The following is a 203,844-nucleotide window of genomic DNA, read 5'->3' as shown; positions in this document are numbered from 1 at the left end:
GGAAGGCAGTCTTCCTGATGTCTTTGAACTGTTAAGCTACACTTTGTCTAATTATCACTTTATGGTTCGGAAGTATTTCAAACAGAATTGAAGGAAATGACTATCCTATACAATAAATTATATCAATGTCATATAGCTACGACTTTCTCAAAAGAGGGCTTTCTCCCTTTTTTTCACTGTGGGTGAGAAGACTGTTATAACTCCTAGAGGCTACTAATTCATGAAGAGGTTAGGGTGCTCCCTACTTTGGGGGCAGGTTGGGTTGAGTGGCTCTAGGTCAGCTAAATGACTAGACTGTAGATGGGTGGGTGGGTGGAAGAGTCAGAGGGCAAAGCAGGAAAATGGAAATCCTAACCTTTGGTGCATATGTTATGAGGGAGTAATACATAAATCAATTTGGAAATAATTTTATCTCATAGATTAATTTTTTACATTTATTTCCTTTTTTTTTTTTTCTTTTTAGGGCCACACCCAAGGCATATGGAAGTTCCCAGGCTAGGGGTCAAATTGGAGCTGTAGCAGCCAGCCTACGCCACAGCCAGAGCAATGCAGGATCTGAGCCACATCTGTGACCTACACCACAGCTCACAGCAGTGCCGGATCCTTAACCCACTGAGCAAGGCCAGGAATGGAATCCGAAACCTCATGGTTACTAGTCAGATTCGTTTCCACTGCACTGCCATGGGAACTCCCTATTTCCTTTTTTTTAAACATAGTTTTAAAATTGCTTTTACATTTTAAAATGCCTTTATTTCTTTATTAAAAAAAGATGTGTATGTCCACTGGAGAATATTATACAGATAAGCAAAAATAAGAAAATTCAAAGTACTTCTGCAAAAAAGCAGATCAGTGGTTCCTGGGGTGGAGGGTGGGGGGAAGCAGAATTAACTAAAAGGGACATGGAGAGACTTTTTGTGGTAGTAGTGATTACAAAAGCTTATACAACATCAAAATTCATTGAACTGTGTACTCAACATAAGCGTGTTTTATTCTATGCAAATTATACCTCTACAAAGCCAATCAATACTTTACAAAGTACTTTCATCATTACCCATACAAAATTACTGTTAATATCCTTATATGCATTTTTCAAATGATTTTCTATGTATCTATAAATACACATATTTATTTGTTGACACAAAAAAGGTGATTTTTTTTTGCTTTTTACCAATTTCAATTTTTTTTGGGGGTCTTTTTGCCATTTCTAAGGGCCACTCCCGCGGCATATGGAGGTTCCCAGGCTAGGGGTCTAATCGGAGCTGCAGCTGCCGGCCTACACCACAGCCACAGCAATGCAGGATCCGAGCCATGTCTGCAACCCACACCACAGCTCACGGCAATGCTGGATCCTCAACCCACTGAGCAAAGCCAGGGATCAAACCCTCAACTCCATGGTTCCTAGTCAGATTCGTTAACCACTGAGCCACGAACGGGAACTCCTACCAATTTCAAATTTTTATTCTCTTACTTGGAAGTAGATTTTACCACCATAAATAATTGTTCCCAAAAAGCTTATTACATACTGCCCAAAGGGGGGGAAAATGCTTTGGGGAAAGAGAAACAGGAAGCTGTTTTGAATTTTATAGCCCCCAGAATCTTATTATTGACAATTTAACAATCAGTATACACCTAATCGGCAGAGTCTTGCTATATAAACATCGGATGGCAATATTTGCCATTGGTAATGTAATGGCAGCTGACTGACTGCTGAGAAACCCGCTGGCAGTGCCTGCCAACACCCCTGACTATGTCACATCTGCCTCTCCAAATGTGAGTCCATCCATGTGTTTGTGCCTGATGTACAGCTACACAGTCCTCTGTTTCTGGAGATTTACTAGACATTTTATAGGAGAGAACAACAGAAAATCCTGACCACTTCTTCCATAGGCAAAGCTATCATTTTCCAAAGGTAATTGTATGGGAGGCAAAAAAAGTTTTGCTACCCTCTTCGAGCTTCCAGCTGGGCCTAAGAATTAAACTGACAGAAGACAGACTTAACAGGAGAAAATCATAAAAGTTTTATTTAATATAAGTTTTACATGACACAGGGGCTCCTTTATAAGGAAATGAAGACCCAGAAATGTGGCAAAACCAAAATGCTTTCACACTAGGTTGAACAACTAGAGGAAATTGTAGAAAGGTTACTAAAAAATTGGGGGTGGGGGGATGGCTCAAGGAAGAAAATTCAAGTCATTTTAAGAAGGTCCTTTTGTATAGATTCTCTCACCCTCAACTCCCCACTTTGTTGATAAGCATGTTTCTTTCCTCCTGATATAGGGAAGACATCTTTCACAGGGAAGTTTTATCTCTTGCTTTTAGGAAGAAAAGGGAGGTCAGAGCATCCTTCTTGTACTGTTTTTCAAGTGCCTTTGGTTTAAAATAATCCAAAGTGGCACATTTTGGGATGACCTTCTGGTTTCCTTCAAAATTCTGAACCCTCAAGAGCCAACTCTCTCTTATCTATCTGCCACCTTAGGAATGGGGAAGGAGCCAGAAGAATTCATGTCAAAACCATCCCTGCAGTTAATATGGATGTCGGTGCATAGGCCTGACTGCAGGGGAAGCAGCACCAATTACCACCTGGCTTCTGCCTCTGCTCTGTGGATTCCTGTGTATGTAGGTGGGCTACTCAGCCAGAGAGAAAGAAGCATATCTCCTACCAGGAAGACTAGACATAGATTCCAATTATATGCTACTCTGTCTCTGGGATAGCTGGTCCCTACATAACAGGAAAGGAAGCTCTTAAAATCCAGGCACTTTTACCATGGACAAAATCACTTGGCCCCATTGACAGAAAAATAAAAACAGAAATAAAACACTGGTCAGATTTCATGACTCACTTACAGCAGTACCAAATGCAAATGAGAACTTAGAGCCTCTTTTTTTTTTTCCTTTTCTTTCTTCTTTTTGCTTTTTAGGGCCATACCTACAGCAAATGGAAGTTCCCAGGCTGGTAGAATCAGAGCTACAGTTGGCCGGCCTATGTCAGCCACAGCAACCAGATCCAAGCCACATCTTCGAGCTACACTGCAGCTCATGGCAATGCCAGATCCTTAACCCACTGAGCAGGGCCAGGGATCAAATCTGCATCCTCATGGATACTAGTCAGGTTCATTTCCACTGAGCCTCGATGGGAACTCCTACTCAGAGCCTCTTGATAACTCAGGTGTATACACCTACAGGAGAAAGAAGAGTGCCTGGTGACCAAGGAGAGGCTGAGCCAAGCTGGAGCGCTTCATTGTTGTGTCTCTATATCCAAGAAGTCAAACTTCCAACTCCCTCAGCTCCCATCTGAAGCCCAGGTAGGGTCCTGAAGCCCTGAGTTCCTTTGGGCCAGGGCTCCACGCAAAAGGTACCTCAGTGGCTGAACAAGCTGTCCCCATGTCTGTGTCTGCACTTTGGGGATAGCTGAAGCCACTCTCAGGCCCTCACTCAGCAGGTGTGTACAGAGTGAGGGCAACAGATGAGAAGCAGGGAATCAGGGCACACTGAAACAGCAGAGAAGTGACAAATGACAAGGGGGGGAAACAGAAGAATGGTAAATGCACAGCTCTCTGGAGCCATTTCGCATTGGGCTAAGAGCCCTGAGGACCTCAAGTGTTCCTGAGGACAGGGCAATATTGCAGCATTGGACAGTGATTGATGTTCAAAGAGAATCATCAAGAAAAGGTCAAATTATGTTCAGAACATTTTGTTTAAGAAGGCAAAACAAAGCATTTTGGAAAAATTACTTTCCAAAATAAAGTTTTAAAGTTAGCATTTAAGTTTAGGTTAATATTACATTATGTTATATCATATTATGTTGGATGTTAATAGCATCTCCTCTAAAAATACTAGGTATATTCCATACTACTATATTAAAAATCCTATCCAGAGATAATTGATTTTTATCTATCAGTCTTACTGATATAACTAACTAAACAAATAAATAAACAAACATTATATACCTATTTTTTAAATCAAATCCCATTATCTTCCTATTTCTCTAGGACCTGATGCCATTATTTATCTCCTACCACATTTTCAGCCCCTTGTTCTCTACTAGATCCATCTCTTCAGCATCTGTGCATGTTTAAGTCTCTCCCATCTTGAAAACAAAGCAAACAAAGTCTGCCTAGGTCCTACAGCACCTCACCCTCTCCCAGCACTGACCAGGACAATTTTTCTTGATTGAGGACACTCCCCTCGAAACCATAGATAAATCATAAGTAACTGTTACCCTGTATTGGAATTGACTTATTTGTTAGTCTCCACTTTATGCTCCGAATGATTCTACAGTTCTCGACTGCTAATTTAAACATTTAGATCATTGATGGGCCTATTTCTATTATCTGCCTTTTCTCCTGATTATTGGGCACATTTTATTGCCTGTCTACTAATTTTATATTGTATGTCAGGCACTGGAAATAAAAATATCATAAAGATTCCAAGTGCTACCTTCTACCAGAGAGGACTCCCCCTTTCCTCTGTTGGGCAGAGAGGGTAAGGAGTTGGTTACTTTAATTACAAGAGAAACTGAGATGCACTGGGCCTGGACCATAGTTTTATTAAGACTTGCTCTACCTCTGATCTGCCCTTGTTCCCACTGTATGATTCTCATGGGCTTCTGATTGTAAGCCTCAGGGTCCTCACTCAGTAATAAACTGAGGGGGATCCAACTGCCCTTCAGAAATTCCAGCCAGCTCTTCAGCCTCCTGTCTCCCATAGTTTAAATATCTGGGCAATGTCTTGAAGAGATATTGGAGGTATTCTGAAACAAAGTCCTTCGCAGAGGGCCCTGTTTCCTAAGCATTTCAAGAATCAGGGAAGTAGATTTCACTCCGTCTTTCAGAATCTTTTGCTCTGTAGCTTCCTGTTCAGTACCAGAATTCAGCATATGTGTAATGGGGAAAACCTGCTATGTATTTGAGTCTCCCCTTCCTATGTGTCGCATCAACCCACTACGATTGCTAAGAACTTTACTGGTTTTTCTTCGCCCCAGCAGAGGTTCTCAGCCTAAACAAACCCCTCAACCCACACTCAGAATCAGCAAATGCCTTATAGGACAAACATCATAGTGTCAACTCATTTGGAAAGGATTCTACCCTCTCTGGGATTTTGGTTCATCTAATCCTTATTGCTTCTATAGCAACTCAATTTATTTAAAATACAATTTCATCATTTATCCAGGTTACCCTAGTTGTACTGGTACAAGCATTAGCCTGCCATGGCCTATCCAGGAAAGAAAGTCCTACATAGGACTTGTTGATACCTATCCTAGTATTTTGTGCGTAACACACAAATGAATTTTTAATTAATGAACAAAGAAGTCATTTAGCTTTTCTTAGCATTATTTCCTCTTAGTGAGATACAGTAGTACTTCACATGAATTTAATGCTTAATGGTATATAAAATATTTTCAATTCAAGAAAGGATGTGGTCCATATTCCATATTCATGTAATTCTTTTTTTTTTCATTTTTTAAATTGTTATTTCCCCAATACGATTTTTTTCTACTGTACAGCATGGTGACCCATTTACACATATATACATACATTCTATTTTCTCACACTGTCATGCTCTATCATAAGTGGCTAGACATAGTTCCCAGTGCTACACAGCAGGATCTCATTGCTAATCCATTCCAAAAGCAATAGTTTGCATCTATTAATCCCAAGCTCCCAATCCACCCCACTCCCTCCCCCTCCCCCTTGGCAACCACAAGTCTGTTCTCCAAGTCCATGATTTTCTTTTCTGTGGAAAGGTTCCTTTGTGCTGTATATTAGATTCCAGGTATAAGTGATATCATATGGTATTTGTCTTTCTCTTTCTGACTTACTTCACTCAGTACGAGAGTCTCTAGTTCCATCCATGTTGCTGCAAATGGCATTATTTGGTTCTTTTTAATGGCTGAGTAGGATTCCATTGTGTATATATACCACATCTTCCTAATCCAATCATCTGTCAATGGACATTTGGGTTGTTTCCGTATCTTGGCTCTTGCAAAGTGTGCTGCAGTGAACATGCAGGTGCATGTGTCCTTTTTAAGGAAAGTTTTGTCCAGATATATGCCCAAGAGTGGGGTTGCTGGGTCATATGGTAGTTCTATGTATAGTTTTCTAAGGTACCTCCATACTGTTCTCCATAGTGGTTGTACCAGCTTACATTCCCATCAACAGTGCAGGAGGGTTCCCTTTTCTCCACCACCCGCTCCAGCACTTGCTATTTGTGGACTTATGAATGATGGCTATTCTGACTGGTGTGAGGTGGTATCTCACAGTAGTTTTGATTTGCATTTCTCTAATAATCAGGGATGTTAAGCGTTTTTTCATGTGCTTGTTGGCCATCTGTGTATCTTCCTTGGAGAAATGTCTCCTCAGGTCTTTTGCCCATCTTTCCATTGGGTTGTTGGCCTTTTTGCTGTTGAGTTGTATAAGTTGCTTGGATATTTTAGAGATTAAGCCCCTGTCAGTTGCATCATTTGAAACTATTTTCTCCCATTCTGTTAGTTGTCTTTTCCTTTTCTTTTTGGTTTCCTTTGCTGTGCAAAAGCTTGTCAGTTTGATTAGGACCCATTGGTTTATTTTTGCTTTTATTACTGTTGCTTTGGGAGACTGACCCGAGAAAACATTTGTAAGGTTGATGTCAGAGAATGTTTTGCCTATGTTCTCTTCCAGGAGTTTGATGGTGTCTTATCTTATATTTAAGTCTTTAAGCCATTTTGAGTTTAATTTTTGCAAATCAATCAACATCATACACCACATTAACAAAAGTCAAAAACCACATGAGCATCTCAATACATGCAGAAAAAGCATTTGACAAAGTCCAACATCCATTCATGATCAAAACTCTTACCAAAGTGGGTATAGAGGGAATAAACCTTAACATAATCAAAGCCATTTATGACAAACCCACAGCAAATATAATACTCAATGGAGAAAAGCTAAAAGCCTTGCCACTAAAATCTGGAACAAGACAAGGAAGCCCCCCACTCTTACCACTGTTATTCAACATAGTCCTGGAAGTCCTAGCCATAGCAATCAGACAAACAAAAGAAATAAAAGGCATCCAAATAGGAAGAGAAGAGGTAAAACTGTCACAGTATGCAGATGACACACGACATTATATATAGAAAACCCTAAGGACTCAACCCCAAAATTACTTGAACTGATCAACAAATTCATCAAAATAGCAGGATATAAGATTAACATTCAGAAATTAGTCACATTTCTGTATACTAACAATGAAATATTAGAAAAGGAATACAAAAATACAATACCTTTTAAAACTGCACCCCAAAAGTCAAATACCTGGGAATACACCTGACCAAGAAGGTAAAAGACTTATATGCCAAGAACTATAAAATATTAATCAAGGAAATTAAAGAAGATGTAAAGAAATGGAAAGATATTTCATGTTCATGAATTGGAAAAATCAATATTGTAAAAATGGCCATACTACCCAAAGCAATCTACAGATTCAATGCAATCCCTATCAAATGACCCATGACATTTTTCATAGAACTGGAAGAAACAATCCAAAAATTTATATGGAACCACAAAAGACCCAGAATTGCCAAAGTAATTCTGAGGAACAAAAACCAAGCAGGAGGCATAACTCTCCCAGACTTCAGGCAATATTACAAAGCCACAGTCATCAAGACAGTGTGATACTGGCACCAAAACAGACATACAGACCAATGGAACAGAATATAGATTCCAGAAATAAACCCAGACACCTATGGTTAATTAATCTTTGACAAAGGAGGCAAGAACGTAAAATGGGAAAAAGACAGTTTTTTCAGCAAGTATTGCTGAGAAACATGAACAGCTGCATGCAAATCAATGAAACTAGAACACACCCTCACACCATGCACAAATATATTCATTTAATTCTTACAATGCCTTTTTGGTAGGAGTTATAATAATTAAGACTGCTACTGTTTATTGAGTACTTACTCTGTGCCAAGCTTTATGCTAAGTACCTTATACACACAGTATCTTATTTAACACATACAATAAGATGGGAAATAGGAATATCTTGCCCTTCTCCCATGAGAAAATTGAGGCTGGAAAATGCTAAGCGACTTGTCCAAGTGCTCAAAGGTGGTAAATGGAAGAGCTGAGATGAAAACACAGCACATCTGGTTCCTAGTCCAGGATATTTTTCACTGCACTTCCACTTTTTATTTGGTATATCAGTTTTCCTATAGGGTTCAACTAAAATACCTGGCATTCTTTGATATATAACCTTTCCTAAGCACTATATAAATATAAAACATAATTGTGAAGGGGTTGTCCCAAGATGCTCTGGAAAACACTTAGAAGTAGGGTAAGGCCAAGTAGTATTCCATTGTGTATATATACTACATCTTCCTAATCCAATCATCTATCAGTGGATATTTGGGTTGATTCCATGTCTTGGCTATTGTGAATAGTGCTGCAATGAACATGTGAGTGCATGTGTCTTTTTAGAGTTCTGTCCAGATATATGCCCAAGAGTGGGATTGCTGGGTCATATGGTAGTTCTATGTATAGTTTTCTAAGATATCTCCATACTATTCTCCATAGTGGTTGTACCAGCTTACATTCCCACCAACAGTGCAAGAAGGTTCCCCTTTCTCCACAGTGGAATACAACTTGGCCATAAAAAAGAACAATACAATGCCATTTGCAGCAACATGGATGGAACTAGAGACTCTCGTACTGAGTGAAGTAAGCCAGAAAGAGAAAGACAAATACCATATGATATCACTTACATCTGGAATCTAATATATGGCACAAAGTAACCTTTCCACAGAAAAGAAAATCATGGACTTGGAGAATAGACTTGTGGTTGCCAAGGGGGAAGGGGAAGGAGTGGGAGGGACTGGAAGCTTGGGGTAAACAGATGCAGAATGTTGCCTTCGGGATGGATTAGCAATGGGATCCTGCTGTGTAGCACTGGGAACTCTGTCTAGTCACTCATGATGGAACACGTAATGTGAGAAAAAAGAATGTATACAGTCTGTGTAACTGGGTCACCATGTTGTACAGTAGAAAAAAGTACAGATATAAATAAATGATAAAAAAAAAGTGGAAGCAACCCAAATGGCAATCAACTAATGATTAGATAAATGAAACGTGTCATACCAATTCAATGGAATATTATGGGTATATGCACACTGAGGTATATGGAGGCCAATGGGGACCTCCTGTATAGCACAGAGAACTCTACTCAATATTCTGTGATAACCTATGTGGGAACAGAATCTGAAAGACAATGAATGTGTGTACATGTATAACAGAATCCTTTTGTTGTACAGCACAATTATCACAACACTGTAAATCAACTACACTTTAATAAAGCTTTAAAAATGAAAAAAAAAGTAGGGTAAAGGACTTTAGTTTGTTGCTTCTTATTGATGAAGATAAATTTGTCTTACATAGGTGACATTTCATCGTCTGGTCTCAGCTCTGGACAGCAATAATTATTTGTAAAATGAATGACTAATTCAGATTAGGGATGTAATCTGACTAATTCAGATTGTGTCTGTGACCATGGTAATGTGTAAACCTAACCCTCACAGGAATTGAATTTATTACTTTAACTTCATTAGCACCTCACTCTGAACTGCTGAGTTAACCAATCACAGATCAAAGAGACCAAATTGCATTTTAAAATTGAGGGTAGTTCCAGTCATGGCTCAGCAGAAATGAAACTGACTAGAAACCATGAGGACACACGTTTGATCCCTGGCCTCACTCAATGGGTTAAGGATCGGGCATTGCCGTGAGCTGTGGTGTAGGTCACAGACGTGGCTCAGATCCCATCTTGCTGTGGTTGTGGTGTAGGCCGGCAGCTATAGCTCAGATTTGACCCCTAGCCTGGGAACTTCCATATGCCATGGGTGTGGCCCTAAAAAGACAAATAAATAAATAAACAAATAAATAAAATGGAGTGATATATTAGTAAAAATAAAAGCTATTCCATTTGCTACTTTAAAATTCACTACTTTAAAAAAGCAACAATTGGAATTCCCATAATGGCTCAGCGGTTAACGAATTCGACTAGGAACCATGAGGTTTCGTGTTCGATCCCTGGCCTTGCTCAGTGGGTTAAGGACCTAGCGTTGCGAAGAGCTGTGGTGTAGGCTGCAGACGCGGCTTGGATCCCGTGTTGCTGTGGCTCTGGTGTAGGCCAATTCGACCCCTAGCCTGGGAACCTCCACATGCCGTGGGTGCAGCCCTAGAAGACAGAAAGACAAAAAAGAAAATAAATAAAAAATTAAAAAAGCAACAATCCTAATGTCACATGTTAAATTATTTGTTGTCGTTTGGAAAAAGAGAAAGATTTACTGAAAAAAAAGTCAGCCATTTTAGAAAGTAAGTGAATAAATTAATTCACACTTTTTATCATACGAAACTAAATTTCTCTTTATTAGGAACCACATATATTTTTTAATCATTTCTTTCTCTCAAAATGCTTCCAAAAATATTTTGATGCTATGCTTCTATTCAGGGTAAATGAGACAAGGGAAAAGTGAACTGGTAAACTGTCTAACCAGGTATATTATTAGATAAGGATAGGTGTATGTTATAAGCTTTAATTAAAATGTCATCTCTTATTCTTTCCTTATAAAATGTGCGTGGGAAATAACAGATTCAAACTTCTCCTCACCAAATAAGAATTTTAGGAAGTAAATGATTATCAACAGAGTCCTAGATTTTTTATTATTTCTGCCTGTAAGCTACTATTATTCTGGGTGAGTGGAATAATCACTATAAACAGTATACTACTTTCAGAAAGAATTATCTTTACTTCTTTACCTCCTACATGTGTATATTTTTCATATATATTTGTTTATATATATGTTTAAAATATATTTTTGTGTATATGTATACATTTCATATATATCTTATGTAGATATATCTACTTAGCTATATACATAAACACACACATATATATACACACACACATGGGATAATATATGCACTATGTATGTATTTACAGCCTATATCCAAACAGATGTACGTGTCAAAAAGTCTTCGGGTGAATTATTATATAAAAATTTCCTGATCTTTCAAGATATTTTCAAATCTATTATTTCCTCTTTATAAAATAGGTAATGTTAATAAAAGAAGTCATGGTACAAAGAGTGAAGTTAAATATTTTGTCCAAGATCACAGCACAGAACCCAGAGGAGAGCCAGGTCTCCTGACTTTTTTTTCACAGTGTTGCCAACCTTGCTGATAGGCTGCACTCCAGCTGAGTCTGAGAAGGACACCATGTCCTCATTTCAATATCCTTGAATCAGTTCACTCAAAGGAAAGGTCGTTGTAGACAAAAATCTGGTGTGACCAATTTCTTTCTCTGAATTGACCGGTTCAAATAAAATGGGCAAATCAGTGTCTTTGTTTTGTGTCACATAGCCACTGTCTAAAGACCAACGAGCTGCTGTCACCCTAGCCTCCATGACCCATTTTAAACCCTGTCGCCTGGATTAAATAAACACTTCTCTAATTAGAATGTGGCATTAAGTGAAGACAGAGGAGATGAAAAGACAGCACATGACACTTTCCTAAGCACACACTATTGAATTACAAAGGCAAAAAAAGCTATTTTTAAGAACTGCAACCACAAGAGAGCAAATTTATCAATCGTATCATTTTTTCCCTCCTCGTTGCTAGGATGTGGTCCATATGATAGTCGTTGCCTTGGTGAAAAATCTTCCCAGAGTAAAGTAGTAGTGCTCCCTCTGCTGACGAAGAAGCCCAGGAATTTTTTTTTTTTTTTTCCATTTAAAATGAAACACACAAACAAAATAAGGCCATTAGACATCTTTAGTAAATAGTTTTAGACTTTACCTGCAAAATTGTATTCCAAGTACATTAGAAACTTATTTAAATGAAACTGGAAATTTCCTTTCCCTGCTATATATGATGTGGCAGAAGGCCAACTTTGACTAGGTGCTAGGTTTCTCACTGCTTAGGGCTATTTCTTTGTTTCATCTCTTCAGTTCAGGGTGAAACTGGGATTAAGATCTTTCTCACCCTGAAGACTTAAACTCTGGGTTCGATTTGACTTTTTGAAAAGTACAGTGGTAGGAAATTGCTTATAATATTAACTAGTGATTAGTAAAAATCACTAGCTGCTTATAACAGAGGAATGGGAGAAAGAAAGAGAATGAAAGAGGCAATGAAGAGGGAGAGACAAATAAGAGAAGAAATGACTGGTTCAGAAGGTTCAAGAGAAGTTGAGAGGTTAAGGATCAAGACCATAGGTGGAGTCTTGGAAAAGAGTAAGCAGACATGTTCTTCTTGAACAGCTGGACAGTTATGAAAGGATGTACAGATGATTTTTGAATGGTGGTGGAAGATGGTGACTTCAGGAGGACAGCACTGAGATGTGGCATTACATTTTTATACTACAGCAGTTCCACTGGAGGAAAAGAAAATCAAACCTTCGAAAGATTTGTAAGACTCTGGGCAGTAAGACTAGAAATACAAACTTAAGCAAATGAATGTCATCATGGTTGAGTGGTTTTCTCCAGCAACGACAGGTAAGCCAAAGGCATGAGAATAAAAAACAAGTAATTGGGCTGATACAGAATGAAAGATTGCCATGGCCAATGCAATGAGTAAGGTCCTGTGAGACAGTGGCAGTGAACATTTGGCTGTGGTGCATGGGAGGAACATGAAGGGAAATAAAGTTGGTGTGGAGAGAAGGGATGGAGTGGAATGTGGAAGGGTGATGGTTTGAGTAGCTGAGGACCAGAGACCACAGATGCCAAAGGGACTGAAAATCCCATTGAGTGGGAGAGTGAACTTGGAGAAGTTGAAGGACAGAAACTGAAGCATGGAAAGGGTTTTGAGAATTCAGGATCTCTGAGATGGAGTGATTGTTGGCCTATGAATTGTAGTCTGAGGCAGAATAAAATTAAGAGCCAGATGTCAAAACCCTCAGATAATTCCTCATAGAATGTGGGAAGATGAACCTAAATATCAGGTTATAATGACTATAAATATGGGAATCTATAATAGACTTCCATCTTTTAAGCCCCTACTCTGTGCTAGGCACTCTGTGAAGGTAATTTGCACCTTTTCTCATTTAATTATTGAATTGTTGCTACTCTATGAGGAGCTGCTCTTACTCTTATTTTACAAAAGGTGAAACTGAAGCTCAGAGAAATTAAGTGACTTTCCCTAGGTTGCTCAGTTCATAAAGGGCAAAGATGAAAAAGGAATACCCCCCAGGCCAAAAGCACCATACTGTGTAATTTAGTGTTGTGACCCTAGCAGCTAACAACGCCAAGCACATTTTAGGAGCCTAAAAATATTGTCAAGAAAGAAGGACGGAAAGGATGGAGGGAGGGAGGAGAAAGCATAAAGTAATAACAACAACAACAAAAAAAATGAATGAAGGACTTGAAAGCTCCTGTGCTTTCCTCTATACCCCACTGCTTCCCCAGAAGGATGTGTCCAACATGATGGCAAAATCAAGTTACCAGCAATAAAAACAAAGAAGACTTCTATTTGCTCCCCTCCTTCTTCCTCAGCATTAAACATGGGGCTTTATTTTTAAATCAGAAGTCTAAACTAAATTAAGTTGCCAACATCAAGCTTCCTGATTAGCTTCTCTCTGTCCTAAATTGTCCTGTGAGCCAAGAAATAAAACAATCTATTCTCTAACATGGTCCTATCCAAAGTATGATCACCACTATCAGCCTTGTGTCAATCCTCCCTCCACTTCCATTAAAGTCATGAAAATGGGCTCAGATTCCTCCAGGGACAGAGACTGTGATATAAAGGGAAATTCAACTAGATTTTGCTGGTCAAAAGCTGAAGTGAGAATAAGAAACATTTTGTCTTTGTAGGCTCACAGGGAAGTGCTTTCTCACCACAGTCGCTGGAAAGGAGAACATTTTCACAAGTCTCTATTTTTGCTAAATATTTTTAAGAGTGTAATGCTGTAATAAGAGAAAACTTAGCTTGTGTGCAGGCTCTTGGAATAGTTTTCAGGACCCTTATCCATCAACCTCATGACACTCACAATGGAGAAGTGTTGTTAAGATTGTGACTGCCAGGGGGCTGACACCTCACTCTCTAAGTAGGTTGGGGGCAGGTAAATAACAGCCTCAAGTTTATGAGAACAGAGATCAGACCTCCAAGAGGCAGGAGAAAATATACAAAATGAACCTCTTGGGAAATCCTTATCTAGCAAATCAGGCAGTTTTCAGAGGTGGGTGTTTCTGTGTTGTCTCTGGGGTGCTCTGGGGATGTGGAGAGTGAGAAGTTGGAGTAAGGTGGGGGGGCACTGCCCATCCATCGAGCACAGCTCTACTCTTACTTGCCTTTCATGCTGGATTTCCAAACAAGGTTTCTTTTAAGCAAAGATCATGCTCATAAAAAAAAAAAAAAGACTTTCTTTCTAGTTCTAAAAATATGCTGTGATTATACATCCACTACAGCTACTCCTAAGGTGGAAGTCTGTGATTTACTGTGGTTTGAGGAGACCCACAAGGATTTGTTCACTCAAAAATTCATCCTATAAAATTCTAGATGAAGGATTGAAGGAGGAAAGGTCAGGAGAGGTTCAGATTGGTGGGGAGGAAGGAGACGTATCAAGTGATCCTGAGGAGACCACCAGCAGCCTAGGGACATCACAGGGGTGCTGAGGGCCTGCAATGGAGAAGAGCCTTGAACAAGGCCATGAGTACCCAGCAAATTCCACGCTTTAGCAAGACTGGCCCTAAACACAGCCTTGGCAAAGAGCTTGAATTTGAATTTTTTTTTTCCTGGTATCCAAGGAAACATAATTACGGGAACACAGGTGGTAATCCATACCAGAATTGACAGAGAAATTGCTCAAAAGCTTGAATACTGGGTTTGTGTCAAACAAACAAGCTTGGCTAATGAGAGGGAATCAGCAACTCTGATCAGACAAGATGAAATAAACGTTTAAGAACTTTGGGCATGGGTTGGGGGAGGAAGGATAAGGCACAGGAGATCCTTCTCTATTCTAAGTCTGAGGAGAAAAAGACAGTGATTCTCAAATCCAGGGTCTATACAGAATATGGAATGTTCCTTATTTGTAATATTTTATGGGACTATGGTTCGTTTTCAGTTTATGAATACCTAAGGATAAGGGTAAAGTTATATTAGTACAAAAGTATAAACTGCAGATAAGGCATACATTCTAGGCTATTTCTTTTGATGGTTGCATATTTGTATCCTCCCACAGCAGCTTGCACATAGTAGATGTCCAGTAAATATATGTCAAATGACAAATAATGACCATTTTTGTATTAAGTCTCAGGATCACTGAAGGCTTTCTTTACCTCAGGCTGGACAGAGTCTTCTAGGGGGCATGAAGTGTGACCTTGAGAGTTGTCGCATCAGTGTCAGTGGAACCTCATCAGTATTATTAAAGACTTTAATGCTCAATTTAATGATTCCTGCGTGGAAGGGAAGGGCTACTACGTAAGGGATCTCTGCAAATCTAAAAATGTGTTAAGCCCTTACTAGCAGTGTATATAGAAACCATAGTTTGCTTCCAGGGACTAGTTTTTGGGTAATAATTTTAGAGTTTTCCAAACTTTTTTTTTTTTTAAGTGAATTGAGTATAATGGCAAGGCAATGCATTTAAAGTAACTCTAGGAAACCCCGAATGGTCGCAATGTAAATAAAGACTGATGGGAACTAGGACTGCTGTGAAGGCTGGTTTTTATACATAAAATAAAAGAGAGCAAGTTTTCATTCTGTTTCTCTTCAAAAGATCTTCCTAGCGAAATTTTTAGACTAGATTAATACATTTAGGAAAGGGTTGCTCTCTTGAAAGGAGCAACCTAAATGTCCTAACTTTCTTTCTACATAAGTCACTATTTTATAAAGTGGGGTGAGTTTCTACAACACAGAATATCAATTAGAATCATATTTGCATTTTTATTCCTAAATCTAATCATCTGCTTATTTAAACAGAAATTTTCCTTGATGATTACTATTGAGAATTCTAAAAATTATTCCCTGCTCAGTATTCCACTTTATTACATGGTAACTTTTTTTTTTTGTCTTTTGTCTTTTTAGGGCCACACCCACAGCATACGGAGGTTCCCAGGCTAGAGGTCTAATCGGAGCCACAGCTGTGGGCCTACACCACAGCGACAGCAACGCCAGATCCTTAATCCACTGAATAAGGCCAGGGATCAAACCCGAAACTTCATGGTTCCTAGTCGGATTCGTTTCCACTGCGCCACGAGGGGAACTCCCATGGTAACTTGTTATTGATAACAAACCTTGATCATCATAGGTATCCTGCACATTACAAACAGAGTCTCAATTCATGAGGGTATGTGTATTCCAGAATAGATGATGGGATGATTACAAAATCAAAGCCAGTCTTCTAGCCATCCGTTGTACTTTCACTCTTACTTATTTTCACTTTATTCTATTAAAAAATAAATCAGGGAGTTCCCGTCGTGGCGCAGTGGTTAACGAATCCGACTAGGAACCGTGAGGTTGCGGGTTCGGTCCTTGCCCTTGCTCAGTGGGTTAACGATCCGGCGTTGCCGTGAGCTGTGGTGTAGGTTGCAGACGCGGCTTGGATCCTGCGTTGCTGTGGCTCTGGCGTAGGCCGGTGGCTACAGCTCCGATTGTACCCCTAGCCTGGGAACCTCCATATGCCGAGGGAGCGGCCCAAGAAATAGCAACAACAACAACAAAAGACAAAAAGACAAAAAACAAAACAAAACAAAACAAAACAAAAAATAAATCAAAATGTTTCACTCCTCTGCTCAAAACCCCACAATGGCCTAAAACCCCAAATCCTGTCTAGTCTCCTCTTCTGTGACTCTACCACTTGTTCGCTCTGCTCCCACATGATCCTTCCTGCTGTCATTCATATAAGGCAGGCACATGTTCCCTTCTTGGGACCTTTGCACTTGCAGTCACCAGTGCATGGAACATTCTCGCAGATACCCTCTCTGGGTAGTTTGCTCTTCCTGATCCTCCACTCACTCACCCCAATATCACTTCCTCAGGAAGGCCTTCCTAACCAACAATGTAATATCACTCCTCACTCCCCCCTCTCTCTGCTTTATTTTTTTCTCCTTAGCACTTAACACCATCTAAATAATACACAGTAGGCCCTTGAACAACCAGGGGGTTAAGAGCACTGACTCTCTATGCAGTCAAAAATCTGCATCATGTAGCACAGTAGTATTTACTATTTTAAAAATCTGCATATTAGTGGACCCGTGCAGTTCAAGCCCCTGTTGTTCAAGGGTCAACTGTATATTTTACTTCAGTATCCTTCTTATCTGTTCCCTTACTAGAAGATAAGGTCTATGAGGGCAAGGATTTTTCTGTTTTGTTCTCCACAGACTCTCCATCATCTAAGAGAATGTCTGCTACATAACAGATGACCATAGATATTTGCTGAATGAATTGCATGAAGCCAAATAGTACCAATCTCTTGAACCAAGAATAAGTAGGAAAAAGGTGAGAAAAAAATAACATAAATGCATTAGGCTTTACTACTTTGGTTCAACTGCTTTTGATAAAGTTAGAAGAGCTGTATAATTTGAATCTTCTATTTAGTAGATTGATTAATTTATCTGAAGATTTCTTTTTTCCAATGAAGACTTAAATGATGATGTGAGTTGCAGAAGGATTGCTTTGCATTTCATCTACTTTCCCTATTCCTTTCCACCACCTTAAAGTCATAGTAAGAGGAATCAGTAGTAAGAAAAAAATATATAATGTCAAATTGGGAACATGGTCCCTGAAAACAAGACAGTTGGTCTCATCAATGGAAAATATCAAACGTGGGCACAAAGAGAATTTCTTTTTTTTTTCTTTTTTTTTGGTCTTTTTAGGGCTGCACCTGAGCCATACGGAGGTTTCCAGACTAGGGGTCTAATCGGAGCTGTAGCCGCCAGTCCACACCACAGCCACAGCAACTCGGGATGTGAACCACGTCTCCGACCTACACCACAACTCATGACAACGCCGGATCCTTAACCCACTGAGCAAGGCCAGGGACTGAACTCGAAACCTCGTGGTTCCTAGTTGGATTCGTTAACCACTGAGCCACGACGGGAACTCCAAAGAGAATTTCTTCATTAAGGCACTCTAACTGGTTTGGGTTGTTTAAGCTTCTAAATTCAAATGAAAATACATTTTTAAAATTACATAGACTACTGGACTAGAAGGTAGTTCTCCTTACACAAGGAGGCAGTGTTGCTCAGAAAAACTAAATATTCCGCTTCTTTAGCTAAGTCATGGTATGAATCATCGTACACCCCAAACCACTATGGAAAAAGCCAGCATAATTTTCCATTTGACTGCTGGAACAACTTCTCCAAAACTCTTTTCCTTTGAACTGAAGTTGCAAGAAACCTTACACAAGTGCATTTATAAATCCTCACCGGAAGATGTTCTGTGTGACTAGTCACTCAAGACAATCTTGTTTCAGATCAGGATTTTGTCTTCCATAGGAAGATTTTTATCTCAAGAATGCTTTTTAAAAGGTAACTTTAAGTTTTAAAAAAGTAGCCATTTGAATTCTATAGCTTTTGAATTCTGCAACTTATTTCAGCAGGAATTGAAATCTTACTTCATTTACATTAAGCCTGCAGGTATCCAGGGCTTTGTTGCCAGTGCCAGTGGTACGAACCAAGGATTTTCCTTCTTCTGCTCTATCAGTATCTCATTAATTCACTCTTAGAGATAAAGGTATGAGGTATACCATGGAGATTATAGTTACAGCTGAACTAAGTCACAAATGAGTTTTGCTTGTAAAATCAACTCTCAATTATTCCCTAAGTGGACTGCTATTGGGTAGATTTTCTACATGGAATGTTAATACCATGCTGACTTTCTCCTGCTACCAGCCTTCTCCCAAACCCACCCAGCCTATCCCCAGCTGGTGAGTGCTTCTCAAAGTCAAGTCATTTTAAATGCCACTTGGCTAAAGCAAATCATAATTAGGAAGGGAAATCCTCCACAGGACAGGAATGCAATGCATCCCAAGGCCAAATAAGCTCCTCACTCAAAGTTTTGAATAATGAACACCACAGACCTGCTTTCCTACGGTACCGAAAAACTGGTTGCTGAGTTGTATTTTTCTTGAAGACAGGTGATATTTTAGAAACATATTCCTAAAAGCCTAATCCAGGACCCTGGGTGACCCAATAACTGGCATTTTCACAAGTGGGTTCAGGAGAAGAACAGGGAATGTGTAGGGCTCTTGCTGGATTCTAAAAAGTAAACCCAAAGAGCATTTTTCCAATCGTTGCTTATCTCCTCCTTCTCAGTTCTCCCTCTATTCCAAGCCAAAGCTATGTGAAAGGAATATCAAGATGGAGCCAGTATTGCTAACAGAGCTCTCTAAAATAGAGCTGGGAGAGCACTGAAGAAGTATGACTTATACACGTCTCAGCCTAGGAGAAATCTGAACTTTGACCACTTATTGTCTTAGCATCTGCATTCAAAACATCTTCTCAAAGTTCCAGAAACTCAAGATACTTATTGGACCCTTACCCTAAAATAATTCATGACAGCTTATCCCTTAAGGATAAATATTTCCTTTCTTGTGTCAGAGTCAACCACAATTTCTGCCAGACAACTTTAACCACCTATAGCTTTTGACTTCATAAGTCCCTTTTTGTCTTTCCTGGAACACTCTTTTGGTTTTATGCAAATCCTTGTCTCCTGAGTTGCAATTCTTAAGACCCCAAATAAAGCTCTTTGTCTTTTGCAGTCTTGATACTGATTATTGTTTGACACTTGACATATGTTTTAATTCAATGAAAAGTAGATTACAGGACATTTTTCCAATCTCAGGATAACCTGGGCATCGTTTACTATTAAAAAGCAGATTTATTAAAATTCATTGAGTAATTTATTTGTTTATTTATTTAGTCTTTTTGGCTTTTTCTTGAGCTGCTCCTGCGGCGTATGGAGGTTCCCAGGCTAGGGGTTGAATCGGAGCTGTAGCCACTGGCCTACGCCAGAGCCACAGCAACACCAGATCCGAGCCTCATCTGTGACCCACACCACAGCTCACGGCAACACCAGATCCTTAACCCACTGAGCAAGGCCAGGGATCAAAACCGCAACCTCATGGTTCCTAGTCGGATTCGTTAACCACTGCAGCACGACAGGAACTCCTCGTTGAGTAATTTTTTTAAAAAGCAGGTTTAAAAAAATTGAACACTCAAAATATTACAAAATCCATTGAGGCCAGATATATTTTTTTTTTCCTGTTATTCATGACTAAGAGAGCTTAAATATGTGCTCTTGACTAACAACAAAGACAAGGAAACTGGGGCAGTGGAGAGGGGGAACGAGGGAAAAGTTTACAAGAAAATCTAATTTTTTATTTCAACTTATAAATCAATAAAAGTTAAGAAGTGAGCCATTGAGGAAATTCCCATTGTGGCTCAGCAGGTTAAGAACCTGACTAGTATCTATGATGATGCAGGTTCCATCCCTGGCCTCACTCAGTGGGTTAAGGATCCAGCATTGCCATGAGCTGTGGTATAGGTCTCAGACACAGCTCAGATCTGGCATTGCTATGGCTGTGGTGCAGTCCAGCAGCTGCAGCTGATTTGGCCCCTAGCCTGGGAACTTCCATATGCCATGGGTGTGGCCCTAAAAAGACAAAAAAGAAAAAAAAGAAAGAAAAGAAAAGAAGAAATGAGCCACTGAAAACAGGAGTATCCTAGCGACTACGCTGTGAGTTCAGGTTGAGTATTCTAGTCTTTGTTAGAGAATGTTATTGTGCCCTTTGTGCCTCTGACCATTAATGAGTGTATCAGACCATAACTGTAACATTATTTGCACTCTAGGTTCTTTCCAGAAATAGAATTTTGCACATGCTGCTGCCAAACTTAGATTGGAAGCTCACTGACCAGAAATAATATATAATAAGAGTTGCCCCCAAAATATGTGGTCCATTTATTTCCCTCGATCAGAGAATTTTTTTTTCACCTTTTAAAGGAAATCTCTCTCTTCAAAATAAATCTTATTTAGAATCTAAATTTTTTTTTTTGGCCTTATCTGCAGCATGCAGAAGTGTCTGGGCCAAGGAGTGAACTTGTGCCACAGCATCCACCAAAGCCACAGTAGTGACAAGGTCAAAATTTTAACCCACTTAGCTACCAGGGAACTCTAGAATCCCAATTGTTAAGCAGATAAAACAAGGCTACCCTGGTTGGAATGAGAGTAGAGGCTCAGAGTTCATTTTACACCTACCACTTACCAGCCCTTAGACCCCAGAAAAACTTCTGTGTAACCCTAGGGTTCTGCAATGGGTGGTTTGAATCCACTGCTCAAGATAATCTTATTTTTATTACTGGATCAAACTAAACTTCAGAGAGATAAACATTTGAAAAGTGAGTTGTGCCTTTGTAGAATGGCCTGAAAGTATTAAACCAAATGTATTCAAATTGCATTGAGTTACTTTATTTTTAAACTAAATTAGATTTACTTAAAAAGTAACCCAAGGACCAAGAATCATATTTAGTATAGTGGCCCAAAATGTAAAGTTTGGAGCTAGACTGCCCAGGTTTCAAATCCCAGCCCTACTATTTAACCAAATGATCTCATGAAAGTTACTTGACTATTTTATGCTTTGCTTCCTCATCTATAAAAGGGAGATGAGAACAATAATCCTACCTCACAAAATGCTGTATTATAATGCTATATATAAATGAGGAATAAATGAATTCAAGTAAATAAAACAATCAGAAAATGCTGTAAGATGAAATAAAGTGAACACTTAGGAAAATTCTTTAGCTTCCAATATTAAGAAAATTCGTCTTTCATCCTAAACTGTATATTTTTATGATGAAAACACTGTGAGTTTTTTTGGCTGTACCCACAGTATATGAAAGTTCCCAAGGAATGAACCCATACCACAGCAATGACCCAAGCTTCTGCAGTAACAATGCTGGATCCTTAACCCACTGTTCCATAAGAGAACTCCACACTGTGATTCTTATAATCAACTACGCCTTCTTCTTTATTTTGGCAAAACACAAGGATGTGTCTCTATTTCTCTCTCCACGGCCAATGGGAGATAAAACTAGCTGACTTCTGACTTCTCACTGAAACCATACAAAGCCTCATAGTATTTTGCAAGTAATCCAGGTAACTACTACTACTACTAAGTCAAAGCTGGCATATAGGTAAAACTACTACTCTCCCTGGGCTGCAAGTACTCTTCCCATTAAACCATCCTGCATTCCAGGGGCAGGCACAGCAAGGCCAAAGAAATGAATACAGAGCACATTTATAAAATAGTAAATACAAGGGAGTTCCCATTGTGGCTCAGCAGGTTATGAACCCAACTAGTATCCATGAGGATGCCAGTTTGATCTCTGGCCTTGCTCAGTAGGTTAAGGATCCAGCGTTGCCATCCTTAGTTAACCTACTTAACTCAGTAGGTTAAGGATCCAAGTTGCGGTGTAGGTTACAGATGCGGCTCAGATCCTGCACTGCTGCACTGCTGTGGCTGCGGTATAGGCCGGCAGCTGCAGCTCTGATTCGACCTCTAGCCTGGGAATTTCCATATGCCTCAGGTGTGGCCCTAAAAAGCAAAAAAATAAAATAGTAAATATAAGAAGAGCACGTAGGTTTTTATTTATCAAAAACTACTATTAACTTGTATGCTGGGTACTTTAAAATATTAACTATTAACATTAAATAATAATAAACTTCATAATAACCCTTTGAAGTAGGTACTATTATCCCTATTTCACAGATGAGGAAACTGAGGCAGAGAGAAGTTTGTAAACATGCTCAGGATCTCACAGCTAGTGAATGATTACTCAGGTAGTCCAGGTGCAAATGAGGCCTCTCTTGGAGTAAGGAAGAGAGAATGTCAGACCGGGGCTTTAAGAGGATTAATTTGCAAGCAGGAAGCAGGATGGACAAGGAGGAGTGAACAGTAACAATTACTATTGCATGTTTAACACTTACTATGTGCAAGGCACTCTACTGAGTATTCTCACAACATCCTGTCATTTAATTCTCACAACAACTCTTTGAGGCCAATAAAATTATGATTCCCAGTTTACAGATAAGGTAATTAAGAGTCCGAGAGATTGAGCAATGACACATACGTAGTAAGTGGCAGAGCTAGGACTGAAACCAGTTTTGCCTGACTCCAAACCTGTGTTGTTAATTGCTCACAAAATATGACTTTATGTGACATATAGGAAAAATAGGAATTATAAAAGGAAAACTGACGTAACACAGATTGCAAAGAAGGAATCCATGGGGTTTAGCAACTGTTTCAATGTATCAGAGAAACGACTAGTGAAAGATAACTCAAGTTTGAAGTGACTAGTGAAAGATAACTCAAGTTTGAAGTGTAACTAGAGAATACTGACACTGTTCAAGAGAGAATTCAGGAAGAGCCAGCCTCTAAAAACCCTGTGAGTTCATATTTAGACAACACTCGCTCCAGAGCAGGAAAACAGCATGTAAAGAAGAGTATCTTATTCATGTCAGTTTATGCTATTCATCCATCAGATTTTCCAAAAACCCATGCAGAGGCTGGACTGGAACTTCTGGTTCTTGACTGTCTGAACACACTTTTCTGAACTTCTTTACCATTTGAACAATAAGCATGCTTTTAAAAGTGAAAACAGGAGTTCCCATTGTGGCTCAGTGGTAAACAAATACAACTAGGAACCATGAGGTTGCGGGTTCAATCCCTGGCCTTGCTCAGTGGGTTAAGGATCCAGCATTGCCGTGAGCTGTGGTGTAGGTCGCAGATGCGGCTCGGGTCCCACGTTGCTGTGGCTCTGGTGTAGGCTGGTGGTTACAGCTCCAATTAGACCCCTAGCCTGGGAAACTCCATATGCCATGGGAGCGGCCCAAGAAATGGCAGAAAGACAAACAAAAAAAGTGAAGACAGAAGGGAAAAGTAAAGAAAGGTGTTACTTTCTTCAAGAACAGAGTCGTCTTTTTTCCTAGGAGTTTCTATGTATAATCCTAAAGTAACCAACACATGCTTTTGCACATTTAATAGCCACCAGTATTTTGGCATGAGAAATGCAGGGAATATCAAAATGAGCAGCGCCATTTCAGCAGAAACAGAAGTTCACTTTTTTGTGAAAACGTCTCAGTTTCTTCCACACCCACCACCACCACTACCACCACAAGACAATGAGGTGAATTTTTCTGAGAAAAACATTCACGATTGATAAAAATGTCAGGTTCCTGCTCTTAATTAGTTGTGTGACCTAGGCAAGTAACTTGCCTTTTTTGTGCTCACTTAGTTCCCTCCTCTGTAAACTAGGTAGGTTGTCTAGATTCAATTTAGCTCACACTGAACTTAATGAACCGATGATACAGTTTTTTTCAAATGCTCTATATTCCATTATTTAGGAAGGTAGAAAGGAGGGACCAAAGGTCTTGAGCCTAAACAGAACATTAAAGCTGAAAGCACAGTGACATTTCCTTTCATGCAGTTCCCTCAGTTTACAAACCAAGAAAATGAGGCCCAGGGTCTTAATTCAGCTGGTCAGCAACAAAGTCCATTCTGGAACTGAGATCCTGATTCACCATCTTGAGCTTTTTCCACTACACCACAGTGTCTTTTCTAACTGCCTGGTTCAGAAATATTCATCTTGGATGAATTCAGAGTGAGTTACAGGAAAAAAACAAAGCACAAAGCCTCGCTGACATGAGAATGATTTATGTATAGGACTTAAGGTTCTTATAAAATGAAATCCCATAACACTTCAACTGCGACATAAAAGTATTAGACTGTGTTATGTGCTTTTTATAGCACAGTATAATAGCAAGAGCCTTAGACAAGCTCGCCACTGCAGATACTGCAAAGACTCAGAAGTCACTGAAGTCTTGTCTCCTGTGACTACAAAAGTGAGATAATGGTACCTCGTTATCCAAGAGTGCCAACAGCCAAATCTGCACTTGGTTCCCACCTTGACTTTGCTTCTGGAAAAGCAAAGGAAAAAAAAAAAAAAAAAAAAAGATGCCCCGAGCTAGGTAGACAGGAAAATGGGTGACAGAGGGTGCCAGTCAAGTCCTCCACCAACATCCCAGGTCCCCATCTTCAATTCCCTCTTTCTTTACTGCTGACCCTAAGAAGGATACAGAAATAGAGGAACAGTAAACAGAAAATTCAAAAACGGAAGCTCTAGTGAGAGTCATCTGGCACGGCCTAAGGAACTATGTGCAGAAGTACAGGCTGCTCACCCCAAGGGCTGGCTCTGCCCACAACCTCTGTGGTGAGCTGTGGGGCTTAATATAACCATCTGCTGGAGACTTTGGAATTCCTTAGAGATGGGCACTAAATGAACACAGAAAAGACTAAAAACACTAATTCACTGTTTTTACAGATCAGAATCTTTTTACCTTCTAAACCTTTCACTCTAAACAAGAGTGAAAATGAAAAGATGAAATTAACTACATGCCTCCTTTGAGGCAAAAACAATGTGGACCACAAACACCTGCCACTCTGAACATAAAGGAGCATGCACATCTGGTATCTGGGTGCTTCAAATCTTTTCTCAATGATGGGCTTTATGATATTCACAATTCCAGATCCAATATACTTAGTATATCTCTTACTCCAAAATGAATTTCTTGGGAGCTTCTGTTGTGGCAAAGCAGAAACAAACCTCATAGCATCCATGAGGGTGCAGGTTCAATTCCTGCCCTCCTTGGTGGGTTGAGGATCCATCGTTGCTATGAGCTGTGGTATAGGTCATAGACACAGCTCGGATCCGGAGTTGCTGTGGCTGTGGCATAGGGTGGTGGGTGCAGCTGATTCAACCCCTAGCCTGGAAACTTCCATGTGCTGCAAGTGTGGACCTAAAAAAATAAAATGAAATAAATAAATAAGAAGAATTTCTTTTTTTTTCCCCCCAAATCACACTATTATTCATTGATTCAGCATTCATTCATCAACAAATTCAGTATTCATTCATCAACAAATAGTTATGAGTGTCTCCTGTGTGCCAGGCACTGCTCTGGGTGCTAGGGATATAGCAGTGAATGAAATTGACTAAAATCCTGTGGTCATGGGAATTATATTATGGTTGAAATCTTTCCCTCTTTATTTTCAGTACCCAATTTAATAGATATCTGTTGAGTGAATGAACAACTAAATAATATTTGGAGTAATCTGTGAGAATTAGATGAATTATTGTATAAAAATGAGCTGTGAGGAGTTCCCGTCGTGGCGCAGTGGTTAACGAATCCCACTAGGAACCATGAGGTTGCAGGTTCGATCCCTGCCCTTGCTCAGTGGGTTAATGATCCGGCGTTGCCGTGAGCTGTGGTGTAGGTCACAGACGCGGCTCAGATCCTGCGTTGCTGTGGCTCTGGCGTAGGCTGGCAGCTACAGCTCCGATTCGACCCCTAGCCTGGGAACCTCCATATGCTGCTGGAGCGGCCCAAGAAATGGCAAAAAGACAGAAAAATAAAAAAATTAAAAATGAGCTGTGAGCTATAAAATACCTAAGATAAAATATATATACTTTATAAATCAATCCTTAATTTCACCTCATTCCCCTCAACTCTCCTTTTCTTTTTGGCTAGATTGCTAGGAAATAAAGTAGAGGTAAGTCCTAGGAAGTGTTTCTCCCAAGGCACTGAATATAAAACATCAACAAAGGTAAAACAGTCTCTTACAAAGAGAAAAGAAGGGAGGGCCTGGTAATGATCACCTTCATACAGTGAAGTCCTCTATGCTTCTATGTCAAGCATCAAATTTTTTAAAACCCAATGAAGTGGCATCTCAGAGATCAACACTAAAGTAATAATCTGGCCGCAAACTTACTTCAAGGAGGTTCAGAGATGACCTTCTACAGCCTGGACTTTGGGGTTCCATGTTGGTTTAAGATAATCTGAACTCAGAAGATTACTGCTGTCCTCCAGTCGGTGGCATCTTTATTTTCATCGTATCCTGGGTGGTGCAGCCTGTGAAGGGATGGGTCAGACAAACCTAGGTGTTTCATAATGCAGTCAGACACAGAGTATGTCCTTTGCCTCAGGGAAATAAAGTTATGAGGCTAAAAGGTTATGATGAAAATCACCTCAAGCATCAAAGAAGGTCAACAAATATGGAAACACAGACATCAAAGCCTAGGTAATTATTAAAACAAACCTCCAAAAAAAGAAATGCAATCATTGAATGAAGCCCCTCTCACCCTCCCCTTCTAAGCTGACTAAATGAAAAGAGATTATTATGTCAGGAAGTTAAAAAAAAATAATACCAGAACATCAAAGCACATAACAGTTTCTAGCATAAATAATGCACCTTCATTTCAGGGTACCCTCTCCTTAGAAGGCAAACCTATAGCAAAAGGAATGAATTAGGCTTCCTTTGCCATCATGCTCAAACAAAGTATCATTTATATTACTATCAGCTACATTCATATCCAAGAAAAAAGCTGAAGCCACACAAAAGTTTTCAAAAAACACCAAGGATATGCAGGTTAAAAAAAAATCAAAACCAAAATATAATCATGAATGAAAACAGAAAAGGACTTTGAGGTCCAAAGAGAGCACCACCATCCTGAGAGTAGTAAGAGATGGGTTCAAGTTCCGGATCCCCTTCTTGAGTCATCCTCTCATGCAGTCCCTCACAAGAAGGATAACTTTATTACTAGTAATGATAAAGTAGTTAGAAGCAGTTCTTGTTTAATTAGAGGAACTCAAATAATGATGAGTAACAGCTCTAATACATATATTGGAAGAACCATTGTTACTTTTGTGAAATCTCTTATATCTGCTAAAATGTTCTACATCAGAAAGGCTTGGGGAGGGGGAGATGGATGGTGAGAGGGGAGCAGATATAAAATGAGGAGAGGAGGCACAAGTGACATTTTTCAATATTTTTGTCCATTAATTCTAATCTTTTGCTTTTTTAATCTTCCAAAATAATTTGAATATTGGTTTCTCATCTCTCTTAAGTTTTTATTTTCTCTCCAGTTATTTTTTTATTGGATTCTTCTCCCTTCAGAGCCTTTCCCTTCTTCTGTCAACATCTTCTTTGTACTGTAAAACTCCAAGTTTCTGTGGCTAAGAAAAGAATGTGAGAAGGGAGACGGAAAGCCTGATCAGGATTAGAGGCTGAACCATTTCTCTTGCTTGAGTCCTGGTTCTATAAGAATGTCTACATAACATAGTAAAAGTTATAACAAAATGTGGCAGAGGTGGAGACTTAGGAAAGAAAATCCATTATATAAAGTCCAGTCATGAAACACGTTAAGACACTCACAGATACCTGTTGTACCCCCATATACTCTGCCACCTGGATTTGATGTTACATAAAAGCATACAGGAAGCTTTGGATGTCAGAAAGTGTGCATGAAGATGACTGATAACACCTTGCCAATGGCCCCAAAGCGAGTGTTCAAGATGGACAGGCTGTGTCCCAGCTTCTGACAGGAAGTGTAGCTTCCCGGAGCCCCTTCTGATGATTTGGAAAATGCATGACTATTATTCTTCTTGGGAAACAGACATAATTATTACTGGCATTACAGTGACTAAAAAGAGCGACTATGAACAACCCAATACATCTAGTAACACATGTACATTCTCTATCCATGAGTAAAATATAAAAGAAAACACACAAACAGAAAATACAGTAAAGAATGATAATAAAGATATCTTGAAAGGAATCATTATTTTTACAAATAAACTACCGGGATTTTTGAAGTGTTAATTTCTGTTATTTTCCTTCTTTGTGTCTTCATTTTTCTTCTACCTTCAACCTGCTTCCTAATTCAGGCACATAGAAAATGTGTGTTTATTGCCTCCTAGTAGCTTTGGGACAAGATGGAAAATAGAAGAGGCCTGGGAATCTTTTTCCTTACTCTGCCAAGACTTTAAGAGAACACAGTGGTTTTGTGAAGGGGATGAGTGTTTCTGTGCTAAACATAGAAAAAGTGTCTTGGCCAGGATTTCCTGTCGTGGCTCACTAGTATTCATGAGGATGCAGGTTAGATCTCTGGCCCTGCTCAGTGGGTTAAGGATCCATCACTGGGTGAGCTGTGGTGTAGGTCACAGACATGTCTCAGATCTGGCATTGCTGTGCTGCGGTGTAAGCTGTCAGCTACAGCTCTGATTTGACCCCTAGCCTGGGAACTCCCATAGGTCTCAGCTGTGGCCCTAAAAAAAAAAAAAAAAAAAAAAAAAAAAAAAAAAAAAAAAAGCAAAGAAAAAATGTCTTGCCCATAAATCAAAAGAAGGGAAAAAGACTGTCATATGTAGAGATTCCCTGTTCTAGGTTGGTGGCTGAGGCGGGTAGAGAGAGAAAGATGGAGGTCTGCAGGTTCTGAGAGCAAAGCCAACCTAAGCCTATGTCTTACCAGCACACTAGTGCAGAAGAGATACCCAGACAGAAAAGGGATGCTGATGTGTCTAGGTTAGGAGGAGCACAACAACCTAAACAAAATTTCCAGCTCATTTCATCAGGTAAAGCTAAAGCAGACCATCCCACAGGTGATGTATAAATTAAGGCTCTTAGCTTGAAAGCAAACTGCACCTGGTTTGAGCAAAAAAAGAATGTATTACCTCAAGCAAAAGTGGAATTTATTGGAAGATACAGGAAAATTCAAGGAACCAAAAGCAATCTGGGAAGACCTAGCTTCAGAAAGAGAAAAACTTTTTTTTTCTTTTTTTTTTTTTTTTTTTGGCTACCCTGCCCCATGTGGAGCTCCCGGGCCAGCAGTCAGATCAAAGCTGAAGTCACAACCGAAACCACTGTGCTGGGCTAGGGACTGAACCTGTGTTCCCGGCACTGCAGAGACACTGCTGATCCTGTTGTGCTATGGCAGAAAAACTGAGGTAACTTTGATGAGCTGAGTAACAGGAAGTAAGGGCTTGGCTTCCTTCAGAGTGCTGACAACCAAGTAAGTATTTCAGCTACAGTCTTTTCCCATCCTTCAGTCACTCCTTACAAAATTTAAATTCCCAGAGGAGTTGGAGGAAACTTACTCATATCCCTTGCTCACCTTTCAGCTAAGGAAGGTAGAACAACTTGTCTGATACATATAGGAGATGACAGGTATTGGAAGGGTTAGCCCCCTCAAGGGAAAATCAAAATGCCATTATCAAAAAGGACAGAAAGAAAGAATAGATGCTGAGCAGGCATAAATATATGCCAGTTCCATACTGTTTTGATTACTGTAATTTTGTAGCATAGTCTGAAATCAGGGAGCCTGATTCCTCCAGCTCCAATTTTTCTTTCTCAAGATTGCTTTGGCTATTCAGGGTCTTTTGTGTTTCCACACAAATTCCAAAATTTTTGTTCTAGTTCTATGAAAAATGTCATTGGTAATTTGAGAGAGATTGTACATTTTTATTTATCTTCATTTCAGTTCAGTAGTGGTAAAGATCATACTCCAATTATTTTATTTTTATTTTTTTTGCTTTTAGGGGCCACAGGTACAGCACATGGAAGTTCCCAGGCTATGGGTCAAATTGGAGCTACAGCTGCTGGCCTACACCACAGCCACAGCAATGCAGGATCCTGGACCCACTGAGTGAAACCAGAGCTCAAACCCACATCTTCACAGATACCAGTCGTATTTGTCTCTACTGTGGCACAAAGGGAACTCCCATACGCCAAATTATTTACACATATTTATTTATTTATCTATTTAGTCTTTTTAGGGCCGTACCCAAGGCATATGGAGGTTCCCAGGCTAGGGGTCGAATCAAAGCTGTTGCTGCCAGCCTATGCCAGAGCCACAGCAACACCAGATCCGAGCTGCGTCTGCGACCTACACCACAGCTCAGGCAACACCGGATCCTTAACCCACTGAGCAAGGCCAGGGATGAAACCCACAACTTCATGGTTCCTAGCAGGATTCATTTCTGTTGTACCACTATAGGATGGTTTAATTACTGGTCCAACACTGGTTTTATATGGTGAATCATTTTATAATAATCTCCCTAAGAAAGAGGATGCAGGAACCAGATTGCCTTGGCGTGGATCCTCCCTCTGGTCAGGTGACTCTGGGCAAAATATTTTAACTTCGCTGTGCCTTAGACACCAAATTTATAAAAATGAGGTCCAGAGGGTTCCTGGCGTGGCTCAGCAGAAATGAATCTGACTAGCATCCATGAGACTCGGGTTCAATCCCTGGCTGTGTTCAGTGGGTTAAGGATCCAGTGTTGCCGTGAGCTGTGGTATATGTCACAGATGTGACTCTGATCCTCTATATGCCACAGATGTGGCCCTAAAAAGATATAAATAAATAAATAAATAAATAAATAAATAATAAAAATGAGGTCCATTGTGCTGCAGTGGAAACAAATCCGACTGATATCCATAAAGATGTGCCTTAGATCCCTGGCACTCAGTGGGTCAGGAATCCAGCATTGCCATGAACTGTGGTATAGGTCACAGAGTGGCTCCCATCCCAATGTTGCTGTGTCTAAGGCGTAGGCCCATAGCTGTGGCTCCAATCTGACCCCTAGCCTGGGAACGTCCATATGCAACAACAACAACAAAAAAATAAGGTCCATAATAGCACCTAGTGAACTGAACTGTTGAGAGAATTAAACGGATCACAGATGTAAAGCACTTAGAACACTGGCTGGCATGTAAAAAGTGCTCAATACATGTTAGCCACCATTCTTATTTGCACCCTACCATATTACCACAAGATTTTTTGTCATTAAAATAATACAGTAAATGATAAGTATAATAACAAAACACATGAAACCATGAGTTTGTTTCTATTGTAGTAGGATTCAGGTTCTTTGGTGAAATAATCATCAGGACATAAGAAAAAATTCAAAACCATCGCAACAGAGAACGGCCCTTACGGAGCTGAGAAAGGAATGGGGGGAAAAGGGCAAACAAATCCAAATCTGCCTGGGAAAGCTTGAACATATTTTCTTAATAAGAGCTTAGTGATTGATAAATAATAATGAAATGAGTCCAATGAGGTTACTTAATTTGAGGTGGCTGAGAGGAAAAGGTGACTGATTCTCAGTTTGGGAAAAAGGCAGGAGTTAAAAAAATCTTGAAATTTGTGAAAAACAATTTTGTCCCATTTAGCATAGGGAACTAGAACTAATTAATGAAACCAGTTAACTCATGAGTCAGTATTAATTTTCCATCAGTATTGTTCCCTAGGATCAGAGCTACAAGGTTTATAATCAGTCATGTATCAGAGAATCCCAACTCATTTACTCTGAAACTGATTTTTGTTAAAGGAAATTTAAATAACTCATCCACTCACCTAAGCCCAACTGAAACTAAGTGGGCGCCATATAAAACTGGCTTTCCTGGTTTTCTAAGCATGCTGGTCACTCAGTAATAGTTACATAATGAAATATGTTATAAGCTTGCTCAGGAGTTTTCAAACTGTCAAAACTTATTTCTATAATTTGTGTTTATTACAAGTTGACCAAGGACACTGCATGCTTTGGTAGTCAAGAAAATAAGCATTAGACCAATGGGTCAAAGTCAGTTGATCTCAATGATAATTAAGCCTTAAGACTAATGAAATCATGGAGTTCCTGTCGTGGCTCAGTGGTTAACGAATCTGACTAGGAACCATGAGGTTGCAGGTTTGATCCCTGGTCTTGCTCAGTGGGTTAAGGATCCGGCGTTGCTGTGAGCTGTGGTGTTAAGTTGCAGACGCGGCTCAGATCTGGCATGGCTGTGGCTGTGGCGTAGGCTGGTGGCTACATCTCTGATTCGATCCCTAGCCTGGGAACCTCCATACGTCGCGGGAGTGGCCCAAGAAATGGCAAAAAGACTAGTGAAATCACTAAAATACCTTTCTTTTCCCTAATCTTCTATGGTTTAGCTTTTGATGGGATATGTAATTAATGAGCAAAATCAGATTCCTGGCTAGGGAAAAATAACTGCTATTTTAGCATGTTTGGAATAATATGTCAGGATGCCTTGGAGGGTGAGAGATATATTACCTTGGAAAAATGTCTTAAGTCAAATGGAATTTGGAATCTAAGGGCTTCTACAGATGATGGTAAAGCAGCTATAATGAATACTCCAATTTCAGTTTAGCTAAAATCTCCCTCCATGACCTTCCTTCTACCACACAAAAGGGTCAACCCCCCCACTCAATTTTCCCAAACTGAAGTCCACACATATACATAAAATTATACAAATCCTTTCTTATTTTCCTTTTTTTCTCACTGAGGCCATTCCTCTCCCTGTGCTCTGGATCCCAACCGTCTTCTCTCCTGCATGTACAATTCCTAACGCCCTTGTGTACTGCATCTTTTCCATCAGCTTTCAAACAGACTCCTTACCTCTAAAAGATACTCCCGTCACCCCACCTCCTTCACCCTGTATCACCCTATCACTGCCCTGACCTCCACAGATAAACTGAAAAGGGGTTGGTCTGCTAATGGTCTTCCTCTTCTCACTACACACTCCATTTTAAAACCTCTTTGACCTAAATTCCATTTCCACTCCCTTGAAATGACTGTTGCTAAGGTCATCAGTGGCCTCCAGGTTGTTAAATTCAACATTTTATTTTTTTTAAAAATTTTTATTAGAGTTTATTTGCAATGTTCTGTCAACTTCTGCTGTACAGCAAACTGACCTAGTTATACATATACATACATTCTTTTTCTCACATTATCCTCCATCACGTGCCATCACAAGTGATTGGATACAGTTCCCTGTGCTATACAGCAGGATCTCATTGCTTATCCACTCCAAATGCAATAGTTTGCACCTACCAACCCCTGACTCACAGTCCATCCCATTCCCTCCCCCTCCCCCTTGGCAACCACAAGTCTGTTCTCATTGTCCATGACTTTGTTTATTCTCTGTAGATAAAGATTCATTTGTGCCACATACTAGACTCCATATATAAGTGATATCATATAGTATTTGTCTTTCTGACTTACTTCACTTAGTATGAGTCTCTAGTTCCATCCATGTTGCTGCAAATGGCATTATCTTGTTCTTTTTTATGGCTTCAATGGACATTTTAGTCCTAAGTGTTCCTGATCTCTCAGAAGCACTCAACACTGTGATGACCTTCTCCTTTATGAGACACTCTCTTCTCTTGGATTCTACTCCACCACACACTCCATTCTTTCTCAGCCTCGTTTGCTAATTTTTTTTTTTTTTATTCTCCTCTATTCACCCTTTAGTTGTTAAAGAGTTCCTCAAGGAGTTCCTGTCATGGCTCAGTGGTTAGCAAATCTGACTAGGAACCAAGAGATCCCTGGCCTTGCTCAGTGGGTTAAGGATCTGGCATTGGCCGTGAGCTGTGGTGTAGGTTGCAGACGCAGCTTGGATCCCGCATTGCTATGGCTCTGGCGTAGGATGGTGACTACAGCTCCAATTCAACCCCTAGCCTGGGAACCTCCATATGCCGGAGGAGCGGCCCTAGAAATGGCAAAAAGAAAAAAAAAAAAAAAAAAAAAAAAAAGAGTTCCTCAAAGATCAATCTGAGACCTATTGTTCTTCTTGTGCTATACCCTCCCTATTGTTTACATGTACATAGATGCTTTCAAATATTATCTATACTCATGTGACCCCAGATTTATACCTCCAGGTAAGACTTCTTTGAGCTCCAGGCCACATGTCTAACTGCCTACTCGATAATTCCAATTAAATGTTCAAATGTACCTCCTACTTGAAATGTGAAAAATCAGACTCAGGGCCTACCCTCTACCCCAACTGCTGTGTCCTTTTTTCATCTTTCCCAGTGAGAAATGGGGAATCAGGGTATTCCTTGATGATCAAGTGGTTAGGACTAGGTACTTTCACTACTGTGGCCTGGGTCAATCCCTGGTCTGGGAACTGAGATCCCACTTCAAGCCACTGCATACCATGGCCAAAAATTTTAAAAAAAGAAAAGAAAATAGGGAATCATCCTTGACTCTCTTCCTTCTCACCTCCCATATCCAATATTTTAGGCTGGTAAACTGCTCTTTCCCATGTTCTCAGAATTGCCACCAAAGCTCCAAGCTAACAACAGCAGGCACCAAGGAACCTCTATCATCTAAAGAGAACCCGTGTGTTAACGAGAAGCAGCAGAACTGGCTTTTCAACTGCAAGCATCAGTCTCCTCCACCTTCCCCCTGGTGCTTTACGCATATACACACACACATATATACTACATATACATGAACATATACACACATATACTACATATATATGAACACACACACACGGAAAATAAAGAGAATCCGAGACTCCCTGGGGATGAACGTTGTGCCTCTTTTTCTTCCCATATGCCAAAGTAGGAAACTCAATCAAATTAACAGTAAAAACAAAAAACATGTTCAAAAAGCATCTCCTTGCTAGGCTGGACATCTACTTAGGCAGTGGACTTGATCATCTGCTCTTAGCACCACCCTGAGCAGCAGAAAAACAAGAATTAGAGAATAAAGAGAAGCAACACTAGTTAGAGTGGCAAGATGCTTGGATTTCCCCTAAGATACCAAAGAAGAAAGCCATACTTGAAAGGAATTGCTGGTGTGTGTCCAAGAGAACCACACCCCAAATGAGGGGATCCCAACACTAAGAAGCTGTGGGGTACACTGCTAAAGTGGGGTGTCAAAAGAGGTGGCCCCATCAACACACCCAGGATAAAGATCTAACTCTTAATCAAACACTGCCCACAAACTCCACCTCTAGTCTTCGCAGGATCCTGTGAAGAATGTCATCAGACAGAGACAGCATTTGGATGCCTACCACAGTGTAACAGCAGCAACTCCAATTAGGTAGGAGACATCTGCAGCTTTTCCCCAGCTCTCCTCTTAGGCCCACAGGCCAGGGAACAAAGGAAAGCCAATAATAAAGAAGGTAAGAAAACAGATCACATGGCAACCCAACTTCCAGTGATGTCCCTCAAATCCTTAGGTTATAACTGGACTGAGTGTGGGTGGGTGAATAAAGGTTTAAATTGGGGATAAGATGGACTAGGTCACATAGGACTTTTTTAATACAGTAAATGTTCTTCAAATTATGATAATCTGCTAGGGGTGTCATTATGGAATTTGAAGGCAAATTGGACCAACACATTTGAAGACAGTAATTAGCAACAAAAGTAGAATCTTTTCATGTTTATATTCCCACTGAATTAAGTCCCTTCGGTCTTCTGGCTACACAATCAACTATAGAGACTCCTCTCTGCTTCCAGCACTCTTCACCCTCCCCAAACAACCCCATGGCTCTTGCAAAACACAGATCTAATCACATCATGCACTTATTAAATTCTTCAGTGGCTTATCATGAACACACCCAAGATAAAGATCTAACTCTTAATTAAACACTGCCCATAAATTCCACCTCTAGTCTCACTTGCCCCATCCCCCGACTCCCCTGCACTCCATCCACACTGGTCTACCCAGCCTCAGGCGCACCAAGATCAGCCTTTGCGTGTGCTGTTCTTCCTGCCCAAACACCTTTCCCCACTCCTCCTTTCCTACTTCTCACTCCCCAAGTTCAGTTCATATGTCACTTCCTCAGGAGAGCTTTCCCTAAACCCGGCAGGTATTCCCTTATTACACATTCTCAGAGCACAGTTTATGCCTTAACACATTATAATAATTATATACATTTATGTATTTGTTCAATGAAAAAAGAGCCTGAGTAGTTTTACTTACCTAATTCCTGATAACTAGCACAGTAGCTAGCAATGAGAAGGCACACAGAAATAGTTGATTAATTAGTCAATGAATGAATGAATTTCCATGCATTTACCAATGTCATTGAGTAGATGACAATTAGGCATCACTGGTTGTATTTTATCCTTAGTATCAGCAACAAATGAAGTAGCGCTTGCAGTCAACCCAAACACTGAACAAATTCACTTTAGTTCTTAGTCCCTCTCTGGGAAATTTTCTCTGATTATAATAATAGACCACTAATCATAGGAGGTACTTGGTGAGAGCATACTGAGTGCCAGCCACATTATGCTAATCATCACAACAACCCCATGAGCTAGGGGCTTTTGGTATCTACTTTAAAAAGAGAGAGAGAGAGAGAAGGAAACAGAGGCCTAGAGAAGTTAAGGGATGTTCCCCAAATCACACAGCTAAAGTACATAAGATGGGACCAGAATCCAAATATGACTGTCTCTAGAACCTATGTTCCTCAACAGCCAAGATATGGGAAGTAATCCAAATGCCCATCCATGGGTGAATGGATAAGAGATGTAGTACATATACACAATGGAATAGTTTTCAGCCACGAGAAAGGAGGCTATCCTCCCATTTGTGACAACATGGACAGAACCTGAGCACATTAAGCTAAAGTGAGATGTCAGACAGAGAAAGACAAGTACTATATGATGTCACTTGTAAGTAACACTATATGCCGCAGGTGCAGCCCTAAAAAGCAAAAATTAAATTAAGTTAAATTAAATTAAATTAAATTAAAAAGTTACACTTGTGAAAAACAGAGTAAAACAGGAGGAGGCAGTAATGATAATAAAGATGAGGTTTAAGGGTACAAATCTGTAATGAGTAGTAAATAAGCCATAGAGATCTAAAAAGCATAATAGTAATATTGTACTATTGCATAAAATTTTTTAGAAAACTGTGTTCCTAACCATTATAATACATGGCTTTCAAAACAGAGCACTCCCTTTATTTAATATCACAGAACTTGTGGGAAATGTACTCTTTTAACTTACAGTGTTCTTTTCCAGTGTTATTTAATACCTGGACTGAGATACATGATTTCATGTTTGTATGTTTTGACTCTTCATTAAGTTTTAAGTTCCTTGCAGAGAAGGGCTTTTTACTGTGTGTTGCTTCTCTGGCTTACTCACAAGGCCCATGCTTATTTGTGAGCGCTCAGAAATATTTATAGAATAAATGACTAAATGAGTACTGGAACCACCTTACTTAATAGTTTATAGGGACTAAATGTGCTATATTCATTAAACATAACTCCAAGTTTAGGAGACTTCCATTTTTAATAAAGATGCCTATGGATCAGTGCCACAACTCCTATTTAAGTGTATGATAGATACGGCAATGTTCTTCTGGAAAAGATAACACATTATATTTTCTTATCTACGACATCAAACTTGACTGTGTTAGATGTTAGTTTTAAAACAATGCAGAAATGTTTATGCTAATTTGAGATAAAATATTAAATAGATGATATATTTCATCAGCTATATAAAGTACATTAGGTACATCTTCATTGTGTATATAGTTAGAAGGCACTGTTCAAATAGTAAACCTTTTGGCACCTCAAATATTAAATCTCCCCATGAATGGCACAAATATAAAATCTTATTCAGGTATTTGAACACTTTTTTATTCCTGAGGAAAAAAACCTGGAAGAAAAATCAGTAATTCTCCTGGCTTCTGACCAACAATTTTGTAATTGGGTCAACCAAATAATTTGCAATTACCTCACCTCAGGAAATCTTAAAGGTAATTCTTTCCCACTTTCTGTAACTAGGAACCTCTGAGGTAAGTCTTGCTATTTAATTATAGATATGGGAAATGATACATCAAATATATATTTTTTGCTTAAGTTAATTTTGCCAAAATTGTATCAAACACTATCATCTCTACAATAGAAGACAGAGGTTGAAAAAATTAAATGAAAAACAAATAGTGCTCTCACATTCACTGCTTCAAACTTCTGCATCTGTCTCTTTTAAAGGAGCCACATTTCACTTCATCAAGCGCTTTGTTCCTGAATAGTCAGTGCAGAGTCAAGAAAAGAAAATGTTATACGCAGCTGTACAAGGTTGTGTTCATTTAATCATTTACTCTATGTAATATGGACCGAAGCACAAGGCCCATGGTAAGTTAAAAGAGCAATGGCCTAAGAATTAAAACTTGTAATTTAATCTGGACTCTGTTTTTAAATCTCTTTGAATTTCCATTTTCCCACTGAAAAAATGGTGAGAATTTCTGCCTTGCATCTACATATAGGAATTTTAGGGGGACTAAGATTAGAAAAACTCTGAGAATATCTAAGGCTAGCTGTATCATAATTCTGGGTATTTTTAAGTAGCTTTGGCTTTTGTTTACATAGATACCACTGAGGAAGAAAATTGCAGACATAAATGGTTCCTTCTATTGCAGGCCTTTTTCAGAATTTCTCAACACATAACGACAGCCAGAGCAAGATGTTATTTTTTGATCCTTGATTACTTTAAAAAACAAAACACAATTTTAAAAAATAATGAAAAAAGACTGGTAACTTTCCGTTCAGCTCAGAATTTACTTTAGAAATGTTAAGTTCACCACGAACTATTCACCTTCAGTCTTGAGTGTATTTCATAGGGATGATTTAAATTTCTGATATTCTGGTTTCCACGGATGAATTCTGCATTTTGACAAGTTTTGATGAAGTCTATTCACTCTAGACAATTTATGCAATCTTAACTTGAATAGTTGATTTTGACTTTATCCCCTTGAGTTCCTAGAACTTCCCTGATTAAATTTTAAAATGTAATTACAGGTAGCACATTGAGTCAGTCAGTTAGTCAGAGAAATCCAAGCTCTGAATGCCTACTTCCTGCAGCACACTGCATTAAGTGCTCTGGAGGAGGGCGGGGGTGGATGAGAACAGTCATCATGAAATGATTTAAGGATTATTATTAACACAACATATCACCAAGTACAAAGTACTCAAGTGGAAACTCTATACACAAAAGTTCAAGGAATGGAGAGTAAAGGAAGCAACTTTTCTGATTTAACTGCCTAGCCTATATATTTAGGAAATGTTTTGAGACTGTTAGTAGCTTTGCTGGTGTCCCAATAAAACAAATTCAACAATGCTGGTCTACCTACAAATGGGCAGCCTGGGTTGGTGTAGAGCAGTTCTTTAATTTCTTTTACCTGATAACACTTCAGTGGCTTTGTTAAATGAAAGGTCAGGGAGATATTTTTTAAAAAAAGAAATTAAAAATAAATAAATAAATAAAAAAGAGATTTTAAAGTTTAGAATAATTTTAGATTTACAGAAATGTTGCAAACATAATACAGAGTTCCTATATACCCTCACCCACTTTCTCCTAATGTTAACATTTTACATTGCCATAGTACATTTTTCAAAACTAAAAACACTGGTACATTACAATTGACTAAACTTTGGAATTTATTCCAATTTCATTCATTTTCCACTAATGTCTTTTTCTCTTTCAGGATTCAATCCACATACCACATTGCCTTTAGCAGTTATGTCCAACTGTGGAGATTGAAAAATTGGGCATTTCTGGGCAATAAGGCTAATCAGTCAAAATATTAGGCAGTAATAAAAATGAATTTCATGTCCAAGAACCACCTGGACATACCACAGTGTCAGATTTTTAACAAATTTTGGCAAAAAGTAAATATGCTTTTGTAGGCAGTCATTAATCTCTTATTTACCTAAAGATGATGATTCATTTCTAGAGGTTTTTTTCTTTTCTTTTCTTTTTGGAATACCCACAAGAACATTTTGATGTGATAATTATTCTGGTATCACCTGGTGTGGGCCCCTAGATTTTCCAAATGAAGACAAGGGAAAAGGCAGATTTGGTTCCCAGTTAAGGAAGCTTACCTTAGATACTACAGAAACAAAACCTTCAATGTCTGCTTATATGTATCTGAAGATAATTATGGATCAAGACCAGTAGGTCTTCAACTTGGGCATGCATCAGGGTCACCTAGTGGGCATGTTAAAGATTTCTAAGTTCCATCCCCAGAGCCTCTGATTCAGAAAGGCTGGGCTCGCCCAGGCATCTGCACTTCTAACAAGTCCCAGGTGATGTGGATGCTGCTGGTTCTGGTACTACACTTTGAGAATCACTTTTGTTGATAGTCTCATGAAAGAAAAATAAAGCCATATTGTTATGGCAAGGTAGGTCCCTGGACTTATCTTTTGCTTAGCAGTTAGATAAGGGATCTGTTAAATCTCATCCCATGTCTATATAAGGACTAAGTTAGAATATAAAATATCTATGTTAGCTGTCCACAATAGTTCTAACCCATCTGCCTTCCCTTCAAGCAGTGTAATCATTTTTAAATAAATAATAAAAGGGTTTTTTAGTAATAATAAAATATTATTATAAGCCAACCATATGTTTTTGGCCTGAAAGAAGGCCTCTGATTGATGAATGGAAATTAATGGGAGTGAGGGATGTAACACACATCTTTAGCAGTGTTCCTCAAACTTTAATGTGTTTATGGATTGGTTGAGGATCTTTCAGTAGGTCTGGGTGTGGACTCCAAGATTCTGTATTTATATCAAGCTTCCAAATGACGCCATTACTTCTGGTCCATGGACCATACCTCAAGTTAGCTCTGTAGGTCTTCTGAAGGTTTCAGCAAATATAAGATGTTTTACATATAGTGATCCCTGGAGAACATTGGAACTTTCTAGCATGCCTCTGTCACAGAACTAGTGTCTGTGACTGAGGTAAATTTTGGAATATACTGATCTGCATCCTGAACTCTAGGCTTTAGAATAAAGAAGGGAAATTTTAGGGGAAAAAAAAATTAACAAAATCTCCCTGGGGTGTCCTGGCATATGGTAGAAACCTTTGGAACCTGATCTCTTACTAAGGGGTCCTTTTCCCTAACCTTCACTTTTTCACCTTAATCTAGTAAGTAGAAGTGACTTAGAAATACAGAAGATAAGAATGTAATACAGGAGTTCCTACTGTGGCTCAGTAGGCTAAAGACCCAATGTTGGCTCCATGAGGATGTGGGTTCAATCCCTGGCCTCTCTCAGAGGGTTAAGGATCCAGCTATATTGCAAGCTGCAGTGTAGATTGCAGATGAGGCTTGGATCTGGTGTTGTTATGGCTGTGGCATAGGCCTCAGCTGCAGCTCTGATTCAGCTCCTAGCCTGGGAACTTTCATATGCCACAGGAGTGGCCATAAAAAGAAAAAAAAAATGTAAACCAGTTTCACAGTTTCTGCCCTTATCAGTACTGTTAATGCTGATCTCATGAACATTTCTTCAGTTCCTCCTTTCCTCTCTCCGTCTCAGAGGTCCTCTGGCTCTTATGATGGAAATTCTAGGAAAGCTACTGACTTTAGTTATTCCCCCTAAATGAAGCTTAGCTTTTTTTGTTGTTGTTGTTCGTTTTTTTGTGGAACAAAAGACCAACATTATGTAAGACCTTATCATCCCTATTAGAGTGTAAAGGGATAAAGGATGAGTCTTTTATTTCTATTTCATATGGTTGCTATAGGAAAAAGAAAAGGAAATTTCAGAAAAACTAAAAAGGTTTGTTAATTGCCTCAAGAAGAAAAGGGTTGGCTATGAGAATGCATTCTTTTCCACAGTGGGTTGGAAAAGATGAAGAACTTTAGTTAGAAACAACAAAGTGTATAAACTTTGGCTCTCCCAAGATGCTGCCTGAGGTTCTATCATACGGTGAGAGGATGATGAGTATCCTGCACAAAGGAGTAGGGTAGAAGGGCCCCCACAAATCACCTATCAGACTGCCTCTATAAGTAGACTCTAAAAATATATTCAGGTTAATGATAAGATGGCTCTAGCTAACTAATGGTGGCAATGGAAAAGTAAGGCAAATTCAGGGGTCCACAGATAAAAAAAGGTAGCAGTGAGATGGCCTATCTGAGAAATAGCCCTGGGAAGTAAACATCAAGTAAACATCACCACCCACCACATCCCCCACGCCCTGCTTCCACCTTCTGCACTGCATTATGGGCACTGCCATCAGTGACCTGGAGTCAAAGAAAGCCCCTATTCAAGAAAATCAGAATTTCAGAGAACTTCTATTCACCATTGTAAGCTTGACGGCTTATCAGTACCTGAGGACTTTTCCAATGAGATTAGTAATGATTTTAACAAATACGATCTTTTTTCTTCTTCTTTTTAGGGCTGCACCCACGGCATATGGAAGTTCCCAGGCCAGGGGTCAAATGAATTGGAGCCACAGCTGTCTGCTGGCCTACACCACAGCCACAGCAACGTGGGATCTGAGCCATGTCTGCAACCTACACCACTGCTCATGGCAACACCAGATCCTTAAACCACTGAGTGGGGCCAGGGATCAAACCCGCATCCTCATGCATGTTCCACTGAACCACAACAGGAACTCTGCTCTCCAGGATTTCAATATCTGAAAAGTCTTCATATTTTAGTCATTCTAATTCAGTTTCAGGTAGGAGGGGGCATGGCTCTAACACCTCCTCACAAAGTTGTATTCATTCTATTCATGTTGACTTTAACTTCTTTCGAAGGAGAGCTGATATTGTGAGAACCCCACAGACACTATGGATCCTTGTATTAACTTTTTAACCAAACTTTCTGTGTCAGTAAAGACTGGGAAACAAACCTCATTAGTCATTAAGATAAGATATGGAATAAAGAAAAAAAGAGAACACTCAAAATTCTATGAGCTAAGTAGCTGAAGTGCCAAAACCAGGTCTTGGGTACCAAGGAAACAGTAACAGATGAGATGCTAGTTCTGTAATGGTTCTACTGTTCTGTCAAAAAATTCAGAGAGCTTTACTTGATAAAAATATTTTTTTGACCAAGAAGCAAACTGCTCACAAACAGGTAGATTTTGAGCTGAAAGTGGTTAGAAGCTCAGCATTCAGCAGTTGTAGCTCAGTTTATAAAGCATGGATGAGGGAGTGCATTTTTTAATTAATATTTTGATTGGTTACTAGAAACAGTCTTTTTGTGGTAGTAGCACTGTGTAAGCTTAATTGTGTATACCGATTGCCTAGGAAGCCAAAAGGTCACACTGTCCTGAAGAAAGCTTAAGTCAGAGCTAGTATTTGGAGGAAATCAGGATAGTTTAAGTTTTGGTTATGTACCTATGAGTATTTGGTCTAAAAGTATATTCAAAATATGGCCTGTTTTGGTCTTTTTTTTTTTTTGTCGTTTTTTTTGCCTTTTCTAGGGCCACTCCAGTGGCATATGGAGGTTCCCAGGCTAGGGGTCCAATCAGAGCTGTAGCCACTGGCCTACACCAGAGCCATAGCAACGTGGGATCCAAGCCGCGTCTGCAACCTACACCACAGCTCACGGCAACACCTGATCCTTAACCCACTGAGCAAGGCCAGGGATCAAACCTACAACCTCATGGTTCCTAGTCAGATTCACTAACCACTGCACCACGACAGGAACTCATGTTTTGGTCTTTCTTTAACAGTTCTTAGCAACAAACTGAAAGGCATAATTCAAGCTCAGAAAGCATTGATTTACTTTATGTTTGTTAAAGGATCATATCATATTGAGAGTTAAAAATCTTCTGGCCCCAATAGTGGTGTTCCTTTTTCTCATGCAATGGATTAATATTTTACGCCTTTGGAATGGTTTCTGTGATATAAAGAACTTAAATCATACTGTAAAACTACAGATCAAATTTTCTCAACACAATCTTTGTTTGGATCATTGAACTCATCTGGTGTCCAAGTACTGTATTCCAGGGTCTCTCAAAGGTCAGAACTAGGAGTTCCCGTCGTGGCACAGTGGTTAACAAATCTGACTAGGAACCATGAGGTTGCAGGTTCAATCCCTGACCTTGCTCAGTGGGTTAAGGATCCAGTGTTGCCGTGAGCTGTGGTGTAGGTTGCAGACGTGGCTCGGATCCCACGTTGCTATGGCTCTGGCGTAGGCCAGCGGCTGCAGCTCCGATTGACCCCTAGCCTGGGAACCTCCATATGCCACTGGAGCAGCCCTAGAGAAGACAAAAAGACAAAAAAAAAAAAAAGTCAGAAGTAAAATAAGTAAACATATTAAATATCAAAATTAGTATTTTATTTTAAAATAATGTATATTCTATTAGGAATAGACCCTAAAATAAGGAACAATGAAGCAACTACTGAGAAAAGGCAGATGGAAAAAATGGGCCCCAAGTTAAGGCACACTCTACACTGACCACTACTGAATACTTACAACTAGAAATGTGTTTCATCTTCTTCTGAACTGTAGGCTACTTGAGGGTAAACATGATGTCTTTTATTCTCTACAATGTTTAGCTTAGTCTCTTAGATCTAGAAGTAATAAAAACAGCCAGTTAGCATGTACTGCATGTGTGTGTTTCTTTAATGTACATTATCTCAACAACCTATGTGGCACTATAATTAGCCCAGTTAAAGAGTTCCCTGGTGGCGCAACCCAGTGTTGTCACTGCTGTGGCTCTAGTTACTGCTGTGATACAGGTTCAATCCCTGGCCTAGGAACTTCCACAAGCCATGGGCACAGCCAAAAAAATTATTATTATTTTATTCAACAGGATACAGATGAAGACAATGAGGCTCATAAAGATTATGTGATTTAACTGAGATTTTAGAGCATCTAAGTGACTGAGTTAAAATCTGAACAGAGATATAAACACAAAGCCACTGCTTCACATCACCCGTACTCTCCCTATTCATTTATTGTATAGCATTAAATACATATTTGCTGAATTAATCAATGCTTTTGAAAGTTCCTCCAAATAAGAATTTCATTCTGACCAAAGAAATCCTGTTATTCAACGCACACACCTGTTATTACCAATAAGCCATGAAGGTAGTCTCCACAAACAGCTTTTGGTTTCATGTGCATGGCACCTGTGAATAAATTTAAGACAGTTATTCAAGTCTATTTCAGGATTATTCTGTATTCTAATGAGGAAAGAATGTATTATATGTAGGGAGATAAAATATTTAGGCTAAAAGAGACTTCCAAAATATTTTTTGCAGTCTATAGTTTTTAAATAAAATTTGGTTCGCCTCCTCCTGCTGCCCTTCTTCCTCCCTCTGCCCCCCACTTCCTCCTTGATTTTGATCTGATTATTCCTGTATATATAAACTACATAATATTTTCTGACTTATTACAGCCAAACTTGAATGTCTGTGATTTTTATTTTATTTTTTTGTCTTTTTGTCTTTTCTAGGGCCACACCTGTGGCATATAGAGGTTCCCAGGCTAGGGGTCTAATCGGAGCTGTAGCCACTGGACTATGCCAGAGCCACAACAACACAGGATCCGAGCCGTGTCCTCAACCTACACCACAACCCACGGCAACGCCGGATCCTCAACCCACTCAGCAAGACCAGGGATTGAAACTGAAACCCCATGGTTCCAGGTCAGATTCATTAACCACTGAACCACGATGGGAACTCCCGAATATCGGTGATTTCTGAGCTCGACAATATTTTTTCCTTTCTGTTGTACTGTATAATTCAAGTCCAGTTTTGGATCTAAATATGATAGGTTTTGTTTTCTAATCACAGTTTTGGACTTGTGGCTTGATAGAAGGTTTTGGTGAGGCTTATATTCTACTTCTTCTTTTTTTTTTTTGTCTTTTTGCCTTTTCTAGGGCCACTCCTGCGGCACATGGAAGTTCCCAGGCTAGGGGTCGAATCAGAGCTGCAGCTGCGGCCTACACCAGAGCCACAGCAACGTGGGATCCGACCTACACCACAGCTCACGGCAACGCCAGATCCTCAACCTACTGAGCAAGGCCAGGGATCGAACCCACAACCTCATGGTTCCTAGTCGGATTCGTTAACCACTGAGCCACGTCGGGAACTCCGAGGCTTATATTCTAGAAGACAGTTTTGATGTATTTAATTACCCTGTTTAAAAGAAATTGAAGAGGTGGAAAATGCAGTATGGACACCAAATTAATGAATTATCAAAGCACCCAAGGTCAATATTGAAACATACAATTTGAAATTAAGGCAATTTCTAGAAAATTAACTCCTGACAGTAATCCAAAAAGATTACTGTCTCTGTTTGAAGGGCATTTTCCTAAAATTAAAATTAGGAATACAGGAAAATTTAACCATTGGGGAAAAACTTTCTTCCCTTGGCTTCCATGACACTCTACTCTCTTGATTTTCCCTTCTTATTCTCCTTTACTAGGTCCTCCTTTTCTCTCCAGCTTTTCAGTCCTTCATCCTGTTCCTTTTTTCAGTTCTTTATCTACCATGAATCACTGCAATGGTTCAAAGTACTATCCATGTGCTGATGACTCCCCAGTTTTGATCTCTACCCCATACCTCTCCCTTCTGCTGCAGAATCACCCATTCCAACTAACTACCTGACAACACGATGACAAATAAGTGTCTCAAACTTAACATTTCTGATACTGAAATCCTTTTTTAAAAAAAATTTTCACTTTTATGACCACATCCATAGCATATGGAAGTTCCAGGGCCAGGGACTGAATCCGAGCCACAGCTGCCAACTATGCCTCAGCTGTGGGAATGTGGGATCCTTTAAACCACTGCCCAGGGCTGATAATGGAACCCTCCCCCTCCTCAGTGACCTTAGCCATTGGAGTCAGATTATTATTATTATTTTTTTTGTGTGTGTATCTTTTTGCCTTTTCTAGGGTCACAGCCGCGGCATAAGGAGGTTCCCAGGCTAGGGGTCTAATCAGAGCTGCAGCTGCCAATCCTACGCCAGAGCCACAGCAACAAGGGATCCAACCCGTGTCTGTGACCTACACCCCAGCTCACGGCAACACCGGATCCTTAACCCATTGAGCAAGGTCAGAGATTGAACCCGCTACCTCATGGTTCCTAGTCAGATTTGTTAACCACTGGGCCACGAGATTCTTAACCCACTGTGCCGCAGTGGGAACTCCTCCATTACCGAAATTTTGATCTTACCCTTCAAATTTTCTCCACCAGAATTCTCTCCCATCTCAACCGATAACTCCATCCTTCCAATCACTCAGTTCAAATTTTGCAGTCATCCTTGACTCTTCTCTTTCTTTCATGCCTTTTATTCAATCCCCAGGAACTCTACCTTCCAGAACTACTGATCACTTCTTGCCACTTACACTAGCACCACCCTAGCTCAAGACACTTATTTCTCCCCTTTCACTTTCCTTCATCTATAGTCTCACAAGTAGAGTCTGACGCTTTTAAAATGAAAGCCAGGTCACCGGTCACATCATTTCTTTTCTCACAATCCTCTAAGAAATGTTCATCTCCATAAAAGCCAAACTCCTTACAAAACCTTACACAATTTGTCACACCTAATGCCCCCCTCCCCCCCCCCCCCCACAATTCACCCCTGCCCGCCCTTACTCTCCTCTTTTCTCATTTGACTTCTGGCTACAGAGTGTTTTCTTAACAAGCCAGGCTTGCTATGGACCAGGAGTTGCAGCTGTTTCCTCTGCTTGGGCAGCTTTTCTCTTGCAAAACCACCTTATCTCATATTAATAGCTGTTCCCCAAGATAACTGCATAGTTTACCCCACTATCTCCTTCAAATTTCAATGTAAATTTTTCTATGAAGCCTACTCTGAGAATCCTATTTAAAAGCAGCAATCTGCCCCTCTATCCTCGCATCTTTCATCCTGTTCTATTTTTTCCATACCGTGCATTACTTAATAGCTTATCACACAATTTGTGAGCTCATTTTAGTCTCTCTCTAGGCTGTAATGACAATGATTGTTTTCTTATGTTTTAAAGGCTCGGCGCATGGAAAACGCTCAATTATGGATTCCACCAACTCAACGATGCACTGTTCACACGGCTGGGCACGTTCCCTAAACTCTCCTCATGCCTAAATTTCAGCACTTTTTTAAAGAGCTAAGGAGCACACAAACAGTATACATTTTCCTTTAAGAACTTTCCGACCCCGGAAGTAAAAGCTTAAGGAAGTGATCCGAGAGAACGAGACTTCCGTTTCCGTACAAACCGCAAGTAGCAAAAACACCATGGCGAAGGCCGGGGATAAGAACGGCGGCGGTGGAAAGAAAGGCCTGAAACGCAAAGCCGCCACTTTAGAACCTCAGGAGGCTGCAGTCTCTGAGGATGGGACGACGGAAAGTGGGGTGCAACCCACGACCGCGGCTGCCTTTCCCCCAGGCTTCAGCATTTCGGAGATTAAGAACAAACAGCGGAGACACTTAATGTTCACGCGGTGGAAACAGCAGCAGCGGAAGGTAAGAGGTTGGTGGCGGTGCCAGGGCGCATGCGTCGTGTCCCCCGCGCGCGGGTGGGGGTGGGGTGCACATGCGTGGTCGCCGGTGCCGGCGTTCAGGGCCGCGTTTAATTCCGAAAGGGAAAGGGGGAAGGTTTTGTGTCCTGGTCCCTTCGACCTGCTTTGGGAACACTTTCTCTAGACATAGCTTTTTGCCTGAACGTCAAGAATTCCTTTTCTTACCAGCTCTCTTCTAGGGTCCTTGATAAGAACGAAAGCCGAAAGTCTTGCTCTCCTAGTATTGAACGTCCACCCCCATCGCCCAGCCAGGCCCCCGTTAGACCTAGAAGGCAAAATTCATCTACTCTTAGCCCGTCCACCTAATTTTGGTTAATTTTTAGAATCTGCAGTACGGGCAATACAGATATTCAAAATGATCCTTCTCTGATAGCTGCAGCAACCCAACAGAAATTGGTACTGTCAAATGTTTTTAGTAATTGTATTCTTTACAGCGTTGTCTTCATACCATTCTAGGAGGTAAACAAATAGGCGAAAAACGCCTAAAGTCACTGTGCTCATTTGTGGTCACTTTACAGTTGAAGGCAAGTTGCTTATTCTTGCGTATTGTGAAAGTTCACACTTAGTATTCTTTTTGCTTGTCTGCCTACTGTGGCTAGACTCTGAGGTGACAGAGTGCTCTTGCAGTACAGAGGAGCATCTAACCCATTCTGGTGTGCAAGTATGGCAGAAAGGTGTCCTAGTAGCCTTCTTAGAACTATAATCTCTAATCCGAGATCTGATGTATTGAGAGTCAGCAGGTGCTGGGGAAAGAAAAAAATATGTCTTCTGTTATATGTCAAGCAGTCTGTTCAGGAATCGCCATAAGTACGATTACACATTCTTAATAATTTTAAAAGCACATCTTGATTATAAAATATTTGAATATCTAGTGTGATTTTATTGCCAATGACCAATTGAAAACTCCTCTATCATTACCATTTTTTTAAATTACTTTTCAAGGGAAGCAACCAGCATAGCCATGGTTTTCTTTAGGATGCAACTTGTTAGGAATGCAAAACAAAACAACAAAAACCTGTTAACTTGTTTAAAGTGACATTCATTTTGCACTTTGACTTAATTTGGGGCTTTGTAGTAAAAAATAAAACCAGTGAAATTTTAAATATTCAGACTTGTCAATTTAGATTATTTTGAAGGAGTTAAGATCTTTGTTAAAGAAATCTTTCTGAGTGGCCAGCTCATTTGGTTTATAATAACTTAAGTATGAAAATCTTAAGTCAGGATGTTTATTTTAATGCATTACTAAGACTGCTTAGTTTATGTATTCATAGCATTAGTAATTTGTAGTTTCAGTATGGGTTTGTGATATAAGTGGTGGTTTCTCAATATTGTTCTTTTTTTTTTTTTTTTTTTTTTAATCCTTTAGGAAAAGTTGGCAGCTAAGAAAAAACTTAAAAAAGAGAGAGAGGCTCTTGGTGATAAGGTAAATAAAATTTTTAGTCCTCTGCTTTTTATCTCACATTAAGGAATGCTTCCTGATATTTACGTTGATTCACTTTCTTTTAAAATTTATAATAAGGAGTTCCTGTCGTGGCTCAGTGGTTAACGAACCCGACTAGGAACCATGAGGTTGCAGGTTGGATCCCTGGCCTTGCTCAGTGGGTCTGGCATTGCTGTGAGCTGTGGTGCAGGTCGTAGAGGCGGCTTGGATCTGGCATGGCTGTGGCTGTGGCGTAGGCTGGGCAGCTGTAGGTAGCTCTGATTAGAACCCCAAGCCTGGGAACCTCCATATGCTGTGGGTGCGGCCCTAGAAAAGACAAAAAAAAAATTATTATGAAATATTTCAGATGTATAAAATGATATAAAAATAATACCGCATCCATCCCCCCTCTACTGCTGCTGCAATGAAAGGACCAAGTCCTAGCTACTAGACCACTAGATATCTCTCAAGAAATTGTGCATTAGTAAGTAGTGTTCAGAGTTCCTTGTGTGCCTCTTTTTCTGATTGCTTTCCCCTCCAAAGATAACCATTCATGAAATTGCTCTTTATTGTCCCCATGCACATCTTTATTATCTTTACTATGTTTGTTTGTGTCCCTAAACAGTAAACATAATGGTGGTATTTTGTATGTTTTCAAAATTTAACATAAAGGGGGTGTATACCTCAAATTGCTTAGTTTATTTAACTTTATGTATTTGAGAGGCAGAGACACATCTCCCTGACAGGGAATGAGGAAGATCCCCAGCTTGGGCTAGTAACTGGAGCTCTTCTGACTTGAAGCAAAGGGTTCTTGTTATGCAGGGCTGGGGAAAGGCAGGGCAGGCTCTGCCCTGTTGGTAGAGGTGGGATGTGTAAGAATGAGAGCTGACACAAGATACAAATTTATGAAGAGTGAGAATGGGAAGTGGGAGGAAGATGAGGTACCTGGGTGGACTGTGGCAAAGAAGAGAGCACAGATAATGAATGTATCAGGAAAGAATCTGGCGATTTTTGTGGTATCAACAAAAAGTGAAATTTTTCTATTGAAGATTTTTAAAAAGAACTACCAAATACTTCTGCATTATTGCACAGCTAAGTTGTTTTTATTTTAGTTTCACTTTTCAAACTAAACATTCTGCTTTTTCATGAATTCTCTTTAATAGTGTTAGGTTAAGTCACATAAAATTGACCTAGGAAATCCTACCAAGCAATGTTAGTTTCTTTCTTTTTTTTTTTTTTTTTTTTTTTTTTTTGGTCTTTTTGTGTTTTCTAGGGCCGCTCTCTTGGGATATGGAGATTCCCAGGCTAGGGGTCTAATTGGAGCCGTAGCCACCGGCCTATGCCAGAGCCACAGCAACGCAGGGTCTGAGCCGAGTCTGCAACCTACAGTTGCGGTCAGCTCACGGCAATGCCGGATCCTCGACCCACTGAGCAAGGCCAGGGATCGAACCCACAACCTTATGGTTCCTAATCAGATTCGTTAACCACTGCGCCATGACAGGAACTCCAGTTTCTTTTTAACTCTCAATAAATCAGTCGGTTATAAGAAGTTATTATGCTGATCGCCATTTGAAAATATCACCATTCTTGTTTTGGGGATTGAAAGATGACTTCCTAGAATTGCCTCCTTTTAAAAATGACTTAATTCTCATATTATCTCCCATCATGTTCTGTCGCAAGTGTTGGATATAGTCCTCTGTGCTGTATAGCAGGACCTTCCTTATTGTTTATCCTTTCTAAATGCAATAGTTTATATCTACTAAATCCAAACTCCCAGTCCATCCCACTCCCTTCCCCTCCTTCTTGGCAACCACAGGTCTGGTCTCCATGTCTGTTGCTTTTCTTTTTTAAAACTAATTTTTAGTTAGAATATAGTAAGTAAGATCCTCTGATTATTACCTCATGAAGACAGTTTATTATAGTCTGGAGAAGTTGAAGACAAAGAAAAGTCTGGTTGCTTAGGTTTGACAATAACTCCTATGTTCTAAAGTAAAGTAGGATCATTTGCTTAGATCTGCAGCAGATTTTTCAGCTCAATTTAGATTTTAGAATAAGATTACTACAGTTGAGTGAAAGAGACAATAAACTTGAAGAAAGTTTCATGGCTGAAGAGAAATACTACAAAAACTAAAATAGGGAGAAATATAGAAACATAGAAGAAAAGAGAGAATGACCCTAGTCTGTCTGTCTGTCTGTCTATTTATCTATCGTCTATCTATCTTTGTACCTTTCTGAGGATTTTGCAACCTGAGTTGGAATCTCTGCGGAAAAAAACAGACATTTGGAAGGTTAGGTTCATCCTAAACTATTAGAGGCAATAAGAAATATGACAGTGAAGCTGAAAGCTTATATATTCAATGAAAAACAGTAGAATACATTAGTCTTCTTCAGTAGTAAGCAAACCTGTATGCTTAAAGTATAATGAAGCTTAACCACAATTAAAGTTAAATTTTTTTTACTGTGAAATAAAATTTTCTATGAAAAAAGAAAAAAAAATTTCTTAAAACTTGGAGCTCTCTTATGGCGCAGTGGGTTAAGGATCTGGTGTTGTCACTGCTGTGGTGCAGTGCAGGTTCAATCCCTGGCCCCAGAACTTCCTCATGCTGTGGACACGGCCAAAAAACAAAACAAAACTTAATATTAGTTTCATAGAATAATAAGAACTAAAATTCTAAGTAGTTTATCAGCTTATATTTCTTCTTCTCTTCTAGTGTACGTATATTTTGAATTGGTTTTAGTCAGTGTATGCTTAGAGTTCTGTGTTCCCACTCTTAAACATTTCATTTATATAATTTTTTGGTCTAAGCCGAGTGAGCGCGATTGCTAATTCCAACAGTATTCCATTATTGTTGGACATTTGCCCTATTTACTGTTCATTTCCATTAACCATAGTGACAGTTCATATTTCTTTGTACAAATTGCTGCCCCCTTTTATTCCTTATCCACCAAACTAAGAGTTATTAATTCAGCAGAGAGGATTAGATTTATAGCTTTTGTTAGATATTTCTGAGTAGCTTTTTGAAAATACTGGAACAAAGCTGCATATATATGTACCTATGTAATTTTTTCCATTATGTTTGATATTTTTCTTTCTTCGTGAATAATTATTTTGACCCCAGTTTCTTCTCTCTTCTGCTTCTGCCTGATTTTAAGCCATTTTATTCAGTGTCAGCATTTCTTCCAGTATGTGTGTGTCTGTTCAGAGAGTTAAAAAGCCTCTTTATTCAATATTGTTATTAGGGTTGATATAGCAGTAGGTCGAAACAAGGAACAGATTGAGTTTTTGGATTTTTTACAGATTCTTGTTATTCTTCCCCAACCATGGTGCAAAATTATTAATGTAAAATGCTTCTAAATCTTAACCTTTTCTTCTTTTATCTAGGCTCCACCAAAGCCTGTACCCAAGACTATTGACAACCAGCGAGTGTATGATGAAACCATAGTAGACCCTAACGATGAAGAGGTACTGTTAGAAATCTTAAATGAATTTGGATGACCACATTGATAAATTTTCTAGGCGTATATTGTTGTTTAATTTATTTAAAGTACCAGTTGGTGAAGTTGTATAATAGACTGCAGGTATAATGTTGACATATTATGAAATAACCTGTGATAAATAATAATACGCCAATGATGTAGAAAAAGGCAGTAATTATTTATTTTCCAGAAAGGTATTGTATTTTATGCTTAGATAAATGTGTTTTTTGGAGTTCCCTTCATGATTCAGTGGTTAACGAACCCTCCTAGGAACCAGGAGGATTCGGGTTTGATCCCTAGCCTCGCTCTGTGGGTTAAGGATTCACCATTGCCGTGAACTGTGGTGTAGGTCGCGGACACGTCTTGGATCCCAAGTTGCTGTGGCTGTGGTGTAGGCTGGCAGGTGTAGCTCTGATTTGACCCCTAGCTTGGGAACCTCCATATGCCACAGGTGCAGCCCTAAAAAACAAACAAACAAAAAAATTTGTTATTTAATCTCTGTGCAATAGTTCCAGTGTTTTTTTAATATCATTTGAAAAACATTCTTTATACTGTAGATTTTTAATATAAATTTCTGTAGTATTTGTTAGACGTTTTGGTATCTAGCTATAACATTTGATGCTGTTTTTGTGTCCTCATAAAACTTGGTTTCAAGATAATCTACTTTTCGCATTTCCCTTTAAATGTTTTGCAACAGTACATCTGAGAATCAAGGTTTTAAAACTTTCTATATGTATATACTTTTTTGATTTGTGTACAGGAAACTTGTTTGTTATGTGTGTTTTGCTTTCAAACAATGCTGTATCAACATTCTTTCACATGTTTCTTGGTATACTCATTCAGTTAGTCTTTCAGCAAATGGTTCTTGATTGCCTACTATGTCTGGAGATCTATTTTAGGGACATAGGATTTGACAGTGCACAAAACACTCACATATATACACACAAAGTTTCTGCCCACCCAGAGCTTACATTCTAGGAAGCAGAATAAAACATAATAAAATAAATTACCATATGTTAGCACATGATAGGTTATTAAAGTTGAAAAGTAAGGTAAAGGAGATTCAGGGCGCCTTCATGTAGAAAGAGTTTACAATTTTTATATATGCAGCAGTGTGCATAAGAGACTGGTGTGTGTGCCTTCATTTTATTTATTTTGATATAGTTTCAGGCTTAATTAGGAGTTCATATATACACTTCACCTAGATTTCCTAAATGTTAAATTGCATTACACTTCTTTTTCATTTATATTTCTTCTGAAATGCTTAAATGGCAGACCTAAGTCCCTTTACTTTTGCATGCTCTTATCAGGAGTCGCATGTTGATGATTTTCCCATTACTGGTTACATTAACTTTCATTACTTGATTAAAGTGGTATCTATCAGGTTTCTCCACTATAGCTACTATTACCCCCTTTGAATTTAAAAAGTATTTTTAGGAGGGAAATACTTCAAGGTTATGTAAATATATGTTACTCTTTAAACTCTCCATATTTTCCAATTACAAATAATTTTTTCCAGTCTGATAGGTGAGAAATTCTATCTCATAGTTTTAATTTGCTTTTCTCTCATTATAAATGAGGTTGGACATCTTTTCATGTTTTCTTTCTTTTTAATCAGTTGTTTGTTCGTGTCTCTTGCCCATTTTTCTGTTGGTTAGGGTTGAGGTTTTCACATAGTAATCAGGGTTAGGCTTTATTGAGATGACCTTTTAGCAAAGACTTGAAAGTTACTGTTTTCACCAAACAGGTTGGTGGGGGAAATGGAATCATTCTAGACAAGATTCCTGATGTTCTTGCCCACAGATGTATCCATTTTTTCAAGAATAAACACACCTTAGTTTGTGTCTTGAAATTGTTTTTGATAGTTTATTCCAGTTTTATACTAGTATTCTGCAAATAGGGTATTATCCAACCTCTTCATGTTAACATGCCAGGGTTCTACCTGGGTGCTCTCTAATCCCCAGTCACCTAGGTCATCAGTGTTGTAGAATCCTATTGGAACTCCCTTTACAATGCTGGCCCAGTAGAGTATTTGTCTGATGTAAAATTATCTTTCTGTTTTCAGGTTGCTTATGATGAAGCTACGGATGAATTTGCTTCTTACTTCAACAGACAGACTTGTCCCAAGATTCTCATCACTACATCAGATAGACCTCATGGGGTAAACACATCAATTAGTATAGCTCTTGAATTCTTAATTTTCTTACCATACTTAGATTATTTAAAATAACTCTATTCAGAAGTTGAATTATTAGTAATTGCCTTGGATAATTGCCTATAAATACACTAAATAAAATGACCTGGTGATGTGAGTTAGATTCACTAAGCATGGTTCTTCAGGATAGGCTTTCCTAAGTGTTAACCTTAGCACTGTTAACATTTTGGGCTGGGTAATTTTTTTATTGTGCAAATTGTCCTGTTCATTATAGAATGTTTAGCAGCATTTCTGGCCTGTAACTACTAGATAGCAGTAACAGCCAGCCCCCACCACACCATCAGTCATAACCATCAAAAATGTCCCCAGACAATGCCAAACATCCCTTGATGACAAAATTATCCCTAATTGAGAACCATTGCTTAAGGTTGATCAGCTTTTGATGAAGGATGAAACTTTGTTCAGATCTTCCCCTGGCCTTGCTCCCTATTAATAACACTATCTTATAATAATCATTATGCCTTTCTTTATAAAGATACGCCAGATAGATTTTTATTCTTTCTCACTTTTGAGGATTTTTATCTTGTTTTATAGAGAACAGTACGACTCTGTGAACAGCTCTCCACAGTTATACCAAACTCACATGTTTATTACAGAAGAGGACTGGCTCTGAAAAAAATTATTCCACAGTGCATCTCAAGAGATTTCACAGACCTGATTGTGATTAATGAAGATCGTAAAATACCAAGTATCCTTTGTTTCTTTAAGGAAGTTTTCTTGTCTCACCTTCATCTCCTTTTTAAAATATTTTAAAAAGGGTAAGGTCATGTTCCCTGTAGCTTTCAGAACATAATTTTTTAAGCCACAGAATTATGTATCTCTGTTTAAGATTCTGGGGGCGAATTTTCCTTTTCATTCAGCAAATATTCATTAAGCAAGACTTTATTTTAATCTTTAGTAAAAGGTGGAGAGATAAAGAAGAGACAGCTTCAGGGAATTCATAATCTAGTAGAAAATAGACATGTAAACAAGCAAAAGTATAGTGTGGGTAGTACAATTAAAGAGAGAATTATAGGATATGGTGTAAACTGGTAAAAATCTGCCCTGGGGATATCAGGGAGGAAGTACCTGACAAAGATGCTTAAGCCAAGTCTGGGTGGATATGGGAGGTGAGTAAGGCAGAGGATGACCTTTCTACCCACCGCAGAAAGAAGACCATTTGGAAAGATAAGAGGCGTGAAGGTGCTGACCCAGTTGGGGATCTGCAGATAGTTTGCTGTGGCTAGACTTTATGTTGTCCAAGGCAGTATCACAGGATTGCATTTTTGAAGTAGGTATTTGAGCCGAGATACCAAGAATAATCTGTCCTTTTTCTTTGAGTCTCAGGTCTGAGGTGAACGTGACACCTAAACCTTAAGTGTTTCTTCCTGTTTTGAGATAACATCATATAAAGGATGCCTAGATTTTTGTCATTGCTATTGTTTTACTTACTTATTGCATGGTGGCTATGAACTCAGTAACTTTAAGGATGACCAATTAAATGGGTCAAAATTATTAAAACATAATATTACGGCTTTATTAAAAATGGGCATGTACATTCCTGCTGCCAAGACAATACTTTTTTTTTAATGGCTTATACCCATGACGTATGGAAGTTCTGGGGCCAGGGATAGAATCCTAGCCACAGCTGTGGCTGCACCTGTGGCTGCAGCAACATTGGATCCTTAACCCACTGCACCACAGCAGGAACTCTGAGACCTCTTGATTTGTTTTTGTCTTCTCTGTTAACATGAAGTGATCTTTAGACTAACAAGGATGTTGGTAAGAGGGATTGGAAGTCCACCTGGGTAAAGAGCTTATAAGGCAAAGAATATCTGCTCAGATGAGGCCATGCTACCCTTTGAGGAAGATATGAGACAGGTAAATGGAAGAAGTAGGGGGAAAGAGGACTTACTGGTTAATCTTTGCTATAATCCAAACAAAACAAAACAAAACAAATAGAATAATTAAAGGGAGACTAATTTGTAAGCACCTAATAGAAATAGTGCTGATTCCTAAAGACTTAGCATGGGCTCCCCAGAACCAAATCATGACTCCTAATGATGATACTTGGGGAAGAGTTGAAAGAATTGAAGATATCCAGCCTGGAGATTAGAAGCTAGGGATATGAGAGCTGTCTAAAGATACAGGAAGGGCTACTGTGTGCCATGTGGTGGAAATATATAGGGGTATAAATTTTTGACTCTTCCAGAAAAGAACTTGGTCAGTTATCCTTACAGTAGCCTCCTGGTTTTGGGTCAGGCAGATGTGATATCAAATACGGAGTCCATTACTTGCCATTTTTGTTAGTCATGCAGTCCCCCCCCCTTTTTTTGTTGCCCCCCAGCATGCTGAAGTTCCTGGGGCAGGGATCAAACCTGTACCACAGCAATGACAGCTCTGTATCCTTAACCCACTGAGCCACCAGGAAAGTCCATGTTCCTCGTATTTCAAATGCAGGCAATAATACCTATCTTTAGGGTTCCCACATTAAATGGATTATGTTTCTAAGGCATAGTGCCTGCCCTGTAGTAGGCATTTTACTAAAGGTGGTGTAGTAGGAAGCTTGGAGGCTTTTTCTAGAGAGACTATAGCCTCTATTTATTATTTCTTAATGGAAAATTGAGGTCAGCTAAGTCTTTGTGCACCTTGTACGATGTTTTGCATTCCTGGCCTTTGAGTACTAAAAGCCACTTTCAAGCCAGTCACTTGTGACAAAATGCCTGTGTATGTTTCTAAATTCAAGTCTCCAGTCAAGGGCTTGGGCTCGGGTAATCACACCCCAGTTGAATCTGCCACCTAGCTTTGAAACTTGGGCGAATCTACCTGACCCTCCTTGGACTTTTCCTCTTTCCTGAGATTGGGATAATGGCTCCTATTTTGCATGGTTTGTGTTAGAGATTGGCAATAACATAAGTACACAGGTACTGAGGAATTGATATGTTTGGGTTTTGTAGTTTCTTTTGACACAAACCAAAATTTAGTGGGAACGTGCTAGAAAGGATTCAAGCCTTGATTTAGGTTGAAAGAAATGATATACCTCTCTTAACCCCCTTGGGATTTTTATGATTTTTGTCATTGTGCTAATGATATAGAAATACTTTGGGCTGTACCTCATGAGGTTGAACCTTGGGTGAATCTTGGAAGGGGAGGAAAAAGTTCAAACATTTACTGATAACCTGTTGTGTAGTAGGAACTAGTATTGATCAGAAATAGATCTGTCTTCTTAGAGTTAATGGATTAGTTAGAAAGGCATTTATACAACTACAACTCAAATAAGTGCAGTGCTATAGTAAGTAACAGCTGAGAATATTTAGAATTTAATTTTGACTTACATAAAAAGTAGTGGCATTTGAATTGGGCCTTAATGGATGAGTAAAATATTGCAGATATTTCAAAAAACAAAAAAGATGGGATTGATGTGTATAGTGTGTAAGAGATGGTATCAGTGCCTATGGATTAGGAAACAATATGGGGAGACCACAGGTCTGAAAGATAGTTTGGAACCATAGTATGAATGCTGATGTCTTTAATCTATAGATGATTCTACGGTGAGAGTAGTTTGAAATTAGCTACAGCTGTCAACACTCTCAAAGCATCTAGTTTTTCATTTAGCACATGAGAAACTGTGGTACAGATGCAGTCATGATACATCTGAGTCCCACAGCTTAGCACTTATAGAACCAAGGCCTAAATCCAACTGATTTAGTCTATATTAGATGTGCTTGAAATGGTGAGAGAGAGGCCAAACCAAGCAGGGTACTGTTATCATAATCTGGGTGGAAAATCACCAGGACCTCAATTAAGACACTAACAAGGTAAAGAGGAGACTGTGGAAGTGAGGAACTTAGGAAGGTAAAGCCAGTAGATAAGGATTTGGTGGAAGAGGAGGTAGTTGAAGCTAACCACCACAGTTTCTAATTTAGATGAATGGGAGAATGTTGATGCCTATATAAAAAAATCACAAATCTGTTTTGTAAAACTCGTATCGTGTGTAGATAGACTTGAAATAGTCAAATTCTGACCTCCTTTTAAGGTTCAGTATTTGAAGGAGTCAAGTTGTACTCATGGAAGGCCTGAGGTATATCATATAGTCTCACTTCATGCCAGACTTTTAAAGCCCTTGGGCTGCCAGCCCTACTAATTGTAGGTAAGTGTCTCATACGTCATTTGTAGTATAGGGCGTCTAACCTAGTTCTCCGTTTGTGGTAGAATCAGTAAGTGGTTAATTAATTGGTTGACCTTAAATTGTGGTAGAGAAATCTTAAGAATTAAGAACTTGTCTCTTGAGAACACTAGTAACCTTGATTTCCGGAAGAGAGTTTGAGTCTTTGGTCTGCGGAATGATACTCAAAATTGACACCATATCCTCACCTTACAAATGTTTGAAATATATATACAAATGTAGGAAAGTGTGCCTTTTAAGGGTTATATAGCCTCTGAACATGGAGGTAAACCTATATTCTATTGGCAGTGCTACAGTTATGCTAGAAATTCATCCTTTCTTATTCCTGTTAGAGAATTAAAGTAATGGATTTTAGCTCTTTGGCCTACTTCAGTTGAATGCTAAACATACCTTGTTGAGGCTGATGAGCTTTTTAATCATACTGTAGGAAGTAGGACTGTAGGTTCATTCTATTTTTATTTAAGTTGACCTGTGTGTCTTTCAGAGTTTTGGATACAGTAGGAAAATCTCTTAAGCCATGGGAATACATGCACCCACTTATTCTCCTAGTTAAAGATTTTAGGGGCCTCTGGGCATACAGAGGACTAGTTGTTTAGACAATTAAAGTTTTAGATTACAGAATTCAGTGTGTTCTTAGCTTTGTGAACAGATGGATTAATTCTGAGTCATTTGCCAAATGGCCCAACTGCACATTTTAAAATGAGCAGTGTTCGTCTGCGTAAAGAAATTAAGGTAAGTTTTTTGCGAAATTCGACTGGCATTGGTTTCCTCACGGTATATGATTAGTAGTAAATGCTATAACCTAGAGATCTAATTTATTTATTTATTTATTTTTGCTCTGCAGGGCTGCACTCGCAGCATATGGAAGCTCCCAGGCAAGGGTTGAATTGGAGCTGCAGCTGCCGGCCTACACCACAGCCACAGTAACATTGAGTCCGAGCCATGTCTGTGAACTACGCCACAGCTCATGGCAATGCCGGATCCTTAACCCACTGAGCAAGGCCAGGGATCCAACCACATCCTCATGGATACTAGTTGGATTCATTTCCACTCTGCCACAACAGGAACTCCCCTGATTTTAATAATGGTACTTGCTCTTCTAGTTAAAGCAGTAGTTTTGTGTGTGTGTATTCAAACGTGACTTTATGGGTTTTTTATTATTTTTTTATTACTCAATGAATTTTATTACATTTATCAACCAAATTTTATATCATTTCCATCCCAGACCCTCAGTGCATCCCTCACCCCCCACAACCTCATTTGGAAACCGTAAGTTTTTCAAAGTCTCTGAGTCAGTATCTAAAGCAGTAGTTTTATCTACTGACTGTTTTCTTGAGAGATTATAATGGCAGACAGGCAGTAGCCTTCGTTTCTATGAAACATGTCACTTTTTGGTAGAAATTTCTTTTTGGTGCATTCACTGCATGTTAAAATATTTTATTTTTTGTCTTTTGACTTTTTAGGGCCACACCCATGGCATACAGAGGTTCCCAAGACTAGGGGTTGAATTGGAGTTGTATCTGCCGGCCTACACCACAGCCACAGCAACACCGGATCCTTATCTTACTGAGCCAGGCCAGGGATCAAACCTGCGTCCTCATGGATGCTAGTCAGGTTCATTAACCACTGAGCCATGACTGGAACTCCAGCATGTTAAATAATTTTAGATACCTCTCATGGATTTGATGAGCAGTCTGTGTAGTTTGTTACTAAAATTTTTCAACTTGTCATGTAAATTCCAGAACTTGAAATTGCAGTGAGATAGTTTTGCCAGTTTGTTACTGTGATTTTTCATTTTTTTTCTAGAGAAGAGGCAAGGACCCCACAGAACACACACCTGAAATAATTTTGAACAATTTTACAACACGGCTAGGTCATTCTATTGGACGTATGTTTGCATCTCTCTTTCCCCATAATCCTCAATTTATTGGAAGGCAGGTTGCCACATTCCACAATCAGCGGGATTATATCTTCTTCAGATTTCACAGGTGAGGAAAATGCTTTAACTCCTTGGACTTTGACTTCAATCATGAAGTGCATTTTCTTTTCTTTTTTTGTCTTTTTTTTGGTCTTTCTTTGCCTTTTCTAGGGCCGCTCCCGCGGCATATGGAGGTTCCCAGGCTAGGGGTCTAATCGGAGCTGCAGCCGCTGGCCAACGCCACAGCAACTCGGGATCCGAGCTGCATCTGCAATCTACACCACAGCTCATGGCAATGCCTAATCCTTAACCCACTGAGCGGATCCTTAACCGCAACCTCATGGTTCCTGGTTGGATTCGTTAACCACTGAGCCACGATGGGTACTCCATGAAGTGCATTTTCTATATAAACTTGTTTTCTGTTGTATTCTGAGAACTGTAGATGAGAAAATAAATTATCTTTTAAACCCTGTTATATTAGAGAAGTAACAGTTGGGTTCATTCAGACAAATTTTCTTAACTCTTATATTTATCTTTGAAGATACATATTCAAGAGTGAAAAGAAAGTGGGAATTCAGGAACTTGGTCCACGTTTTACCTTAAAACTAAGATCTCTTCAGAAAGGAACCTTTGATTCTAAGTATGGAGAATATGAATGGGTCCATAAGGTATGTGTTTACTCTCTGAAAAGCCATTTAGACAGTTTCTAAAGTATGAGATGAGAATAAAACCATGTATTTTAAGCTTTGGGTGTTTATACCTTAAATTATACTTCTAAATTTCTTCCCATGAGCTAGAAAGAACCAGTCTCTGATATGGTGTTTTGGTCTAGAGATTAACACTGGTTTATCTGAAGTATCCTATAGATCAGTGGTTCACAAAGTAAGACCAGCAGTGTGACCTAAGAGCCTGTTAGGAAGACAGATTGTTGAACCACAGACCTACTGAATCAGTAACTTACAGAGTGGGCTGGCAGTCTGTTTATGAGCCTGTATTCTAATACTTCTGGTGCATGCTTGAAAACTATTACTACAGGAGTTCTGTAGAAATTTAGAGATCATTTACAATCATAAATGAAAGCTCTTATACACACATACTGGAACAGTAATTTCCAATACTTTTTATATTAAATCTAAATGCTTAAATGTTTAGTCTCAGAAATAAACCAAGATGTGTTTTTTTAGCATGCTACCCATAAATTGTTTACTTTTTTTCTTTCCTAATTTTCAGCCTCGGGAAATGGATACCAGTAGAAGAAAATTCCATTTATAAAGTACTGAGGGAATTGTACTGTGCTGAACAGGCCTATCTTGAATTTATGAAAAAAAAAGACCCTTTTCATTGAGAACAGCATTTACTGATTTCATAAATCTTTCATGTCTAGACAAGTGTCATGTGTTGCCACTATTTATGTAGCAAATACAAATAAAAGCCATTTTGCCAAGTTTTTAAGTTCAATTTAAGTTTCCTCAAATTCAGTTCTCTTATTTTTAGGTAATTATGAATAATTTAAATCAGAATCAAGATTCAAACTAACATTCTCTTTATACTTTCATGGAATATAAAGAAACAGTGCTTGGTAGATACTGTGTACCCCACTGGTTTCCTATCAGACTAATCTTTACATTTTACTTCTGTTTCCTGAAAATAAATATTGGGGGTGATGTTTCTAGAATGTTTTAACATTTCCTTAAGCCTTTTAAGAAGGATAAAATATTTTAAATCAAAATGGTTTACTAGAGACTTAAAGCAAAAGTTGCAAATTACTGAAGCTAATCTTTAATTCCTTTTCTCTTGGTACTTCTTTACCTCATTACACTGTACAGTAGTACTCCATTAAGATATTCTCTCAGGCTCTGAAGGTTTTGTACATTTTTTTTTCTTTTTTTTTCTAATTTTGTATTTTGCCTTTTCTAGGGCTGCTCTCATGGCATATGGTGGTTCCCAGGCTAGGGGTTGAATCGGAGTTGTAGCTGCCAGCTACACCAGAGCCACAGCAACACGGGATCCGAGCCGTGTCTGCAACCTACACCACAGCTCACAGCCAACACCAGATCCTTAACCCACTGAGCGAGGCCAGGGATCGAACCTGCAACCTCATGGTTCATAGTCGGATTCGTTAACCACTGAGCCACGATGGGGACTCCAGTTTTTGTACATTTTCTAATGGAATTCTTATGTCAAATCTTATTAGGAAAGCCATCTATTATAAAAGTAAATAACTTTTAGGTATAATGGTAATAACCAATACAAAAGTTTATTAGAAAACAAAGTTAACCCTATAAACAACTCACGAACAGAAACTATTATTATTATTAGCCTACTCCTGACCTTAAAAAAGTAAGTTTGCAGCTTAATTCTCCAGCAGATTTGTAAATGTATGGCATAAAGTGAGATGAGTTGATGGAACAAACACAAAACTTAACCCCAATGATTATGGGAAAATTGTTATTCTTTTTAGGTATTCAAAACAAATTAATAAACAGTGTTTAGTACCAATAATATAAAATACCAATAATCAAAAAACATTTGTACTAAGTATTTTATTGTATGCTGCTGCCAGTGCATATAAAACAATTACCCTTGTGAAAAAGAAATTCATGAAAATTCAGAGAGGTAGATGTTAAGGACTGACAAAAGTATAAGTTTGTTTTGTATAGTATGGCACGTGTTATAGAGATAGGCTTTTATACAGGCTTCAAATTTAGCTCTCCTTGGAATATTCACTGGTTCATGAAAAGTGGTTTAGAAAACCTGAAATGAAAAAAAAAAGTAAATTAGGATAAAGTTATCATAAGAACAATAGTTTTTTTCTGAATAGCAGTATATCTTACATAACTTTTAGGTCATTCATTTGAATATCAGCTCATAAAGTACTTAAAGTAAGCAGACATCACAGACCTCTGGGTGTGGGGGAGAAACAAAATAGAAAATGCCTGTGGTGTAAATGTTAACTTTCTCTCATAACTTTCAGAACCACTCTGAAATATATGTAACTTATAGTTTATAGGGAGTTCCCATCATGGCTCTGTGGTTAACAAATCCGACCAGGAACCATGAGGTTGCGGATTCGATCCCTGACCTTACTCAGTGGGTTAAGGATCTGGCACTGCTGTGAGCTGTGGTGTAGGTCACAGAGATGGCTCAGATCTGGTGTTGCTGTGGCTGTGCTGCAAACCAGCAGCTACAGCTCCAGTTTGACTCCAAGCCTAGGAAACTCCATGTGCCATGGGTATGGCCCTAAAAAGACAAAAAAAAAAAAAATTAAAAAATAAAAATCGCTTAAGCTGAGAAAAATCTGAATACTCCTAGAAAATGAGCAATATCACTGAAGAAAGCAAGATGCAATCATTTCTATTTACCTATATAAACTTATTCACAAAGAGAAATGTGTAAGTGGATATTCACTACAGTAATGTTTTAACAGCAAAAAACTAGAAACAGCCTAAATGCAACTCAGAAGGGGCATGGATAAATAAAATAAGGTTTATACACATGAACTACTGTTCCGCATACTATACAGAAATATAGAGACTAAACAATCTATGGATTAACACAAATCTGAGGGAAAAAAAAGTGCAATTTAATAGTTCTTCAAAAATAATAGCTACGTTGGAGTTCCCACTCTGGTACACTGGGTTGAAAATCTGACTGCAGGTCACTGTGGAGGCACAGGCTCTATCCCCAGCCAGGGCAGTGGGTTAAGGATCCAGTGTTGCCACAGCATAGGTCACAGATTGAACCTGGCTGGAGAACTGCCATATGCCACATGTGTGACCATTAAAAAAAAAAAAAAAAAAAAAAAGCTGTTTTAAAACTATAAAACACAATATATATAGTAAAAAGTAAAAACATGGGCATAACAACTTCAGGATAAGTTACCTAAATGGAAAGATAGAAAAGGTATCTTCTATTTCTTTTTAATAAAAATTAACAAACCAATTGAGGATAGTAACACTTAAAAATTTGTTACTTCATTACAAAAATGTTCAAAAAGCATAAATAGAATCTGTGATAATGTTTAGTCTCATTTAATATATTTAAATTAGTGTAAATTACAAAAACAAAATAGGCAGAAAATAGCATATAGTCTGAGGTCTGTCAAGGGCTCAACAAAAAAGTACTTAAACTTTAGGTGGAACAGCGAAGTTGAGTAATGCAGTAATTATCAAGGTTATTAAATTTTAAATGTCATTCCTTACTGAATAATTTTATTTATAGAAATTTATTGTAAAGAAATACATAAAATATACATATAGGTACCAAGACCTTCATCTCATTGTAGCCTCAAATTTGAAAACCTCAATATTCCATGAAGTATAAGTTATAGTACAAGCACATAAAATCTCATTTACAAAGACTTATTAAATGAGAGCACGGAATCCTAACCATCAGACTACCAGGGAACTTACAAAGACTATTAAATAAGAAAATTGAAGTGTTTTTTAAAAACTGAATACTGTAATCATTATTTTTAAACGATTTTTTTTTTCCTCTTGAAATACCTGTGAACAGTGGTTATTTCTAGGTGTGCTAATCAGCTAATCATGGTAATGTCTATTTTAATACTTATTTCAAATCATAATATGTACAGTGCTACGGTTTTATAGTAAAACTCCCAGGATTAATAGCCATTATTTTACTTTGAAATCTGGATTCCTATCCCAGTCATATTTTTTTTTTGTCCTTTATCTTTTGTCCTTTTAGGGCCACACTAGTGGCATATGGAGGTTCCCAGGCAAGGGGCCAAATCAGAGCTGTTGCTGCTGGCCTACAATAGAGCCACAGCAATGCCAGATCCGAGCCACATCTGCGACCTACACCACAGCTCATGGCAATGCCAGGTTCTTAACCCACTGAACAAGGCCAGGGATCAAACCCTCAACCTCATGGTAGGAACCTAGTCCAATTCATCTCCCCTGCACCACAATGGAAACTCCCAGCCATATTTAAACCCTGAGCAAGTCATTTAAACACATCTGTAAACTGCTCTGAAAGAGCTTAACTATTTTTAAAACAAATACTTTATGAAGAGAATTTGAGAGGTTTAAAAACAACCTTTAATAAACAGTTAATATAAAATTTTCAAAAACCCATGCAGAATTAATACTGCTAGAAGCAAGGAACTATTAAACTTAAAATATGAAGGTGCTAGACTATTTAAAAGAATTACTTCCTTACAGTCAAAGGAAAACCCTAACCAATTCAACCAATCATTGTATTTTCTGGAAACATGTTTTACTTATACAGACTTCCTGGACACTCCCAAGTCTACAAAGCTTAATTAGGGAGGGCACAACTATGTAATGTGGTATTTTAGGAAGTAGCTTCCTGGACTTTGAGTAGTCAGAATGTTTATAAAGGGTGTGTGCCATACAGGGTTGTCCTTTTTTTTTCCCCCCAAGCATTTTTTAAGTTTGCTTCTTGTAGATTAATAGGTGTAAAAAAACACTCTGACTAGTCCTATAGATTTATTTAAGGTACTTTTCAATTATCCATATCATATGTTTTGGTCACATCTCTATTCTTTTTTTTTTTTTTTTTGGTCTTTTTGCCTTTTCTAGGGCTGCTTCCACAGCATATGGCGGTTCCCAGGCTAGGAGTCTAATCAGAGCTGTAGCCACAGGCCTACACCAGAGCCACAGCAACACGGGGGATCAGAGCCATGTCTGCGACCTATACCACAGCTCACGGCAACGCCGGATCCTTAACCCACTGAGCAAGGCCAGGGATCGAATTGGCAACTTCATGGTTCCTAGTCGGATTCATTAACCACTGAGCCACCACGGGAACTCCCCTATTCTTAATATTATATTTTTGTATACACTGACATTCATTCTGTAAGGTTACAGGTTAATATGTAAAAATATGTTTTAGACCAGCTTTAGTTTCTTAATCCGCTGAAATCCAATCCACCATCTACCACCATGAATTTATTCATCTCATTTCTCTCTTGTTTTATCTTTACCTAACAAACAAGAATAAAAGTAAAAACCTGTTATTACCCCCTCCAAATACCCAGCACCATGTCAGCTTATTCAACTATCTCCAGAATTTCTCTTAAATTCACAACTCCCAGTTCTGTGTTGTGCTGTTTTATTGGATCATAATCCAAATCAAGCGACAGTACTTTGAGTCACCACCATAAACAATGCAGGTTTTAAAATTGTGTAAACATATGCTAGGTATACAAAATAAAACTTAGCTACTTTAATATTTGGGGACACCAGACTATACCATTAGGCCAATGCTATAAAAGGTAACATGCCTTGTCATAGCAGTAAAATTTTGTAGTAATTCTAGTAACTACTATGTCCTCTTTATGGTTATTAAATCAGAGGATTAACCCTTTCTGGTAAAAAAGAAAGTCTTCATGACTACTAACGAGCAAATTTCATCAATCCTCACAAAACAAGACTATAAACTCCAAGTGTCAAACAGAAGTGTATGGATAATCTTACTCAATTTACAAGTGCTGCAAAGAAAGAGACTTGACCCCAACACTGTGGGGTTTTGTTGTTTTTATTTAAGGAAACTTACCTGACTACAAAAAGGAACAGACTTTCTGGGGTCTGAAAGGATTCGTACTTGAAGAGACTCCAGTCAGCAGGGGGTCATGTTGAGCATTTTGCAGACAAAACTGTTTCAAATCTGCAGCTGCCTGGGAAACCTATATATATATATATAACAGAGGGGGTTGGGGAGGGGAATGAGGGATGGTGAAAATATTTCAATAAAGCTTTCTCAAATCTTCAAAAATACCTGCCAATAAACACTTCTCTTAATTCAAAGAAGACATATACTGATTTAAGGTCAACAGTCATATATATTCAGCTCTCCTTGCTAGTTTAACTTGCCAGTGTAATCCTGAGTGTACCCAACAGTCTTGCTTTTTATTAAAAACAGTACAAAGAGTATTATAGGTTAAGCAAAAAGTATTAAAATGCTAGTAAACTATCACTCTGTCTTGGAAGCAATATACTGGGAAAATCCTACTCTGAATGAACAGTTCATTGTTTTGGTGTTATGTACCATCAGTTGTTTAATGTTATAAAACTGGACAGTGCAATAGTATCTGTTCAATGTCATGTGACTGAAAGGCTGATTAGCAAACTTCAGTTTATCTTAACAACTTTGCTGAGCAGGCTGCCTTTGAGAAACTGTATATCTGCCCTAAGTGTAATTAAGTAATTTTCATATATGCAATGCCACTCAAACAGGACTTAAAGAATTTTGGCTTCATAGAACTTTGGCTTCATAGTTATTTTCTTTATGTCATGTATCACTTAATCATCTACTATTTGTATACATTCTGATAAGGTGTGAGCAGGATACCAAAACAAACTGAACAGTTCAAATATATAACATGAATGACTGAAAGATGTCTCAAATAAATACAATATTCTAACTCTTGAGGCTTAGGAGGATGAGGAAAATAATCATTTATCCTATTCTCTGTTTTAACTATCCTCGAGAGGATGAGAACAGGTGTCTATTCTGGCTGGGTAATATTTAGCAATATTTGGTAATATTTGAAAGGGAGCTGAGAGCATCACAAATGCTCTCTATACAAAGAAACCCTGCAGATGACAGCTGTACCCTAGATTAACCTGATAAAAGGATCCATCATCATGAGATGAACTAAACTCTTCTCAAAATCTGTTATTTTTGGCTTATACACCAGTCCAGGGTAATGAGTTCCATAAATTTATTTAACATCTGTATAAGTAAATACAGCAAATGGCCACCTCTACTCCCCAGCAAAGGTGTAGTTACAAAGGAACAATGGTGGTATCATTTTTCACTATCTTATAACTTGGTTTCATTCACTCACATTAATCAGCAGTAAGGATACAGTAAAGCATCTGTTAATTTTCTGCCTAAAGTGTAGGTAGGCTCCAACCAAACTCCCTTTCACAAACTTCTCATGACCTCTATGTGCCAAATATAATTCTAGGTACTGAGAATATGTAAGAACAGCCAGGTCCTTGCTGTTATAGAGCTGACAGTTTAGATGAGGACAGACAAGGCACTCTGCGGAAAAAGGGTGTTTTGTTAGATCATGACCTAAAGGAAAGATGTCTTTGAAGAGGTGACATTTAAACTGAGATTTCTATGACAAGACATCCAGCCAAGTAACCACAAGTGAGAAAATGAACAGTGAGAATTCCATTTGCTGGGGAGAATGGAGACAAAGGCTCCAAAACGCAAAAAAAGCTGCAAGCCTCTAACTCACTAATAATCACCATCCATCCACCCTATAATCCTGGCATAATTATCAGTGCCCTGGGCTTGGAACAAAATGTATAGCCAGTTACCTGACATCTGGGAGAGTTTGTCAAACACTTGTGATAATTTCTATCAACTACTCAAACATAAAAGTTTAAAAAGTAAACTCGTGCTAATTCAAAGGTAAAATATCACTAAAAAAGCATTTAGCACAGAATGACAAATAAAATAGAAGCACAAAATTAAATCGAACCAGCCACATTTTGCAACATGTCTAAAAAAAAGCCCATTTAAAGTACCAATTTACAGTGAGTGCCTCCCTTCCTTGCTACATACAGCCCTGGCATCAGACAAACCAAGTCTTCTAAAACCACATCACTTGCGGTGGCTTTAATGTCCAAAAGCCTCCTAAGTATAGGATGCTTGGCATCATGCTGGGTAATTATTGGAGGAGCTAAGGTTTTCACGGTAAAGCAATCAAGAGTAATTTATTAGTCTAAGGATTTCACCTCATTTTCTTCAGAGACGAGGGCTAAATAGCCCTCCTTAACAGTTACCGCTTTCAACTAGCCTTTTGCCCCCTCCTCCCATTCTCCCCTCCTAGGGCCACTCCAATCTATGATAAAGGCACATCTGAATGAGAACAATGATTTCAGAGTTAAATCCAAATAAGACTAAGCATAAACGACTGGGATAAAGGTAAGAATCTGGAGATTAGAGAAGTGGATTCCAAACAGCAATGGAGTTTACAGCACTTAAGGGACAAAAAGGGAGGGGGAATCCCATCCCAAGACGGATGGGAATTTCCCTTCCCTCCTGAGGTGACCTTACAGAGTAAACCAGGTCCCTAACATTTCTACTTAAGGAAATAGGTAAATGCGAGACCATCTTACTCCACAAAACATTTCAGGGGGAAGTAAAAAGCAGCCTGATGAACACAGAAGCAAGTCATATTAACACCCACCAAAGGCTTTTACTCAAAAGTAAATAACTCCAGGACAAGGTCAATGCTAAGTAGACGCCAAAATAACACTGATCCACCCTAATTACTTTTTCGGGTATGAGGCCCAACAGATATGCCAAGGTCGGAAAGCAGCAAACTGTGCCAGAGTCGAAACGCGCGCTTTGTACGAGGCTATACGGGGCACCAGTAGTGACCTTAGACCCTGGAGACATTTCGAAAGCACGCTTCTTTAACCTACAAAGTTTAGCAAGAATTGTTTTCACGTTCGGTGAATGAGAGAAACTGGAAATAAGAATCTATATACTAAAGGGCGTGGATCTGGGAAACTTCTCCCATGAAAAGAAAAAACATGTCTGTTCTGAATCCAATGTCGGATAAAAGCCCGCCAGGTGACGAAGCAGGGGAGCCGGCGGACTGGGCCGGTAAGGGTGCGGACGGCGCGGAGGCGCAGCTACCAGCGAAAAGGCGCCGAGTAGCTGCGGAGGGAGGAGGAGGGAGCAGGGCCGGAATGCGGAAAGCCGCCGTTCCGCCAGGGGCCAGCCGGCCTGGCAGAGTCTGGGGCGGAAAGCAGTAACCGGACCCCCGAACCACACGACCGACCCGCGCCGCCACTTCTCTAGGGCGGGCCGCCGGGATCCCCGCGGCCAAGCGCAGGTTCCCCAAGGAGGCGAGAGCCCCCGGGATGCCCGCCGCAGAGTGTGCATCCCCCAGGGAAGGCGACAGCCGCTGCGCCAGCTCGCCCGCCTCCCCCTCCGTCCCCTCCCCCCCTGCCGCCCGCCCCTGCTCACCTTCACGCGGTTGAGCCCAGCCTCCAGCCGGAGCTGCTGAACCACTTTCTTCATGGCGGCGACGCTGGAGGAACCAGACATGGCGCACGGGAGGGCCGGGCAGGTCGGCTGTCCGGGAGGGGTCGGCAGCGGGTCCGAAGGGCCAGGCGGCGAAACGCGCGGCGGGGGCGGGGCTCGGAACTTGGTCTAAGTTTCCGGTTCTCCGCCTGCCCGCTCCACCCTTGGTACGCATGCGCGCCCCCCCCTTGAGTGCGCCTCACCGGCGGGGGCGTGGCCTCAGGGGGCCGGGAGAGAGCAGGGCTCGAGAAGACGCGGTGCGGACGGCGGGCGCTCCAACTGCGGGATGCGAGCTTGGCTGGACGTCTATCCTCTCCGCCCTCCCTTCCCAGAGAAGCCAGTGCGGGAGAGGTAAGGGAGGAGCTTGTCGTTATCCTGCAAGACCCAAAAGGGGCCCTGAAGAGGACCGGGGAGGGATGGCCGGTGCTTTAAGAATTTGTAAAAGGCCGGGTGGCGGCGCCGAGGAGGTTCCAGTTTTCCTGATGGAGTTGGCAACAGAAGTGGAGGGAAGGGAACGGGAGAGCCCCGGCGTAGGCTCTGGAAGTACCAACTTGAGTCAGTGGCACTTTCCCCTTAGAGACGTGTCCCTAAGTGACCGGAGCTTGTCCCAGGGGTGGCCCATCCGCACCCGCACCGTCGTAGCCCAGGAGGCGAAAGAGGGCGTGGCGGCCGCCTTATCCGTCGAAGGGGACCGGGATGCGGGAGGCGAGAAGCAGGGGCGCCGGTTCGGTGGAGAAAAGAGCATCTGCCAAGAGCCAAGGTTTGGCTGCTGGCGCCTCTTACCTCTTGGCTTTTTTGGAGGAGACTGTGCAGAACCAAGGTGCTGGCGGAAGATTACATTTGTCTCTTGACTTTTTCACTTGGGGGATAAAGGCTTGTTGAAAAATAAAACCTTTTGTTTTGAGAAAGTTTGCTTTTTTATAATTCCGTTATAACTCATTACCTGCTGCCTGAAATTGGTCTTCAAAGGAGTTTTCTTGGAGAGAGAGTAAGATTTAACCAAGCAAAAGAGGCTCAGCCAGTGCATGTTTCACCCATGGGAATATATGTCACGTCACAGCCCTTAGGACAAGTGTTTCCTATTCGGTTGAGATCAGTGACTACACTGATGTATTTTTATTTATTTATTTATTTATTTTTTATCTGCCCACAGCATGTAGAAGTTCCCTGGCCTGGGAATCAAACCCATGCCATAGCAGCCACCCAAACTGCTGCAGTGACAACGCTGGAATTTTTGTTTTGTTTTGTTTTTTTGTCTTTTTGCTATTTCTTGGGCCGCTCCCGCGGCATATGGAGGTTCCCAAGCTAGGGGTCCAATCGGAGCTGTAGCCACTGGCTTACACCAGAGCCACAGCAACATGGGATCCGAGCCGCGTCTGCAACCTACATCACAGCTCACGGCAACGCCGGACCCTTAACCCACTGAGCAAGGGCAGGGACCGAACCCGCAACCTCATGGTTCCTAGTCGGATTCGTTAACCACTGCGCCACGACGGGAACTCCCACTGATGTATTTTAGAAACACGAATAACTTTGTCATTAATGCCTTTCAATTTTTTTGTATAGAGGGAAAATCCATATGCTCTATGTGAACAAAACCTAATTTACAGAACAGTTTCAAATCATTTCACGTGAAGCTTTGAATTCTGGCTCTATCACTTAACCTTAATATCCCTGGTCAGTCCCCTTAAACTTCACTGAGCCTCTGTTTCCTCATTTCAAAATGAAATAATAAAGCTTACTTCCCAGAATTACCTTTGAGATGAAATGAAATTAGATATGTAAAGAATATTACAGGTATTTCAGTAAATGTCACTTCTTTCTCTTCCTCGCCTAGTAGTATTTAAAATTATTTCACCTCTGGTGACTTGTTGACCAATCTCACTCATACTTTACAAATTTGTACAATTAAACATATTTACTCAAAGAATGCTCCATTTTCACCGTAGTTATAGAAGATGCCCCTAAACTCTGTAAGAACTGTGAAATAGTGCTAGAAGGGATTTCAGGGAATATATAGTCCAGTCCTCTTCTATGAAGAAGAGTGTTGAGAAATAAGCCAAGCCTGTATTATTTTAAGCTTAAAATATCCTCAGAGAAAAAGTTTGTTTTTTCCATTATTGTGAAGAGGGACCACAGAGTTTGGACTGCTATCTAAAATTAAAATATTATCTTAATTTTTATCTAGTGTCTATCTAATAAAGGCTGTAATTCAGGATAGGAAAGGAGAATAAATATTGAGTTCATTTTAAGTTTGATACGATCTCAAGTGATGAGCAATAAATATGGTTTATGAACCACCAATATCTTCTAAAACAGGCCATGTTCTTTGAATTTCCACAATGATTTAAAACATTTCAAAGACCTTACCATCCTTACATAGATATTCACATTTAAGATGGTTTGAGACAGGCCCTGTTGTAAAAACAATCTGAAACCAAGAGAATCCTTATAACAATGCATGACCAGAAAACACAACCAAGAAATCTAGGACTCTTTCCTATTGAGGCCTTGATGTGGCTTTGGGATCCTTTTCAGTAACTCACTTTTGTGTGGCCAATACCAGTTGATGGGATTTAATATGCAAGATAAAGCCAATTTTCCATTCCTGGCAGGGGGTGTCATAAAGCAAAAGTATGCCATAAATGAAAGATTAGAATTCTATAGTCACTTTATCTTTGACTATCCAGCTATCTGTCTTTTTTTGGTTGAATTGCCATTCTTTTATTCATTAGCTTATTATTAATAGGTGAATAATTTGAAAATCCGAAAGGTTATATTTCAGGAGCTAGATGTGAAATGTGATTTGGTTAGAATCAGCTATAGATTCTAAGCATGCTAAAGAGGCTAATCAAGCCTCTTTAGTTTTTGAAAGCAGAGGTTTACTCAAGTTACCTCAGGCAGTAAAGAAATGTAAAGATCAAGTAGAGGAGTAGTGGAGACAGTTATGCCATAGAAATCCAAAAAACAGAAACTATTGCACTGATAGGCCAGACTTGGAGTAAATGAAATGTTAGGAACCTCAACAGCAAAAAAGTTTGACTCCTCTCTAGTGCTTTGCTGTATGAATCACCTATGCATATTCTCAGTTGGCTTCTCATTACCACCAGTTCAGTCAGTTATTCTCTTGCAAATGTTTATTTCTTTTTCTGTCATTGTTTACAAGTAATTACATCTTTCTCATAACATCGGCTTACCTCATGGTTGTCATATGATTTCATGATTTCCCTTTCGACATTTTTTTGCTTTAATATCTCCTAATTACATATTTGAATCATGAGTTCTTCTCCCAGTTCTAATTCCTAAGGGCTCATCTTTTCATGCCAGGCCACTTTGTTTCTGGCCAGCCCGGATTTGGTCTTTAGTATTGATCCAGTCAGAAATGACAAAAGGAATTGTAGCTCAAAACATGGCTTCTTTGCCATTCCTTTAGATAGTATAGTGGGGAAGTTTACCTTAGGATAATAGTGAAGTAAGTCTTGATGTACTGTCTTGAGTTCACTTAATTAAAAATATGTTCTGGAGTTCCCGTCGTGGCACAGTGGTTAACGAATCCGACTAGGAACCATGAGGTTGTGGGTTCGGTCCCTGCCCTTGTTCAGTGGGTTAAGGATCCAGCGTTGCCATGGGCTGTGGTGTAGGTTGCAGACGCGGCTCGGATCCCGCGTTGCTGTGGCTCTGGCATAGGCCGGTGGCTACAGCTCCGATTCGACCCCTAGCCTGGGAACCTCCATATGCCGCAGGAGTGGCCCAAAGAAATAGCAAAAAGCCAAAAAAAAAAAAAAAAGTATGTTCTGAAATAAAATATCAAGCTTTTAATGCAGGCATAGAAATTCTAGTATCCTAGTGAATGAATGCCCATGTGCTGCAATTATTACGCGTTATTACCGTTAATTCTTATCTAATAATGAAGTTTATGTATTCACTTTTTATATAACATATATATAAGCTTTGTTTAGGTTCATAATAGACACTATTATTAGTACAATGTCAGAAGGAGCCTCTGGGTAGGTATAGGAATAGGAAGATCTTAACGTTTTCTTTAAATGTTAACATATTTAAAATAGAGTTTGAGGTTGAATCGACAAATCACATTTTGTTTTAACTTGCAAAAATTTTTGTAGGGAATAATGTGTGGAAATAATTTGATTTGAAAGATTTTATGTCCCAGGATATAATATTTTAATTTTGACACCGTTGGAACAATTGGTGGACTCCGGTAGGATTTTGTGGAGATGTAATCAGTACCTGATCACAGTAATTAATTCTAAGTTTTGTCAGATTTAAATCACTATTTTAAATATAAAGCTAAGCAAAGCAATGCTTTGGAATCTTAAAAGAGCTGCTCTGCAGTTGGTATGATAGTGTATCTTTAAGGATTGTCCTGCTTGGATAATTTTTTTAGAGTAATAATTCAGCAACCTTATTTTTCAACATTTACTATATATTTATATGCTTCAAATTTTATTCTGTATTCTTGTAAACTGCCATAAGTTTTCTGAGGAAAAACACAGGAAAGAATATACAAACATAGATACCCAAATTTGATATATTTAAAGACCGATGTTTTTACCTGGAATAATTGTTCATATTTATAATTGTTGAGGTATCCAAGCCCAGGAAGAAATACATAAGGTAAAAGAGTTTACATCATTCTGTAACATTTGTGTAAGTTTAGTCTTTCCAGTTCCAAAAGTATATTCCTACTTTATGTAAAATACTATGTATATGTAACTTTTATTTTTTTAGCAAAATATGCCTGTTAATTTTATTTTACTTATTTTTAGTTTTTTTGTCTTTTTTTGGGTTTTTTTGCTTAATGTATTTTATTTTTTTATTACTCAATGAATTTATTACATTTATAGTTGTACAGTGTTCATCACAATCCAGTTTTATAGGCTTTCCATCCCACAACCCCAACACATCCCCTCAGCCCCTGAACTGTCTCCTTGGGAAACCATAAGTTTTGCAAAGTCTGCAAGTCAGTACCTGTTTTGCAAAGAAGTTCAGTCTGTCCTTTTTTCAGATTCCACAATGTCAGTGAAAGCATTTGATGTTGGTGTCTCATTGTGTGGCTGACTTCACTTAGCATGATAATTTCTAGGTCCATCCATGTTGCTAAAAATGCTGGTATTTCATTCATTTTAATGGCTGAGTAATAATCCATTGTTTATATGTACCACATCTTCTTAATCCACTCCTTTGTGGATGGACATTTAGGTTGTTTGCATGTCTTGGCTATCGCAAATAGTGCTGCAATGAACATTGGAGTACCTGTGTCTTTGCGAGTCGTGGTTTTCTTTGGATAGATGCTCAGGAGTGGGATTGCTGGATCAAATAGTAGTTCTATGTTTAGTTTTCTGAGGAATCTCCATACTGCTTTCCACACCAATTTACAATCCCATCAACAGTGTCCTGGGTTCCTTTTTCTCCACACCCTCTCCAGAACTTACTGTTTGTAGACGTTTTGATGATGGCCATTCTGGCTGATGTAAGGTGGTACCTCATAGTGATTTTGATTTGCATCTCCCTAATGATGAGTGATGTTGAACATCTTTTCATGTGTTTTTTGGCCATCTGTATGTCTTCTTTGGAGAACTGTCTGTTTAGATCTTCTGCCCATTTTTGGATGGGGTTGTTTGTTTTTTTGGTATGGAGCTGTAGGAGGTGTTTATAAATTTTGGAGATGAATCCCTTGTCAGTTGATTCACTTGCAAAGATGTTCTCCCATTCTGTGGGTTGTCTTTTCATTCTGTGTAGGGTTTTCTTTGCTGTGCAGAAACTTTTAAGTTTGATTAGGTCCCATTTGTTTATTTTTATTTTCATTGTCATTACTCTAAGAGATGGATCTGAGAAGATGTTGCTGTCGTTTATGTCAGAGAGTGTTTGACGTACGTTTTCCTCTAAGAGTTTTATAAGTGTCTGGTCTTCTATCTAGGTCTTTAATCCATTTCGAGTTTATTTTTGTGTGTGGTATTAGGGAGTGTTCTAATTTCATTCTTTTCCATGTGGCTGTCCAGTTTTCCCAGCACCACTTATTGAACAAGCTGTCCTTTCTCCATTGTATATTCTTGCCTCCTTTGTCATAGATTAGTTGGCTGTCGGTGCATGGGTGTAATTCTAGGCTTTCTATCCTGTTCCACTGATCTATATTTCTGTCTTTGTGCCAGTACCATATGGCTTTGATGACTATGGCTTTGTAGTATAGTCTGAAGTGAGGGAGCCTGATTCCTCCAGCTCCATGTTTCTTTTTCAGGATGTCTTTGGCTATTCTGGGTCTTTTGTGCTTCCAAACAAACTTTAAAATATTTTGTTGGAGTTCTGTGAAAAATGTCCTTGGTAATTTGATGGGGATTGCATTGAATCTGTTGATTGCCTTGGATAGTATAGTCATTTTGATAATATTGATTCTTCCAATCCCAGAACATGGTATGTCTTTCCATCTCTTTGTGTCATCTTTGATTTCTTTCATCAGTGTCTTACAGTTTTCAGAGTACAGGTCTTTTGTCTCTTTAGGAAGGTTTACTCCTAGGTATTTTATTCTTTTGGATGTGATGGTAAACGGGATTGCTTCCCTAATTTCTCTTTCTGATCTTTCATTGTTAGTGTATAGAAATGCCGTCAATTTCTGTGTATTAATTTTGTATCCTGCGACTTTGCCAAATTCATTGATGAGCTCTAACAGTTTTCTGGTAGAGTCTAGGATTCTCTAGGTATAGTATCATGTCATCTGCAGATAGTGATGGTTTTAATTCTTCCTTTCCAATTTGGATTCCCTTTATTTCTTTTTTTTCCTCTGATTGCTGTGGCTAGGACTTCCAGAACTATGTTGAAGAGTAGTGGTGAGAGCGGACATCCTTGTCTTGTTCCTGATCTCAGTGGAATTCTTTTGGCTTTTCACCATTGAGAATGATGTACGCTGTGGGTTTGTCATATATGGCCTTTATTATGTTGAGGTAGGTTCCCTCTATGCCCACTTTCTGAAGGGTTTTTGTCAGAAATGGGTGTTGAGTTTTTTTGTCTTTTTGTCTTTTCAGGGCCACACACCCCACGGCACATGGAGGGTCCCAGGCTAGGGGTCAAATCGGAGCTGTAGCTGCCGGCCTACACCACAGCCACAGCAACTCAGGATCTGAGCCGTGTCTGTGACCTACACTGTAACTCAAGGCATGCTGGATCCTTTAACCCACTGAGCAAGGCCAGGAATCGAACTCTCATCCTCATGGTTGCTAGGCGGGTTCACTAACTACTGAGCCATGACTGGAACTCCTATTTTTTTTGTTTTATAATGATTTTTATTTTTTCCATTATAGCTGGCTTATAGTGTTCTCTCAATTTTTTACTGTACAGCAAGGTGACCTAGTCACACATACATATAGACATTCTATTTTCGCAGATTATCATGCTCCATCATAAGTGACTAGATGTAGTTCCCAGTGCTATACAGCAGGATCTCATTGCTTATCCATTCCAAAGGCAATAGTTTGCATCTATTAACCCCAAATTCCCAGTCCATCCCCCTTCCCATTGGCAACCACAAGTCTGTTCCCCATGTCCATGACTTTCTTTTCTGTGGAAAGGTTCATTTGTGCCATATATTAGATTCCAGGTATAAGTGATATCATATGGTATTTGTCTTTCTCTTTCTGCCTTACTTCACTTAGTTTGAGAGTTGTTCCATCCATGTTGCTGCAAATGGCATTATTTTGTTCTTTTTTATGGCTGAGTAGTATTCCATTGTGTGTGTGTATGTGTATACTACATTTTCTTAATCCAGTCATCTGTCAGTGGATATTTCAGTTGTATATTTAGCTTTAATTTTTGACCAAGAGGAAACGAAAAAGATTTTTTTTTTTGGCTGCACCCATGGCGTGTGGAAGTTCCATGGACCAGGAATCGAAGCCACACTGCAACAACAACCCAAGCCACTGCATTGACAATGCTGGATCTTTAACCCACTGTGCCACCAGGGAACTCTGAAAATGAATTGTTTAAATATAGCTAAAGAATGTTCTGATCACAAGTCTATTTTTTTTTTTTTTTTTTTTTTTTTTTTGTCTTTTTAGGGCCACACCCTCGGCATGTGGAGGTTCTTGCAGGGTACGGGTGAAATTGGAGCTGTAGCCTCCGGCCTACATCACAGCCACAGTAATGCAGGATCCAAGCCGCATCTGCGACCCACACCACAGCTCACGACAATGCCAGATCCTTAACCACTGAGCGAAGCCAGGGATCGAACCCACAACCTCATGGTTCCTAGTCGGATATGTTTCTACTGCGCCAGGACGGGAACTCCTCACAAGTGTATTTTAATATAATTTACCACTTAGTCATATGGGATGTATTTTCATTTCATTTCAGTTACCAGCTGTACTTACTAGTAATATATGTCTTTTTGAATTATTATAATAAGATTGTATACTTATCTAAAATTTCATTTTAAATCTATTTTAAAGTCTTTTGTGTTTTTCTTTTTACTTTTTGAATGAATCAAAGACCAGAATGAGTGGAATACTGTCTTAAATAAGTCAGAAATCTATTATAACATTTATTAAATACTACTTAAATGAAGAAAGATAAAAAAGTCTGCAAAATTTCAACCAGTAATTACCCTCTTCAGACACTGGGGAATATGTCCCTCAATTCAAGTCGACCTTCCTCATCCGAGGTAAGAAAATCTTTTTATATTAAAATATAAGAAAAATCTGTTCATCATTGGTTTTGAAAAATTTTGCTAAAGCATACAATATGGATTATATGAAGCATTGGATACTAACTCCACTGTGAACACAGCTTCCCTTTTATCTCCAAGTACTGTGATTATACTGGGACCTGTAGGGTGCTGATCCTATCACTTTTTTTTTTTGTACATATTCCTCACCTCAGGATGCCCTCCATGGCCTGCTTAAATACCACAGAGCAGTCTTGAGCACTCTCTTGCACATTTTACTTCTTCCCCTCTCTCATTTCATTATTCACCTTGACAAAACAAAAACCCTGGTTAATCTCTTTCTTCCCCCTTTCTTCACATATACCTAGAGTGGAACACAGCTAGAGAAAAATGACTGTTCTCACTTTAATGGCCATGAATCTCAAGTGGAACTTTTTTTGCTGGAAGACAATAAGACTGTCTCCTACTCACTTTTTCACTCTTCCACTATTCTAGATAGTTATTTCATACCTTCTCAAACCCCCAATACCTTCTTTGACTTTTTTCTTTAAATTAACTCCAGTCAAGCTTTCACTTCACTGCTCAACCAAAACTGTTCTGTTAAGTTCACCTTTACATTACTAAATCTAATGTTAATTCTTATTCCACACATGCTTGATCTGTGTGTGCAAAATAGTTGACACCATTCATCACTCTCTCGTCTTTGACATAATTTCTTCATTGGCTTTTAGCATACACATTTTCTTGGTTTTCCTTCTTTATTCCTTGTTATTCATTCTTAGTCTTCTTTGCTGCCTGTCTTCTTGATCTCTTAATATTGGGGAATTTCAGGGGTCAGCTCTTTGTTCTCTTCTCTGTCTCCACTCTTGTGATCTCATTCAATCTAGCAGCTTTAAATACCAACTTTAGGCTAGGTATTCTTAATTTTTATCCCCATCCCAATTCTCCTTCCCAAACTCCATATTGATATTTTTCAAATGCCTACTTGAAATCTGCACTTGGATGGCCAGTAGACTGCTGAAATTTAACATGTCTAAAACTTCTCTACTGTTCTCCCCGCACACAAGCCAAACCTGTACCTGTCTCAGTTGATGGCAAATGCATCCTTTCAGTATCTGAGGCCAGACATCTTGAAGTTATACTTGAGAGTTTACTCAACCTTCACTTCTAATGGATTCACTCTGGTTTGAAATTATATGCAAAATCTGACCACTTCCTGTCCCCTCTATTTCTAGCACATTGGTCTGAGCCACTATCACTTCACACTTTAATTATTCAGATAACTTTATAACAGCTTCCATTTTCTTGTCTTTATAACCTGTTCTATTATCCTTTTAATAGTTATTAAATATAGAAAGATTTGGAAGTAGACTGTTAGGTATATCCACATGGGAAGTAATATGTAATACAGGGTACCATTTATGAAGTGATCTTAACCCAGTTAATTAACTAGTGTCAATTGAGGGCCTTACAGTTAACTATTTACAGGAAATAAAAGGATTGGAGAAATAAGTTAAATGACACCTTAGGAGTTAATAAGGTCAATTCAGAATGCAGAACATACTATAAAACAATTGGTCCATTCTCTTTAAAAAGTCAATGCCATGAAGAGAAAGAAAGCAGGTCTGGAAAACTTCCAAATTAAGATTTTAAAAAGTTGTGACAAAGGGGAGAGGGAGAGAAGGAAGGACAAATCAGGAGTATGGGATTAAGAGATAAAACTAGTATACATAAAATAGATAAGCAGCAAGGATTTACTACATAGCACAGGGAATTTCTTTTTCTTTTCTTTTTTTTTGGTCCACACCCACAGCATATGGAGGATCCCAGGAGAGGAGCTATAGCTGTGGGCCTATGCCACAGCCATAACAACACAAGATCCAAGCTGCGTCTGTGACCTACACCACAGCTCTCTGCAACGCCGTATCCTTAACCCACCTAGCAAGGCCAGGGATCGAACCTGTGTCCTCATGGATACTAGTCAGATTTCGTTTCCACTGAGCCACAACAGGAACTTCAGCACAGGGAATTATATTTAGTATCTTGTAGTAAACTAGAATGGAATGTAATCTGAAAAAAACAACAACAACAAAAAAAAACCCTGAATCACTTTGCTGTACACCTGAAAATAACAAGATTGTAAATCAGCTATACTTCAATTAAAAAAAAAATGACAACTAGGTACAATGTGTTATCCTTGATTGGACTGAAAAAACATTCTGAGCCTTAACCCACTGAGCAGGCCAGGATAGACCCCTCAACCTCATGGTTCTTAGTTGGATTCGTTAACCACTGAGTCATGACGGGAACTCCTCGCTTTAAAAATATTTAAACTGACTTTCTTCTCAATTTATTCAGTTGGTGGAGCTTCATGTTTTTTATGTTCCTGAAGGATCATGGAACTATGAGTTAAATACAATTTCAAGAGAAGTTATTAACAAGTTCATTTCAGCTGGATTTATAAGGCAAGTGTTTTGTGTCATGTTACAGTGTGCCTGAAAAAGCAATCCTTTTTTTCTGCAGAGAAAAATACTTCCTGGAAATTCAAAATTTATAAGTGAAAAATATCTTCTTCATGTGGTTGATCCAGTCCCTGACTTAATGAATACTACCAATAAATAGTGCTATATAACAGTTGAAAAGTGCCATAGGAACAGATGTCACTTAGCCACAGTACTGCCAACCTAGAAAACAGACCTGTATATTACTATGGTTATATGCGAAGAGAATTGAGAGAAAAATAATCTGAAATTAGAAACCTGTTGAAAAGCTGTGAATAGTGGTTAAACCAGTATACTCACAATGAGTTTTTCACTGAACTATTTAAAAATAGAAACTATATATATGTGTTGTGTATATATATTTTTTTTTCACATTCTCAAAAACACATAGGATACTAAGTGATCTGACTGCCTCTTGTTATTTCTCTCTCTCTCTCTTTTTTTTTTTTTTTTTTTGTTATTTCTCTTGAGAGCACCTCAGTCTTCCTAATCTTACCCATCATTTTCTTCAAGCACATTAACCTCCTTTCTGTTCTGGAACACATCAGATGTGGTCCTGCCTCAGAATCCTTGTATTTGCTGTTTTGTTTTGTTTTGTTTTGTTTTGTTTTGTCTAAAGTGCTCTTCCTTTACATATGCTTTCTTATCTCCTTCAAGTCTTTGCTCCAATATTACTTCTTTGTTTATATCATCTCTGATTGCTGTATTTTAAATTGCAGGTACTCTTCCTCCCCTGCTTTAGTTTCTTTATGGTACATAGCAGTGTTTTATGAAATACATTTTTTTCTTGCTTTGTTAATTTTTCGCTCCCACCACTAGATTGTAAGGTATGTAAAGGCAAAGGTATTTGTTTTGCTGATTGCCTTATTCCCAGTCCTTAGAATAATATCTAACACACAGAGGGGTTCAGTATGTATTTATTAATTGAATGAATGAATTATAAAATGTTCCCATTAGATTCTAGAAAAATAAGAACTCAGAACAAAAAGATAAGTGATGGCTTTAAATTTTAGGTGTTGAACATCCCCAGTGAGCAAAGATATAGAGTCTGATAACATTTGATCATCAAAGAAAATGTTTAATCCTGTCAAACATCCAGAGTAAATATCTGTGACTGAGTCCTTCTTTAATATATGTATAAATGTTTGTAAATTCCATTGCAAAGGTTTTTTTTGTTTGTTTATTTTTTGCTTTTTAGGGCCACACCTGCATCATATGGAAGTTCCCAGACTAGGGATTGATTTGGAGCTGCATCTGCCAGCTTACACCACAGCCATAGCAGTGTGGGATCAGAGCTGTTTGTGACCTACACCACAGCTCACAGCAATGCCAGAACCTTAACCCACTGAGTGAGGCCAGAGATAAATTTGTATCCTTATAGGTATTAGTCGGGTTTGTTTCCACTGAGGCATGACAGGAACTCCACAAAGTTTTATTTTAACAAAAAAAAATTGGAGTTCCCATCATGGCACAGCAGAAACAAATCCAACTAGGAACCATGAGGTTGCAGGTTCGATCCCTGGCCTTGCTCAGCGGGTTAAGGATCCGGCATTGCCGTGAGCTGTGGTGTAGGTCACAGACACGGCTTGGATCCCCTGTTGCTGTGGCTCTGGCATAGGCCAGCAGCAATGGCTCTGATGAGACCCCTAGCCTGCGGGTGCAGCCCTAAAAAGACAAAAAAAAAAAAAAAATTGAAGGTGGATGATAAAAGTAAACAAGCATTTTTGGTTTTAGTACAAAAGGACTTTTATAGTGTGTGTTTGCCTAATTTAAAAAGCAGGCTTTTAATGATTTATTCAAAAAATATTTACAGGCCTTTAAGCCTACAAAATCCCAGCCAGTGTGGAAACACATTATATTAAGCTAAATAGGAAACGTTAAATTAGTATTATGTTTGAGATAGATGATTAAAGTTACCGAATCTTTGGTAGAGCTGAAACCTATTTTATTTTACATTATAAGGCAATGTCATGATATTTCAGAGTATCTCCTCACCTTACTTTACAAGCCCTGAGGGAGCATCTCGGTGAGTTCCTTGGTGAAGATGCTGTTGCAGAAAAATTTTTATTTTTGAAATGCATTGGAAATAATCTATCTGTAGTAAGTTTCCTTCATTTTTTCCTTTTGATTAAAGAAAAGCATACTTTAACAAATTTTGTTTCTTAAATGCTTATCAACTCCTTAACATACTAAACAATATGTAATTTCAATCATCATGAAATAGAAATATCGTTAAGCACACTGATCACCCAGAAAAGATGGGCCTTTCTGGCATATTGTCGTGCACTAAAATAATGGGGCTATTTGTGTGTTAATTTCCTTGAGAAGAAAAGAAAGACAAATTTTAAATGTGATCATGTAAGTGATATGTGTTTTTACATTTAAGTAACAGTGCGCCTTTTAAATAAGTACTGGTGTTCTGGATTCTCATTGCTTGGGCCACAACTAGCCTCACTGGATGTGAAATGAAATGACTCTAACATATTTTGAGGGGTGGGGGAGTGGGGAGAATCAGCTGTTATCTGTCGAACACTCTTATCTGTAGCTTCTGTGATTTAGTAGCATGATTTTCTAAATAGAGATTTTTCTTAGCTAAAATTCTCAATTCAGCAAACCATTCAACCTCAAAGTTTCTGATTTCTCAAATAAGAAAATAATTCTTTAACCAAGATTTTCCATATTTAAACTCTAATGATGCAGTATATTCCTATTCTACTCTAGTTAACAGATCATTAATATGTATTTATTTATGTGATTATTTAACATCTAACTCTGCCATTAGTCTGTAGCTCCCTTGTGAGCAGGGACTTATTTATTCACTATGTATTTACTACCAGTGCCTAACAAGTTGTTTAGCACTTAGAGGCATTTAAATGTTTATTGAAAAAAAAAAAAAAAGAATGATAATGATTAAAAAAAATATATATTTCCCCCCAAAGTAGTACTATAGAGGAATTTGCTGTGTGGAATTCTTGGGATTAGCAGCTAGATTTGAAGTTTTTGTTATTAGAATTCTGTTTAGTATGCCAGAATATTAATTTACTGATCTTTAAGTTAGTTTTTCTTAATTGGGGAAGAAAAGGAACAACTCTCATAACTCTTTGTTCTTTTTCATGATATGTAAAATTACAAAATATCAATCACAGGAGTTCCTGTTGTGGTGCAGTGGTTAATGAATCCAGCTGGGAATCATGAGGTTGCGGGTTCGATCCCTGCCCTTGCTCAGTGGGTTAAGGATCTGGCGTTGCCGTGAGCTGTGGTGTGTGTTGAAGACACTGCTCGGATCCCACGTTGCTGTGGCTCTGGCGTAGGCCGGTGGCTACAGCTCCTATTAGACCCCTAGCCTGGGAGCCTCCATATGCCAAGGGAGCGGCCCAAGAAAAGGCAAAAAGACAAAAAAAAAAAAAAAAAAAAAAAAAAGATAGATAGATAGATAGATAGATAGATAGATATTTATCATCTCAGCATTCTAGATTAGAAGGGTCTTAAAGGTAATTAATTTAAGTCAGCTTCTAAGATGATATTTTATTGTTTTCAACAAATATTTATTGATGCTTTTCTGTATACGAAATGAGAAAAAAGAATTGGATATGGATCCTGCCCTTAAGCAGTATTCAGTGTAGTGGTGAAGATAAAATAAAAAATAATTAAAATAGCATATTCTGTATATTCAAAAGAAAAAGAGACTACTAGCAGAAGAGGGGAGCTGGATAATTTTAAGGAAGAAGCAACAATCTGTTTGGATTTTGACTAAATATTTGATCTTGCAAAGATGTTAAGTGGGAGAAGATTTCTACGCAGAGAAAATAGAATGAGCACTGAAGTGGCAAAGCAGGCAACTAGGGAAGCAGTAGTGATTCAGTTTATACTGGAGCATTGACTGTGTGAAAGGGAGTAGGAGACAACAATTCATAAAAGTGGTTTGTTGAAGGTTTTTAATGCTAGATTAATGAATTTGGATTTTTTTTTCCTGAAGCTCTGGAGTTTTTGAGCAAAAAATGACATAAAAGACTAGAGGCAAGAATTGTAACCAGGAGAGTTTTGCAGTGGTTGGGCAAGAGATAAGGAGGGCTTCAGGAACAGGCTGCCTCTCAGATTTTACCTACTACTATTTTTTCCTTGATTCTACACTTTAGCCAAAAAAATTTTCCTTTGGTCCTCAAAGAAGGCAAACTCATTTCTATTTTATCATCTTTGCACTTTCCTGGAGATCACTTCTTCCTGATTTTCCAATAGTTTGCTTCTTCTTTTCAAAGTTCTCAGCTCAATTATTATCTTTTCAAAAGGCCTTCTCTGACAACCTGGTTTTTAGATACTCTTTCTCTAAATTCCTGTCTATTACACACTCCATTTTATTTTCATAAATCACATATCACTAAAATCATGTTATTTAACATCTGCTCTCCCAAATAGAATATAAGCTACATGAGTGCAGGGACTTTCTTTCCCATTGTATCCTCACTACATAGAACATTACCTGACACATAGGATGCCTTCAGTATTTGTTGAATGAATAACACATTAACTCTGTAGGTTGAATATTTAGGAAATAAAGTTTTAAAAGTTGGACTCTTGAGCCAGATTACCTGATTTGAATCCCAGCTTGGAAACTTCCTTGTTACAAAATCTTAGGAAAGTTATTTAACCTTTCTTTGCCTCAATTCCATCTGTGAACTACAGATAATATGTGTGCCTATCACATAGAATTGTGAGGATTAACTGAGTTTTTTATGTAAAACATTTAGAATAGTGCCTAGCACATAGTCCATGCATGCAATAGCCATAGTTATTATTATTAAATGACAGAATTTCTATTATGTTTAGTAGAATGAGTAGAAATAGGATTATATTCTAAATTTTCTAGCTCTAGCCTTAGTTACCAGCCTTGAGATTTAATCTTTTTTTTTTCTTTTTTTTTTCTTTTTCTTTTTAGAGCCACACATGCATCACATGGAAGATCCCAGGCTAGGGGTCGAATCTGAGCTGCAACTGATGGCCTAGGCCACAGACATAGCAATGCAGGATTTGAGCCCCATCTGCAACCTACACCACAGCTCATGGCAAAGGCAGATACTTAACTCACTGAGAAAGGCCAGGGATCAAACCCACATCCTCATGGTTACTAGTTGGGTTTGTTACCACTGAGCTACAGTGGAAACTCATAGATTTGATTTTTATGTCACAGATACATGCTTTCTGCAAAAAAAGAAGTGTAAAAATAATTTAAAAACATTGCAAAAGCTTCAGTTTTTTTTCATTTATTTATTTCTAGGTGAAGACAAAGCAAGAATCAGAACTGAAGCTCAAATCATTTGCTCCTCCTTATGTATGTAAATGTGACATTTTAAGCATATATTAATTTTTTAACTTACTGTTTTTAAAATATAAACTAATTTTGTTTAATTTCATATGTGTTTTAGGCTCTTCAACCAGAATTATATTTGCTTCCTATAATGGATCATTTAGGAAATATTTATTCAGCGTCATCAACAGTTTCTTTAGATGGGCACCAGATTAATAATGGTGTTACTGAGGCTGATGGAATAATACACAGTATAACTTTGTCAAAGGAAGAACCTGGAACAGATCCCAGTTTTTTAGAAAACACTTTGAAAGAGCTTCTTAACAAGAATCAGAAAGAAGGTGATTTCAATTGGAATGGGAAAGACAAAGAGGTTGTTTGGTACATTTTAGTAGTAAAGTCTGTGAGCAAATTCTGGGCAAATCTAGCCTTACAAATAGACAGTATAAAAGGAAAGCTGAAATTCATTTTGGGAATTTTTAAAAATGGTTTTTCCAGTTGGGAGAAAAAAAGACAATTTAAGTACTGTGCTAAAAAAAAAATTAAAATACAGTACTTATGATCTACCCCATTTTATAATAGTTTCAGATAAAGTTAAGACTAAATGAGAAGAGAAAAAGAGTGATTGTTACAACCTCTGCAGTATTATTATAAGTCCCTAAGGATCTTAGCCAGGAAAACCATATCAAACCAAAACAAAACAACTTTAATGTTGGGATACATTTGTATTTCAAAGACTTTAAATTTTTTTATTTGATTATACCCATCAATTTACTGATAATTCATTTCTAAAAAGTGGTAGGTAATTAAAGTAAAAATTAAACTTGTAAACATATAAATAGAGCTGGTACTATAAGAATTGATTGGAAAAGTCCGTTGAATTCTTTTGCCTTATTGCATACAGCAAATAAATTGTAATAGAAAAGTAAATATACTAAACATTTATGAATTAAATGAATTCCTGCCAAAATAATGACAACATTTATTACAGCTGCAAAATACACTTATTCTTAACCAGCTGCATTTTTCTTAATCTTCAATTATAGCAATTCTTATATTCTAAGTTTATACTACACCTAGTGATATTCCAAACTTAACCTCTTCTTTAATTTTAGTTACATTTAATATGCTCAATGAGAGTCTTTACCTCCTTCTTTATCTAGGTATGTCCTGCAGTGTTAAATATGTCTTTCTAGTCATGGTACCAATTAGAGGTTAAATGAAAAAACACCTGGGGAAAAAAATTTAGAGTAGAATCACACTCTTTCTGAAAAGTAGGAGATCAAATACCTAATGAAGTGGGCAATTACCCTACATCATGTTGCGAGTAGTATCATGTTTCATACCCTGGACAACAGGCTAAGTTCTTAAACTATGCTACTTGCACAAAACCCCCAAAAATATTTGGTTGAAAGTATTTAGTCCTATGAATTTTGTGTTCATGTGATTTTTTAATAGTATTAAGTTCTTAATGTGTCATACCACAAAAATTAATTGAGAGACTAGTGTATACTCATTTTGAAAAGTTCTAGAAACATCAATAACTAGTAAGAAGAAAATAAGGATAAATAGTAGTTCCACCATCTAGAGACAGCTGTTAGTATTGTTGTATCTGTGTTATTGTTGTAGCCGTTAGTAGTATTGTTGTATCTATTAGTATTTTGGTGTAGGTTCTTCCAATTTTTTTTAGTTTTTGTGTACATATATATTTTTTTAACTTTTAAAAATTGAGGACACATACAAACTCTTTAAATTCCCTTATTTTAGAATATATCATAGGTATTTTATGCCAATAAATATAGTTCTATATCATAGTAGAATTCCCAGATGATATATTTACCGGTAAGAGTGTTGACATTTTCAACTACATATCAATTTTTTTGTTTTGTTTTGTTTTTTGTCTTTTTAGGGCTGCACCCAAAGCATATGGAATTTCCCAGGCTAGGGGTCAAATTGGAGCTGCTGGCCTACACCACAACCATAGCAACACAAGATTCAAGCCACAGCTGCAACCTACACCACCTCTCACAGCAGTGCTGTGTCCTTTTAATATGAGTATTTAGATCATTTACATTTAATGAAATTATTGATTTGGTTGGTTTTAATCTACTATCTTACAGTTTTTGTTATTATATTTATTTATCTCATCTCTGCTCTTTGAACTTTTTTTTGACTTTTTAGGGCCGCACCTGTGGCACATGAAAGTTCCCAGGCTGGGGGTCAAATTCGAGCTGCAGCTGCCAGCCTACGCCACAGCCACACTGAATCCACACGTCTTTGACCTATACCACAGCTCATAACAATGCTGAATGCTTAACCCACTGAGCAAGGCCAGGGATTGAACCTGTGTCCTCATGGATACTACTCAGATTTGTTTCTGCTGAGCCACCATGGGAACTCCTCTGTTCTTTGTTTTTCTTATTTTCTTGGCTTTTTTTTTTTTTTTTTTTTGATTGAGTAAGTTTTTTATGATTCAGTTTTATCTCCTCTATTGGCTCATTAGTTAGTCCTCATTTTAAAAAGCTTTTAGTGGTTACTAAAAAGGGTGGAGGTCAGCAACCCCCCCCTTTTTTTTTTTACTTTATTTTAATCCATGCTCTATGGCTTTTTTTTTGTCTTTTTGCCTTTTCTAGGGCTGCTTCCCACGGCATATGGAGGTTCCCAGGCTAGGGGTCTAATCAGAGCTATAGACTCTGGCCTTCGCCAGAGCCACAGCAACAGAGGATTTGAGCTGCGTCTGTGACCTACACCACAGCTCATGGCAACGCTGGATCGTTAACCCACTGAGCAAGGGCAAGGATCGAACCCGCAACCTCATGGTTCCTAGTCGGATTCGTTAACCACTGTGCCACAACGGGAACTTCTGTGGCTTATGAATAAACTTTTATTGGAACATAGCCATACCCTTTCATTTACATATTATCAATGACTACTTTTGCACTATAATGCCAGAGTTGAGTAGTTGTGACAAAGACTCTAAGATCTGTAAACCTGAAATATTTATTGTCTAGCCCTTCAAGAAAAAGTTTCTCCTGCTATACATTATACACTTTTAATTCAAATTATATATTGAAAGTATACTTTCAAATTATATAGAACTTCATATATAGTATAAGCATTTTACAGCAGTATACTTCTATTTCCTCCCTCAAATATTTTTATGCTATTTTTATACATTTTACTTCTGTGTGTGTTATAAACTCCATAATACATTTTTACCATTTTTACTTTATGCTGTGAATTACCTTTTAAAAAAATTAAAAATAAGGGAAAATTTCTTTTATTTAGAACAGAGTTTCTTTTCCTTTGCTCAGTGGTAGTAAACCCGTGTTTTTCAAATACTAATATCACTAATTTTTTCTGAATTAAAAAAATTGATTTCTCTAAGGGAAAAAAAAAAAAATCTGTGTAACACTGCCAGGTCCATGGATCTTTTGTTCATATTGTTTTGATTCATATAGATCATGTGGAACATGAATGTTAACATGTTTTAAAGAAAATCTGTGGTTTTCTTATATGGAGAAATTCTGTTAAAGTGAAGGGAGATTTTATAAATGGAAATGTATATGAAATAACTAATGACATTATATGCTCTGTATTTATACCAGTGCTTTCCAGAGAAGGATCCTCAGAATACAGATTTAAAAGATGCTTTTGTCAAAAGCTTTCTGAAGACAACTAAGTTTGAATAAAACCCAACTTACCCCCTCTTGCAGATTCACATTGTACATAAAAACAGAGAAATCCTGCAGTAGGGGTATATGTGTTGGCAGGGGAAGGGGGCTTGTCTTCTTGTTAGGGTCATTTATAATCCAATTTTTCCCGAACTGAATTTACCAAAGAATTCTCCTTTAGCATAAACTTGAAATTCAGTTTGGAAATAGTAAAGTTCATGTAGATTCTGAAACATGGGACAAAAATATATATAGTATGTAAATATAAAGACAATTTTTATTTTTGTATTTTCTTAATATTATGAACTTTATTTGCTATGGATGGACATCAACATCAGCTGGGGGAAAAGCCGCTCCAAATGACAATCAGACTAGAAAAAATCAGATTGGAAATTCTGAATTGCCAGGATCACCAGAAGATTCAGATAATGATTATTTTAGTGGCAAAACAAGGTAATTAATATGGATGTGTTGTTTTGTCTTGCTTTGTCTTTTTAGGGCTGCACCTGTGGCATACGGAGGTTCCCAGACTAGGGGTCCAATTGGATCTATAGCTGCCGGCCTATACCACAGCCACAGCAACTCCAGATCCTTAATCCACTGAGCAAGGCCAGGGATCGAACCTGCATGCTCATGGATACTAGTTGGGTTCGTTAACTGTTGAGCCATGACAGGAACTCGGATGTTGATTCTACATACATGTCATGATCTAAACTATAAGAAAAAGAGTGAGATATCCAGGGTACTGGCCTAAAGACTTCTCATTAAAACAAAGATGTGAGTGAAATTAGTGACATTTTTAATTAAAATTACCTTGATTTTGATCTTTAATATAATGAAGGGTCATTTATTGCTTAAATTTATTGTTGTAATCCTTTTGCCATCAGGTGCAACCTAATGACAGAAAACTTCTGTGTTTATTTGCCTTTCTTAGAACTAATTTTTCTGCCTTTATTAGATTCTTGATTATGAGTAAACTAATAATTAGGCTTGAGTTTCACATTGGTATCATTTCGTTCAAAATTATAGTACTTAGACCACAGTTTTGCATATAGTCTTTTGAAGTTAAGATAAGGAATTTTATACAGTTATTCACAAAAGAATGATGAATAAAGTATGTTTACAAAATTTCCAGTTAGTGTACCTTGCTGTAGACATTAGACTATGATTTGAATTTAGCTAGAATATAATGAAATATTATTTTATAACTCATATTAAATGTAGTTTGTTAATCATTAATGAGTTTGAAAGGTAACAGTGATTTTAAGCTGACTTTTAAAAATTTTAGTGTATTTATAGAATATCAAATAGAAAATAAAAAGCATGAAAAGTTAATATTCTTGGAATCATTTTTTAATATGACTTTCAAACCTGTCATTCCCTTTAAGTCAGTTTCTTTGGAAAAATGAAGATGATAGAGTTAATATTAAAAGAGAGTACAATCAGGTATGATTTTTAAATTTTTGTTTAAATGTAGTATTGCGCTATAGTAATTTTTTTTTTTTTTGTCTTTTTTAGGGCCACACTTGTAGCATATGGAAGTTCCCAGGCTAGTGGTCAAATTGGAGCTGTAGCTGCTGGCCTGTACCACAGCCACAGTAATGTGGGATCCAAGCTGCATCTGCGACCTACACCACAGCTCATGGCAATGCCAGATTCTTAACCCACTGAGCAAAGCCAGGGATCAAACCCGCGTCTTCATGGCTACTAGTTGGGTTCATTAACCACTGAGCCACAACGGGAACTCCAGCACCATAGTATTTATACTGAAGTTAAAATGAAACTATAGATTAAAAGTGTATAAGTTTTCTAATTTTACATATTAGAAGGGGGAGAGAAAGCTCAAGAAAATTCAAGATTCAGTGGAATTTCTGGGCATTTCACGGTCTGGGACATGTTGAGGTCTGCCCTTAAAGGCAAAGCCAAGATTTTGTATTTTGGCCCAGCTACCATGGGGAATAAGTCACTTGATGGACCTGTTTGGAATTTGGAGATAACTGCATTTGGATGCATAGCTCCATTTTTTTTTTTTTTAAATCAAGTGAGCTAAAGGACTTGAGTGGGCCCAAAGCAAGAGAATGCTCACCAGGTGATCCAAGAAGCAGAGCAAGCAGAGCTGCCAGTTGTGTGCTAACAATCATCTGGTCCAGTGATGCTTGATATGCAGTAGATAGGGTTGCTAAATGGAGTCTGAGACAAGTCCTGGCAGGAGAATCACAGCTTAGAGCCCTTGAGTTTTAGAGCAAAGGCATGCCATCTTCAGCAAATAATTGTTTTATTGTTGCTGGATACTAACAAAACATGGTGTTTCACACTTTAAAATTCTTCTGTGGGTGCTTAATGCTATTTCACTGTGATTGGGATAAAGTTGATCATATTTTTATGTTTTATGGACTCCATTTCCTGGATTTAGGATAGTAGCTTAAAATCCCCTGTTATTTGTGTATTATTGTTTATCCTCACATCTCCTGTGTTTTTTATTTAGTTGAATTTTTATGTATTATTTGGCACAAAGGTATTCTTATGTGAATATTAATGTTATCACTTTTGCATTATGAAGTGCCCTTCTTGACTCTTAATGTGCTTTTTGGCTTGAATTCTCCCTTATTGCATATTGAGATACTAACCTCTCCTTTTTTTTTTTGTTTGCATTTATCTTGTATACCCCTTTCTTTCTTCCCCACTTTTTTAAAGCTTCTCTGAATTGTTTTTTGTTTTAGGTGTGTCTTTAATAGATAGCCTAGAGTTGGGTTTTGCTTTGTGAGTCAGTCCAAAAGTCAGTTGCGGAGTTCCTGTTGTGGCGCAGTGGTTAACGAATCCGACTAGGAACCATGAGGTTGCGGGTTCGGTCCCTGCCCTTGCTCAGTGGGTTAACGATCCAGCGTTGCCATGAGCTGTGGTGTAGGTTGCAGACTCAGCTCGGATCCCGTGTTGCTGTGGCTCTGGCGTAGGCCAGTGGCTACAGCTCCGATTCGACCCCTAGCCTGGGAACCTCCATATGCCACGGGAGCGGCCCAAGAAATAGCAACAACAACAACAACAACCAAAAAAAAAAAAAAAAAAAAAAAAAAGTCAGTTGCATTTAGTAGATGAGTTATTTCCATTTATGTTATTAATAGGGCTAATATATTTGACCTGAGATGTGTCATTTTACTATATATTATAGTCATTGTGTATTATTCTGTGGTTTATTTGCACTCCCCTTGCCCAGGTCCTGGTATTTAGGAAGCTTGAATCTTTGTTCTAGTGTTTGTTTACCTTTGTACTAGTACAAATTTACGCTGGTATTCCTAGCCTTCCTTTTTTTCTTTTTTTAAAATTTATGCTTCTGATTTTGATTTGTCACCTCTGAAATCATCCTCTGATTGCTGCCTTTGTATTCAAGGCATTTGAAAAATTACCTTCCCCCTCTTTTCTCTTCTCATATACTTTTTTTTTTTTTTTGTCTTTTTAGGGCCATACCTGCAGCATATGGAAGTTCTCATGTTAGAGGTCGAATCAGAGCTACAGCTGCCAGCCTATACCACAGCCACAGCAATGTAGGACCCGAGCCACGTCTGCGACCTACACCACAGCTCATGAAAATGCCAAATCCTTAACCCACTGAGCGAGGCCAGAGATCGAATCTGCAACCTCATGGTTCCTAGTCGGATTCATTTCTGCTGTGCCGCAGTGGGGACTCCCACTACCAGTTCTTTTAAACAATATTTTTCAGTTATTTCCTGGTTGGGTTAAGCTATGCTTATAAGAAAAGCTCTGGAGTCCCCATTGTGGTGTAGCAGAAACAAATCTGACTAGGAACCATGAGGTTGCAGGTTTGATCCCTGGCCTCGCTCAGTGGGTTAAGGATCCAGTGTTGCTGTGAGCTGTAGTGTAGGTCTCAGTTGCAGCTCGGATCTGATGTTGCTGTGGCTGTAGTGTAGGCCAGCAGCTATAGCTCCAATTAGACTCCTACACTGGGAACCTCCATATGTCGCAGGTATGGCCCTAAAAAGCAAAAACCAAAAAGAAAAAGAAAAGATCCTAGGTACAATATACCCTTACTTCTACTGTTAAAAACTTTGTCTGGAGTAGGAATAGGCAAACAAGGCCTGTAGCCTATTTTGTCAGGCCTGAGACCTAAAAATGTTTTCTACATTTTTAAAAAGTTGAAAAAAAATTAATTGTGACAAATACCATATGTGGCCAAAAAAAACCTAAATTATTTACTCTGAGGCCTTTTTACAGAGTTTGCTCATCCCAGTTTTAGATCTTAATACTTAAAGGATAGCTTGATTGGCTGTAACATCCTTGACTTGGGCAATTTTTCCTTGAGTGTTTGAAATATTGCTCTACCGATATCTTGATTTATACATTACCACTAAGAACTATGATGCCTAACTGGTTTTATTTTCTTTGTAAACTGACTTGGGTATTCTTATCAGTAAGACCAGAGGATTCCTTTAATGTGTAGTAATTTTATTAGGCTATGTTGCAGTTAAGAGCTCTAGACCTGGTTTTTCTGAGTGGGCCTTTCCAGTATGAAAATCAAGACTTCTTTTATTTCAAGAAATTAAAATTCTAGAAAATAATTGAAATAGCAGATCTATTCCATGGTTTTGTTTTTTTTTTTCAGGGACCTTGATTAATCTTATCTTAGCTGTTCTTTTATCGCTATTACTTTCTCTCTGATCTAGTTTACTATTTTCTTTGTGTTTCGTATCCTTTGTTCCTTTTATTTATCTCCTCTGTTATCCTTACTGTATTTTTGGTCATATCTATTCCTTTTGGAGTACCTGCTATTCATTTCTGAGACAGTTCTGTTTTTTCTTTCTTCAGTTTTGGTCAGTTCCCATTGTATATCTTCCTATTGTTTTTTTCATTTTTATTCTGAGTTTCTAAATTTGTAATGTGTGATGTTCATTAATACCTAAAAATGCTTTGATTTAATTTAATATATGTTGGGAATCTTGTCAATTTTTTCCCTGCTTCTTGGCTGCTGGTTTTGTTTTGTTTGTTTTCTCAATTTTGAGGGTTTTCAACAAGTAGCTTTGTCTAGAAGCTAGATTATTTTATAGATATTGTCTGTGTTTGTTTGTTTGGGATTTTTATGTATCAGTAACAGGTGCTGGTGTTCTGGTGGTTTATTCTAGTTTGTAGATGAGGAGTGCCCTCTTCTGTTGTTATAATGGAATGCAGTTATTTATTTGTTTTTAAATAAATGGAACATTTAGGGGAACTGGTCTTTTCTCTTTGCATTCTTTCCTACAAATTTACCAGAGCTCTTATCTGGACCACTTTCTTTTCTCTTACCACCAAGCCCCAAAGAAACATCTCTTGCTTCCAAAGCATTTTCCTCTCACCCAGTAGCTATGTTTTCTGTTAATTACCACCTCTGGCACCCTACATTTTAACAGGCCCTCTCTTTTAGATTCCTCATAGAAATAACTCTGATTTACCAATTCATACCCTTATTCTCAGTATTCCTCCACTACATGCAGGACCTTCTCCTTTAAGACTAACTTGTGGTTGATGTTTACTGTGTTATCTGTGTATAGTGCTCTCTAATGCATAGTCCCCTCATATCTGACTCAGCTCAGATATGAGCTTCTGAGCACACTCTGCTGGTCTAGGGGGTTTATTTCCCCACGTACATGTAAATTAAAAGATTCTGTGTCCTAGTTATGTTGCAGTCATAAATTATGGGTGATTTTATTTGCTTTCTTTTTATAGTAGTTGAGGGTGTGTGTGGAGAGATTCTAATTTAAGGTGGTTGCCATTATCCTATGGGAATGTGGCCTTATAAAAATAAGAAAATAAAATGCAATAAACCAGAAAAAAAAAGACTAATAAAACTAACAAAGTAGGGGCAAGAGCTTAATGAAGATAAAGGTGGAAAGTAAAAAGTTATATAAGTAACAAGCCTAGTAGAATAGAAAACAACTTAAGATCTATAAATGGTAGTAGGAGAAACATCAATATTGGTAGGCTTGAGGTATTTTATAAGAAAGCGTGGAAACACAAAAATTAGGTGAGGTGAAGGCAATGTAACACAAATACGGAGGTGGTAAAATATATGAGAATAAAATATATGCTAAAATTTGAAAATATGGTAGGATCTCTAATTTTCTAAGCAGATAAAAAAGATCAAATTGGTTCAAGATGAAAAAAAAATCAGTAGCCATCTGAGTAACATTTTAAAATTATCATAACGTAATGGAAATCAGAAATCTTGGAAGGAAATTATGTTTAGAAAGAAATATGGATTCTTTGTTTTTCTTTTAAAATTTTAAGTTTGAATCTCCTGTGTATAATGTCCAAGTATAGTGGAATGGCGAAAGTAGAGACAAGAGAGGGTCATTTTTTTTTTTTTTTTTTTTTTTTTTTTGTCTTTTTGCCTTTTCTGGGGCTGCTCCCATGGCATATGGAGGTTCCCAGGCCAGGGGTTGAATCGGAGCTGCAGCCGCCAGCCTACGCCAGAGCGTGAGGGATCCGAGCTGCGTCTGCGACCTATACCACATCTCATGGCAATGCCGGATCCTTAACCCACTGAGGAAGAGCAGGGACCGAACCCGCAACCTCATGGTTCCTAGTCGGATTCTTTAACCACTGTGCCACAATGGGAACTCCAAGAGAGGGTCATATTTATAAAGACAGATTTGGGAGTTTACCACTATGTAATTAAAAATAAGAATGCATTGCTATGGTGCACTATCAAATGTTTACAGACAGATGAAAAATAATGAGTCACCCTACCAGATCTTTCTGATTTTGCTATTTGCTTAACAGCTAGGTAAAATTGAGAGCATCACCCTGCCAAATCTTACTGATTTTCCTTCAGTTCCTTGTCAACCTGCTTGTTCTCCAGGAATAACTGATAGATCTTTATTACAGATCGAGAGTAAGTATGATGATACCGTAGTACAGATGTAAGTACAGGTGATCCTGTGAGGTAAAGTTAAATAATGTTAATGTGCAGTTAATTGTTTAATAGGTACAGAGTTTCAGTTTGGGAAGATAAAGTTTTGGAGATGAAGGGTGGTGATGGTTGCAAAACATTGTGAATATACACAGTGCCATTGAACTATACATTTATTTCTTTATTTATGTAGCCCCACCCATGGCATGTTTAAGTTCCTGGGCCAGGGGTTGAACCAGAGCCATAGCAGCAACCCAAGCTGCTGCAGTGATAAGGCCAGGTCCTTAACCCACTGCACCATAAGAGAACTCCAAACTTTAAATTTAAATATAGTTAAAAGACTAAATTATATATATTTTACCACAAAAACTTGTTATTTTAAATTATAGTCAAGTATATGACTATCTTGTTGATTACTGCATTTGTGTGTCACTAATATTATTTCTACTTATATGTATGTATACTTGAAAACATGCATTTTTTTCAGTGTAAGATTTAAGTACATTAAGTTTGGGCCCAAGATAAATTTACCTAAAGAATTAAACCGGGTAGTATAACTACATGAGTTTTACCTAGTTTTTATACATGTTTTTATACGTTTTATACATGAATGCAGAAGAAACATACTGTGATGTTTACACATATATAAATCCCCTATATATAACTCTTAGATACTGAAACAGTTCCTCAGTGTTTTCCATAGAGCCGAATGCTGTACTTCAGACAGAAAAACAGAGTTTGGAGTAGATTTTATACTTGCTGTTTTTGGCACATTTTAGTTTTATACTCTTTTAGGATATGAACTTATCTTTTAGCTTAAAAAGATATTGATGACTATGGGTCAAAATCTTTTAGGAAAGAAGATTATTGAGCAAATGAAACAAGTAAAGGAAGAAAGAAGATATCTGGAAAGAATTGGAGAAGAACTAATAAAAAAAGTTGAAAGGCTATTTGAACAAAGCAAATTAAAACAATATCATGGTAAAATTTATTATCTTTTATCACTATAAAGGGAATTCAAATTTTACAGAATTTATGTTTTGGAATAAGTGATAAAGTGATAATAATTACTTACTGTTATACTTTAAGTGGTACGCTATTGATATAAATTCACTATAAGAAAGATGAAATCATTATTCAGCTCTGTTTTATATGATAAATGCAACATGCTTTTTATTAAAATTCAATTATTTTTAAAATGGATATTTGTTTATTCATTTTAACATTTATTAAATGAGTATTAAGTACCTACTGAATTTAGTCACTGTTGTAGGGGCTGGGGAGATGCTAATAGGCCAATGCAACCTTGTCCCTGCCTCCAGTCCACTGGGGCAATGATGATCCAGTTAAGGAGTAGTGATACCTCCTGATGACTGCTGTGATAAAGGAATGTCAAGTTCTATACATAGGAATACAGAGGAAGAACACTAAAATAGATGGAAGAGATCAAGAAAGGCTTCTAGGAAAAGTGGTAGAAATAGTAGAAATTGAAGTGTGCCTGCTCTTGGGTGCAGGCCTTCCAGTATTCTTTTCAAGCCTCTGCCACCTGCATCGTCTTTTTTTTTTTTTTAATTACTCAATGAATTTTATTACATTTATAGCTGTACAACAATCATCACAACTAAATTTTACAGCATTTCCATCCCGAACCCTCAGTGCATCCACCCACCCCCCAGACTGTCTCCTTTGGAAACCATAAGTTTTTCAAAGTCTGAGTCAGTATCTGTTCTGCAAAGAAGTTCAGTCTGTCCTTTTTTCAGATTCCACAATGTCAGTGAAAGCATTTGATGTTGGTATCTCATTGTCTGATTGACTTTACTTAGCATAATTTCTAGATCCATTCATGTTGCTAAAAATGCCGGGATTTCGTTTCCTTTAATGGTTGAGTAACATTCCATTGTGTATATGTACCACATCTTCTTGATCCACTCCTCTGTTGATGGACATTTAGGTTGTTTCCATGTCTTGGCTATTGAAAATAGTGCTGCAGTGAACACTGGAGTACATGTGTCTTTTCAAGGAGGCATGGTTTTCTCTAGATAGATGCCCAGGAGTGGGATTGCTAGATCAAATGGTAGTTCAATTTTTAGTTTTCTGAGGCATCTCCATACTATTTTCTGCAGTGGTTACACCAATTTACATTCCCACCAACAGTGTCATAGGGTTCCCTTTGCTCCACACCCTCTCCAGTATTTATTGTTTGTAGACCTTTTGATGATGGCCATTCTGGCTGGTGTAAGGTGGTACCTCATAGTGGTTTTGATTTGCATTTCTCTAATAATGAATGATACATCTTTTCATGTGGTTTTTTTTTTTTTTTTTTTTTTTTTGGCCATCTGTATGTCGTCTTTGGAGAACTGTCTGTTTAGATCTTCTGCCTGTTTTTTGGTATTGAGCTGCAGAAGGTATTTATAAATTTTGGAGATTAATCCCTTGTCTCTTCATTGCAGATATTTTCTCCCATCTGTGGGTTGTCTTTTCATTCTGTTTAGGGTTTCCTTTGCTGTGCAGAAACTTTTAAGTTTAATTAAGTCCCATTTGTTTATTTTTGTTTTCACTGTCATTAGTCTGAGATGGATCTGAGAAGATGTTGCTGTCATTTATGTTGGAGAGTGTTTGGTATATGTCTTCCTCTGAGATTTTATAATCTGCTCTTATATCTAGGTTTTTAATCCATTTTGAGTTTATTTTTGTGTGTGGCATTAGGAAGTGTTCTAATTTCATTCTTTTCCATGTGGCTGTCCAGTTTTCCCAGCACCACTTGTTGAACAGGCTGTCTTTTCTCCATTGTATATTCTTGCCTCCTTTGTCATAGATGAGTTGGCTGTAGGTGTGTGGGTTTAATTCTGGGCTTTCTATCCTGTTCCACAGATCTATATTTCTGTCTTTGTGTCTGTACCATACAGTTTTGATGACTGTAACTTTGTAGTATAGTCTGAAGTCAGGGAGCCTGATTCCTCCAGCTCCATTTTTCTTTCTCAGGATGGCTTTGGCTATTCCGGGGTCTTTTGTGCTTCCAAACAAACTTTAAAATATTTTGTTTGAGTTCTGTAAAAAATGTCCTTGGTAATTTGATGGGGATTGCATTGAATCTGTAGATTGCCTTTGGTAGTATAGTCATGTTGATAATATTGACTCTTCCAGTCCAAGAGCATGGTATGTCTTTCCATCTGTTTGTGTCGTCTTTGATTCTTTCATCAATGTGTTATACTTTTCAGAGTACAGGTCTTTTGTCTCTTCAGGTAGGATTATTCCTAAGTATTTTATTCTTTTTGATGTAATGGCAAATCAGATTGCTTCCCCAATTTCTCTTTCTGATCTTTCATTGCTAGTATATAGAAATGCAGTCGAAGGGAAGCAATCCCATTTACCATTGCATCCAAAAGAATAAAATACTGTACTCTGAAAAGTATAAGATGCTGATGAAAGAAATCAAAGATGACGCAAATAGATGGAAAGACATACCATGCTCATGGATTGGAAGAGTTAATATTATCAAAATGACTATACTACCTAAGGCAATATACAGATTCAATGCAATCCCTATCAAGTTACCAAGGACATTTTTTACAGAACTTAAACAAAACATTTTAAAGTTTGTTTGGTGTAGGTTGCAGTTGCAGCTTGGACATGCATTGCTATCTATGGCTGTGGCGTAGGCTGGCAGCTACAGCTCTAATTCAACCTCTAGCCTGGATAGCTCCATGTGCCTAGAGTACGGCCCTAAAAAGACAAACTAATTAAAGAGTGCTATAAAGAGTGATGGAGCAGAAGAGATGTTTTAGCTAGTGTTTCCAAGGAAGGCTTCTCTAAGGAGATTATCACTAATATCTGATTAATAACATGGCAAGCATGTAAAGAGATGGGGGGAAAGAGTCAGAAAAGGAGGAGCACTGAAAGTCAAGGTACAGGAAGTTCCTATTGTGGCTTTGCAGGTTAGGAACCCAACTAGTATCCATGAGGATGCACTTTTGATCACTGGTCTCGCTCAGTGGGTTATGGGTCCAGCGTTGTGACTCAGATCCCACGTTGCGGTGGCTGTGGAATAAGCTGGCAACTCCAGCTCTGATTCGACCCCTAGTCTGGGAACTTCCATATGCCACGGGTGTGGCCCTAAAAAGAAAGAAAAAAAAAAAAGAAAGTCAAGGTACGGAGATAGAAATAAGAATTGCGGACCAGTGTGGTTGGAGTGTGATAACTAAGGAGGATTGTAGAGGGAGAAAATCATAAGGTCATCAAGGAACAGACAGACCAATTCAAGGAGCTTGGGTTTTATTACAGGTAAGGTGGGATGGCATCAGAGGATTTTTAAACTAGGGACTTACATCATTTTTTAAATATTTTACAAAGATCAGAATGACTACAATACTGGATATCTTGTAGAGGGCCAAGAATGGAAGCAGAGAAACTATTAGAAAGACAAGGGTGTTGCCTAGGGATGTACCACTGAAGAAGGGAGAATGTGCCAGATGCTTCAAGTATTTTGACATTGGTTCCAGCAGAACTTGCTCAGGGATTGGACATAAGGCTGAGGGAAGTAGTTAAAATCTTGAGTGAAAGTTCCATATACTTTTGTGTTTTTTAATTAAATTGCCTTATAACAGAATTTTAAAACTTGGTGTTTTCCTTTTTTAAATTTTTTTTCCTTTTTTTAATAATCTTAAAGAAACATAATCATATTCTGGTATATTAGCATGCAGTTTGTATTTCTAAATAAACATAAATTGGTTTATGTTTAGAATCTCATTGGTGGCAAAGTGATTCCCTAAACTGGCAGAGTTTAATTTCTGATTTTCTCAACTGGAAGTCTCAGGTTTAAGAAATTCTGCCCTACTTAAGCTTGGGGATATGTTTGGAATAATTTTGATAAATGATAAAACAGAATCAACTAATTTCACAAAACAATTCTTTGGGGCTGAAAAAATAAGGAAAATCTGAAAAAATATATTTTGCCTTTTTCATAGCTTTAATTATGTAAAAGTGAATTCAAATAAGATTATGGATAAAAGTAATAAAATATATGCATTTTGCTATAGGTAGTATTTTGAAGAAAGATTTTCTTTTTTTTTTTTTTTTTTTTTTTTTTTTTGCCTTTTCTAGGGCTGCACCCTCGCAGCATGTGGAGGTTCCCAGGCTAGGGGTCGAATCAGAGCTGTAGCCCCGGCCTACACCAGAGCCACAGCAACGCGAGATCTGAGCCGCGTCTGCAACCTACACCACAGCTCACGGCAACACTGGATCCTTAACCCACTGAGCAAGGCCAGGGACCGAACCCGGAACCTCATGGTTCCTAGTCGGTTTCATTAACCACTGAGCCACAACGGGAACTCCTTGAAGAAGGATTTTCTTAAAAATGACAAGCTTCAAGAAGAACTTGGTTTGGGTTCCTAGATTTATCACTATTTTACTATATTTGTAGGCTAGTCCTGGTATTATCCAATAAACATTTTGCTCTTAGCTCTCATTTCCTCAGCATATAAGAGAGGAAAGAGAGGGGAAAGGAATGTTTTAAAATAACTCTAGGGTCATTCTCAGGTTGAACAGTTTAATCAAACTATAACCTTTGCTTTTTATAGCCTGTGATGTTTGGAAGAAAAAGTACTTTGAAACAAAGAAAGTTACAGCATCATTGGAGGAAGTTTTAACAAAACTTCGAGAAGATTTGGAACTTTACTATAAAAAGTTGCTCATGCAGCTTGAAGCCAGGGAGATCAAGATGATACCAAAGAATCTGGCAAACATCACAGACTCTAAGGTACTAATAAATAGTTCACATTCTTTTTTTTTTTAAGATGCCTTTTTTTTTTTTTTTTTTTGTCTTTTTGTCTTTTTAGGGCTGCACCTGCAGCATGTGGAGGTTCCCAGGCTAGGGGTCTACTCAGAGCTGTAGCTGCTGGCCCCTATGCCAGAGCCACAGCAACACGGGATCCGAGCAACATCTGCAACCTACACCACAGCTCTTGGCAACGCCAGATCCTTAACCCACTGAGCGAGGCCAAGGATCGAACCCACAACCTCATGGTTCTTAGTTGGATTCGTTTCTGCTGCGCCACGATGGGAACTCCAAAGGTGCCTATTTTTTTAATTAAAGTATAGTTGATTTACAGTGTTGTGCCAATTTCTGTTATATAAATGTGTGTGTATATGTATATATATGTATATATGTATATATAAACACACACATTCCCTTTCTTATATTATCTTCCCTCATGGTCTATCCCAAGAGACTGGATATAGTTTGCTGTGCTATATATATATAGTAGGACCTCATTGCTTGTTCATTCTAAACATAATAGTTTGCATCTACTAACCCCAAACTCCCAGTCTACCCCATTCCCTCCCCTCTCCCACTTGGAAACTCCAAGTCTGTTCTCCACTTACATTATGTTAGAGAAGTTCTATTTAAAATACATGCTTTGTATTAAAAATAGAGTTGTTATATGATCCAGCAATCCCACTCCTGGGCATATACCCAGACAAAACTATAATTTGAAAAGATACATGAACCCCTATGTTATGACAGCACTATTTACAACAGCCAAGACATAGAAACAACCTAAAAGGTTATTAACAGATGAATGGATCAAGAAGATGTAGTACACACACACACTGGAATATTACTTAGTCATTAAAAAGAATGAAATAATGCCATTCGAAGCAACATGGATGGGCCTGGAGATTATCATACTAAATAAGTCAGGCAGAGAAAAACAAATACCATATGATATCACTTATATGTGGAATCTAAAATACAACACAAATCAACATGTCTACAAAACAAAAGCAGACTCGGAGATAAAGAGAACAGACTTGTGGTTTACTAAAGGGAATGAGGGGGTAGCAAGGGAAGGATTAGGAGTTTAGGATTAGTAGAAGCAATTATTACATTTATAAGATGGATAAACAAGAGGGTTGTACCGTATAGCACAGAGAACTCTATTCAATATCATGTAATAGACCATAGTGGAAAAGAATATGAAAAAGAATGTATAACTGAACCACTTTGCTATATAGCAGAAATTAATACAACATTGTAAATCGACTACTTCAATAATTTTTTAAATTAGAACAAAAAAAATAAGATACATGCTTTTTAATTGTTAGTGTTATCATATCTTGGATATTTTGGGCTACAGGTAACAAAACTTTAGCTTAATCTGGCTTAATAAATAAATTCATGATCTCAGGTAATGATTGCTGAAGAGATAAAATCAGCAGCTTAATTATGTCTTTAAGGGCCTAGGTGCTTCTGATATTTCCTCCCTATTATTTCCAGTGTTGGCTGCATTCTAAGAGTGTTTTTCCTCATGGTAGCAACAGAGATGCGAATGGCAAGTAGGGGTACATGCCTCCAAAACAAGAGACAGCCTCTCCCAGACACATGGGATATATAAAACCTTACCTTTAGCCAGGTTGCTGATCAATCAGGCCTACCCTAGATTGATCAGAGTTATCAGGGAATGCTGTATATTGTCCTAGAAAATTAGGATCTACCTCTGTGCCAGGGGAAAGGGTTACCTTCACATTCTATGAGAAAGAGAGATGTACCTGATGCAGTGTGGTAGGGGAGTAATAGTGATCCCTTTTCTTTCATCACTTTTTCTTTTCTTTCAGTTGGGGTTGGGGAGGGCAGTTTGATAACAACCACAGAATCTAAAGGTAATTATATTCCAAAGAAATTATTAACTTACATTAAATTTTGATCATTTTTTTGAGATAGTCTTGAATCTTGACAGACGAGAGACTTGAAGTTTATTTTTTGATTAATTCTACCATATAACTAAGCAACAAATTCCAGAGGCTGTTTATCAGTTTAATTTTTGTTGGTTGATCCCCACTTATCCAAAAAAGGTTTTATGTTAATTTGATTGAGCATAGATTTAACTTTAAGTATGATGAAATATTAAAAATTTACTGTTTTCCCCAGTTTTTGGCATCGTGAAGTGGAGACCACAATAAGTTTAGTTAATATTGTGAAATGGATACCATAATCACTTTAGTTAACATCCATCACCTCACATAGTTTTTTGGGTTTTTTTTTTTTTTGTCTTTTTGCCTTTTCTTGAGCTGCTCCCGTGGCATATGGAGGTTCCCAGGCTAGGGCTCTAATCAGAGCCATAGACTCTGGCCTACACCAGAGCCACAGCAACACGGGATCCAAGCCGCGTCTGCAACCTACACCATAGCTCACGGCAACACCGGATCCTTAACTCACTGAGCAAGGCCAGGGATCGAACCCTCAACCTCATGGTTCCTAGTCGATTCGTTAACCACTGAGCCACGACAGTAACTCCATTAAACAGATTTCCTTATAAAATACAGTATTTTGTTATTAAATTTGTGTGTGTTTATATTCTGATTTTTTTTCTGGAATGTTTTTACAGAAAAAAATTATAAATATTAAAAAATAATTTTATGTGTCCAAGCTCTTGAATTTTAATTATATACCCTTAATACTTTTGGTCTCTGAATCCACATCATGTGCAGGAATGCCAAGTACAATAAAGTACTTTAATTTTTGCAAAAGAAGTTAGAAATTTCTGTATGATTAATTCTGCATAAGTAACTTTTAGTAAATGGGTCTTGATTCATGGTAGCAGATATTGGAAATGGTCTTAAAATGTAATGGATTTTGTAAAGCATGTTGAACCCATTCTGAGACACTTGAAACTGAAGTCCCAGTAGATGCAGAAGATCTTCTGGCCCAGATGTCAGACACTTTTTGAAATGGAAGAACATTTATAGTTATTTCTTTTTTCAACCTTCATCCCCTCAAATTCCTATTTTTTTTAAAGTAATTTCTTCATGAGAGAAACAAATGTTTTTAAGATCAACTGTAGTGGCCTTGTGTTATTTATTGCAACGAAGCTTATAACTTGCATTTCTGGATGTTTTCTCATTTCATTAAGACAAAAAGTTAAGTGAAAAATGTCATATAGTTGCAGAAAATCATTAGCAAAATTATTGGTTTGTGAAAATCCAACTTGGCATTCTCTTAAAGTGGAGATTGTTTTTTCATTTTTTTAAAGTTTTATTGAAGTATGGTTGATTTACAGTGTTGTGCCATTTTCTCATTATTAAATATTTTAAAGTAATTCTAATTTGATTAATAGATTATGCCAATAAAACATTATGCCAATTTCAAAAGCCTTGCTAAGTGTCTTAAACCTACTATATTCCTCTCATAGTAATAGTTGTTGATTTTTTTTGGTACTAATTTAATGGTAACTTTTACAAATAGATATTTATTTTTATAATACATGAAAACGGTAGTAAAAAAGAAAGGGAAGTGGTCCCTAAAACATAGGAAATCAACAGTTGAATAGGAATTTAAAGAAATAAGTTTAATTTTATGGAATAGGTTATTTTCATGATTTGTTTTTTTCATATTTGATATCACTTTGTAGTTTATATTTGCCAGGCAATTAAAATTAAAAATGAATAGATGTTATATAAAATAAAGACTTCTTTTTATGTCTCATACAGAATTACCTTATCATCCAGATTACTGAGGTACAGCATGCTATTGACCAACTTAAGAGAAAACTGGCTACTGACAAAATGAGACTTATAATAGAAATTAAGGTACTTTGCGTTTCCCCTAATAAGATTATAACATTTATCTTGAAATAAAATATTTTGGTGTATTAACTTTGGGTGTAAATACCACAAAAGCAGGAAGGACTATCTGTCTTAAATTATCACCTTAACAAAAAAAGAACATGCATGGAAAAGGAAAAGAATAATAATGAAATCCTATGAAAAGATTCATAACAAGGCCAAAGTAAAATTTAGTAAAATGTTACTAAGAAATAAAGGAAAAGGACCTGTGAATCAGCCTAGTCGCCATATTTTTAAATGAGTAATTTTCATATATTAGAGTCATTCATAAATAAGTCTGAGAAACCACTGAGCTCTCTGAGCTCCCATTTGATTTTAATTTTTCCCCCCTCTTGAGTATTTATTTCTGATTATTTTCATATATATAAAATATTATATGAATGCTCTCGATTCACCTCTTTACCAGAAGTAGCTTTATGACACAGAATAATGACCCCTCTCTAGAACTGGCACTGTCCAAAATACAACTTTCTGTGATGATGCATATGTTCTATACCTGCCCTGTATGATATGGAGGCCACTAACCACATAAGGATGTTGAGCACTTGAAATGTAGCTTATTGTGTGACTGAGGAGTTGATTTTTAGATTTAATTTTAGTTCATCTCAATTTAAATAGTTACATGTGGCAAATGGCTGGTGGACAGCCCAATCTAGATTCTTTCCACTAGCAGCATTCTCAAGGCTGAAACCTTGGTTCAGCACCTAGAAGCTTAAAGCTTAAAAATATAGAAAAGGAAAAAAGGCAAAGGACAATTTTAAACAAAAAAGGAGTTACTTAACAATCTTACATAGTTTGCACTCAAATAATTTCATTCAGTGAACGAAAACTCCCATGTATTAAAAAAATGGAAAAATCCAGTGCAGAAACTTGTCCACTGAAGGCTATTTGGTGGGTAAAGGGGAGAAATAAAATATCCCTAAGGCCTTCAATATGACTCTCACAATATTCTTCTTCCAGAACACATACACATTAGTGTATCAGAGGGGTTAATATACTTTGAAGAGTGTTTGCCAGTATAAACGTTACTATGTTTTTTTTACTTATTTGGTTTCTAACAGCTGGGAATTAAGGGATTTTTTGTAATTATTTTTAGGGAGCAGAGTTTTTGTTTTTTTGTTTGTTTACGAGTTTCTTTATACATTGAGAACAGATTTTTTTTTTTTTTTTGCTTTTTAGGGCTGCACCCATGGGCATATGGAAGTTCCCAGGCTAGGGGTCAAATTGGAGCTACAGCTGCTTGCGTACACCATAGCCATAGCAACACAGGATCCAAGCCACATCTGTGACCTTCGCCACAGCTCACAGCAATGTCAGATCCTTAACCCACTGAGGAAGGCCAGGGATTATTCAAAAGGACTTCTGACATACATTTACTGTAGTAATCCAGTGGGAGTGAAGGCGCTGAAGGCAAATGAGAGCAGCAGTGAAAGCCATTATAATAATCCTTATAGGACGATTATATAATTTCAGAAAGGTAACATGAAAGTTCATTTTTTAAAGGCAATTCTTGTTTATAGATGAGAAAACAAGCAGTTTCAGATTTACACACATTGAAAGCTGAACTGACACAGAAGAAGTTTAATATGTCTTTACAATCTCAATAAGGTATGTTAATTGTTAATTTAAAATTTTTGTCAAAAAATTTAAATACTTGTACATATTTAACCATTATTCTCCTTGACAATGACATATAAGTTTTATGTCTTTTTTCTTGTGGGTATTATACAGTGTTTCAGGAAATATTAGATGTACAAAAGCAAAATGATGGCTATTTGGTTATTTTGGATGGTTTCAAATGTATTACTTTTAGAGTACTATATTTTATCATTTTCATATTCAAATAGCTTTAAAATATAATAGTGTAACTAAAATGAAAAATCATATTTTAGTAAGTATGGATCTTTCATCCACAGGTATGATACAGATTAGTACTTCAGATTTAAATTTTTTATAAATTTATTTTAAAAATACAAAAGGCATTAGTAATTCAGCAAATACTCTGGAAAATGATTGGGTTTACTCTGCCATAAATAATTAAGTAAGAAATGAAATATTTGCATATCAGATGACTAATACATTAGTACAGTTTGGAGGGAAGGAAATGTGCAGAGAAGGTAGGACTTTTGTAAATCCAGAGTCCAAGGACACAGATTTTTAATCTAGGTATTTATGGGAACTAATACAAATGCAACACAATATTCTTCTTAATTGTCTTGAGAAAGGAAACAGAGACTCTGCACATTTATTTATTTATTTATTTATTGCTTTTTTTAGGGCCATATCCACGGCATGTGGAGGTTCCTGGGCTACGTGTTGAATCAGAGCTATAGCTGCCAGCCTACGCCACAGCCATAGCAATGCCGGATCCTTAGCCCACTGAGCAAGGCCAGGGATCAAACCCGCAACCTCATGGCTCCTAGTTGGATTCGTTTCCACTGAGCCATGATGGGAACTCCACCTACGCACATTTAAAGAAGTTCTTTGCACAAAATTTCTTTTAGAAAGAGAAAACAGTTGAGAAACCAATATTTTTAGATAATTAAGGAAAATGAAAAAAATTAATGATGAAAACAAAATAAACCAAGAAATATATTATAGATGTCTTTAAAGGAAGAAATATTAATAATTGGAAGGGATAAATGACAGTGAATAGAATCAGATTTAAACACCAAGTTTTTCCTAAACATTTCAGGTATAACCTCAAAAGGTAATTTAATTGGAAAATTTAGCTTTAACATTCTAAGTCAAAATAAGTTATATTCTTGTATTTAGTTAAGTATTTTGATCCCTTGCATTTGTTTTTTTCTCCACTGGAGGCTTAAATGAGTTTCATTCAACTGACTCAGAGAATATGAGTGTTGTGCAGAGTTAGGAAGCAGAAAAATTAATTGCATTGGTTTAATGAACCTAAAGATACTAAATTGCAGGGTTTAAACTTAGGTTTATTGAATAAAAAGTACAGAGCAAACTGATTCTCAAAGACTAGGTTTTAAAAAAATCTAATTCTAAGCAAACAATTTCAAGTTATACACATTCCAAAAACTAGCACTGATTTGTAAGCATATACTTTAATATCATAGGAGAATTTTTAGTACAATTCCAAAAGCAATTGTTCCAAATTACAGTATTAAACATCTTACAGAGGAATATTTAATATAGAAAGTTGACTTACTTCTTACCTTTATGTTGTTGTACACTGAAGATATAAACAGGTATGTATTTTTCAAATTCAAATAAAGCATTTCTTTATGTTTTTGAATATACTTATAACTAAAATATTTAGCAATGTGACAAAAATGTATACATTTTTTAATCTCTTTAAGAAACTACATCTATTTAAACATGTTTTTCTAAATCTTACAAGTTTGACAAAAGTTCATTTCTGTTACAGCTTTGGTTTTAAGGCTTTCCACATTTCTTCAGTTTGCTGTTTGGCTAAAGCATTTCCAGAGTAGTCAAGACAGCTTGCATGCCACATGCCAATGCCGAGCAAGCCATGGCTTTGTACATAAGCTGCCTTTAGAGAAATGCTCCGAGGGTTATCATACCACACTTGATGAAAATTCCCAGCCTGATCCTATACAAATAAATTAAAATAGAACTTTATTGAGTACAGTAAGAGGGGAAAATGCTTCTTAAATGTAATGACTCAAAAGGATGCAATGAAGTAATCAAAATTTTAGGGCACAATATTTTCCGTGGTTCTGTATGTGATACTTTCTAGATATGATTGCTTGTGGCACTTCTATAACAACAGAGAATATACAGATGATCCTCCCAATATATTCTATTTAAAGTCCTTTTCATGCCTTAAGATTCCCTCTTGCTCCGATCTGATGATTAACAACCAAGGTAGTCACATGTGAATCACTTGTGAGGACTTTTTAAAAAAAGATTCCTGAGAACCACACCATATGAAAACTACTGAATCAGAATTTTCCAGGGCTGGTGTCAGAACATGTATGTATTTGTTTCTTTGTTTTATGATTTAATGTTACATTAGATGATTCTGATAAGCAGCCAAGGCGATAACTACTCTTATTCTCTAACATTAGCTTATACCCCTTTTTTTTTTGTATTCCCTACAGTTCCTGGAAATGGACCCAGTTAAGAGCTCAACAGCTGATTTTGTTTATGACAAATCAGTCAAATCAGCAGGTAATGGCAATGGACAAAGAAAACACCTCCTTTTCTAGGTCTTACAGAATTGATTCTAATTATTGGGTCCGGACCCCATGGGTAACTTAAGCACACACCTGATTAAGGACCACAAACTAGAAACTGGTCTTAGGCTCACCTTCCACCCTATAAAATTCTTCTCAGCATCACTTGCCTCTATCTAGTGCGAAACACAGTCTCTTTTAGAAAGTATGTAAGCTATTGGATAAAGGATAAAAGAAAGAGGAAACGTACAGAATTAGGCAAAACAGTAAAGGGAGGGGAAAAGATAGGAAATAAAAAATAGAATGACCTGTGATTTGAAATGATTTACTGATTTTTTATATACATCTAGGGAACTCTTTAAAGACAATTACCAATGAATGCCAGTAATGTTTTCATTTATTGAAAAACATCGGCATTAAAACACTGGAATTAGAATTATCTCCTAAGATGACCGCTTTGAAGGACAATAGTCACTTGGTAAATGAATATGCTGTGGCATATTTAAGTAGATGGTAGACTCAATTACATATATCTTATACTGTACCTTATATTCCAGTCTTTAAAAATCTTTATAAAAGATTTCTGCATGGTTGAAAAAGCCATGCATGTTCTAGTAGTAATTATAATTCAATATTGAAAGGTACCTTGCAAAACCTAAACCTAAATATAGAAAGATTTATTTTTACAGAGTCAGGGGCAAACCCAAAGGCATATACCTTGGAATTTTGCCATCAGCCTAGCACTTTGAGCCTTTTTGATACATTAAGAAATTTCAAATGCCTCAAATAGTGAAGAATCAAAGGATAAAAAGCTGAGTATATGTAAGTTTGATATATGCATGGTTAAGGAATATTTGTCTCCAAGAATATTGAGTACAGGATGAAGCTGCTGTTGCAGAGACAGTATAAGAAAGCAGAATGATCCTCTTCAGTTAAAATAGAAACTTGATTTGGGTTGCTGTGGAATTTCACAGTGAATAAAAAAGAGAAACAAAATGATTAAAACAAAATGGTTGTCCAAAGTACTGTTAAATGAATGGTTTCCAAGGCTCATCCAAATGTTTCCTGAATTCTAAAATCTTAAAGAATATGTCTTCTTATGCATTAAGGAAAAAGTAAGTCAGGAGTTAAAAAAAAAAAAAAAAAAAAAAAAACAGGACATTATAGTGTAAACTATTTATTCTAAATTATATATGTCTAAACTGTATAATTGGTTACATAAAGCCTTTATCAAACTGATATCCATGAAACACTCTTCCTCCTGCATGTTTCTAAGAGTGCTAGGAAACAGGGTTCTGTGTTAAACAATTAAATGGCTCTGTATACTGTTAATGCTTCTCAACTCTTTGACTATAATGTTGTATACTATAAATCCCCAAGGGGAATTTATAGTATGTAGTGTTTTCCAAATATATTTGGCCATGGTACATGTGTGTGTGTTTGTGTGTACCTGGGGTGGGTGTTTTAGTATATTCCTTTTAAATTGTATTTTGTTTAAAAATCTTTTTAATATTTTTATATAATTTATAAAAGTTTGTTTCCATTACAGTTACTACAAACTATTGGCTATACTCCCTGAGCTATAGAATACACCCCTGAGGCTAGTTTAACCCAAGAGTTTGTACCTCCCACTCCCTGACCCCTTTATCACTCCTCTCCCCATTCCCACTAGTAACCGTGTGTGTGTGTGTGGTCAACAGTTTCCAGAACAGAGTTCTAAAAAATATTGTTTGGTAAAGGCAGGATAACAGTATACCCAAGTTTAATTAATAAGTTTATACTTTAGATTTTAAAGTTTAGAAAATTGATATATAGGCATGTACATGTATATCAACTGTAATTTATTAAATATGTATATTTGCAGTCATTTTTTTATAAATGTGTAAGAAATAGGAATTCTTGCTGGAATGAACGTTCATCATATCACTTTAGCGTTCCTTTAATTGTAATATAATTCAAGGTAAATTCAAAGATAGTTTGTACTTAAGATTTTTAAGGTGTGAAAATATAGCTTTTCTTTGACCCTTTGGTGTGGCAATTCCTATCAAATACTATCTGACAGAATTGCTAGTCATTTAGTCTATTTCTTCAAGTTTCTGTTTGTAATATTTTTCTGTCTCTAATTTTTAATATTGCTTACAATTTGTCTAATATCACACGGTTTATACTGTAGAATAAATTTGAAATGATACCATTTTCTATTGTAATACATCTCCTCTTCTCAGCCTTATTCCTATTATATAAGAGCCTTATCAGATCTTAGGCTACTTTGAAATGGACACTTTCAGAGCAAGGAAACTATTTTGTTTCAAAGCCCATTCAGAAGCCACAGACATCATACATAATTTTCAGCTCTTAAAGGAAAGCCTACTTATTATTATATCATCTAAAATGACAAGTGGCCCGTGCAAAGCAGTTTCACTATTAGCATAATTTGAATTGCTCACAAGGGAAGTAAAGTAACTGATGACATAGAGTCAAAGACAATTCTACTTATGTAAATAGCAGTCTGTATGTTGTCCCTATAAGAAAACTTAGAGAAATTCTATCAAATATGTAATTATGAAGACATGCAATTATGAAAACTAATAGAATAAAGATCCAAAACTTTGAAAAGTCTTACTTGATAGTGATAATAAGGAGACTTCTGATTTTCATCCCACAGGCTTCCAGAATAAGAATTATTTAGTTGCTTCATAATTATTTGATAGGGTACCTGTCTGTGTACAGCATCTTTACAAGGGAGTTTTGCAGTGGTACAAACATGATGCTAGAAATGCAAAAAATGTTCATGTTATAGACTATCAATTAAGAATAATCTTAAGAGCCAAATCCAAAAATATAATAAAAATTATTTATTAGACATAAAATATATACTATAGGAGTTCCCCTCATGGCTCAGTGGTTAACAAATCCAACTAGGAACCATGAGCTTGTGGGTTCAATCCCTGGCCTAGCTCAGTGGGTTAAGGATCTGGCGTTGCCGTGAGCTGTGATGTAGGTTGCAGACGCGGCTCTGATCCCACGTTGCTGTGACTCTGGTGTAGGCCAGTGGCTACAGCTCCGATTACACCCCTAGCCTGGGAACCTCCATATGCTGCGGGAGCAGCCGTAGAAATGGCAAAAAGACCAAAAAAAAAAAAAATATATATATATATATATATATATACACACACACACACTATAAACAGATAACCTGACCATATAGAATTAAAGTTAAATTTCATTATTAAATAGAAATACAATACATTCAGAATTTTTACATAATTTAATAATGTAAAACAAACTAGCTACTTTTAGTCTTAAACTATGTTATAGAAATTCTCAAAGTGTATGCACTCTGTATAAAGAGCTGTTTCTAAAGTCTAAATAAAATTTATACAGAGGAAATAAAACAGGCTATAAAAAATATAATAGAATGAGAAAAAAATAATATAAGAAATAATCTGTTCTTACCTCTGATAGAGTTTTGCAGGTATAATCATAACCATACCAAGGAATACCCATTACAAGTTTCTTAGGGTTAATGCCGATATTGATGTATTGATCATATCCTAATCAAACAGGGACATAAAAAGCATATTTTTCTCTTCATATGTCTACTAATGTGTTCATACCAGCTCTGCAACCACTTAGAATCTAAGTTTGTAAAAACAGGCACATTTATGCAAAATGTAATACAATAATTCTCTAATGTGGTATTATAAAAGTCATCCCTCAAGAACTATAAATTCTGAATTACTTTTGAAACCATTTCTTTTTGAATAATAGAAAACAATCAATTTGATTGTCTTTTGGCTCAACAGCCACCAAGAGGTGAACACAGTTTTCAGGTATTACCTGCTGTTCCTCAAAAGTTGAAAAAAAAATCTAAATTTAAAAATGATTTGAGAGGCACCAGTCTCTCCCATTAGGAAGCCTGAGGCAAGTCCCTAAACCAACTTCAGCCACAAGAGGGGCAGACATCAGAAGCAAGAGGCTACAATCCTATTGCCTGCAAAAAGGAGATCACACCAAAAATCCATACAAAATGAAAATGCAGGAGTTCCCGTCGTGGCACAGTGGTTAACGAATCCGACTAGGAACCATGAGGTTGCGGTTCGGTCCCTGCCCTTGCTCAGTGGGTTAACGATCCGGCGTTGCCGTGAGCTGTGGTGTAGGTTGCAGACGCGGCTCGGATCCCCCGTTGCTGTGGCTCTGGCGTAGGCTGGTGGCTACAGCTCCGATTCAACCCTTAGCCTGGGAACCTCCATATGCCACAGGAGCGGCCCAAGAAATAGCAACAACAACAACAACAACAACAACAAAAAATGTAGAGAATTATTATGACTCAAAGAGGAACAAGGGAAAAAACCCAGAAGAACAGCTAAGTGATCTGGAGATTACCAACCTTCCTGAAAATGAATTTAGACTAATGATAGTAAAGATGATTCAAGATCTTGTAAGTAAACTGAAGGCAAAGACTGATAAATTACAAGAAAATCTGAGCAAAGAAATAGAAGATTTAAAGATTAGGCAAGCAGAAATGCAAAATACAATCAACAGAAATTTTTTTAAAAAATCACTAGATGCAGCCAACAGCAGAGTACAGGAGGCAGAAGAAATGAATAAGGAAGGTGGAAGACAGACTATTGGAAATCACTGATGTGGAAGAGAAAGAAAAAAGATTGAAAATAAAAGAAGACACTCTAAGAGAACTCTGGGACAATGTTAAATGAACTAAAATCCATTTTATAGGGATGCCTTAAGGAAAAGATAGAGAGGGAGGGCCAGAGAAAATACCTGAAAAGCCAAAAACCTCCCTAACATGAGAAAGGAATCATTCACTCAAATCCAGGAAGCACAACAAGTACCATATAAAATAAACCCAAGGAAGAACACCCCAAGGCACATATTAATAAAACTGGCCAAAAAATTAAAGACAGAGAAAATATTGAAAGCAGCTAGGGAAAAGAAACAAATAACACACAAGGGAACTCTAATAAAGGTTATCAGCTGATTTTTCAGCAGAAACTCTGCAGGCCAGAAGGGAGTGGCACAATACATTTGAAGTAGTGAAAGGAAAAGGCCTCTAACCAAGATTACTCCACCCAGCAAGGCTCTCATTCAGATTTGAAGGAGAAATCAAGAGCTTACAGACAAGCAAAAGCTAAGAGAATTCAGCACCACGAAACCAGGTTTACAACAAATACAAAGGAACTTCTCTAGGTAGAAAAGAAAAGGCCACAACTAGATATAAAAATATCACAAATGACAAGGCTCACCATATAATATAAAGGCATACATATAATAAGGGTAGGAAGTCATCCATGCACAAATATGTTATCAATACCAAAAATCCTGAGAAGAAGAGGGTGCAAATGCAGGGCACTCCAGATCCACTTGCAATTAAGAGACTGACAACTTAAACTAATGTTGTATATATATAGACTCCTACATCAAAACTTCATGGAAACTGCAAACCAAAAATCTACAGTAGATAAACACATGAGGAAAAGCAATCCAAATACATCAGTGAAGACAGCCATCAAACCACAAGAGAAAACAACATGAGAAGAAGGGAAGGAAAAAAAACCAATAGGAGTTCCCGTCGTGGCGCAGTGGTTAACGAATCCGACTAGGAACCATGAGGTTGCGGGTTCAGTCCCTGCCTGTGAGCTGTGGTGTAGATTGCAGATGCGGCTCAGATCCCACGTTGCTGTAGCTCTGGTGTAGGCTGGGGGCTACAGCTCCGTTTCGACCCCTAGCCTGGGAACCTCCATATGCCGTGGGAGCGGCCCAAAGAAATAGCAAAAAAACAAAAAAAGAAAAAAGACCAACAAAACCAAATCCAAAAGAGTTAATAAAATGGCAATAAGAAGATACATATCAATAACTACATTAAGTGTAAATGGACTAAATGCCCCAACCAAAAGACATAGACTGGCTGAATGGATACAAAAAGAGATCCATATATACTGTCTTCAAGAGACCCACTTGAGTTCTGGGGACACATACAAATTGAAAGTGAGAGGATGCAAAAAATATTCCATGCAAATGGGAATCAAAAGAAAGCTGAAGTAGCAATACTCATATCAAACAAAATTGACATTAAAATAATGTTAAAAGAGACAAAGGCATTAAATAATGATTGAAGGATCAATCCAAGAAGACAAAACAATTGTAAATATATATGCTCCCAACATAGGATCACCTCAATATGTAAGGCAACTGCTAATAACCTTTAAAAGGAGAAATTGACAATAACACAATAATAGTGGAGGACTTTAACACCCCACTTACAGCCATGGACAGACCATCCACACAGAAAATCAAGGAAACACAGGCATTAAATGATGCATTAGACCAGATGGACTTAATAGATATTTATAGAACATTCCATCCCAAAGCAGCAGAATACACATTCTTCTCAAGTGCACATGGAACATTCTCTAGGATAGATCACATTCTGGGCCATAAATCAAGCCTTGGTAAATTTAAGAAAATTGAAATCATATCAAGCATCTTTTCCAACCACTACACTATAAGACTAGATATCAAAACAAGAAAAAAGCTGCAAAAACACACAAACACATAAAAACTAAACATATTCCTAAACAACCAATGGATCACTGAATAAATCAAAGAGGAAATTAAAAAATGCCTAGAAGCAAATGCTAACAAAGACACAGCAATCCAAAACCTATGGGATGCAACAAAGACAGTTCTTAAAAGGAAGCTTATAGCAATACAAGCCTACCTTAGGAAACAAGAAAAATCTCAAGTAAACAACCTAACTTTACACCTAACAATTGTATACTGTTAAATATCCAAGAGAAGGGTGAACTATGTGCATCATTTGATAATGAACCTTTCATTGACATACATAATTACCATATCTCTCATGAAACACAGTTTACAAACACCAAATTAAATAATTACTTTGTTAATTTAACACAGTTTTCAAATTTTAAATAATATATGCTTATGATAGATTATTCTATCCAAATAATTAGGACATGATAAAATGAGGCCAATTTCTATTATTTTCCCTCTGTACGAAAAAGAAAAGCATTTTTCTGTATTAATCAACATGTAAATTAATGCCAACTATCCCAGAAAAGCTCATTTAAATCCAAAAGATAGCACACAATCTTTTATTCAGTTGGCTGATGGGATAAAAACTAATTCAGACTTCGGAAAGGATAATGCAGAGGCTACATTATATGAATGACAGATCAGAAGTACACTTAATTCTAACAGTAGTATAAATTTTCATAAAGTATGGGTACTAATACTAAATGCAAAATAAGATAAAGCCAATCCTATCAATCATGTATGACAGTTACTCACACTATAGTTACCTCTGCTATTCAATTATTTAACATTGGTTATTTCAACAAAAATATCTTGTCAAATTTTAAATAAGCAAATATCTTTCTGTAACTTTATAAGAGTTTGACTTGAAGTTGGAAGGCCTGCTTTAGTCCCAACCATAAAATACTTAATGTGCAATCATGAGGACTTAACTTCCTTCATCTCTTCTATAGTAAAGGGTTAATAATAATACACCTGTTCAAGTGAGAATCAAGATGGTGGAGGAATACGACATAGAGCTCACCTTTTTCCACAAACACATCCAAAACCAAAATGATTCATACAGAATATCTACCAAATGATTCATACAGAATATCTACCAAATGATAGCAGACAGCAGAAGACTTCAGACTTCCAAAAAGAGCAAGAAAAATCTCCCCATTACTGGGGAGAACAAGGAAAAGAGAGAGAGAAAAAAAAAAAGGAATCAGGATAGGACCAGCACTCCTGAGAGCAAGCTGTGAAAGAGGAAAGGAATTTGCACACTGTGAGGTCACCTCACTGATGGGGAGAGCCTCAAAGCCTTGGAGAAAAGTGCAGCAGCTAGACTGAGAATGACAAAGCTGAGAGAGAACCACACAGATAATTGGTACCATTGCTCTAGGCACCACAGCCTGAGACACTCAAGCAGGGGCTGGCGCTGGGGAGAGGACTAGGGTTGGATATGTGAAAATAGCCTGAGGGGGCTAGGGAGTGGTGTGCCATGGGCTGGGGAGTGGAGCACCACAGCAGAGAGAGTGCAGGAGGAGGCCTGGGCCTGCCAGAGAAGCAAGGCACTAGTTGGGGAGTGTGAAAGGGGATAGAGGCAGAGAAACCATAGGAAATTTTTTCTCTGCACATGCACAAGATCTCAGGTGGTGGGGTGCCTCTTGCACAGGCTTCAGGAGTGGCTGCAAACCACAACAGTTATCTCATACTACAGAGGTGGGTGTGTCTGGCCACCACTGAGGGTCCCATGACCAAGCACCACCTGCTGCCCCAGTCACCCCAGGGTTGTTGCCACAGAGGACCCTGCAATTGAGCACTGCCCATTGCCCCCACCTCCCTAGAAACTACCATTGCCACTGCCAAGGGCCACAAGAGCACAATTCCCTCCCATGGGATTGGAGGCACTGCTTCAGGCACCACCATGTGCCCTCCTCCCTGGAAGCATGCACAGACCGTGCACCTCCACACCTCCATTAAGGGGATAATGGCCTGCACACATTGAGGAAAAGAGGCAGCAAGCATCCTAATCAAAAGCAACTCCCACACCAAAAAAATAGTAAACCCACACAAGCTACCCAGGGACACTCCTGCATATAAATAGCCATCCAAGAGTACAGTAGATAATTGTTTTGCCCAAACTTACACAGTAAGAAAAATATAAGCAAAATGAAGAAGCACAGGAACCATTCCCAGTTGAAAGAACAGGAGAATTCCCCTGAATGAAACAGACTTCTACGGTCTAAAAAATACTAAGTTCAAAAAGGAGGTAATGAATATACAGAAGGAATTAAGAATGGCTGGCTATTGACAGTAATGCAGACTACTTTTTATTTATTTATTTTTATTTATTTTTTTTTTTTGTCTTTTTACCATTTCTTGGGCTGCTCCCGCAGCATATGGAGGTTCCCAGGCTAGGGTCCAATCAGAGCTGTAGCCGCCAGCCTATGCCAGAGCCACAGCAACGCAGGATCCTAGCCGAGTCTGCAATCTACACCACAGCTCACAGCAACGCCGGATCCTTAACCCACTGAGCAAGGCCAGGGATCGAACCCGCAACCTCATGGTTTTTAGTTAACCACTGAGCCACAACAGGAACTCCCAGATTACTTTTAAAAGGAACTGAAAACTATAAGGAGCAGCCAAAAAAAATTAGAAAATTCATTTGCCAAGTCAAAAGTTCAGCTAAAGGCATTGAACAGTGAAATGAATAATGCAGAAGATTGAATAAGTGACTTGGAACACACTATAATGGAAATCACCCAATCAGGACAGCAGACAAAAAGCCAAATGAAAACAAGTGAAGGCAATATAAAAGATCTCTGGGATAATATAAAGTATGCCAACCTATACATAATAGGGATTCAAGATGGAAAAGAAAAAGAAAAAAGGATTGAAAATGTATTTGAAGAAATTATGGCTGAAAATTTCCAAAATCTAAAGAAGGAACAGATTATCTGGATACAGGAAGTACAGAGAGTTCCAAGCAAGATAAACCCAAACAGATGTATGCCAAGAAATATTAAAATAAAAATGGAGAAAGTTAAAGATAAAGAGAGGATTCTAAAGGCAGAAAGAGGAGTTCCCATTGTGGCTCAGTGGGCCAAGAACCTGACATAGTGTCTGTGAAGATGTAGGTTTGATTCCTGGCCTCACTCAGTGGGTTAAGGATCTAGCATTGCCACAAGCTGTGGTGCAGGTCACAGATGCAGCTCAGATCTGGCATTGCTGTGGCTGAAGCCCTGATTCAACCCCTAGCCCAAGAACTTCCCTGTGCTGCAAAAGCAGCCATAAAAATTATAAATAAATAAATAAATAAATAAAGTCAGCCAGAGGAAAAGAAAGAGTAAATTGCCAGGGAACCTCCATAATGCTATCAGCTGATTTCTCTACAGGAACACTATAGGCCAGAGGGAGAGGCAAGATGTATTCAGTACTAAATGAAAAAATTTGCAACCTAGAATACTGTACCCAGCAAGATTATCATTTAAAATAGGACACAGAGTTCCCATTGTGGTGAAGTGGAATGAATCTAACTAGCATCCATGAGGATGTGGATTCGATCCCTGACCTTACTCAGTGAGTTAAGGATCTGGCATTGCCGTGAGCTATGGTGTAGGTCACAAAAGCAGCTTGACCCCGAATTGCTGTGTGGCTGTTGTGTAGGCCAGCAGCTTCAGCTCAAATTTGACCCCTAGCCTTGGAACTTCCAGATGCCATGGGTGCAGCCCTAAAGAGCAATCAATCAATCAATCAATAATTTTTAAAATAGGAGAAATAAAGAATTTCTTGGGAGTTCCCATTGTGGCTTAGCAGGTAAAGGACCCAACATAGTGTCCATGATGATGGGGGTTTGATCCCTGGCCTGGCTCAGTGGGTTAAGGATCCAGTGTTGCCACAAACTATGATGTGGGTTGAGGAGTTCCTGTTGTGGCTCAGCAGTTAATGAACCCGATTAGGATCCATGAGGATGTGTGTGCAATCCCTGGCCTTGCTCAGTAGGTTAAGGATCCAGCATTGCCATGAGCTGTGGTGTAGGTCGCAGAGGTCGCTGGGATCCTGCATTGCAGTGGCTGTGGCGTAGGCCAGCAGCTGTAGCTCTGATTCAACCCCTATCCTGGGAATCTCTATATACCACATATGTGGCCCTAAATCAGCAAAAAAAAAAAAAAAAAACCTCAGATAAGCAAGAACTAAAAGAATACAGCAATACTAAACCTATCCTAAAAGAAATGTTGAAAAGTCTCCTCTAAATAGTAAAGAAAAAGATACAGGATGGAGGACACCACAGTTTGAAAGTAATCACTTAAATAAGCCAGTATACAGATCAAAAAGTTAAAAAAAAAAAAAAAGCCTATTTGTTGAAAGTAAATGATAAACACAAGGAACAGCAAAAGGATAAGCATGAAGATGTAAAAAAGGACATCAAAATCATAAAATGTGGGGAAGGAGAATAAGAAAATCTAGACTCTTATTTACAATGTGTTTGAGCTTATATGACTATCAGCCTAAAGCAAGAAAATATAAGAAGGGGTTAACATACTAGAAAAACAGGCAACCACAAATAAAAAATGAACAATAAATTCACAAAAATCAAAAAGAAGAGGACATAAGCTTAAAATAAAAGGAAATCATCAAACCACAAAAAGAAAAACAAAGGGGAAACATAGAATCAACTGGAAAACAGTGTTTAAAATGTCAATAAATACATATTTACCAATAATTACTTTATATGTCAGTGGACTGAATGCTCTAATCAAAAGACATAGTTGGCAGACTGGATAAAAAACAAGAGCCTACATTATGCTGCGTAGAAGAGACCTGCCTTAGGGCAAAGTACAGACATAAACTGAAGGTGAGAGAATGGAAAAAGATATTTCATGCAAATGGAAATGACAAGAAAGTGAGTGTTGTAATACTCATATCAGACAAAATAGACTTTAAAACAAAGGCCGTAAAGAAAAATAAAGGACACTAATGATAAAAGGATTCAATTCAACACTAATGATAAAAGGATCAATTCACACTTGTCAACATATATGCACCTAATATAGGAGCACCCAGATACATACAACAAAAACTAACAGACATAAAAGGAGAAATTGGAGTTCCCACCATGGTGCAGCAAAAAATGAATCTGACTAGGAACCATGAGGTTGCAGGTTCGATCCCTGGCCTTGCTCAGTGGGTTAAGGATCTGGCATTGCCATGAGCTGTGGTGTAGGTCACAGACCAGGCTCAGATCTGGCATTGCTGTGGTGTAGGCCAGCAGCTGTAGCTCTGATTTTACCCCAGCTTAGGAACCTCCATATGCTGCAGGTGCAGCCCTGAAAAAAAAAAGGAGAAATTGATGGGAATACAGTAATAGTAGGAGACTTTAACACCCCACTCACATCAATGGATTTTCTAAACAGGAAATTAATAAGGAAACAGAGATCCTAAATGACACAATAGAACAGTTAGACTTGATATTTTCAGAACATTACATAAAAAAAAAAACTAGAATGTACATTCTTTTCAAGTACAAATAGAACATTCTCTAGGATTGACCACATACTATGGCACAAAACTAGCCTCAACGAACTTAAGAGTTTAGAAATTATTTCAAGCATCTTCTTTGATCATGATGGCATGAAACAGAAATTGATCACAGGAAAAGAAAAAAGCTGATGACTACATGGATACAAAACAATATGCTACTAAAAAAAAAAAAAAAACCAATGGGTCAAATCAAAAGGAAATTAAAAAATACCTTGAGACAAATGATGGTGAAAATACAACTGTAAAAAAATCTGTGGGATGATTCAAAAGTAGTTCTTAAAAGGAAGTTCATAGTGATACAGGCCTTCCTCAAAAAACAATAAAAATCTCAAACTGCATAACCTACCACCTAAAAGAATTAGAAAAATAAGAACAAACAAAAGCTAAAGTCAGCAAAAGGAAGGAAATAATAAAGATCAGAGAGGAAGTACTAAAATAAGAGATTGAATGATCCTATGCCAACAAATTTGACAACCTAGAAGAAATGAACATATTTCTAGAAGCATAAAGCCCAAAAAAACTTAATCATTAAGAAACAGATAATTTGCTATGGGGATAATTTCAAGAATTGAACTCTTTCAACATCATGGAGGATAATGTGAGAAAAAGAATTGTATATATATATGTGTGACTGGGTCACTTTGCTGTGTAGGAGAAATTGATAGAACACTATAAACCAACTACAATGGAAAAAATAAAAATCATTTTTAAAGAATCCAAAAAAAATAGAAATTTAAACAGACCTTCTAGAAGTAATTGAATATGTAATTTAAACTCCCTACAAACAAAAGTCCAGAACCAGATGACTTCACAAGCAAATTCTTAAAAACATACAAAGAAGAACTTATAGGAATTCCCATTGTAGCACAGAGGTTAACAAATCCCACTAGGAACCATGAGGTTTTGGGTTCGATCCCTGGCCTTGCTCAGTGGGTTAAGGATCCGGCATTGCTGTGAGCTGTGGTGTAGGTTGCAGACTCAGCTAGGATCCCGTGTTGCTGTGGCTCTGGCATAGGCTGGTGGCTACACCTCCGATTAGACCCCTAGCCTGGGAACCTCCATATGCCTCAGGAGTGGCCCTAGAAAAGGCAAAAAGACAAAAAAAAAAAAAAAGAAGAAGAAGAAGAACTTATACTGATCCTTCTTAAACTATTCTAAAATACTAAAGATTAAGGAACACTCTCAAAGACATTTTGTGAAGCCACCATCACCCTAATACCAGAACCAGACAAAGATACTACCAAAAAATTATAGGCCAATGTCTTTTATAAATACAGATATCAAAATTCTCAACAAAATTTTAGTCAACCAAATCCAAAAATACACAAAAACATACACCATGACCAAGTGGGACTCATCCCAAGTTCACAAAGTTGGTTCAACATATGTAAATCAATCAATGTTATACAGGAAATTAACAAAAGATAAAAACCACATGATCATCTCAATAGATACAGAAAAAAAAAATCTGACAAAATTCAACATCCATTCTTGATAAAAACTCTTACCAAAGTGGGTATAGAAGGAACATAATGCAACATAAAAATGCCATTTATGACATACCCACAGCCAATATAATACTCAGTAGAGAAAAACTGAAAGGCTTCCCACCAAAATCTGATGCCCCCTCACTTTTATTCAATATCGTATTGCAAGTCCTAGCCACAGCACTCAAGAAAAAATAAAAAATAAAATGTATCCAAATTGGAAAATAAGAGGTAAAACTGTCACTATAGGCAGATGATAAGATACTATATATAGAAAATCCTAAAGATTCCACACAAAAACTACTTGATCTGATAAATTCAGCAAAGTAGCAGGATACAAGATCAATATTCAGAAATTGGTTGCATTTCTGTACACTAGCAATGAATTATTAGAAAAGGAATATCAAAAAAACAATAACTTTTGAAATTGCACCAGAAATAATAAAATACCTAGGAATAAACCTGACCAAGGAGGTGAAGGACTTATATGCTGAGAACTATAAAACATTAATCAAGGAAATTAAAAAGGATTCAAAGAAATATTCCATGCTCCTGGACTGGAAGAATTAATATTGTTAAAATGTCCATACCACCCAAAGCAATCTACAAATTTAATGTACTCCCTATCAAAGTACCCATGACATTTTTCTTTAAAACTATAACAAATAATCTAAAAATTTATATGAAGTCATAAAAGACCCAGAATTGCCAAAGCAATCCTAAGGGGAAAAAAACAAAGCAGGAGGCATAACTCTCCCAGACTTCAGGTAATATTACAAAGCTGCAGTAATGAAGACAGTGTGGTACTGGTACAAAAACAGACATGGGGATCAATGGAACAGAATATAGAGCCCAGAAATAAATCCAGAAACCTATGATCAATTAATCTTTGACAAAGGAGGTAAGCATATAAGATGGGAAAATTCTCTTCAGCAAGTGGTGCTGGGAAAACTGGACAGCTGCATGTAAATCAATGAAACAGAACACACCCTCACATCATGCACAAAAATAAACTCAAAGTGGCTTAAAGACTTAAACATAAGACATGAAACCATAAAACTCCCAGAAGAAAACAGGCAAAACATTCTCTAATATAAATTGTACAAATGTTTTCTTAGGTCAGTCTCCTAAGGCACTAGAAATAAAAATAAACAAATGGGACCTAATCAAACTTAAAAGCTTGTGCACATCAAAGGAAACCATAAAAAACCACAAATACAACCTATGGAATGGGAGAAAATAGTTGCAAATGATGCAACTGACAAGGGCATAATCTCCCAAATATACAAACAACTCATACAACTCAGCAATAAAAAAACAAACAATCCAAAGAAAAATGGGCAGAACACCTAAATAGACAGTTCTCCACAGAAGACAGACAGATGGCAGTAGGCATATGCATTAATTATAAGAGAAATGCAAATCAAAACCACCTCACACTGGTCAGAATGGCCATTATTAAAAAGTCCAGAAATAACAAACGCTGAATTGGAAGTGAGGAAAAGGGAACCCTCCTACACTGTTGGTAGGAATGTAAATTGGTTCAACAACTATGGAAAACAGTATGGAGGTTCCTCAGAAAACTAAAAATGGAATTACTGTATGACCCAGCAATCCTACTCCTAGACATATATCTGACAAAACTATAATTAAAAAAGATACATGCACCCCTGTGTTCATAGCAGCACTATTCACAATGGCTAAGACATGGAAACAACCTAATTGTCCATGCAATGACAAATGGATAAGAAAATGTGGTACATATATATATAGTGAATAATACTCAACCATAAAAAGAATGAAATAATGCCATTTGCAGCAACATGGATGTAACTAGAGATAATCAGACTAAGTGAAGTAAGTCAGAAGGATAAAGACAAATACCGTATGGTATCACTTATATGTGGAATCTAAAATATGGCACAAACAAACCTATCTATGAAACAGAAACAGATTCACAGACATAGAGGACAGACTTGTGGTTGCCAAAGGTGGGGGCAATGGGGTGGACTGTGAGTTTGGTGTTAGTAGATACCAAACACTAGGAGTTCCTGTTGTGGCTTAGTGGAAATGAATCTGACTAGTATCCACGAGGATGCAGGTTCGATCCCTGGCCTTGCTCAGTGGGTTAAGGATCCAGCGCTGCCATGAGCTGTGGTATAAGGTTGCAGATGTGACTCAAATCTGGTGTGTGGCTGTGGTATACAGCTCCAATTTGACCCCTAGCCTGGGTACCTTCATATGCCGCAGGTGCAGCCCTTAAAAAAAAGGACAAAAAAAGATGCAAACTATTACATTTAGAATGGATAAACAATGAGGTCCTACTTTATGGCTCTATAGCACAGGGAACTATATTCAATCTCCTGGGATAGACCATGATGGAAAAGAATATTTTCTATACCTGACTGAGTCACTCTGCTGTACATCGGAAATTGGCATAACATTCAAGTTAACTATAATTTAAAAAATTTAAAAATCCAGCCATCCCACAAGAGTAAGTGAAGTAACTGAAAACTTTAAAACTTTTTGTAAATGTTAAAATTCTCCACATTAAAAGGTTTTGATATGTTTCAAGAAAGCATTGCAAATGAAAAATGAAATACTAAAATATATCTTGAGTTATAGAAATAATATCCTAATAATATTACTGATAAATGATCATTTTGTGAATTCTTACCAGTTAATGTCTGAGTATAGGGAGAATTGGCTCCTGCAATACATTTTGACCAGGGCAGACTTCGTTCATCATAAGACATGACAAAGAGAAAGTCACAAGCATCTGCGATTGCGGTATAATTATAGCACCTTTGAGCTATGCAGTGTGGAGACCAAGAGACATCAAAGGTTACCTGTGGAAAAGTCATTTTATGTAACATGATCAAATATGCATATTATGGCAGATGTTTTGTTCATTATACATTCTCTTGCCTCGTATTACCCAAGGTGGGGGAAACACTCTGTGTAGAAAGCTAGGGTTTGACATGTGTGGAACCAGAACAGTTCTAAGAAATATATTTTTTGCCTACATGGAAAAATTTTAGACAATGTTGTGGACATGTATTTGGACCCAGGTGTATTTGGATATATACAATGACCAGGACATATATCAATGACATATACAATGACCACTGTGTAGAAGAGGAGTTTTAAACTCAAACGCCTTCAGAGGATAGACTGGTAACTCAAGTAATTGAAGGCAACTGTGTAACTGAAGGATTACTGTGTAATCACAGTTAAGGCTATAAAGTCTATGAGCAATAGAGAGTAAAAGAACACTAAAATAATTCAAATACAGAAGCTCTTAAAAATATCATACAGCCTAAATAGGTCATCTCTGGGCACAAGCTGACTGGAATGTGTTGGGAGTTGGAGCCCCTGATTTACAATTACACTACATGGTAGGTTTAGTCCAACATTACAGTTAAAGAATAGTTGTGTTTTATGGCTGCAGGTATAAATCAACTCAAAATGTTGAACAAATCACTTAAATGGCCTTATTTTTATGGAAATAATTCAAATAAAACTTGTGTGATAAACTATCTTTCATCTTGAATGGCAAACCAGTACTCAACAAGGATGCGGCTCTTTAAAAGATTTATTGCCCTAAACGAATATTAATTTAGCCTTATTTTATATGTCTGCAATGTTCTAAGGCTTCATTAAAGGTTATCAATAAACATTGATTAAAAAATTGAGGTATTTTAGTAAAAATTTTTATACTTTGGCCAATTTATTCTACTATAACTCTTTTTAGGACTTTCTCAAAATTCTATATTTATTTCATTATTAGCACTAAAGGAAGCTCTGCTTTGTACATATAAGCTTTCCCCAAAGTTCTCCACGAAAATAATTTATAAAGTGAAATTATTACACACTGGACTTCATTTTATTACTATCTCTTCTTATAAAAAGGAAGTATAACAAGGTTAACAGAGAAAGAAAATAATTACCTCTAAGTAGGTAAATTTCCAATCCATTTTCTAAGTCCTTACCTCTCCTCTCCTGAACAGTAAGAGTATTTTCACTTGGGTTTTTTGTCATGGTTAATCTCATATTTCTGAGAAGGCAGGGTTAGTATATTATAAAAGAAATCAAAAGACTTTGGTTCTGGTCTTGGCTCTCTTAATAACTAGGTCTATTTCACTTCAAATACCTGAATCTATTTTCCTACCCATAACACTGAATGTGTAGAATTCTTCAAAAACACGTCTAGCTCTTTAATTCTGTGACCACACTGCTATAATTCTAAATTATCATCTTCCCCAAAACTCACTTCTCCTTCCAGGGAGTCTATGTTAGTCATTTCTTTTCTGGCCACCAGTTTGAGAACCTTTAGGTCATTTTCTGACTCTTCTCTCACCCCATGACCTCACATTATCCTTTGGATGGCTTCTCACAATTGCTGTGCCTCTTCCATTAATTAATTAACACAATGAATATTTATTGAACACTTGCTGGGTGTTAAGAATATGCCATCATCCCAATTCAAACCATAAATTTCAAGTTACTGGAATTTTTACAGGTCTGCCTTTCTCCTCTAGACTATTTTACACACTACATAAATAATCTTCTCCAGGTACTTGTTGTACACATAACCCATTAGATAAAATGCATACTCTTCAGTCTGACATTCTGTATCTTCCACAATCTGGCTCTTTCGGGCAACTGTAATTTCCACTAACTTAACTACTGTGAACTTGACATAGTAGCCCAAATTGTTCTACCTGCCCCTCAAACATGGAAATAGACATTCCTGCTGCAAAGTCTTTGCTCAGTCTCTTCCTCCTTGCCCTTTCACTATAGCTTAATCAAGACTAGCAAATAAGTTGTTTCCCACACATGAGTTCTAGCCAATTTACAAGAGAAATCTAGAGAATAAAGGAAAAGCTTCTGAGACCAACATTTGTGAGGAGAGGAGTATGGTGGCCTGCATATCATGTACTTACTATTCTTGATCTAAACTGTGCTCATCTAAAAAGCTGAATTCTTCCCTACTTGCATAAAGCCACAGAGATGTCAGTCCTTATATCATTTATTATTTTTCCAGTGATTCTCAAATTCATGTTGACCAACCATACCAGAATCATCTCTCACATTTGTTAAAAACCACAGTTTCTAAAATCTATGCCTGTATCAATTTCTGCAGTGTTTTCAACAAACACTCTTAAGTGATTCTGATACAGATTTAGAATCACTAGATTTAAAATTTTGAAAGGCAGGTATCACTCATTCAATAAATAATTTTTCAACATTGTGTTAGACATAAAGAAGCTGGTCCCCACATTCAAAAAACTTACTGTCCGGGAGTTCCCGTCATGGCACAGTGGAACCGAATCCGACTAGGAACCACGTGGTTACAGGTTTGATCCCTGGCCTTGATCATTGGGTTAAGGATCTGGCATTGCCATGAGCTGCGGTGTAGGTCGCAGACATGGCTCAGATTCCACATTGCTGTGGCTGTGGTTTAGGCCAGCAGCTGTGGCTCTGATTCGACCCCCACCCTGGGAACCTCCACATGCCACTAGTGTGGCCCTAAAAAGGAAAAAAAAAGAAAAAAAACTTACTGTCCAGCCTAGGAGGGTTTGTTTGCTTGTTTCTGAGCTTTATTGAGGTACAATTGACAAATAAAATTGTATTATATTTAATGGATATGTATCCATCACCTCATTTATTTCTTTTGGTTATAACACTTAGATTCTACTCCCTTAGGAAATTTCAATTATACAATACAGTATTGTCAACTATTATCACCATGTTAAGCAGGAAATGTTCAGCCCTTATTCATCTTGTAACAAAGTTTATACTCTTTGACCAGCCTCTCCTTTTGGTCTAACTAGTTTCCTTATTGATGTTGCCCTACTGGATAATCTATCCATTGCCAAAAGTGGATTATTGAAGTCCCCTACTATTATTGTATTGTTGTCTGTTTCTGCCTTCAGATATCTTAGGTTTATTTAATATATTTAGGTGTTCTGATGTGGAACATATATAAATATTTACAATTGTAACTTCTTGATGAACTGACCCTGTTATCATTTTATAATGAAGCTTTTTCCTCTTGTTATGATTTTTGGCTTAAGGTCTATTTTGTTGGATGTAAATATAGCTACCCCTGCTCACTTTGTGTTTCCATTTGCCTGGAATAAGTTTTTCAATCCTTTCATTTTTAGTGTATGTGTGTCCTTAAAGCTGAAGTGACTCTCTTATAGGCAGCATATAGTTGGACCTTGTTTTTTAATCCATTCAGCCACTCTTTGTCTTTTGATTCAAAAATTTAGTCTGTTTCCATTTAAAGTAAATATTGATAGGGAGTTCCTGTCGTGGGGCAGTGGTTAAAGAATCCAACTAGGAACCATGAGGTTGCGGGTTCAATCCCTGGCCTTGCTCAGTGGGTTAAGGATCCGGCGTTTCCGTGAGCTGTGGTGTAGATTGCAGACGTGGCTTGGATCCCATGTTGCTGTGGCGTAGGCCGGCAGCTACAGCTCCAATTAGACCTCTAGCCTGGGAACCTCCATATACCACGGGAGCGGCCCTAGAAAAGGCAAAAAGACAAGGAAGAAAGGAAGAAAGAAGGAAGGAAGGAAGAAAGAAAGAAAGAATTGATAGGTTTGCACTTAATATTGCCATTTTATTAATTGTTTTCTATTTTATAATTCCTTTGTTCCCTTCTTCATTTCCTGCTCTCCTCCTTCATGATTTGATGATTTCCTTTAGTTGTATGGTTGATTCCTTTCTGTTTTGTGTGTGTGTGTGTGTGTGTGTGTGTGTGTATCCACTGTAGGTTTTTGCTTTGTGGTTATCATGTAGCTTACCTTAAAAAATTATAACTATGTATGGTGATGGATTTAATTAGACTTATTGTGGTGATAATTTTGCAATATATACAAATATCAAATCATTGTTTTATATCTGAAATTAATATATGTCAATTCTATTGCCATAAAATAATTTTAAAGCATCTTCTAGTTATAACACTATTTTAAGCTGTTAACAATTTAGAATGCATAGAAAAGCTCTACATTTTTGTATTCCACCACCCCACATTTTATGTTCTTGATGTCAAAATTTACATCATTTTTATTGTGTGTCCACTAACAAATTATTACAGTTTTTTGCTTTGGCCGTGAAAGTTCCCAGATCGAACCTGAGCCACAGCAGCAACTCAAGCCATGACAGTGACAACACTGGATCATTAACCCACTGCACCATAAGGGAATTCCATAGTGTTTTTTTTTTAAAGGGAAATATCGTAATATTTCTTAATAAATTCTGTAATATACTTTTTAATTAAGTACAGTTAATTTACAATGTTGTGTTAATTTCAAGTATCCAGCAAAGTGATTCATTTCTATTTTTTTTTTCAGATTATTGTAGGTTATTACAAGATACAAAATATAGTTCCCTTTGCTATACAGTAGATCCTTGTTGTTTATTTTATATATAGTATTCTCTGTGTGTTAACCCCAAATTCCTAATTTATCTCTTCCCATCTTGCTATCCCCTTTGATAATCATGTTTGTTTTCTATATCTGTGAGTCTGTTTCTGTTTTGTAAATAAGTTCATTTGTACTTTTTTTTTTTTAGATTCAAGTGTATCAGATGGTATTTGTCTTGCTCTGTCTGATTTTCTTCACTTAGTATGATAATCCCTAGGTCCATCCATATTGCTGCAAATAGCATTATTTAATTCTTTTATATGGTTAATATTCCATTATACACACACACACACATATACATCTTCTTCATCCATTCATATGTCGATGGGCATAGGTTGCTTCCATTCTTGGCTATTGTAAATAGTGCTGCTAGGAACACTGGGGTAGTGTATCTTTTAGAATTAAGAGTTTTCCCCAGATATATGCCCGTGAGTGGGACTGCAGGATTATATGGTAACTCTATTTTTAGTTTTTTAGGAACCTCCATGCTGTTCTCCACAATGTCTATACCAATTTACATTCCCACCAACAGTGTAATAGGGTTCCCTTTTCTCCACACCCTCTCCAGCATTTATTATTTGAGGACTTTTTAATGATGGTGATTATGACTGGTATGAGGTGATTCTTCATTATAGTTTTGATTTGTATTTCATTAGTGATATTGAGCATCCTTTCATGGGCCTACTGGCCATCTGTATGTCTTCTTTAGAGAAATGTCTATTTAAGTCTTCTGCCCATTTTTTAATTGGTTTTTTTTTCCCCATATTGAGCTGTATGTGCTGTTTGCATATTTTGGAATTTAATCCTTTGTCAGTAGCACTGTTTGCACATATTTTTTCCCAGTCCTTAGACTGTGTTTTTATTCTGCTTATGATTTCCTTTGCTCTGCAGAAGCTTTTAAATTAATTAGGTCTCACTTATTTATTTTTATTTTTATTTCCATTATTCTAGGAGATTCATCCAAAAAAATATTGCTATGATTTATGTCAAAGAGTGTTCTGCCTATGTTTCCCTCTTGGAGTTTTATAGTATCTGGTCTTACATTTAGATCTTTAGTTCATTTTGAGTTTATTTTTGTATATGGGGTTGGAGAATGTTCTAATTTCATTATTTTACATGTAGCTGCCCAGCTACCTAGCACCACTTATTGAAGAGACTGTTTTCTCCACTGTAAATTCTTGCCTTCTTTGTCACAGATTAATTGACCATAAAAGTGTGTGGGTTTATTTCTGGGCTTTCTATTGTGTTCCATTGATCTGTATGTCTGCTTTTGTGCTGGAACCATACTCTTTTGATTACTGTAGTTTTGTAGTATAGTGTAAAGTCAGGGAGCCTGATTCCTCTAGCTCCATTCTTTCTCAAGGTTTTTTTGGATCTTTGGAGTCTTTTGTGTTTCCATACGAATTTTAAAATTTTTGTTCTAGTTCTGTGAAAAATGCTATTGGTAATTTGATAGGGATTGCACTGAATCTGTAGATTGCCTTGGAGAGTACGATCATTTTGATAATATTGATTCTTCCAATCTAAGAACATGGTACATCTTTCCTTCTGTTTGTGTCATCTTCAGTTTCTTTCATCAGCATCTTACAGGTTTGGGAGTACAGGTTCTTTTTCCTCCTTAGGTAAGTTTATTCCTAGGTATTTTATTCCTTTTTGATGCTATGGTAAATGAGACTAATTTTTTTGATCTTTCATAATGTATAGAAGTGCAACAGATTTCTGTATGTTAATTTCATATCCTGCAACTTTACCAAATTCATTAATGAGCTCTAGTAGCTTTCTGGTAGGTTGTTAGGATTTTCTATATAGAGCAAATCATGTCATCTGCAAACAATGACAGTTTTACTTCTTTTCCAGTTTAGATCCCTTTTATTTCTTTTTCTTCTCTGTTATCATGCCTAGGACTTCCAAAACTATATTGAATAAAAGTGGCAAGGGAGTTCCCGTCGTGGCGCAGTGGTTAACGAATCCGACTAGGAACCATGAGGTTGCGGGTTCGGTCCCTGCTCTTGCTCAGTGGGTTAACGATCCGGCGTTGCCGTGAGCTGTGGTGTAGGTTGCAGATGCAGCTTGGATCCCGAGTTGCTGTGGCTCTGGCGTAGGCCGGTGGCTACAGCTCCAATTCAACCCCTAGCCTGGGAACCTCCATATGCCGCGGGAGCGGCCCAAGAAATAGCAACAACAACAACAACAAAAGACCAAAAAAAAAAAAAAAGTGTCAAGAATGGGCATCCTTGTCTTGTTCCTGATCTTGGAATGCTTTCAGCTTTTCACTGTTGAGTATGATGTTGGTTGTGGGTTTGCCATATATGGACTTTACTATGTTGAGGTATGTTCTCTCTATGCCCACTTCTAAAGAGTTTTATCATGAATGGATATTAAATTGTAACAAAAGTTTTTTTTGCATTGTATGGTTTTTATTCTTCAGTTTGTAATATGGTGTATCACACTGATTGACTTGCAAATATTGAAAAATCCTTGTGCCTCTGGAATAAATCCCGCTTGATCATGGTGTATGATCCCTTTAATGTATTGTTGGAGTTGCTTTGCTAGTATTTTGTTGAGGATCTTTGCATCTGTGTTCATCGTTGATGTTCGCCTGTTATTTTCTTTTTTGGGATATCTTTGTCTGATTTTGGTATTAGGATGATGGCGGCCTTATAGAACAAGTTTGGAAGTGTTCCTCCCTCTGCAGTTTTTTGGCATAGTTTCAGAAGAACAGATGTTAGCTTTCTCTAAATATTTGGTAGAATTTACCTGCGAAGCCATCTGGTTCTGGGCTTTTATTTATTGGGAGTTTTAAAATTATTAATTGGTCTGTTCATATTTCTTCCTTGTTCAGGCAAGAACAAGAGAGATTGTACCATTCCAAGAATTTGTCCATTTCTTCTAGGTTGTCACTTTTATTGGCATAGAGTTGCATACAGTAGTCTCTTAAGATCCTTTGTATTCCTGAGGTGTTGGCTGTACCTTCTCCTTTTCCATTTCTGATTTTATTAATTTTGGCCCTCTCCCTTTTCTTCTTGATGAATCTGGCTAAAGGTTTATTGATTTTGTTTATCTTTTCAAAGAACCAGCTTTTAGTTTCACTGATCTTTTCAGTTATTTTATTCTCTATTTCATTTATTTCTGCTCTGATCTTTATGATTTCTTTCTTTCTACTAACCTTGGGTTTTGTTTGTTCTTCTCTCTCTTGTTGCCTTAGGCATAAGATTAGGCTATTTATTTAAGATGTTTCTTGTTTTCTGAGGTAAGTTTGTATGACTGTAAACTTCCCTGTTAGAACTGCTTTGCTGCATCCTACTGGCTTTGGATCATCATGTCTTCATTTTCATTTGTCTCTAGGTATTTTTTTTAATTTTCTCTTTGATTTCTTCAGTGATCTATTCATTGCTTAGTAGCATATTGTTTAGCCTTCACATATTTGGGGTTTTTTTGCAGTTTCTTTTCCTTGTAGTTGACTTCTAGCCTCATAGCATTGTGGCTGGAAAAGATGCTTGATGTGATTTCAGTTTTCTTAATTTTACCAAGGCTTGCTTTATTATTGCCCAGTAATTATAGTAATTTTTGGAGTTCCCATCGTGGCTCAGTGGTTAATGAATCTGACTAGGAACCATGAGGTTGTGTGTTCAATCCCTAGCCTTGCTCAGAGGGTTAAGGATCCAGCGTTGCTGTGAGCTGTGGTGTAGGTTGCAGACGTGGCTCAGATCCTGTGTTGCTGTGGCTCTGGCCTAGGCTGGTGGCTCCAATTAGACCCCTAGCCTGGGAACCTCCATATGCCTCAGGAGCAGCCCAAGAAATGGCAAAAAGACAAAGAAAAAATTACAGTAATTTTTACTTCTTTGGAGTTTTAACATTTATACTGGAGTTATAAAGTGATTTACTCACCATTAAAATACTATTCTGTGTACAGTAGAAAATTGACAGAACAGTGTAAACCAGCTATGATGGAAAAAATAGAAATCTTTTAAAAAATAGTATTCTGGATCTATATATTTACCTTTGCCAATGAGTTTTATATTTCATATGTTTTCATGTTGCTAATTAGCATTCTTTTGCTTCAGCTTGAAGTCCCTTTAACTTTTTTTGTAAGGCTAGTCTAGTGGTGATGAACTACTCTAGCTTTGGTTTTTATAGAAAACTCTTTATATCTCCTTAAGTTGTGAAGTCCACCTTTGGTGGGTAGGGTATTCATGCTTGGCCGTTTTTTATCACTTTGAACATCTTATCCCACGCCTTCTAACCTTCGAAGTTTCTTCTAAAATTTCCACTGATAGTTTTATGGGGGTTCCCTTGACATAATAAGTTGCTTTTCTCTTTCAAGATTCTCTCTTTAATGTTAGGTTTTGACAGTTTAATAATAATGTGTTGTGGTGTGGGTCTCTTTAGGCTTCCTGGACCTTGATATCCATTTCCTCAGGTTAGAGACATTTTCAGCCTTACTGCTTTGAAAGCTTTCTGTTCCTTTCTCCTTGACTTCTTATGGGACTTCCGTAATCACATATTAGTCCACTTGATATGCCTCATAAGTTCTTTAAGCTAGCTTCACTCTTTTTTTTTCTTTTTTCTTTTTGCTGTTGTAGTTATGGTTAGAATTCTTTTTTGCTGTTCTAGTTAGAATTCTTTTTGCTGTTCTAGTTACAGTTAGAATTCTACAGCCCTGCCTTCAAGTTTGTTGATCCTTTCTTCTGCCTATTGAACCCCTCTGTTGAATTTTTCAGTTCAGTTTTTTTTTTTTATTTTATTGGAGTATAGTTGACTTACAGTGCTTCTGGTGTACAGCAAAGTGAATCAGTTATACCTATATTCATTCATTTTCAGCTTCTTTTTCCATAAGGGTTATTACATGGTATTGAATAGATTTCCCTGTGCTATAGAGTAGGTCCTTGTTATTTATCTATTTTATATATAGTAGTGTGTTTAAGTTATTCACAAAACAGAAACACAAAGATTTTGAAACAAAACTTATGGTTACCAAAGGGGAAACATTAGGGGGAGGGATAAATTAGAGATTGAGATTAATAGTTCCATTATTATGTTTTGCTTCTCAATAATTTGTTTTTGTTTTTTTTGTTGTTTTGTTTTGTTTTTTTGTCCTTGTTGAAATTTTCAGTGGATTCATGTATTGCTCTTCTGATCTCAGTGAGTTTCTTTATGACTGCTATTTTGAGTAAATCACTTCTTTCCATTTCATTAGTCTTTTTTCTGAAGTTTTATTTGTTCTTTTTTTTTCGAATATATTCTCATGTTCCTTCATTTTCCTTGACTCTCTGTGTTAAGTTCTGCACATTACATAAAACAGCCACCTATTCCAGTTTTATCAGACCAGTCTTATATGGGAGAGGAACCTGTCAATCAACCTGATCTAAGTTCCTGGTTACCTAAAATTTGCAGTTACTTAAGTTGCTGTCTTTGTTCTTGACATGTACCTCCTAGTAGTTGAGGGTCAGCCAAGACCCACCAGTATCCCAAAGGGGAAAATCACAGTCAGGACCTAAGGGCAAGCTGATTAGAACCTGGAGCCTTAGGCAGCAGCTGGAAAAGTATGCAGTTAATCACCTTCCAGGGAGAACTGAGAGATGGACATTTTTGCCTGATCCCTTTTCCTGAGTTTGGGTGTATAGCCACTAGGGGCCCCTGCCTGACTGAAAAATTGCTTTCCTGTTTGCTATAGTTTGGGAGACTCAAAAATGCAAGCCCTGTTGGCTAGCAGAGATAGGTGTTTTGGAGGCTCATCCCTTGGATGGCAGCCATCAAAGTTGGAATACTAGATGTGAGTAAATGCTACCTCCAGGGAGATGCTGGTAACTTAGTTTTTCCGGGGTTCCTTTGTTTGTTTGTTTTGGCCATGCCCATGGCATGCAAAAGTTCCTGGGCCAGGAATCAAACCCAAGCCACAGCAGTGACCTGAGCCACAACAGTGGTGATACTAGATCCTTAACCTCCTGGGCCACCAGGAAACTCCTGGTGACTTAGTTTTAATGTTGAAGCAAGCCGAAAGGAAAGAATTGCATGTGGGGGGTGGGGCAATGCTCACCAGCTCTTTTGGGCTCTGGGAAAGGTTACAGTCAGTACCTAGACATGTGCTAATTAAAAAAACAGACCTTCAGTCAGCACCCTGTGAAGTATACTTCACAGAGAGTCTTTTCTGTCAGAAGACCGGAAGATGAGGGTTTTGCTTGCTCTCTCTGAGCCAAGCCCTGGGGGAACAGTTGCCACAAGTGCTCCTGTGTCTGTTAACAACCTTTGTTTGCTGCAGTCCTGTGGGGTTTTTTGAATGCAAGTGCTGTTGGCTTTTAGAGCTTAGTATTCTGGGGGTCCATCCTTCATGCAAGAGCCTTAAAAGTTAGAGTGCTAAATGAGCAGTCCAAACCCTTGGCTCCTCAGGGAGAAGCTGGGAGTAGGAGGTTCCCTCCTGATTGTATGGTAATGTATCAGGAGTGGGATTTATAGCAAGAATGGGTCTCCCCTTCCCTCTCCATTTCAGTGTGATTATTTCCTCAGTGACCTGATGTGTAGGAGTCACTCAGCTAGTTTCTAGATTTCTCTCAGAGCAAATTGCTCTGTACATAGCTGTACATTCCATATAGCCATGGAAGGAGGGAATTCAGGAGCCTATGTCTCCATTTGGTCCAGAATTTTCTAACCTGTAGTTCCTAAACATAATCACCTATGATTTTTAAAAGTATGGATTCTGGGTTCACCCTAAATCTTCTGAATAACAATCTCTGAAAGAGCCAGTGTGTGTGTGTGTGTGTGTGTGTTTAATTTTTTTTGTAAGATTCCTGGTTATCTTAATATATGGCTAGTTTTTTTGAGAATCAATGACCTGGGGCCACACTGTCCTTTTATTACCCATACATTTCCTAACAAGACGCATTATGTTGTAATCTGCTCCAATCATGCTCATTATGGTAGTAGGGGAGTATGCTGTCTTTTGTCATAGCTCTGACAAGTTCTATGTACTTGGGCCTCACCAGGCCTTGGGTGCTTCGCTAAATACTTCAGTCTCTGGAAGTGACATACTTCCCCAGAACTACCTCTACTCTTAGGCAGGAGCTGTTTATGGCCTGCACTAGTGAGAGCAAGGCCCGGGCAGCTAAGCCCTTCCTAATTCTTGCTGATGCCACTGCCTAACATTTCCAGCCCTGCTGCAAAGCAGGTAGGTGGGGCAATCCCAGTGTTATATTCTAGTATGAATAGAAAACAGATTTAGCACCTTAACATTTTGTATAATTTCTCTAGTTAAGAACCTCAAAAATTCCAGAAAAAATTTTTTTAGGATATATGTGCTGAAACTCTTTCCTACTCCATAAAACCGAGATTCTATTAGTCATAACTTTCATGAGTACATTTTGATAGGAAAATTAAGGGGTTTCCAAAAAAAAAAATGAATTTTTACCTGTGATCCCTTGATTTCACGATGGAAAGCATCTGTGGTTTCTTTGACTAAAGCAGTTAATGCATAATATTCCGGTGATGAAAGGGCAACGTCTTGCTCTATGTCTAGATTAATTCCATCCATATATTGTGTTTTGGCCTGCTTAATTTGTTGAGCTATCCAAGATGCTCTGAAAGTAGCATTAACAATATCCTTTACAGATACATCTCCTATGGAAGAAATATGCATATTTTTACACATGCTCTTTACAGTTTAATAAAATTTACTTCACAAACCCATTCCAAAGAGATCAGATGTCTTTAAAACATCTCACTGTTGTGGAATACTAAGTCCCAAATTTCCAAATGAAGAAAATATATCAAAATCACAGAAAACCATTCGTCATTAATCTCCTAAATAACCATTATGAATGATTAGTAATATCATTCTCAGATTAAAAGCAGAAATCATAGATTATGGCTAGCTAAGGGTCATCATGCTAAATAGGATTCACATTTTGCTCAAAACCATACAGTGGTTTACTTAATTCTTTAAAAATATCTCTATCTGAGGGAGTTCCCATCATGGCTCAGTGGTTAATGAATCCAACTAGGAACCATGAGGTTGCGGGTTTGGTCCCTGGCCTTGCTCAGTGGGTTGAGGATCTGGCATTGCCATAAGCTGTGGTGTAGGTCAGAGACGTGGCTTGGATCCCGTGTCACTGTGGCTCTGGTGTAGGCCGGCAGCTACAGCTCCAATTAGACCCCTAGCCTGGCAATCTCCATATGCTGCAGGTGCAGCCTTAGAAAGGACAAAAAAAAGGAGTTCCCATCGTGGCTCAGTGGTTAACGAATCCGACTAGGAACCATGAGTTTGCGGGTTCGATCCCTGGCCTTGCTCAGTGGGTTAAGGATCTGGCGTTGCCATGAGCTGTGGTGTAGGTTGCAGACTCGGCTCGGATCCTGCATTGCTGTGGCTCTGGCGTAGGCTGGGGGCTACAGTTCCAATTAGACCCTTAGCCTGGGAACCTCCATATGCCACGGGAGCGGCCCTAGAAATGGCAAAAAGACAAAAAAAAGAAAAAAATCTCTGAGATATGAATTTAAAAATATCTAAGATTAATTTTAGGATGCTAAAAACTATACCAGATAAACATGAAAAGAAAATTTTTTGGAAATTCAGGATAGCAGACAATGCAAATAAACTTATCAATTGGCTAGACACATCTGGTAAAAACTAAAACTCACCTTTTAGCACTGCTCTGGCTCCTTTTGAATGAGCATAGCACAAAAGTTCTGAGTCATAATTTCCAAAAAATGCCACAGTTGTAATCTGTGACCAATCATAATATTTCCAAGTTTTATGGCCAACATCAAACACAAAGACCTGCCAAAACAACAGGGATAAACACCCTCTCTTAAAACAAGAAGAATATTGTGTTGACTATGCAAAGTAACATTAATTAAACACTGATCAAACATTGTCCACTAGGTACTGGTGGACACTGAGTACAACAGCAAATATGATGTAAGGGGTTCCAATTAATTGGCATCAGAGGAAATCAGTGGGAAAGTAGGAGAGGGTAGGCTCAGAAGAAATAGTGGTAAATGCCAAGGCCTAGAGGCAGAGAGAGCATGGTGGTTTGTAACTAACTACTGAATATGGCTGATGCCTAGAATTTGGAGGGAGAGAACAGTGAAGAACCAGAGAGTGGCAGGCAGGGTTAAGTCATGAAAGGACTTGTAAGCCCCCTTGAGAAATTTTATACTGAGGGAAAGAAGGGCTTTAAAAAGAAAAGAGAATATACATACTTTAGGTATGCATTTTAGAAAAATCCCTTCAGCTGAAGTGGGAAGTGGCTCAAAGAGAGGCTAAAACTGGAGGCAGAATATCTAATAAAAAAGCTGTTTGGAGTTCCCATTGTGGCTCAGTGGTTTAAGAACCTGACTAGTACCCATGAGGATGTGGGTTTAGTCCTTGGCCTAGCTCTGTGGGTTAAGGATCTGGTGTTGCCACAAGTTAAGGCGTAGGTCACAGATACAGCTCAGATCTGGTTTAGCTGTGGCTGTGGTGTAGGCCAGCAATTGCAGCTCTGATTCAACCCCTAGCCTGGGAACTTACATATGCCACAGGTGCAGCCATAAAGGGAAAGAAAGGAAAGCTGTTGGAAGAATGCAGACAAGAGATGATGGTGACCTCAACTGAAGTTGAGAAGCAGCAGGAATATGAGATAAATGAGTAGATCTGGACGATCCTAAGAAGGCAGAATTAACAGGATTCTGTGACGGACTAAGGAAAGAGAAAGGGAGGAGGTTGAGAATAAAGTTTCTTGCTGCAGACGGATCCACAGATACTGTGTTGACTATGAATGATTTTTGGTGAACCTGACTTCTTAGAACAGTACTCAAGTTAGATGTTTCTTCCGTATTTTTTTTCCACAGATAATTCTAGAAGCATAGAAGCACTGATCATCTTTATTCCAAATAAGATGTTAATTCATTGACTTGGCAAACATTTATTGAATCCCAGTAAGGTACAGGCAGTGTAAATTGCTAGGCATTAGTGACATAAGACCAAGTCCATTAGCCCAATAGTGTTAAGGGCTACACAGGAGTGCAGGGCACCATGGCAGCATGTAAAGGGGAACTGAAACCTTGGTAGGGCAGGAAAACTTCCCTGAGGACTACATTCTTTAGAGGAGGCCTAAAATCTAGGCAATGACCTAGACTGGACAGAGGAAATGTATACATGGACAAAAAGGAGCATTCTCAGCAACAAAAAAGGCAAAACTCTCTAAACCTCTAAACTCTGAATCTCTAAACTCTCAAAACCTCTGGAGAATTCTGAATTTCTAGAGCCAAAAGGTCAGTGTGGCTGGAACACAGAAATCCTGAAAGTACATGGGCTGTGGTGTAGGTCACAGACACAGCTTGGATCCCATGTAGCTATGGCTGTGGCAATTTGACCCCTGGCGTGGGAACCTCCATATGCCATGGGTGTGGCCCTGAAAAGATAAGAGACTGAAGAAAAAAAAATCAAGTAGGGCTCTCTGTAGACCATTGAGGAATTTCTATTTTCTTCTGAGATGGGAAGCCATTAGAGTGTTTTAAGCAGAGGATCTTAAGATTTGCCTTTTAGAAATGAGACAGACAGTAGAGGTAGAGGAGAGAAAAAAGGAGAGGAATCTCAATAACCACTGAGCCATGGTGAGGAGAATGGATGGAGGAGAGTGGGGAGAGCTAGCTGTAAAAATTAAACCAGAGTTTTCCTAATTTTCAATCTTTTTGGTTTTTGTTAACTTTTCAGAACTAGTTGTACATAACCCATTTTTCTACTAAGCAGTTGCCCACTGAAATAATACAAATTACAAAATGTGAAATTGTGAATTGAATAGCCCATTTTTTTTAGGCTTTTTAGACTCATATTGCCATCATAAACCTTTCCCCTATTTTAATTCTGATAACAAAGATTGATTTGTTTAAAATACACAAAGATCTTGTGATATAATAGAAATCCTAAAAAATAGTTTGATAATCCAACTGAAAATATAAGGGAAAAAGTAATGCAGTCTAGTCTTTGGGTTTGAAAAATATAGATCAGTAGAGAGGAAAGACCATTTACCACTAACATACAAGTGAAGGAAATTTTGCTTCTTTGCATGATTGGTTTTCTAAATGGCCCAGACACTACCTAACTAAGAGGTACTGGGTGTCACAGAGTCTTTCAGATGTTAGGCTTCCCCACAGGCAGGTACTCCATAAACACTTCCATTTTCATTTCTTCTGCTGAGCAATTAATATGTACTTTTTAATACGCATTGAAATGTCCTGCCTCAAATGTAAGAACTGCCAATTATCACTATTAAGAACTGCCAATTATCACTATCTTTATGCAAGAATTGCTCTTTAGGACTAAGCTTTTCCACCTGCTTGATGTGCCCATTTCCTGCTGCAGTTATCAAATTCAGGGCAGACAGGTGGTCTTCATATTGCCTCCCAACAGGTGTTTGCTTAAAGCTGCCCAGGCCTTATAAATTGTTAGGTGGTAGAAGAAAAATTTATGGAAAGACCTGTTTGATCCACCCAAGTAGCAGGTATAGAAAGGCAAGGTAAGCAGAATATTCAGTCTTCCACTGTACTGCAGTTGTGCCGAGATTCTTTCCAACTCATCCTCATTCTGGAAACCAATGGGTCTTGATCCTTAGGGAGTATCTCCTTCCCTGGCCCCCTTGCTTGTCTGGCCAAAGCACCCGGAGCGAGGGGGGGGGGAGAAGCACAGCAGGCAAGGCAAGGAGCTTGCACTCAGAGTCAGATCTGGGTTGCAATACTTGCTGCCTCTTTCAGACAGGCACTTACTGTGAGATCTGGGAGGAGTTACTTAACCCCTCTGAGCCCGTTTTCTCATCTGTACGAATGAGGGAAATCTGTGAACAAAAAGGCCCGCCGCGAGCAGTCAAACTTGGCTTTGCACCCCAACACCTCTTTTTCCGTCTCATTCTACTCTAACTCCTCTCAGGGACTTGACCAGACCCGGAGGGTCAGGGGAGAGAGGCACTGACCTCGAAGTCGGGCTTGTGGGTGATAGGACGACACAGTGCGGGGTTGTGGCACGGGCAGTGAGCCTCGGCCCCAAGGGGCGGCGCCTGAAGCAGCGGCAACAACAGCAGCAGCACCAGCCGAGCCAGCGTAGGGGCCCCGAGCGCAGAGGAAACGAGGAGGTGCTGGCGGAGCTTCGTCCTCGCCATGCTCGCCGCTCACCTAGCAGCAGGAACAGGTGCCGGGATTCTCAGGCGGGGCTTGCTTTATGGAGGAGCGGGGCGGGGCGGGGCTCCCGGGCCCGGGCGTTGGCTGGCTGGTAGGCTAACCTGGAAGACGCCAGGCTGCGTGAGGGACGGTCAGGAGCCGCTGTGCCCTCAACACGTGGAGCACAGAAGATAGTTGATTCAAGTGTCTATCTTCTGTGATTTATGCGCCTCTCTTTGGCTCTGTGCCATAGTTGTTTGTGTCCTCCTTGTGGAGTCTGACACTGGAGGGAACCCCCAAAATGGAGAAGTAGGGGGGCTTGGAAGGGATGACAGTGCTTGCTACATGGTTGGAATGGCGCAAAGATTTTGATGCTACAGATATCTGTTGAATTAAGACAGTGATTTGAAGACAGCCTCTGACTTCGTTTCCTTCCATGCTTAAACTCTGAGGAAAAACCTAAGCCCACAGGGGCAACATTTTGGAAGCTGGAAAGCCAAAGTGTGAGGGATGAGTGCTGCAAGCCCCAACAGACAGGAAACCTGAAAAGCAACCCAGTTTAAACCGTAGAAGCTTCAAAAAGCTCTGGAACTGCAAGAGGTGCCTCGGGAATTAGGGGTGAAGAAGGGTAGGCGGCCAGAAAATGAAAGAGATTAAGCGAAAGCTGCTTGAGAAGCAGCTAGATCGCTAGCGCTTTTCTCCAGCTTTCTGTCTCTGAACAGCTGCCCCTCTCCCACCCAGGCTGAAGTTTGGAGGTTTAATTCTCTGGAGAGGGTGGATTCTCTGGACCTTGCTCGGATGACCTAAAAAGAGAAATAACTGACTTTGTGCCTGCCAAAGATATCAGCAACCTGCCCCCACTTATCCTATAACGAAATTCAGAGTCAAAAACCCCAGGCACCCACTCCAAGCTTCCCCTCTTTTGACTTTTTAATCTTTTACTTTTAATCACGGACAACAAAGACAATTCAGTAATATAAAAGGAACATGAAAAAAGAATATAGAATAAACAAACATTGCAGGGAGGACACTTCAAAACAAAACCTTTCAGGAATATCCCCAGATGTATAGGCTGGCAGCTGTAACTCCGATTGGACCCCTGGTCTGAGAACTTCCATGCTGTGGTGTGGCCCATAAAAAAACAAACAAACAAAACAAACAAAAAAAACTCTTCAAAGAGAAAGATAAAAAAATTGAAAAAGCAGTCCAAATGTGAAGAAATCATTAATTACAGAAAAATTCCAGGGATGAGGGACAAGAATTTTCAGAAGGAAAATGCAAAGAATTGATCCACATTCCCCATTTAGTAGGGCAGCATTTCTTAAGGGATCTCACAGCTTTGTTTTTTTTCTGGTTTTGCCCGGGGGGGGGGTGTCTTTTTTTTTTTTTTTTTTTTTTTTGGCCTTTTCTAGGGCCACTCCAACGACATATGGAATTCCCAGCCTAGGGGTACAATTGGAGCTGTAGCTGTAGTTTTATCATCCCCATTTTACAGATGATAAAACTTAAGCACATGCCCAGAAAACAAATTATTACAAGCAGGAAGCCAAGACTCAACTCCTGGCTATCTGGCCATCTGATTGCAGCAAGCTCTAGTGTAACTACCTCATCTGCCTTCAGACTTTCCAGCTGCAACCTCCATTCCAGTCTCTTATTCTTTAAATTCACCCAGACTAACCTTTCTAATACTGCAGACTGAAAGAAAAATGAAAAACATAAGAGATATGAGTTTAAAAGTTTTTCAGGGTCTCACTGAGGACTATAGACCAGGAGACAACCATTCAGTAGCTCTGAGTAAATTTATCCCAAAGAGGCAGGGGAAAAGCTAGCCTAATTTTAGCTAGGGAGTATATGCAGTCAAGCTTACATCTTGATTTTGATTTTGGTATTTTCCCATATATGGGAAGGTGAAAGAAATTGGGTCCATTAAAATTCTTCCTGAGATATACATGTAACTACCTAAAGGGCCTGTTTTTCCAAAGCACAGAGTGCCTCATCCTGTTTGTTTTGATTGTTTGTTTGTTTTGTTTTTGTTTTTGTTTTTTGTCTTTTTGAGGCCACACTCAAGGCACATGGAGGTTCTCAGGATAGCAGTCGAATGGGAGCTGTAGCTGCCAGCCTGTACCACAGCCACAGCAACATCAGATCTGAGCTTTGTCTGCGAATTACACCACAGCTCACAGCAATGCCAGATCCTTAACCCACTGAGTGCGGCCAGAGATTGAACCTGTGTCCTCATGTTATTAGTCAGATTCATTTCCACTGAGCCATGATGGGAACTCCCCATCTTTGTTTTCTTGTCTCTTGCTCCACTCAGGCAACACCACACAATGTAGGAGACTTAAGTGATCTCTAATTGTTTCACTTAAGTGATCTCTAATTGTTTCATATGAGTCAGGCTTAGGTCCTCCAAAAGGGACCCAGACTCTAGAGAGTGATGGTTTCCAAAGTGTGGTCCGCAACCTGAAGCATCAGCATCACCTGGGAACCAGTTAGAAATGCACATTCTTACCCAAGACCTACTGAATTAAAACTCTCAAAAACTTTAGCAAGCATCAGAATCACTTGCAGCACTTATTAAAACAAGAGTGTGGGACCCACCTTAGAGTTCAAGGAGGGACAGCAAATTTGCATTTCTAAAAATTTCCCCAATTCAATGGACTGAAAGTTTGTGTCCCCCAAAATTCATGGGTTGAATTCCTAACCCCCATGTGATGATGAGGCCTTTGGGAAATAATTAGGATGTGAGGGTGGAGCCCTTAGGCATGGAATAAGTACTCTTTTGAAAAGGACACCAGAAAGCTTTCTCACCTTCTTTCTGCCATGTGAGGACACAACAGGAAGACTGTGGTCTGTGAACCAAGAAGCAGGTCCTCACTAGACACCAGATCTACCACTGCCTTGATCATGGATTTTGCAGTCTCCAGAACTGTGAGAAATAAATGTTTGTTGTTTAAGCCACCCAGTCTGTATAATTTTTGTGATAGCATGCCAAATGGACTTAGGCACCCGGTAATGCTAATGCAGCTAATCTAGGGACCACACTTTGAGAAAAACTACTACAGAGCTTGCCTCAGTAGCTACTTTTTTTATTTTTTAATTTTTTTTTAGGGCCACACCCATGGCATACAGAGGTTCCTAGGCTAGGGGTCCGATTGGAGCTGTAGCCGCTGGCCTATGCTACAGGCACAGCAATGCCAGATCCTTAACCCACTGAGCAAGGTCAGGGATTGAACCTTCGTCCTCATGGATGCTAGTCAGATTTGTTTCCGCTGAGCCATGATGGGAACTCCCTCAGTAGCTACTTTTAATTAGAACATGATCACTTAGGTGGTTTTCCATCTCAAATCTGTTTTATTATTCAAGGATTGATAATAGTTTGGTGGGATGACACCATAGGTTTGAATCTAGTTGGCATTTCCATGTTTTGAAATCATTTTGGAGGCTAGTTGGCATAATCATTGTAGTACAGCTGTCAGCCTGGGAGCAGATTGGTTAAAAATGGAATATAGAATGTGTAGCAGTAGACTCTGTTCAAAGTATGTAACATCGCTTTGCTTATTTAATTCCCACAATTTATGAGACAGGTTCAATTATTGTCATCTCTTGTTTACAGACAAAGGGGCTCTGAAGTTTAAATAATAGTTTTATACAGATAGTAATATGTGGAGCTAGGGTTTGGATTTGGTTAACGTAGCTCCAAAATCCATGATCTTGACAATGCAGTTCAGTCTCCATCCTATAGCTGGGAAGACAAGAATCAGGCTGGTGAGATGTCAGAACCCTATCCCTCACTGCCTTTGAGCAAGATCTGTCAGTTCAGATGGAGGAAGACAGCATCCCAGGGCCATTTTCAGCAACCACAGCAGTATTATTTTGATCAATGGTAATGTAAATTAGCAAGCTCTTTTGGGGGTATGGAGAAAACAGTCACTGTTAAGGTGACATAGCCTAGGACTCTACCTCACGAGTTAGCAGCTGTATCTTTGCAAAGTCATTACAGCATTATTTATAATTAAAATTATTTTCATGAAAGCAGCCTAAATATCCATCAACAGAGGAATGGATAAGGAAGATGTGGTACATATAGACAATGGAATATTACTCAGCCATAAAAAAAGAATGAAATAATGCCATTTGCAGCAACATGGATGGACCTAGAAACTATCATATTAAGTGAAGTTAGTCAGACAGTGAGAGACAAACATCATATGATATCACTTACATGGAATCTTTAAAAAAAAATTAATGAACATATTTGCAGAACAGTAAAAGACTCCCATAATTTGAAAAGCTATGGTTACCAAAGGGGACAGGTGGGGGTGGGAGGGATGGACTGGGGGTTTGGGATTGGCATATGCACAATGAGGTATATGGAATGATTGGCCAATAGGCATCTGCACAGAGAACTCTACCCAGTATTCAGTGATGATACATTTGGGAAAAGAATCTGAAAGAGAATGAATATGTGTATATATATGACTGAATCACTTTGTACAGCAGAAATTACCACAAACTTGTAAATCAACTACACTTCAATAAAATTAAAAAAAAAAAAAGAGTTGGCAGCCTGGGCCAGATGGTTTCCAGAATCTCCACAGGCCCTCCTTACCATAGCTTTGAATAGCAGCTCTCAAAGTCCCATCTTACACTTGTCTTCCCTCTCTGTAGGAAGTGGTGCTGAGCCCTTGCTTGGGTATCCCTGTAAAACAAGCTCACCAGCCCCCTAATACCCAGCCTATCTTAAGGAAATAATCACACGTAGCCTTAATCTTGAACTAGAATTTGCCCACCATTACCGTAACTGGCTCTGACTCATTCTCTTGGGGACCTCCAGACCAACTATGATTCCTTTTCCACAAGGTACCCCTTATGAAGTTAAATATGGACAGCCGATATTTCCTCCTCTTCTGTGTCCCCCAATTTTCATTTCTACATTAAATAAATCAAGTTCCATGCAACAGTTCTTTGTATAATATAGTTTCCTTTTTTGGGGGGGGCACTTTTTAGGGCCACACCCTCAGCATATGGAAGTTCCCAGACTAAGGGTCAAATCAGCGCTGCAGCTGCTGGCCTACACCACAACCACAGCAACATGGGATCCACACTGTTTCCACGACCTACACCACAGCTCACGGCAACACAAGATCCTTAACCCACTAAACTAGGCCAGGGATCGAACTCTCATCCTCATGGATCCTAGTTGGGTTCGTTAACTGCTGAGCCACAAAGGGAAATCCTTATAGTTTCCAATTTTTTCACCTCTCCACCCACAACTCTTTTTGATGAGATTTAAGGATGTCTGCATAGCTAATCTGTGTGCTCCAGGTCAGGCATAATCTGGCCAGTGCAGCATGCAGCAGAAATACTACCTCCCATGAATTGAAAGCCTTAATGCTTTCTGGGCATTAATAATTTCTTAGCTTTCTGGAGAGTGGTATCCCTCTGGGCTTATAATAAGCAATTAAATGAGCAATTAAAACCCCTTGCTATGTCTGCTTGACAAAAAGTATTTTCAACCAGATGCCCTTTATTTTTACCCATGCAGTCAATTTGTTTAACCAAGAAAGCACTTTATATTTCATCCCTGGAAATGATATCTTATTGGAGACAGTCCATCCCAAATGCAAAGCCTTGGAGGCAATGTCTTTGTGCACTCCAATTAGAGAGGTTTAGAAAACAAGCTGACAACCTGTAAACATCGCATTTTAAAATGGCTTTTGTCTGCATGCATGGCCAATCACTGAAAATGTGTCCACCCACCAGCTGCTAAACATAGAGACTGACAGAGACCAACTGTCCTTGTGATCTGGCTGTTCCGTCCACACACGAGAGGCTGTGCTAAGAAGCAAGAGGAGGCCTTCTTTTCACAGCCTACGTATATCTTATCTTTACTGAAGCCCACATGCTGGGGAGACACACACAATATTTTCACTTGGTATCAGTATTCATTTGCTAAGGCTGCTAAAACAAAGTACCACAAGCCAAGTGACTTAAATAGCAGAAATGTATTGCCTCCTAGTTCTAGGGGCCAGGAGTCTAAAATCAAGGTATTAAAAAAATAAAATGGTGTTCCTGTAGTGGCTTGGCAGTAATGAACCTAACTAGTATATATGAGGATGAGGGTTTGACCCCCCGCCTCACTCAGTGGATTAAGGATCTGGCGTTACCACAAGCTGTGGCATAGGTCACAGATGCGGCTCGGATCTGTGTTGCTGTGGCTGTGGTTTAGCTCTGATTCCACCTGGGAACTTCCATATGCTGCGGGCATGGCCCTAAAAAGACAAAAAATTAAATAAATAAATTTAATTAATTAATTAAATCAATGTATTGGCAGGTATGGTTCCTTTTGAGAGCCATGAGAAAAGGTTGCAGGCAGTCATCTTCATGTTCACGTGGTATTCTCCCTGTGTGCCAGTCTGTCTCCAAATGTCCCCTTTTTATAAGGATATCAATAATACTGGAATGGAGCCAACTCTAAGGGATTCATTTTTAACTTAATAAAGGTTCTCTCTCCAAACAGGGTCATCCTCTGAGGTCCTGGGATTTAGGCTGTCAACACACGGCCATCGAGAGGACACAATTCAGCCCATAGCCTTATCAATGTACCTTGAGATCCCCATTTCTTCCACAGGTCTCCAGATATTCTCCTGGATTATGGCTGGTTTTTAAATATTAGAAATTGGCTTTAATGGTTATATAGACCATGATGACAGTGACAGCGACATTGACAGTGATGATGACCTTGCTGGGGATGGACATGGTGGTGACAATCTTACTGAGAAAAACTGCATTTCAGTACTATGCCCCAAATAGTATGATGGTCATGCTTCAACATGCCCCACATATTTCTACAGCCAGAAACCTCTATCCCCTTAAGTCAGAGCCAGATAAACCATGTTTCATTTTGCAAGGAGCTAGTGTGTCCTTCTCATTATAACTCTCATCCTTCACATATTGAATCTGATCATTATGAATCCATTGATTTTTGGACAGAATCAAAGGACCTTATTCCCAGGTCTATGTCTTTACCAGTTATATAGAGCCTCGGAGCTGCACCTAATCTAATTGGGTAAAGAAAGATGGACAGAGAGAAAGAAAGTGACATTCTAGATCATGCCTTGGTCACTCCTGGGTTCAGTTTGCAGGAGTCAGTCCCTCTGAATCTGTTAACTCAGGGTACCTGAGGAAATCAAGCTGAGATATCAGGAAGACCAAGGCCAGGTCTAGGGCAGCAGTCACTTGCCTGCCCGCTCTACCTCTGCCCTAGAAGAGGCAAGGTTCCCTTGCTGACAGGGACCCTAAGTCTCCAGGGAGGTTTTTCAAGATTAAAAGACTTGAGGCAGCCTACAGCACCCATCTCTCCACAAGTATGTTCCCTCTCTCTCTCTCTCACTCTCTCTGTGTGTTTCCTCTAAATGGATGTGACTTTCTTTTCACTGAATTATGCTGGAGAGGTCCTATCAATGTGTGAGACAAGTTCCCTAACTTCATAGCGATAAACTAGTAAAAGGGCCTTGTTACACTAGCTAAACTAATGTTACTTAAGAAAGCTAATTTGCTCTTCCTATAAAAGTAGGTTTGGGTTATGGTCTCTGGAGGAGACAGTTTGGGGGGTGAGGAGATGTGCCTGGGCTGTGGGATGGAAATCCTGTGAAATCAGATTGTTATGATCATTATACAAGTACAGATGTGATAAATTCATCTGAGTAATAAAAAAAAAAATGTAAGAAAAAAAGTAGGTTTGGGAGTTCCCGTCGTGGCGCAGTGGTTAACGAATCCGACTAGGAACCATGAGGTTGCGGGTTCGGTCCCTGCCCTTGCTCAGTGGGTTAACGATCCGGCGTTGCCGTGAGCTGTGGTGTAGGTTGCAGATGCGGCTCGGATCCTGCATTGCTGTGGCTCTGGCGTAGGCTGGAGACTACAGCTCCGATTAGACCCCTAGCCTGGGAACCTCCATATGCTGCCAGAGCGGCCCAAAGAAATAGCCAAAAAAAAAAAAAGTAGGTTTGGGGGAGTTTCCATCGTGGCTCAGTTGTAACAAACCCGAATATTACCCACGAGGATGTAGGTTCAATCTCTGGCCCCACTCAGTGGGTCAGGGATCCAGCGTTGCCATGAGCTGTGGTAGCAGATGAGACTCAGATCTAGCACTGCTGTGGCTGTGCTGCTGGCACCCGCAGCTCTGATTTGCCCCATAGCCCGGGAACGTCCATGTGCAGCCCTAAAAAGACAAAAGAAAAAAAGTAGGTTTGGGGGACATTGGCAACTCAGAGCTGAACAAGAGGTATGTCTCCCTTCATACCAGAATTACAGGACTAGTCACTAAAATTCACGACTGAACAAAGCTCAGTGCATCTTTAGCTACTGGGCATTTGGAACGTGATTTTTTTTTTTAGCATCAGAGTTTCCACATGCCACAGATCTTTCCAGTCATTCAAAAAGAAAGCTGGAACTTTGTATTTAGTAAGGGACAGGAGACAGAGTATGATTCTGTATTTTAAATAAGAAATTATAATAATAATGAAACTTATAATGGTGATGGTAATAGACTTGGCATGTTTTTCCCCAATGAAAAATTTGAATGACATAATCATGAGCTATTAGTGTGAGACCATTTTTCTCGTGTTCAACCAGCACATTGGGCTCTATAATGAAGAAGAAAAATATTCAAGTAGAAAATCTGGATTCTAGTATTCCTATTATATCTTTATTATGTTAAGAAATATTAGATATTTAAAAAATAAAATTTCAAAGCTGCGGGGCACCTGCAGCTCAAACTTGAAAAATAATCTTTTATTTTAAAAATAAATTTGACACATGGTGTTGTATAAATTTAGGATGTGACCATGTTATTTTGATATATACATAACACAATTGCCATTGAAGCAGTATTTATCACATCACATCCTGAAAGGACAATATTGTTGTCTATATTCATTATACTGTGCACTGATCTCTATGGCTTATTTCCTACTCCTTACAAGTTTATACCCTTATGTTGGTGGGAGTGTAATCGACAAACCACCTTTATTAACTCTTGGTTTGCTAAGTGGTCGTTTATGCGAATGCCACCTGTCTATGCTAGTTGGACAAAGGTACAGCCTGAGCTCCTCCTGCTTTGCTGCCCTGGAAGGATGTGCCTTCACTACTGCAGTGGCATGGCTGCCCCTGGGGTGGGCTTGTGCGCATGGCCGTGGGGCTATCTGCTGGGGCGGCCGCTGCTGTTCCCTGTGGCTGCTGCTGCTTGAACTACTGTTGCAACTACTGCTTTTGCCACTTTCCTTGCTTTTCAGAGCTTTCATTTTTGAATCCTAAAGCAACCAGAAAAAATTCAAAGAAGACAATAGGACACAAAATCTTTTCATAGAATTTAAAGATATGCCTCTAATTGTCTGCAAGTATTTCTTTGACATAGTTTATGTGAACATATGGGGCAGGTGGTTGTTTTGAAAGCTTTGAGTGTGTTATCCCATATTTTGAATACCTTGAAAATAATTGGGCTTTTACTGACATAAGACCAAACCTTATGAAAACAACTTATAATTTATGGTTGGCCTTTACTAGGTGATAACAATGTTTTTCAATGTTATGTCTTATTGGTTTTGCTTCAAGACCAATTTTAAAGTTGATTTTAGTACTTGAAAATTCTGAATAAACTGATTTATCCAATTCTGGCTCATAGTTGTTTTTTCCCCTCTTAAACCTTTCCAGTGCAAGAAGAAGAAGAAAAAAAAAATGTATCATGAGTTATTATGGCATAAACGAGAACTAGACAGCAATGGCCTTAATTTACATTCCTCAAACCCCCTCTCTATTGCCTGGGTGATCCTAGCTAGAGCTTGCTTCCTGCATCAATGGAAGATGTGTTCCTTTCAGAATCAAAACGAATAAGACCTACCTTATATTTAGGGGACAATGTGAATTTTAATCACTAGGTCTCTGGTAGAGTCATTGAACAAAGGCAAATAAACTAAGTACAATATCTTTTGATAAATGAGAACTCCACAGTGCTGAAATTTTAAGTGGAGAAATAGAGCCAAAGATATCACAGATAAAATAAAATTGAAAAATAGTAGCCAGTCTAAAGTCAAAAGTGAAGTCTTATTAAATGTCAGCTAATAAGAACTAAAATAAGATGTAAAGGAAGCAACTTAAATGATTGAAGAATTCTGAAGGCAGGCAGACTAGACTCATTTTGGAAAGCATAGGAACAGGGCAAAACAAAGCCCTGGACTCATATACAGAATGATTAGTCTGATTTGACCCAGATTTATTTGCTAAAGTTCCCTTGGTCATCTTTATAAGAAGATACTTTACCATATGGTGATTATTAACAGAATGAAAAAGTAGGAAATAGGGCCCAGTTAAATTACATAGCAAGTGTATAATAGCCACATAACCAAGGGTCTCTTTGGTCGGGATTTTTTTTTCTTACGCCCACAACTGCAGCATACGGAAGTTTGCCAGATTCTTAACCCATTTGAGAGAGGCGAGGGATCGAACTGCATCCGCACAGACACTACGTCGGGTTCTTAACCCTCTGAGCCAGAATGGGAATCCCTAGATTTTTTTAAATGACACTTTCTTTTTGGCTGTTCCCACTGCCTGCAGGAGCTCCCCAGGGCAGCGATGAACCTGAGCCACAGCAGTGACAACGCAAGATACTTAACCCACTAAGCCACCAGAGAACCCCTAAAAATGACACTATTAATTATTAATATTATTTGTGATCACTTTTGATATTAATATTATCATTAATAGCAATAGTATAAAGAATTATTTTTAATTGCCATGTTGCTGCTTACCAAACATTTTAATATAAGTACATACATGACATAATATACTTGTAATATATAAGTACATTATCTCATTAAAACATATCTAGTGAATGATCCCAGATTCAGATCATAATATCCATCTAGGTATATTCCAGATAGATTTCAGAAGCCCAGTCTTTGAATCTGGTGGCATGATCACTGCCAGCTGTAATCCCTTGCCTCTGTGAAGACTTCAAAGCGTTCCCTTCATCTCCTGCTCTCACTGCTGCCAAGGATGCTTTAGCTTGACTGGCTCTGCGCTTCGTGCCACTGAGACTGCGTTCACCCCCTTGACAGCACCACTGCTGTTGCTGCTCTTGCTACTGCTGACTGCTCATTATGCTCTAAATCATTTGTTTGTTGGGCATTGCTTTCTTTCCATGGATTTTCCAGAGTGTTTTTGGCCCTGCTGCCGCTGAGGCGATGCTGAAGCTGCCCAAGCCTGGAGCTTGGCTGCTGCAGATCTTTGGGTGGGAAGCTGAGCTCTGTCCCCACTGGGGCATGACCTGTGCCACCCTCGCACTGTGTTTGCTCTTTGTTTGGAGGTCAATGTCCCAGTTTTTGTCTTGCTCTTTCCAGAAGATGTCACAGAAAATGTTAACATTTGCGATAGAGACTTGCATGAGATTTTCCTCTAGCCTCAGTCTGAATTTCAGTTATTGTGCTGTTTTTCTCTAAAGATACATGCTTAAGTCAGCCACGTTCGGTTTTAATTTTACACTATAATAAAACTGAGATTTATGATGATGGTGGTGGTGATTAATAAACAGAGACCACGGCGCAGAGTTCAAGATCTGTAATAACAGAGATCTGGGTTCAAATGTCAATTCTGCCCAAGTCTAGTCGTTTGACCATGAGTTTTTATTTAACTCTCTGAATTTTCTCTTCTCTTCTATGAAACAGATAATAATAGCATCATTCCCCTAGGGTGCTGTGAGAATCACACACAAAAAAATAAATGCATAAAAAACACTTTAACACTACCTGAAACATAATAATACTGATGTTTCATTATGTTATTACTGGAGTCTTATATCCTACACACAGCTAATGGTGTGGTTCTCTACATAGAAGTATTATGTAAGTTCTGGTTTCAAAATTGAGTGAATAAATGAATATTACCAATAGATGGTACTTCTAAAATCTTGTTCAATGAAATCGTAAGGTTTAAAGTTTTCCATATCCTCTTTTTAAAGAACCAAATATTTTCATTATTAGTTGATTAAAGTCTGGGAGTTTTTTTTTTTTTTTTTAATTTTTTGCTTTTTAGGGCCACACCTGCGACATATGGAAGTTCCCAGGCTAGGGGTCGAATAGGAGTTACAGCTGCCAGCCTCCTCCACAGCCACAGCAAGACGGGATCCGAGCTGCATCTGCTACCTACACCAGAGCTCACGGCAACACCGGATCCCGAATCCACTGAGCAAGGCCAGGGATCTAACAGACATCCTTATGGATCCTAGTCAGGTTTTTAACCCACTGAGCCACAACGGGAAATCCACACTCTGGAAGTTTTATGCTATCAAAGCTAATAGGAAAGATTTCTGGCTTAGAAAAAAATTTCCTCTGACAGATATTAAAATGAAGCAAATGCAGCTGGATAGGGATAGAGTAGGCACAGGTGGTTGTAGAAGTACCAATAGGGGATCAGACATAAAGAGGGAAACCTGGGGGATGTTGGGAGACCACTCTAAGTTCAAGAAAACCATCAGAACGAGGCAGGCTTGCTTGACTAGTGGAGGTGAAAGAATTGCCAGGTCACTGGGTGGGGGATGGGATGAGGCCTGCGTTGAGATTCAGACCAAGGGTAAAAGTTTGAGGACTGCCCTTCAGCTGTTTTGAAATATATACCTTACTGGATACTAAGGAGGAGCTACTACTCCTGGAAAGGAAGAGGCGGGCCTTTCCAACTCCCACGCCCCTTGGATGATAAAACTGTAGCCCACCACAGTTGGGTGGAGCTTGGGGCTTCTTGGGGTAGAGCTTCCTTGCCCTCTCGCTTGCATCTCTCACAAGCATCCTACCCTAATAAATCTATTTCTTGCCTATTACTTTGTCTTTTGCTGAATTCCTTCTGCACGGAGACATAAAGAACCTGAACTTTAGTGAGTCCAGACATAGGGTGAGTAATTCAAATTTAAAACCATGGATTCAAGTCCCAATCTGGGTTTTGGCTGGTTTCAAGTACTGGCACATGGGTTCAAGTCCCAGTCTGGGTTTTGGCTGGGTTTGAGTTCTGGCTATGTTCAGGCCATTAGTGCTGTCAGTTTCACAGCCTTCTCTCTTGGTGAAAAATCAAACACAAATAAGGATTTGCATGTAAATGTTTAAAGAGGAATAAAATTCATAAATATCTATTTATACATTCATTTGTATATACTATTTAGTATATACATATTGAATATTACAATGTCCTAAGCTTATTCTAGATTAATCCCTCTAAATTCATTGCTGGTCACTGACATGGCTGCATTAGGCTGAAGGAAAAGGGCTGTGGGACTTGGCAGTCAGAGGGATTCATTCTAGGGCTCAACATTTGCTCTTAGGATTCCTGGGGCTATAGTCAAATGCAGAAGTGGCTCCTCCTTTTCAGCCTCCTTTTCTGGACCCCCTTATCTTCCTTACATCTATGCTGTAGTGTCCCAGAGCTCAATCTTCTCCTCTTAATCCACACTCACTTTTGGGGTGATTTCATCCAGTCCTGGTGACTTTGAATACAGTCTCTATGCTTATGATTCCCAACTTAATTATCTTCATCCTTATCTCTCACCTGAACTTCAGATTTGCACAATGAATGGCCTACTTTGTATTTCCATTTGGAAGTTCAGGAGGTTTCTTAAGCTCATCCTGTAGAATTCGATCCATACCTTCTCCTGTTCCAATGTTCCCCATCTTAGTAATCCATTGTCCAACCACCAAATTGCTCAGGCCATTCTCTCTATCTCACACCCACCCACCCACACACACCATATCTAACCTATCATCTTCAAACTCTCCTTCCAAACATTTCTCACCTCCTCCACTGTTACCTTAATCCAACTGTCATCATTTTTTGTGTCCAATATGGTAGCCTCCATTTGAATATCTATCTACTTCCTTTTGTTCACATTCCCTCTAAAGCAGCCAGAATTATCTTTTTTTTCCTTTTGTTTCTTTTCTTTCTTTTTTTTTTTTTTCTGTCTTTCTAGGGCTGCACCTGCAGCATATGGAGTTTCCCAGACTAGGGGTCTAATCAGAGCTGTAGCCGCGTGCTTATACCACAGCCACATCAGATCCAAGCTGTGTCTGTGACCTACACTACAGTTCACAGCAACGCTGGATGCTTAACCCACTGAGCAAGGCCATGGATCAAACCTGCATCCTTATGGATGCTAGTCAGATTTGTTTCAAAAAAGCCACAACAGGAACTCCCCAGAATTATCTTTCAAAATTGGAAATCAGATAATATAAGTTTCCAAACTATTCCAAGTTAAATCCGAAGCACTTACCAAGGCTTCTAATGCCCTAGGGCTCTGCCTTCTCCCTCATTGACCTTCAGTCTTGTGTCTTGCATGTTAACCTAGTGACATTCTTTGTAGTCTCTGACATCTCAACCCTGTCCTCGCTTCTGGGCTTCTGCATTTGCTATTTCCTCTTCTCAAAACACTCTTCTCCAAGCTTCCAGTGGCTTTTTCTATCACTTGTTTCAGGTCTCTGGTCATCTGGAACCTCCTCAAGCATCTCCTGATCAGCCTCTCTGAAATACTCTTCCTCACTCTAAATCATCTAACTTTGCTTTATTTTTATTCAAAGAATTCATCAACTCTAATATTACATGTTTACTTGCTCAGTGCTTCATCTTTACTGTTAGAATGTCAAAATCCGTCAGAACAGAGACAATTTTTCTTATTCATCTCAGAATTCCTAGTGCTGAGAATAGTGTCTAATACATAAATATCTGTGGAATGAATACATGACTGTCTCTACTCCCCCTCCCCACCCCACCCATGCCACCTGAGGAACATGGTGCCATGGAGAAGTTGCTCAATTCTTTGATTTTTTTATAATATTTACTGAGCACTTAGTTTGAGGCACAAAGTAGGTTTTCTTTTTTTAAGATTCATTGTCTTATTTAATCCTTAAACTCTACATAGTAGGTATTCTTATTATTATTATCTTATATTATGGATATGGAAACTGAACTCAGCAAGGTTTAATAAGTTGACCAACACAGATAGCAAGAGTTTGACAGTGTTTGGAAAGGCAGTCATGCACAGTGTGTTGACACACGGAGCTGTCAAAGAGAGTGTCTTGGCCCTAGAAATTTCCCTTACATGGAGATGAGGAGACCTTGCAACCCTTGATGGGCTTATTGCCTTGTTTGGGAAGCTAACGTCCCTGTTTTGAGTTTGAGTGCACTTCTTTGTTCCGCTTCAAGCATGTGCATCATATGGGACCTGGCTCTACCCATCGTTTTTCTGTTTGTTCCTGGTGAGAAGGGAACAATGTTCTCCATCTGCAATACAGAAGGTGTGCTTGTAGATCATCCCCTCACCTCAGCTATACACAAGACCCCCTGGCCTTGGGGAACTGACATTCGCTACTGAAGCTGATGTTCTGTCTTAACATGTGAGCCAAGCTTTGCTCCATCCAGTGTCAGTGTGAGTCACGGCTCTCTTGATGACCTCAATACCTGCAAACTGTGCAGGGGGTTGACATCTTGGGGCAGCGGCTCCTGGCGAGAGGTACTGTCATCCCTTTGCTCTACTCTATGCAGGGGATGCCTCCCTGGTGGTGGTAACAGAGGTCACTTGTTCAATTGTCAGTAACTCTAAGCTAATTATCTCCAAACTCGGAGTGCTATCTCAAGTATTATTTTATATTTCCTTCCCACTCTTCCTCTAAACGCAGTTGCTTCTCATTACTGGCAGTAGTTGTTTTATAAAGTCACCATGAACAGTGGGAGTTCCCCATTGTGGTGCAGTGGAAACGAACCTGACTAGTACCCATGAAGACATGGGTTCGATCCCTGGCCTCGCTCAGTGAGTTAAGAATCTGGCATTGCCATGAGCTATGGTATATGCTGCAGATGTGGCTCGGATCCCAAGTTGCTGTGGCTGTGGCGTAAGCTGGAAGCTGCAGCTCTGATTCAACCCCTAGCCTGTGGGGGAAGAAATAAAGGGCTAATACAAACAACTCTATGTACATGAGTTTCACGAACTAGTTTAAATGGACCAAATTCCTCAAAAACTATAAATTACCAAAACTCACCCAAGATAAAATAAATAAATAAAGGCACTACAAACACTGAATTAGCAAATAGTGAACCACTGACCTTAGAGTAAATAAAGGGTTAAATTCTTGGAATCCTCTGGTCACATTTTCTTTAATTCATAAGATAGAACCTTGTTTTATGTGTGTTTCTGTTTACAGAAAGCTTATTTTATAATTGATTCATTAACATTAAACTCATGGCCAACATCTCTATACCTTATGGCAGAATGAAGTTTATTTATACATGTATTTTCTCCATAAGGCACTTCATGGCCTTCTTGTGTTTGGGAACATTAGATGACACTTCAGCACTATGACTGGGTCCATTTTTAAGAGCAAAACCAACAAAAGAACAAAACTGGGAAAAAGTGGCAGTAAATAGACCATAAACAGGACATGGTGTGAGAGCTGATGCAGGACAGGAGAGCATCACTGTGGCACAAGTTCAATTCCTGGCCAAGGAAATTCCATGTGCTGAGGGTGCAGCCAAAAAATTAGACAAAAGGATTTCTGGTTATGGCTCACTGTGTTAAGAACCCAACATAGTGTCTGTGAGGATGTGGGTTCGATCCCTGGCCTTGCTCAGTGGGTTAAAGATCTGGCATTGCAGCAAGCTGCAGCATATGTCAGAGATGCAGTTCAGATCCAGCAGTGTCATGGCTGTGGTGTAGGCTGGCAGCTCCCATTTGACCCCAGCCCAGAATTTCCATCTGCCGCAGGTGCAGCCATTTAAAAAAAAGCAAGAGAGAGAAAAACCCAATGTGGTATTAGTACAAAAACAGACATACTGATCTATAGAAAAGAAGAGAGAGCACAGAAATAAACCCATACACCTACTGTCAATTAATCTTCAACAAAAGAGGCAAGAACACAAAATGGGAAAAAGACAGTCTCTTCAGCAAGTGGTGCTAGGAAAACTGGACAGCTGCATGCCAATCAATGAAACTAGAGTTCACCCTCACACTAGCACAAAAATAAACTCAAAATGGCCTAAAGACTTAAACATAAAACATGATACCATAAAATTCCTAAAAGAAAACATAGGCAAAACATTCTTTGACATAAAACATACAAGTGTTTTATTAGGTCAGTCTCCCAAGGCAATAGAAATAAAAACAAACAAATGGGACCTAATTAAACTTACAAGCTTTTTCACAGCAAAGGAAATCTTTTTTTTTTTTTTTTTTTTTTGTCTTTTTGCCATTTCTTGGGCCGCTCCCACGGCATATGGAGATTCCCTGGCTAGGGGTCTAATCGGAGCTGTAGCCACCGGCCTACGCCAGAGCCACAGCAATGTGGGATCCAAGCCGAGTCTGCAACCTACACTATAGCTCATGGCAACACCGGATCCTTAACCCACTGAGCAAGGGCAGGGACCGAACCCACAACCTCATGGTTCCTAGTCAGATTCGTTAACCACTGTGCCATGACAGGAACTCCAGAAATCATTTTTAAAAAGTGAAAAAACAACCCACAGAATGGGAGAAAATAGTTGTAAACAATGCAACCAACAAGGACTTAATCTCCAGAATATACATAAAACCCACAACTCAACGGCAAAATACAAACAGCCCAAAGAAAAATGGGCAGAAGACCTAAATAGACATTTCTCCAAAGAAGACAGACAGATGGCCAGTAGGCAAATGAAAAGATGCTCAATAGCATTAATTATTAGAGAAATGCAAGTCAAAACTACCATCAGGTGCCACCTTACACTGGTCAGAATGGCCATCATTAAAAAGTCTAGAAATAACAAATATTGAATTGGATATTAGGAAAAGGGAACACTCCTTCACTGTTGGTAGGAATGTAAGTTGGTGCAAACACTATGAAAAATAGTATGGAGGTTCCTCAAAAACTAAAAATGGAATTACTGTATGATCCAGAAATCCTACTCCTGGGTGTATATCTGGACAAAACTTCCATTGAAAAAGATACATGCACCCCTATGTTCACAACAGCCCTATTCACAATAGTCAAGACATAGAAACAACCTAAATGTCCATCAACAGATGAATGGTCAAAGAAGATGTGATACATATACACCAAGGAATACTACTCAGCTATAATAAAGAACTAAATAATGCCATTCACAGCAATATGGATGCAACTAGAGATAATCATACTAAGTGAAGTAAGTCAGAAAGAGAAAGACAAATACCATCTGATATCACTTATATGTGGAATCTAAAATACGGCACAGATGAACCTATCTACAGAACAGAAACAGACTCATGGACATGGAGAGCTGACTTATGGTTGCCAAGGGAGAGGGAGTGGGATGGACTGGGAATTTGGTGTTAGCAGATGCAAACTATTACATTTAGAATGGATAAACAACAAGGTCCTACTGTATAGCACAGGGAGCTATATCCAGTCTCCTGGGATAGACCATGATGGAAAAGACTATATATATATATATGTATATATATATAAAATTTGTGTGAATATAACTGAGTCACTTTACTGTATAGCAGAAATTGGTACAACATTATAAATCAACTATATATATTTTTTTAAATTTATTTTTTGTCTCTTTAGGGCCACACCCACACCATATGGAGGTTCCCAGGCTAGGAGTCTAATCGGAGCTATAGCTGCCCGGCCTATGCCACAGTCATAGCAATGCCAGATCCGAGCTGCGTCTGCGACCTACACCACAGTTCACAACAACGCCGGATCCTTAACCCTCTGAGCAAGACCAGGGATAGAACCTGCAACTTCATGGATACTAGTCGGATTCATTTCTGCTGTGCCACAATGAGAACTCCAAAATTAATTATACTTTAGTTAAAAACTTTAATACAAAAAAAAAAAAAAAAAAAAAAAAAAAAGCTGTGTCCAGAGCAAGGAGAGCCCTTTATGGACAAGGTGATCAGCTTTGTCACTGTGTTCTGCATTTCTGTGGGTCCCATGCTTTTCCCTGGGTCTGCAAGGAGATCATACACCAGGTTATTTACTTGTTCATGTATTTATTCAGACTTCTAAAATCTGCTGTTCAAATCCTATACTCTATTCAAGTTCCCAGAAATATATTTATGGATTTTAAAACAACTCACTGAAAGACAGCTTTTTGAAGGTATAGTTGTTTTATAATATAATATTAGTTTTATGCATACAACATAGTAATTCGGCATTTTTATAGATTATACTTCATTTAAAGTTATAAAATATTGGCTATATATCCCCATGCTGTTTATTATCATTGTAGCTTATTTATTTTATATGTACTAATTGGTACCCCTTAATGCCCTTCCCCTTCCCTCTCCCCACTGGTAACCACTAGTTTGTTCTCTGTATCTGTGAGTCTGTCTCCGTTCTGTTATACTCAATCCAAATGTTCTATTTTTTAGATTCCACATATAAGTGATAACATTCACTTTCTCTTGACTTACTTCATTAAGCATAATATACTGCACGTCCATCCATGTTGTTGTAAGGGGCAAAATTTCATTCCTTTTCATGGCTGAGTAGTATTCCACTGTGTGTGTGTGTGTGTGTGTGTGTGTGTGTGTGTGTGTACCACTTCTTCTTTATCCATCATCTATTGATGGATACTTGGGTTTCTGCCATATCTTGGCTTCTGTAAATAATGTTTCTATGAACATCAGGGTACATGTATCTTTTTGAATTAGTGATTTTTGTTTTCTTCAGATACATACCTAGGAGTGGAATTGCTGGATCATCTATTTTAAGGTTTTTTGTTTATTTTTGTTGTTGTTTATTTATTTTTGTTTTAGGGCCACACCCACAGCATATTGAAGTTAATAAGGCTAGGGGTTAAATCGGAGTTATAGTTGTTGGCCTAGATCTGGCCTAGATCCCACAGCAATGTGGGATCTGAACCAGGTCTGTGACCTCTACCATAGCTCGTGGCAACCCCGGATCCTTAACCCACTGAGAGAGGCCAGGGACCCAATTCAAGTCCTCATGGATACTAGCTGGTTTCATTACCTCTGAGGAATGACAGGAACTCCTATTTTTAAGTTTTATGAGGAACCATCCCGCTGTTTTCCACAGTGACTGCACAAATTTACATTCCCACCAACAATGTACAAGTCTCCCTTTTCTCCACCTTCTCACCGGCATTTATAATTTGTGGGGGGTTTTTTTGATGACAGCTATTCTGACAGGTATGAGGTGATATCTCGTCACGGTTTTGATTTGCACTTCTCTGATGATTAGCGATATTCAATATATTTTCATGTGCTGGTTGGCTACCTGTATTGTGAAAGACAAATTTTTTCTTGTCTACCATCTTTCCCTTTCAGAGATCACATTCTTAAAAACAGAATCATTACAGCCAATCTTCCTGATACAATCCAACAGGAATATCAAAGCAGCCTATGAAAACTTAGACGGGGCTTGTTTACCCTGTGTCCAGTACAATGTGGCTTAAGGCCATGAGCATATATATACATACCATCCCGGAGAAACTGACTATCTTCCCGCATCTGACTATATTGCTGCTGGCCATTGGCTGGTGCTTCACTGCCTGGCTCTTCGTTTTTATCACTCCTGATAAAAAGCTCCTTGTCTCCATGTTGGTCTCACTATTCATTGGCTTTGGATTTCTCTTCTTGCTGCTCTGAGTTGGCATCTACATATGAGTGCCTAAAGGATCCAAACGAATGGATTCATTTAATTTCTATTTTTGTAAGTTAATTTTTGCTGAAAGTGTCCCACTTGCTGCTCACAGAAAAGGCAGATGTATAAAGAAACAAAGCAGAAAAATCCTGAAGAGGAACTTCAGGATAAGTTTGACGCTAGTAAACTGCCCATCATTGCCCATGACCTTCAGAACTAGGACCATGTATGTCATCCTCATGGCATTTATTCAGGGCCACAGCTGCAAAGCCATGAAAACTTGCAAAGCCATGGAAACCCGCAAAGCAAATCCATTATCAATCAATAATAATCATATGGCACTTACTATGTGCCAGGCATTGTTGATTTCATCATAAAAAACAAAAACAGGGAGTTCCTGTTGTGGCTCAGGGGAAACAAATCTGACTAATATCCATGAGGATGCAGGTTCAATCCCTGGCCTTGCTCAGTTGGGTTAAGGATCCAGTGTTGTTGTGGCTGTGGTGTAGGCCAACAGCTCCAGCTCCAGCTCCGATTCGACTCTTAGCCATATGCCACAGGTGCAGCCCTAAAAAGACAAAACAAAAACAAAACACGAAAACAAAATCACAACTATGTTTTCTGGTGGATGCTATTATTATACCCCATTATAAATCTCTAAAAAGCCCCCCCCCAAGTACCCATGGATCAGAGTTTATCCAAAGTAAATTTTATAAGCTTCCTGCTGGCCCCAATCTGTACTGCATTAAATATGACTCTGCATGTGCTGATGACACTAGTCATTAGTTAATTCCAAAGGAAGGACACCAAATCAGTGTTTAGGATATGAACTGACAGATGAATTATCATTTCAGATCCTTCTCACGTCAGAATTTTTTATTTTATCTTCACAGTCATGGCCTAGGTAGAGCGCCTCACCTCTCAGCTCCCCCCTTTTATAGAGGTCTTCTGTGGCAAAGTTTTGAATGATTGTCTTGGGTCATGTTTGCACAATATCAGCACCTGCCAGCATGTGTCTCTAAGCTGCTGAAGGAGCTTGCTTAGCTTTTGGAGAAGGAAAGAATAAAGAGTATTTGGTAAATAACGAGGCATGAAGCAGATATCAAGTGATGCCTTTCTCGGGACCAACTCCAAACCTCCTGGCAAGCAATTATGAGTGAGTGAGTGAATGTGTGTCTGTGCATGTGCATGCATGTGCCCACAATCCACCCCTCCCCCTCAATGCACATATAAAGAAAAATACAACTTAGAACATTAAGAAGCATTTAGAGCAGCCACAGAACAAATGGCAGAAAGATGCATAGATGTAAGACAAATCATCTTAAAACTTACACACACCCTGTTTTTGTTTCACGTCCATAGAAGTTTGTGTTTATAAGCAGGAGAGTCTTTGAATGTATGTATGTTAGGCTAACCCCTGCTCTCTCTGATCTTCTTGGCATGGACAGCTGAGGATGGACTCCAAATTTTGTTGAAAATGGGGGACTATGCCTTGGCCACCCTGGGTGAGGACTATACTGACTTGGTAGGATAGCAACATTCCATGAGCTTCCATTTTCCGGAAACTCAGACCAAAGACCCTGGAGATGAAGCAAGTTCTGGGGTCTGCATCTGGATTTCTGAAGACTCAAAACCGGCAAATTAAGACTCAAAACACGGCAATTAAAAATAATTCTTTATACTATTGCTATTAATGATAATGATATCATTAATATCAAAAGTGATCACAAGTAATATTAATAATTAATAGTGTCATTTTTAGGGGTTCTCTGGTGAACCCACACTGCCTCTTCCAAATATTCAGGGCTAGTCAGAAACCTGGGACAATTGTTTGGCCCTTGACCTCTGTCATACCACCTCCTCCAGAGTACCTGCTTGTGCAGCCAATAAGGTGTAAAGTCTCACTTTAGAGGAGCCAGCGCCAGACTGCCTGGGTTCAAACATTTGCTCTCCTTATCACCTGAGTGCCTTTGGGCAACTTCCATAAACTATGTGCCTCATACACTGTGGGACTCACTTATAACCCTAGTTTATAGGGTTAAATATGTTAATACCATGTTAAGCTTTTAGAACAGTGTTTGGCTTATGTTAGGAACTCAGGATGTGCTAAGCTGTTATTGTTAAAGAACGGCAGAACCACTGCTGGGGAGCGTCTGAGAAATCATGAGGAGCATGAGATGCGCCAGAGGCAGCAAATATCACAAATATGTTTACGTTATAAAAGACAGAGTTGGGAAAGTTTAATATGTCAATGAAAAAATTAATAGTTGATCTAAGAAACAAATAGAAAATCTTTTTTTTTTCTTTTTCTTTTCTTTTTCTTTTCTTTTTTTTAATGCCCACATCTGTAGCATATGGAAGTTCCCCAGGTAGGGGTCAAATCAGAGCTGCAGCTGCCGGCCTAGGTAGGATCCAAGCCGCCTCTGCAAACTATGCTGCAGCTTGTGGCAATGCCAGATTCTTAACACCCTGAGCTAGGCCGGGGATTGAACCCGCCTCCTCACGGACACTATGTCAAGTTCTTAACCTGCTGAGCCACAACAGGAACTCCTACAAATAGAAAATCTTGTTCACACCAACCTCAGGATTATAACCCAGGAGACAATCTTTCAGAAGGCTCTGAGGATTGCTCTGAAGAGGTAAAGGGGGAGGCCAATATACACACGGTTTTAAGGAAGGGGTATGTGCAGTCAAGCACATGTCATGGTAGAAGGTTACCGCTATTCACAAGGAACCAATATCTTATTTAATGATTTTAGTGCTTTTGTAAGTATGAGAAGATGCCAGAAACTGGGTTTATAATTTTTTTTCTGAATAAATCTATCTGAAGGCTAGTTCTGCCATTTTTCCAAGAGTGCTAAGTAAGTCATCCTGATCTTCACCCTGCATTTCTTTCTGAGTGTACCGTACAGAGTTCAGCAACTGCAGGGGCTAATGACTTGATTCTTGTAGAACTGGATGGTGGGCAATGTTCTTTATTTTTAATCCCTCCCTTTCCATCTTATTATCAACCAAAACTTGGGAAATATTTTGCGACCAGTTCATCCCATGGACTAAGAATGCTCATTTCCAGGTCAGGTGAGGATTTCATTAATAGGCCACCCAATATGGTGTTATTGGACTAGGCTCTATTAACAAAAGCCCCTGGACCACCAGTCTTACTAGGCTCTTATGGTCCAGGAAATGGTTCCCTCTTGTTGCTTCTTCCCATACCTAGAGACATATTGTTAAAAGCATTGCTCCTATAGACTATATATTTGATCAATTGTTTCAAGTCACCTAGTCATCATCTTTTTGTTTTGTTTTTTGTCTTACTGCCTTTTCTAGGGCCGCTCACGCGGCATGTGGAGGTTCCCAGGCTGGAGGTCTAATCAGACCTATAGCCACTGGCCTCCACCAGAGCCACAGCAACTCGGGATCCGAGCCACATCTGCAACCTACACCACAGCTCACAGCAACACCAGACCCTTAACCCGCTGAACAAGGCTAGGGATTGAACCCGTAACCTCATGATTCCTAGTTGGATTTGTTAATCACTGCGCCACAATGGAAACTCCAGGCATCGTTATTTTTATCAGAGGTTCAGTCACACATTTGGTAATGCAAGCAACAGTAGTCTTATAAAATAGGCAGAATACCAGTAATATTTCTAGTGACATTAATAGGTCATAAGCATTTAAGCTATTAGTGTCCAAAAGATGTGGCCCAGTATTTCCCTAGGTCATCTGCCGAGTCTGTTTTGTATCAGTCTCTATCTTTAAGAAAAATATGTTGGCTGCATGTACAAAGCAAGCAGCGGTTCATCAAGAGCCCTTACAGGATTGAGAAAGGAATGTTATCTTCCAGGAATTTACATGGTTGATGTCAGAAGAGGAAAAATGATCTTTATAGTTGAGCAGGTATTTTTGCCGTTGGGGAGGTCTGGTTTATGGCTAATGTGCATTAGAGAGAAGGGAGGAGGCCCAAATGGGCAGAGGAAAAAAAAATTATGCTTATATGTCTCTTATCTTGCCTTAAAATATGAATTTTATTTCATCAAGCAGAACTTCCATCCCTCATAAAACTCTGGGTTAGATTTTGAAGCTGATGGTTTCTGAGCATTTTAGAAAGAGACGATCACGCAAAACTAGCTAGGTTTCCCTGGCTGAAGGTCATAGGCTTTCTGCTCGTTTCCATTCTGATGGGGTTCCTAGATCAGGAGGATGAGGCAGACATGGTGCACCTGGCTCTCAGCAAGGCACTTGATGGTTTGTTTCTTTTTTGTTTTGATAGTCGTTTATATCCATAGCAATTTGGAAAATGTCAGGTCCATGCATCAGAGAGAGGTTAGTCAGTACAACTCTATAGCGGTACCCTCTCCCTAGTTCATCTTAAACATTTTTCAAACCACCATCTTCCAACACTGTAACCTTAAGATCTCCAAAAATCAAACGACAGCATGACTTATCCTCATGAAAATGTGGTGTCCTGTGGAATAGAGCATGATTTTTAAGAGTTAGCTAGAAAGTATATTTTTCCCACTTGGATTTGAAATCTCATTTAAAAACGCTTTCAAAATTAAAAGAACTATTTGTTTCCCCATTAGCCTATAATTTTTTAAAAGGTGCCTAATGAAGAACAATTCACTGTGGCCACTAGTAGCAATTGAGCATCAGCCTTGACAAAATAATAGCTCTCAGAGAAAAACAAACTTGTTTCCATGTAAAGTTTACCACCATGAAGCTTAACTAGAAGACTTAAATATGTCCCAGATCCCTGCCATTAGTTGAACACTCCACTGTCAATCCTTCCACATCTGTAGAATTCTGTTAATTTATCATCATGATCAATTACAAGAATCCCTGATCAAATAATATAACCTTAATTTAGTTTTACCTGCATTGAATCTTATCTCTAATCTGCTTCTCGGAGTTCCCGTCGTGGCTCAGTGGTTAACAAATCTGACTAGGAACCAAGAGGTTGAGGGTTTGATCCCTGGCCTTGCTCAGTGGGTTAACGATCCAGCATTGCCATGAGCTGTGGTGTAGGTTGCAGACGCGGCTCGGATCTGGCACTGCTGTGGCTATGGTGTAGGCCAGTGGCTACAGCTCTGATTAGACCCCTAGCCTGGGAACCTCCATATGCCACAGGTGTGGTCCTGAAAAACAACAAAAGACAAAAATAATAATAATAAATAAATAAATAAAAAATAAACTGCTTCTCAATATGATCTAAGGTCTCCTGGGTTGATCTATGAGTGAGAAAGACCAATTCTAGGTAACCGTGTACAACATCTTTATGGATTCTATGCTGATTATTCTTACCTAAATATTGTAAGCTTTCCACCGTCTATTTTTTTTTAATGGAGAAAAGTAAATAAATTTCTTTTTTGGCTGCACCCATGGCACATAGACGTTCCTAAGCCAGGGACAGAATCCAAACACAGTTAGTTGTAACCTACACCACAGCTGCTACAACACCACATCCTTAAGCCGATGTGCTGCAGCAGGAACTCCAGTATTTAAATTTCTTTATAGTTTGCTGTGGTATCACATGATGACTTTCCATCATCAATATAATCAAAGATCTTAGGTAGCCCACATTTGTACTTCAGTACATTTAATAGTTGCATTGGCATCTGGCCGAGTTCTGTGTGGACAATAATGTGAAGGGTATGTAAATCAGATGTGATTGGCCCATCCTTTCTTTCCATCAGATTAAATGATTCCTTGGTAGTAAAGGAGGATCAAAGAGAATAAGGTGTACTTTTTACATGAAGGCGAGGAGAATAAAATGAAGATTTGTTGATCCTATTATGTGCTAAACAATTTACCCATCTTCTTTCATTACATCTTCACAATAAATTGCAAAAGAAGTAGATTTAGGCTCATTTTACAGATGAGGGCAAGTAACTTATGCAGGATCACACATCATTCATTTAATCATTTATCCATTCAACAGACATTTGTTAAGTACTTGTTATGAGCTGGCTGTTTGGTAAACAAGTATTGACTTGGGTAAATAACAGCAAAAAGACATGGTCTGCCTTCAGGTTCTTTTCAGTTTTCCTGCAGTGAAAGTGACAGGAGTAGAAACGGAGTCCCAAGTGTTTCAATTTGGAAATGAAGTTTAGAGAAAGCAGTGCCTCTTCAGTTGAATAAGCATGTGTTAAGTGCCTATACAAAGCAGGGTCCCGTGTTAGAACCATCGGGACGCTAATCTTTGGCCTCTTGAGCTATCGTTGTTTGAAGAATGGGACATTACCTTCTAATAAAAGAGTAGGAACTTAACATGTAAAATCAACTAAAAATCAAAATGCAGGGCTGTTTAGTTTAGAAGAGGGAATGCTTAAATTTTTCCTCACACACCATCCCTCACCAGGGTTCCTGGGCAGAACATCTCAGACTGTGTAGGACACAGTTTGAAAACCACTGATCCGACTTCCTCTTGTAGCTCAGCAGATTAAGAACCTGACATAGTATCAGTGAGGATGTGGGTTCTATCCCTGGCCTCACTCAGTGGGTTAAGGATCTGGCACTGCTGAGAGCTGTGGTGCAGGTCGCAGATGACACTCAGATCCAATTCGACCCTTGGGAACTTCCATATGCCAAGAGTTCAACCTTACAAAGAAAATAAAGAAGAAAAAGAAGAAAGAATGAAAGCCACTGATCCAAACAGTACAGCATTGATTAAGGAAAGTGGGTACTGAGAGACGTGGGGTGCTGGTCCAAGGAGGTGCAGGGGAACTCTTTTCCTGGGACCCACCGACATGTAGACTGGGAGACCATTCATGTTCACAGTCCCTCCGGTCTTCCTAACCTTCTCTTGGCAAGCACTGAGGTCCTTGGTCTTGCTTTCAATTGTCCAGTTATGCTTTTGGTCATCACAGCCAGCATATCTGGTGGGTAAACTTTAGAACTGCCAACAACCCCTATGTCACCTGATCATCTCCACCTGGCAGCTGAAATCAAGGTCAGTGAGCACAGGGCAGCATTCACACTCACCTCCAAGTTTCATGGACTGATTGTCTTTTTTCTTCTTTTTCTTTTTTGTTTTGTTTTTAGGGCCACACCTGTGGCATATGGAGGTTCCCAGGCTAGGGGGTCTAATCAGAGCTGTAGTCACCAGCTTACACCACAGCCACAGCGATGCCAAATCCGAGCCTACATCACAGCTCATGGCAACGCCGGATCCTTAACCCACTGAGCGAGGCCAGGGGTGGAACCCACAACATCTTGGTTCCTGGTCGGATTTGTTTCCACTGTGCCATGACAGGAACTCCCTGATTGTCTTCTTGATGGTCATGTGCACTGTGTAGAGTCCTTGGAATATAATAGTGTTTGAGATATTTTCAGTAGCATAAATGTTTCCACCTTCCTGTTGGTATGCTCAGATTTAACAGGGACAGGGAGATGGAATAGCCATCAGCTCTGCTGATGGTGTGAAGGGGTCTTTGGGCCAGTGGCCATCATGCTTTCCCAACTTGGGGAGATTAAATCTATAAACAGGATTGTGGGAGATGGCGAAGACATTTTTCAAATCAACATATTTGAAAGAAAATATAAAGAACATCCCTAGTATTTATGGAGCATTTGTTTAATTCATTCTAGCAGTCTGGTCTATTTATTCACACTATAAATATTTATCCAGGATCTTCTTGGTGCCAGGCCCTATAATGTGCCAACCTTGAGATAAACTTTCCGAGAGCTGGAGAACTTTTCCATGATGTCCTACCCAAAGATGTTCAGGTCATTTTAGGCCTTCACTTATCATAGTTTCTCCTCAGTTCCTTATCACTCCATTTCTGGAAAACTACAAGCTTCAGAAAAATCCCCAGGCCCCAGGCAGCAGCCTAAATGACCTATGGGGGATGCCATGGGGCCCAGTGGTAATTGCTTTTAACCAGGCTCCAAACCTGGACAAGGACAGATGCCCTGTGGACTCAGGGTAGGGTTTGATAGCCTCAGGCAGGAACCTGGCTGGATTCCTCCCAAATGAGAAAGGGAGCACCAAGAAAGCCAATTTCAAATTGAGTTGGTGGAAATCAGTGGGAAGGAGAAAATATTCCAGTGCATGCTAAAGATTTTGCACTTGAGAGAGCAATGATACTGGGAAGATAAAATACTTGCATTTTACTCTCAAGTGTAAAATAATGTAGCCGATTTTATTTTATTTATTTGTTTGTTTGTTTGTTTATTTTATTTATTGCTTTTTAGGACCACATCCAAGGTATATGGAAATTCCCAGGCTAGGGGTCGATGAGGAGCTGCATCCAAGGGCCTACACCACAACCACAGCAACGCAGGATCCAAGCAGCATCTGTGACCTACACCACATCTTATGGCAATGACCGATCCTTAACCCACTGAGCAGGGTCAGGGATCAAAGCAGCATCCTTATAGATGCTAGTCTGTTTTTCTACCACTAAGCCGTCATGGGAACTCCTGTAGCCTATTTTAAATCTCTTGTAGTTTGGGGATGATCACTAGAGTTGGAAGAACAGAATGCATCTCCCCCTCCTTTCCCAGCCCCTACCCCTGCTCCGTCTCATCACTGCGCCTCTCTGGCTCCTTAAGGAAGGCTGCATTTTTGGGATGAATCTCCCTCAGGGTAAGCTCCCCTGACCCAGGGCCGGAGGGGGATTCAGGAAAGAGGAACATGGGAGTTAAGATAAAGGAAATGGCCTAGAACTATGTTTAAAAGATGTTGTTTGCTTTAAAGAGAGAGGTTCCCTTAGCTCCAGAAGATTCTGATAATGATGGAAGAATAGCTGGTGTTCCCAGTGATAACAAAGATAAAACCAGGAGTTCCATGATAGTACAGTGGGTTAAGGATCTGGTTACTGCTGTGGCAAGTGTTCTATCCCTTGCCTGGGAACTTCCACCTGCCCTGGGCATGGCCAAAACAAACAAACAAAAAATTTCACACTAAATTTGCAGTCCTTTTTGAAAGATGGTTTTCCTTCCTATTTTTTTCTTGCTCATATGAATAGTTGAATGGATTTCTATTCCCTGGAAATAAACTATGCCAGTGGAAGCAAGTTATCTCATCCCTAAGACAAGGGACTATGTTTAGAGTTTCTGGTGTGAAAAGAAGAGGAAAGAAAAGAAAAGAAGAAAAGAAAATCATTAGTTTTGTTCCCAGGGAATCTGAGAAAGCTGTATATTTTTTTGCAGTCACAGCAAGAATGAACTGGAGAAAAAACTTTTAAAGGGAGCAAACTTATTGATAAGAAATGGGCCTCTCTGCTTGGTTTCTAGAACTTTTGAGCTCTTCTGACTATTGACATTATAAAAGGCATCCTGCCTGAGTCAGAAACTTATTTTGGAGATATTACCCCCTCACTGAGAAAAGACTACATGGTATCAAGGATTTACAGCAGGTCTATAAATGATCCACAAGAAAGGGAAAAGTTCAAGCAGAAGTGTGAGATCTCAGGCTCTAAGCAACACTCAGAAAACTGTTCCAGAAGTAAACCAATCCCTGTCATACACCCAAGGATTTGAACTGGGTTCAGTGGATGTTTCATGTTCTATTAACAACATTGTAATAAATAATCTATAAGAACAGATTTTGCTTATACCCAGCAGGCTCTGTTTTTATCTCAAGCCCTTAAACAATTCTAAGTGTAGAAACATGATGGACAATTCTTGGACACCTCATTACAATAATTAATACAAAGGCGGATAAATCCTGTTTCTAAGGAACACAGCTCTAGACAGACCAGGAGAGCATAAAACGTAAGTCTCTATGGAATTAAACTTAAGTCTCATTTTAACTGCACCAGTTGAGACAAATTGGATTATGTTGGCTAACTTGAGAACAATAATACATTCCCATCACATATGGATTTCCTGCAAGCTATCCTGAAGTAGAAAGGTTAATAAAGGCTTGGAGGCTGAAAAATGCAATTCTGCTGTGGCATTTTCAACATTCAGTAACTATTTTTAAAGGTGCTCTTAAGACATTTTGGTAGAAGTAGAGGTAGCACAATTAAAGCCAATAAGAAAAGCAAGACACTATCTCATTGCTCAGGCTGGTACAGAATAAGACCGAGAGGGTTAGGACCAGGTGTGAGGATGTGGGGCGTGTGATGACCATTCACTGAGATAGTTTGGGTTTTAGAAATGTCAATAGCAGCAGCCCGAAGGAATGGCCAGTTAGTATGAGTCTGGGAGCAGAGTGTGTTTGAAGGCTTAGTTTAAACTATGGCCAACTGGAAGGGGTGTACAGAGAAAAAGTATTTGGAAGGGGCTGAATGCAGAGGAGATGGTGATGGGATGGAGGGCAGGAACCGAGTCTATAACCCTGGTGATGAGAGATGCACCTCTTCCTCTGCGTTCAGGAGAAAGGAGCAGCCCAGGAGACAGGCTTGGGCTGAGAGGCTGGGGACTCAGCACAGAACTGGGCTCCGAGGCCAGCTAGTCACAGGCCACCACAACCCACCTGGAGTCTACTTCTTAGTCACGTGTCTTCCCTTCACAAGTCACGTGCTTTTAACATCCACTCATGCTACACAGATCTGATTGTCTCCTCCTCTCCTTAAAACACTGTTATAGTTTTGTTGGTGCTGTTGTTTACAAAATCTTAACTCCTGAGCTAGCTTGAGAAGCCCAGCTCTCCTTCCCACTCCCTCTGCCCCCCAACCCCAGGGCTCTCTGAGTGTGACAGTGTGGTCCTGGTCCAGCAACAGGAGCACACCACCTGGGAACCAGTTAAAAGCACAAGACCTCAGGCCCTACCTCAGCTTTTGTGGATCAGAAAGTCTGGGGAAGCGGACCAGCAATCTGCACTTTATCCAGGCTTCCAGGGGTTCTGATGCAAGTTCCAATGTGAGAACTATTAGTCTAGTTTTACCAGGAGTTCCCCAAGCCACACTGTGTGTTGGACATCTCCCTGCCTTTACACACGCTGTTCTCTCTGCCCAGAAGCCTCCTCTCCCTCCCACTCCTCTTTTAAGAGCCTTCCCAAGACTCACCCCCATCTCCATAAATCTTTTCTCTCCCTGCTGCTCCCTGCCACCCCCTGCCCATGGTGACCACCTTTCTCCCCTGTGCTTCCATGGAAACTGGTGAAAACTTCTATCATTCAAATGCCACGCTTTGTTGACACTCATGGTTGATAGGTCTGCCTCCCTAAAAGCCAGCAAGCTCCCCAAGGTTGTTGACGATTTGTCCTGGCACAGTGCTGGAGCTTGGGAATTGTCCCCTGGGCCAAAATGTTATTGAAAAGCAAAGTAAACAGTGGAGGAATAAAGACAGAAGACAGGCAAGACAGCGATGCCCACAAAATGATACTAGCTATGTTTACTGAGTTCCATCTGTGTGCTGGGGACTGTGCCATGTGCTTCACATGGGCTGTCATTTAATCATCCCAGCAACCCTGTAGGTGTTGTTGAACTCATTTCACAGAGAAGGAAACTAAGACACAGATGTTACTGGAAGTGAGGTCCAGCTGCTCTGCCCCTAAGGCCAACAAAGAGGCAAGGTTGCTGGAAAGGAAAGTCCAGCAACCAGGGAAGGGGGGAGGACAGTTTCCTGTCCAAAGGCTGACTCCCCACCACTGACAACCAGTGAGCAAGACCATTTAGAAGCAGAGGGAGGGGGCCACATGCAGAAATGGTACAGTCAGCTCTGACAGCTATCTTGAAATTGGTCCTGCTGTGGTCTGACCAGCATCATCTTGATTGTTTTAAGTACAGTTAATCTTTAGTTCTAGGATCAATTTGTTCCCCTGTTTTTGAGGCCAGCTCTTAGAATTGTGGTAGCTCGTGTCACGGCCCAGTCTGGTCGTCAAGAAGTTAACTTCCACCTGGTGGGGGTTTCAATATCTACAAGGCAGCTCACAGAAGAATATGGCTCAGAATATTATCTGTAGCCCTTGAGGAGGAATTAAAGGTCCTTGACTTTGCTTAATGACTAAACTATTATTATTTGGTCTCACTTGACTCTTTTCCTTTGCTTCTGCATTTTCTCACTACTCTGTTCAAACTTATTCTTTGACTAAAGTTTTCCTACAGACAAAAGGCGGGAGGGAAGGATTACAGGGACCTGCTGCATTTCACAGAAAGGTTACATACAATGCCCAAGATCCCTCCAGCTGGGACCTGGCAGAGCTGAGATCTGCACACAGGAGGGTCCATCCTAGACTCTTAAGCTTACAGTCTGAGAGAGGAGGTAGCTTTGTTTGGAACCACAGTCAACATGCACTAGTTCCAGAAACATTTCCTTGGTGCCTGTGCCAGATGGAGCTAGAAGTAGGAGGCAGAAGAGGACCCAGACATGACAGTCACTTGCAACCTGGCCCTAGAGAAGCTCACCTTTCAGTGGGGAAGGGGGATCTGTGAGCCAAAAATATGACCCACCCACAGAGCGTAACTGCAGAATATTCCAAGTGCTGCCTGGATCCTGAAGCAGCAGGATGGGTTTGCTCTGCCAGCTGTGAGCAGGTAGGCACTGCCTCCCCAGGCAGAGGAGTGAGAAAGAGAAAGACAAGATCCAGGGCAGAAGAAAATGCAGACACAACATAAAGGAGGCAAGCACATCTTGGTAAATCTACTGAAGAATCGCTGTCCCCTGGGGCTGGATTGACTTGCTTCTGCACATTCTGCAGAACTGGAAAGAAAGCCGTGTTTCCAGAAGGCCTTGAAACTATGGTTCTGGATGTGATTCTGTCAACCAAATGTGCTTGTAAAACCCACCAGGCTCTGGTATGTAGTGGCAGAACAATTATTTAAATTATCACTGTGGTCATCTGGGGAAAAAAGTATTTTGGAAACCCAAATGCCGGAAGGCCAAACGGCTATGATAATGAACGTTTATGGCAAGAGTTAAGAATTTAAACACTGAGGCATTGGCTGGCTTCTTGCATCCTTCTGGAGCATAAAAAAAGAAAAAGACCTGAGTAGGTCACCTGACATATCCCCTACCAGGTACCGGATTCTAGGTCGGTTAGGATTAGGTTCAGCAGCAAGGGACAAAGACATACAAGTAACAGTGGCTTAACCACATTAGAAGCTTATTTCTGGTGGAAAATTCCAGAGATCTGTAGTCAGGTCTGTGGCAGTTCTGCTTGATGGCACCTTCCTGCTTGCTTCTCTGTCTTCCCTGGCATGTGCCCCTCATCTTCATGGTCCAGATGGGTGTTCCAGGATGGAGGGCAAGAAGGGGCAAAAGGGGCAAAGAGGGTACACCAGCTCCCTCCTCAAAGAGTTTTTGGAGATGTCATGACACTTTTGCTTACATTCCATTATCCAAAAGTTGTCACCTGGCCACATCTAACTACAGGAAAGACTTGGAAATAGAATTAACAGTAGTTATTTTAATCAGGAAGAAGGGGCGAATGTAAATCGGGGTTATCTGTGGTCCCTCCCACAGGATGCATGGTGGGAATGTCCCAGGAGGACAGCAAGATGGATGGGAGGCAGATGGGGAGGATTTGATGGGACTTGTGGACTTTGGACCATCTCTTCCTGCCCACCAGGAACTACCAGACAGGTTTAAGCTGGAGAGAGATGGGAACTGAGCTGTGTTTTACAGAGATCTCCCTGACAGCTTGATGGAGAGGTTCCCAGGGTGATGTGTGACCCAGAAAGCAGTTAGAAAGGAGCTGCCTCAGGCTGGGTGAGAGGGGATGAGGGCCTGGTCAGGGCGATGGAGAAAAGAGGATGGAAGAGGCAGGAGAGGACAGACCTTAGTGACCACTTGGAGATGGCCATGAAGGAAGAAGATGGAGCTTAGGATGCCAATGCTTTGGGCTTGAGCAGTTTGGTAAATGGCAAGGTGGCTGACCAGAATAAAGTATCCAATGTGAGGGAGGCGGCTGTCGGTGGTGGGGAGACTGTTCAATTTGACTGAGGATATGCTGAGTTAAAGGCACCTAGTGGGTAGAGATGTTTGGCAAGAAGACAAAAATATGTGTCCAGACCTCTGGAAAGACGTCAGGGATGGAGTATGAGTCACAGTGACAGCTGCAGACACATTTGGGATGGCTTGACAGGAAAGGAATGGGGGAACCCAGCCACGGTTAAAGCCTGGCAGAGTGCCAATGCTGAACGAATTCTCCTCATGCCAAGTCCATTCTTAGGGAAGGTGCTCTGGGAATTGCAGCTCAAGAAATCTGAGGTTGCAAATGCATCCCTTTCCCATATACCTGGGACAAACATGGAAACAGACTGGGGTTTCCCTTAACTCCCTGAGAGCTGGGTCTGTCTATTTCCCTATCCTCTCTTTCTCTGCCCTATCATACTGGCTGGTGGTGAAGCAGGTGCTGCATATGGAAGTTCCCAGGCTAGGAATCTAATCAGATCTACAGCTGCCAGCCGAGACCACAACCACAGTCACAGCAACGTGGGATCTGAGCAGCATCTGTGACCTTCACTACAGGTCACGGCAACACCAGATCCCTGACCCACTGAGCAGGCCAGGGATGGAACCCGAATCCTCATGGATACATCAGATTGGTTTCAGCTGAACCACAACAGGAACTGCCCTTTTCTGCTTTTCAAACACCAAGAAGGAAAGGAAGAGCCTTGTAATCGCTGCAGAACTCCCAAAGACAATAAAGATTCAGGCTTGACTAGAACAAGTGTTTTAAATAAAATAGGAACTTAGGTTCTCTGGCCTCTAAAATTAAAAAAAAAAAAAAATCATTTTCCAAGAATCCCCCCAAAAATACCCATTTGTATAAATTCTTAATCCATCATCATCATGATTCTATTGTTATTTCCCAGAAGCCAGAAGAGAACATTTTCTGATTAATCTCTTGAAACTGGTAAAAATGTAGGCAGCGGGCAAGTCCATCATAGTCATTAATCACCAAGAGACAAACCTTACTTCCGTTACTAGGAGACCCAAGCGCTCCCAGGAGCTGATGATAACGATGAATCCCCCCAAGGACTATCGGAAGACTAGGAGCTGCTACCAGGAGTTAGTCTGTTTATTGCAGGGTGAGGACAGTCTTAAGAAAGAAAATGGGACTTTAAAACAGTACCAAGTCCCCTCGCACCCGCATTCTCATTGAAGAACATTCAGGAAATTAAAAATCATTTTAATTCTACCACCTAAAAGTTACCACTGTTAACATTTTGCCTAATATATTTTTCCAGGGACGGACGAACGCATGCTTCCACGAATGTCTGAATGGATAGATTAAGGGATGGATGGACAAACACAGCCACAACAATATACATATTATCTGTACACGAGTGCAGTTAGGAATCTATCACTAGCAGTCTTTTATAGAGAGAGTAGTTGGTAAGACGGTGGTGAAGGGTGACTGATTTTTAAAAAAATAGACACGCGTTATTTGGACTTTTCACAACTACATATTACTATGCGTGTATTTACTTTTTTTTTTTTTTTCTCTTTAGGGCCGCACCTGGGGCATGTGGAAGTTCCTAGGTTAGGGGTCAATTGCAGCTGCAGCTGCGCTAAGCTGGATCCTTAACCAACTATGAAAAGCCAGGGATCAAACCTGAACTCTGTTGCGTTGTTAACCCTGAGCTACAACGGGGAACTCCACTTTGCTAATTTTTTTTAATTGTGAAAAACAATGCAGTCACTCTTGGGAGAAGAGGAGCCTCATCGTGCACCCGGGTGTGCCCTGGGTGCTCAGAGGTGACCTGGGGCGGCCTTTGAGCAAGGCTGGGGCGCCTGAAAGGGGAAATCGGGCGTAGGAGCCTGGCGGGGAAGCCTGGGAAGCAAGCAGTCCCGGCCAGACCTGCCCAGAGGGCCGCCTGCAGCTGCGGGGATCACACCCGGCCAGGCAAGGCTGCCCGCAGCGCTCTCTACGGGTAGGTAGCGGGCCTGCGGCGCGTTGGGCTGGTGTCTGGTGCCGGGTGCCGGAGGCTCGCGGGGCTGGGCTGGGGATGCGCGGGCGTGCTGCGCCACATCCCTATCATCCGCGCGGGTACGCCCGCGCTAGGGAGCGTTCCCGCCTCACCCAGCAGAGGATCACAAGGGGAACCGCGAGCGGCGAGCTTTTGCAGCGGCACCAGCCCCAGGGCGCCCTCTAGCGGGGCCCTCGGGCGCAGCACAGGCGAGATGGTGAGGAGGGAATTTGGGCAAGATGTCCATGGGCCTGCCCTGGGGTTTCTTTTTCGGCTTGGGTTTGGGTTTTCGTTTCCCACTTCTTTGCCTCTCCATCCTTCTTTTCCTCCACTAGTGTTATTTTGGTTTTAGCGTTTTACAATATCAATTATTTTTTCCCTCTTCTCCAAAGTAATGCTTACTCATTGTAAAAAGTTTGGAAAACACAAAAAATCGTAGAGCTGAAAAGCAATAAAATACCCCATCATTTTGGAGACAAGCACATGTTTAAAGTCCTTTTCTTTTAGTGTCTTTTTCTATACACCGTATTACGTATAAGCCAAGAGGCAGGCAGGTTTGGTTTCTGGGGGTTGGAGGTGCTTCCTCTGCCATTTGGCTTTTCTGTGTTCTTTCAGGAGGCCATTTCAGCACCAGGCCTGACTCCTCAAATAGCATTACCCAGTTTCAGTGATCGGATTTCAGTTTGTTCATCTCAGGTAGGGAAGAGTAATGTTTATCTGGAGGTTAGGCTTCCATGATGACTGTGGGACTCAAATGAGGCTTAAAAGCTGCATTTGTCCATTTTCCAACCTATGTTGGACTCTAGTGCTTCAATGTTGAACCCTCTCAGCTGCCAGCATGTGCAGCCTGATTGGGGGGGCAGAGGGTGGACATGACTCAGCAATGAACTCCTGTGGGACTGAACTGCACTGACTCCATTTTGTCAGGTCCATTTTAGGTCTTCAGTCCTATCCCTACCCCTTTCCACCCCTGGACTGGGTTTTGGCCTACTCACGAGGATTGTACCTAAGTCAGATGAATTCCCTGTCAACTTTTACCCTTGCCTTCACCTGATGTGAAAACTGAAAGAATGCCTTTTGCTAATGCAGATGGTTAATAACGGTCATGAGACAAGCACTCCAACCCCTGAGTTCCAGTCAGTGCCAACTGTGCCTCTCACTTGGTAGTCAGATTCTATTTTTAGCTTTGCCCCCTTTAAATTCCCTTGTACCCCTCTGGTGGTTGTGAGAGCAGCTGCTAATACCTCTGCATTATCTGCCCCATCCTTCCTGCCTGTAAGTTAGCCATAATACGCTTCAGAATTGAACGTTAGGGAGTTGCCTGCTTCGTTTTTCCATCTCAAATTTCCTTTTCACTTTGGAGGATATTTTTCAGTATCTTTGCCTTCCAACCACTAAACAATCTTTCCACCATGTGGTGGCAGAGGCTCTGAGAGACCGAACAATGGGCCCAGAGGCACACAGCTTGGCAGTGACAGGGCCAGGACTGGACTGTAGCCCATGAGGCTCTTAAACCACCTGTCCATGCACCATCTCCACTGGGGAAGGAGGGTTCCCCTGGAATTGTTCCAGGGCGTGACCTTCCCTGTGCAAGGAACATGGAGAGAGAGAGCTAGAGGCTCTCAGTCTCTGCTTTAAGTGTTCAGTAGTGGGAGGATGAGCCCATTCTTTATGCATTTAGAATCGTTTTCTTGTTAATAATGCTCTTTGCATGCCAGAGCAGAGTGGAACATGCTTTTAGAAGCCATTTAAAAATTGTATGCCCTGGAATTTCAAAATAGACAACTTAATAGATGTTAAATGAGTCACTTTAAGATTCTCTCCCTATTTTTCAGAACTGGTGGGATGATTATCTCTGTCAGGGACTGTTTGCAGAGATGCTCTGATCTGAAGCTTTATAAATACAAATGGCCAGTTTGATGCTAAATACTTTCTGGTCTTCAGACTGTAGCTTTTTTTTTTTTCCTGTCCCAAGGTTTATGAGTTCCCAGGCCACCAGGGATCACAGATCTGAGCTGCAGTTGCAACCTACACCACAGCTGCAGCAATCCTTTAACCCACTGTGGCGGACCAGGGATCAAACCTGTGTCCTGGCACCACAGAGACACTGCCAATCCTGTTGTGCCACAGCAGGAACTCCCAGCTTTTTTTTTTTTTTTAAATGCTTTTTAAAAATTTTTTCTTTTATTAAAGTGTAGTTGATTTGCAGTGTCCTGCCAATTTCTGCTGTAAAGTGACTCTATATATCTGTATATCTATATCTATGTCCATATTCTTTTTTATAGTCTTTTCCATCATGGTCTATCCTGAGAGATTTGATATAGTTACCTGGGCTATACAGTAGGACCTCATTGCTTATCCATTATAAATGTAATAATTTGCCTCTACTGACCCCAAACTCCCAGTCCATCCCACTCCCTTCCGCTCCTCCCTTGGCAACCACAAGTCTGTTTTCCATGTCTGTTCTCCATGTTTCTGTTTCATAGATATGTTCATTTGTGCCATATTTTAGTTTCCACATATAAGTGATAGGCAGACTGCAGTTTTTTTGATCAGTTTCAAAGACCAAGCCCTGAGATGGGTTAGGACACGGCAGAAAACTGTAAGACCTGAGTACTTATATGACCCCACCAAAGAGATCATCTAATTTTGACCTGGCTAAGCAATGAGTAAGAATTTTTCCATTAAGTCACACAGTTTATGTCTTGCCTCATTGTTTTTGCATGAGGTGGTTGTTCCTCAAATATACACTCAAACATAAGAGAATCACATCCTTGCTGTTACGGTGATGGATCGTATTTGACCTGTAGATAAAGGACAGTCTGACTTGACCTCCAGGGCACCTGTCCCCTGCCACCTTCCCCCACACCCAAGTCTCCCCTGGGGTGAACAAGGGCAGGGGGGGAGATAGGCCCTCCAAACTTGAAAACAGGAATCAGAAACATTTAGAGATGACAGTTGGGGGATGGAACCAGGTGAAAACGCAGTGCCCTAGGAGAAAAAATAGACCCTAGACCTGAGAGTTCTTTTGTTATCCTGTTGGGGATTTTCTTTTTGCCTGTTTATTTCATTAAATCATCTAAAGTGAGAGTTTTCACATTAGGAGTTTGCCTCTGAAACAGAAAACAGAAGTTGATTCCCAGGAGCCAAAAGGGATAAACACATGGTCAAGTGCCCCATTGTGTTCATGGCTGCATCCTGTAGGCTGTGGCTCCTGTCCCTATGACCATAGGTTCAAGGACCAGTGGGGACACTCAGCCACCAGGAATGGAGCTCCATCTACCCTGCAGGGTCCCTGGGGTCAGCCCTCTCAAGCTCTCCCTCTGGCTGTGGCAGGAGACAGCTGGGAGAGAGAACTCTGCCAGCACAAAGACAGCATGGAGTATTTATGACCTGCTCTTGGGGAGAGAAGAAAATGAATTTTCCAGAACATGTCCCACCAAACTGAGCCAATACTAGTTTCTCCTCTTTCCCCAGATATTAATTGAAGCCAATTACATAACACAGTAATTCATCTTCTGAAAAGTCACTTAACTTTGGGTCGTTGGAGACAGGTTCTGCACAGGTGACTGTTGGCAAAGACAATCCTCTCCTCCCTTCTGCATGTGGGCAGAGCAAAAGGTGGGGTTTGAAGGCAGCAGTGCCAGGGTTGCTTCTGTCACTGTGCCATCAGTACCAACGCCCCCATTCCTGTCACTTTACTTTGCTGCAGTGCATGAGGAATAATCTGCCAGGAGGGCAATATGCAGCTTCCAGAAAGTAAATCTTCAATGCACTACCAGTATGCTGGCTTTGAGGACCTCATTTCTGACTACTTTCCAGGGTGAGGGAGCAGTGGGCCAGGTGGACCATTTTCTGAGGAATTCTAGGAGAAAATGTAGGCAGGAGAATAATTTTGAACAACTCCTTCTATACTTGAATGGAAAGAGTATTCTGTAACCTAGAGGAAGAAGTGATAAACTTCAGGCTGAGAACCATCTAGTTCTGGGGCAAACCCGACCAATACCAGCAGCTCATCTGTAGCCTGAGATCTGCGGGGCTTTATGGGGGCTAGAGTTTCTTGCATGTCCATCATCAGAACCTCTGCGCTGGTGGGTTTACCCCAGGGGGTTTCCTCTTGATAGTCATCTTGCTGCCCAGAAAAAAATGGTGGTATCCACAGGCAGAGTATGCACCCTTCAGGCTAGCTGGGGTTACAGCTTTCCATTGAAATGAAAATGTAAGGGAATGACAATAGGGATAAGCTGAAATTTTCTCTAAATAACATTTTTAAAAGGAATTCATTTGCAAGGATTTACACTTTATTGTGACTAATTTCTTGCCCCATGGGATGGAGTTTCTGCTCAGATGCCTTAAGGACTGGAGTGGGCCTGGGGTCTTGACTGCCTTCATGGCCTTGCCAACTCCTTCTTCTGGTGGGGTGGACCCCTTGCCCTCTATTTCCAACTACAGGTTGGCATCCTGTTCTATTAGGGCACATTGCTAATGCTTTTCCAGTGCTTACATGAGATGCCAAATTGTTTTGCCCAAGTCACTTCCAGCTGGGTTTCCATCAGGCATACACAGAATCAAGAATGAATTTGCCCACTCCCCCACCCCCCACCGCCAGCTGCCCCATCAGGTCAGTCTTCGAGAATCCCATGGTGGGTGTGGAGTCTGCGACTGTTCCCTCAGCCTCCTCCAAGCCTCCTCCCTGTTCCCCTCCCCACCTCCCCACAGCCCTTGCCCCATCCCAGCTTCCTCACCCTCCTTCCCCCACACTCAGGACAAGAATGCCCTGCCTGGAACAGCCCAGCAGCACCTAGATGGCTTTGGGCTGGACCAGCAGTCGCCTACCCCCAGCACTACCTCCAGCCCGTGAGCCTGGGGATTAAGATGGTGGAATAGAAGGACTGGAGCTCACCTTCTCGTAAAAACAACAAAATTACAACCAAATGCCAAACAACCTTCAACCAAACGGACTGGAAACTTTCAAAACGTTATCCTACTCCAGATGACAAAGAGGAGGCCACATCAAGATGGCAGGAGGGACGATTATGCAATATAAGCAATCCCATACCTCCCGGGTGGGAAGCCCACAAACGGGAAAGTAACTGTATCACAGAGACTCACCTACAGGAGTGAGAGTTCTAGGCCCGGAGTGGGGTCCCCATGCCTGGGGATCTGGTGTTGGGAGGGGGAGCCCCCGGAGCGTCTGACATTGAAGATCAGTGGGGCTTGTGCGCAGGAGCTCCACAGGACCAGGGGAAATGGAGACTCCATTCTTGGAGGAGTGCCCACTGGCTTTTGTGTACGCTGGGTCCCAGGGCGGAGGTGGGGGGAGGGGTTGGGGGAGGGCCTCCAAGGGAATCTGGGTCAGACCTGACTGTAGTTCTTGGAAGATCTCCTGGGAGAACGGGGTGGGGGGTCACTGTGACTCTGTTGTAGCGGAGGACTTTTGGAGGCAGAGGTCTCAGAGGTCTCGGGAGTGTTCATCAGTGTTTGTTCTTCTAGAGAACAGATTTTCCCAGATTTTGGGAAAACCTGGCCCCACCCATGAGCACTGAGAAGCCCCAGCCCAAACAAAAATCCAGGTGGGATCACAGCCCCACCCATCAGTAAACAGGCTGCCTATACGCCCCCCAGGCACACAGCTGCCTCTAATCTCACCCAGAGACAAAGCCCCACCCACCAGAGGGCTAGGAATCAGCCCTATATACAGTGGGCGGGCACCAGTCCCTCCCATCAGGAAGCCTACAGCAAGTCCCCGTGCCAACTTCAGCCACAAGGGGGGCAGGCATCAGAAGTAAGAGAGGCTACAACTCTATTGTCTGCAAAAAGGAGACCACGCCAAAACCTATAAAAATGAAAAGGCAGAGAACTATAACTCAGATGAGGGAGAAAGAAAAAAAACCCAGAGAAACAGCTAAGTGATCTGGAGATTATCAGCCTCCAGGAAAAAAGATTTTAAACTGTTGATGCTGAAGATGATGCAAGACATTGAAAATAAACTGGAGGTGGAGTTCCCATCATGGCTCAGCAGTTAGCGAAACCAACTAGCATCCATGAGGATGCATTTTCAATCTCTGGCCCCACTCAGTGGGTTAAGGATCTGTAGTTGCTGTGGCTCTAGCATAGACAGGCAGCTGTAGCTCCGATTCAACCCCTAGCCTGGGAACCTCCATATGCTGCAGGTGCAGCCCTAAAAAGACAAAAAGATTATATATATAAACTGGAGGCAAATATTGACAATTTACAGCAAACACTGAGCAAAGAAATACAAGATTTAAAACTTAAGCAAGCAGAGATGTGAAATACAATAACTGAATTTGCCATGATGGGGCTGCTGGTTACACTCCTAGAGGATGAATTTAGCAGCTGGGATGGTGACCCCAAGGTCAGTCAAGCCCACTACTCTGTCCCTCAAAAGAATACTTTGAGGCATGTAAAAATTACATGAAATTCAAATTCAGTGACCATAACGTAAACTTTATCCTAACACCACCATTTCCATTCATCTCTCTGCCATCTTTGACTGCCTCCATGCTAATGACGTGGCAGAGTCAAGGAGTGTGGTGGGCTGTATGCGACATCCTCATCGCTCCGCACTGCTGCTGTTACAACTGTGTGCTGCAGATTGCAATCACACTGTGACCACATTTCTAGTGCCACAGGTTTCACCAGATAGTGCCATTTTAAAATTCTTTTTATTATTTGTGTATACTCATCATGACAAATTGAGACAAGAGAAGTGGACTTTGAATGTTGTATTTTTAAGGTATGGTAGAATGTTGCTATCAAATCAGATAGCAATGCATGGTTTTATTTTGTGACCCTATACAGCTTTGCTGAAAGAATGCAGTGTACATTGATATTATCAGATAAGCATTCATCTTGGGAAAGCAGCAGTCAGACAATTTTTTATTTAAAATGGAACATCTTGGAGTTCCCGTTGTGGTGCAGAGGAAATAAATCCAACTAGGAACCATGAGGTTTCGGGTTCGGTCCCTGGCCTTGCTCAGTGGGTTATGGATCCGGAGTTGCGTGAGCTGTGGTGTAGGTCACAGACGAGGCTCAGATCCTGCATTGCTGTGGCTGTGGCGTAGGCCGGCAACAGCTCCAATTAGACCCCTAGCCTGGGAACCTCCATATGCCGCGGGTGTGTCCCTAAAAAGACAAAAGACAAAAATAAAATAAAATGGATTATCTTATTATAGCAGAATTTCTTCACAAAAATAAGAACTGAAAATGTGAGTTCCTGTTGTGGCTTGGTGATTAACGAATCTGACTAGGAACCATGAGGTTGTGGGTTCAATCCCTGGCCTTGCTCAGTGGGTTAAGGATCTGGCATTGCCATGAGCTGTGGTGTAGGTTGCAGATGCGGATTGGATCCTGCGTTGCCATGGCTCTGGTGTAGGCCGGGGGCTACAGTTCCAATTGAACCCTTAGCCTGGGAACCTCCACATGCCGAGGGAGAGGCCCTAGAAATGGCAAAAATACAAAAAAAAAAAAAAAAAAAAAAAAAAAAAGAAGAACGAACTGAAAATGAATCTGCAAGCAAACTTATTACCAAGAAGTTCATTTGTAATCCAAGCAAGAAAAACTATTTAGCAGTAGTGAGTTAATCAAATAATGTTTGATTACTGCAGCTGAAGACCAGTGTCTAGACAAAATGAATTTAAAATGATTCAATTTTGGCAAAAGTTACTCGTAAAATTGGGGACATTATTAGCAACATTGACAGCAAGTTTAAAAAACCAGGACAAGTTATTCTGAGTGATTTTTCTTGGCTCTTGATGAGTCAACAAATATTACTGATCATACCCAGTTGTTATTTGAGACGTCAACAGAAAGTCTGAAGTGGTGGAAGAATTAGCCTCTGGATAGTTGGTGTGGAACAATTGCAGGTGAGAATGTTTTCATTTTTTTTTATTACTCAAATGAATTTATCACATCTCTAGTTGTATAATGATCATAACAATCTGATTTCACAGGATTTCCATCCCACAGCCCAAGCACATCCCCCCACACCCCCACAGTCTCCTCAGGAGATCATAAATTTTTCAAGGTCTGTGAGTCAGCATCTATTCTGCAAAGAAGTTCAGTCTGTCCTTTTTTCAGATTCCACATGTCAGTGAAAGCATTTGATGTTGGTGTCTCATTGTATGGCTGACTTCACTTAGCATGATAGTTTCTAGGTCCATCCATGTTGCAAAAAATGCTGGTATTTCATTCATTTTAATGGCTAATATTCCATTGTGTATATGTACCAAATCTTCTTGATCCACTCCTCTGACGATGGACATTTAGGTTGTTTCCATGTTTTGGCTATTGTATGTAGTGCTGCAGTGAACATTGGAGTACATGTGTCTTTGCAAGTCGTGGTTTTCTCTGGGTAGATGCCCAGGAGTGGGATTGCTGGATCAAATGGTAGTTCTATGTTTAGTTTTCTGAGGACTCTCCATACTGTTTTCCACAGTGGTTGCACCAATTGACAATCCCACCAACAGTGTAACAGGGTTCTTTTTTCTCCACACCCTCTCTAGCACTTATTGTTTGTAGACTTTTGGATGATGGCCATTCTGGCTGGTGTAAGGTGGTACCTCATAGTGGTTTTGATTTGCATCTCCCTAATAATGAGTGATGTTGAACATCTTTTCATGTGTTTTTTGGCCATCTGTATGTCTTCTTTGGAGAGTTGTCTGTTTATATCTTCTGCCCATTTTTTGACGGGGTTGTTTGTATTTTTGGTATGGAGCTGCAAAAGGTGTTCATAAATTTTGGAGATTAATTCCTTGTCTGTCGATTCACTTGCAAAGATGTTCTCCTATTCTGTGGGTTGTCTTTTTGTGTTGTGTAGGGTTTCCTTTGCTGTGCAGAAACTTTTAAGTTTGATTAGGTCCCATTTGTTTATTTTTGTTTTTGTTGTCAATACTCTGGTAGATGGATCTGAGAAGATATTGCTGTCATTTATGTCAGAGAGTGTTTGACGTATGTTTTCCTCTAAGAGTTTTATAGTGTCTGGTCTTATATCTAGGTCTTTAATCCATTTCGAGTTTATTTTTGTGTATGGTGTTAGGGAGTATTCTAATTTCATTCTTTTCCATGTGGCTGTCCAGTTTTCCCAGCACCACTTATTCAAGGGGCTGTCCTTTCTCCATTATCTACTTGCCTCCTTTGACATAGATTAGTTGGCTGTAGGTGTGTGGGTTGAATTCTGGGCTTTCTATCCTGTTCCACTGATCTATATTTCTGTCTTTGTGCCAGTACCATGCGGTTTTGATGATTGTTGCTTTGTAGTATAGTCTGAAGTCCAGTAGCCTGCTTCTCCAGCTCCATGTGTCTTTTTCAGGATGTCTTTGGCTATTCTGGGTCTTTTGTTCTTCCAAACAAACTTTAAAATATTTTGTTTGAGTTCTGTGAAAAATGTCCTTGGTAATTTGATGGGGATTGCATTGAATCTGTAGATTGCCTTAGGTAGTAGAGTCATTTTGATAATATTAACTCTTCCAATCCATGAGCATGGTATATCTTTCCATCTATTTGTGTCGTCTTTGATTTCTTTCATCAGTAGCTTATAGTTTTCAGAGTACAGGTCTTTTTGTCTCTTTAGGTAGGTTTACTCCTAGGTATTTTATTCTTTTGGATGTGATGGTAAATGGGATTGCTTCCCTAATTTCCTTTTCTGCTCTTTCATTGTTAGTGTATAGAAATGCCGTCAATTTCTGTGTATTGATTTTGTATCCTGTGACTTTGCCAAATTCGTGGATGAGCTCTAACAGTTTTCTGGTAGAGTCTAGGGTTCTCTAGGTATAGTATCATGTCATCTGCAAATAGGGATAGTTTTACTTCTTCCTTTCCATTTTGGATTCCTTTTATTTCTTTTACTTCTCTGATTGCTGTGGCTAGGACTTCCAGAACTATGTTGAAGAGTAGTGGTGAGAGCAGACATCCTTGTCTTGTTCCTGATCTCAGTGGGAATTCTTTCAGCTTTTTACCATTGAGAATGATGTAGGCTGTGGGTTTGTCATATATGGCCTTTATCATGTTGAGGTAGGTTCCCTCTATGCCCACATTCTGAAGGGTTTTTATCAGAAATGGATGTTGGATTTTGTCAAAGGCTTTTTTCACATCTATTGAGAGGATCATTGGTTTTTATTCTTCAGTTTGTTAATGTGATATATCACACTGATGGATTTGCGGATATTGAAGAACCATTGCATCCCTGGGGTAAATCCCACTTGATCATGATATACAATTCTTTTAATGTATTGTTGGACACGGTTTGCTAGTATTTTGTTGAGGCTTTTTGCATCAATGTTCATCAGTGAAATTGGCCTGTAGTTTTCTTTTTTTGTGGAATCTTTGTCTGGTTTTGGTATCAGGGTGATGGTGGCCTCATAGAGTGAGCTTGGGAGTATCCCTTCCTCTGAAATTTTTTGAAATAGTTTCAGGAGAGGTGTTAGCTCTTCTCTAAATGTTGGATAGAATTTGCGTGTGAAGCCATCTGGTCCTGGACTTTTGTTTGTTGGAAGTTTTTTAATCACAGTTTCAATTTCACTTCTTGTGATTGGTCCATTCATCTTTTCTATTTCATCTTGGTTTAGTCTTGGAAGATTGTACTTTTCTAAGAATTTGTCCATTTCTTCTAGGTTTTCCATTTTATTGGCATATAATTGCATATAGTAGTCTCTTATGATCCTTTGTATTTCTGTGATGTCTGTTGTTACTTCTCCTTTTTCATTTCCGATTTTATTGCTTTGAGTCCTCTCTCTTTTTTTCTTCATAAGTCTGGCTAGGGGTATATCAATTTTGTTGATCTTTCCAAAGAACCAGCTTTTCATTTCATTGATCTTTTCTATGGTTTTCTTTGTTTCTATTTCATTGATCTCTGCTCTGATCTTTATGATTTCTTTCCTTCTACTGACTTTAGGTCTTGTCTGTTCTCTCTTGAGCTGCTTTAGATGTAAAGTTAGCTTGTTTATTTGAGCTTTTTCTTGTTTCCTGAGGTGGGCTTGTATTGCTATCAACTTTCCTCTTAGAATGGCTTTTGCTGCATCCCATAGGTTTTGGAGTGTTGTATCTTTGTTGTCATTTGCTGCTAGGTATTTTTTAATTTCTTCTTTGATTTCTTCAGTGATCCATTGGTTTTTTAGTAGCATGTTGTTTAGTCTCCAAGTGTTTGTGTTTTATGCAGTTTTTTTCTTGTTGTTGATTTCCAGTCATATAGCGTTGTGGTCAGAAAAGATGCTTGATATGATTTCAATTTTCTTAAAGTTACCGAGGTTGGATTTGTAGCCCAGGATGTGATCAATCTTAGAGAATGTTCCATGTGCACTTGAGAAGAATGTGTATTCTGTTGCTTTTGGATGAAATGTCCTATAAATATCTGTTAAGTCCATCTGATTTAATGCTTCATTCAGGGCCTGTGTTTCCTTATTAATTTTCTGTCTGGTTGATCTGTCCATTACTGTAAGTGGGGTGTTAAAGTCCCCCACTATTATTGTGTCATTGTTGATTTCTCCTTTTAAAGTTGTTAGCAGTTGCCTTATATATTGTGGTGAACCTATGTTGGGTGCATAGATATTTAAAATTGCTATATCTTCTTCTTGGATTGATCCTTTGATCATTATGTAATATCCTTCTTCGTCCCTTAAAATATTCTTCATTTTAAAGTCTATTTTGTCTGATATGAGTATTGCTATTCCAGCTTTCTTTTGATCCCCATATGCATGAAATATTTTCTTCCATCCTCTCACAATTTGTATGTGTCCCTAGAAGTGAAGTGGATCTCTTGAAGACAGCATATATATGGGTCTTGTTTTTGTATCAATTCAGCCAGTCTATGTCTTTTGGTTGGGGCATTTAGTCCATTAACATTGAAGGTAATTATTGATATGTATGTTCTTATTGCCATTTTATTAATTACTTTGGATTTGTTTTTGTTACCCTTTTTTCTTTCCTTCTTCTCTTGTTCTTTTCTGCCTAGAGAAGTTCCTTTAGTATTTGTTGTAAGGCTGGTTTAGTGTTGCTGAATTCTCTCAGCTTTTGCTTATCTGTGAAGGTTTTGATTTCTCCTTCAAATCTGAATGAGAGCTTTGCTGGGTAGAGTAATCTTGGTTGGAGGTTTTTTCCTTTCATCACGTGAAGTATATCATGCCACTCCCTTCTGGCCTGCAGAGTTTCTGCTGAAAAATCTGCTGATAACCTTATTGGGGTTCCCTTGTATGTTATTTGTTTCTTTTCCCTAGCTGCTTTCAAGATTTTCTCTTTAATTTTGGTCAGTTTGATTAATATGTGTCTCAGGGTGTTCCTCCTTGGGTGTATTTTATATGGAGCCGATTCTAATCCCTCTGGTAGGTGGGGCTTAGTCTCTGGATGGGATTAGAGGCAGCTGTGTGCCTGAGGGGTCTTTAGGCAGCCTGTTTACTGAGGGGCAGGGAGAGTTGATGTTTCTTAATGAATTCAACATCTTTGCACTCCTGAAATTCTCTCCTTTCTCAGGATGGTTGATGATAACTTTTTGATATTTTCTAAATCCTGGCTCTACTGCTTAAACATTTGCCTTTTAGGTGCCAGTGGTATCCAAGTCTCTACCTTCTGACTTTCCTTCTGTTAGTTCTCCTTTTTGACCTCATCTGTGCCTATAACTTCAATGGCCACTTGTGTCTCTTCTCAGAACTCAGTATCTCGCCCAGGCTCTTTGTTAATTTACAAACCCACATTTCCAGTTGCCTACTGGACACATGGACTTGAATGTTTCAGACACCTTAAATTCAACACTTCCAGAACAATTCATTCTTTGTGTGTCAGGGACCCCAAGACACAATCGTCTTAGGCTTGACAATTCACAAGGACTCACAAGCTGAGAAAAGCTGTTATGCTTCTGGCTATGATTTATTTCAGCAAAGATACAGATTAAAATCAGCAAAGGGAAGGAGTTCCCGTCGTGGCTCAGTGGTCAGTGAATCTGACTAGGAACCATGAGGTTGCAGGTTCTATCCCTGGCCTCCCTCAGTGGGTTAAGGATCTGGCATTGCCATGAGCTGTGGTGTAGGCTGCAGATGTGGCTCAGATCCCACGTGGCTGTGGCTGTGGTGTAGGCTGGCAGCTACAGCTCCGATTCAACCCCTAGCCTGGGAACCTCCGTATGCCGCAGGTTTGGCCCTAGGAAAAAAAAAGGGAAGAGGCACGTGGGCTAAACCCAAAGGGAAGCAGAAACCAAGCAGGAGTGTTCAGGTGTCCTCTCACAGTAGAGGTGATGTGTTGCCAGCCAGGGAAGCTCCCCCAGGCCTTGGTCAAGCTTAGGGTTTTTATTGAAAGACAGTCACATGGGCCTGCAGCACCCATGGCAATGACCTCAGCTACTCAGATCCCAGCCCCATGAGGCAAAAACAGGTATTCACTATGAGCCACATTGCGAAACAGACTTACATAGTGCTATTGGTACAGCAGGGCCCAAGGCATCATGCATATAAAAACATTCTAATCAGGTAGAATATTCCAAGGGATCAGAGGCTATTTCCCAGGAGCCATTGAGGGCCCATCCTAAGGACAGAACTTTCTTGGGTGTGATGTGCAGGTAACCTGGGGCTACTGAGTTAACTCTTTCCTGCCTGACACCCCAAAGCTATTCTTCCTTACGCCCTATCAGCTGCCATTCTCTGAGTGGGAAATTAGCCTGGAGGGCTTTGCGGACCCCAACATCCAATCAGATTGTCCCTATAAATCCATCCCCTTGGATCACTGCCACCTGGCCATCTCCATTTCACTTTCCTTCCAGCAATTCTCCATATTGCTTCTGTCTGGAAATTAGGATCATGATAAATGCTATGGCAGAAGTATACACAATCAAGGCATTTGTAATGAATGCTTTAATAGAGGAATGCTCATGTCGCTGCTTGTGTCATGGTTGTGCTTGATTACTCAATAGCATCACCAAGCCTTCAGGATAAATTCAAAATCCCTTGTATACAAGACTCTCTTAGCACCGCCCCCACACCTACCCACCCCCATCTCCTACCCCCTTTACTCCGTGCAAAGAGAGCCATTTGTAATTTCAATCAGGATCATGTGGTTTCACATCTCTGACCCTGACCTGTTTTTTACCTGGAATGTCTACGCTTTAATATTTAGCTCAAGCGCTCCCTCTGATAGTGCTTATCCAACTGCCTTCAATTGTTCATTTACTTGTTTCTCCTTGTGGGTTGTTAGTTTCTGACAACAATGACCAAGTCAACTTCAATGTTATAGCCCCAGTACCTATAGCATTGCAATCTTAATAGGACCTCAATAGTCATTTGCTGAGTGAATAAGAGTTCAATTCTTAAAAGTGACTGCCTGCTTATAGATCAGGGAAAGCTTTACAGGCATACTAAAGTTTAATATAAAGGAAATAGTTTTTATCAGGTTAAGAGAAAATGGCATAAAATAGTTTTAATATGATTCCTACGCTCAAATATAGTTCCACCATATATTAGCTGTGTGGAACTGAACAATTTTTGTTTTTAATCTCTCTCTGCTTCAGTTTCTTCATTTATAGCTCCTGCCCATAAAGTTGTGGGGGGAAGTAAAAGAAATTGCTTATTATGGCTTGATGTGGTACCTGGAACACAGCAAGGGCTCAGTGCATTTCAGACAGCTATTTGAAACGTGTAAATTTCCACCTGCAAAGAGCAGTTTGTGTTACAGGTGTGTAGATTGAAGCAGGCTGGCATGGAATTTTGAGAGGCTCTCCAAAAACCTGAGTTATAAATGAGGTGACCTGACAGCAAATGCACTCCTAAAACCAGCATATGCAAGATTTCACAGTAAAAACCACAAAGTATGTGGAGAAAGTAGAGTTAGGGGCACAACAGTCAAAAATTTCAAGAGTGACTCAGAAAAAAAAAAAAATCCATTACAGAAGAGAAACAGACTCACAGACTTTGAAAAACTTATGGTTACCAAAGGGGACAGGTGGCGAGTGGGACGAACCAACTCAGGGTTAGGGATTGGCACATGCACACTGAGGTATAAGGAATGACTGGACAACAGGGACCTGCTATGTAGCACAGAGAACTCTACTCAATAGTCAGTGATAATCTGTGTAGGAGAAGAATCTGAAAGAGAATGGATGTGTGTATATGCCTAACTGAATCCCTTTGTTGTATAGCAGAAATTATCCCAACATTGTAAATGAACTATACGTCAATAAAACCTTTAAAAAGTGGGAAAATCCTAATAAAACCAGCAACACAGCTTTATAAACAGAAAATGGTTAAGAAACACATAAATACTGCAGTAGCTATGGCACTTTACCTTGGGAAAAACTGGAAGTCTGCTTGCGGAAGGGGCGGTTGGAGGTTGTAGTGCATGAGTTATTGTACAATGGTGGCAGGAGGCTGTCTGAAATGGAAAGGGAAGTTGTAACAACAGATTTGGGGGGTGGGAACTGCTTGTAACACACGGGGTACACTGGAGTTGCTGGTAGATAGTTGAGATGTCCGAGTATGTGTTTTTTTGTCTCTCTACCCAGCTCAGTTTGCCTGGGGTAGTTTTCTGCATCCACCTAGTGTTTCTCACGGACAGAATCATGCAGAAGCAAGTGCAAATTTTGCGCTATGCTTAAATTGTTTGCAAACATATCAAGCACATTGAGACAAATTTGAGTTTTTTGTGTTTCATTTCTAAAACAAGTGTTTTAGGGAGTTCCTGTCATGGCTCAGTGGTTAACGAATCCGACTAGGAACCATGAGGTTGCGGGTTTGATCCCTGGCCTTGCTCAGTGGGTTAAGGATCTGGCGTTGCCGTGAGCTGTGGTGTAGGTTGCAGATGCGGCTCGGATCCCCCGTTGCTGTGGTTCTGGTGTAGGCCAGTGGCTACAGCTCCGATTGGACCCCTAGCTTGGGAACCTCCATATGTCGCGGGAATGGCTCAAGCAATGGCAAAAAGACAAAAATAAAATAAAATAAGTAAAAAAACAAGTGTTTTAGGACTGACTGTATATAAGGATAGATGAAAAACTGATTCCATCTTTTAGAAACTATATTGGAGACCATAGTTTTGTGGGGATTAAGGTTCAGCAATCAAAACTCAAGTCAGAGTTCTGGTCACATGGAAAAGCCTTCAGCCATCCATACAGTGACTGTTCATCCCACTTTACACTTCTGGTATAGGCCTCATTACGAACAGCTCCCCCTCAGTACCAAAAACTCAGGTTGGACAATAATTTATAGATTTTAAAAGTATGAATTGAACTGATTGTCTCCTCAGAACTTTGATTTTGATAAAGATGAGCTTCAGAAATGAAGGATCAAAGCTGCATTTTCAAGTTCCAGCTAAAAATTTCCATGGTTTAGTTAGGTCCCTTTGGTTTGTGTCTTTATTATCTTTATTCTAGGAGGTGGATCAAACAAGATGCTGCTGTGATTTATGTCAAGGAGCATTCCGCCTGTGTTTCTCCAGGCGTTTTACACTACCTGTGCTTACATTTAGGTATGTTCTTGGCTCCTTTCTCATAGATGAATTGACCATAAGTGTTTGGCTTTATTTCTGGGCTTTCTATCCTATTCCATGATTTATATTTGTTTTTGTGCCAGCACCATATTGTTTTGATGACCGTAAGCTTTGTAGTAAAGTCTGAAGTCAGGGATCTTGATTCCTCTGGTTCATTTTTTCTTTTCAATATTGCTTTGGATATTTGAGGTCTTTTGTGTTCCACACAAATTTTAAAATATTTTCTTCTGGAGTTCCCATCATGGTCCAGTGGTTAACGAATCCATCTAGGAACCATGAGGTTGTGGGTTCTATCCCTGCCCTTGCTCAGTGGGTTAAGGATCTGGTGAGCTGTGGTGTAGGTTGCAGACGTGGCTCTGGTGTAGGCCAGCAGCTACAGCTCCGATTGGACCCCTAACCTGGGAACCTCCATATGCCGAGGGAGCAGCCCAATAAACGGCAAAAAGACAAAAAAAAAAATTTTTTTTTTGTTCTGGTTCTGTAAAGAATGTCATTGGTAATTTGGTAGCGATTGCATTGAATCTGTAGATTGCCTCAGGTAGTATTGTCATTTTGACCAAACTGATTCTTCCAATGCAAGAGCATGGTATATTTTTCCATCTATTTGTCTTCTTTGGTTTCTTTCATCAGTGTCTTATAGTTTTCAGAGTACAGGTCTTTTTTCTCTTTAGGTAGATTTATCCCTAGGTATTTTGTTCTTTTTGATACAATGGTAAATGGGATCGTTTCCCTCATTTCTCTTTCTGATCTTTCATTGTTAGTATACAGAAATGCAATAAACTTCTGTGTATTAATTTTGCATCCTGCAACTTCACCAAATTCATTGATGAGCTCTTAATAGCTTTCTGGTAGTATCTTTAGGATTTTCTACATATAGAATCATGTGATCTGCAAACAGTGATAGTTTTACTTCTTCTTTTCCAACTTGGACTCTTTTTTTATTTCTTTTTCTTCTCTGATTGCCATGGCTAGGACTTCCAAGACTATGTAGAATAATATTGATGAAAGAGGACATCCTTGTCTTGTTCCTGACCTTAGTGGAAATGCTTTCAGTATTTTACCATTGAGAATGATGTTAGCTGTGGGTTTGTCATAAATGGCTTTTATTATATTGAGGTAGTTTCCCTCTCTATGCTCATTCCCTGGAAAGTATTTATGAGGAATGGGTGTTGAATTTTGTCAAAAGCTTTTTCTGCCTCTATTGAGGTGATCATATGGTTTTTATTTTTCAGTTTGTTGATGTGGTGTATCACCTTAATAGATATGTGGATATTGAAGAATCCTTGCATCCCTGGGATAAGTCTTACTTGATTATGGTATATGATCTTTTAATGTATATTTGTATGAAGTTTGCTAATATTTTGTTGAGGATTTTTGCATCTATGTTTGTCTGTGATATTGGCCTGTAATTTCCTTTTTCTGTGGAATCTTTGATTTTGGCATCAGGGTAATGGTCATTTCATAGAATGAGCTTGGAAGTGTGCCTTCCTCTGCAATTTTCTGGGAAAGTTTCAGAAGTGTTAACTCTCCTCTGAATGTTTGGTAGAACTCAGCTATGAAGCCATCAGGTCCTGGACTTGTTTTTTGGAGTAATTAAACTAAAAAGCTTAATTGGGGTGGATTGGGAGTCTGAGGTTAGTAGACGAAAACTCTTGCATTTGGAGTGGATGGACAATGAGATCCTGCTGTATAGCAAAGGAAACTATATATTTAATCACTTGTGATGGAACATGATGGAGGATAATGTGAGAAAAAGAATGTGGATATGTGTGTGTGCATACATATATACACATATATATGACTGTGTCACTTTGCTGTACAGCAGAAATTGACAGAACATTGTAAATCAATCATAATAATTTGTTTTTAAAGTTTCCATGGTTTCTCTAACATCAAAACTTTCTCTTAGGATGGAGACAGGATTAAGATGATGGAGTAGAAGGACTGGAGCACACCTTCTTTCACGAAATAAGAAAATTACAACCAACTCTTAAACAACCATCAACTAAATAGACTGGAAACTACCAAAAATTTCTACTCCAAAAGACAAAAAGCAGGCCACATCAAGATGGCAGGAGGGGCAATTGTGCTATATAAGCAACCCCATACCCACTGGCAATCTACAGATGCAATATGATTCCTATCAAATTACCAGTGGCATTTTCCACAAAACTAGAACAAAATATTTTAAAGTTTGGAAACAAAAAAGACCCAGAACAGTCAAAGTCATCCTGAGAAAGAAAAATGGAGCTGGTAGAATCAGGATCCCTGACTTCACACTATATTACAAAGCTACAGGCATCAAAACAGTATGGTGCTGGCACAAAAACAGACATAAAGATGTGGAACAGGATAGAAAGCCTGGAACTAAACCCATGCACCTATGGTTAGCTAATCTATGACAAAGGAGGCAAGAATATACAATGGAGAAAAGACGACCCCTTCAATAAGTGGTGCTGGGAAAACTGGACAGCTACATGGAAAAGAATGAAGTTAGAACACTCCCTAATACCACACACAAAGATAAACTCAAAATGGATTAAAGACCTAAATATAAACCAGATACTATAAAACTTAGAGGAAAACATAGGCCAAACACTCTCTGACATAAACCATAGCAATAACTTCTCAGATCCACTTCCTAGAGTAATGACAATAAAAACAAAAATAAACACATGGGACCTAATTAAAAGTTTCTGCACAGCAAAGGAAGCCCTAAACAGAACAAAAAGACAACACACAGAATGGGAGAAAATATTTGCACATGAAGTGATTGACAAGGGATTAATCTCCAAGATTTATAAATACCTTCTGCAGCTTAATGCAAAAAAACAAACAACCCCGTCAAAAATGGACAGAAGATCTAAAGAGACAATTCTCCAAAGAAGACATACAGATGGCCAAAAAACACATGAAAAGATGTTCAACATTACTAATGATTAGAGAAATGCAAATCAAAACCACTATGAGGTACCACCTTACACCAGCCAGAATGGCCATCGTCGAAAAGTCTACAAACAATAAATGCTAGAGATGGTGTGGAGAAAAGGAAACCCTATGACACTGTTGGTGGGAATGTAAGTTGGTGTAACCACTGTGGAAAACATTATGGAGAGTCCTGAGAAAACTAAAAATAGAATTACCATGTGATCCAGCAATCCTACTTCTGGGCATCTATCCAGAGAAATCCATGTCTTGAAAAGATACATGTACCCCAGTGTTCACTGCAGCAATATATACAATAGCCAAGACATAGAAACAACCTAAAAGTCCATTGACAGAGGAATAGCTAAAGAAGATGTGGTACATATACACAATGAAATATTACTCATCTATAAAGGAATGAAAAAATGGCTTTTGCAGCAGCGTGGATGGACCTAGAAATTATAGTGCTAAGGTTAGTCAGAGAGTGAGACACAAACATCATGTGCTATCATTTATATATGGACTCTTTTAAAGATACATGAACTTATTTGCAGAACAGAAACAGACAGACTCACGGACTTTGAAAAACTTATGGTTACCAAAGGAGGTAAACTTTTGTTGGGGAGGGAAGGATGAGCTGGGGGTTTGGGATGGAAATGGTGTAAAATTAGGTTGTGATGATGGTTGTACAACTATCAATATAACAAAATTCACTAAATTAAAGAAAACCAAAAGAAACTTTCTCTTAGAAGTAACATATGCCATGGTTTTATGTAGCTAGTTGTTGACAGATTTCTATTTTTCTTTAAGGGATTAAGCCTAAAACAAATAACTATTTGGAAAAGTTTGATTTCACTTCATTCGAATAATTATAGAGATTTTCACCAATACTTTTTGCTTAAAAATGAATGAAATTCAGGAGTTTCCATCGTGGCTCAGTGGTTAACGAACCCGACAAGTATTAATGAGGACTCAGGTTTGAACCCTGGCCTCACTCAGTGGGTTAATGATTAGGCGTTGCCATGAGCTGTGTGTGGTGTAGGTTGCAGACCCAGCTTGGATCCCGTGTGGTCGTGGTGTAGGCCGGCAGCTACAGCTCCAATTCGACCCCTAGCCTGGCAACATCCATATGCCATGGGCGTAGCCCTAAAAAGACCAAAAAAAAAAAAAAAAAAATTAATGAAATTCCCCCAAATAATTTATTACTTTTCAAGGTGAAATTGACTGATAAAGGGAAAAGAGTTTAAGTTGATATTTCACAAAAGCATTAGAGTCCTGGGCAGCTCTTTCAGAATTGCATTTCATTAATTACAAAGATTATTCTGAAAGACCCAATTCTAGGCTCAGAATTACAGAAGAAAAAAAATCTCAAGGTATTCAAGATAAATTATGACGTTATGATCAAGTCATAATTATACTTACTAACAAAGAACTAGGTACAGACACTTGTTGGGGCTAAAAACTAGCAGCATCTGACCCCATCCCTGGCTGGATAATTTCTACCTCATCATCAAATGTATTAGACATCAAGTGCATTAGAGGATTGGATACAGAGAACTGGAATGAAGGGCAGATTCTAGGAACTCAGTCTTAGGGCTTCAGGAAATATGCAATCGTCTGCTTTTTCCTAATCAGCACATTGGGCTGGGGTGTGGTTTTACTTTAATGGAGCATGGTAACCTGGTAACTGTAACGACAGATCAGAAACCAGAAAACTAAATATCTAAATGCAGTCACAGCAGGGAAACTAGAAAATCTCCAGCTGCCCTGTAAGCAGCTGTTCTCTCCTTTTTTAAACTAAACATTTTCATACACGCTACTTAATTCCATACTTGAACATTTTTCACGGTGCTATCTGCAGAAGGTTACTGGACCATTGGACAGAACAAAATGTTTTTGGTCACTGTGTCTGT

At 39.2% G+C, this 203,844-nt stretch overlaps 4 protein-coding genes, 1 long non-coding RNA gene and 1 pseudogene across 9 annotated transcripts; 3 read left to right on the top strand and 3 right to left on the bottom strand.

Annotated features, from left to right (window-relative positions):
• Positions 22,537-48,661, bottom strand: LOC102166593. Its single transcript, XR_001305279.2, has 5 exons — positions 48,546-48,661; positions 45,390-45,455; positions 44,797-44,894; positions 26,782-26,921; positions 22,537-25,078 (listed from the first exon to the last, which is right to left on the bottom strand). It is a non-coding gene; the product is annotated as an uncharacterized LOC102166593 (long non-coding RNA).
• Positions 48,503-63,501, top strand: RPF1 (ribosome production factor 1 homolog). Its single transcript, XM_021096356.1, has 9 exons — positions 48,503-48,792; positions 50,215-50,271; positions 53,651-53,731; positions 55,811-55,906; positions 56,495-56,648; positions 60,775-60,857; positions 61,932-62,113; positions 62,585-62,711; positions 63,274-63,501. The coding sequence occupies exons 1-9, from the start codon at positions 48,565-48,567 to the stop codon at positions 63,313-63,315; spliced, it is 1,050 nt and encodes a 349-aa protein (XP_020952015.1). The 5' UTR covers positions 48,503-48,564; the 3' UTR covers positions 63,316-63,501.
• On the bottom strand, positions 64,568-72,217 carry GNG5 (G protein subunit gamma 5). Its single transcript, XM_021096357.1, has 3 exons — positions 72,025-72,217; positions 68,584-68,713; positions 64,568-64,797 (listed from the first exon to the last, which is right to left on the bottom strand). The coding sequence occupies exons 1-2, from the start codon at positions 72,103-72,105 to the stop codon at positions 68,588-68,590; spliced, it is 207 nt and encodes a 68-aa protein (XP_020952016.1). The 5' UTR covers positions 72,106-72,217; the 3' UTR covers positions 64,568-64,797; positions 68,584-68,587.
• Positions 71,535-153,734, top strand: SPATA1 (spermatogenesis associated 1). Of its 5 annotated transcripts, none has more exons than XR_002345111.1 (15): positions 72,302-72,432; positions 80,578-80,749; positions 83,111-83,217; positions 85,236-85,353; positions 88,526-88,579; positions 88,674-88,896; positions 92,568-92,682; positions 93,618-93,675; positions 98,998-99,109; positions 99,983-100,108; positions 104,704-104,882; positions 108,614-108,712; positions 110,269-110,356; positions 112,840-112,909; positions 152,586-153,734. XR_002345111.1 is itself a non-coding variant. In XM_021096353.1 (14 exons), exons 2-13 carry the CDS (start codon positions 80,648-80,650, stop codon positions 110,353-110,355), a joined length of 1,380 nt encoding a protein of 459 aa, XP_020952012.1. In that variant the 5' UTR covers positions 71,535-71,658; positions 80,578-80,647; the 3' UTR covers position 110,356; positions 112,840-114,338. The 5 variants fall into 5 exon arrangements, 3 of the variants coding, with proteins under 3 accessions (XP_020952012.1, XP_020952011.1, XP_020952013.1); XR_002345112.1 differs by lacking the exon at positions 152,586-153,734 and adding an exon at positions 106,742-106,786 and having other exon boundaries at positions 112,840-114,068; XM_021096353.1 differs by lacking the exons at positions 72,302-72,432; positions 152,586-153,734 and adding an exon at positions 71,535-71,658 and having other exon boundaries at positions 112,840-114,338.
• On the bottom strand, positions 111,673-146,142 carry CTBS (chitobiase). Its single transcript, XM_021096355.1, has 7 exons — positions 145,879-146,142; positions 142,568-142,706; positions 141,342-141,550; positions 129,181-129,352; positions 116,371-116,468; positions 115,538-115,684; positions 111,673-112,328 (listed from the first exon to the last, which is right to left on the bottom strand). The coding sequence occupies exons 1-7, from the start codon at positions 146,062-146,064 to the stop codon at positions 112,137-112,139; spliced, it is 1,143 nt and encodes a 380-aa protein (XP_020952014.1). The 5' UTR covers positions 146,065-146,142; the 3' UTR covers positions 111,673-112,136.
• LOC110261444 lies at positions 166,307-167,094 on the top strand (annotated as a pseudogene).

The sequence above is a fragment of the Sus scrofa genome, chromosome 6 (genome assembly GCF_000003025.6).
Source record: "Sus scrofa isolate TJ Tabasco breed Duroc chromosome 6, Sscrofa11.1, whole genome shotgun sequence".
NCBI classification, from domain to species: Eukaryota; Metazoa; Chordata; class Mammalia; order Artiodactyla; family Suidae; genus Sus; species Sus scrofa.
This window is presented reverse-complemented; position numbering and strand designations above follow the sequence as displayed.

Coding starts and splice junctions, on each gene's coding strand:
- RPF1 (XM_021096356.1), top strand. CDS start 48,565: ATGGCGAAGGCCGGGGATAAGAACGGCGGCGGTGGAAAGAAAGGCCTG. Junction 50,272..53,650: donor GAGAGGCTCTTGGTGATAAG/GTAAATAAAATT, acceptor TCTTTTATCTAG/GCTCCACCAAAGCCTGTACC. Junction 56,649..60,774: donor TGAAGATCGTAAAATACCAA/GTATCCTTTGTT, acceptor CTTTGTGAACAG/ATGGATTAATTCTGAGTCAT.
- GNG5 (XM_021096357.1), bottom strand. CDS start 72,105: ATGTCTGGTTCCTCCAGCGTCGCCGCCATGAAGAAAGTGGTTCAGCAG. Junction 68,714..72,024: donor CTGGGCTCAACCGCGTGAAG/GTGAGCAGGGGC, acceptor ATATATATATAG/GTTTCCCAGGCAGCTGCAGA.
- SPATA1 (XM_021096353.1), top strand. CDS start 80,648: ATGAAGAAAGATAAAAAAGTCTGCAAAATTTCAACCAGTAATTACCCT. Junction 80,750..83,110: donor GTCGACCTTCCTCATCCGAG/GTAAGAAAATCT, acceptor CAATTTATTCAG/TTGGTGGAGCTTCATGTTTT. Junction 93,676..98,997: donor TTAAAAGAGAGTACAATCAG/GTATGATTTTTA, acceptor TTTGCTTAACAG/CTAGGTAAAATTGAGAGCAT.
- CTBS (XM_021096355.1), bottom strand. CDS start 146,064: ATGGCGAGGACGAAGCTCCGCCAGCACCTCCTCGTTTCCTCTGCGCTC. Junction 142,707..145,878: donor CCCACAAGCCCGACTTCGAG/GTCAGTGCCTCT, acceptor TTGTTTTGGCAG/GTCTTTGTGTTTGATGTTGG. Junction 115,685..116,370: donor CCTGCAAAACTCTATCAGAG/GTAAGAACAGAT, acceptor TTGCATTTCTAG/CATCATGTTTGTACCACTGC.